This window comes from Rhinolophus sinicus, chromosome 2 (assembly GCF_057876585.1).
Source record: "Rhinolophus sinicus isolate RSI-liver-muscle chromosome 2, RSI-T2T, whole genome shotgun sequence".
Classification (NCBI taxonomy): domain Eukaryota; kingdom Metazoa; phylum Chordata; class Mammalia; order Chiroptera; family Rhinolophidae; genus Rhinolophus; species Rhinolophus sinicus.
In genome coordinates, this window is record NC_142502.1 from 13,701,639 (window position 1) to 13,906,346 (window position 204,708).

The window sequence follows — 204,708 nt, forward strand, 5'->3', positions numbered from 1 at the left end:
AACTTCCCTTCTCATATAAAGCAAGTACTCAATATTGAGAGTTTGGGGCTATAAGTCTAATACGAACACTATTCTACGAGAATTAGAATAGTTGGGTGGCTTCAAATAATTATGGGTATTAAGTTGCCTGTATTTCAGCTTCTTTTATAATAGCAAAAATTTTGAACACTCTCCATAGCAAAAGGAAATATGATCTAGCTATATGATGAAATGTTTGTAACCATTAAAAATCACATTTTTGAAGAATTTTTGACAAATGGGAAATTGATCACCATAAAATACTGAAGGAATAAAGCAGTATCCAAAGATGCATACATTAATGGAAAACTCCCAATTATGTTTAATTAATTCAACAAAAATACTGATTTAATTGATTAGGCTTTCTAGCAGACTCATGTCATCCTTCAGAATTCAATTTAAATAGCATCACCTCAGAGGTTTAAAACTTATTTCAGGGCCGGCCAGGTGGTTCAGGTGGTTGGAGCTCTGTGCTCCTAACTCCAAAGGCTGCCGGTTCGATTCCCACATGGGCCAGTGGGCTCTCAACCACAAGGTTGCCGGTTCAACTCCCTCAAGAGATGGTGGGCTTCGCCCCCTGCAACTAGCAACGGCAACTGGACCTGGAGCTGAGCTGCGCCCTCCACAACTAAGACTGAAAGGACAACAACTTGAAGCTGAACAGCACCCTCCACAACTAAGATTGAAAGGACAACAACTTGACTTGGAAAAGTTCTGGAAGTACACACTGTTCCCCAATAAAGTCCTGTTCCCCTTCCCCAATAAAATCTTTAAAAAAAAGAAATACTTCTTTCAAATGCTGGGATTCATCACCTTCAACCAATCATTCATTGAGCTCCTACTCTGTGCTCAATACGGTATGTGCTGCAAATACAGGAAGACACGGTCGGTGGCTGCCCCATGAAATGCAGGACTAATGGGAGTCAACACTTTAGAAGTGTCTTCAGTAAGAACTGATTTTCCCTTCTATTTTCTAAAAGGTCTGAATGATGAATATTAAACAAACAGAAAGGGGGAAATGTGACCCACCAAAGCATAGCAGGGAGGCTGGAGAACAATGTGACTGGCGGTCTCTGATGGGAGGGGTCAGAGTAGACTAACTGATGCTCCATAACCAACAGTATTTCCCTGCCTATAGTTCAAAAAGAAGAAAAAAGACGGGGGTTTATGGAATACTCAGGTGGCCACTAGGGGATGTCAGAATGCTGATATCTTTCAGCATGACTCCACTTTCCCTAGGGAAATCTGGGTTTGAGATTGAATGCAGTTCAAGTTGACCAGAAATAACTTCTCCTTTTCCAGTAAAATTGTGAGAATGTGACTTAGGTCACACGGTTAACAGGAGACCCGGGATTTATGAGTCCATGACCATTACTGAGTCCCAGGTCATACTGCTATCCAAGAAAAAGCTAGTTCCTGCTATTCCTCCAGCAGGAACTAATTAGTAAACTAGAAAAAATACAAAAGTAAAATAACAACAACAACAAAACCAACCAGACAAAAAAAATTTGGAAGTTGGAAACATACTTCAGAATTTTAAAACATTTTTAAACAGTGTGATCCTGTTTTAGCTTAGAAATGTTAAAAAAAAAAAAAAAAAAAAAGTCTACACATGGAGAAAAACTTACAGAAATACACATATCAAAAATCTTAACAGGAGTATTTGGAAGTGGTAGAGTTATGTTCTTGTTTTCATTTTTACATTTACCTCTGCTTCATTCATTTTCTGTAATTTCCAGATGTCACTTATCGCTTACCCTGTCAGACAGGACGTTAACACTTTATCTAGACAATGAAAGATGAATGTGTAGAAGTGATCAGTCTCCCCGACCCTCACCCCAGTCCAGCCAAAAAGAAGAAAAACTTGGTGGAAGGAGAGAGACCAGAACAAGGCTCAGGGACGTTGGGGAAAGAGAGAGCTGTTAAGAAAATGGGTGAGAAAGGGAATCTTAATTAAGTCTAACTTGAATTGTGTTTTCAATCCACTCTGGAGTTTTCATAAAATGTAAGTAAAGGGTTTGAACTATGTTGATATTGCCTTTTGTGGTGGGTAGTTTTTATAGAAACATGACCTTGAGGATGAACAGCACAGGTTCTGGCTTTTTAAAGGTTCAAAAGCAATACTGCATTTTATCAAACACAAAACACCACCTCAAATTTTTTAAAAAGCTGAATCCCAAAAGATCTTGTCCATCTGCTATTCAATAAAAAAGGAGCATAAGCCCAGACTATAAACCATCCTCCGTCTAATTATTTACCTGCCCTTCATCTACATTTCCACCATAATATAACTAAGCTATTGAATCTATGTCTTGATAAAAATGTATTACATGAAATTTATGAGCTGCTTTATTCAGGAGTTACTTCATACTTCACAAGTTATGGTATCAGCAGTTCAAACAATTGCAGATGTCATATTTGGAAAAGTTCCTGAGATCACTGAGCTCTTTGGTGGAAAACCTGCCCCCAGATAACGCCAGAGCCTCAGCTTTCCCTATCATGCTCCGCTGTACCTATGCCCAACATACATAGGGCAAATTTGCTAGGGTAGAAACAAGCGGGGGGGGCAGGGCAGGGCTGTAGGCAGAGCCCTGTCCATCAGGTAAGATCCCTCACTTCAGTGGCTCTTCAGGGATGTTAAGCAGCAGTTCAAAAACCAATGTTTTGCAACAAAAGAAGAAAGATAAAGAGGACATCATCAAAATCTAAAACTTTGTGCTGCAAATGATACCATCAAGAAAGTGAAAAGATAACCTACAGAATGGAAGAAAACATTTGCAAATTATTTCTGATGCGACTTGCATGCAGAGAATCTAAAAGCCCTTACAGCTCAATAAAAAGATAATCTAATTTTAAATGGGCAAAGGAATTAAAGACATTTCTCCAAAAGATATGCAAATGGCCAATAAGCACATGAAAATATGCTCATTACTCACTAGGGAAATGTAAATCAAAACCACGAGACACCACTTCACACCCAGTAGCATGGCTAGAATCAAAAACAAGGACAGTGACAAAGGCTGACAAGGGTGTGGAGAAATCAGAGCCTCCATACATTGCTGGTGGGAACGTAAAACATTGCAAACACTTTGGAGACGTTTGGCAGTTCCTCAAAACGTTAAACACAACTGCCATATACAATCTAGCACTTTCACTCCTAGGTATATACCCAAGAGAACTGAAACCATACACACAAAACAACTTGGACATGAATGTTCAAAGCATCATTATTCTTAACGGTCAAAAAGCGGAAACAATCCAAATGTCCACCCACTAAGAATGGATAAATACAGTACATCCATATGTAGTATATTGATAAAATGGATAAATAAAAAGAAATGGAGTACTGACACACACTTCCTCTGATGAACCTTAAAAAGAAGCCAGTCACAAAAGATCAAATATTTTATGATTCTATTTATATATGAAATGTCCAAATAGGCAAATCCAGAGACAAAATGTAGATTACCAGTTGCCAAGTCCTGAGAGGGGAATGGAGGATGACTTAATGCGTAGTGATGTAAATGCTCTGAAATTAGATTTTGGTAATGGCTGCATAACCTGTGAATGTACTAAAATAGTGTACACGTTAAACGGATGAATTGCACGTGAGTCATAGTTCCAAAAAGTTGGTTTAAAAAAAATCAGCTGGTGAAACAACAGGCGGGCCCTCCCTCCAGCTAAGCGTTTTTTAAAATGCCACTTTGACTTCCTCTTCCACAGTGCCACCTTTCTTGTTGCTCTCTTTCTTGTAGGAGGGGTGAACTACTTCCTCATACGTCCTCCTTTCATGTTCTTAACAGAACATGGTAAAAAGAGAAAAAATTGCAGTACTTTGGGAAATGGAATATATTATCCTAGAGCTGACACTGTGGCTGTGAAGTCAATACAAATATACAATTATGTTCTAACTTAGGTCAAGTGTCTACAAGTAATGCGAATATGCTCAGTATTTAAGTAACTTAATATTTAAAACGGGAACACATGTAAAGAAGAGTAAATTCAAAATGTGCAGTTTTATATAAACATTTTACAAAACAAATTTTTTAAACACTTAACGAAGATATACGCCGTAACTTCATATAAGTGACCTAATTTAAGAACTGCTTTAGCAACATCTATTATATGCATTATGAGTTTTTTCATTATATACACCTCATTTTAAATCTTCCTTTCTTGACTTTCTCCCATTGGAAAATAAAACCAATGTGACTTTCAGTACAATTCACTTTATTATTTTAGTGCAAGAAAACATTTCCAGGTTTATTTCCAATTTTAGTTTCAAAACAAATTGACCAGTAACTTACTGTTTTTACTATTTGGTGATCACTAATAAATGAGTAAGAATATTTAAAAAAATTAGTCAACTCATTGGTAGTACTCCAAATTCAATGCATAAGAACCTTTTCTAAAGTACTTTAAACTGAAGAACAATCTAAAAATATGTTCATTTAAAACACTTGTGTTAAAATTACAGAGATCATAAATAGGATGTAAAAGATATTATATTTTTCTTCAAATACCATTTCTTTCATTCTGTTCAGTTTTGTGTTTCCTACCATCCATTCCACAAGTCAATCAAAATACAAATGCATGCAAATAAAACAGGCTATTGAAATGAAATAAAATTTAAGAACAAAATTTGGAATTAACTTGAGGTAAGTTTTACTTTCATGTGTTCAAATATCACAGCTGTAACAATGCCTCTCTTTACAAAGCATATTTAAGATGTATACTTTCACAGAGCCTTTATTTCTAGAGCCCAAAATCAAGTTAAATAAAATTCCATGCTTCCTAGAATATGAAATACCATGCAGCACAGGATTTTAAAATGTGAACTTTAAAAGCAGAATTCACTTATATTTTGCTTTTCTGCCCTATTAAAAATAAGCTCATGAAACCACTTGAAATTATGCATTTAACTTGAAATAAATTACTAAGGTTGGTTCCAACATAAATGTAAAGATCTGTAATTAGCTGAATCCATCCACCTCCAAAGTAGTGGGGCAAAATGTTCAAAGGAAAAGGCATCCAGAGCGTATGTAACGGCACTGAGAAGCCAAGCTTCCCAGAGCTGACGCAGATCAGTGAAGTGACTAAATTCACACACCGCTTTTCTGCGGCTGAAAATTGCCTGCCCAATCTTTCTACACAAATTAGAGTTCCTAAAGCAAGTCAAAGCGGACCATCAAACTGAAATACTCCGTATTTCCCAGCGGTCAGCCAGTTGGGCTCAGAAGCTGTGAGCTGTTCGCCTTGCCCGGGCTGCAGACCAACCTGAACCTCAGCTTTTAGTGTTCGGATACTGCAGAGAGGGGCAGGATGGAAACCGGTCAAAGCCTGATGAAAAGGAACAGTAAACTCCCATTTTCTGTCACCTGTTAACTTCCTGTAATTCAAATCGCCCTTGAATAGAATTAAATTTGCCTTTTGTAGTTCAGCATATAAGTCAGGGGCAACCTGAGACATGGCACAGAATTCATGAGGAAGCGTCCAAAATATATGATCATGGTAAACCCATCTGCCCATTTTAATATAGTTCTCCCAGTCAGCCCCACACTTGGACACCCACTTGTGATTAGAATGTTTCACTTGTGTAATTAACCAGTTAAAATCATGTATAGTGGTATCAGAAACAAACCATGGAATAGTTTTTCCATAAAAATGGATCTCAGTAGCCAGTTTAGAAGACAATAAGAAGTCAGCTAGTGTTAAATCGGTAACAAGTTCAAACCCAGAATTATCTAAAACAATATCCACCCTAATAGTAGATGCTTTTTCTTTTGTTTTCTTGCAATTGCTAAGCAACGACCAAAGGTGTTCCATGTCATTCACTAAAATGAAAGGTTTTAGGTCTTCCAGAGAATCTATTATATCGGTCTTCTGAGAACTGCTTTCCCCACCTGATAGAGACAGATCACACTTATTTCCCCACAGTGAAATCTGAAAAAGAAAAAGTACCAAATGTTTACCCATGTTTTGAATAACCAACAAAAACTATAATGTAGGATGTGGGGGGAGGGGTTGCTAAAAGTATTCATAATCATTTCTACAAAACTCTTAAAATGTTCATCAAATTTTGATACTTTGTCTAATAATGCAAAGACTGTTTACATGATGCTGTATAAAAAAGTAAAACAATAAAACTTTTCATTGGTCAGTATGTAATGAACTTTAAACTGGTTTGAATGATTTTAATGACTTATATTTAATCAGAATAAGTTTTTGCATCTTGCAGATATGAGAACGATTTGATGCTGTAAAAAGAAGCTACAATGTTTACTTTATAATCCAGAGTCAAGAGAAAAATTAAAGTTCCTGTTTTCCTCCTAGCAACCCCTGTCCTCCTTAACTGCTCTATTTCTTTTACTATATCCAACCTCTCTGGGATTTAGTTCTCTCAATTGTAAAAATGAAGAAATTGGACAAGGTGATATCTAAATACCCTTCCAATTCTAATAATCTATTGTTCTACTTTAAATTGAAATAATATGCAAGGTTATTTTGCAGGAAATGGTATACAGTCCTAGTTTTTTTTGTTTGTTTTAGCTATAACTAAAATTACGTATTTAAAAGTGCCAGCTCTGGAGTCAGACAGACCTGGGTTCAAATCCCAGCATTTCCAGTTAATGACCTTTGGTAAATCGCATGTGATCTCTAAGACTCAGGTTACACAACTGAAAAACGAGATAATAATAGTACTTACCTCAGAGTTATTGTGAGAATTGACATAATGGGTGTAACTAATGTGCCCAGTAACTGGCATACAGAAGTACTCTATCAATATGAGCCAAAACAAACTCTACTCTTGTGTTTCAAAATAAGAGGAAAATGCGTATTTCAACCAAGAAAATTATTTTAAAAAGAAAGATAAGTGAGTAGATTTTTAAAAAAGAATTAGTCCAAGTCTGATGCAGAAACACAGAATGGTGCAGATGACGGCCCTCGCCAACTAAGGTCAGGGTCTCTGCTGGTTTCCTGTACTTTTCCTTCACACCATCTCCCAGCCTGTGATTAATTCTATACTGAGTTGTGCCCTATTTATCTATATTCCCTCAAGATTGCAAGGTCTATGACAGCAAGGCATTGGTCTGTTTTTCTCACCATCGTACGCCCGGCATCGAGAACAGTGTCTGACAGAGTAGACTCTGAAACATTCGTGTGGACAGTGGCAGAGTCCTAAGGCTTTTAAAAACGGATCAGTATTCTCTGCAAACATAAGCAGCAGCTTCCGGCTCCTCGCAGGAAGCGAACCTGCTGGTCGTCATGAGCACAACCTTGGCCGACTTATTGGGGAACAGAGTGGCAGTTTGGGGTAGCTGGCCAAATTAGACGGCAGAAACTAGGTCAGTAGTTCTCCTTCACATTATACTTATAGGACAAAGAACACATTCAAACGACTATTCCAGGAAAGAGTGGGCTAACTAGGGGTAAAGAGTAACCTGCTGACCTCTTTCTTTCCTTAACTCTAAACTAAGCAGAAAGGAAGTTCAGAGAGAGAAAAGATAACTAGGTTTATTTATTAACAATACCCTGACAACTTTTCTTCCAAACTCAAAATAGGCCTGTCCCTTTTCATCACTCAGCTTACTCTGCTTGCCCTAAAAGTTTCACCAGGATTTTGTCACGTCCCACAACCTGTCCGCACATTCTGGAGCCTCTACTTTCACAGTATATCCAGAATCTGATGACACCTAACCCCTACCAGCGTGGTCCACTCACCCTTCATCTGAGTCATTTTAATAACAGATCTCCGGCTTCTACCTTTGCGCCCCTTCAGTCTGTTCTCAAAAGTAATCCTTGAAATAAGTCATTTAATCACTCCTTTGATCCAAACTCTCTAATAGATTCCCATTTCATTTTGGGAATCAAACCCAAGACTTACCTTTCTTACGAGGCCTTCTGTGGCCCTTCCAGACCCTCTTGCCCCTCTCATTTCCTACAGAATCCCCCCTTACCCCCAATCTCCCACACCCAAGGGCCTCAGCAGAGATGCTCCACCACAGATATGCATGTGACCCACTCCTTCTCCTGCTTCTGGTCTTTCCCCAAGTCTCCCACCCTTGCCTGGCAGCCCCACTTAACACTGCAGCCATTCCCTGTTCCCCTTCCCTGCTTAATTTCATAACACTTTCATAACACTGCTCTTCATAACACTTTCTAACAACTCTTTCTGGAAGTGAGGGCTGGGGATACTCCTGTGTAAAACTATACATTTTCAAATAGTTCCGAATCTAGTACTATAAATCTCAGGACATTTTGAATGAGAGTTGAAAACTAAACTTAATATAATATAGATGAAAACATGTCATAAAACCATATTAAACAGGTCGCTGATTGCCGAGTGTTTCCACCTGATGATGACAGCAGCGCCTGTGTTCCAGGCTCCATGCTCAACACTCACAAGAATGAGTCCAGTTTAATCCTTACATCAAATTATGAAGTGTACAATATCATCCGTATTTAACAGATGACAACAGATGAAGCTCAGAGAAATTAAGCAACTTGCCTCAGATCCAACCACAAATAAGTGACAAAGCTGGCATTCATGCCCAAGTCAGGCTGGGCCGCGACTGTCAAGTATTCTCTCAAGAACAACAGAAGCTATGAAGCTACTAAAATCCTGTGCCTCTACAATCACCTCCAGGTGGAGCAGAAGAGATTTCAAAACCCATTTTCGGAGATTAAATGGATTTTTATCTTTTGAATAACGCTATTACTAAAATGATTTAAAAAAAAAGATTATAACTAAAATGACACTGTATATACATGCTTTGTTGTTGAACGTGTACCACTTTATTTTTCAACTGTTTAAAATAAATAAATACACTCAGGAGATTATCACATTTACCTGAAGAAGTTTAAAAAACTCATTTTTTAGCCGATTTTCATCTAGATCTTCAGTCGTTTTCATCAACTCTTGCAGGTGAGTACATAAGGCAATGACAGCTTGCTGTGACTCAAAGAAGTTTTGTTCTTTTGATTCTCTAAATACATCAAAGTCATCGATTGGTGGACTAAGGTATGAGAAAAATATAAGTGAAATATTTATGTAATTCTGTAGCTTTTTAAAAAATATTTGGGTAATTACAGTCTTTAATGAAAGGTAACAATAGCACTCAGTCTCAAAAACTACTAGTAATAGACTAGCTATAACATAGATTGAATTATACAAAAATAATCAAAGTACACAAATCAAATTACACAAAAATAAATTCCCCGAATTCATTTTAATTAATTGTCAAAGTTCCCTAATCATTTATTGGAAGTACTACATAATTAGTGACTATATCCATAATTATTTACCCAGTAGGGTTTTCAGGGCAAAAGGATTAAGAAAAACAAAATTTCAAGATAATTGCTTTGGTTTAACTTTTTTTGGTGTGCTCAATGTGGCAGGGTTTCAAGTAACAAACATGGATGTAAACAGAGTATTTGAATAGTAATCATAAATACAATCAAACACAGGTATTATGGGAACCCAATGACTACTTGAGATAAATCAGACAATACTAATGCAAATTTTATTATAATGACAAATTTTGATCGTTTATGTGTAGTTTTTTTTTTTGTTTGTGTTTTGGCAACTTTTACTCCCAAGTTGACTCTGACCAACGGTGATGTATGTGTCATGGCAATATCTTCATGCTGTCCAATGAGATCTCAAATAATACTGATACTGGCCTAAAGAAAATATAACTGAGAAGGTATAATTACTAACATAATAGCCTTTACAGAATCAAATATAAAAGACATTCAGGACATCTGATCTTCTAAATTAGCTGCTTTTTCCATGGGTTATCCTGAGGGTAAAAATCGTATGACTGAGTTAATGGGACTGATTAAAAAACAAAAACATACCAGCATTTATACATCCAACTGATTGCTGCCTCCTTCCAGTCAGTCACCTTGGGAGCTACACCCTTATTCCAAGGATGCTGCCATTGCTCAAAGTACTTTTGGAATTCCTCTTTTGGAATTTTCTTCAGTACCTGTGGCACATTATCAAACGTCCTTGTCAGTGATAGCGTATCTTCCTCCTTTGGTGTTAATTTCTTTTTGGAAACAGCCAAAAGTCACTCAGAGTCATTTCAGTAGAATGGGGTGTGTAAATCAAATGGAGAAACATTCTTGGTCAAAAATGAGGAGTGACTAAAAAATAATGAGACTAATACTCTTTTTGAGGCTTTAAACTGGCTTTGAAAGAAGTTCCAAAGAATTAAGAGGTGTTTTTAGCAATGGCAGCATTGCTGACATTAATCAGTCTCTCAAGGTGACTTAAAAGGATAAAAATTATTTAGCAGCACAGGTTCAAGTATAGGGTCAGCAATCTATCACTTGCAGACCCAATCTGGCCTGCCACTTGTTTTATATGACCTGCAAGCTAAGAATGGTGTTTACATTTTTGAATGGTTGGAAACAATCAAAAGAATATTTTGTGACACATGAAATTAAATTTTCAGTATCCATAAATGAAGTTTTATTGGAACACAGCCATGCTCATTCATTTACGGGCCGTCTAGGGCTGCTTTTGCACTACAATGACAGGGCTGAGTACCTTCAACTAAGACCATGTGCCCCCCACACACACAGCCTAAAATATTCACTATCTGGCCCTTTAGAGGAAAAGTTTGCCGACCTTTGTTCTAGTGTTTTATTAACAAATCATTCATTAGTTTAAAGTCACACCTCATATTAATATTAAATAAGCTCATATTAAGAATGAGCTTATTTCTTGTATTTAAGAGAGTAAACGCACATAACTATATATGACTTCTGATTTTAAAATGTTTGCAATTTTACAATCTACTAACGCTGTATATGTGCATATGCTATAAGCCAGTGGTTCATTCTTAGGTGCACACCCAGCAGAAACACATACACATGTATGTTCACCAAACACACGTGTTTGAATGTTTGTAGCAGCACTCTTCAGGATAACCCCAAACTGGAAACTACTCAAATATCTACCGACAACAGGCTAGGTAAACAGTGTGATATACTCATAAAATGCAATATTTGTGCAGCAGTAAAAATTATTTACAATTATAATGCAAACAAGATGGATGAATCTCACCAACATAATGCTGAGTGAAAGAAGTCAGACACAAAACTATAGCCCATATAATTTCATTTAAATGAAGTTTTAAAACAGGCAAAACACTGATCAGGACCGCGGTTATCATTGAGACGCAGTGATGGTAGTGATGGGGAAACTGACCTTAAAATGGTTCCCTGCCACGTGGAACTGACCTAAAATGGCGGCCAGAGCGGAGAGAGAGGTCCCTAGCCTAAGCCCCAGCCCACTTCCACATAACCCCCTCCAAGCCACACCCCGAGCCAATCACCAGGTGACACCTGCCCCTTCCCCGACTGAAGGAAGTCCCAATCCATAAAAACCTGCTCAAAACCTTGCTAGGGGCTCAGTCTTTGGGAAGGATCCCGCTGAGCCCACCAGCGTAATAAAGTTGACTCTCCTAACTCTCTGAGTGCCGCTTGGGTTCTTTCCGGTCTTGGATTCTGCAACATTAGTGACTGGAGGAGGACCCAGGGGGTGCTTCCGGGGTCCTCGTAAGAGTCTGCCTCCTGCCCTTGGCACTAGGGACACAAGTTGTTCCAGTAAAGACTGCTGAACACTTAATATACGTGCACTGTCCCGCTGTACATTGCACTTTAGCAAAATCAACATAAACATGCCTTAGAGCTAATGTGTGCTTTGAGATCCTATAAAAATTTTTTTAAATCCTTCGTTGGTCACTTTGGAACTGTCACAGACACAGAAACAAGGAACACTGACAAACTACAGACATCTGAAACTTACTTCTGTGCTAGTTCTGCTGTAGGACAACAGTTCTTTCTTTCCTTTCTTTAAATTAATGTTTATTGGGGTGACGACAGTTAGTAAAGTTACTAGGTTTCAAGTGTACAACTCTGTAATACATCATCTACATATCAGTTCTTTCTTACACTGACCTAAAATCTGAGTTCTGGTACAATATAATACAAAGCCCCAGACCTTCAAATATCTGTCACAGAGATTACCTTAGTAGAGTTCTGTATCCATGACTAACTAATATTCTCGTTCCTGGAACTTAGAGCGAAATTTTGCCTCTACCCCTTTTAATAAGCTGTTCCCATACCAAAGGATATCACCTTAGGCTGGCCAGAATCCCCAAGGTGTGAAAAGAAAAACTGATGCCCAAACCCCAACACAGACAAATTAAACCATAGCATTTCTTTTAATACAATAATTTTGAAATCTGCATGTAAGAAAACAAACAAGCAAACCTCCCCAACTGGGTTCTAAATGTGTGGCCAGGTTTGTGAATTTCTGCCCTAGATGTTTTTTATTCTCTGTATCAGATCCACCTCTAAAATCAAAGTCAGAAACAGCATTCCTTTTCCCTTTCTAACTTCCGAACTCCACCAAACCTTTTCCGGGTGCTACCCAGACTTTCCACAATTCAGCAGCTTTGGCTAGTAGCACAGATAGGTTCCAAAATTATTAATATGAAACTATCACCCAGAATTTCAGACTAACGTTAGTTCCTGACAGACATCCAAATCTACCACTCGGGAAAAGATAGTTGATGAGGGCTCTAATCTAATTTACGCAGACTAGGCTCAAATACTCGCTCTCCCGTTTACTAGTCATCAACAAATCATTAACCTCTTTGAACCTCAGTTTCCTCAACTGAAAAATGGAAACCAAAATAATACCCATACTTCTCTGAGTTCCAAGTAACTGGAACATGCCTGGTATTCAGTACATGGGAGCTATACTAAAGACTAGTACCAGCTATGGTCTTTTGCTTGGGTGCCTTCTGTGTGCCAGGCAGCGTACTAGATTTTTAATACATAATGTATACTGCTTTTAGAGCAAAAGTCCTAAAACATACTTATTCAGCAAAAACAACAAATTGTGATTTAAAAAAAAATAATTTATAAAGATTAAAAGAGAAAAAGCTAATGAACAGACTCAAATTTATGCACATTTCCCCCAATTTTTTTCCCACTATTAGTGCTGGTTGGATCGATTGCTTTAAATTATCCTATGCTATGTTTAGGAACAGATACCAAAGGATTCTTCTTATTCCGCAAACTTGTATTTTTGTAATCTGAGAGCTAAAAGAATGATCCACATTACATTTCCTTCTGCTCTATAAATCTGTTCTATAGTAGAATTTTTTTTAGGAAAAATTAAATTAGTACAAACTTATAAAAGTTATTCAGAAGATATGTTTAACTTTCAGTCTTTTTTTAATCTACCCATTAAAAGGACTGAAGGTTAAGATAGTGCATAAAACAATGCAGTCATTCACTGTTCTGTTAATTCCTTATACCAAATTAATTGACATATTATCTATTTTAATAAACAAAATCATACGCTACTTTGTCCTATATTGATTTTTTTATATAATTATTTCAAATTAATATTTTTTGCTCAATCAGTACAATTTGTTTTACTCTAGCAGAAAAGTAAGTCTATATAAGAATTTTAAATTAGTTCCTACTTTAGATATTTAATCTTATGTCTGCTCTAGGCAAGTGGATTATAATGGCGAAGAACCTATTAGAGCGATAACATTTGCAGAAATGCCCAACAGTGCTATTAAAATCTGCTGAAGTAAATTCAAGTTTCCACCGGTTTTTATTTTTTAATTTATCATTTTATAATTTCAAACCATAAATTATCTAAGCATTTATTTGGTGGTTATATACTTACCTCTGGATAACTGCTTCATGAATTCTACGATACATGTAGCATTCTACAAACAACCATGGTGAGTAGAACCACCTTGGTTTTCCGTCACTTTCATTTAAAAGACTCTGTTGATATTCTAGGTACTGATTCCATATGTCCGTATCAGCAAACTTCTCAACCAAAGGGATAATTGGCTTATCTGTTTGCGTTTCATTTCGTAATTTAGAAAGAAGAGAAATAGCTTTCTTTTCAGCTTCCATGCCTTTCTGCAGGAATATGAAATATTTACATATATATGTGAATAATCTATATATAATTTTATATGATTTATACATAAATATATATAGATGAATAATTCCTCTAGGATGACATTTTTATGTACCTAAACTTGAGAAGAAAAAAAATACTATATTCCAAAATCACATTGTATGTCTTCACAAACTTATAAACATCGAAGTTTAGAATTCTTATGTTGCAAATCAAAGCACGCACACAGATCTCATATCAACATTATCCTGCCTTATCTATTCTGCCTTTTTTTTTTTACGTTTCATCTTACGAACTAGAGTCCTTTCATCATCTTCAGGTGGAATGACCTTCATCACAGAGGGAAAACTGCTTACTGTTTCTGTTAAAGAGTTAACAAAAAACACATTTCTTACCTCTCCATGTTTCTCAAAAAATTCACTTTTATGTCGATGTAATGTATCAATAGCCTTGGTTAAGATCTGTGGTATTCTGTCTTTAATTGTAAGATATGCAAACGATCTGGAAAAGATAGTCACGTGCATAGTATATTATTACTTAGTAGCATTAATATTAGGAAATTGGTCATCTTTCAGTTTCTGGATCACCTCACCTAAATTAAAATTCCTTTTCATACAACTATTATAAGGAAAGCCAGCGTTGCCTGGCTGCTATATTAAGACGTAAGAAAATATGAGAACTTCTCTGGTATATTGTTGAAGTTAAGCTGTCTTTGTGCCTCTAGTCCCAGATTCTCCCCTGGAGTCTGTTTAATCATTCTTATCTGTCCCATTCTATTCCTTTTATTTTCCTTCATCACAAACTCATTTAACAATGTGATAGGACAGAAAAAGAATTACCCTAAAAATCAAACAGGCTCTCCTCCCAGGTCAGTTACTTACTAAGTGATTTCACCTAGTTAGACAGGTGAATGAGGCAATGGATGTAAAACTGCCTGGAAGACTGACTCTAAGGTGCTGGAGAAACGTAAAGAATGAAAAACATTTATGAATTTGCTTCTTTCTTTTCTCTCTCTTAGCCAATTTTATTCTTTTCAAAAGCTTTTCCTGCTGCCTTGTCTACCTGGCACAATGACTCCTTCCATCCTGTTTTCTCCCCAAACAAAATCAAGGCAAGTTACTACCTCATGCTCCCAACAGCAAAGCAGACTTTCTAGAAGTGTCAGAGAAAGCTGGAGATAAGAAAAACTTGAATATACTCACATAAAAAAAATTAAAGATAGCCTTGATTTTAGACATACAAAACCCAAATTTTACACATCATTTTATCTGTAACTAGTTTTTTCAAATACTTGATTCACTTCTAAAAAGACTTTAGTCAGTGGTGAAATTCTGTGCAGTTTTTAAATAGCAGAACTTAGCTGATCAATGCATTTATATCTTCAGCTCACCAGAGACAAAGTGAAAACGAAGCAAGTTGACACAATTTTGACACTACCTCTCCCCAATCACTTATTCTAACTTTAACTTGGGATCATCACACTTCTAAAAACTCAAAATATCTTATTGCAACTTTTTAAATACTGGACATACCCGAGTATTCCTTTAGGAGGTTTCCTCAAATGATAGCTATAAAACTATAAAGCTAGAAAAAAACTGCAAAAACACTTTCTGATTCTGCGGTGCTTTGAATAACCTAAACAGTGATTAGGTTTTAATGTGTAGTAACTACTTTGATCAGAATTTTACTTTAAAAATCACTATTATATTCTTGGAGGAAGAGAAGCAACATTAAATGAATTGACACTTGAATTTTCCAAGGCAGCAGAAACAAAGTCAGTCCTTTGAAGATTCTACTTAATTGGAAAGTATGTATTATTATTTTTCCAGTTGATAAATTTCCTCAGAGGCCTGTGGGAGTGAGGTTCCACTCATGTCAGCACTAAGGTGAGGCGAGTGCCTTCAGCTCAAACTTTAAGTAAGCAAACACTCCCCATATGCCCATGACCCTGAGGACCTACTTAAACCTTGGGCCACTGGTACCCAGTACTTCTCTCTGGCCTCAACCTACCCCCAGTAAGATCACTTTCTTCTAAGCGTCCTTGTGTTTTGCAGTATTTTGGAGTAAGGTCATATCTCAAATATAAATTTGGCCATTCAATTTATATAAATGAATATATAGAGAAAATTCATATAAATTGAATATATAGAGAGCGTGCCAAAAAATGCATCCATTTTAAGGAAGGAAAAAACGGTATTGAAATTGTAATATTCAATACATACAGACAAAAGATGAATATACATCATGTGTACACATTTTTTTGGCAGCCCCGGTATATTTTGCTTACCGTGGTCTACAACTTTACGTAGAATCTGTGAAATGACGCCTAGAAACAAAACGCTACAGGCATTTTACAATTTATAGTGGGATTATGAATTAATCTGATCAGCATTTGGAAGAAACACTTCTCTATAGATCTGAGATTCTTAACTATTACAAAGAATTTTAAACCCCCAAAAGTGCGTGTACTAAAACATTATAAAGCCGTGCTCTGCAACACCCTGAAAGGCAGCAGAAGGGGTAACAAAGCCTCAAGGCAGTCTGCGGGAGTAAAAAAAAATAAAAATAAAAATACTGAATCACTTTCAAGACAAGTGAACTGCCCAATACAAATTAACATAAACCAATTAAAATGCCTGAGTGAACACTATGGAGAGAGGTGAGGTAAGTGGAGAATTTCTGCTGGGGTTGAAAATCCGTTCCCGTGCAGTCAGGGAAGGGGCCACGAATCACCGCCAAGGAAGATGCTGCGGAGCAGATCCGAGTCTGGAGCCGGGAGAGCGGCCACAGCGAGCGGACTCAGGCCGCGGGGCCGCCTCGCCCCCCGCCTCCACGCGAGCTGGCGGCACCGAGCAAGCGCCCCCGGGGAAGCGGTGCCCTGCGGCGGGACTGAACTCACAACCGCCGGGGAGCGGGCGCCCTCAAGCCCGCCGCGGCTTTCCCGCTCGTCTCCCCGGCGAGGCCCGGCTTTCCGCAAAAGTGGAGAGGAGGAAAACTAGCGGAGGGACTGGGCGAGGAAAGCGACACGCACCCTACATCCCGGCCCGAGAGAAATGCCGGAGGCCCCGCCATCGCTCTCCGCGTTCTCCGCGCCAACGCTTGGATCTCACGCGCCGCAGGAAGAGAGGCGGCGCCGGCGCGGAGGAGGAGCTGTGAAAGGGAGAGAAGTGGGTTTAAAAAAATGCTTTTGAATAAAAAAAACTTTATTTGTTACCCGCAGAAGGGACAAACAATGGCCGGCTCGAAGACACGGAGATCTTCCGGGGAGGAAGGCGGGGACAGCAGGGGGCGGGGGGTGGCAACGAGAGAAGCGGAATAAGGAAGCGAGCGGAAGGCGGAAGGAGGGACCGGGAGGTCCCAGAGCCCAGGGAGCGGAAAAGGTCGCAGCGATGAGGGTCACGTGGTGGGGTAGTCACGTGAACAGGGAGGCTCGCACGCCCCAGGCCTAGAGTTCTGTGCGCCTGCGCAGTGCCGGGCGCTGGGAGGGGCGCAAGTGCAGTGACGGGCCGGCTGCGGGAAGCGGGAGGGTACGGCTGCGACTGTGTCCCCTGCAGCCAGGCGGCGGAAGCCTGCGTTCTTGGCGCGTGCCTCTTCTCTTCCTGCGGAGAGGTTAGTGCATTGCCTTTCCCTAGCAGCTTGTGTGGTCCTGCACAGCGGTCCCCCGCCTTTGCTCCCGGCCGCCGCGAACCTCACACGTCACAGGCTTCACCGGTACCGCTATGGACCCCTGCCTCTAACTGATCTGTGGTCTGTTTAGCTGGGAGTAAAAAAACACTCAATCCACAAACACTTACTGAACCTTTTTTTGAGCCAGTGTATAGCGGTAACTGCAAAGATAAATAAAATAACTTTAAGCTTTAGGAATTGGAAGGTATGCTCCCAAAGATTAACGCTACTTATCCACTGAATCGTTGCCCATTTCATACCATTTTCTTATAGAAGATGTGCCCAAGAACTTGGTAGCTACTTTGCATTTTATTCAAAAAATGTAAGTTGAATACCTACTGTGCTGGGCACTGTGGCCACAGGAGACACAGCATGAACAAAAGACAAATCTCAGCCTTCAGGATTACATTCTACAGGGGAGAGACACATCTATCGGTTCCTTTTCTGTTTGTTTTTTTTTTTTTTGCGTTAGCATTGTCACAGTTTAATATATACAGAGGGTGCCAAAAATATATACACACATTTTAAGAGGAAAAAAACTATTAAAATTATAATATATACCAATAACAAAAGATGAATACAAGTCATGTGTATACATTTTTTTGGCATCCCCAGTATTTTGCTGATTTACCATGTTAATTGTCATACCAATATGATGGAAGGGTCAAATATAGGGCTTGTATCTATTTTATTTTCCTGTATTTTCAGCAAGTAGAGTGTCTACCACATAAGAACTCAATTCATATTTGTTGTATGAATTAATAAATTAAAAATAGAAGTTATGCAAGTGATGTTAAATGCAGTGGGGAAGTATGAAGGGGAGGAGGAGAGTGGGTGCTGGTCGTGTATTTTCATTGAAGTGGCTGGGAAAGACTTCACTGGGTAGGAGACGTTGGAGCAAAGGTCTGAAGGTGAGGGAATGAGGCTTGCAGATACCTGGGAGAAGAGCGTAAGGAACAGTAAGTGCAAAGATCCAGAGGTCAGAGCAACTGGAGCAAAATGAGCAAGGGAAGGAACTGTAGGAGATGTGAGAGTGGTGATAAAGGGCCAGAGAATGCAGGGCCACACATGCCATTTTTAAGATCTTTGGCCTTTATTTCAAGTGAAATAAGGCCATTTCAAATTGTGTACAAAGGAAAGATGTGATCTGACTTAAGTTTTCAAAGGATCACGTTGGTTGCTGTGTTGAGAAGAATCTGTAGGAGGCGGTGCACAGAAGCAGGGAGAGTAAATAGGCACTATTGCAGTACGTTGGGGAAAGATAGCAACTTGGACCAGGGTGGTAGCAGTGTTGGTGGTGAGAACTCATCCGAAGAAAGCTAATGGGATTTGCTGACAGATTGGGTGTGGAGAATGAAGAGTCAAGGTGGACTCCAGGTTTTTGGCTTTAGCAAAGATAAGGATATAATTGCTATTTCATGAATGGGGGAGACCATGGGAAGAGTAGGATTTGTAGAAAGAGTTCAGGAGCTGAGTTTTTGAGCGAATGAGAGTGGTTTTGAGATAAATATTTGACATTCATTAACGTGTAGATGGTATCCAAATCCAGGAGGTTAGGTGAGATCACCAAGAGCTGAGAATAGAGAAGTGGCCCAGATCCTGAGCCTTGGCTCGTTGCATTCTTGAGGGGAGGAGAAACCAACGACAGAGTCTGAAGGTGCAACCAGTATGGTAAATGAGTGGCCAGTGTGGTCTCATAGAAGCCAAAGGAAGAAGGTGTTTCCAGGAGGGTGGGGTGATCAACGGTCAGATGTTGCTGATAAGTCAGGTAAAACGAAGACTGAGAAGTGACCACTGGACTTAGAAATGTGGAGTTCGTCAGTGGCCTTGACATGTGGGTTTTGGTAAAGTGCTAGGGATGAAAGCCTGATCGGAGCGGGTTTGAGAAAAATCAGAGAAGTGGCTTTGGAGACAGTAAGTAAAAGTCCTCTAAATGGAAGGGAGCTCAGAGAAAAGGTGTAATATATATGGTAGGGAAGATGGAGTCAGGACAGCTGTTTTTACGAGATGGGAGAGATTAAAGCATAGTTGTATGCTAATAGGAATTTTCCAGTTGTAAAGCAGGATGTTATGCTGGGTCTCTGGTACCACTCCCCGCATAAGAACGCAGGATATGGTGAGGCCAAAAAGGAACACCCACGGAGCCACAGGTAGGGGAATCATACCACTATATTCTCGCTGGCGGCTGGGTTGGAGACACAGGAAGCAGGAGCCACACGATCCGCAACCTGCCGTCCACTTCTCTCTGCCAACCCACCTCACTTGCTAACTGCAATCTGCACTTGCTAGCTCAGCCACCCATTTTCTGCTAGCGTAGCCACAGAAGTTATATTAGTGGCCAATGGCTCACTGGTTACAGCTGATGGCCACCCAATCACAGTTGATGGCCATTTACTACCCGAGTGAGCACCTTTCCACAAGAAGGTGAGAGCCTGGAAACTGCACTCTGGCTCTGTCCCCACACCAGTAAAGAGGGAAAAACAAATAGCATGGAAGAAGGAGGGGAGAAGAGCTTAATCATCCTTTCCGGAGGCAGGAAGGGATGACATTTAGTGTGCAGATGGAGGACCTGGTTCTGGATGGAGCCAGGGGCAACCCACCTTGTGGCGGCAGAAGGGAAAACAAAGTATATGGGCACAGAAGCAATAAATAAGTGGGCAGGTGGTTTATGGCAGAGAACTTGTGGAAGTTCTCTGACTGCTTTGCGAACCCAAAAGGAAAGAAGGTCATTATTGAGAGTGAAAATGGAAGAGGAGGCATTGAAGGTCTGAGGAGAGAGAGGAAAGTAGAGGATGGTAGGAAACATAGTCAACATTGGTGAGCAGCATGAAAGGCCCACCTGAAGTGAGTGGTCATGATTTTAAAGTAAGACCAGGTGGGATGGTTGGTTGTTTGTCTCCAGCTACGTTCAGCTGCGGGACTATAGGCACAAAGGAGGTGAGTTATGTTTAATTCCGATTGAGGTTATGTCATGTGGATATGTGGAAGAGAGAGGGTGCAAAGGATTTGAGGTGTGTGGGAGAGAGAGGTTACAATGGTTGACCAGAGTATAAACTGGGTGTGGAGGAAGTGAAGTGGGGACCGAGGGAAAGGTGATTGGATTGTTGAACTGGAGGTCCTGTTGGATTTGAAGAATTGCTGGGATTGGGTGATAGAAGAAGTGAACTTGAAAGGTCGTATCTGGAGAGGAGGGTGTTTGAGATGGAGACTGTGAGGTTGCAGTACTGGTAATGACAAGGTCTAAAGCAGCGCTGTCCAGTAGAAGTACAACGCAAGCCGCCTATGGAACAGGTTTTCTAGAAGCTTTCAAAGTGAAAATAAATGGATGAAATTAATTTTCATTTACTTTATCCCAATATGTCTAAAAACATTTCAACAAATAACCAATGTAAAAATCATTGAGATAGTTTACTTTTTCGTATTTAGTATAAAATACAACATACAAGAAAAAGGTTTTCTTATTTTATTGAACCACATTTCAAGTGCTCAATAGCCACACGTGCCTCGTGGCTACATACAGCTCGGAGCACATGAGCCTGGGAGTGAGGGGCTGAGGAAGGATGGAGGGCAAGCTACGTCAGGGAACTTGGGGGCCAGTGGAAGACTCATGCCCTCCACTGATCTGCATGGGTTTAGAAACCATCGAGAATTGCAACAAGGATAACAGGGAGCATGTGAATTCAGTGCTACAACGTTACATAAAGTTGTTAGGGGAATTGAAAATTGAGTGTACTTGTTATCCGTCAATTTGTGTACAATTAAAATTTCACTTTCCTGAGATGTGTTCAAGTTTTTCACAAAGCCTAAGTATCTTTTTTTGTGTTGGACCTCTTAAATGCTACACATCTGTCTTTCTGAGCAAGGATAGAAAACACACTTCTTGTTTGTCCTGTAGTTTTTACTTTCCTTGTCCTGTCCTGTCACTTTTAACTTTCTCTGCCCTGGGACTTCACGCAGCCTCGGTCTGAAGGCCGTCTTTAGAGTTTGGAGGTAAGAATTTCCTAGGAGAGGATGAAAGAATCCAGGTCTGGGTATACAGAGTTCTATGATTTTGTTATAAGATTCTTCAAAACCCAATGGTTCAACTGGCAGGGGATAGTACTGAGTAAAGGTAAACTATAATAACTCATTGGACTAGTAGACCTAAACACGGAATTGCAACTTCTGGAGATATTTTGACAGCTGCAGGTTCTGCCTCGTAGCTACTGCTGTCGCTCATCCTCTTCCTTCTGAAGGGAGGTGATACAGTGCGGTGGTTGCCCGTGTTGTCTTCGGCATTGAAAAAGCCTGGATCTTACTTACATCTCTGCATCTCTAAGCCTCAGTTTCCTGACCTGTAAAATGCCTCCTAGGATTATTGTGAGGTGACGCAGAGCTCTTGGTGGGTAGAAAGTTCTCAGTCAGCAGTATCTCGGTCTCTCTCATCTCCTCATCTATATCGTAACCAAAGACAAGTTTCTTAACCATACATTTGACCATGGGAGTCTTGCATTGGAAAGTTCTGGCCTCCCCTGCCTGTGGATCACTTACGATCTAGCTACTGGCTCCTTTTCAGTTCTGAGCTCTTAGGCAACTTACTCCTGCTCCTCCTAAAGTTGCACCTTGTTTGTCAGATAAATAATACTGTGTACCTGGGGTGTTTGACTTGCTGATCCCTCTGCCCCTGCCCTTTTGAGACCCAGTTCAAATGTCACCTCTGTGAATATGTCCCATCCACCCCCCTGCCCCCAGATGCTCCCTTCCCTGGGCCCAACAACAATTTGTACATACCTCTGATTTAGTACTTAATCACATTTTTCTGTCTGTTTTCCCTGCTAGAACTGTGAATGCAGAGATCATTAACTCATGCCTGTATCCCCAGCTCCTAACATGTTATTTTCTTAAAAGAATTATTGTCATTAATTGCCTATGACAGGCTTCCTTTTAAAGAACAAATATACTATAAATAAAGGAGGCAATTACTTACATACATGATGTGTTTCTTTTGTCTGGAGTGTGTGTGTATCTATGATATCCCACACCCCATCGGCCATGCCGACCCTCAACCTGAAAAGCACCTTCCCCTTTAAGTAGCAGCTTAAATCTTTCTGGGAGCTTTTCCTGACTCCTCATGTAGAATTACGCAAGCTCCTCATGTGTTTCCTTGTACGATCTTGGTAGGGCTTAGTACCTTTTCCGCTGAGTTACAGTGAGCAGTTGAAAATGCCTGTCTGCCCCAGGAGCCCATGGGCGCCTTGATGGCAGGGCACCCTGTCCTTTCATGGGAGTGTCCCTGGCCCTAGCTTATTGTAAAGGATGAATACATTTTGAAGAATTTATAAGTACAGATTTTTTAAATAGATGGTATGCTAAGGAAGTAAATGAAGAGATCCCATCGCTCTATTTTTCTTTTTTAAGGTCCTTGTCGTGTCAATAGCTTTATAATGTTGTGACATTCCAGAAAGAAAGACAAAGGTTGACTAAGGAAAAGTGGTGGAAATACTTGTATTTACTTTTTTTTAACTTTTTTTTTTTACTAGACTTAGGTTAAGATGTATCTGTTTTGTAAACTTGTTACAGAAATATGTGTATTTAATGGGATTTATAGATGATGTAATACAGAATTTTACACCTGAAATCTATGTAATTTTACTAACAATTGTCACGCCAATAAATTAAAAATAAAAAATAAATAAAAATAAATAAATGAATAAAAAACATTATCCTAGAAATATGTGTATTACCTAGGAAAACATATACATATATATAAACACATTTTTAAAAAACCTTGAACTTTGAATTTTTTTTCTTTTAGCTTGGGATGTGGTGATGTCAGCCAGACTTCTCAGAGCCCTGGCCGGATCTCACTGTGTTTTATCAAAAGCATGTCACGGCCAAAAATTCGTTCATCAAACAGTAAAGCCACTTAAGGAGAGTACAACACGTGGCACCCAGACAAGAGACCCAAACTTGGATTTGTTCTTTCCTGGTACATCAGTTGGCGGTTTGAATAAGCCCCAGATTCTGGAAATGAACCAGAACCCATCAAATACAAGCATATTCTATACAATAAACACTGCGTATTGCCAAGATGAAAAAGCATGTCTTCCAACCCGGAAGTCTTTGGGTACTCACCGGAAAGTGACTCACAAACCAAATCTATTAGGTTCTAAGTGGTTTATAAAAATATTAGAGAGGCACTACTCATCCACATCACCAGAAACGTTTGTTTCTAAACAAGACTTTCCACAGATCAAGAGATCACTAAAAGCCTCGAGGACCAGGCAGCCATCCAGGACCAACCTTCCCGTTCTGTCTGTGAATGAGGTAAAAACGTGTGGTGGTGGCGCTTCTGTTTCACAATAATCTCTCTCTTGAGTGCACTGCAGCATAGCCTTACTGCGAGTGGACGAGAACTGGTGACCAGCGAAGCATTTTTTCCAAGATCTTTGAAGCCTATTAGTAAAACTTGTTATAGTAACAGGGAATCAAAATCTTAATTTTGAGAATTAGTGATACAGATAAAGACAAAATATAGGCTATTAAATGTAAAAATGACAGTTTGTGAAAGGGTTTGTTATTGGTCTTCTTTGAAAACGAAGGCTACTATGTAGTCTAGCAATGGTACTGTAAAAACACCTATTAAAAAAAAACTAGAAATTCTTTTACTAAATTAAAAAATAATTTTTCGTTATCTGCAGACAGGTGAGCATGGTGACTGCATGGCATGAGGTAGTGAAATGACAGGGCATGGTGGGATCAAAAGGCAGCGAGGAGGTTTTGCTTTTCTATCCTTTGAAGGTTGAAGGGGGTATTTTTATTCACTATTAAAAGGTTTGTGGGAATATCTCAGCTATCATCACCTTTCCCTTCTGTATGATAAATATTTAGGGTCGGGGTCAAATTATTTGTTACCTTCGTATCTTGCATAATAATACCTAGAACTGTGCCTTATACTTAATAAATGTTTATTAAGTTAGAAGGGATGGAAAAGAAGCAAAGGGATTTATGTCTGTAGTTTAAAAGTAGGAATATAGAATATTTAAAACTTGATCAGGCCTTGATCAATATTTAAAACTTGATAGATCATATTTAAAACTTGATCTATAAGAAAACAGAAAATGTGCCTTTCTGAAAGAAAATCTGGATTCCAAGGAATAGACCCTGAGCATATTTCATTTGGTTGTGTGCTTCCCCACCCCACCCCCCCACTGTGTAGCTGACCTTTGAAAAGGTGTACAGACCTTCACCAGTCATCCTCAGGTTATGAAGTTAGGAGTTGATTGATGATTTTTATTTTGGATTCTAGTTTTGTCTGAATTCTTGTATGGTTTCTCTGAACCCAGATATGAAGGATGAAAGAGTTTCACATGTACTGCTCTCAGTTTCTTCTTCCTAGCACCTGACTTTTGATTATATTGTTTAGCTTTGTGATAGTCCGGGAAATTCAGAATCTAAGTGACAGAAATGAAATTAAGTACAAAAACCTAAATTCACGGCAGATACAAAAAAGAAGATCAACTCCTTTTTTTTTCTTTTGTTATATCTAGCAGGACAGATTATAATCAGGTTTCTTATGAAGATGCGGATAAGGTCAGAGATGTCACTTTTTTGTAGTTGTCGGTTGTAAACTATTAAAGAGGCATTATTTCTCTGGGCTTTCATTAGACATTGAAGCAATTTTCCTAAACTCCACTTTTTATTTCTGTAGGATTTTCTTTTCTGCTTCCAGGAAAGGATTTGAAGTAGATTTTCAAAATTTAACATAGTTTCAAATGAGATGATAAAAGCATTACATTTACAATAGAGCAAACAATTGACATAAACAGAGAAATAAATGTTACCAAGTACCTGGTATGAATTATTCATTTAGCTGAACGTTTAGTTCTGAGAAGCCCAATGATTAAAGAAAGGAGGAAATCCTCCTGAGTTGTGTATTTCTGTGGTCTAATGGGGGGAAAAAAATGTAAAAATGTCTTACGAGAGCTAAGAGTCCTGGGTCCTTATCTAGAAGAGATTATGTAACATAATAGAGGTGACTTCAGTTGGAGTTGTGCAAAAACAGAAACAGTAATGTTGTCTCTCTGAAAGCACGGAAAATGATAGAAAATTTTACATTTCTGAAAGCATTTCTAAAGTGATCTGAGGTAATATAATTTTGGAACTATTTTTTGGTGATTTTACTTTCCATAGGTGAACACAGTCAAGATGTCAGTAGGTACTCTCCATGGGGTGAAGACAGGCTTTTATCTGCCCCAAATGGAGGGCCCCTCCATCTCCACATGGGCTCGTGGGCCTGGTGAATGCTTTGTGGTGCTGTAGCCCTTTCTGCACCCTCTGAACTGGGACAGCAAGGGACTCTACTCCGTACCGGAAGCAGGCGTGCTTTGTCTCGTTCCCCACGTGTGTCCCTGAGCTGCCCTCTCCTGCCACACAGCATGCTCTTGGAATTGACGAGTTGAGGTTAATCACCTCTATATTGGAATCAATTCTGCCTGGTCTCGTTGGCAAAGGTCAAAACCTACTGACATACTCAACCCCCATCCCATTGGCTCAGAATTAATCATGGTAGCAATAGTGCTACTAGTTGGTGTGTCCTGTCTTTGAGGAGAAGGAAGCCAGAGCCTAAGCACCACTGACTGCTCTGGGCAGCATGGGGCCTGGCATAAGAGGGAGAGTGCTGGAATGCCCAGAGGTGGTTTTCAGACAAACACCACAGTGTACTGTAAATTTAACTAGTGGGTTGTTAATCTTTTTTTTTTTTTTTTTTTTTTTTAATGAAATAGAAGGTATCAGAATGCATTATTCATGATAAAGGTAAATATTGTTTTGGGAAGCTTTGTGTCAGTTACTGGTGTGTGTGCACATGTGTATATATGTGCTGTGTATATGAAAGGATTTCTCACCGTGGGTTGTGGTCAAAAAGCTTAAAAGCTAAAGCATCATACTAGTAATGTAAAGTGTATCGTGTTTAATAACTTGCACCTACAATCTGTGCAAAACAGGATAAATATGCATTTTTCCCTTAGTAATTTAGAAGCAACATTGCTGTAATGTACTAAAATTCTTCGATAATAGAATGTGAATGAAGATAAACTCTCTTTTAAGAAAAGTGTTCCATCAGAGTGTGCAATACTCTAAAACAAGAATCATACAGAGATTTCTAGCCCCATCTGCTGGAACATGTTTTCTGTGGCCAGAAAAACACATACTGAAGTGTAATGGTTTTCTTGGGTTGTTTTGTTTTATTTTTAACATTTTAAAATAGAAAGGCCTAAATTTAGGTCTTAAATCCAATTTTAGGTTGGTTTGGCAATTTATTTAAGAACAAGTTGTTGAAACCCATTTTAAAACCTGAAATGTGGTGTGTGTGTGTGTGTGTGTGTGTGTGTGTGTGTGTGTGTGTAAAATGCTTAATAAATAATGATTCAGTTAAAAAATCCAGAAAAAGAAATACATGAAAATGAAAGCCTCTCACAAAGTAACACCTTTAACTAATAGGGAATAAAATGCAGACAAGACACTTCATAGCTCTTTTTCCCTTTACCAAGTGGATTTAAATACAGCCGTGGAATTTAAACGCAAAGGAAATAAAACCAAAAAAAGATGTCTACCAACTCACATTGAAAAACTTTGTGAATCATTTATTAATAGAAAAAGCCATAACTTAAAACAGACTCAGATCCAAAACGTTTAAGGAGGATACAGAAAGCAGTGTGGCAAGCCATATAAGCTATGTGATATTGTCTAGAACTTTGAGCCAAACTAAATAGGACATGGTGAGGGAAGGAAATGTGACATTCTTCAAAGAATCTGCAAAGAAGATCCTTGGAATGGCTAAGGAAAAACAGCTTGCTTTTTAAATTTTATTTATAATCTGACTATTTGGAGCTCAGAATAAATTTTCTCATGGAAATAGTGATTAAATGCTTTGCTTTGCCCCACTTTTGCACAAAATAGTATAAATTTTCAGCACAGATGGGCCTGGTCAGTAACATAAATGGCAGTGAAGCAGGTGTGAGACAGCAGGGAGTGGGAGGGAACGCGTGGGCTGGAGCACCAGTGCCCCTCCCTCAAACCTCGTCAATCAGTGCCAGATCTTCCACGTGAGCAAAAGATGGTGGAAATTTGGATTTTGTGTGAAATCGCAGCTTATTGTTGATAAGTTAATTCAGATCTTAAAAGTACTATGTGTGTCGACTCCTGAGTTGGGTAGTTCTCTGAGCAGCCAGTCCACAATTCTGATTCTAGAGACAGTTGGGCTCTGCCATTTCCAGTACCGTTACGGGAAGATCCCCCACTGAACTAGCTCTTGACCTTCTCCTTATTTCCTAGCTTCTCCTTTGTGCCTCCTGCGCTTCCCACTCTGGCCCAAACTAAGCATGTCAGCTATAGCAGCCACAGACACAATTCTGACATCCAATCTAATATACTGTAGTTTTGCTTAGCAAGCTTCAATAAATTTGTCCAGTCTTCCAGATACCTCTAAACAGGATTCCTTTCTCTCATCCAGCTTAATCTCATATCCTGTCAGCTCTTTTTAACTCCATGGAGCCTTAAAAGAACAGATAGTGTTGGCTGTTCTAGACCTTAAGCAGACTGATTCCTGTGCTCCAGTAACTATCTAGCAACTATCTGTACTTTGGCTGGATGGACCCATGTTTGTGTTCCTACCTCCACGTGACAATGGGAATCAGCTTATCAGATAACTGGAAAAGGAGGGTACTACATCCATCCATCCTCACATTCAACAACCATTTCAGCTTTGTCTGGCTTTTATTTTTTTCCTATTCAATTAAAACCATTTTGCGCATGAGTAGATATTTTAGTGCTTTTAGGTTTTTCAGTTTGTGAGTATCCTTGGGTCCTCTGTTAATTCCTCTACTACTTTTTAAACAACACACTAGAACTGTGTAACAGATTGTAGAAAAGACAAAGCAAGGTTAGGTCATTTCTTGAGAAAGGGCCGAGAGTTAAGTGACCAAAGTAGGAGGAAGGAAGGAACTAATACATTACTTTTCTGAAATCTCATACTAGGAGTAGTGGAACAGAAAGGGAAAGAATTTAAAAGGAGCTGAGATGAGTAAATCCCAGGAATAAATGACTCATAAATCTCTTTTGACCAATGATGGCCAAAGCACCATATGTATCAAAAGATAATAGAATCACTAATGGTGAGTGGCCAGCAGCCACAAGTGGCTGGGAACTGGCGTGTGGCCCACAGTCTGCGTGAGTGGCTGGCAGTTGGTGTGAGCAGCCAGCAGCCAACAAGAGCTGCTGTGAGCTGCTGTGAGTGGCCGACCAATGACCAGTGACCAACTGCCTCAGCCGGGGGGAGCGCAAGGCTCATAATACCAGCATGGGCCGGGGAGCTGTGCCCTACAACTGGACTGAGAAACAATGGCTTAAAAAAACGGGGCAGCGGGGAGGGGGAGAGGGGGCAGGGGAAAAAAAAAGACAACAGAAAAAATGAATCACTAATGTTCTGGTGAGTGCACATTAAAAACAACATTATGAACACACCATGTTTGCCCGAAAAGAAGACCTAACCGGACAATCAGCTCTAAGGCGTCTTTTGGAGCAAAAATTAATATAAGACCTGGTCTTATTTTACTATAATGTAAGACCGGGTCTTATATGATATAATATATAAGACCGGGTCACATAAGACCCGGTCTTATATTAATTTTTGCTCCAAAAGACACACTGATTGTCTGGCTAGGTCTCTTTACGGAGAAACAGTATGAAAATTCAGATGTAGTTACTTGATAAGCTTTTTAATTTCCCTTAAATTTTGACGGTTTAAACATATCTGTATGTGCAATAATAACTAACCACGAAATGTTGAACATTTGTGCCAGTCATGGTTCTGAGCAGTTGACATTAATCAGCTTGTTTAAACTTCCCAAGAATCCTATAAAGTAGGCATTATTGTTATTCTGATTTTTTAAATTAGATTCTGTGCCTGAGCTCTCAGTGCCTATACTGATCGCTTTTGAACTTTACTGACCACATCCTGAAGTGAGAAGTGTATTTTATATTATACATACACAGTGACTGTATACACACGTAGACATATCTAAGTGAAAAAAACACGTCATAAAAATTTAACCTTACTATGAATAATGTACTCTAATATTTTCTGTTCTATTTAGTTTTTTGTGTTGTGTTTCTTTTTTTTTTAAAGCTGGTTTGGGCCAACTAAATTGATATCAGGACTCACTAATGGGATGTGACTGAGTCTGACAAATGGTGCCCTATTACTTTCCATGTGTGTCCTGTAGAGACACAAACCATGAATGTTTGCGTGTATACACAGATGAGACAGTGCAGGAACCAAAGCACTAACCAAACCTGAGTACATTCTCAGATTTACAGAACTTTTTATTTAATATTAACCAGAGTAAAAGTTCTGTAATTCCTTTGTAGATTTATAGTGATCTCTGCCTGTAAAGGCTAGTGACAAGTTATCAAATAACCTCAAATAATAACGTTGCTGTGAAAGAGTCATGGAAACTCAGGGTTGGAGAGACTTTTTAAATAGCATTTCCTCCAGGCAGCCATTTGATGCCTTAATTATCTTTTGCTCAGTCTGTGCTTGAAATACTACCTGTTGGGGAGCAGCTCCCCTTTCAGGATAGTCCATTGTGTCTTTCTGGCTAGCACGAGAATCATTCATAGATTCTGCTGAAATCTGTCTCCCTGTTGCTTCTTTCTCCTCATCCTTGACATGGCCCTTGGATGAGTCTTTTGAGATGTATAAAGAAAACGTTCCCAAGTGCTAGTTTTGCAAGATGGAGTCCTGGAAGGTGACAGCAACCATTGCAGACACTTAGTCTCTTGCTAACCAGTGTCATGCTAATCTCGCTGACACAGGACCTGATGCACTGCACAGCATTTGCAACTGCAGACGAATATCATCTTGGAAATCTGTCTCAAGATCTGGCCTCTCATGGATATGTGGAAGTAACAAGCTTGCCTAGAGGTACATCTTGAACCTGGGGCCAAGTATGTTAAAATGTATTAAGAAAACAGTTTTCCTGTGATACGCTCTTATGTATGCATTTGCTTAAGTTTCATTTTCTATTTAAAGGATTGCATCAAAACAGTGGCGTTGAATCTCTTCATAGAAATGACATACAAAGATAAGAAACTAAAATGTTTCTACAGAGAACTCAGTTCTCAGATTACAGTCAGTAAGACCTATTAAACTTTATGGCATCACTATTCCTTAGGATAATCAAAGGCCATGACATCTCATTTCTGTCAGATTGAAAAGTATTAACAGAAGAACCAGGAAATTGATCGAAATGTTGAGGAGAGCCTTTAAAGAAAAATTTACCAGTATAATCTAATACTTTAAAATTAACAAAATTAAAAGGTAAACAATATTTATTATAAAGAGAATTAAAATAAATCGAGGGTAGTAGAATAGTATCAGGAAGGAGTCTTGAGAAAACAGCCTGCTTTATATTAAAACATAAGTAACTTGGAACATTTTGATGGAAAATCATAAATTTATCTCAAAGCAGCAAAAATAGCAGGTTGAAAACCTCTTTGCTACAGAGAAAATTCTTAAGAGCCATTGACCCCATAAAAAATAGTGGAAATGTCATCATGCTTTTTCAGCCTTGATGATCTGAACAGACTATTTGTGCTATTTGATGGCAAAAACAAACATAATTGAGTTAGAAAAACAGAGCTATGTCCATGGCCCCTAAGATGAAAACTTACCCGGGGGTGTCCTTGGCCATCAGGCAGGATGGCTTGTACACTGCATACTTGGGGGCTTCTTGGACCATTCTCATTGGCCTGAGTCTTTTCCATTTCCTTTATGTTGCTCTTGGCTGCATAGGTGAACTTGGCCCTCAGGATATAGCACTTCAGGAAGTTAGAGTTCACCCAAAAAAGGTGGTGTAGCATTTGGTCTCTGTCTGAACCCCTCATCCCCCAACCTCAGGAATTCTGAAACTGTGACGATCCTAATTTTAGGTTAGGAAATTATATATAACTTTTTATGTATTACTATTAGTATATTTATTAATATATTAACAGATTATTTATAACTTATAGAATATATAGTTATAACAAATATTACTATACTGATATATAAAGAACTTATTGATGAGTATCTGTATATTAATATATATTTGATAATATATTTGATAATATTTAAAAGGTTAAAATATTTAAATGTTACAGATGACTACTGTGGTAGTTCTCATAATTAACTTTGAAATCAGATATATTTTCAAATGGTCAATATCTTTGTTTCTGTATATTTTCTATGACCCACAATTTACACAATATAATTTAAAATTTAGCAGAATTAGTAGTTTTAGAATTATATTATTAGTCGTTTGAGAATTATATTGTTAATATATAAAATTATATTATAAATAAAATTGTATTTTATTATTAATGGTTCTTCAAATTTTATTTTAATTTTGTAGAAAGAAGTTTACACTTTGAGCCATAGTTGTGTTGAAACTAACACTTTAATAATTATTAGCTGAACTAGTGATTACTGAATCAAAGTGGGTGTGAAATAGCACTAATGGGTTTCAAATAGCACTAATAGTATCGCAGGTCATTGAATGTTTTGTGAAAGTAATTTTGTATGATCCTTTCATTTTCATATACTAAATACTTTCAGAAACCTTAAAACAGGGTGTTACAGAGTGCTTAATGGTATATGAAGAAATGATCCTAAGTTCTTGGTTAAAAGTTTATAGGTGATTCTTAAACCTTGTGTCACCTCATGACATAGTAGTTTTTTAGTCATTTGCTTTAAATCACAGATGCAGCAAATATTTTGGTGATGGGTGTCGAAAATTCTGCAAAAGAAGGTGAACCTGGAACAATATTCTTCTTCAGGTGAGACAAGAAAGAAACCCCACTGGGAGATGGGCTAGCGGTCAAGTCATGTGGTCTGTAAAGACATAGGTATACCTCCTCTGTCAACAGTAAATGTGCTCACAATTTGTGATTTCAGTTTATCCTTTGATTCTTATTTTATCTAGGAGGGCTTGTCAGTTTTAGGAGTCTTCTGGTAAATCCTCTTATAAAATAAAGAATTTTTAAAACCAGTGAAGAATCTTCCTCTGGCTTGTCTCTATTTGGAAATCTGGGTTTGCATTTACCAAGTGTATGTCAAGAATCCTCCTTCCCATTCATTTTCAGTGCCCCTTCCCGAGCTCAGTGCCATCCATTAGAAATACAGTGACTTCCCGAGGTCAGTGCCATCCATTAGAAATACAGTGCAAGCCGCAAATGCATGCCTCATATGCAGTGATATGTTTTCTAACAGCCACATTTTTTAAAGTCAAAAAAATATGAATTTAATTTTGAACAACACTAATAATGTATATTGCCTGAAGCTAAACTTTATAGTGTATTTTATTTAACCCAACATATCTAAAATATTATCATTTCCACATGTAATCAGTCAATAATTAATGAGATTTTACTTTTTTTTTCGATTTTACTTTTTTTTTCATACTAAGTCTTGGAAACCTGGTGTGTGTTTTACACTTAGCAAAGCCTCTCTCCGTTTGGACCAGGCATCTTCCAAGTGCTCAGTCGCCCCACGAAGCTTCTGAGTGCCATACTGCACTGCCCAGCTCTAGATGGAGGATGCACAGTTCCCGAGACCTGTCTGCCTAGAAGTGGTTCCCTGAACTAATACTCGGACTGTAGCTTTAAATCCATATCCTGAGACCTGATGCTGGCCTATTGCAACAGTTTGCTACCTGGTCTCCTGCCTGTCTTCTCACCCCACCACCAGTCTGTTTGTCGATTATGGGCAGGATAATTTTTCCGTAGGTAATTCTGATCACTACACTCTCCTGCCTAAAATTCTATGGAAATTGATCAAACTCCTCATCTCAGCACAGCGTTCCTTGTGGGGTTGGCTCTTCCCTGCCTCTAACCTGATTGCCCTCTACTTCCTCCCATCCACAGCCATTCACACTACTGGCTGTTTATTCTGGGACGTAGTCCTGTCCCTCGCACCTTTTCTCTCAGCCCAGGCTGTGTTCTCTGCTGTGTTGCCTCTTCTCGTCTCTCCTTTGGCTAATCTGCTGCTCCTTTGGGAAATGTGTTCCTCCGATGTACATTCAAGTATGTTTTGCATAATTCTGTTACAGCACTGATCACACTCTATTGTAATTGGCGGTCTAGATATCATCAGCCTTTTCTAGACTGGCAGTTCCTTGAAGATAGGAACTAGACCGTACTCATCTTTGTATCCCAGATATGAAGCACAGACCCACACATACGAGTATACTAAGTACATTGCTTAAGAAATGTCTGAAGACTAGTATGGGACCGACATAGTTTTATCTTTCTTTCATTTCCACTTTTCCTTCCTCCAGTGCAACAGCCCAGAGCCATACTCCTTTTTTATTTACTACCTGAAACAGCTCAACACGTCAAACTTCAGAAATCAAAACAAGTGCATTTATAGTTTTTAGGCTTTAAATTCTATCAAAGCCAGAAGTGGATTCAGAGGGCCTCCTGTGGTTTCATTGTAGTTGTGCCGTAAGCACTGTAGGGATGGGTGGCTGTATCCTATCGGTGCCTGTATCCATCTGAGGCTTTAATTTATCTCAGTGTCCTTATTCCACAACTGTTAAAAGCATGCCCCTTTATTCTCCTACAGCAGAATCTCCCTAATGAGAGCTAAGACAGGTCTCAAAAATTTCCTTATTCTGATTCCTGACATCAGAATTGAACCAGGTATAAGACGGTATAGATACATGATACAGTTACATAGTATTAACAGTACTTATTTGTTCTGCAAATTATGAGAGAAGTCATGAATTTTAGAGGTCAGGTTTTATCAAGAGTTCAAAAAATACCTCTTATTTTGGCAAATCCATCTGGGAACCGTAATGTTCAATCAATAATACATCATATTTTTTTTAAATTGCATTCTGGAATTCTAGAAGTTCCCTAAGCGAGTCTTTATGTATAGCCCTAAAGAATGTATTCTACCTTTAACTTAGTTTATTCTTTTATTCTTTTAAACCAGGGAAGGAGCTGCTGTGTTCTGGAATGTGAAAGACAAAACTGTAAGTGTAAATAAAGTATAAAAGTATAAAAATGTGGTTTTCTCAGAATAAATTGTTAATTAGCACTCAATAATCTGAACCACTGGAAGATAAATTAACAGATAATCTACAACTTATTTGCTTTGTATTATGTGATATTTATCCTAGCAGTTTCATCTTCCAAAATAATGTTTATTTTGTCTTATAATTTCCTGCATTTTCTGTTTTCTGGGCATACACTAATTTGTGGCGAATCAGAACAGTCCTGGCTACACTACAGATGGAAGGAAATATATTTCATACATGACAATGTACCAAATGGATAATGGACACACAGTTCACGGGGAGCTGGCTGCTCTGAGTCTTATTTTTAGATCAGTTTTCTAGAACTTTATCACTCACAGGAACTCATTTATTCATATCCCTATCTGAATGTGTTTAATACAACCTTTTTAGAGGCAGTTTGATAGTACTCATCAAAGCTTTATATTTAACTCAGCAATTCTACATCTAGAAAATTCTCCAAAGAAAATAATTGTAGCGATGCCTGATGAATGATGTACAGAAAGGTTCATCAATGTGTTATTTACAAAGCAGAAATGAGAAATAACCAAAATACATAGTAGTAGGAAGTTTGTTTAAATATACCCTTAGAGTAGAATCCACAGCTCTTAAAAATCGTGGAAAAATAGCTATTTATAGGAAATTGCCTATGTATATAATACAGTTAAATTAAAGAGCAGGTTACAAAATATAACCAATATAATAGCAGAGCTGGTTAAAAAAATATACCGTGTACCATCCCAGTTTTACTAAGAGGAAACACACACACACACACACACACATACACACACCGTGGTAGGGATGGGGAGAGGGTTTCCTAAAGAAAAGGAAATATAAATGAGCAACAAATATAAGAAAAAAATGTAATACAAATAGGCTATTTGAAGTGGCAAAGATGTCAAAGGCTAATAATGTCCAGTTTTTAAAGAATGCTCTCATAAATGTTTGGATTCTAAAATTGGAAAAAACTTTGGGAGGGCGGTTTAGCAATATTTATCAAAATTATAATTGTGCATGTCTTTTTTTTAAGATTTTTATTTAACAGTATAGCTAACATACATTATATCAGTTTCAGGTATACACCATAGTTATTCAACATTTATATCGCTAAAGAAGTGCTCACCATGATAAGCCCAGCAACCATCTGACAACGTACCACACAATCACAATATTATTGACTATATTCCCCATGCTGTACACTACATCCCCATGACTTATTTGTTTGAACTTCTTATTCCCCTTCACCTTTTCCCCCCTTTTTTAATTTTTCAATTACAGTTAACATTCAATATTATTTTGTATTAATTTCAGGTGTAGAGCATAGTGATTAGACATTTATATAATTTAAGAAGTGATTCCCCCGACTAGTCTAGTATCCATCTGACACTATACATAGTTCTTACCTTATCATTGACTATATTCTCTGCTTTACATACTTATGACTATTTATCTAGCAATTCCTAAAGAAATATTCCCACAAGGTCATGAAGTAACACACATAAGGATGGTGCATTTTGACCTTGTACTAGTGGGTTATAGAAATCATCTCCCATGGATGGAAATTAGGACAGTTAAATAAACTGTGGTTCCTGCATTAAGGAGAATAGCTTTGAAAATGTTCACATGCACAGTATGATCCCATTTCATATAATAAGCAAAATATATGAAGATACACACATAGAAAAAAGTCTGGAAGGCTGTGCGCCATGTTTAATGGTTACCTTTGAGGAGGAGTTCCGGACAGCACAGAGATTATCATTTTTTGTTTAAATTTCTTTTTCCCCATCTTCTGCTTCCCCTGCCACTCCGGTTCAAGCCATTGTTTTTCAGTCTAGCTCCCTGGCCCATGCTGGTATTATGAGCCTTGTGCTCCCTCCAGCTGAGGCAGTTGGTTGCCAGTCCTTGGTCGGCCTCTCACAGCAGCTCTCGCCGGCTGCCGCCTGCTCACAATGGCTGCTGGCCATTCACGTTGGACACTGGCCACTCCTGGCAGCACACGGTAGCCCACAGCAGCTCATGCTGGCTGCCCGTCACTCACAGCAGCCTATGGCAGCCCACGATGGCTGCTGGCCACTCACACTGGCCACGGGCCGCTCACAGTAGCCCGCAGCAGCACTCAGCAGCTGGCACAGCAGCACACAGCTGCCCAGCTCCAGGGAGAGCTGTTGTTCACAATCTTTGCTATAGAGGGCGCAGCTCACTGGCCCATGTGGGAATCAAACCAGCGACCTTGGAGTTAGGAGCATGGCGCTCCAACCACCTAAGCCACCGGGCCAGCCCCACTTAAATTGTTTGAAGAATGTTACTTATACATTTTTTAAAAGATTTAAAGAATACAAACCGTAATTTTACTAGTGGTTTTCTCTGGGTTGTGGGATAACGATAATTTTTATTTTCTTCTTGTGGGATAACGATAATTTTTATTTTCTTCTTTTGTTTTCTTCTTTGTAAAAACATGTTTTACAAATAAGACAAAATGAGTATATCTTCCTGATGAGTTTAATATCACAAATCAAATTGATCTTTTCTTAAAAACTTAACAAGAAATGTCATCAAATGTAATGAAAATGTGTTAACACGGTAACACACTTCTGTGCTGAAGGAGTCAGGTGTAATAATCAGGTTGCTCTTCCTTTTCTTCTAGATGAAGCAAGTGATGCAAGTTCTAGAAAAACATGAAATTCAGCCCTATGAAATTGCATTGGTACACTGGGAAAATGAAGAGCTTAACTATACAAAAACAGAGTAAGCAACATTTTGTCAAATTTATGAAAGTGGCATTTGGAATAATGAGGTAAGACGGTAGAGGGGATAAATGACTTAGGAATTTGGAGACGAATTTTAAGAAAAAAGTTAGTGGTACAAATACAAAGCCTAAACAATACAATAATTATAAGTGGATAGACATTATTTTTTTACCTTCTCAGGCCACCCATAAATTAAAACATAGACAGTCTAACCCCAAAATGTAAGTTTCCCTAAGCAGCTTAAATCAAGTAAAATACTATGCCTTCATCAGAATGAACCAATCGAATTGATCTAGTAAAGTTTTCACTTAAGTGAACCCATTTTTTTCTCTATTGATTTTGGGTTTAACAAGGAAATACAATGAGGGGATGGTCTAAGAGAACCACCTGTAGAAACAGGGTGCCTGCAAGAAGTGGGGTCCTGACACACTATTTTCAGGTACGATATATGGGTAGGCAACCTACTAGCGGATTCCTTCCTGAGCCAGGGGGAACTGAAGAGAGATATTAGGGCAGAAAAAGAAAGCAGTAGGAAGAAGATTGAAAGGTCTTTTTCCTCACGGAGTTATGTGTCTAGTGGAATAGGACGTCTTCATATTAAGAAAAGAAGTGATGAAAGGAGAGCTTTAAGAACATTTGGAAGAGACACTAGCTGTGGAAAGACTAGATGGAGTGAGAGCTAAGTAACAACAGCCAACAAAATTACTCTCCCTGTGCCAGGTACTGTGCTAACTGCTTTTCACGCATCATTTCATTGAATCCTGACAAAAACCCTGTAATTGCAATTAACTAACTTTCAGAGGAGATAGAGATGTTCTGTGTCGCCCAAGGGCTCCTGGCTAGTGAGTGAGGGCCTGGGCCCACCATGGTGGCTGCAGAAGAAAGTGAGGATGTGACCCTGATACAACAAATGAGGCGCTAATAGAATTTTATTAATTATTAAGCACTTGGCCTTGTGGTATCATTCCCATAAATTCTTCTTTTGTGCTCTCCTTCCAGATCAAACTTACTGACTTGGTACTCTCTTCCACCCACCCACAGAAACACACACGCACACGCACACACACGCACACACACTCACAACCTTTTATCTAAGGAGGAGTAAAGTCCTTAACTCTTTGGACCCGAGTCAGTGATTTGGTTTCGTTCAAAAAGACCTTGGCAGCCACCAACGTAGTTGTTACATGAGTCCTGCCTAAGATTGCAGGTATCTGCTGCCCCACTGTGCGTGAGCTAAGCTCATTTATAAAACGTCTTGTCAATGCTGCTCTTTCTTGTCTCTTCTTTTTTCCCTCTACCTGAGCAGATTCTGCCTCTCCGCCCTCCTACAGGCCTCCTTGTCCACCCTGCTTTGTTCATCTCTTCTTGCCTCACGTCTTTTGGGGAGGTTTACTCTATACTTTTCCTGTTGGCTTGTGATGTGTATATTCCCAAATTCCTTCCTTTTCCCTGTCTCCCCACTTCCTTCCAGAGTTCTCTACACGTATACCTTAGTTTTTCATAGCTTCCCATCTCGCTCCCCACCCCCACCACATCCCTGTAATTTTGGATTACACTGTATATAGTTTTATATTCAACATTTTTTCACTTAGCAACATACTGTGATTTTTTTTCCCCTTTCCATTAAATATTTTTCAAAAACATGCTTTTTCATTTTTGTTGTGTGGAATTGCTATAAATAAACTGTTATTCTATTAAACATTTAGTTTCTTTCCTGTTTTTTAACTATTAAACATTTGACCATAAAAAGTTTTTATATACAGTTTTTTCTTTGCACCTTTTATTTCTTTAGGATAAATTTCTAGACATGGCTCAAAGGACATATAAAACATTTATAAGACTCTGGATACAAATTTCCGAAATGATCTATAAAGATTATAAGGTGGCATTTTTCTATTTTTCGTGTGTGTGTGTGTGTGTGTGTGTGTGTGTGTGTGTGTGTGAGAGTGAGTCAATTACTTTAATATTGTATTTTTTCCTTTAATTTTTAAAATTTTTTTGTATTAGTTTCAGGTTAAGGTGACATTTTTCAAAAAAAAATTAAAGTGCTTTTCAGGATTTACAAAATACTTTCTTTTTTTTTTCCTTTTCACAGGGGGCAGTCAAAACTTCACAGAGGGGAAATCAGGTTAAATTCAGAGCTGGATTTAGATGACGCCATTCTAGAGAAATTTGCTTTTTCAAATGCTCTTTGCCTTTCAGGTAAGTCAATACTACTCAGCAGAGAAAGTATTCCATAGTTTTCACTTCACGAAGGAAGTTTAAATATTTAGTAAAGATTTTGGCATGTTTTCATACCCAGCAAAGTTCTACATTCCTTTTTTCTTTCCCTCCAATAGAAAAAAAATATAATAGAGTATGAAATATAGTATCTGGGCTGAAGCTGCTCATTCTTTATTAATTGCATTGATAAAGCCTACCCTCTCCAAAAATACTTTTTATATCATTACTATTATTACTTTTATTTTCCTCTCCTCTCTGTGTGGTGATTATTCGTAGGTTGTCTTTAATCCAGGCACAGAAAGCCCAGCCCTGTGTAGAAAAATGTTCTCTAGTTTTTCACAGAAATGGGAGAGTCACAGTGTCTCTAGATTTTTTCTGACAGATCCAGGCTCTTGTATAAAACTGTAGATGTTCTCTACGAATTTTATGGCATCAGTCTACACTGGGCTGCTGCTGCTGTCGCCTGTCCACACCACACTCTCGGAGGCTCAGGGGCTTCTGAGCTGTACTCAGCCTTGAGGAGTGTGAAGGCAGGTGGGGAGAGCCGGGTTCCTGCCCCCTCTACGAGGCAGCCTTCAATCCAGGCTGTTCCTTATACTGCCTGGGTTCCCAAGGTGCAATATTAGAAAATCAGGAATTCTACCAAACATAGCTTCGTTCTGCCAACAGGGTTTGGAAATCGACTTCATTTCTTCTTTTTCCACTGTAGTGCTGTCCTTTTATAATAATGAAGTATTCTTAAATTTCAGTTCCAAATTTTTAGCACATCTGCTTCTTAAAGTATTGTTGAAATGGCAGTGCAGGTACTGTGCAATGATGCATTTTGTATAAACATGAATATGATGATAAAGAATGTTCCATTGTGAACTTTTTTCCCCAGTGAAACTGGCTATTTGGGAAGCATCACTGGATAAATTTGTTGAATCTATTCAGTCAATTCCAGAGGTAATTATACCAATTTTATGCTTATTTTCAAGGATTGATTTCTATTTGGGAAAAACACAAATTTCCCACTATAATAATATATTTAGGAGTACAATAAAGACATAATAAACACTGAGAAAGCTATACTGAATTTAAGTGAAAAAAGGAATCCCCTGTTACATATAAAGTGATGAAATAGAAAACTTCATATTGGTTTTTTTTAATTTAAAATTCGAATTACTTTCCTCTGATGGTGCAATATTTTTAATATAACTGAGTTAAAGAAAAAAAGTGAAGTGTTTCTAAGGAAGGAAATTATGAGCACTTTTCTTGATTAAAAAAAAGTGTTTTCCTAAGTTATAAGATAAATAATGGCATGAAATATACCTATAAGTTATATCAAAATTTCAAAATACATTAAAAATCATGTTTACTGTAATTAATTTTTTTTACTGTGTAAGAATAATCTAATTATATTCAGGGAAAGAGGCCCTGAATTTTCAATAAGAGATTGGGAACGTACATCATAGAAAATGCTGGTGAGAGGGAAATGAAAAAAGGGAATATAAAATTTCTACCTAATAAGTTTAATTGATTGATTATCTCAGAGTGAGATAACTGAGAGACATTCATCCAAGATATATCATTTGCATCAGATTAAAATTATGCTGCTTCAGAATTTGCTTTTATGGACCAATTACTTATCAGATATATGTATGTGTGTATGTATGTATGTACGTATGTATGTATGTATGTATGTATGTATGTATTTTATTTCCCTCCAAAATAGGCTTTAAAAGCTGGGAAGAAAGTGAAACTATCTCATGAAGAAGTTATGCAGAAAATGGGTGAACTGTTTGCCCTAAGGTAGAATTTCCTCTGTGATATAAAATATTTGATATATTTAATGATCTTAAGAAAACATTTCTGTATTTCTGTAGTAAAGAGCCAATATCTGCACCTTTATGGGACATGCAGCTGGTTTGGTTTCATTCTTTATAAGCAGAACTCTTACCCATTACAAGCAGTTGGGCTATATTAGGACTATACTGGGAGAAATTCTGCACGTGCAAAAGAAATCATAATTAATCTACATTAAACCTACATCAGGGAGCATAGTCAATGTCCTTTGAAGGTAGAAAGATACATTCTAGAATTTGGATAATGGCAATTTTTAGTAAAAATCTTTCACTGCATCATAATGCTAAATAGACCTAATTGCTACAGAAAAGTTATGTACCATATTTCATTGACAGAGACACCATAAGATGCCACGGGAGAAGGAAAATGCTGCCAGTTAGACTATGATACTTGATCTGAAAATTTACTTTTTGCACTTGCTGAAATAGCTCTTTTAGTCTTATTTGGATATAGATTCTATCACATTCCCTCTTGGGCATACATAAAAAGGAAAGCATAAGGGAAATAAATTGTTGAAGGCAATGACAACTAAGTCCCAACTGCCACCTGTAAGACATCGTAAATTTTAAAGATGCCTCCCATTTTCGGAGATGGTAAAATGGGAAGAACTGTGTCGTCAAATTGATGAAACATAATGGTGCATCATTTTAAATAAGTGTCCCAAAAATTTTCAGTTTACTTTATTGTAATTTTTCTGGGATTTATGGAATGAAATCTTGAATCTTGGCATTATTCTCACTAAAAGTTCAGTGTTTTGGCAGTCAAGTTCAGTGTTTTGTCCCCTCCAGTCTATGGGATGAGTTACTAGAATTCATTCTAAGTAGTTTATCTACGAGTTGTTTTTCCACATTCTCCTTGTACCGTGTTTCCCCAAAAATAAGACTGGGTCTTATATTAATTTTTGCTCCAAAAGACACATTAGGGCATATTTTCAGGGGCTGTCTTATTTTTTCATGTACAACAATCTACATTTATTCCAATACAGTCACGTCATCTTCTTCTGGAACATCGTCATAATGTACTAAATGCGTCCGTCTGGCTGACGATCTTAACTGGGGCTTATTTTCGGGGTAGGTCTTATTTTTGGGGAAACACGGTATCCTTGGCCTGGAGAGCATAAGTGGTCCAGTGTTTCATCCTCTATGCATTTCTCATAGTTCAGAAGCCCTAATTCAAAGTACCAACAAAAATTAAAACCCCCTTTATCAGGAGCACCCCACAGCACATCTAAAGCCTTGAATTCTCTAAGAAATGAGGTAGAGAGATTCTTCTCATCTCTCTCTTGGCAATGCAAGCAGAATTTCATACAGCAAATCATAACGTCAAAACTCAGAAGTTAAGCCTGAATATACTTAGGTTTGTGAATAATCTCTATAGAGTCTTACTATTCTTAATCTTCTTTTTACAATAAAAGTGGTTATGTTATTAAATGTGGTAAATCTATGAATGGAAACATGGCACGTTATGTGAAAAAATAAATCTAAATTATATATGGTATGATCGCAATTGTGTAAGCAAACAAAAATAAATATTCCTATTTATCTTGATATGTGTACATACCACACATATGTGCATGTACACACACACACTCATGTATGCATAGAAAAAGATCTGGAAGGATACAGCAAAGTGTTTGCAGGGCCTAAAGGAGTTGAGTCATGTGTTAAAATAAAAGGGCCCACCACTGTTTTCTTAAAACTCTCTAGTGTATTTTCTTATTTTATAGTGAACAGTTATATGTTACTTCTACAACTTACGTGTTCACTTAAAAGTAAGCTTCGACCTCTTATGTACAACAAAGATATAAAACAAGAGAGAGAGACTTATGTGGGTGTGTGTTTATATGTGTATCTATCTGCTTGTCCAGCATTTGCATAAACACTGGAAGGATACAGAGAAAACTAACATTGGTTACCTATAGGGGGTAGGAGAAAGGGAAAGATGGGATTAAGAATAGGAATAAGATTGGTCAAGTTTTACCTTTTTCTTTTTCTTTTTGAGCCACATGGTTACCTGTCCACAAGAAAATGTTTGTGTATATTGTAAAAAGTTTTAATGAAAAAAGTTTAGAAATAGGAAAAAAAAACCTCTCATTTTGTTTTTAAACTACTTTATAAATGATATTAATATTAAAGATTGAATTAATTGGTTGCAAATTTTTTAGTTCTTATCAATTTTTTAGTTATGTGTTTCTCAAAAGTATTAAAAGTCAGCATTAAAAAACATTGTCATAAAGCACCATGTAAATAAAAAATATAATAGAGACCATGATTTTTAATTCAAGATAGAAATAAAAAGTTATCATTTTCCTTTTTTTAAGACACCATGTAAACTTGAGTTCGGATTTCTTGATTACTCCTGATTTCTACTGGGACAGAGAAAACCTGGAAGAACTTTATGATAAAACTTGTCAGTTCCTGAGCATTACTCGTAGAGTCAAGGTATGTATTTTGCACTTTTACTGAGAGAGAAAGACTCATTGTTGACTAAAATTTGTATAACTATGTGAAGAGAAATTTTAAATTAGGTAAATGTATTTCACTGCCTTTGGAAAAATGTCTTACTTGACTTCTATTCGGATCTCTATATTCCCCCTTTCCCTTCTTGCCCTGTATATATAACTTTCAACTTATTGCATCAAAGGATACTCTGATATTCGCTGTACAGAGACTGGATAAGATTTGTGAGAGTTTGGAGGCCCAATGGCCCATTAGGAATTTCTCATCAAGTTTTAAACTAGAGTTCATGGGGTCTGGAACTGTAATGGTGACAGCGAAAATAGAAATGAATTTAAGAAAGACTCCTCTAAAACAAATCAAGTACTTGGCAATGGGAGGCCAGGGGGAGGGAAAGGTAAGGATGACTGGTGGGTGGCGGGTAGAAAGATGGCAAAACATAGAGAGGTGGGAACAGGTGGGGTGAGGAGCTAAATTTAAGATATGTTGAGAGTAGAGGAGCAAAAAGACATCCAGTTAGCACTGTCATGCCGGCACTGAGCAGTATAGAGGAAAAGTCGAGAAGAGAGTATCAAGGTGGTGATGGAAGTGGGTGGATGAGACCATGATGGCTGTAAACCACATGGAGAAAGAGGGTAGAACACAGAATGGACATTAGTACAATGGTGTGCATAGTTTTGTGGCATTTTGTCACGTGTAGATCAGTGTAACCACACTATCGAGATACAGAACTGTTCTGTCACCACAAAGATCCTCCCATGTGCTGCCCCTTTAGAGTCAAACCAACTTCCCCTCCCCCACCATCCCTAACCCCTGGCAATGGGTCATCTACTCTCTATCCCAATCATTTTGTCATTGGGAGAATTTTATATAAATAATATCTTACAGTATGTGACTTTTAAAATGGGGTTTTTTATTGGGCACAATGCCTTGAGGTCCATGTAGCATGTATCAATCTCTGCCTTCCTGTGGGGTACAAACATTTTTTGGAATTCCATTTTGATTTTACCTATATTGTTTTTGAGTATATCTCTTTACAGAGACATTTAGTGGTTGCTCTAGGTATTACATTTGTACATACATAGCTTAACAGTCTACTGGTTTCGACATTTTACCAGATTAAATCAGGTGTAGAAACCTTACTTCCCTTTATGTCCCTTTACGCTCCGGCATTTACCATAAAATTGTCGTAATGATTGAGAACTTCGTCAGTGTTATAATTTTTGCTTCAACCATCAAACATAATTTAGGAAAGAGAGGAAATTCTATTTACCCATATTTTTCTTTTTTCTTTCTTCATGATGTTCCAAAATTTCTTCTTTTATTGTTTCCTTTCCTTTCTTCTGAACATTCTTTAGCCATTCTTTTAAAGTCTGTGGAAACACATTCTCTCAATTTTCCTGCATCTGAGAATGTCTAGTTTTCCCCTTCATTCCTGAAGGATATTTTCACTAGATACAGGATTCTGAGTTGACAATCTTTTCTTTCAGCACTTAAAAAATGCTATACCACTTTCTTCTGGACTCCATGGTTTCTGATGAGAAATCTATCATCCTATGACATGAATGTCAGGTATTTTCTTATACCCCCACAAGTCTTTGAGGCTCTATTCACATTTTTTATAGTCTGGTTTTTCTGCTGTTCATATTGGGTAATTTCTATTGTTCTATCTTCAAGTTTACCGATTATTTCCTCTTGTTACCTTCATTCTGCTGTTGAGCCCATCACTGAGTTTTTATTTTGTTTATTGTATCTTTCAATTCTAAAATTTCCACATGATTCTTTATGTTTTCTATTTCTTTACTGAGATTTTCTGTGTTTTTTTTTCATTTGTTTAAAGCATGTTCATGATTGCTTTTTAAAGCATTTTTGTGATGGCCGCTTTAAATCCTTGTCAGATAATTTCAACATCTGATTTGTCTTCCATGTTAGTGTCTACTGATTATCTTTTCTCACTCCCTCCAGAGAATTGTAATACCTCCAGTTTACCTCATTGCTTAATGTGTTATGTTTATGATCCGTGATACTGTAAGATGAAATTTCAGTGGACTTCTTCAACCCAATTTTAGATACTTAAATGTCCAATTAGACACAGATTTGACAATCCTGTTGTCTGATCAGACATGAAAAGCATTGGACTTCCATGGTTGTGGACTGGGTACCCAGGCTGAAGATCCAGGTAAAAGGGGGTAATACTGAAACCTTAAACAGAGGAGCTATCTCCTGTTGTATTAGTTAGCTATTGCTGTGAAACAAATTGCTCCAAAATGTAATGGCTGAAAATAACACTTATTAGCTCCATTTTTGTGGGTCAGGAATCCAGGTGCAGGGGCAGCCGGTTAGCTCAGTTGGTTAGAGTGCAGTGCTCTTAACAACAAGGTTGCTGGTTCGATCCCCACATGGGCCACTGTGAGCTGCGCCCTCTACAACTAGATTGAAACAACTGCGCTTGGAACTGATGGGTCCTGGAAAAACACAAATAAATAAAAAAGTTAAAAAGAAAAAAAAAAGGAATCCAGATGCAGCTTAGCCGGGTCCTCTGGTTTTCTCACAAGGCTGCAGTCATCTCTCAAGGATCAGCTGGGAAAGATTCACGTCTTAGTTCACTCGTATGGTTGGTTGGCTAGATTCAGTTCCTCCCACACTCTTGGCCAGACGCCTTCCTCGGTTCCTTGCCACATAGGCTCCTTGATAGAGAGAGAGGGAGCTAGAAAGATGGAGTCACAATCTTGTAACCTAATCACAGCAGTAGTGACATCCCATCACTTTTGCTATATTCTTTTTCTTAGCAACAAGTCACTAGGCCCAGCCCACAGTCCAAGGGAAGGGATTACACAAGAGTGAATACCAGGAGCAGAGCTTTTCGGGTGCCATCTTAGAAATCTGCCTGCCAGACTTCAGGTCTTGAAAACAGTAGAGAAAATTTTAGAAGCCTACTTTGCAATTACTGTGACACACATCACACTCACACTCCTGTCACTTTAATGATCTCCAGCTTCAGTCCACCAAAGGCACTGCCACCACTGCTAGTCTCACTGTGTTCATAATTGTCGGTGAGCCAACTTCCAGTGCCACTTGGCCTGGACAAGGTTGATGTCAAAAGAAATGTTCTGATCTTTGACCTGGGAGGTGGCCTTTTTTATCTGTCTACCCTTGCTGTTCAAGATGGAACTATTGACAACAGGTCAACTGAGGACACCTCTTTTAGTAAAGAATACCTTGACAGCCAAACGGTCAGCTATTTCATGGCTAAGATCACGTGCAAGCAGAAGGATATCTGAGAACAATATGGCTGTGTAAGCCCTTCTGCCTTCTACCTGTAGTATGCTGAGTATACTGTTTATCCAGTGTCAAGGCCAGTTTGAGGTTGAGTCCCTTCTAAGGGGTTATGCTCACCCAGTCTCTGGCACCCTAGACCTGTGGAGAAAGTCCTGTGCAATGCCAGCTAGACTCAGCACCAGTCCCTGTGGGTGGCTTTGTCTGTAGCCCCAAGATTTAAAATCTCCTGTGGGAAGAAGTAAAACTAAATTTATTCACAGACGACATCTTGTATGTAAAATATCCTAAAGAATCTACAAAGAAGCTACTGAAACTAGTAAGTAAATTTATCAAAGTTGCAAGATGCTAAGTCAATGTACAAAAAATTATTTTTCTTTATACTATCAATGAACAATTGGAAAGCAATGTTTTTTGGGGAAGGGGAACATGACTTTATTGGGGAACAGTGTGTACTTCCAGGCCTTTTTTTTTCCCAAGTCAAGTTGTTGTCCTTTCAATCTTAGTTGTGGAGGGTACTGTTCAGCTTCAAGTTGTTGTCCTTTCAGTCTTAGTTGTGGAGAGCGCAGCTCAGCTCCAAGTCCAGTTGCCGTTGCTAGTTGCAGGGGGCGCAGACCCCCATCCCTTGCGGGAGTCGAACCGGCAACCTTGTGGTTGAGAGGACACGATCCAACCAACTGAGCCATCCGGGAGCTCAGTGGCAGCTCAGCTCAAGGTGCCATGTTCAATCTTTAGTTGCAGGGGGCGCTGCCTACCATCTCTTGCGGGAGTCGAGGAATTGAACTGGCAACCTTGTGGTTGAGAGCCCACTGGCCCATGTGGGAATCGAACCAGCAGCCTTCGGAGTTAGGAGCACAGAGCTCCAACCGTCTGAGCCACCAGGCTGGCCCAGAAAGTAAATTTTTAAAATACCACTTACAATAGCATCAAAAACTTAAATAACTTAGGAATATTTTTTTTTTTTTTTTTTTGCTATAAGACTTGTATCCTGTAAACTAGAAAATATTGCTGAAAAACTAAATAAATGAAGACATATACCACATTTGTAGGATACAAGGTTCAGTATTAAGATGTTACTTCTCCCAGAAATTGACCTATAGATTCAACTCAATTCAAATCAGAATCCCAGCAGGCTTTTTTATTTTAGAACTAAGAAGCTGATTTTTTAAATGGCATGCAAGGGACCTAGACTAGCCAAAGCAATTTTGAGAGGAGTACAAAGTCGGAGGACTTTTATTATCAGATTTTTAAGACTTGCAGTAAATCAAACTACAGTAATCAAGATAGTTGAATATTGGCATAAGAATAGGCATAGATTAGTGGAACAGAGTGCAGAGTCTAGAAAGAGACTTGTACACATAAGGCAGTTGATTTTTGACAAGTGTAAATTAATTCAGTAACAAGGGGACAGTCTTTTCAAGAAATGGTGCTAGAACAATTTGATAGCCATATGTAAAAAAAGAATGAATTTTACCCTTCAAACCATTTTAAAATGAAATCAGATACCTAATATAAAAGCTAAAATTATAAAACTTCAGGAAGAAAATATAGGAGCAAAGCCTCATTCCATACCAGTATTCCCTGAAAATCCATTTTAATTTTCCTTTAGGAGCTAAACTTCAAGGTTCATTTAAATTATCTGTATAAATTACACACGTTGCTACCATATCCTTATTGCATTTTGTGTTAGAAACTGGGACGACAAGATAGTTAAAAAGTAGAAGTAGCAATGTATTAGGGGGAAAGGAGACTCAGTGAAATTAGAGCTACACTTGTGGGATTCTCCTTCCTTAAAACGTAGCAGCAAAAGTGATGCTTTTCCCCTAAATATATGATGGCTACACCAGAGACAGAGGGATGGTTCGGCTTGTGGGCCCGTAAGGCAAGGTACGTGGATCGGAACCTACAGTAGGTAAATGCCTGCTGAGCACATGGCCACATAGGTTGGAACTACATTTCACTTTATGTACCGGATTTGGATATTTTGTTTCTGAAAACTTATATGACAATTAAAACTTTTGTTCATCAAAATTCCTTTGGTCACTAACAGATTTCACGGAACTCTCCTCACATTCAGTTGTCTTTGCCTTCCCAATATCAGAGGTGCCCTGTTTACCACTGTCATCTCCTTGGTTTGAGTTCAGTCACTACAACTAAATGTCCTTCGTTTCATTCCCCAGTCTCTCTCTCTGAGACAGCTCTCTGATGGTAAATCTTTCACATGACTTATGAAGCATACCGAAAAGTTCCCAAACTACATTTCTCAGAGATTTTCTTAGCATCCCAAAGGGAGGTAAGACTAGTTGGATTTCATGAGGATCATTTACAAGGAGTTAAAAGAATTTAGCCTTCCTTACTTACCATGCTCAACACAATGCCAGCAGTCTGGGTAATGGGAGCAAACAATAAGAACTGGTCCTGACCTTCAACAAGCTTTACAGTCTTACAAGAAGACATACAAAGAACAAAGAAGAATAAAGAAAGAGTGGTGGTGGGACCAGGAGAAAGTTGTTCCTTGTTTTATTTTGTTTGTTTTCTTCCCCTAGAGGAAAGTCTTGAGAAAGAGTGTGATTAGGTATGAGATGTGCTGAAAAAGCAGTCCAAAAATTTGAGGATGGAGGTCATTTCCTTTGGTAACTAAGAGATCGCTGAAGATTAGAGCAGTTACACAAGTGTAGTAGGGACCGAAGCCAGTGAACAGTGGTCCCTCCACTTTCTCAGGTGGCTGTCCTCCACGACGCGGGCATTGATTCCTCTCTCCTCGTGCTGCCCACTCCATGAGAAATCGTGTCGTTTTTCATCACTTCTACTCCCACCTTTTCCTGATTAATTTCAACTCTATACCTCTAACCTCAAAGTTTGCCTTCCTGGTGCTTCCACGTGCCTACTAAACTTCACAGACCTTCCACATTGTCATAGCTCACAGCGTCTTTTTTAGAATTGTGCGTGTCACTGGCCACGAGAATGTGGGCTGCATGAGATCAGAGACCATGATTGTTTTCTTCCCTGCTACATTCCCGTTTCTTGGCACAGACCTCACATAGCGTATGTGCTCAGTATGTATTTGTAGTATTAGTCAATGATTAAGATTTCAAAATGAAATTCACTCCATCCTCCCAGGAAATGTTGAATCTTCTCTGTTCTTTATTTTGGTTAATGGCAGGACCGACCACCTACGCTCACCCATCTCATCAGGCTGCCGGAAACGGGATACTGCTCCTGGTTTCCTCTTCCCACTCCACCCTCCACATCTAGTCAGTCAGTCTTTTCCTTTTCTCCTATGTGTCCTTCATTCATTGACAAGTATTTATTGTGTGATAGACCCTGGGCTGCTGAAACAGGGAAGGGTAGCATACTTGTCCCTGCCTTCAAGCCCCGACTAACGTGCATCCCCACTGCAGCTCACCCTTCTCTCACCTGGACTAATACCTTCTTCACCATCTCCCAGCCTCTAGACTGAACCCTTTAGCAAGAAGGTAGAGATGTGTTTTATTCACCAATCCATCTCCTCTGCCCAGCACAGTAAATATTAACTATTTGAAGACCAAAGGACTCCCCATTTCCTGAAGAATAAAATTCCGACATTATAACAGGATGTATTAGTTTTCCATTGCTGCTGTTAACAAATGACCACAAACCAGCTTAACACAACATACTTTGTTATTCAGGTCAGAAGTCTGACATGGGAGTCATCCGGCTAAACTCAGGGCGTTTCCAGGGCTGCATTTCTTCCTGGATTTTCTGGGTAGGATGTATTTCCTGGCCTTTTCCAGCTCCTAGACGCCACCCACGTTGCTTGGCTCATAGCACTTTCTTCCATCTAGCAACGCAAATTGAGTCCTCCTGTTACTGAACTCTTCTTCTGCCTGCAATTTCCTTTTAAGGACCCTTGTGATTCCACTGGGCCCACTCAGATGACCTGCGACTCTCTCCTGAAGATCAGCTGATTATTGACCTGCATACCTGTGCAGTCTTAATCCTCTTTTGCCATGTCGTATTCACAGGTCCCAAGGATTAGGATGGGAATTTTGGGGGAGGGGGGCCATTATTCTGCCTACCACTTAGGGTCTCAAGTATGTCTCACCTAGTTTGGTACTTACTTTTTGAACCTCACTTCCAAGCACTTCCATCCAAGTTTTCCACTCTCTAGCTATACTTGCCCCTATGCTGTTTCCTCTGCTTGAAATGTCCTCCCCTTGGCCCCCTGCCCACAGTGCCCCAACTTTTCTTCTTGCCTAGTTAGCAGCTACTTCACATTTACCACCTCTGTGACATGTCCATTTTTCCCTGCTCCCTCATCTGTGTGCATGTAACATGCACGCCTCCATAGCTAAGTGAAAATAGGAGGCATGCATTAGTGGGGCCTCTTCTTGCTTGCACATGACAGAAAAACAATTTTAATGATCTTCCTTATATATCACCATGTACGTGCTCCCATGTGGCGTGTGGGAATAGGAACGTCTGCTGCACAGACCCAACAGGTCTTAGGACTGTTTCTGTCCTCAGCATCTTGTACCAGTTTGGCTCCCTTCTTTCCTTCTCAGTGGCATTCTCTGACATGGGGAGAAAGAGGTGTGGGGAGCTTACATTTCACTCTGCCTGGCAACTTCAGAGGATTGGGACATGGGTCTAAGCTTTGGGCAGCCGTGTGAGGAGGGAACTGGGCATCATGGTTGGCCCAGCCTGGTCTCGTACCAACCCCGGCTACCCTTGGGCTTTTCAGGGCGGGTGGGGAGGCTGTCCACTGGGTGTTGACTGGCAGCGTCCTGTGGTTGGAAATAGTGAGAGTAACTCCCTCAAAGAGGCGGGGCAGGAGGGAAGGTTCTGGGCAGACAGCAGATGACTAGGAGACAGAATGAAGTAAGTGCTAAAATCAGGAAACAGTGCTGTGGGAGCACTAAGGGGAAGGGGCAGGAGGTTGGAAAGGTTTCACAAAGACTGCACCTTCAAGACTGAAGGGCATGCCACCATCTCAAGTGATTGGACTAAACGATCTGGAGTTTTATGTTACGGAGAAGGCAATGGTAACATGTTTAAAGCTTTTCAGCAGGAGACTGACATGAACTCTGATGCCAGGGTATGAAAAAAAGACCGTTTTTGTTAGATAATGAATAGTTGATGGAGGCTTACCAGGCAGTATTAAGACAAGATAAGCAGACGGCAGATTCAAGGCTCTTACAGCCAAGGATTACTTTAGGGAGTGGGGATTAAAGCTCAAAGGTTTCTATCTTGGGTGACTGAGAAGAGAGTGACCTGATTTGAGACGGGAAACCCAAGAGGGAAAGACTTGAGCAGGATGTCAGTTTTAGTTTGAGAGATGCTAAATTTTGAGGTGCTGGCAGGAAACCCGTATTTTATAGGTAGTTAGAAATGCAGGTAGAGGAGGAAGCATTTATGTGGGATTCATCAGAAAATAGTTTAAAGCAGTCTTTCCCAAAAGGTGAGATACATATACGAGATGAACCTAGGTAGCACATGGACCCAGAAGTAGCATTTAAGCATTGAAGCGAGTAACATTTGTTTATTGTGGAGAAAGGCTTGGTTTGATTTTAGTGGCTCTGTTGTAGGCTCATCTCCCACTTTCACAGTTGTCAGGATCAGCTTCTGTAGGCAACACTAGTTCACATCATACTGGTTTTCCATTTGTGGCAGTGAGTTTCTTTTTAAAACAAACATTTCTAAGTAAAATCTTTTTGAATTTAAGTAGTACAGTTGGCACATTTATATCACAGAAATAGTGATGGTGAGATGGAAATGACTGAAGTTTAGGAAGCGCCTACACAAACCAGTGGGTAAGATCATGTAAGGAGTACAGAGCTAGAGGACTGGGACGAGACGAAGACTTCGGGAAATGTCACCTAAAGGCAAGATTAGGCAGGGAACACTCAGAATGCTGGTCAGAACTTAGTTCTTCGGGAGGGGGAAGTTAAAGAAAGCCTGCACTTCTTAGTGTTGTCAAATGCTTGAGTTAACTGAGGTTTAGAATCTAAAAGAAGTTACATTTACTGTTAGGAGACATTGGGAAGTTTCGGGGGAGTTGTGGTGATATATACCTTGTTTTCCCGAAAATAAGCCCTGGCATGATTTTTCAGGATGACATCCCCCGAACATAAGGCCTAATGAGTCTTTTGGAGCAAAAATTAATATAAGACCTGGTCTTATTTCCAGGGAGACACGGTACAACTTCTAAATGCTAAGGAATAAGTTGGAGGATGAGAAAGTAGAAGAAAACATCAGTTCTTTAGTCAAAGCTGAAAGAAAAGGGAAGAGGTTTGGGTATTTGAAGAGAGAAGCTTCAAGATAAGCACGTTTATAGACCAGTATCACGCAGCCAACAGAAATAGGAAGAGGAAGAAAGAGAGGAAGGAAGAAAAGAAAGGCGTTGTTCGAAACATTTATACATGAGCAACTACAGGGTGATGTCTGGAAACATGGGCAAATACACACCATCAGTGTGGTTCCTTGTGTTCTCTCATTAGTGAGGCTGTTTAATGCTCTGCAAAATCATAATGAATATGGTGCACTAATACATTTCAAATCCCAAAGATGCATCTGTGATGTCTTCAATTTCCACTGACCAACCTGCACCCTCAGCATACCCAAGTAATCAAGAGGAATCAAATTTTAAAAATTTGTTCCCAGACTTCCCAATTTCCAAAAGTGACATGCAGAGAGATTAAGGAAGTATAAACTTGCCAGTGGTCACATCCAAATCTTAAATTCAAAGATTCTGTGTTCTATATGAACCCCTCAACCCGTTTGTGAGGGTGCCATCAACCAGCAGAACCTCAGCAGTGCTGAAAGCACTGCCATCTAGTGGTGAGTGTGCAGCAGGCCGTCTTAACGTTTGGGGGTTTTGACAGTGACATTTGAAGTTTTAGCAGAAGGTAATCACTGTTTTTACCATCTTAAGGCCATTGCCATTCTTAACTGCTAAAAAATCCAAGGGCAGCCACCAAAAACTGGAACTCATATGCTTTATTTTTAGATCTTCCATCCAAATCTTACAAATACAAGAGCCTCGGTATGCAAAGTATTTCTAGCAGTTAGATCTGTGCACCACAGCATGTCTAAATGAATTCACAAGACAGAACACTGGCGGTTTGCCTTTGGGGAGAGGACTGGGGAGCAAGAATTGAAGGGATGATTTTTCACTGCATACATATTTCAAACCTTTAGAATTTTGAAGCATGCGATCCTGTTACTTCTTAGCTTAAGTATAAATACAGGATACTTTCTAGTACTTTCCCTATGCAGGTCATGAATGAAAAACTTCAGCACTGCATGGAGCTGACAGATCTGATGCGGAATCACCTGACGGAGAAGAGGGCGCTGCGCCTGGAATGGATGATCGTCATTCTGATCACCATAGAGGTGAGACGCTTAAGGAAAACAATGAAGGTAACTTGCCGGAGAACATGATAGGGGGGAAAGCATGACTTTGTGCCAGTTACTAGGCCTATTTGGAAGCGAGGTTAAGTTTCAAGTGACTATGGTAGTATTTTGAAAATGTGTTGTGCTTTTTCAAAAAGTTCCACATTTTTAAAGACGGCACTTAAAGAAAGTTCTGGCTGTAGATTTACAATGTACAGCCCAACAGCAAGCACCTGTGCCAGACCTGCAGCTTGCCATGTGGGAAAGACAAGTACTTACTCTTACTTCAGGAGAATCAATTATTCACAACCGTGCAAGAGTCATTCTAGTTTGTACCAATGATTTGCCTTGAAATTAATAATTCTCATTTTTTGTCACCCTAAGGTAATGTTTGAACTGGGACGAGTGTTTTTCTAATCAAGTGATGACCAAAGGAAAAGTGTCATTTCAAGAGCTATTCAAGTTCTGCAATCAAAAATAAATGCTCACTATTGGGGGAAATATTTTATTAAATAGGTATTTAATTTTTTAAATCAAGAAATGGTTATAACGATCATTTCAGCCCCTAAATGTATTGCTGCTTGAATAAAAATTATGAATGATCTGGTTCTTGGGTCTGTTAACAGACAATTTGAAAGGAAAATGTTTATTTTAAAGAGCTCTGGAGAAGCTTAGCATCTAGGAAATGTAGGCAAACATACTTAATAAAGCCAAAGGCTTAGATTTGGACACTCCACCTAACCTATCCCCAGGGAATGCCAATCATGGGCCTGGCTGAGAACCATACAGGATCTCAGGGGTGTTGAAATAAATATAAAAATGACACAGGTGTTAGATGGCAGAAATTGGTTTTATCAACCTACTTTAGATGGCATTCATAATTTGAGTTTTACAGCTCACTGGTACTTTGCTTTTTATTAATTTAATACTTTCCATCCCTTCACTACCAAGTTAGTCAAAATGTTCTTCTCATAGAAACATTTTACTTTCACACATACTTTAGGGAAATTAAAAAATACCAAGTAAAAGAATTTAACATTTATGTTTACCATCTTGAATTGATAATTAACATTCTTTTTAAAAAGCAGTCTTATCTTCATTTGCCTTATTTTTATGCGTTAACCCCTCCAGTTCACTACCCTCTCCACCATGAATTTAAATGGCTTTTTTTTCCTATACATTCCATATATATATCCATGAACAGAGTATTACTCTGTTCAGAATTGGGACACTGTCATTTTACAACTTGTTTACTGCTACAAAGCATTCCACAAAAAGAATACACTATACCCTTACTGGTATCTTTTATACATTTGCTGTGATAGAGTGAAAGGGAACATCCTGTGGTGTCTTTTTCAGCACACCACTCGAGTCTTAAGCAGCAGTCTGTCTGAGGGACCTATGGCCCAAGGGCACCCGACTTCCCAAGGAGCGTGTGGGCACGGAGAGTTCAATAACTGCTTTCTAGCCTCCAAGTCTAAAGCACTCCAAGCACTTTCCTAAAACTGCTGTCTGTGCACACCTGCAATCAGTGTGTCAGGCCTGTTCTCCATCCCCATCTTCCCTTCTCATTCTGTATAGAAGGCATCTCTCACCCATCCTGTTGAATATGAGTTTGGTCCGCTGTATTTAAAAACCTTTAAATATATTTAACCTATATTTTAAAATCTTTAGGAAACCAAACAAGAGGACAGTTTAAAACAGTGGTCAACAAAACCTCCTTTGAGACCATGTTATCCCCCACCTAATAACGGGAAATTTCCATTAAAATTTTACTCCAAGTATCAATGTGTATAATTTGCTATATGGATCAACTCTATTAATTATAACATTTTTAAGACTTGAACATTTGGTGCTGTAGGGTCATGGCAAATTAAAATTTAACATTTCAACTTAAATATGCGAAGAACAAGAGGATAATACCTTCAAGCACAAAAATTTACTGATGAGGATAACGTTTTATGGTGGAAATGTTAACACAAAGTTTTTCAAGGAGAAACAGTAACTTAAATTTGAATCATTTACTTATGTTTAACCAGATCACGGTGGACATCAACTCACTGGTATTATTTCATTCCACTAGATACAGTAAAGACACATAATAACTTTATTTTTAAATACCAATGTTTATATCAGAAATTACATCTTTTTCAACTATTTAAATTTATGATAAAAGCTTCAATGTAAGTTATAGAATTAGTTTTTTAAATTATTTTAGGTGTAACACAAACGTTTTTCAAGATCACAAGTTCTATAAGAACAAAATGACTAAGAAGTTACACCAGAAAACTGAAGAGAGCCTAAAAAGTTAAGTACACTCACGAATGACTCTGGAAGCACTACTCAAAGTGTATCAAATATCTACACTCACGAGCACAGTGGTTAAAACCAACATGGATTTGAATTCTTACTCCACTACTGCTTAACTAGCTGCATCACCTTGGGAGAATCCCTGAACCAATCTGAGTCTCCATTTCATCATCTGTAAAATGGATTTAACAGTAACACTACCTCAGGGTGGCTGTGAGGATTAATGGAATTAACATGTGAAGCTATGAGAGTTAAAGTCTAATCTAAAAAGCCTCCCATGTTCTGAATTCTGGTTACCTTGGAGATTCTGACTCTTGAGCACCCTCATGGCAAGTAAGATTACCCCGTTTCCCCGAAAATAAGACCTAGCTGGACCAGATTAATGTAAGACCAGGTCTTACATTAATTTTTGCTCCAAAAGACGCATTAGAGCTGATGGTCTGGCTAGGTCTTATTTTCAGGGAAACACAGTAGGTACAATACTTGTCTGATGTCTCATTAATGAAATATGATTAACTGGAATCCTTGGATTTTCTTTATGTGGCCTTTTCACATCCTGGGTTTCTTGGAGCAGCCAGACTTTCAAGTGTTAATAAGGGGAAAGGCACGGGCAAAGCAGTCAGCTGGTTATCCTACCTGCAGGGCACATTTTAGAAATTAATGTTTAAACAGCCACCTTTTTCAAATCAGGCCTCTGCTGCAACTGTACAGATAAACTAAGAACAGGAGCCTCCCCTGCCAATGATCAGCCACCTTCACAGAGAAAAACAAGTCGATAGACACAGACACACAGTTATTATCAATCAGAGGAAGTACTTTTTCCCTATAAATATCATTTACTTCACTTTCAAACAAACAAAAAACCCTGAGTCAAACACAATTCTATAAGCAAAATTTCAGATTCACATCTTTGTTTTTCCAGAAATATTTCAATAAAAAACTTTAATATTTCAAAATTAAAATGTCTTTAAAAATCAGTGGTGACTACTGATATATGCTACAATTTGGATAAATCTTTCACTCAACCAGTGTCAAAAGGCTATATATTGTATGAATCCATTTATAGAACAAGCTAGAAAAGAAAAAAACTAGCTCTAGAGAACAAAGCAGTGGGCTGCCAGGGGGAAAGCGCTGGAGGAGAGTACGAACATACAAGGACAGCATGAGGGAATTTTTTTGTAGTGATAGAACTGTCCTGTGTCCTGATTGTCGTAGTTGTTACTCAAATATATACCTATATTAAAGTTCACAACTGTACACTAATTCTAAAAATTTCTTTAAATCAGTTATTTCAAAAATGTTAACAATCTTATCATTTACTAAGGTATTGTGCTAAACCCACTGACATACACTTTCTTATTTTACACTCACATAATCCTATAAAACATATCCCAGTTTGAGTAAAACAAAAAACTGAGGCTCAGAGGTTAAATGACACCCAAAGCCAAACAGCTTAAAGGACAGCATGATTCCAACCCCGATCTGACTCCAAAGCCTATATTCTTAACCACAGTTAATAACATGCTGTACTCTCTCCCCTCTATTCATAAATACCAACCACTGTCTCCCCAATGCTGTCAGGAAGCCAAGTTTCCTCATTCGGTTCCTAACTCAACAGACTATAGATAATGTGAAAATGTGCAGATAGGGGGGGGGGGGGGGGGTGCGGCCGGTTAGCTCAGCTGGTTACAGCACGATGCTCTTAACAAGGTTGCCAGTTTAGCCCCACATGGGCCACTGTGAGCTGCACCCTCCACAACTAGATTGAAACAACTACTTGACTTGGAGCTGATGGGTCCTGGAAAAACACACTTAAATAAAAAGTTTAAAAAAAAAAAGAAAATGTGCAGATGAGCAAAACATGATCCTTGAGCAACAGAACTTTCTGTGACAATAGGAATGTTCTGTAACATCTATGTTGTCCAATAAGGTACCCTCTTGCCACATGTGGCTACTGAAAGCACATGTGGCTAGTGTGACAACTGATAGGGTCATATGTGGCTGGATAGCACAATTCTAGAGAAATAATAATGTAAATGCCACTTAAGAAGCAACTTACCAAAATACGATGGCAACACACCAATAAAACAATTTAAGTTAGATGTATATTGAAGGAGTAAAGCTGAGAAATGCACAATTCCCCCCAAACATCACAAATCTAATATGTCTTTCACACATCTATTCACCCTTCAAGATTCAGTTTAATATCAACTTCCATTTACATTACCACAGCACTTTGCACATGTGGAGTGTAGAACAAACTGTATATTATTAAATATATGATGGTGTTCTTCTCCCTCACGGGACTGTAAGCATCTAACAGAGTTATAAACATACGAGTGAGTATACACCACCACTACCTATATACACAGGCTTTCTACAAGAAACATTTTTTCATTCAGTTCTAATGGGAAAATTACCATCCTAGGTCATCCTTAAACTACAAATTCAATTCTGCAAGCCTTTGAGTACCAGCAGTATACATAAAAGGCTATCCCAGCTTACAGTGGGAATGGGGGGGGGGGTACAAGATATAGATAAATAGCAAGTAAGAAAAGTAACCACATAAGTACGTACAATCAGTGTGTCGGGGCAGAATAGCAACTGTCAGGAGTCCTGCTGGTAAAGAGAAACCAGAAAGCAGTTTAAGAAAAAAGCAGCCATTAACTACCTCTGTAATAGCAAAAGTGTAAGATAATTTAAATTCATCCTGGCTGCATTCACACTACCAACGTCAGGGTCTCATCTTTAAGCCAAAACTAGTCTTTGAACAAATCCTTCTAGATCCAAAGTGCCCATGAAAATTCCACAGCAGAAAAGAAGTACTATAGTGTTCTTTACACTCAAACTCTGATTAAGTTATAATGTCTTCCTTTAGGTCTTGGAAATGTGCTAATTGGTACAGTTCCACAGTACGATCTTGTGGTCAGTACAGAAGACAGCATCTGGAGCTAACAATAAGTAGTTTGAATTCATTTGCTGAGTACAGTTGACTCTTGAACAACACGGGTTTGAGCTGCTCAGGTCCGGGTTTGTTTCTCCCAATACATTTGGCCCTTCATATCCACCGGCTTCATGTGAACCGAAGCCAATCTTATTCAGAGTCAACCAAGCATGGACTGAAAACAGTATTTTCACATTCCCAGCACCGGATTCCGAACCATGAATTGAAAATAGTGTTTTCTATCGAGGGTGGTTGAATCTGCAGATGTGAATAGCTGGCTATAGTCAAAAGTTATACTTGGATTTTTGACTTCATGGGGGTTAACGGCCCTAACCTCCACATTCAAGGATCAAGTGCACATTTTGTTTCCTCAAAAAAAATCAATTGGGGGGATGCTGGTGTGAGAAGTCTGCAAAATTATAAAGACATCAAGCATTATCTGCCGGACAAACACGTTTGAAGTATAATCATGTACGAGGTGTGATCAAGACACAGTAAATATTTAAATAAAAAAATGTTACAGTAAAAGATACAATGCCATTAATCCCTCTCAAAATGTTACCCCTCACTTCGCACACTTATCCCATCCTTTTTGTCCTTTTCTGAAGCAGTTCTGGAAGTCCTCTTTCGTGAGTGTCCTCCATCATAACACCGCTCCGTGTCACACATCACTTCTGGTATGGCAACTTCTGTCAAAAACATTACGGTGTCCTCATCCATCTTATTCACCGGATCTGGCACCGTGCGATGTCTGGCTCTTTCCCAAAGTCAAAATGACCATGAAAGGTAAACATTTTGAATCGATCTAGGACATGGAGGCAGCCACAACAGCACAACTAAAGACTCAAAAGAGGACTTCCACAGCTGCTTCAGAAAGTGGCAAGAACGATGGGATAAGTGTGTTCAAAGCGAGGGGGAGTATTCTGAGGGGGATTAATGGCAATGTGTCGTACCGTAATAAAATTTTTTTAATTTAAACAGTCACCATATATTTCGATCACACTTCATAGAAGCTTGCAAGCTGGAAGACTAAGGAAGAACAGTTATACACTACAACTTCTTTAGAAAAGAATTTTTTTAAATCAGCCAATTTTCCCATTTTTATCAGCAGAGATTATTCATGACAAAAGTCAGAGAAAATCTGTTTATTTTTCCTAAAATAAATGGCCTCGGGCCAGTTAATTACTTATTTGAGCCTGTTTTCTCAAATTGAAGATTGAGAAGGGCGTGAGACTACATGCCCTCAGAGAAAAAAAAAATGAATTAACTTCAATAATTACTTAGGGATTGACTTCAGCAAGGCTTCTGGTTCAATCCTAATTCATCCAGAAACAGGAGAAATAACAGACTTGTGGGGGTTATTAAAATACATCCTAAATACTCCCTTCAAGACATGGAGCTTAATACTTACCCCCTGGCTGTAAGCTGGACTTAGTGACATGCTTTTAACAGCATGTGGCAGTGATGGTGTGGCTTCCTCCTTGCTCTTGCTTGGTTCACTAGCTCTGGGGGAAGCCAACCACCACCGTGTTGTGAGGACACTCAAGCATCCAATGGAAATGAGCTGAGACCTGCCAATTGCGAGCACCACCTGCTGGAGCGTGAGCTACCCTAGAAGCAGATCCTCTAACCCACTCAGCACCTTGACTGAAAGACCCTGACTCAGAACCACCTGGCTATACTCCCAGATTCCTGACCCAGAGAAACTATATGATAAACAAATGTTTTTCAAACTGTGAACGCTGACCTATTTGTGATTGAGGAAATCAATTTAAGGTACCACAATCAGCTTTTAAAAAAATAAACTAGTTACAAAAGATAGAGTATAACTGATTACAAGTACTATTTCCTGAAAATTTTGTTTTAATTTCATATATATGTGCACTCCAAGTAGCATTAACAATGTATCTCTTAGAATCACAAGTGAAAAAGTTTGAAACCCACAAGCCTACACTTAGGTTTAAGACAAAAAGTTCCCTAATGTATAGGGAATCTTTGAGGGAATATGGGTTCAGTAATAACCAACTGTAAAATAAGCATTTTCTATAAACTTTATACCAAAACCAACGAAATATAAGACACTCTCAAAATATATCTTTTCTGATTTAAATGTTAAGCTTGATATAAAACACAAAAGGCATGGTAGACCTGTAAATCTAGCATGTAAAAGCATGTCATTTTCCTAATCTAAGAGGTTACTCATAAAATTATGTAGTGAAAAAGCTGCTTTGGGATCTACCCACATTTATTCCCTCTATTACTTTAATAATTAATGTTAAAGGAAATTCCATCTTCAATCTGTGCATACAAACTCAAATTTCTGCCAAATATAAGAGTTAAGCACAGTATTAAATTGCTTCCTGCTCAGCGTCCAAGTTTCACTGAACTATCCTCTTTAGAACACAAGCACATATTTTTCTCATGCCTCAGTATAATATACCAAAATTTTCAGCAGCACAAGAGTTTGCAGAATATTTATGTATAACAACTTCTGATGAATCCACTCAGATTATTTGTTTGCACTGTGATTTTCTTTGAAAATGTGTGAAACTATTTTTGAACTCCTAATTTGCCAAATCTATTTCCAAAATGCAAAATAAATCAGCACATAAACACTAAACAGATGATTTAACTTACATCTTATTACTAACTTCTGGGTATTTGTGGCTCTCCCACAACCAGACTGACAGCTTCCCTTGGTACCCTGACATACACTACTAGCCCTTCTTGCAAGGACTAAGTTTTCTCCCCAACCTTTGCATATGCATCCATCTAAATGTTTCTATTTCAACAAGTTGTAGAAAGCAGATAAAGTCGGTATAGCTTTCCTTATAATGCTATTACTTGATGACGGTGATTAAAAATCGAAATAACTAGCATACTTGACAAAATCCAAGTATGCATGCATGCCTATGCCTTGAGAACTAGCAGTAAAGCAGCCCAGCTCTAAATTCAAGAGCAGCAGCTCTTGAAGAATATAGGATGGTCCTGACAACAGTTTCTCTAGGAATGAGATTCCGAGTTTCAGGAATAACCCCTGGGTTTATTTCTATACAACTACATATATAGTACTGAGAAATTATTCGCTGATCTTAAGAATAAGCAGTTACTTTGACTCAAGACGAACTACTCTAGACACAAAGGCAAGTTTCTACCCAAAGGCTTCAATCTAAAACATTAGCTTTGCCCATTTTTTTCTTTTAGTTTCTCTTAAATCAGTTCACTCTCCATGCGAGCACACCATCAGATCATTAACTTGAAAGTTTATCAGAGTCAAGATCTAATAAAAGAACTAAGACCCAAAGATCTCTAACTAGGACTCTCTACCAATCAAAATCACTTTAGTTTCCTAAGAAGATGAAACAGATCTCAACAGTAGAGCCAATATAAGAAACCTAGCATGACTATCTGAAGGCAAACTTTGATGTTTTAGTGATAGTGCACTAGAAATACTTTTATCAGGATCAGAATTTGGTTTTGCAGGCAGACATTTAACCACTCAACAAGTCATTTATCTAGCTGATCAAAGAACAAGAAAAGTTCAAGGCAGGTATGAACTAAATCTATTATTCACGTTTGGACCACTATAGTTACACTGCTGCTTATTCTGTCTTCAAAGAAGGAATTAATCATCAGTAGCCCGGTATAACTGGATTACTAAACCAAACTCAAGAATTTTAGAAGGGGCACTTCTGTATGTTAAATTAACTGTCATAAGATAGCGAGCTTGCCTTAAACGTTATGTGCCAGAGCACTGTGCTATGTAAACCAAAAGGCATTGGACATCAAATCAAGGAAATTATAACCAGGACAGCAAGCTTCAAAACCAGACTGCCTTGGAAACTGCTGCTTCCATTTCCTTACGAATCAAGCCATATTCTTTTCTTTTAAGTCTTCAAAATACTACAAATATAAATCATTAAATCCAGTCATCAAAGGACTAAACTGTACTTCCAAAACTATGACATTTTAACAAAATGACAACAGAAAAGTAAACTTTAAAATGTTATGAATGACCGTCAGAGAATCTAAGTCCCTTGCCTGCCCTGCTACTGTTAAAAGATTTCAGGGCCTCTAAATTTAACAGAATGGCCAACTCTGGAACCCACTCTATCAGTACCTGAGAGACCAAACTTAACAGGAGAGTAAACTGTTCTTAAGTAACAAACGTGCTTTCCAGACGCTTGATATTTTTGGACCAAAGCTTCAAAACCTAAAACCCAATTACTGAAATAAGCATCCAATTCAATCTTAACACAAACGTCTTACATCACACTCAGTAAGGAAGCACCTCTACCACTATACACAGCACAAGCATTTCTACTTCAGTATGACTTTCCAGTTACCATTGGAGGTAAAAGGTATTCGTGGTTTTTACAACTATATCCCTGGTTCTCAAGTCCACTCCATCTGAAGTCTTTAGGTTAAAACTTAATGCTACTACGGGAAGTCCAGGGACAAAGATACAGGCCAAGAGATGTCAAGCGTAAGTTTGCAGAAGGATCCGAATTCTCCATCCCTTCCCCGAGTATCCCCAGGGCTGTCCTACCTAAACACTTTATGTAAACATGGGGCTTCTGACTCAAGCCTCCAGCCCCAATAAGTGGAGAGAAGTTTCCTCGCCTCGGCTGCACATGGTTTGCAGAAGTTTGGCTGGAGCAGAGCGCGGAGCCTGGGTGGGAGCGGCAGTGTAGTCAGTGCTGCAGGCGGCGGCGGCGGCGGCAGAGCAGCAGGAGGCGGAGGCGGGCGGGGGAAGGGGAGGCGGCGGGGAGGGGGGGCGGAGGGGGCTCTTGCCGCCACTGCTCTCTCGCCGCCTCTCCCCCCCGGCGGGAGCCGCTCTCAGCCTCTTTGCACTAGTCGCTCCGCTCTCTCGGTCATGTGACCTTAACGTAACCGGACAGGAAAAGCCCCGCCGCCGCCGCCGCCGCCGCGCCGGAGACACCGACCGCGGCGGCAGCAGCAGCAGCAGCAGCAGCGAGAGGCAGAGGCGGCGGCGGCGGGGAGAGCACGGCCAAGGCTGCCCAGCGGTGCCTCCTCCACACCCCCCGCCGCTGCAGCACCGGCGACAGGTAAGCGCGCATCGCCTCCGCCTCCTGGGGCTCGTGCCCACGTGCCGCCCCCGGCCCGGGCTCCGGGAAGACGGAGGGGGGGGCGGGGGACACCGGAGCTCGCAAACGGTTCCGGCAGCGACGGTGGCAACAAAGAAGACGAATGACCCCCGTCCCGCTGGCTCCGGGTGAAGGCAGGCGGAGGCCCCGGAACACACGGGGACCTGGTTCTGGGAAGCGAGGGTATGGGCGCCCCGCGGGGGCGGCGGCGGCTGCGCCTGGCGCCGGGGTTCTGGCCGCCTGACAAAACCATCCCCCGGAGCCAGGCGGCGGCGAGTCGGCGGCAGCTCCATCCGGGGCTTTGCGGGAGGGGGAGGGGACGGAAACCGAGAGGGCGGGCGGCGGATCGGAGGAGGGAGGGAGGAAAGGGAGGGGGGCGATTCACGTTCCGTTCCCTGTCGCCGGTCCCTCCCTTCCCGCCGCCACCGCGAAGTGCGTCCTGAGCGGCGGCGGCCGGCGAGCGTCCCGCGCTGGAGCCCCGAGAGGTGGGCCCGTCAGGTGCGTACTCCTTCCGACGCCTCGCCGCCGCCTTCTGCTGCTGCCGCCGCTGCTTCTTCGGCGGCAAGGCCGCAAGCTGCGGAAGTGGGTTTGGGGGAGGGGAGCAGAGAGGGAGGGGGAGGGGAGGGATCCGGTCCGACCGGAGCAGGCCCGGCCTCTCTGGCGCTTCTCCCAGCTGCAGCGGCTCCTACAGCTGCTGCCGCTACTGCTGCGGCTCCGCCTCCCCGCTCGCGGGCGGGGGCGCGCACGCGCGCTTCCGGCTTCTTTGGGTCTCGCGCTGTCTCCGGCTCTCGCGCGCGCTCTTCCCTTCTAGTCTGGCCACCCCCCGCCCCCGGCGCCGGGACTGTTGCGCCGGCCGGGGCGTTGCGCACGGCGTAGGCGTCGGCTTTGTGTTAAACTCCGCGGGACTTGGGGCAAGCGCGCGCGCGCACGCGGGAGGGCGCAGCCTGAGTGCGTCGCCCCTCCTCTCCCCGTCCTCGGCCCCTGGGGTTGGGGGCGGGGTCGGGGTGCGCGGCGACCGTCCCTCCGGGCCCCCTCCGGTCTGGCCGGCTCCACCTCTTGGTTCGGGGCGGGGCAGGCGGGCGAGGCTGGGAGGGCTGCGTGGCCGTTGGCCCACGCCCGCGGCCCAGTGACATGTAGGCCTCTCCGGGCGCCGCCCGGGTCGCCCGCCGCTGCGGTCCAGGCGGCGGGTGTGGGCGCGCTGAGCGGGCTTCCGCTCCATGGGCGATGTGCGCCTCCGATAAGACCGAAGCTACTACCCCAGAGCTGCGCTGTGGTTTCTGGCTGCTTTGCCTGGGGGCGTGGGACCGGCGTCCGAGCTGAGCTCCCTGCGGGCACAGCCTTCACACCCTGTAGGGCTCCGAGAAGGGGAGGTGGAGGGGCGCGGAGGCTGCTTCGTTTTCTCGGTGTAACGAAACCCCCAAACCATTCATGTTTAAACAGGGCTGCAGTGAGAACTGATAGTACAGGAGATGCTTAGGAAGGGAGGTTTTTGTCTTTTGTAGCTGGTAGTAAATTAAAGGGGGCAATAAAGAAGAAAGCAAGGGTAGCAGAGAAGGCAAGAAAGTGGTTGGGCAGAGTGCAAAGACTGTTAACTGTTGCTACACCCTTTACTGCAAGAATTTCCAACTGCTGAACTCCTAATTATGCCTTAGGGAAATAACCCAGGCTCTCTGTTCACCCCACCCGTCTGCTGTGTTCATTTGCTCTCCATCATAGAATGGGCTCATTCTGTATGAGTCTCAATCCTATTCATTTTCATAGGTTGTTGTCTTAGTAAAATAAAACATTAAAAAGGTGGACTTACAGGCTCACACAGTACTCCAGGTTGCTCTGGGTTTTCTTAACCAGGCTGCCTTGTCCTTTTTAGGATGGACTAGATCTGTGTTGACCCTGAGGCAGTACAGGAGCAGCGCGTGTATATCACTAGCATTTTAGCCCGAGAGGCCTGACATGTCAATAGGAAATCAGAATTAAGACATTTTTAAATCCTCGTATTTCTGGTTTATTACAAACCAAAATTAATTGTTAAATTTTATTTTGCATTATAAATAATATTGGTGTATATCCAGGGTGTTTTCAAATTGTTAAAGGTGATTTTTTAAGAAGAAAGTTTATGACTAATACTACATGCCTTTAAACTGGGCGTTTCTCACTTAAACGTGTGGTTTATATGTTTAACTTATAGCCAAAGAACTGAACTGTTACTGAAACCATCAAAGATCTCAAAGTACAAGAAGTAATATACTACTGGTAGTAAGTACCACCAGTACTCAACAGTAGAGGAGTCCGTTAAAGGGTGACAGATAAACCACCTCTAAAGCTGTTGTACAGTCCAACTGCTTACTTGCCAGCTTCTCTTCAAAGATGGAGTCAATAGATGGTGCTCCACAAACTTCCACGGAACTGCTCCAGCAGCAGATAATAAACACTGGGCATGTTTTAGGTCATAGAATAAAAGCTGCCAAGGTGACAGTTTCTTTTTTATTTTAAAGATTAATATGAACTTCGCACTGTCCTCCAAATTCTGCACTTTTGTACTATAAAAATTCTATAAAATAATATAAAATCTTATTCACCCCAACCCTCTGTAAATATGCACCTTGTGAACACTGCATATCCCTGAGTAAGGGATATGCTTTCCCCAGCTTGAGATTTACTGAATGACTGGGAGCACAGGAGACGTCTAAGGCTGGTATGTGGCATTGGCTTGAGATCAGCTTCTTCAAAGCTGGAGACTGTCCAGCTCTTAATCTGTCTCTTGGTGGTTCATCCCTAGACCCATTCACCTTTCCCTGAAGTAACTTTGAAGCTTTGGGCAAGTAGTGTGGCATGAAGCTGTCACAGTAAAGGAAGAACTGCTGGTTGGCCGAAGACGCCCATAAATTTCAAAATGCACTTGGCAAAAGGGCATTGAGGATCACCTTACTGCCTTATGGTCTTCAGTTGCAAAGTATGACCCTAAAAACCTAACAGAGAATTGAGAATTTTTATTGCCTGAAGAAAAAAATAATGTAAACATTCTGAGCATTAGACTGAGAACATTTTTTAAACCTTTTTTATGCTCAAGTAGGTTATAATTTTTATTAGCAAATTAAACTTAAATTATTAAAATATTACTTTGAATCACTAATAAATAAGATCCAGTGTTTTACAATGCTGATAGTAAGAGATGGAGTCAGTAGTCAGAACACTTACCGGGAGTTGTCAGTCCAAGACATTTAGGACATTTTTTTTTTTTTTAATAATGGTACAAAGGCCAAGTGAGAGGCAAGTATCTATGCTCAAACACATAATCCCCAGTTCACATGCTTGAGGTATGCATCATGTGACCTCACTGCAAGAAAGCTCAGTTTGCAAAGATGGAAATTTGTAAAGCACTTTCATGTATCTGGTTAAGTACTTATGAAACAACTGTTTTTACTTTACAAGAGCTTTCATCATACAGTTATTTTAAATAGTGTGCACCCCTCAGTTCTGCACCAAGCTAGGGTGAGCAACAAAATGGTCTCAGGAATGATTTCAAAGTGTGCGTGTGTTCTCCTACGCCACGCGTAGTCGCTTAGATTCTCCAAGTCCAAAGTGATCCTGAACGGCGGTTCTAAGTGTGGTCTACAGTCCCATGTGAATCTCCAGAACTCTTTCAGGGTTCCACAAAGTCAAAACTATTTTCATAATAATACGAAGATGTTATTGGTCTGTTTCACTATTGACAAAATGTGTCCACCTTGGGAAGATGCCCGTAACTCAATGAGCTGATATTTTCCAAATGACCAATAGATGGTGTTAAGAATCATGCATGGCTAACCAACCCATTCCAAGTGCAAAGCAGAGCAATGATTTTACTGTAACAGAGTAGGACAACATAACTCGTTGATGCACTTTTAGATCACACAGCCAATCTTTAAGAAACTACCACTCGTCAAATTTTGGCATAATCTCAAAAAATATCCACAATTACCTGAAAAGGCTATTAAAATACTTCTTTTTCGAACTACATGGTTAGGTCAGGCTGGATTTTTTTCAATACTCAACCAAAACTGATACTACAACAGAGTCAATGGAGAATCAGAGTAAATGCAGAATCCAGTTGTCTTCTATGAAAGAGATTTGTAAAAATATAAAGAGATGCCACTCCATTATTTTTTTGTTGTTTTGGGAAATATAACTCTGTTTCTCATAAAAATGTGTTATTTATATTAGCACGCAGTGTGCTTATTATGGATATTTTTAATTGAATTAATACATTTTTTTTTAATTTCTCAGTTTTAATTTCTAATGTAACTATCAATAGTTACATTCCATATAAATGAAAGTTTATTCATGTCCCCAGTAATTTTTAAAGAGTATGAAGGGGTCTTGATACCACAAAGCTTGTGAACCCCTACCCTAAAATATTGAAATAAATTACTCAATTAAAACCTTGAATTAAAACACATTTGGTGCTCCTCCCTGGCATATGCTGAGCTATAGCTATAGGTGACTATATTTCCTTCGGATTGATTTTATTCATCATCATACAGCATGTTAAAAAGGAAGGCAATCTCTACTTTGCTGGGTTATTAGAAGCAAGCAAATTAGGTTTTAAATTTCGCTGTGTGGTCATATGTAGGTTTCCTTAAAGTCGATAATAGCGTAATGCCTTTAGGATTATCACTTTAATATCAATTCTTTATTAGCCATAAATCACTGACCTGCCTTCTCCTTGACACCTAAACTGTCCCTGAACTGCCTCCTTCTGACCTCGACTTATGCTCAGAAATTAACTAATTTTAATGTTAACTTAAGCAAAATATAATTGAAAAGACTAATCTTTTACAAAGGCAAAGCTTTCCCAAGTCAAAATAATTGCTATCGGTTAGTTTATATCCCTCCTTTATCTAAATACTATAGAAGAGAGTTAACTAAAGAAATGTTAAGAAAAATATACCAATCTGTCATCACAACTAAATAAGATACATTTCCTAGCTTTGAAATACAGTTTTAAAATATATTAAAATTCAGATGACCAGCCTCATTCAAGTTTACTTTGTAGGCCCTCAAGTATTAATTATTAATAATACTAATTGAAAAAGCAGTTTTTTCATCCTGGTAAGTGGTCTAAACTACTTGAAAGAATCAATCTTACTTGTGAGTCGTGCTTTTTCTGTTACTGATGCGTCCTGTGCATTACAATATTCATTTATGCTTCACTTAAATAAAATCAAGAACTTCAGAGGACCTTTTAGTGCCCTTGAAATGGGTCGTCTAAGTGGTATTTAGTATCTTAAAAGAGCTATTATCTTTGAAAAATGAATCATGAATTCCCCAAAGCTGTTTTGGTCTCCTGTTCTTATACTGAAAGTAAAGGAGGAACTTGGGTTGTCAAGCTATACTGTGATTCTGTTTGTCCCATTCAGCTGTACCTTCGAAAGCTGAGTAACTTACTTAAGGATGGGCCCACATGTGCTACATGATGGAAGCTGAAAGCACTTGACATCTGGGTAGTATCCCATTATCAGAGTGGGAAACAGTGGTGAAGATAAAAGCCAAAGCAATGAATAATATAAACAATCATTTATATTTGGCTTTGGAAAGTGATTTTTATTTACTTCAACATGATATGTCTTACAGTCTCTGAATTTATTTTTTTTAAAAAACCACTTTGTACTCATATACATATAAAGAAGGTGTTCTATGAAAACCCACTTGTAAAAATTGCCTCCTTTCTCTGTCTCTACTTTTCTTCAGCGCGTCTCTGCACATTATTCTGATTTAGTAAAGAAATGTGGGTTTTTTTGTTTGTTTGTTTTTAGTTCCATTTACAGTTTTAAATGGCTGGGGGCTTTATATAAGCCTTCAATTTCATGTCTGATTGTTGGCCCTCTGTGATTAATAAGAACTTTGAGGAATGAGCTATATTGCAAGGCAGTGTAATGGAAAGAGCATGCAATTTACACCCAAAAGTCCAGGGTTCAGTTGACTCCAGTTTACAGTTTTAACCTCTCTGAACTATCATGTAGTAATTTAAGGATGTGACTTCTGGAGTCAGACACACCTGGCTTCTCCAGAGACTCTCAGACATAAATCACAGTCAAGACTTGGGAGCTCCAGACCATTATAACCACCGTGTACTTGTCGCTCCTTGAGCGTCTCTAAAATATCTCAGTTCCAACATGTCTGAACCTAACCTCATGCATGATCTTCCCCACAAAGCTGGCGTTTTTGCCGGTGTTCCCTCTCCTGGTGGAAAGCCCCGTGATCATTCCAGTTACACAAGTTAGAAATTGAGGGGTCGTCTTGGATACCTTGATTTTCCCCGTCCTCCATCTAACCAGCCAATCCTGTTGATTTCTTTATCTTCTATTTCCAAATCCTGCCCCTCCACCTCCAACTTCATCACCACCACCCAGTCTGTCTTCTCTCCTCTACCACTTCTAACAGATCTCCCCTGACCCCTCTTTACCACCACCCCTACCCCAATGTGGTTAGTTCTCCAATTGCAGACATGTCATCATCTCACCCTGCAGAAAATCCCCTTCAGTGGCTTCCCATCGCTTTTAGGATGCCGGCCAAAATCCTTCCACAAGACCTGAGTCTCCAGCCTCGTCTTGCCGCATTCTTCTTTGGTTCTTTGTCCCTTAGCCGCACTGACCTTCTTTCCATTCCTCAGTTGCCTCTTGCTCCCTCCTATCTTAGGACCTTTGCAAAGGCTGATCCCTCTGCCTGGAATACTCTGTCTTTGCCCAGTTAACTCTTCTCCTTCTTCAAATATTTTCATAACTGGCATTTCCTCACAATCCGCAGATCAGCCCCCAGGTTTATGACCTCCTTCTATTTTTCTTTGATGGCTCTTATCAGAGTTGGCTGTTATAAATTTGTGTACTTACTTGATTGCACGCTGGAACTCTGTGTATTGTGTATATCATTGCATCCACTGCGCCGAGCACCTTATAAAGGTCTCACCAAATATTTGACCACTTCCCAGATCTGCTTCTTAAGAGTTAGCCCTACATGTGGGGAAGTTACTTCACTTCTCTAAATTTCTTCTGGAAAGAGGATGACTGATCCTTGGCACATACTGAGTGGTGATTTTTTCATTAGTGTTGTGCTTATTAGTTATTGTAATTAATTAATTAATAGTAATATAGTAAGAAATGATGTACCGTGGTATTATTGACGATTAAGTGTTAATGGGTGAAGGGTTATAAAATACAAAGCACTATTCAGAACTTAATTATTAGCATGAAGAACCATGAAGTGACATTTTAAGATTGAAATATTCTTCCAAAATATAGTGCAGAGCGAATTGAGAATTTTTTAGATTAATCTAGGATCAATAGAAATTGAACTTTTACCCCCAAATCACCCAGCTAGTCGCAGGCCACGCCGTGACTGGAAGTCAGCACTGTCCTCTCCAAACGTATTAATTTAACAAATATTGAACACCAGACAATATGTTGTGCATATGGATAAAGTAATAAATGATATAGAAGACTCAGTGCTGGCTTTCCAGAAGCGTCAGGCAGACATATGTAAACTGGCTTGTTCTCAGATGCTGCGGTGTGTCAAGAAAAATCTTAATCTGAGGATCAGGGAAATTTTGCAGAGGACAAGTAGCGTTGGGGTGGGGCAGGTGGCAGGGGTGGGTCCCTCTGAAAGTTGCATGTTCAAGGTCCAGCTTAGTGGGTCTAAGGCCCTGTTCAAACAGTCCCCCTCTCCTGACCATGTGTGTAGAAATCAGGTTGCTGAGCTGCCCAGAACTGAGAGCGAAGCCTCTGAGCAATGAGTGTGGCAGACTGTTAGGAGCCCAGGAATGGCCTGGGCATTCAGGACCTTCTGAGCAAAGAAAACTACCCTTCTTCAGCTTATCTCGGCTCATCCAGAATTTCCAAAGCGAGTGAAATGACATCATTGTGTCTCTCTTATCACCAACATCCTTGAATGAAACTGGATTTTTGATAATGCTTGGACTTCAGAACAGATGGGACACTTAATGATCACTTTGTAAAGCTCACCAAATGGACAGTCTTGTATCAGGAAAACAATCAGGCACAACTTAATGTCATAAAGTAGAAGTTTATGTTGTAATGTCTTTGCATTGGAAAAAAATTATTTTTCCATATCTTGAATATAGTGTCAACAGCCCTTCCTTTAGAAAGATATTCTGACAGTATGTCCTTTCTATTTATATTTAAAAGTCCCCCATCCCTACCAAGTATATGACTATTTTATGTCTTTTCTTGAAAAATAAAGAGGGAGCCAAACTCTTGGACCCCCAGTTTTGAGGTTGGTTGGTTGGTTTTCAGTAGGTCTGTGAATCCGAGAGTCTGGAAGCCATTAGATTAGATTAGCATGTAGTACTGAGTCAGCAAGGGAGGGTAAACTATGCTGAGGAATTTGGGTTTCATCCCAAACACAGTAGGGAGTCACAGGAGGGTTTTAAGCAGGGTGGTACCATGATTTCCCTTTGGAAAAATCATTGACGATGGATTAGAGGGACTAGAGCTGGAAATAAGCTGGGAGGCAGAGCTAAGGTGTGGGGGAGGGATAAGGAGATCAGGTCGGTGGGATGTGGGTGACTGACTGATGTGAGTTCGGGGACAGGTGGAGGCCTGAAAGGGGAACTGAGATTCCTGGCTCGGTCAAGGGGTGGATGGTGGAGCCATGCACTGAACTGGGGATACAGAAGGAACAGGGTCATGTCTGTGGCTTTTACAGGCCCTTTAAGGAAATGGTGGTGAGTGGAAGGGAAGGATTTGGCTTGTTCTGCCTAGATTGAATTTAGAGTTCCTGGGGGCAGCTTGGTGGAAGTAGATCAGGTCACCAAAGAGCCTGCAGAATGAGAAGTGGGCGGTGGACCAAAGGCAGAGGAGCACGAGCAAAAAAAGAATCAGTGATGGAGATTAAAATAGAATGGCCAGAGGTGAGACCAAAACCAGAGCGCAGTGGCTTGGAAGCCACGCACAGAATGTTTATTATGGTACAGGAGGAAGTGTATTGAATGCCGCAGAGCAGTGGAGTAAGCTACTAGTCCATAGGGTTGGGGAACAGAGGTCCTCGGTGACCTTGGTGAGCCATTTCAGTGCTGGGGGAGGGGGTGTGTGATGTGGTTGGGTGAGCAGTTGATGGAGGTGGGAAGAGCAGACATCCATTTCCACAAAGGGGGGAGGGCGATAGCCTCAAGCAGGGCCAGCCCTTGAAGATGCTGCATTCTTCTGCAAGTGAAGCCTCCTGGCGATGAGTATGAAGGGGACTGCAAAGCTGAAAGAAGATTTAGAAAAGGGCAGTACTGTCAGCTGGACTGGGCAGGGTGGGAGCTGCCTGAGAGGCGCTTCTGAGAGAATCCTGGCCGGTCCCCTCCCTGTTCCCGCCTCTCTCCGCCCTCTCACCCTTTATCTCAGGCTCACAAATTTAAGGAATTTATTCACAAATATAAGAATCTAGGGGGTTGTTTTATTTTTCTTCCTAAGAAAGACTTTTTAGTTTCTAAAATAAGATTGTTAAAAATTGATCTGTGGGGGGGATTTTTCCCCATGTGAATTTTGAATATATGACTGTTGTCTTCATTTTTTCCTCCTTTCATTTGTTTTTTTTTTTTTCACTTAGAGACTCCTGCACATGTGTTCTTCCCTCCATATTTGAAAGGCATGTTCAGTTTATTTCCTATTCTAGGTGTTCCAAATTTAAGACACTGAAATAATTAGTAGACCCCCTTAAAAAAAACATTTTGATTTTTATCATGGCTTCATTCTTATGATCTGAACAAAATACTTATGTTAGTCTGTTAATAGGATGAAAGGGAGCCATACATTTTGCTATAGTGAAGGAGATGATACATATCTGTTAATACAAAACCTCAAATACCTTCCTACAAAATATTGATAAATAATTTGATGACTTTAAAACAGAAAATTATATATGGCAAAAGTCTCTATAAAACAAAATCAAAAGAAAATGTGAAAAATATTAACAACAGCTGTGACAAAGGGTTTTACAGATCGATAAGAAAAAAAGGCAAACAACCTGATTTTTAAAAATGGGCAAAGCTCATGAAGAGATACAAGAGGAATTATAAATGATCACTAAACATAAAATGTACTTCATCTCCTCATTAAATCCATAGAAGGTCAAAAGGTAGACAAAGATTCTTTAAAAAAGTGATAATACTCAGTGTTGGCCAGTGTGGGGAAACAGTGGGGGTGGATGGACAGTTCTCACATTTTCAGTGTCCATAATATTTGAATCACTTAAGAGCAGCAATAAAAATAATATTTTTTATTAATTTTAAACAAACACTTGCAGTTGTATGCTCTGACACATCAAATGGACCCCGCTTCTTGCACATATGGGTTTGATCATCTTGGGCAAGCCACCTAACCTCTAGGCCTGTTCCCTCGTTTATAAAATGTGGGTAGCAGTAGCTCAAACAAGTTAATGTGAAATTCAATGAATAACATGGAAATGAATGGTTAACAGTAAACACTCCGTAAGTAATAGCCACTCTGCCATTGTCATCAAGAGATAAATAGTAATGTATTGCTGTACTTAAAAATACTGTCAATGGAAGTGATACCTGAAGCTGCCTAAACATGTAGGTAATCATGATCAGAATCAGAGTACATGATAAAGCAGCTCATCACAGTTTGCTCTCAGAGGATAATATACTTTTTTTGGAGAGAAAGGTGGGTTAGTGAAATGGAAAAGGAACTATTCAGGCACTTTTCAGAGAACAGCCTTGAAGACAAGCTTCAAACGTTGTCTCCTGGTAGAGGTCAGGTTAGAGCGACGTTTCTTTGCAATCCCGGTTCCTTTGCAACCTGGCAACATCTCTGGCTTTCATTATGAACCCTATGCCTTTTCTCTGTCTCCCTTTCCTAGTCTGAGTGCTTTCACCTTCTCTGACATACAGAAAACACTGAGAAACTATGTTTCTGACCCGTACCATCACTGTTCACACTTAAATGAGACTACAATCTAGGTCTTTATACTCAAATTACTGCAAATGGGGATATAGCTCTTGGTAGAAAACACGAAACTTGACAACGTGGATTCTAGTTTGGTGACCTGATAATACTCTTAAAGTATTATACTATTTGATTCATTTATTTTAGGGCACACTTGTGCATTTCTGACTCAGATCATCCCTAGAGCAGGAAGGAGAGTGGGGAGTTCAGCACCAGCTGTGTAAGAATTGCTGTGGGTCTATCTTTGTTTTACAGTTTATTGGTAATGCACTCTTCACAGTGGCTTCCCTAATTCCGAACCTTAGCATCATTGTTATCTTCTTTTTTTTTTAAATCTGGATAATGAGTTGATGTGTGGTGGGATTTTTTTTAATTAAACTTTTTATTTTGATAATAACTGTACATTCACATGTAGTTGCAGGAAAGAACAGAGAGACCCCATTTACCCTTTACCCAGTTTCCTCTCATGGAAACATCTTGCAAAATTGGTGCTGTATCACAAGCAGGATATTGATACTGATAGAACTGAGCTCCAGAACATTTCTGTCACCAGGAGGTTCCCTCTTGTTGCCCGTTTATAGTGGAACCCATTTCCTTCCTGCTCCTCTCACCCCTCTGCTACTGATCTGTTCACCTTTCCTCCAGTTTTCAAGAGTGGTACATAAATGGAATCGAGCATTTGGGATTGTTTTTTTCACCCAGCATGATTCACCCTCATTGTTGCATGTGTCCATAGTTCATTCCTTATGGCTGAGTAGCTTCTGTTGTGTGGGCATACTATACTATATTCATTGATGGATATCTGGGTTGTTTCTCAGTTTTGACTACTTAGAAATAAAACTGCTGTGGATATCCATGTACAGGTTTTGTGTGAACGCACATTTTCATTTATCTGGGATAAATGTCCATGAGTGTAATTGCTGGGTAGTATGGTAGTTGCATATTTCATTTTTTTAAGGAACTGCTAACTACTTTCCAGAGTGGCTACACCAGGTCACATTCCCACCGGCAATATATGAGCAATTCTGTGTCTTAGCATCCTTGTCAGCATTTGGTGTTGTCATTATTTTTTATTTTGGCCATCCTGATGGGTATGTAGTGAAATCGCATTGTGATTTTAATTTGCTTTCCAAATTACTAATGATGTTGAACGTCTTTTCATGTGTTTATTTTCCATCTGTACATCCTCTCTGGTGCTATGTCTCCTCAAGTCTATTGTCTATTTTCTAATTCAATTGTTTTTTCACTGTTGAGTGTTGAGAATTCTTTATATATTCTCGCTACTAGTTCTTTATCAAAGGACTAGTTTGTGAAGGTTTTCACATTTTTCCTTCTAATCTTTAGCTTTGTCTTTTCATCCTCTTAACAGGATCTTTTTCAGGAGAGAAAATTTTTAATTGTAATAAAAGTCTAATTTATCAATTTATCTTTTTATGGATTGTTCTTTTGATGTCAAGTATAAAAACTCTAACACTAGATCGCTAAGATTTTCTCCCACTTTTTTTTTTTTTCCAAAAGCTATACTTCGGTGTCTTATATTTGAGTCTGGATCAATTTTGATCCATTTTGAGTTATTTTTAGATAAGGTATGAGACTTAAGTCAAGGTTCTTTCTTTTTTCTTTGCCTATGGAAGTCCATTTGATCCAGCACCATTTATTGAAAAGATTATCCTTCCTCCACTGAATTGCTTTTGTATGTTTTTCAGTTGTGCTTATTTATGTGGGGCTACTTCTGCGTTCTCTGTTCTGTTCCAATGAGCTGTGTGTTTATCCCTGTGCCTATACAACAGTCTTGAATACTGTAGCTTATGATACATCTTGAAATTGAATACACTGATTCCTCCCACTTTCTCTTTTTAAAAATTGTTTTAGCAAAACAAAAATTATTTTAACTATGCTAGTTACTTTGCCTTTATATATACATTTTTGAATATTCTTGTCTATATCTACAAAAAAATATCTTAGATTTTGTTAAGAATTGTATCAAACTTATATATCAATTTGGAAAAAAATTGGTATTTTTACTATGTTGAGTCTTCCTAACTGTAAATACAGTATCTCTTTCCATTTATTTAGATCTTCTTTGATTTCTTTTCATGAGCATTTTGTAGTTTTCAACAAACAAATCCTATACGTGTTTTGTTAGATTTACATGTATGTATTTCATTTTTTTTGAGTGATTATAAATGATATGTTTCTAATTTCAGGGTCTACAAGTTCAAAGTTAGCATATAGAATTACAATTGATTTTTATATGTTCACCTTATAGCCTGTGGCATTGCCAGACTCATTTATTAGTTTTGTGTGCATTCTTTGGGGTTTTCTAAGTAACAATCATGTCATTTTTTTTCCTGTCTGTATGCCTTTTAGTTCCTTCTTTTGCTTTATTGCACCAGCCAGAACTTCCAGTACTACATGTTGAATAGTGAGAGCGGACAGATATCCATGCCTTGGTCCCAAGCGTAAGGAGAAAGAATCATTCTAACCTTTAAGAGTCCTATTAAGTATAATGTTAAGCTATGTGTAGTGCACTTTATAAATGCTGTTTGACTGTAGGAAAGGAGCAGTGTAGTGAGTTGATGAACCAGCGCCTCTAGAAGCAGTTCCCCTAGTGTAGATGAATTCTGCTAAGTGGTTTGCTAGGGTGAAGTGTGAGGAATGAAGATCTCAGGACATTCAGATTTCAATACTGACTTTCCAGTTTCTAGCTACATGTCCTGGGCGATGTTACTTACACCTCTTGAAACCCATTTCCTCCCCCCACAAAAAAGGAGGAAGAGCACCCATCCTGCTGCCTCGCTCCAGGAGGGAGTGGAAGCGTGCAGGGGCATGTATCCGTGCCAGGGGCAGCCCTCACCACACAGCAGGGGCTGGAAAACTTTGTATGATCTTCACCGTGGTCTGCTGCAGCCCACCCAACACCTTAATTTATTTCTCTCTCTGGAGATTTGATTATTAAAATTTGCCTTTGGAATCCTAAACAAAGACTAAATGGTCCGGGAGTATTGGCTCTCTAGAGGGCAGATGATGTGAGTTCATTTCCTGGCTCCTCCACTTACCATCTGTGTAAACTTGGGCAAATCCTGCAATCTTGAACTCCCCGGCAGTGCCATCCTCTGTGAAATGGGAGCGTTGACAGAACCACTCAGGACCGTCGTGGAGCCTAACTGAGTGGATTTGTCGCAGTGTCTGGCATGTTACCTGTGATCATTGCTATTGGTGACTTTAAGGACACATACTTAATGTAAATCATCTTTCTTAAAAAACAATTGTTTGCTTTGCAGATTTTTAAAAAAATGGATTTGGCCAACCATGGACTTATTCTCCTGCAACAGTTAAACGCTCAGCGAGAGTTTGGTTTCCTGTGTGACTGCACGGTTGCCATCGGCGATGTGTACTTCAAGGCACACAAATCAGTTCTTGCTTCATTCTCCAATTACTTTAAGATGTTGTTTGTCCATCAGACCAGGTAACTAACGTGGTTGTAATAATCTAATGACTGCAGACTCTGAACTTCCGTGGCCGTCTTTCCGGTTGAACCTGCTCTTTGAACCTCAGCAGGACCATGGGTCTCGCTCCCTGTCCCTGGGCTCCCGGGCTCCCAGTCTCCCAGTTGCCTCATGACCTCACTTGCCCCCTCACCCTTCTTGGTTCCTCATCCTTCCAGTGGCACTTGAGAATCATGGACCTGGAGCCCCAAGCTGCCCCGCCCCCTCCAGGCACCCTTGTTCGTGTCACCTGCTCAGTCAGGAGGGCGGGGCAGGTCCATTAGGAAGCCAGGTGCTACCTGATCTCATCTATCCCTTCCTCTCACTAATCCAGCCCCAGTCCCCTGAGTCTCCCTGGACTTCTAGTGTTTATCCTTGTCTCCTTCTCTAACGAGAAGCTTGACGGCGTGAGGTCCCCAGTTTTCTTCTTTCCTCTCTTAAATGTCTCACTCTCAATACCTTTACTCGTTTTTTCTCCTTCCCCATCCTATCTTGGAGAAAAGTGCCCCTCGGTGTCTAAGGACAAGTCTCTTCCTCCCACCCCTTAGTTTTTATTCTGTACTTGTCATGTTATACTTTCAAGCCCCTGCCTCCCAAGTCTGTGAAGGGTCAGCGCTTCCTTACTCAGCTGTCTACCTGAGTGACGGTGCTGCTTCTCCTTTATTTGACTCCGAAATTTCCATGGCTTTGCTTGTACTTGCCTCACCCCACACCCTTCCTACCCGTGGGCGCTGTGGTTTCTGCCCCATCACTCTACTGAAATCATGTCTCTAAGGTCACCTCTTCATCAGAACCGCTGCTTTTCTCAGTCTCTGCTGTCTTTGTCCTCTGCAGTATTGACCACTGTTTTCTTCCTTCTTAAGGGTCGTCGTCTGCATCTGATAGCTCTGAATACCCCTTGCTTTTTGCCCTCTGTGAGTTTGGGTGAGTGTTGGTCTGGGCTCTCCATGCCTTTCCGAGTGCAGTCTCTGAGGGATGCTCATGGTTTTCTTGGATCTTGCTTCTGCTGAGAAGACCAGTTTACAGCTCTGACCTTGATCTTTCTCTATTTCCCAAGGCCCCAGGCTGCCTGCCAGACATTTAGAATTGTATTTCCTCCTTTTACCTCATTTAGCATATCTCAAACTGAATTAAGTCTTGCCTGAAGTCCCTCCTGATTTCCCCATTTTGTTTATCTTCAAGAAACTCGTACTTAAAATCATGTCTCAGGGCAGCCAGTTAGCTCAATTGGTTAGAGCAAGATGCTCGTAACACTAGGGTTGCCGGTTCGATCCCCGCGTGGGCCAGTGTGAGCTGCGCCCTCCACAACTAGATTGAAACAACTACTTGGAGCTGATGGGTCCTGGAAAAACACACTTAAAGTAAATAAAAGTTTTAAAAAAAAATCATGTCTTATCAGTCCCCAAGTCAGGTTTCCTTCAAAATACCTTTCATATTAGTCCTTCCCTTCCCCTTCGCACTTCCATTTCCTCATTTCCACATTACTGTCAGATGAATATTCCTAAGTATTGCTTTGATCGAAGTGTGCACTTGATCAAAACCTACTAGATGGTGTTACTCCTCTGATTGGGGACCTGGAGGGTACCCACTGCGTATCAAAATAGGGCATAGATCCCTTCCTCTGTCTTTGAAGCCCTGCAGTCTTGGAGCCTGACCTCCTTCCAGCCCCATCTCCGACTGCACCCTCTTGGAACTCCCCACCCCTCACCTGAATCACACTTTGTTGGTGTTCTGCCCACTCCCGAAGCCCCGGTTCATGCATCACCTCTTCCATGGCCCCTCCCCTAATCAAGTGAACGAAAATGACCAAAAGCGATCACTTCCTCTCTTACATTCCATAGCGGACACAGGACAGAGACATCTAGTGGTGGCTACAGACACATTTTTCCCTTTGTTTTGTTAGTTGTGTACTTACCTCCGCTCCTCATTTGTAAGATTCTTGAGGGTGGAGACTGGGTTGTACAAATCCTTGTGAACTCCTCTGTGTCTAGCTCCAGGTATTTGTCCATAATAGCCACTTGGTAAATGTGTGGAGGGGCAGAACAGGAGAGTAACAGGATAATGGCAAGCAGAGGCTGCTTTATCTTGTGATACTAAGATGCTCCCTTTTGCTTCATTGTCAGAGACTTTCCTTCATTTACTTCGTTGTCTGAGACTTCATACCCCTGGGTACTTAGGAATCCCAGCACAATGAATTAAACTGTCTTGAATAAGCGAAGGTTTTAATTTTGAGGAGTAAAAACTACAATGTAATGAGTTTTAAAGTAGATCCAAGAAACTTAAGTGTCAGGCAGTAAGTAAATGCCTTTCCGACAAGGGAATGTGATATCTGTAGAGACAGGAGTCCCAAATTTAAGCCATTTGGGCGGCCGCCCGGTGGCCTTACTCACCTCAGTAAGACAAGGCAAATAGTGGGCAAAGACCAGAGACGGCCTTTAAACCAGTACTTTTTTTTTGCAATGTACTCTCAACTGCCCCCTGGCTACTTAAGAGGTAGACTGAGAATAGTTTTTTCACACTTTGCTTAGAGAGTGTTTTATGTCTGTAGCCACCACTAGATGTCTCTGTCCTGTGTCCACTACTCTTCAGTGGTAGGTTTTCAATCATGCAGGACTACAGATTTGCAGCTCTCAAAAAAGAAAACTACTGAGACGGGCCTTGCTAAGTAGAGCCTCTGACAAAGTCTAATATTATTTGAAAATCCTTATTTTCAGAGTTCTTGAAGCCCATCTTTTACTTTAAGATTCTAGTAAAGGAGAAATTGAAATTGTAAATTACTGCAGGAGTTTATATAAAGAGCTTGTAGCTATGTTAAAACTATATTTTTCCGACATAAAAGTATTATGTCAAACAGACATCTGCAAATCAAACCGCTTGGGTATAATTATGTTGTAGAGAGCTGTGTTCTTCCCAGGGGACTTGGAAATGACTGTCGTGGCCCACAGTGAGCTGCGTGGTTAAGAAAGGAGATCTAGCTGCCTGGGGCTGATCATGGATGGAGATGGCTGGAGCATGACATAAGAGACTTCTTAAAACAACTCTAAGGATCTGTGTGTGTATATGTGCTTCTGCTTTAAGAAACAAATTAAAATGAAAAATTAAGATAAATTGGTGTCTGGAAACTTCCCTGGGCCCTGGGCTATACTGCCAGTGCCCAGGGCCTCCGCCTTCCCCTCCCTGGTGGTGTCTCACCAACTCTGCGGGGGGCATGGGGCAGGGGCCTTGGAGTCCTCCCTCCAGGCCTGGCTGAAGTGTGGACTGGGGCCTCCCCAGCCTCATAGCTTCTTTACCATCGGAGACTGCACATAGTTCTTTAAGATTTGAGAGGTGTACTGTCCAGTCAGCCCCCGTTCACAGGCAGTAGACAGAGGACAACCTGTGCAATAATTAGTGAGGGGAAATGATAAACCTTAGAACACAGTTGTTACAGAAAGGGGCTCTGCTTTGTAGTTACCTCTCCTTGATGCTGAAAAACAAGTCCCAGTTCTGGTTTCTGCCCTTCCCTTTTCTTTTCTGGGGTGTGGCAGGGCTCACTAACTAGTATCCTCTGCTGCCTGGAGGAACATTCCGTCCCCACAGAACAAAAGGTGCCCTATCATCTCCTGGGGGTGATTTGCATCCCTAAAGGCCCACACTTTCCCCGTTCACTAGGCCTCTGCCTGGCCCTGGAAAGATCCCCTCTGGCTTTGTCTTAACTTTGGGTTGATTGTTTACATTATTCAAGTGTTCTTCACCACACGTAATCCCCAAAACTTTATTCTGAGTGTTGAATTCCCTAGAGCATCTAAATATATTCTAGTATACCCATAATGTTGTTGGCACTCACCTGGTGCCTAATGGGAAGACCACCGATTCCTATTTAAAGGATTATAAATAATTTAAAGGACTATAAAAAGAGTCCAAATAAAGGTATGAATGATCTGCATGTCTTTTTTTTAAGAGTCACGTAACTCTTTCCTTTTATGCTGTCAAGGGAAGCTAGTTTTTATGCCTGATCTTTATTCTTTGGCTTCCATACTTTGTAGTCACACATTTTTTACATGGTCATTGTATGCAGTCATCTCGAAATACACACACATTATTCAAATCTGTTCTGTCACAAATTGCTATTAAAGTCACGTTTTCCATTTTTAATAGAATAAAACATTACATTTAGGAGAGCTGAGTATACTGTTACTATCTTAGCATAATTGAAAAATAATTTGTCGATAAGATAAAACAGCTGAAGGAGCCAAAAAGAATTATAATAGTAAGAAGTGGTGTAATAAAAAATGATTATAAAATCTAAAGGCATTCAAGGAAGGTGTCTTTGAAGATGAAAACGCATTGTCTACAGGATATATTCACTCAGTGGATGATAGCACATATGCTTCATAGTATGTAGAGACAAATCTCATTGGTTTCTAATGATGCAGTAGAACTGCAATTACCTATGGTCTAAGAAGAGCTCTTGGGGACCTCTTCACTATGGCTGCTTGAATCAGGATGCCTTTTCTTGGATGATGCAAACACTAAAGTCTAAAAATAGTTGGAAAATCAACAATTCCACAACTGCTTTAGGTGCCTCCGATAAGTCACTTAACTTTTTGGGACCTCAGTTTCCATGTCTGTCAAATGGGAATAAATCAAATCTGCCTCGCCTACTACACAGGGTTGTTTTAATGCTCTAAAGAATCTTGGTGTCATGGCTTTGGAATTAGACCCAGATTTAAATCCCAGTCCCACCACTCACTGACTCTGATGTTGAGCAAGGTACAAATCACTCTTATCCTCAGTCCCTTATCTGTAAAATGAGACTAAATGGCAATTAAATGAAGTAATGCCTAGAAAGCCCAGCTGCCGTTCTGCTGCTGATGGTGTCCGTCCACTGGGTTGTAGCAGAGCCAAACACAAAACACCAAGAATTGCAGTGGAAAATATTGGCTATTTTATTGACGAATGGTGCCATCCATTAAAATAGGAACCTAATGCTCAAAAGCCTGAACTCCATGATGGTGCGTAGATTACAGAGTCTATAGGAAAAATCACAAGACACTGTGGGTTAGGGATTGGAGGTCGTGCTGGGAGCTGATTGGTCAGAGGTGATGAAAGAGTAATGAAACATTACTTCAGATCTTGAGGGCAGCTCAGGTCTTTTCCAGAGTCCCTCTGTCTGTTCTCATGGGAAAGTAGCCAGGGGGTCGTTCCACCTTAGGGCTCAGGAACTGAAACATCACTTAGGTCAAGATGTAATCTTTAGCCTTCCAGAGGGCCAAACAGCATAACCATTAGTCAGATCCGTTCTACTCTCTTCTGCCTCCAGGGTTGCTGGTTATCCAGGGGAAAGGCTAGGTCTCTGAGAGGTATATGTAGAGAGAAGGATGTGATTTCTAGAGCTAGGATTTAAAAGTAAGTTTAATCAAAGTCATAAAGACCCTTGTTTCCAATGATGGTGATGATGACATTTGATAAGGAACTGAGTTGTCCCAGAACCATTTTTTAATGCAATCTGGCAATACTGGGAAGGTGATCTGAACCGCTAGAGCTAGAATGTTGCTTGTGTTTCCTGTTTCCATCTCTTCATGCTGGACATAGGTCACAGAGCTACAGAGCACTGACAGAATCAGGCTTTCTTTTTCTTTACTTTTGTTGTCTTGCTCTTAGGCACTTGTTAATACCAATTTAGCTTTCCATGTCTTTTTTTTTTTAACGACTTCATTCTTTTTATTCTGCTCATTAATGATCTACCCATGTCATTTTACAGATGAAGAAACTTTCTAATTAGATAAATAGAAACTTTCTGACTTACAGTAAGAGATCTCCTGCTGAGCTCCAGATGGCACTGGATCAATACAGAATCCTAGACCTTTAGCCAAACGATCTACCGAGTCAGTGATTTTTAACCACCCAGGCTGATAGAAAGCAATGGGTCCTCTCCATAAAACACAAATTTGATATGATATAATTTTATTAGGAGAAAAACTGTTTCAAGAGTCTATGAGTTAAGATACCACATTTGTTTAGCACAAACTTTTACTTTCTCCGTACTTTAAAATATACTTACTGTATTTCTCTCTGTTCTTAGTATAATTAAAGTTGAATTATATAGGTTCCAGTTATCTTCCTGATGTTTCCATTCCATTTCATAAAACACTAACAGTAAGAGATGGGAAATGCTCTTGTTTCATTTGCCTTTAAATTAAAAGTGCTTGTTTTTTTTTTTAATTCAGGCTTAATGTTATCATTTGAGACACGGATTCACATTGGCTTATAGACTTTTTATTTGTTTTTTTCAGTGAATGTGTCCGTTTGAAACCAACTGACATACAGCCAGATATTTTCAGCTATCTCTTACATTTGATGTACACCGGAAAGATGGCGCCTCAGCTGATTGACCCCGTTCGATTAGAACAGGGGATCAAGTTTCTACACGCTTACCCTCTGATCCAGGAAGCCAGCCTGGCCAGCCAAGGAGCCTTTTCTCATCCTGACCAAGTTTTCCCACTGGCTTCGTCCTTGTATGGCATTCAGATTGCAGATCATCAATTGAGACAAGCCTCCAAGATTGCTTCAGCGCCTGAAAAACTTGGACGAGAACCACGGCCCCAGACCTCCAGGATGAGCCAGGAGCAGGTGCCCGAAGCCGCACAGCTCTCTCAGCTGACTTCAAATGTGACCCAGGTGAATCGGACCCACGTGACTCCCTCGGACCCACTGCAGACCTCCCTGTCTCCAGAACTCGTGTCCACTCCTGTTCCTCCCCCTCCTCCCGGGGAGGAGACCAATCTGGAAGCCTCTTCCTCTGATGAGCAGCCTGCGTCCCTCACCATCGCCCACGTCAAGCCGAGCATCATGAAGAGGAATGGCAGCTTCCCAAAGTACTACGCCTGCCACCTGTGCGGGCGGCGCTTTACCCTCCGGAGCAGCCTGCGGGAGCACCTGCAGATTCACACCGGCGTACCGTTCACAGCCAGCCAACCCGGAGAAGGCCGCGTTCCCCTGTCTCTTTGTAGCAACGCGGCTGACCTAGGAAAAGACGCCATGGAAGTGCCTGAGGCTGGGATGATAAGTGACAGTGAGCTGCAGCACATCTCAGACTCTCCAATCATCGACGGACAGCAGCACTCGGAGACGCCGCCGCCCTCAGACATCGCGGACATTGACAACTTGGAGCAAGCGGACCAGGAGAGGGAGGTAAAGAGGCGGAAGTATGAGTGCACAATATGTGGACGCAAATTTATCCAGAAAAGCCACTGGAGGGAGCACATGTACATCCACACCGGGAAGCCTTTCAAATGCAGCACTTGTGACAAGAGTTTTTGCAGGGCCAACCAGGCTGCCCGGCACGTGTGCCTCAACCAGAGCATAGACACGTACACCATGGTGGACAAACAGACCCTGGAACTCTGCACATTCGAGGAAGGGAGTCAGATGGACAACATGTTGGTACAAACCAACAAACCCTACAAATGCAACTTGTGTGACAAAACGTTCTCCACTCCCAATGAGGTTGTTAAACACTCATGCCAAAACCAGAACTCAGACGTCTTTGCCCTAGACGAGGGGCGGTCCATTCTCCTCGGCAGTGGGGACTCTGAAGTAACAGAATCTGACCACCCTGTGTTAGCTTCCATCAAAAAGGAACAGGAAACAGTGTTGTTAGACTGAATGTTACTAACCTTTTTAAAACTGTTATTTTTACAAAGACTATCTTCCTTCCCTTCCCCCAATTCAGAACTATAGTTCTCCATGGCATGATACAAACAGGTCCCGGTCCCTTTCTCCCCTCTCCCATCCTGCTGTCCCCAGCCCCTCCTCCATAAAGGCTGTGTGCATTATAAACCTGGAACATATTTACTTTAATTCAGGGGATATTGGAAAGATAATGGTCAGTAGTACTTATAAACTCGAATAGATTTTGAGTTTTTGATTATTTAAAAGCATACTTGGAACTAATGAAGGGTATATAACAAAACAACTACAATGCAATTTGGTAAGCTAAAATTATGACTTTCCCTGGGTAATGTCTTCCTTCTGAGAAAAACGATGTCAGAAAATACAGCATGCTTCTTAGAGACATACAGCTGGGCTCTGTACTATGCAAAATCTAGGTGTGGGGGAATTTTCAACCCAAGAGAACGTTCTTAGTATTTATCCTCCAGGTGTTTTATTTCAGAATGCATCCTTTGAGATTATGTCCAGTCAAGAAAAATCATTAGTTAAGAAATCTACTTGAACAGAACACAAAAGAGAAAAAGTAATAATGTGATGGCAATCTTAATTTTTGGATAAAACGTGGCAAGCTATGAGTTTGTGTGTTTGTAAGAGAAAATGTGTGGATACTTGCTACAAACAGGTGAAGTAATGCACATGCCTTATCTAATTGCTAGCCTCTTTCAAAGTTGAACGACAACAAAATACTGTATTTTTGTTTCTGACAAATGTATTGGTTTTAAAAATCAGATTTGAAAGTACTATTTTATGGACAGTCTTTCTGAATGGAAATTATATGCCATTGTAACAGTTGCCAGTGGTAAATTTGTTTTAACACCAACTTACTGCTTTTAAATCAGTGTGTTTACTGTAGGAAAAAATGATACAGGAATATGCATCTTATGGGGGAAGTTGGGAGCAGGACATGTAGTAACTTTAATGACTTTAAAAATTTGTAATAGTTTACTGGCAACATTCATTGAAGCATCAAAAATGGCAAAGAAAAATCAGGACAAAAAAAACCTAATTGCTGTTTGTGAAAAAACTTGACTTTGATATTTAGTCTTCAGTTTTTTTCCTAACACCTGAAATTACCTCTTTTGGCCTGAAAGAAGTAAAATTTATCCATTAGTCTTCCTTAGGCCAATAACAGAATGGTCTCACAGGACAAAACAAGCCAGAAATAAGGACTGAAGGGGAGAGGGCGGAACAGTTAATAGCTGTGCTGTACGTATATGTTAAAACTGACTATCCTGCCATCCTATTTCATGTATAGTTGAGTTCTCAGATTTGTAAGTTTTTATACATACTTTCATTGAATAAAGTTTAATTAAATGAATATATGATTTTTATCTGTGTATTTGTCTACCCAAAAAGACGCAGGGAGGGGAAGTCGAGAGCATTGCAGGAGGAGTTGTTTTCTTGCTGTATCTCCTTCTGTCTGCAAAACTTTGGGCAGTTCCCGTGATTTGAATGGCATTTTCCGTATTTGTAAATGAAGACATTGATGACTGCATTGGGTCATAATACTATGAGATTCAAATGAGTAAACTATATATAAAAATGCTGTGAACAGCCAAAGTTTGACCAGGAATGGGTCTGGAGATCATCTTACTCAACTTTCTTTGACAAGGAAGAAAGAGAGGCCAAGAAGTGTTTGCCTAAAGATGACACAAATTCATGCTATATAAACCTAGATTATTAAATGTTGAGTGGTTTCCACTGATTTCTCTTTTTTAAAAAATTATCTCCCAACTTAAATGAGAGTCTGTGCCAAGTTAACTTCTTTGAGTATCTGTGAAAGGGAAAATCAGGGCATGCCTCCACAGCCCTCCCTCCACACCACCCCAGGGCAGGCTTGTAGGGACATGGGATACAGCCAAAAGGCAGGGTCTTGACCAGAAAGTCGTGGGGATCTGCTGGGTGAGGAGAGACGCCTGAGGGCAAGATGCCAGCCAGCCCCAGTTCAGCTCCAACAACTTGGTGAGGGGACAGGTGGGCATTGTGTTCAGTTACTCATTACCTGTGGGGTGCAGAGGCTCTTAGCACCAACTGTGGCCACCTCCACGACTGTGACAGACCTGCAGAAAACAGAGCTGGGGTACAGATAAGGAAGCCTACCCACCCTACCCTGGAATGCTCCGTGACTATTTAATTGCAAGAGGTTATGCATTTCACAATTTATTCTGAGTTTTTCATGGTACCAATTTAAATAAGCTTTAGAAATTTCAGTTGATAGTATGAGCAATCTGAACACCTAAGCTTCCGAATTCATTTGAGCTGTCATTCTCCTTGGACTAGCCCTTATTAACGCCCCTGGTTCTATTACTTTTGCTTTCATAGAGGAAACAATAAAAAGTGACTCACTCATTCAACAAATGTTGCTAAAAAAATATAGATTTTGTAAAGTACTGTGGGATTTTTACTATAGGAAATATGGCTTTAATGGAAAGAAAGCATTGCCGTTCAAAGGTAAAAATTATTTTTCAACAACCCTGATAGATTAGATAGATAGATAACACAGCTTTGGATAATGATACAAGAATGGAGAGTAGAGTGGACTCCAAACCCCCTGGCAACTCATACTTGTTCCTATGTTACAAACTATTGTTTTTTGTAATTTTATCTTGTAAGAAAAGGAAGAACCCAGATAGCTCAGTCAGGAGAGCATCAGACTTTTAATCTGAGTGTCCAGAGTTCATGTCCCTGTTCAGGCGTCTGCAGTTTCAAATATATGGTGATGAAAGAACTGACTCTGGGTGGTGAACACCCATAGTGATATATAGATGATGTATTACAGAATTGTACAACTGAAATCTATGTAACTTTACTAACAATTGTCACCCCAATTAACTGTAATTTAAAAAAAGAAAGCGGGCCGGCCCTGTGGCTCCAGCGGTTGGAGCTCCATACGCCTAACTCCGAAGGCTGCCGGTTCGATTCCCACATGGCCCAGTGGGCTCTCAACGACAAGGTTGCCAATTTGAGTCCTCGAGTCCCACAAGGGGTGGTGGGCTGCGACCCCTGCAACTAACAACGGCAACTGGACCTGGAGCTGAGCTGCGCCCTCCACAACTAAGACTGAAAGGACAACTTGACTTGGAAAAAAAGTCCTGGAAGTACACACTGTTCCCCAATAAAGTCCTGTTCCCCTTCCCCAATAAAATCTTTATAAAGAAAGAAAGAAAGAAGGAAAGAAAGGGAAGAGGCCAAGGCATCCAAAATGAACCCTTTAGCTCAAATGTCAGGCCTTAGACATGCACTTCATGTGAAACACAAATTGCTAGGTATCTTTACAAACATGCAAGCACCTAGAAGGATGGGTAGGGAGGAAGGTGTGTTGTGTGGTACCTCCTGCAATTTCGCTGGGAATTCGATGGGGGATGGGGAGCTCTTCACTAATTCACTAGGAAGGAATTCTAAGACAATTTTTTTTATGGGGCGTGTAGTTGATTGTAATGGATAGTAACTTGTTCTTCAGGTTGACTGCATTTTCATGACAATTTTCAGAACCGTCAAAATATTTAAATTGCATTTTGCTTTGTTTTAGTCCCCCATTTTTGTGTAGAACAAATTATTGCTATTCGTCATTTGCTGGTAAGCAAGATACAGGCTTAGAAACTTTTAAGCAAATAAAAGGGTAATTATATTAAGATACAGAGCAATGAATCTACCTTTCCTAGAACTAGTTCCTTAAACACACTGGAAGAATATAAACTCAACTGTTAACAGCTCTCTATAAAATAAAAACTATACTGAGAATCTTGAGTGTGAAAAAAATAGACCAGGATGAGATGATACTCTGTGGTTTCATTCAAAAATATTTTTGAGTATTAGAAAAGGTTATTAAATTCTTGAATCAAGCTTGTGCTCTGCTCTGGGAAATGTATGTGCCCTGCCCAAATTTCCAGGTCATGGTGAAGATCGCTTCCTGTAAAGAATTCATTGTCAGCTGAAGGACTGGGGGGGGGGGGGGGGGGGGCAGGAATGAGATCCTATCAGCATGTGTCTCATTTTTACAGCTGAAGAAACTGATGCCAAGAGAAGTAACTTTTCTGAGGCTTACCCAACCAATTAGAGACAGCCAGGATTCAACCCCCGACATGGCTCAAATGATATTTTCCCAAATGTGCAAACATTTCTGTGGGCTAGAAGCAATTGGGTGGACGGTGGGGTGGGGTAGGGGAGGTCAGGAAGGGGGAATCTTTTTCAACTGTGTCGTGCAGGGGACCCTGCTCACCGGGCCATTTGTCGTGCGGGGTGTCATGCGGGGTCTCTGCTCCCGCCCCCTGCACAAGAACACAGGTGTCGTGCGGGGCGGCCTGCAGGGTCTCAGCTCCCACTCCCCACATAAGAACACAGGACACGGTGAGGCCAAAAGGGAACACCCACGGAGCCATAGATAGGGGAGTCATACTACTATATTCTCGCTGGTGGCTGGGTTGGAGAAACAGGAAGCAGGAGCCACACTGTTTGCAACCCTCACTGCACTGCTTGCAGGCTCAGCCACCATCTTCTTGCTAGCCCCCATTTTTTGCTAGCGTAGCCACAACAGTTATATTAGTGGCCAAAGGCTCACTGATTACAGCTGACAGCCAACTAGCCACAGCTGATGGCCATCTACCAACAGAGCCAGCACCTTTCTATGTGAGGCCAAGAGCCTGGAAACTGCTTTCTGGGGCTCTGTCCCCACAAACTGTTAACCTGTTTGTTCTGTTATTAAGGCAATTAACTTAAATCCGTCTTACAGGTTTAAATTACTACAGTGGTCCTAAACTTCAGTATGTCAGAATCTCCTACAAAGCTTGATAAAACGTTATGAAACCTGAGGGCAACCATGTCTGGAACTCGTGCCGCCTGCGCCGCTCAGCCAATAGACCTAAACAGGAGTTGGGCCATAGAATAAGTGTTTATTATCAGAACAGCGGTGGTCTGAGTAGGCAGCGGATTAACACCTCCAAAAACTGCCTTCCTTTCTCAGAGGGGTGTGGGGACAGAGCCAGGAGTGCTGTTTCCAGGCTCGCGACCTCACGTGGAAAGGTGCTGGCTCAGGTAGTAAATGGCCATCAACTGTGATTGGATGGCCATCAGCTGTGGCTAGTTGGCCGTTAGCGGTAACCAGTGAGCCATTGGCCACTAATATAACTGCCATGGCTACACTAGCAGAAAATGGGGGCTAGCAAGAAGATGGTGGCTGAGCTGCCAGACGGCGGAGTATAGACTGCGGATCATGTGGCTCCTGCCTCCTGTGTCTCCAACCCACCCACCAGTGAGAATATAGTGGTATGACTCCCCTATCTATGGCTCCGTGGGTGTTCCTTTTTGGCCTCACCATGTCCTGCGTTCTTGTGTGGGGAGTGGAACCAGAGACCCCGCAGGCCACCCCGCAGGACAACGGGCTTGGGTATTTAAGGGAAATCTGGGCATTCCTCCAGAGGCTACTTGAAGGTTCCAGGGGTCTGCATGAAGCCTTTCCTCTGGCAACGAGGTTCTCCAGTGTCATCAGCAACCCAGGAGATTGTGATCAATAAGCCTAAGGATATTAATCACAAATTGCAGGGTAATTTTCTAAAACAGGGAATTGGGTGGGACAGGGGACTTTCTGAGCTCAAGCCGCAGGGGGGATGAGCTATCGTTAAGCTATAGGTAGGTAAGGAAAGGTGAGGCCAGACACTCAGGAGGCCTCTACTATGTGGCTCCCAACTGGCTCTGCTTCAATTACAGTCCCCACCCTCAGTGGGGGGTGGGCCCACGAATTTGTACCTTGAACAGGTTCCCAGATGACGATGATGATGATGATGATGATGATGATGATACCGGTAGCCACATTGTGGGAACCACAGCATTACTACATAATTTCTGCTACGGTATTACTATCCTTTCTTGGTTCTATTTTCTCCTCGGAATTAAAATAACCAGGGGAGCTAATAAAGGGCCGGAAAGGGATCTGTGCCATTTCTGACATGCTTCTTTCTTTGAAGAAAGTGCCTTTTAGTGGGACATAAGCATTGAGCCCTTAGAAGAAGGGCTACTTGAGAAACCCTGGGATTTATTCTAAACCTTCCTGTTCTCATTCTAAATGCCCTCTGTGGGAACGGAGGCCCAGAGAGCAGTTCCCAGGCTGTCGGCCTCACGTGGAAAGGTGCTGGCTTGGTTATTAGATGGCCATCAGCTGTTACCGGTTAGCCATTGGCCACTGATATAACTGCCATGGCTACGCTAGTGGGTTGAGTTTTTTGGTTGGTAGAGAAGCGGGCAGCAGCTTGCAGCTGGCAAGTGCAGTTAGCAAGTGTGGATGGCGGATTGCAGATTGTGTGGATCCTACTTCCTGTGTCTCGCCCGGCAGCCAGTGAGACTGGGGTGCAGGAAGTCCTTCTGTTGGGGTATTGGTAGATGTTTGCTTTTGTGTCTCAACCAGCTGCCAGCGAGAATATAGTGGTATGACTCCCCTATCTATGGCTCCGTGGGTGTTCCTTTTTGGCCTCACCATGTCCTGCATTCTTATGGCGGGAGTAGGAGCTGGGACCCTGCATTACACCCTCGTTAACCTGTAAGCACAGAAAAGTCGCCAAATACCCTACGTCGTTGTTGAGGCCTCCTAGACGGTCCTCCTTAGTATAAGAGAGGAAGTGTCCAGATGAGGAGACAAAATGGTGCGAGGTCACTGGCCAAGATCATACAACTACTTAGTGTTATTACAGAGCCCAGGTCTCCCATCCAGGGCCCTTTCTGCTACCATCACACTGCCTCGGAAATCCTTCCTAGTCGTTTAAATTTATTTTTATAGTATTTTTGTTAGTAAAAAAAGATGGACTAAAGAATTGTTTTATCTTTTCAGTTAGAAACGCTCCTAAGCAGACAAAGGTCAGAAGTCAGTCAGCCAGAGAGAACCAGGAGCTTGAATGATACCAGGCCTGGTGTGGCTCGGGAGTGACTGGGAAGAGACCGCAGGTTGGCCCCCTCCCAACCAGAGCCCCCACCCCACGTTGCACTCACCCTTTCAAAGAGTCCCTGGGAGATGGGCTAACAGGCCACAAATGCTCAAAAGGCGAGAGAGAGGAGAGGAAAGAAATACAAATGACACAAAGTGTACGTTTCCTCTCTAAAAAAGAGCATGTCTGAGTGAGACGTGTATTTATGAAATTTTAAGATAAATGTCATTATTCTGAATCTATCAAAATATTCAAGGACACAACAGTCATCAGCAGTCACAGCGTTGCTTCTGGTGGACAATTTTAAAATTTCTTCTCTTCTAGTACTAATATTGGTGCACTATGGTGCCTTTGGCTTTCTGGTTCACAAAGCACTTGCACAACAGGAAAAATCTTGTGAAGTACTAAGTTATGCATTCTGAAACACGGAAACTGCTATGACAGGGTAAGTGAATTCTAAAGCCTCATCTTTCCTAGCCATAGTTTGTGCATGAAGTTTTAAGAAATGTTGCCAGGATCTTGGATAGGTTACTTTTCCCTGTGTCTCCAAGGACATAGTGAGCACAGAAGAGCCATGATGTCTCTGAACTCTTTTCTGTTTACAAGACCCATCTATCCAACTCCCCATCCTCCATTTACCCTTGGAGATCTCATAGGCCTCTCTAATTGAACATTTCCAAAACTTGTATTATCTCCTCACCCAGACCCACGTCAGTACTTGGCCCCATATTCAGGTTGGCAATCCAGAAACTTCCTTCTTCACCCTACACTGTTCCCATGACAGAAAATCAGATATTGTGTCCTGTTGATTCTACCTCCTAATATCTCTTGATCTCACCCACATCTCTCCAGCCAAACTGCCACTACTTTAGTATAGGCTATTATCAGTTCCTGCCTAGACTATTATAACATGTTAGTCTCCTCACAATCTCCAGCCTTTCATTGTCTGGAAGCCAGAAGCAATTCTCTAGATGCACTGGCATTTAAGGTAGAAAATCCTTTCTTAAGAAGGGCTGTCCTGGGCTTTGCAGGATCACAAACGTCTGTGGTCCCAACTCATTAAATTCTAGTAACACCCGAGCCACTAGGACAACCAAAAACTCTACAGGAGAGTAGAATGGTGCGGTGCCACAACCCTCAGCATTGCCTTGGGAATCATTAGTGTAGGGTAGATGGCACCACTTTTCCTGCTAAAATTTTAATGACATCTTAGAATTAATCCCATTCCTTAAAATGGCCCGCTGGCCAACTCTGCAGTATCATTTCTGTAAAGTCTTTAAAAAGAACCTTAATTGTGTTCAGGTTTCCAGTTCTACAGGCAACACCATCTGCTTTTCCAGGAATTAAGTGAGCTCTTAAGGCTAACAGGGATAAGCAAGATCAAGCACAGTGTGGTTTTACATTAGCGTAATTTATAGTATTGCTTCTGTGCTCATTAATTTTACCAAGTTATCTGGTTTAGAACAAATAGAAGAAAAAGCACAATGTGCCGTTAGAGCTAGGCTTTAGTACTCAATATCCTGTTGTGGGAAAATAACACATAGGGTCCTCATTTCATCACTTAGTAATGTTAATCTCTGGTCTCCAAATACGAGTGTGATAGTGAAGCTTCTTTTAAGAGATTAGATGTAACACTTCTCTGGTGTTAAAAAATGTTAATATCAATAAGCTGGTAATATTTCAGTATCAAAAAATGGGGTTGATTTTTAAGCTGTGACAGCATTAAAAAAAAAAAAATTATCTTCACCACCACGCCATCCCCAAGTCCTGGTTACCTGAACCAAAACCTGTTAGCACCTAAAAAGCTGGTGATCTAAATCTCAACCTTTTCATACATAAAAGTAGGCCCCAGGACATTTCCCTAATTCCAGTGATCTAGGCTAGAGACGGTGAGGAATTGGTGGTGAAGAGAAACTTACATTTACACAAAAACGGTGCCAGGTTGTCCGGTAGATGACAACCTGTCCAGAATCAGTGTAAATCAATCGTCATGTAGACTTGGTTATCTGACATTTGTTGTATTCAGGTTCCAGCCTCTTACTACCTAGAATCCTTGGACTGTGTCCATTTCCTTTCTTGACGAGTTGGATAAGGGGTTTCTACCCTTAGTTCTGGTTGTTGGTTAGGATTTCAGAGTGTCTGTGACTATTCAAAAAACTGTACATAAAACTGTGTTCATTTTTGTGAGTTGGAGGTCAGCCAGAGGTTTAATAAGTTTCTAATTAAAGCGGTCCCTGACCGAAAAATGTTAAGAATCATTGATTTTTATGCATTCACACATCTCCTAGTATATTCCAAACTCCCATGATGCTTTGTGGACAGTGTGGCAAAGGATGCCTACTAGTTAAAAGTAGAAGCAGATGAATATCGCCAACAGTAAAGCGAAAAGTAATCAAACCTGAATTAAATTACAGGGAGAAGGGTGGCCGGTTGGCTCAGTTGGTTAGAGCGCAGTACTCATTAACAACCCGGTCACTAGTTCGATTCTCACATGGGCCAGAGAGCTGCGCCCTCCACAACTAGAGTGAAAATGACAGCTTGACTTGGAGCTGATGGGTCCTGGAAAAACACCTTGTTCCCCAATATTCCCCAATTAAAAATGTGTTTAAAAATTACAGGGAGAAAAATCCATGGCATTTAATTAGGTTGCATTTTATTTCGATAAATGAAAAATTTGCCCCCAAACAGAACCAGGAATCAAATATTGTCTCAGATTAAAGGAAACTGCTAGGTTTGAAGCTTACACTGAAAGCTAAAAATTTCAGCCCTTGACTATCTGTAGCTCCAAATATCAAAGGAAAATTCTGTAACAAAGTAAATGTGTACAGAGAGAGTCAATTCCTGTACCATTAGCAAAATAACCTGAAGGGGAACATTTTATTGTCCTCAATTACAAGAAGTGGCGAGAGTTTATAAGTCTTGCATTGCTTTCTATTGTACATGGTTCCATAGTAATGCCAAAAATAGCAAAATTTAGGCACTTGCTCCAATTTCTGCAGTTTACATTTGATTATTATGAACTTCATAAATTAACAGCTGCTTTAGAATTAGAATACAGAATTGTCCTTTCACGTTACTGTTAATAGCATCCCTCTTAATAAAACAGCGTTGCTTAATTGACGTAGGTACAGAGCTTGTACAGAAGTAATCCAGGGCACATCCAGGTATAGGAGGAAAAGCACAGTCATGAAGCAGACCAATTGTGATGACCTGGCTACATATCAATCAATACAAATGGGATGAGGTGGCAGGATGGAATTGAAACCAAAACACTGTTTACCAGACTACACAAATCTTTAATCTGTTCAAAATAGCACAAAGTTTCTTCCTGCCACAGGCAGGAAGTTAAGTCAATATTTGGCTCTGTCATGAACTCCCTACAAATGCTGTCATCTCCAATACTTTTTAGTTGATCTTCAAAAACTGACACCAGCACTTCGTGTTTTGTTGTCTCAAGTTGGCAAAAGAAAGCTGTTTATAGATCATAGGGTTTTTGGTTTTGTTTTGTTTTAATTTTAATAATTAAACACAGGTGGTTATATATGAGAGTAACTCCTAAAAAGAATACTAAATGTTTTCCAACTACAAGGCCATACACTGTTATGAGGTATCTTTCTACTTTAGCCAATTTATTGTAGTCAGGTTGGTTGGTATATGAGAAAGGACTTTCCAGTTTTAATAGCAATTTATCTTTCTGCTAAAACTATTCTAGTCTTTCTAGAATGTTATGCTTTAAAAATCATTAATTGGCAGTCAAAGAAGTTCTCAAACTAGAGTACTGAGTTTGAGTAAAATTTACGAACTATATATGCCAGACCAATTCTACACGTGAAAAAGTGGAATTTTATGGTAGATAGGTGACTGTTCTTTGTGTGGTGATGGTTTGACAGAATCCTTTATCTATTAATAAGAATCTTAAATCATTTTAGTATTAAAAAGAAAATTCCAAGATCACTTGTTAGGCAAGGCATATTTACTATTAAGCCTTAAAATTTCTTTCTAGAAACGTTAGTCATTAACAAATATTAACACAGAAAATCAACCTTTTATGGAAAACACCTCCGGATGGTGGCATTATACCAGTATCGTCAATCTGTAAAGCTCCTGGTTTATTTTGGCAGATAACTATCTGCTATGATTTCCTCTGAAAATCAACTCAAACAGGGGTAAAGTGGTGACATCATGTAGCAACTACATTACAAAGTTCTAGCTTTTTCTGCTTTTAGAAGGCAGCAAACATATGTTCCGGGCTTTCTAGTATCTAATAAAACCAGCAAATCTAAGTGAAGCAAATGTTTTATTTCAATTAGTTGTCAAATCACAATTTATCCAAATGAACATAATATAATGCAACATTATTCTTAAAAGAGTGGGCAAAATATGGCACAGACACAATCCAGCATCTATCAAAATACCATGTGTAGAGAACCTGACTTGTTTCATGCTGTGTTTGAATACGGGCCAGCATGTAAGAGTAGAATCAAAATCTTAAAAGAGTCAGTTCTTTTCCTGATAGTATGAAAAACATTTCACTACTATGCCTCAGGATTAAGCACACTCATCTGTCCAAACAACCGTAACAATTTGGAGAAAAAAAACTTAAAAAATTAATCCGCTACTGAAAAAAAAACTTCCTTCCAACTTCCACTGGGCCAGAAAGAAAAAATTTCACAGTAACAACGGAACATTCTGTATGTTTCCAAAAAAATGCTTTCTTCATTTTAGCACACTGTGCATAATAGGAAAGTGACCAATTTCAGAGTTGTATTAAACACAGACCTAGTCCTTACTGAATTTTAACATAAGAATTGTAGCTTCTGATCAGGAATGCTATTTCTAGGAAGCTCTGTTTTCACAGGTTATAATGGAGGCTTAAAGCTTCCCAAGGCTTCATTCACCATAGCTGCATGCCCTGTCATATATTGTGTGATACAAAAGAAATGTACTATACTGCACATTTCCTTAAACATTAAGAAAAAATATACAATAGATACAGGAGGAGGATTACTTAAAACATACATATAAATACATAAAGAACGATACTCCAGTTTGAGAAGCAGAAGTAGGTATGGCCAACTCCAGTTCCAGGTTAAGAATTTAGGACTTTAAATGAGAAACATTATATGGTAGCAAGGGAAAACAAACAACAGGGTGGTCTTGAAAAGAGGAAATGTTAAGTGGTTATAGCTCCTGATGAAGCCTCAGGATTGTCGGGGGTTCTCTAGAAATGAGATCGGATGATGTGCCTGTTCCTCGGTTCCCAAAGTTCTGAAATATTGGTCTTGAGTCTCATCAGCAGCTCTGATTTTCCTCTACTTCTTGTCTTCATGTTCTGGTCTTGCAAATACAAGAGTGTAACTGTAGAAGAAAGAATGAATGAAAAGTAACTGCAATCTTTTCTTCTCTCTTTTAGCTAACAACAGAATAGTGGTGAAGGTAAGCTGCCGTCAGTGGAGACCCTAATACCAGTTTAATTCCGTAAGAATAATAAAGAGGGGGAGGGTCCATAACATATTACACTCGGAGACCTCAAAACGAATGCCTGCAGTTCCCTGACACCAACAGTCTGGCTCGTCACATGCCTGAATTTAAAAAAAAAAAAAAAATGTTGGTGACTCCTATCGGAAAAAAATCCATTTTTTCCCCTACAGAGCAATAAACGGAATTTCAAGCAGTAAAATATACACTTTCTTTGGGCTTCTAGTTATTAAAAAAAAAATTCAATAGACTAGTTGGTATGGGGCTGAGTGAGCACAACGTATTTCTTAGGTGTTCAGCCCAACACACACACACACGCACACTTGTGTACACACATGCCCCTTTATTATTTTTTTTTGAAAGCAGCCACATTGAGGGTAAAAAGAAATTATTTTTTTCATGACACCTATAATACTGGCATTTCAATGAGAAAAAAAAAAGGAAATTAACCTACATCCAGTTGAAAGTTATTTCCCCAATTGGGGGTTCTGCATAAAACCACAATTATTTGATGACATATGCCAGAAAGCAAGATCTCAAGTTCTCCCGGAAAAAAATTTAGAAGAAAAGGACTACTTACATGATGTTTTAGGATTCTGTCATTTCTGATGTTGCTGCCTCTCTATCTCGTTTCTGTGTCTCCTGTGTTTGTGTTTTGATCTCTTTTCCTGACTCGCTATGCCCTTCTGCATCCTGAAATTCTACTGCGTTGAGTTTGGGTCCATTTGCATCTGGGGACTCTTTGGTTAACGGCTCAGCATTCTCCAGGGCTGAGGTTTGGGTCTCAGGGTCATTGACAGTGTCACCTCTTTCATCTTCTTGGGATCCAGACAGTGACTTCTCTATTCTTTCTCCTAACCCAGCACGGTCATCACCTTCCAGCACAGACTTTGTTCCAGTTGCTTCTCTCTCTTCCTGGATTGGGAGAACTACTTCTTTAAGCTGCTGGTCATTTACACTGGCACTTTTGACCTCAGTGGGCATGGTCTCTTCTGCAGCTCCATTCACATCTTTGGAAATATCTGAATGTTCCATGGTGGTTAGTGCGGACGCCTCGACGGCAGCAGTTTGTGTTTCATCCCCTACAGAGGCCTGAAGTTCCCCTTCTTCTTTTTCAACCTTCTGTCCAGCATTCTGGTTGTCAGCTTTTATCAGTTGAGCCGGTGTCTGGCAATCAGTGGCTGTTTCTTCTGGACTTTCTAACTGGTCAACGACTGTCTGAATCACATTTTGGACAATTTTATGGCTCTCAGTCTTAAGTTTCAAAATCTCCTTTTCAGCCTTGAAATCTTCCTCTCTTGTTTCACTCACTTGGACTTCCTGATGACTAACCTGCTCATGGTCTTCACCTGCCTCCCCTTTCTGGAATGTGGTTTTATCTCCTTCCAGGTCAGCACTGATGCCTTTCCCAGGGGTAGCAGATACTCCAACTGGTGTTGCTTCTGCCTGAGACTCAGTTCCTGTGGGCACTGCCACGTCCCCCCGCTGAGCAGTCAAGTCTTCATCTTTTGCAGAGGATTTTTCTTCCGGTTCTAAATGTGCACGTGCAGACTCCAAAGGTGCAGCTGTTCCTAAAATCTTGACAGTTTCTCCTAAGACCTTCTCCTCTACTGCTGCAGCTATGAGAGGTAATGATGCCTCAGAGCTTTGAACTGGCATTTCTGTGCGTATCACTTCCTCTTGAACTAGCTGAGAGCTTTCATACAAACTGGTAACTCCCTTTTCCCCATCTAGGACGGTCGCATGAACGGTCTGAACCAGTTGCTTACTGAGTTCTTCTTCAGCTGGTGTTGGCTCAAGTTTCTCTTCATTCACTGGGGTTGGCTTTGCTTCCATTTCCTCTCTTTCTACTTGAACTATCATCTCTCTCTCCACTGGGGTTGGAAGAGACTGCGTATGACTCTGGAGTTCAATATCATTCTTTTGAAAGTCAGCTTCTACAGTAACTGGAGTAACTTCATCTTTAGGGGCATCTTCAATGCTCTCTTTCTGACTGACCGTTATTTCTGTGTCTGTAGACACCTCAAGTCCTTCTAGAAATGGTCCATCTTTGATTTCCTCATCAGTAAACTGGCCAGCCTCTTGAATCACCTCAGCCTTTGAAAGAATGGGTCCAGTGTCCATGGATATCTCTTTATCTGTATGTTCTAGAACATCGTCCATTTTTGAATGTTCTATATTCTCTTCCTGGGACTGAAAACCAGAAGGTGCTGCTGGAGGCATCTCTTTCAGTGCAGGAACTGCCTCTGCTTCTGTGACCTGTGGTTGTGTAACAGATGCAATCTCATTCTCTTCATGGATTTCCATGATCTTGTCTTGCTGTGTTATGTGTAGCGCTTCAAAATCTGCAACTGGGGTACTTCCATTGGTCTCACTGTCTGTAAGAGTTTCAGCTGAGTCAGGGGCAACAGGCTGTTCCAGTACAATCTCTGATTTTACCCCAGCCAAGGTTTCAGCTTGACAAGTGGTTATAAGCTCACTGGACTCTACACCCTCTGTGACTTGAGGAACTTTTTCAAAGCAATCTGGGGCGGCCTGCACAATTACCCTCCCTTGTGTCAAATTCTCCATTTCAGTTTCTTCTGCACATACTTTCACCACTACATCCATCTCTTTCTTCAGATCCAGCAGTTGAGAATCCTCTTCGGCTTCTTCCACCTTCTCTAGTATTTTTGATTCTACTTTTGGCATTGGCTGAACTGTGTCTTCTGGCCATCTGGTATCAGGCAGCTGTGATTCTTCTCTAACTTTTTCTGCCACCGCCTGTAGGAACTCTTGAGTTCGCCTCTCTTGGTCTTCCATGTCTGGCACGCTGCCTTCCACCTCCTGAACTGGCGTTGCTTCCTCTGTGGTGTCTGGAGAGTCAGTCAGCTGGGAAACAGCTGAAACCATGTCGGTGGTCTCTTCAGCACCAGAAGCTTCCGTGGCTTCTTCAGCACAAAATGCCTCTGTAGTTTCTGCAGCTGTCACAGCTTCAGAGGTTAATTCCACCTCACTAATGATCGTGTCATCACCAGCATCTTGGCTCTCAGGCAGAGTTTTAGTAACAACGGGGGTTTCCTCTGCAATGACTTCTCTTTCAAATACCTCTCCAGTTGGTGGTTTGGCTTCATCTTCCGCTGGTCCGGGAGGTTCTGTCACTGAAGCAGATATCCAAGACGGTGACCTTTCTTCAATATCGGGAAGGGCCCTTGCCCCATCAATGACAGTCACTGTCACCGTATGAACCAGACTCTTACTGAGCTCCTCAGACACAGAAACCACCTGAGACTTCTCATTTTTTTTGGCTTCCTGTGCTTCCATTTTCTCCTTTTCCACTGCATCATACTCAGACAGGGGTACTACGGCTGGGACATCAGAATCATCTTCGTTGATTTCTGTCGGCCCTGTATCTTCAATAGCAGCTTGTTCTTGTTTTCCATCTGACCTTTTCTTTCTTCGTCCAGGAATAAATTTCTTAATTGAAACCCAAGACTCTTCTTTCCCGGGTTCAATATCTGAAGCTGAATGTTCTATACCAGTTCCAGAGTCTTCATTTTTCTCTTCCAGTTTTGACTTTGATTTTTTTCTTGCAGTGACTAATCTTTTAAATGACTCCCAGGTGGAGACTCCCTCCCCTTCAGAGGGACTTCCCGTTTGCTCAGGTGAGGAGCTTCCTTGCGCCTGATCGTGCTCTTGGGAACTAGCAGGGATAGTGTCTGGTCTTGCTTCTTTGTCTTTTCCTGCTTCATCTGGTTTTTGGCTTTCTCCACCCATTGGCTTTGGTCCCCCTTCCTCATCGGAAGATGATGCTTTTCTTGCTCTTTTCTTGGATGATCCCACACAAATTAAAGCTTCCCAAGAGACTGAAGTGTCAACCTTGCGCTTTGGTTCTTCTGGCTTTTGCTCTTCTCCATGTCCTTTTACTTCCTCTTGGGTTTCAGAGGCTGCGCTCTCTGTGGATGACAAGGTGGCACTCTTCACCTTATCTAATTCATCTTCTTTATCACTTTCAGAAAGCCTTCTAACACGTTTCTTGGGCGTCACCATCTTTTTGAAAGATGCCCAGGGAGTAACCCCTTCTCTCTTTTTCTCTCCATCAGAAGTAGTTCCCTCTTCAACTTCCTCCTCCTGGTGGGCATCCACTATGCCTTTCTCTAGACACGTGATCTCCTCAGGTTCTTCGGGGGATGAAGCAGAGCTCTCGCCCTTTTGTTCATCTGTACTATCTGGAGACTCTGCTGCAACTGGGTGATGTTCCCCTGACTCCTCATCTCCTCCTCCTCTTTTCACTTTCTGTTTCTTTCCAGAAAGCTTTTTTAAGCCAGTGCTAGTAAAAAGTTTTTTTAAAGGGCTTCCTTGTACCTTAACTTTCTCTTGTGATGACAGCATTTCTACCTCACTTACGATGCCTTCAGGGTGTGTAGACAATGCTTTGTCATCAGGACTTGGTTCAGATGGCTGGGTATGGTCCCCTCCAGGGGCACACACTGCTTTGGTCTTCACCAGCTCTTCGGCAGGTTCACCTTCCCGAAGTTCAGCATTGGTTTCAACCAGTTTTTCAGATAGCAAGGACTCTTCCATTTCTCCTACCTCAGTTTTCGGCTCCCCAGTTTTCTTCTCTATAGTGCTAACATGGACTTCTGCAACAATTTCTACTTTTTCGTCAAATACTTCTGTTGCCAAAGGGGCAAATTTCTCTTCAGGAGATCCCTGCACTTGACCTTCAGAGGGCAGCTCCACTTTTTCATATTCAGCTGATAATCTGGCATTGTTAACACTCTCTGTGGTCTCCTGTGGGTGTGGCTGTTCAGAAGCAGCCAGTTTCTCAGAGGTATCTTCTGTCTTTTTGTTTTCGTCTGTGTCTACTCTTTCTGGCTCTTGGTCCTTTTTCTTCTCTGAAGCTTCCAGCTCATCCTCCTTAGGCCTCCTGAAACTGGTCTTTTTTCGCCAGCCAGCCCAACCTTGAGTGAAGAATTTTTTGAAGGGCGATGCTGTTTCACTGGCCATTGGACTAGTTGGAGAGTCAGGAGATTTGGTAGGTTCTTTTTCTTGTTTTTCTTCTCCATCTTTGCCTTCTTCTGGTGCTTGACCAGACTCAGCTTGAAGAGAAATTTCTGTGCTACTCTGCTCATGTTTCAGAGTCTCTTCGGGTTTCTCTGTAGATTTTTTCAGCTCACTTTCTTTGGGTATTGCTTCTCCAGTCTCCTGGCTGGGCTCTTGGTGGTCACCGGCCCCATCTGATTCTCCTGCTCCTTCACCGTCATCTTTTCTGACGGTGAGTAGTTGGACAGTGTCAGACTTCTCACTCTTATCCTTTTTCACAGTGAATTTAAAGCCAACAAACTTAAACACCTTCTTAAATCCAACATCATTAGTCTGGGACTCAGCAGGTTGTGTTAGCTCTTCTAAATTGCTTTCTGAAGGAGGAATCTGCTCAATTATTTCAGGCATTTCCTCTTGCCCATCCTTTGTGATATCTTGAACAACCGATGAGTTGGCAGCCATCTCTTTATCTGAGTCTCTTTCACTCACATCTTCAGATTCTCTCTGTCCAACTATTCACAGACAAAAAGAGAGGGGTGGGGGAGAAAAGGGGATAAAATGATGACCATTCAAGAAAACTAAATATTTAAAAACACAACCAATCAATACTTTCTTTAATGTCAGGCAATTCCAGGATGGGGTAAGAGTCTTATCAGTATTTGTGAATCTCAATACATTAGGCAGTGTCTACTTCTTTCAAATGATCTTTAAAAATTCAGGTTCCAAGGTACTACACTCTGCTCTTTCTGTTCCCTATAAAGGGAAAGTTAACAATCTCAACTATCAAAAAATTAGTTTTATATATAAGTAACCACAGGATCGTGAAGGGTAGGTGGATCAACCAGATGTACATTCTGTAGCAAGGCAAAATGGAACCACGTATCACACCCATGATCTAGAATCCATCAAGTTTTAGACGTAACTTCCAATTTACAGGAAATGTAGGGTTAGAGAAATAAGCTAAGTAACAACACAAATAAGTATCTAGACAATCTAAAGGAGGGGCATTTTATGTGATAATTAATCTAGTCTTTTCAACAAGTCCCCAAAAGAGATCAGAACTCCTTGGGGAAGTTCCGGGCTGGGTCAGGGAAAGCAAGAGGAACAATGAAGCATGACAAAAAGGAGGTGCTCAAAAGCCGAGGGGGACATATCAAAAGGACACAGGAGCTAGCTTGAAGTCGGACTCCCTCTGGTCCACTATTTTTTAAACATAAAAAATAGTGACAGTGATGAGTTAGAATGCATTGAATAATAATTATTATTTTTAAAAATCCACAAATCAAAAGTGATGCTAAGAAGTAAACAGGAAGTGGGGAGTACTTCTTTATAAAAAAAATTCCAATAGATAAATTTAGACATAACTTCTACTTTGATCCTTATAGTCCTTCTACCGCATCAAGAATACTACTGCAGGAGGACAGGTGGCTCAGCTGGTTAGAGCGTCACCTCTGGGCAACGGGGCTGCCGGTTCGATTCCCACATGGGCCAGCGAGCTGCGCCCTCAGCGACTAGAATGAAGTCAATGAGCTGCTGCTCAGCTCCCCAGTGGCCAGGCAGCACAGTTTGTTGAAGCATGGGCTCTCAACCACAAGGTTGCCGGTTTGACTCCTCAACTCCCGCAACAGATGGTGGGCTGCGCCCCCTGCTACTAACAACAGCTACTGAACCGGCAACTGAGCTGCACCCTCCACAACTAAGATTGAAAGGACAACAACTTGATTTGGAAAAGTCCCGGAAGTACACACTGTTACCCAATAAAGTCCTGTTCCCCTTCCCCAATAGAAAAACAAAAAATACTACTGCATCAAGATTCACATATTACTTATTAAGGACAAGCGTTAACAAAAAATATGGTTCGTTCTTTTACAGGCAATTACCTAGGATCTTCCTGGACCATGGTAAGCAGTCTGAGCCTTTAAAATGTGGAACATTATTATCTCTAAATATGCATTTGTGTCATTCATCAAGTATAATTTACTTAAATGAAATAACATTAAGTGAATTTTCTTCTGTAGTTAGGCCATATTTCAGTTCATTTCATCTGTAGGGTCAATTGAACTGGATTTTTTCAGTTGCTTATAAAAGTAAAATGCTGGTAGTTTCCATTTGTTCTTATAAACCTGCTTATATATAAATCTAAAGATTTCTTTAAATTAAGTGCATTTCTATGGCATGAATTACTACTTACAAATGCCCCCAGTTATAAAAGTATGCTCACGAGAAAACTTTCCACAAACACTTCTAATGCAACACAAGAGGTGTGACTTTTTTCTAAAAAGCTGAATGATATCATTGGAAATACACTAGAGAAAAAAAATCAAACTCCCAAAATAAACTATTTTAGTACAATTTTACTAGTAATGAACACAAACACAAATTTCCTGCCAACAAGCATGAGGTAAAAACATACTCATAACTAACATTTCTAGAATTCTTTAGAAAATGTAGACATTTTGCTGAAAGTGGGAGAAAACAGGTGTTAGATACACGATTCTCCATCCCCTTGACCCCTGCATTGTCCCTCTATATTTCATTCTAAAATACTTTTTATTAAATTCTGGGATGATTAGAATGTTTACAGTCAAAACTAGGGAAACAAAGATAAACAGCTGCAAAGCACAGGGACAAAACAGCTATTGATAGTACAGTACAACTTAGCAATATTCAGATATTCTCTTCATATAGAGTGATAAATGGGCTGAACACATAAAAAAAAGTATATAGGATCACAGAAAAATTTTGAATCATGTCTACTGGTCTGTAGTCTCTTTTGACCTAAGTAATCCTAGGAGCTACTATTGTCAGAACTATCTTCCATAAATCCCGCCCCCCCCCCCCCATTGGCCCAGATGATGCCTCTGTGCTTTGCACAAAGGCTGGGCAAACGGAACTCACCCCTGATTTCACTTTGCACTTGCCTTCTGCACTCCGCCCAACCTGTACAGACCTTATAGAGACGCCATGCTTCCTAACATACTACTTTGATCACATCAGGAAGCTGTCCAACATCCCTAATGGCTGCAGGACCAAGACGGTATTTACACTATGGAGCCTGGCAGCCAAGGCCGCTGAAATTAGCTTCTAACATAAACGCCAACTATGATCACATACTTGCACATTACAGGTTTGTATCCCAAACCACGTGCGTTCACGTGGCTACTCACTCAGCTTCAAACCCACATTGAAACCTAGATGCCATTTTTCGGTCTCGTTTTCTATTAGTCGGCTACACCCCCCCCACACACACACACACAGTATAGCCCCAGTAGCAACGCCTGGTCCACTGTTTCGCATCGCGCATTTTGCTCGCCTCCAGGCTCCGTAGTGGAAACAACTTTCTGGCCTTTGCTAAATCCTAGTGGTTTTTTGAGGCCTGTAGCGTTTTCTATCTCTGCTCCCGTCCACTTCCCCTGTAAAGGCCTTCCCTAGTGACTCCAGCTGGCACAATCTCTATTCCAATCCCCTTTCATGCCAGAGTCTTCCAGGCTGTGTCCTTTTCAGGCAAGAAGAAACGTGTGGCCTGGGGAATCCCTTGCCCTGCAGTTCTGTTTTAATTCTCCAGGTTAAGTTAAGGCTCGGTGACTGGAGTGTTTGGGGCCTCGGCAAACCCTGTCCAGGCCCGGGCCGAGGTCCAGGGGTGGCAGGGGCTCTGCGGCCCCGGGAGTCGGGTGCACCCGGTTTCCGCCTCATCCCTTCCTAACACCGCCCCACGTGCTTGGTCAATGCACGCCGAAGGCAGAAGCATGTAAACCCACACACCCATTTTTGGCCGCCACTAACAGAGGCTTTGTGGCCCTCAGAGCTGTCCCGCCCATGTCGCGGGGGTGGGGTAGTGGAGGGGGGGGCGGGCTCACGCTACTCACAGCATAAGTTACTCCACCAGGGCATGGTGTGCGCCGCTGCCTATCAGGAGCCACCCTACAGAGGCCAGAGAGGCCCAATCTTCTCTTACCGGCTGCCCCATCGCTGGATGGAGGTTGGTGGCTGCCCAAGGGCTGAGCCGCTAACGGCAACCCCAGGGATCCACCCTGCACGTCACAGAGGGCGCAGCCTCCTCGCGGGGTGCCCCCAGCAAGCCTGCAAGGAAAAGGCCCTGTGCATCACCCCAGTGGGGTCCCTCTGAATTGCCTCTGTCATACGCACTGCATTAAGTGGAGCACGTGGCCAAACCCTCTACTATCAGAGCCATAAGTACACATTCAGTAGTAGACTCTCAAACCCACACAGCATGGCAGGAATCTGTCACTGCTTTGGCTAGGTTGTAAGAGCTTTAATTTCTGAGCATTATAACCTCATCCATGTTCCCATTACAGTTATTTATAGTCACAGAGCCTTGGAGTTTGATGGTAGACCTTACTTGGTCTCTCAAACTAGTTTACAGGGGGAATAAACTGACTTCAAAATGGTTGTATGTGGGAATTCAAAATGGTACAGCCACTTTGGAAGACAAAACTAAACATTCTCTGACCACAAAATCCAGCAATGATGCTCCTTGGTATTTACCCAAATGAGTTGAAAATTTATGTCCACAGTAAAACCTGCACACAGATGTTTACAGCAGCTTTGGTAATAATTGCAAAAACTTGGAAGCAACCAAGATGTCTTTCCGCAGGTGAACGGATACACAAATTGGTACATCCAGACACTGGAATATTACTAAGTACTTTTAAAAAAAGCTATCAAGCCCTGAAAAGACATGGAGAAACCTTAAAATGCACATTACTAAGTGAAAGAAGCCAATCTGAAAGCCTACATACTGTATGATCCCAATTATACGACATTCTGGAAAAGACAAAATTGTGGAGGGGTAAAAAGATCAGTGTTGCCGTGGGGAGGAGGGAGGGAAGGCTGAACAGGCAGAGCACAGTGGATTTTGGGGGGCAGCAAAACTACTTTGTGTGATACTACGAAACCCACAGAAGGTATGACACCAACAGTACCCCTCATGTAAACTATGGACTTTGGGTGGTAATGATGTCTCTCTGTAGGATCCCGGACTGTAACAATTGTACCGCTCCAGTGGGGATACTGACAGTAGGAGAGGTTATGCATGGGGCAGGGAACACACAGGAACTCACTGTACTTTCCACTCATTTTTGCTGTGAACTGAGAACTGCTCTAAAAAATAAAGTCTATTTTTTTTAAATGGTCATATGACTTGACCGGGGTCATATACCAGGTGTGTAGCATCTCTGGGGGGGTGAAAGGCTGGCAGAAGAACACTTACTCAATGCATTAAATAGGAGCAAAACACAAAGCTTATCTGTTTAAAAGAAAAATTGATTCCATACATTTTCAAAGTGTTAAAATTCTTCTTTTCCATTAACCACTGTAACTTTTTTGTAATTTGTAAATGCCACTCATGACAAGAAAAAGTACTTAGATGTGTCAACACCCACACTTAGATGGGAAAATTGCTGTAAGTCTGATGTGGACAGCAATTCAAATTCCATTTCAGTGTAAAAAGCAGTTTTCTCATGGTTACAGTCATGCTTTTGAAAAAAGAAAAAACATATATCCTACCCACCCACTCACAGATTCAAAAGATCAACTGATTATCATTTTGCAATCATCAAGGTAAAGACTGGATAAAGCAAGAATCAATGGGTGCTAAATGGGGGTTGATGAGTAGGAGTAGAATATTTATGTGGTTTATAGTTGAAATGATGGGGAAAACCTAATTAATTATACAGTGGGGAAATCAGGCAAGAATTCAACATAAACCTATGAGGGACAGATGGCCACTTTGGGCCATATTCTGCGAAGGACAGACCTGTGGCTGAGAATGCAGAACCTGAACTGAATCAGGAGAAAACAAACAAATGTGGTGGGAATGGGGAGGAGAACTACATGCTTTGAACATGTCAATGTTTTAAAAGACAAAGGCTATAGAAATGTTCCAGATTAAAAGATGTATATAATATGTAATGGATCCAAGGATAGATCTTATAGCACAAGGGGGAAGTGCTAAAAAGGACATTAATAGATTAACTGATAAAACTGGAATAAGGTTGGTAGATTATTTAAAAGTATTGCAATGATGCAATTATTAAAAGTTATATGACATTGATAACTACTATGGTTATGAAAGGGAATATCTCTATTCTTAGGAAATATACACTGAAGTATTTAGGAGTAAAGGACCATGATGTATATAACTTACCTCAAATGGTTCAGAAAATTTTATATCTCATGTCTACCTTAACAGGAACTTGTATATTGGTTTTTGTTTTGTTTTCTAACACAGAGAGAGTAAATAATGAGGCAAATGAGGTAAATATTAACAATAAGTGAATCCGGGTACAGGATATATGGATGTTCCCTGTACTGTTTTTGTTTTTGCCACTTGTTGTAAGTTTGAAGTTACTGTTTTAAAAAAGTAACTCAGAAGAGTAAACAAGTGCAGATAATAAAATTACAGAAAACAAAAATGGAGAGGGTGATGCTTCACCCTACCTGATTTCAGAGGACTCTGGATCTTTGCCTTACATTATACAATGTAATATAAATGTTATCAATGTATTAAATACTAGAATACTCTTCCCACACCCTCCATAAAGGAGAGAGAATTCTCATAGAGGGAAGAAGATTTAAAGAGGCGAAATTACAGACAGGTTGGTGTGATTAGCACCGGGCACCTGGGGAAATTTCCTGAAGTTTCTGTTCTTAGTGTCCTCACCTGTAACACAGACCACCTGCAGTACTTCCTGCAAAGGCTAGTTATAAGGAAGGACTATCAATCATCTCTAATAATAATAAAACAAAAGCTCTAAATGGGTTCTTTTCTTTTTTTTTGCTTGTTTCCTTCAGAACTACTTATTTTTAATCACTTTTTACCAATTCCAAAAGTAATCTATATAAATAGCAGATTTTAAAATACAGAAAATCAGAATAACATCCATAAAAACAATGTCCAGAGATAAACACTACTAACATTTGAGTGTTTTTTTCTGGGTAAATTATTCAATAGTCTTCAAAATTTGACATTAACGCACAATTTATTTTTACATCCCTCTACTGTTAGACAATCTACATTGGTTCACTATCACCCTACGTCACTATCACACATTCACGTGTATAACATCATTGTCCGAATTCCTGAACAAGTTTTCAAACAGAAGAGGGCAGCATTGAACAGCTCTCAGCCTTCCCCCAACTGGAAGTCTGGCAACTTCCTAGATCTTCAGGATCAGAGACACAGTGGAAATCCACAAACCCATAAAGTTCAGGTGCCTTTCAAATTCTGTGAAGTCAAATGCTATGTTGCACCTATATTTACTTCTTCACCTCCAACATAAACACTTCAAAGGAAAAGAAGGCAGACATCTTGAATTAGCTCCCTCTCGTCATGTAAAGATCTACATCTGTACCCCACTTTGGACCAAGTGCGAGTGAAATGTGACTGCAGTCCTTCTTTCTGTGTTGAACTTCCTTCTTCACTTTCCCATCTCAACTGCATATAGTACGCCAAAATCAGCCCACATTTTCCAGGGTCTGGCTAACAGAAACCTTTTTTAAAAAAAATTTATTTTATTTTTCAATTACAGTTGACATACAATATTAGTTTCAGGGGTACAACACAGTGACTACACATTTATAAAACTTACAAAATGGTAACCTGACACAGTACTCACCCAGCACTATGCATAGTTAGTATATTATTATTGACCATATCCCCTGCGCTATACTTTACATCCCCGGGACTGTTTTGTAACTACCATCTTGTACTTCTTAATCCCTTCACCTTTTTCACCTACCCCCAACCCCCTCCCAGCTAACAGCCATCAAAATGTGGTCTGTATCTATGAGTTTGTTTCTAACAGAAACATTTTTTAAAGTATTTTTATGTGCTATCTGCATGCTGGTTCTGAATTAGTTAAAGATCCTAGCTTCGTAAGCAAAAAGGGAGCTGTTAAGTGCATAAAAGAACAGTCTAAAAGATGTGGGGTGGCAGGGAGAGGACCAATTCAGCAGGTTTGGCTGTTGGGAAAGAAGGTAATAGGTGAATGACAGGAAACTAGTAACAGTAATATCCTCCGGGAAAGATAGGCTAGTGTTCACGGAGTCCATTCACAGCCACACTTATATTCATTAACAAATTTACTTTTAAATGACCTCAAAACCTCCTCTGCTGTAATTACTGACACATCAGCTCCCTAGGGAATTATTATCTGCCTTAGATTTGTCCGACTGGATAGGAAGACGAAAATCAAAAAGCTTGAGTATCTAAGCATGCATCACTTATTTGGCGATGCACTTTCTTGGCACCCAAAAGTCCTGTAGAAACAACTGATTTTAGAGTGGGCCTTTCTGACACAACCTCTAATTATCACTCATGTGGGACTTTGAATTGTCCAGCCATTTTGAAGAACCTAGCTATTACGTCAGCAAGTCTCTCAAATGCCCATGATGTCCAAACATGGCTCATTTATTCACTGACGCTGTGGTTCTGTTGGAAACTCCACATTCTCACCAGGCATCCAAGATGGCAAAAAGGTTTGGAAAGGGAGCAGGTCAGTGTGTCAATTGGTAAATCCTCTAGGAGGCAGAGATGGCACATACTTCCATCTTCACACTGTCCTGTTAGTCACTGGTCCTCTCCCCACCCCACAGCCACATAAAAGGGTGGGGAAAGTCCTTGCAATTGTCCACACACTCATGGGTACCACGCCCAATAGTCTTGCCTTGTACATGATTTGTGTAGACAGGTTTTTCCATTAGTACAAGCAACATCATGCAAGTCTTGCTTCTCAAATGGACATTACTAGAGAAACCATATATTTCGATTCTCTTTTTCTGGGAGAAGATTCTAATCATATGCTTATTTGTGTGAGAGTGTCGGTTGAAAACATTGCTGGGAAACAGGAAATATGATTTTTAAAATGACGCACCTATAAGGGGCTTTCACTCAGTTTTTAAGTTTAGTATAACCAACGCTCTCCAATCCCCGAGCATATCAGGACTGCTTGCTGTGACATCTGGAACTGGTTAACTTTCCCCTACGATTTTGCAGCGTTGTCCTGGAATGTTTCCAGGAATTCTCTGCATTCTAAATCCATCCCTTAGATCCTACACAGCCAACTCCCCTTGTTCTAAGGCTCATTAACCACAAAACCTCCTTGGGGAGATGTTTAACTGGGATTAAAACTCAAGATAAGCAAAACCCCACAGAGGGGCACACAGGTCATCATTGGCCCTGGCCTGATAGTGACGTTCCCTGGTCTCTTAACAATCTCCTACAAGGTAAGAAAGGGGTCCTTTGCAAGGTACTCTACAGTTGTGCTTCTTAGTAGCTGTGGAGCACAAGAGAAACTTTGTTTTCATAATAAAAAGGGGTTTTAACAACCACTTTTTGCAGGCTTATTGTGAGGAATAATGATAATCACCACACAGAGGCAGTTATTACTCTGGCAGTCCTGAGGATATTCTTCTCATGTCTCACAAGTCTCTTGACAACTAATCTGCCTCATGGTAGATAGAAGCAGCCATGTGAAGGGTATTTTTATTTTATCTTGTAAAATGATTTGTATAGAGGAGTTCATTATAAATAACCCAGAACTTGCATGAATGCTGGAGGACTCTTTCTTCCCCAGTTTATTTTAAATTTAAAGAATGTTGCCCTAATTCTTCATGATGCTCTACAGTTAGTCTCAGTGTGTATGGGGTGAGGGGAGAGTGCGTGGCGGGGGGAGCGTGGGGGGGGAGACACCTCTTTCATTGTCAGTGTGTCAAATTACTTATTTTCTAGTTTTTAAGCTAAGTTATTGCTAATGTGATGTGAGGGAAAGACTTCAAGAAAGGCGATAGTATATAATTTGAATTATCAATCATTTCATAATTCAAGTTCTGCTGCATTCAGTCCAGTGGTTTGTGTATAGAGGGCCAGGGAGGGAAGAATAATAGTTCCATAAGTGACAGCTTTTCCCAACATTCAGAAATGAAAGCTTGTTCCTAAGTAATTCTACAAAAATGTTATCAATCCGGTTCCCTTCCTATTAATTGTGAAATTTAAATGCTCCTTGCATAACATAGTACTACAGAGGACTAGAATAACTCTTTTACATTATTTAGATGAGTAATCTGATATTTAATTCATCCTTAATGCCGATTTAAAGTCTTCATTGCTTTTCAAGATCCTGACCAACTACTTAAAGACAACTGACTGTAAATCACCCTTATCAGGGTAACTTGCAGAAGAATAAAAATCACAGCTGAAACTCCCTTTTATTTTTATTTCTTCCACCACGAAATGTTATTAAAATATTAAATATTAAAATTCCACTATGAAATGCTCTTAAAATTTGTGGAGTTAAGATTTTTCTGTGCATTTTCTTATTACCAGGAAAAAGTACTAAATTTTGCCATGTCCTCCACACCCACATTGTAATAAAAGTAAAACTCAGAAAGCAACAGATCCAATTATTTGAGGTTGCCTTAATAATTATTCCTTCCAGTTGCTTCTGATCATGTATCATTCCACTGGGATTATCTGAATCAATTTTTTCAAGTCCCCCAAGTTTGTTAACTCCTAATTGGTGCTAAAAAGGACCACCTTCCTTTCCCGTAAGAAACTCAGGAAATGATAAAGCAATAAAATAGTTGATATAATAAAAATCAAGCTGTATACAAAAAGCACTCAGAAAAAAGTTATGATTGGAGAAACCCCACCCCCAGTTTTAACACCCACAAACCACATTCCCAGGTGCCTCTCTCAGGGTTGGGCATTTGTATATTTCATTCATAGAAAAAGTAACGATCTGGAAAAAAAAAACCTGGAGAATTTTGTGATTTAAACTTTTAAATTTTGTACAGTCTATTAAATAATAGTTTCTAGGTACCATGTAACTTTTCATGCAAGGTAAGTAATAGAACGGCTAGTCGTAAAGAGTTTACATGTGGGAGGAATTTCAAGGAAATCTCAAAGTAAACAAGCTAATCTATAGGAAATGGGAGATACTTTTAGTTTGGCTAAACTTCCACATTCATTTAAATTCTCAAAGAGGACAAAGCTTTGCAGAAGCAATTATATTGAGAAAAATTTTATGTCCTAGAAATTCTATAGTGCACTTTTAAGAAAACATGCCGATCTGATGAGCAATGATCTCAAACATGTAGAGAAAAGCTGGGCTTTTAAATTTAAATTAGCAAATGGAGTTTTGTCTTGATGGCAGGAAACAGGAGGAAGGAAAACAGGTTCCTTGAGGGAAACAGGTTCCTTAAGGGGTGGTGAAATGATCAAACACAAAGTTAGAGGAGCTGTAAGTATATTCTACAAGTTTCATGTATGCAACTTATTTGCTGAAGGTAGATATTAAATATTATAGTGTATACTCAGCCAGACTTCTAGAAAGCAAGCTTAAGAAACATACATTTTTAACTATTCATTGCCTAAATGCTGTTATCTGCTAGCCACAAATTTTACAGTAACTATGGCTTTACTAAAACCACCACTTTAACTAGAGCCAACATTTCGGTCCCCTAAAGTCGCCAAGTGTACCTCTGCTGAAAGTTCCTAATAAGTAGGTCAACATGCCAAAGATTGCAATTCCGCAAAAACAGGAATTTAATATTTTATGACAAGAGTAGGCTGTCACAACCTATTTTGAAATTCACCCCAGTCTAACATGAAACTATTTTTCCGCGAGGGGAAAGGAGACAATCCCTAACAAAATACATTCAATACATGTCCCTAGGCACAGCAGAAAGATTCCCACATAGGCAAAATGGAAACATTAGGTTTGTTGGTTTTACTGAGCCAAAGAGAGAATGCTGTTCTGTTCAAAAAGTCTACACACAGAGAGAAATACATACTAATCAGTATGTCCCGCCACTGACCTCCAGGTCTCCACCCAAATGCAGGTTTGAGGGAAGAAAGCATTTACTCCACCTGCCACCGCTAAGGGAGAACACAACGGACCTGGCTTCTGCCTCACCTGTGATTGTAAGGATCCCCAGCATAGTTACCAGCACACCTCCAGATGAGACGAGCAGCTGGTTCTTGCCCTCCTCTGGCGGTTGGCTGAAGCGGCCCGGGGCCACGCCAACCCGGTGCAGTCTTGCTGTGATCAGAAAGGACTAAGCGCCAAGCCACCCTCGGAGGATTAGGTAGAACCAAAGGTGCCTTGGGAGCTGAGCACAAAGCGCGGGCTGAGGAGGCATTTCCCGGCTAATTATAGGAGGACCCTCCCCCGGCCAGCGGGTTGGGGTCTGGCCCCGCCCTCGCAGCGCTCCAGGACTCGGGAGTCATGAGTTTCATTTTAAAGGAGAAGAGCTCTCCCCGTAGTTGGTCTGCTAGTGGTCAGTAAGGCTTTGCAGAGAGACCCAGGGAGGGTTTAAAATTTGCTGGGAAGAATGAGACCCAGAGGCAGCAGCATTTTATCTAAACCATTACTTCACTTCTGGCACCGATTTACTTCGGTATCTCAGCTTTTAATGTAATTTTAAGGAAATAACTGCACAGATATTAAATTCTGCCATTTTTAATACTGTGTTCTATATCCTTGTTTGTTTTAAAGCTGATAAAGTGCAAAACACTGCTCCCTTTTTAGCACCTGTAGTACTTTATATTTTCACCATCTGTTTCACAGACACACACACACACACACACACACACACACACACGTTGCACTGATCTGAGGCTTCTCAACTCTCAACTGTCCTGTTTCCTAAACTCTTTGAGAAGGGCTGTTACAAACTATACCATGTGCCAACAATAAAGCCACTATCATGCCTCTGATATCCACGCACACCACATGGAAATCAGTCATATTTAAAAGTTTAGAAGTCAGAAAATTTTAGGCAGCCCTAAATTCTGAAATTCTCTTTCATTGAAACTTCAGGTTTGTTCTATATGAAGACAAGATAAGTGATAAACGAGTCGGTGTGTTCTGAAGATTTTGACACACTCTTGTGCATGTCCATTTTCCGTTGGGTGGGTCCATTTAGGCCCCTTGGGTTTGTTTCCTTCTTTTCATCCTTCTATTTATCACTTCATGGCTTGCCCGTCTGACCCCATTAGCACAGGCTCTTTCTTTAAGCAAACAGAAGAAAGGTTTTACTATTGCTCTTTTCTTCAGACAGTGAAGATCTTGTTCATTACTTCTTGGGGGCAGGGAGAAGGGTTGGGGGCCAGGGGTGGACCAGAGTGGGCACAATGAAAAGGGAGAGGGGGGCGAAAATTAAGAAAAAGCTGAGCACAGGAAGACTGGAATGTATTTGCCCCCTCTGGCCACCAGGGGGAGCTACGCGCCATATTCAGGCACAGACTGAGCAGAGTAAAGGCGGCGTCGCTGCTGGCAATCTGACCTTATTACAAAAATCAGCTTCAGTCTCTCCATAGATCAGGTTTCCCTCTTCTATTCAGGCAAACGCCCAGCCTGGCCGTAAGTCCACCCGGGAACAGGGAGTGATGTCGCTTTCCCTGATGCCTGGGAGATGATTCCCAGAGTGAGCCACTTAGCAGCTTCCTAACCTTTTATCTTCCCTAGAGGAAGGACTCTTTAACTTTCGTTCACAAATTGCTTCTATTATAACGAGTCTGGTGTGTGAGAAATGCTGCTGGTGCTAATGGACCCTCTGCAGTCCACATAGCAAAGGGGTCAGGGCAGCTCCCCATTCCTCTTTTTCCCCCACCTATGCCCCCAGCCCCAGCCCTGGAGAGTCCTGGTTGTGCAGATGGACGATAAATTGGACTCTGGACGCTGCGTTTGTGGTCTACATTAAAAGAACAGTCTATAGCCTTTCCAAGCACGGGGATCAGCCAGGTGGAGCCCACACTCCTGCCTACAGTTGTCCCAGGAGTCCCAGGATCTGAGGTCTCAGTTCTAAGTGTCCCAACACCAGCTGCTGGCGACAGCACATGGCTTTCACTTGGTGCCACCTCTGAAATACACATGTTCAACTGATGGGTGTGTCTGTTGATTCTGACCTTGCTTAGCTGCACTACCACGGCCTTTCTGTGAGTCCAAATTCTAGTGACAGGATGATCAACAGCTGTTTTCCGGAGCTGGCTGGGAAGAAACTTGACTAGTTACAAAATTAAGGTCCAGAAACAACATTTAAAAAAAGTTTAAGTGTATTGCTGTTCAGTTTTGTCACTTAAACTTTTTATCCATTTTTATAACATCAGTAAAGACATTAACACTGCTGATTTGATATTCTTAAAGAGGTCATTAAAACCATGAGGCAGAGCAATAGATCATGTGGAAAGTTGTTGACTCAGTAGATAGTTCTCCTTTGATCTCCCCTCTAAGAGTAATCAACGACCGACCGGGTGTGTAGCTTAGCTGATAGGGGAAGCCTCTGTGTGTCTGCATTTACAAAGAAAAGTCATCAATCAGGATAAAAGCAGGAATAAAGATCAGACCTAAGGTAAGTGTACAATGCAGGCAATTTTCATTTGCTTGTTTGTGTTAAATCAGAATTCTTAGAGGATGACATCATCTCCCAAAGCAAACGTTTTGGGGAAATGTTTACCAATAGCATCAATAGGTAGATGACAGAAAAGGTGTATTCCAAAACTTCATGGTTCATTCAACAAATATTCACCAAGTTCTTGCTCCATGCTAAGTACCCAGGGACATAGTGGGATATTGTCCTTGGCCTCAGGGAGCTCGGTCTTGGGTGGTAAGACACACTCATGGGTAGAAGTATGCACGTTCCAGCTTAGCCCACCTCTGATAATGTCTGAGCTGGCGTCTGAATGGATGGGAATAGCAGGGCGACAGCCCTGCCTGGGGCACAGAGGAAAGCGGTCCACACAGCAGGAGCAGCATGAACAAAGGCATGAAGAACATGAACCTTAGGGAACCAGGAGTGAGTTCCTTACAGCTAGCTACAAGCTCAGAGTCTACTTGGGGCCTCTGTCTACATTTGAGGCCACATGATGAAGGGTTTTGGATGACATCTTAAACACTCTGTAACAAACACAGTAACCCAATTTTTAAAAAGGAAAATGGTCTGAGAAGACATTTTGCCAAAGTAGATACACAAATGGTCAATGAGCCCATGAAAAGATGTTCATTGTTACCCAATAGGAAAATGAAAATCAAAACCACAATGAGCTACTACGTCACACCCACTAGGATGACTGTAACAAAAAAGATGGACAATAACAAGGAATAGACAAGTTGGAGCCCTCATATGTTGGCAGTGGGAATGTAAAATGGTGCAGCTGCTTTGGAAAACAGTCTGGCGGTTCCTCAAAATGTTCAATACAGACTTATCATATAACCCAGCAATTCTACTCCTAGATATACATACACTCAAGAGAAAATAAATACATGTCCATACAAAAACTTGTATAGAAATATTAACAGCAGCATTATTCATAGTCAAAAAGTAGATGCAGCCCAAATGTCCATCAACTATGCATGGATAAATAAATTTGGTATATCCATACAATGGAATATTATTTGGTAATAAAAAGAACAAAGTACGTATACATGGTACACATGCTATAACACAGATTAATATTTTTAAATTTTTATTAAGTGAAAGACACAAGTCACAAGGTAGCACACGATTGACATATTGTTTAGTTCTATTTAAATGACATGTCCAAAATAGGCGAATCTATAGAGACGTAGAATAGATTAATGGTTACTAAGAACTGGGGAGCTGAGGGGAGAGAGAGAGAAGTGAATAACAGGTATGGGGGTTCTTTAGGAGAGGATGAAGGCATTCTAAAATTGATTGTGCTGATGGTGTGCCGTGACTATATCAAACTATATGAATATATTAAAAACCACTTAATTGTATATTTTAAATGGGTCATTGAATGGTATGTGAATTATAGCTCATTAAAGTTGTCTTTTTTAAAAAATATATATTTTTTTATTACCTCTGAAGGCTACAGGGAACCACTGGAGGTTTTGGAGCAGGGTTAGTGGCATAATTTGAACTGTGATATAGAAAAGATAACTGGGCAGTAGTGATAAGGAGGAAGATGGTCTAGAAATAACATAGATGGAAACCGTGGTGACCACGGCGAGAAGGAGTCCAAAGTTACATCAGGGCACGAACGGAAAGATGCCTGCAGGACAAAGGGAAGGAAGGCAGCAGAAGCCAGCAAATGTACGAGATCACCTGACTGGAATGACACATGTGAAATAAGAAAGGTCTGGAACCCTGACCCAAGAATGGACAGAGATAAGAAGCAATCAAGGAGAAAGTAACATCAGAAGCCAAATAGGGAGAGTATGAAAAGATGGAAGTAGTGGTCAACAGTCTGGTGACACAGGAGGCCAGGATTAGTAGACAAATAACTGCAATAAAGACAAGTGCTTTACTCTCTTTCCTGAAAGGGACTGGAGAGGGACCAATACACCAGATTTAGCACTGATACTAGGTTCTGCAGCTTCCTCCAAGGAGGCTTGAGTATTTCACCCAAATGTGAGAATCAAGAAACTAGAGAAACGGACTTGCACCAAGTCCAGCCCTCCCCATCACCTCTCCTTTTGTTTTCTTTTCAACCTGGCATTACACTTGGAGGAAAATAAACCAAAACCCAGTGAGGTCTCTTCTCTTCTGGCTGGAAAAGGGCAGGCGAAATCTAACTAAGGAAGCATCTATACCACTGGTAATCATTTAAAATGCTTCAAGATAATCTACGGTTTAGTTAAAAACTGCTCCAAACTGGACAACTGTGAACGAGGAGATGAATATATACACAGAATCTAAATGACACTGCTAAGTTACATATGGGACGGGCAGGTTCTCCTGGGCACAGTGTATTTTCAGGTCTGTCTCTATGCTATGAGTGCAGACAAATACCAGCTAATTGAATTTTATTGTCCCATCGTATTGGACATGTTTACATAGATGTGGTTGTTTCAACTCAAAAATCCTTAAGATAAATAATCTGAATACTAGTTCCCCCGTGGGACTGATGTAATACAATAGAAGAGCTAAAGGGGGATATAAAAATCACTTAAGACAAAAAAAAAAAGCAAGGGGAAAACATTTAAAAACTCAATCAAAATAACAAAAGTGACATAAAATAAGTATTATTGCTCCCTTAATATTTTTATGTTCTTTGATTGGCAATTCTATTTCTATGAAATATATACCAAACGAGAGGTATAGATTTATATATGAAAATGTTTCTTCTTGGAACATTTAACATTTAATAACCTAAGTGTCCCAGTAGTAGGCAAATGGTGTATCTAACTCTTCAGTGGAGTATTTGGCAAAAACGTGTTTGAAGCAGCAATGACCAGGAAAATGCCTATATTGATATATAATATAAACCCACACCTCTTTGTTCAGGGTAAAAGCAAGATATAAACTATATATTCAATATAATACTGATTTTGCTTTTTAAAATATACATATATATTTAAAAATACATTATATGTATATACTATATATATATATGTGTACATAGGTGAGCCTGAGGAAAAAAAGGAGCCCAGAAAGAATAATAACAAAAACCAGCCATAGTGGAATCCTGGGCACTTTCTTTCTACATTTCACATTTCTACACTTTCACATTTCTACACTTTCTTCTAAACAACCTTCTGTTACTTTCATGCTTAGAATGCAGGTGCAATGGACACCTGGCCCTGTGTTGTCCGGGTGTCCCAGCACCATCTGACCTTGAACCTTACAGCAACGCCTCTGATTCTCTATCAAAAATCCAAGGCGGTATTGCTTTGTCTTGTGCACTTGAAACTAATAAAATTATACATATAAAAAACCAACACCTTCAATGAATAAAAGTAAAATTTTTTCTCTGTAAAAAAATTTATAAAATTCAAATTTATAATAATAAAAACACTCATAAAATTAAAAAAAAAAAAAGGCGATTTACATCATGACCTTAAACTCTCCAATCATGGACATATAAATTAGCAAGCTTAAAGCAGATTTAAAGTGTGATCTTTTTAAAAATGATGAAATGAGAAAAACTTGCTTCGCTACCAGATTTGCTCAGCTATATGAACAGGAATCAATTCTTTCCTGAGTGCCTTGCGTTGCAGTGCTCTATTCATTTTAAGACCCTGAACACCCATCTTTGGTGCAGTCAAGAGAGGGTTCCAAAATCTGAAAAACTGGCTTCTAGTTCTGGTTTGCCTGATAGCTGTGTGGCTAGGGGCAAAATATTTAAGTCTCTGGGCTTCAGCTGATGGGAGAATAAACACACCCATGCTAACATTATTTTGAGGTGAAATAAAGGTTAACCCTAGCACTACAGAGTATATTTTAAAAGCAGAATAAAGTTAGCTATTATGCTTATTTTAAATCATGCATTCTCAGTGTGGGTATGTTGCCCCCAGTGGGTGAAAATTGGTTCATGGCAAGGAAGCTAAAAAAAAAAAAAAAAACTAACTCCTTATGTATAAAGCATATATATATATATATATATCTGTGCTATTAAAAGGAGTATATCTGTGCTATTAAGAGGAGTATATCTGTGCTATTAAAATTTTGGGGAGGGAAGCATTAGGAAAAATAATGTCTAAAAAGACTCCTTAGGGGAGTGATCATGAAAAGAAGGTTGGAAAATACTATCTTAAATATAGGTAAGCCTCATTTAAAGAAGCCTTTGAAAAATACTCCTGTAATAAGCAAGCATGCCCCTGTATCACTAATTTTTCAGAAATGCAGTCCAATAAGAGAAGCATCATCTTGTGCTAGAGGTAGTCAACCTGAGAGTCTGCTTGCTTTTCCAGGAGAGAGAGAGAGAGAGAGAGAGCGAGAGAGAGAGAGAGAGAGAGAGAGAGAGAGAGAGAGAGAGAGAGAGAGAGAGAGAGAATATCTTTCATTTGCTTGAAGCCTTAACCAAAAGGAGTGAGAGGGAGGGACAAGCTGCAGGGACAGATGGGGAAGAAATAATGGTGACTACATACCCAACACCCACTGACATTCCACAGCTCTCCACCTGAATTATAAAGTGAGCCCCTAAGCTAACCACATGTGACTTCAAATTTTCTAGTCACATTGAAAAGAATAAAAAACACTTGTGGTTAATTTAAATATATTTTATTTCACCCAATATATCCATCATGTTATGACAGCATGTACCCAATGTGAAAAATTATTAATTTTGCATTCTTTTTTTATATGAAGTTTTCAAATCCAGTATGTATTTTTACAAGTAGAGCACGTCTCCAATAGGATTAGCCACATTTCAAGCCACAGGTGGCCAGAGCACAGCTCTAAACCTACAGACATAACTGAACGTCTCCCCTGCCTGCTAACTTCTTTCCCAATGACAATTTAATCTCCTTGCTTCCTGGATAGAATTGACCAAGATACCCAGAAGTGCCCTCACTTCTTCAGTGTCCAATCCAGAGTTGGTTCCTTCTTTTCCCAGAAGCATAAACCCTAATCCTACAATAAGCTGCCCACCCACCACCCTGTTACTGAGATGCCATTGTGGAAATCCTCCCTTGATGCAGTCACTAAGTAAAGGTTACATGGTTTGACTACAGATGAGTTCCTAGTGATCTCTAAGTGGTAAGGAATTAAATTCCCATTCATAGATTTAATTGGTACAGCCGTTTCATTGTCTCTTACGTTAATATATTCAAATCTATTCTTTTCCCCAGCTTTTTTTTTTTTTAATTTTTATTGGGGAATATTGGGGAACAGTGTGTTTTTCCACGACCCATCAGTTCCACATCAAGTTGTTGTCCTCAATCTAGCTGTGGAGGGCACAGCTCAGCTCCAGGTCAAGTAGCTGTTTTCAATCCACTTGTAGAGGGTGCCACTCACTGGGCCCACGTGGGAATTGAACCAGCGACCTTGGTGTTATGAGCACTGTGCTCTAACCACCGAGCCAACGGGCCGACCTCCCCAACTTTTAAAGAGGCTATGCAAAGAAAAAAACTTTTGAAGAAATCCTCAGACAGCTAAAAGATATTGCAGCCAAGAAAAGATAGGATACTTCAAAAATGAATGGTTAGATAAAAAAAAAATGAAATGAAAAATACAGAAATGAAAAATATAGTAACAAAATGCAATCTACTCTTGAGGACATTTCCCCCCAAAATATAGAGCCAAATACAAAGAGATAAAAAATAGAGGGGGGAACAAGCTTTAATTAGGACAATTCCAGAAAGTCTAAAATATGAATAATGGTAATTCAGAAAAGTGAACAAAGAAAAACGAGGGGAATAGATGAGTGATTTCCCTGAAGTGAAGTGCATACGTTTGTGGATTGAAAGGTCATAAGAACCCCGCACGTCACAAACGGGTTCCCATGGAGATTCATCATTTATAGGCTCCCAGAAGACTGAGGACACAAGGACTCTGAGCGGTCAGAGGGAATAAGCATCAGAACAGTATGAGATTCCAGTCACACCAGTGAGCAAGATGACACTGATAGAATCCTAACAGGTTGGAACAGTGACTGGACACGCCTGGGGGAAGGGTTAGGGTCACGATTTGACAAGCATGAGGAAAACCCTGCATTTCTGTAAGAAATTCACTCCCTGCGTTTAGACACTAAGGCCACAGAGTGAGATTAACCTCGGGGGCTCTGCAGAAGGCTGGTTAGGAGCCCCTCACCCCGATTCTGCTGAGACCATCCTGCTAGAGACTATGAAATCTTCCACTTTATTGATGACCAACAATTATTTGGAAAGTGGGAATTCTCTAATTCTTATTTCTAGCTACTGTATCATGCTTATGATTACGGTGAGTGAAGTACCAAAAGGGTGAGTGCTATTTCCGACATCACAAATCCATATCAGCATATATTGATATTTCCTTCATTCTACGTGGTTTTGGCTCTTTGAGCAACATCCTCGACAAGGGGAACTCCTCTATATATTCTCTCTCCATCAACGTACTTACCTCCTCAGTACATAACACTTGGTGTAACGCAAACTAAGTTGTTCTCACAGTTTAGAGAGTTTGAGAAATAAACTATCCTGAAAAAGCAGGAATGTCGAAATTGAAACCCAGTTATGCTTGGCAAGCTTCCATCAAGCACATTCATATTTGAAATATATATATATATATATATGCCCTGGCATTTTCCTTTTAATGCGAAACAGCTTATTTTCTCTGGAGATGTTTTGCCTAGAGAAGAAAAGATGAAAGGAAAGACATGATAAATGTTTTCAAATACTTAGAGGGCTGCCGTGTGGAAAAGGGAGGTGAGTTGGTTCTAGGCAGTTTCAGAAGGCAGCTCTGGGAACAGAGGGAGGTAGTGGGAGGAAGGTGTATTTTTCCTGCAGTGGAGTAACTGGCTTCCTTTTATGGAGACACTCCCCCAACCTTCCAGTGTTTAAGTAGAGGAACCTCCTGTGTGGGGACACGAGCCTGATTAGACAACCTCAAAGTTCCCTTCCACTAAGACTTCTTGATCCCAAGGTGACTTTCCAGCTGATCAATCGTGAAGGCAGGTGCTATGGGTTGAACTGTGTCCCCTCCACATGCATGTTGATGCCCTAACCCCAGCACACCAGAACTAACTGTATTTGGAGAGAGAGCTTTGAAAGAGGGGATTAAGTTAAAATAAGGCCAGTAGGGGAGGCCAGAATCCAATTTGACTGGTGACCTACCTTATAAAAGGTGACACAGAGACTCCAGGGATGCTTATGCAAAGAGGAAAGACCATGTGGGGACACAGGGAGGAGACAACCCAAGGAGACAAGTCTATAGAAACTAAATCTGAGGACACCTTGATCTTGGACTTCCCAGCACCTAGATTGTGAGAAAATAAATTTCTGTTGTTTATGCCAGCCATTCTGGGATATTTTATCATGGCAGCTCTAGCAAACTGATCCAGCAAGATAACCACCTATGTGCTTGGTGTCAGTCTAAATACTGCATGTTCATGGTAAAATGCATTAAAGCAATGACTTCATGCAATAAATTAAATCTAGCACATATCGCTTTTTACCGAAATAACTAACACACGCATTGTTACTCCCGGAGGTCAGAGATGACTACTTGACATTGGCACTTTACAGACTGTAAACCACAAAAGCAGTTTGAGAAAATTCGAAGTACGGTACTTAGGAATAAGACTCTATTGATAGGCTAAAAGGTTGTAGAACTTAAGCCCAGAGTGTATATCTTCTGGAAGTTATCCAGGCATGTTTTCATATAACATAGGGACGTTATACTCTAGAACATACCTATGGAGAACCAGCTAGGGGTTGCTATCATTAGGTGACACTGGAGCTGTTTTAGGGATGAGTCAGTCTTTGAGAACATGACTAAAGGAGTTTCATTAAATAAATAACACGGTTAAAATAATTTAATGTTTCCATTATTGGCTGAGTTACAATTAGGGAACCATTCATCATGGACCACATCATTCCCCTCAAGGGAGAGGGTCTGTCTGAATCTTGGCATGTTGTTTGAACAAGCCCATAGGCTGTCTCATCTGTGCTCTTCAAGTGGACCAGAACCTCAACCGACTTCATGAGTGGACTGGAGTAGCCTCTAAATTATAGACATTCATAGGTAAGTCTTTGCAGTAATTTAAGATTGACTAACAGTCTTTAAAATAAGCAGAATGGAATTTACCAACATCGTTCACCCATCCTGGGCCATAACCAATCCCTATTACATAATTCCCATCTTCTCCCATATGGGGGCGGGTGAGCTATGTTACCTGTAGACACGTTTATGAAGCTCCTCAACTTTCTTTCATACCTAAATGATTACATATGGAGACATTCTTGAATAAATTTTCTCCTCTTGAACTTTTTGTTCATTAAATTAAAACTTCAAATCTAGAAGGTGGCTTTTAAGATCAGACTAAAAAGAAAATGCATAAGTGTTTTTCTAAAAAGGCATAATGAAATTACCAAGTAGATTTACACCTGCCCAAGGTCACTTGGGTGTTTTCAACGGCTAATCCATCATTTGGTTTTTAATGCCTGTATTACTAGCAATACTAATGGTACCCAGTCATAGAATTTCACAGATGGATGAGGATGCTCGTGTTACAGAAGAAAATGGACGTTCAGTGAGATAAAGGAATATATTCAAATCAAGGTCATGCAGAAAAATAGTGATTAAAGCAGCTGTACCCGTGTCTTAGTGCCCTGGAGTGAAGTGATCTATAAAGGGGAGGGAGGGAAAAGTCTCACAACTTCTTCCCTCGCCTCTCCCCCCATTTTTTAAGTTAAAAGGAAAAATAAAGGTTCGTTGCACTGTCAGATTTGGATATAGTTCAGAGGAAAAAATCCTCTCTCTATAGCTTGGCTGTTAATTACTTAAAAAAAAAATCTGTGTTACTTTAAAGATGAAAGCAGTAGGGTATTATACCTGAAATTTGTCAATGACAAGTAATATCAGAGAGGCATGCTAAAAGTATTGCTGTGGAGTGAGGGAACGGGATTAAAACCAATTCTCAGAAACTGTACCCTATCATGCTTTTGCCTAAGTTCAAGGCCTATTTTGTGAGTGTTCTCTCTAGCTTTCAAAACATTCCAAAACAGGATACAGCCTGAGAAAATGTCATGCAATAAAACTGTATTCAAAATACCAAAGTGGGGGGGAAACAAAACTCCCTCTTTGTCTATTGAGTACTCATATTTGATAACATTCGAGGACCAGAAGTCCTTATTTAATCACCAGCAGGTCACGGTCTGATTTCATGTTTCCAGGCAACACCTGGACAACCAAGAGTGAACACCTGTGAGAGCCCAGCATAGTGTATTGAAAAGTATCGAGCTTTGTTACTGCTGATGCAACAAAGGAAAGGGAGCCTTGGGTGAATCTACAAAGCTGCATGTTTCACTATGCAGAAATGAATTGATATAAAGTGAAAAGCTAACAGATCTTCTTCCCTCATATGAGTAAAAATATAATATTGTTAACTCTAATGTAAAACTGTGCCTTCATTTATTCAAATATTTGTTGAGCACTTACTATGTGTCAGACACTATTCTAGGCTGGGGGTGGAAGACTGAACCATAACTGCCCCCCAACCCCACTCTCCCCCAGTCTCAAGAAACCTCTGCCCTCATGGTTTAGCAGAGGTGGGGTAAGGGACAGACTTACGGAATGCCAGCTGTTGACAACTGATGGGGAGAAAAATAATAGATGAATGGAACGTAGTGAGGTGGGCAACAGGCATGTCTTCATGAAAATACTAACGAGGTGCCCATGATGTCACAAAATGAAATAGAAAAGGGATTGGATCATAGCATTTTTTTCCAGTAGAGGAAAACAACCTCTCGCAAAAAAATCAGTGTTTTGGGGGGGCCGTCTTTGAACAAAGACCTGGAATAGTGCTTAAGGCACTCACTATCCACTTCTTACAGGATCAAAAAGCAAAGAGAAAGTACCTGTGACCCCCGGATGGATTTTCTGTAGGGGAACGAGGTGTGCAGGGAGGACTGATCGCTTGGCAGTAACCTGGTGGCCTTTCCATGTCCCAAAGGCCCTGCCCCCCAGGAGCCAGCAGGTTCAAACAGCAAATTTAATCAAGGCAAAGACAGTGAGATTAAGCACCATTTGAAAAATGAAATTCTCCATAGTATTGCAAGTTAAGCTTCTAGGAAACTGAAAAATGGATCCTCCGTTTCTTGCTGTATCTGGGGGAAAATATCCAGCTATAGAAAAGTGGAATCCTGTGAAATGGAAGATATACACCCTCGAGGAAACTTGTGCTTTAAGCAACAATATTTTGGGTATTTTTTTGTTTTTATTTTTCTTGGGAGTGAGGAGGTATTTTCCAGGATGGCCTTGGGATCAGAGCAGGTATGACGGTAATGGTCCAAGGGCACATTACCTGGGCAACCTTGTTGCCATTCTCTCATTAGCATAACAAAGCAGTTGGCCCAGGTGGCACAGCTAGGGGCAGGCATCCAACAGCTGGTATAAATGCCCTCACTCTGGGTATGCAGATAGTACAAAGTATATGTGAAGAAAAATTTCAGAACCAAGGGGAGGATCGCCATTGTTTATTTACTCATACAAACACATGTGACCTGTGAAAGATGGAGAGAAAACATGGCGTTTGCATGCTTTACAATGTTGGCTGTGTACTCTGCAGAAAGGCAAAATCAAGAAAAAAAAAAAAGCATAGAAATAGCTGCCTTGTAAATGATAAATTCAAATGTATTAAAATCTGAGACAATCACTTGATTACTTGTATATACCAATGAGTTTTCTAGGTACTTTATTTAGCAACCAAATATGCTGCTACCAGAATAAAGAAGGGTCTTTAAACTCTTTTATTTCATAATCTCAAATTTTCCCATGTTTGGGAAAAATAATCTAACAGATACTAAGATTGAGTTAAAAAAAAAAATCTAAAAGTTCTAATTCGCAAACATTTTAAATCTAAAATCGAACCCAGATCAATATATAACATTTTTAAAATCTTTTTTCTTCAGGAATTTAACTCTTGGTCACAGACGAGAATAAATGACAATTTGGATTAAGAGGGGTCTTTTTCTCTTTCTTTTTTTTTAAAAATCTTTTCAGCAGAAGCAGATTTTCCACAAAACTAATGGCACTTGTGCAGCCCCTGTGAATACAGGGAGTGGCAAGGTATGACAGAACTTTCTAGTTGGGAAGACACTACATTTCTATATATGCTGTTTTAATAAATGATAAATCACCTGAAAAGAATTTAAAAGAAAGGGACTAAATCTCCAAGGCTGCTAAGGTAATTTGTCGTGAATTCTTTTTTTCCTTTTTTTTTTCATTTCAATTAATATTTATTTTCATGCCTAACTGTGTACTCTGTAAATGATGGCCCCCAAAATTAAATAACCTTCAAGCCCCCATATATGTACATATATGTGTGTGTGTATATATGTATATATATGTATATATATGTACATATGTGTGTGTATCTATATATATAATCTGACCCTGCTGCACAGTTTAGAAAGCATGTAGTAGGCAGTTACCTTTTTCTATTATTTAAAGAAAGTTTACAAGGAAACACAGTTCCATTTTCATTAGAGGAAGAGGATTGGTTCTGAATTACCAGTATTTCTGGTTTCAGAAAGACAGCAGGCAAGACAAGGTGGAGAAATATTTTCACTTCTGGCTTTGTCTAAATATTGTCTGTCACCTCAAATTAAAAATGCTCCAGCAAGAATTCCCCTTATTTGTAGTTTTCTCCCATCACTTTATCCACCTACGGCAGGACAAATCCCACTGTTGACCAGTCCTCCCAGGGACCAAGATGGGTTAGATTGTTCTTCCTGAAGTGGATGGCAGTAGAAACCAAGGTCCCCCAAATCCTACAATTAAGTGTTACATACCCAAAGATGCCTTTATTTGCATTACAGTAACTTTCCATGCAGAATAGATTGCTGGAAATAACCATAAACTCTAACCATAAGCTATTACTGATGTCAAGAGAAAAGCACAAAAAAATAGTTTAATAATCAGAGACCCTAATAAGCGAAAGGAATAACAGTTTTGCCTAAAACAGTAAAAGTTCATCCCAAGGAAAGGCCTCCAGTGGTGGCCTCTGCAGCCCTGGGCCACATGGGGGTCCTTTCCTAGACAAGGCCTTTGCAGGATCTTTTGAAGAACAAGGTATATGAATTACCACTCTTCCTGCAAGAGGCATTTGTATTTGCTCAGACCCCCAAAGCCATGGTCAGAGCCTGGGCAGCTCCAGAAAACAATGGAATAATCACAGGGTGGGGATAGAATCAGTGTTGACCCATATGGCTGAAATGTGAAAGAAATCACATCTGGACTAAAGGGAGACAGCCAGCAGACCTCCAGTAAACATGCCACAGATAGAAAGGATTATATGGAAATGTGGGCATCTGGTGCTGCCCCTTCTCTTATCAATTCTACACAACAGCCTCAGATAAGAAGCCTGACTCCCGCCCTCCCTTGGCATATTTCTGCGATCCCACATTGCCTACTAAATACTTTCTAAACTCCACTCTGCTTTCAGAGCCCTATTACCCAGCCGACTTCCTTTCTGGGTTTTCATTCTACCCTTTGCTCAGAGTTCATGAGCCTGTGGACACGCCCAGCACAGTAATGGCAGTGGTTAACAACTCACTCTGGGCAATATGCTGAGCTGGGTTTGAATCTTGAGAACAGTATCACCTACCTCATAGGGTTGCTGTCACTTTTTTAAGGACACATGCACAAAAGGCATAGTTCCAGGACTCGTAATAAAAGTGAAATGTTGGCTGTTATTATTCTCCTGACTTTGACAGCGTCCCTTGTCTCCACAAATCTAAACCTCAGCCCCCAGATCTTACCCCATCTTTCTGACCTCAAATAATTACTTTATCTGAACTCTGAGAAGCTCTCATTTCTTGCAAAATTCATTAGAAAACCACCATGTTGCCCTGTCTTGACCTTATTTTTATCTTATGTACAGTGGCTTGGCCATGGAAGACTCTAAAACTGCTGTGGCTTGATTTGAATCAAAAGTTACCATGGGAAGGACAAAGTGTGGGACTTTGGCATTTGAGTTGGGGCCATTCCAATTATTTTGGTGGAAATTATTTGAAATTCTCACACTAGGTCATGCAAACCCTCCTTCTGTGAGACTATGTATTTCTAATTTTATATTGTGCCTGTGCTGCTATGTAAAGATCAGTATCGAAAGGGGTTCAAAGCAAGTCTCCCCAAATCTGCCACTGTGGCAGGAGGATTCTTTTGAGCTAAAGGCAGTCAAAACCCAGCAGATTCAGGAAAAGCTCTTTACCTCCTCCCTCCACTGCCTAATTTTGCATCAAAAAGGGGGCTATACCCGCAAGAGAGTTATTACCAGAGATTCCTATTTACCTAAGAGATTACCTGTGTAACAGGGCAAACTTTGTTTTCCAACATCTCCTCTGCCTTCCTGTGAATGGCCTTCCTCCCCTTTGTATCTCCAGACCCCCTTCCACTTTCCTTAGCTCAGGATGTTATATAAGCTTCAATTACCTGGCTGCCTTTTGTGTCTCATATCTTTATGGGGCCCCGTATGTCCATAATTAAATGTTTCTCTCTTGTTAATGTGTCATGTCATTTTGTTTGACCAGCCAAAGAACCTAGAAGGGAAGAGGGGAGCAATTTGCCACCCCTACAGTTTGAAAGCACTGCCATGGGGGCACTGAACAAGAGGGGGATCCACAGGACGGAAGAATCTCATCTCACTAAGGCAACGGCCAGTCTCTTTTCACAGGACTTTCCCATTCACTTGTCTTATTCACATTACACATAAGCGTCAGTGTACTTTATGCCAAATCACCAGTTTATATATCTTCGATAGTGGTTGTTAAATCACTCCTTCATTTATGCATAAATAGAATGATGAGACTAGAACTCACGAACAGAGGAAGGTGTTTCTTCCACATGTAGCCTTTCACATGAGACCTACTGGTGAAGGTGCTTGATCTGACCCTAAAGTGTGATTCTCGCCACCCCATGTGGGCTAAAATCAAACCCGTGATGGTGCAGTGAAAGACTCCTTTTCCGATAACCACCCCACTAGGATCTCTGGGCTCAGGAACTATAAAACATGCAGCATATCATAGTTTGGGCAAAGAGTGGTATGCACCTTGAAACGCACACTACCAGAGAAACGTGTGCATGTATAGCAGACTATTCTCTAGAGTGAGAGATACTGACTCTTACAGCAACCAATGACTCCAGTGTTTCCCACAAGGATTCACATTTGACATCAGACAAGTAGCTGGGACAAGGCAATAGTAGAAAAACACACAAACAAAAAAGATCAGGATGTCGAAGAGAAAAGAAACATGACTCACTTCCTATACCCAAGAATTGGTATAACTTCCTAAATACAGGTCCTACCCAAATGCTCAAATACCGCTTTTTGTCACCAATGAACTGCTTTTGTTGTCAACATCATCGACCCCCGAGTGGTAAGTCAGTATGTATTCTGCCCAGACCAGGGTTTAGCATTCCTCCTCGGATTCATCACAGGTGTTGATTGCCCTCCGGCAAACAACCTGGTTCTGCCCAGAGTCTGGAAAGGCGGCGTACCTTCTATGACAACGACTTCTTCCTCCTGGCCATTCAAAGCTTCCTCCTGGAGGCCAAGCTCTCCTTGCTCAGCTAAGCCGTTGACAGTGGACAGCTGACCGTTCTTCTGTAGGAGCTACAGGGAAGACAGAACTTAATTTCAGTCTTCGCAACCAAGTTAGAAATACTGTAATTTCAAGACTAAATCATTCAGAGGAGAAACACAGAAAAATGGAGGGTCAATGACAATGAAGATGTAAGTTTTATTCATCTGAATGACCCAGCTACCTTACAAAAGGAACTATTATCAAGCAGGTAAGGCTTTATATCTGGGTCGTCATGCACACCATTCATTCATTCATCTGAACACCAATGATTTACACACCCACGTTCCAGGCCTATTTGAGATATAACAACAAAGAATAAGTCAACTGTGGTCCCCACCACATTGAGCTTACAAACTACTATGGAGGGCAGACTTTAAAAATATTTACAATAATGTTTCCTTGTGATTAGACACAGGTTATGTATATTTGACTAGAATATACGTAAGTGACAATGTGTCCTCAAGGTAGAGGGCAGACAGTTAAATAATGACTAACTTGCAGCTATGGAAACTCACAAAGAAGGAATACATAGAGCAAATGACAAAAAACAGGGGGCCCTAACTGAGGCTAGGTGACAGGGGGCTTATCTAAGAAAGTAAAGGTAAAACTGAGGTCTAAGTTCCCCAGATGAGAGGAGTGTGAGAAAAGGGTAAAGGGGGTGCAGAGAAGGGGGGCAAGTTAGAAGACCCCTTGTTTCAAAGGCCAGTGTATCCAGAGCCAAGTGAATCAAGAAAAGATACGAGTATGTAACACATGATTTTATGAGTCATTGTTTTTGCCTTAAAATTATTACTAAAATGGTCATCTGTAATCTTTTCCATAGGGTATCCTGTGCAATTGATGTCATCAGTTGCAAAAACAGTGGATAATAGACAGCGCCCTTACGTCACTTTTTAAATCCTAAGAATATAGGTAACAAAATTTAATAACCATTAGGAACCTAAAGATTTTAACAGTGCTTTATAGTTCTTATACATTTCTCATGTCTAAAAACCAACTTAGCAGGTGCCATTGTTTGCATTTTACAGATGAGGACATTGAGACTCAAAGTATTGCAGAGGGTCTGGGTGGCTAGACTCAGGTCCCACAGCTCAGCAATGGAGGCGGCTGTGGCCTGATGGCCGGGGGTCCACAGGACTACTTCCAGGGTTTTCTACAACACTATAAATTGAAGGACCTGTTACTACGCACAACAAGAAACCGCCTTCAGGAGTATTCCACAGTACCCAGACCTGCTACTCCGAAGAAATCTTAAAGCTCAACACTCCATTTGGCATCATTCCATGCTGCTGACAGACAAACGGAGCACGCTGGCCACATCGCTGACTTTGGTCAGCACCTTGAAGGGACAGTGGGTTCAAGACAGTCAATCCCGAAGGCCTGGACTGTGCTAAATTGGTTTCACCTGGCTGTTCCCTGCTCTCAGCAAAGCTGCCCTCCAACTGCATGAGCTGCCTCTTTAAATACCACTGTACTTTAATACATACACTACAGATGGGAGAGTTGGCTTCAAAAGGCCTATGCTGAGTCCATTTATTAGACAGCATACTCAGATTACATTTCCACTTAAAGTCTTCGCTTACCAAAACATGAAAGATGGGACTTTAAAATGAAACCTAAAGACAAAAGCGCGGGGGGGGGGGGGGAAGGTCTCCACTATGCTCATCGGCAAAAATGTCAGCGTTTAGCAAGAATATTTTAACCAAATACCACAAGTTATGCACACTTAGACTTAGATTTGATTAATAACGTGAAGAACCAAGAGAGGAAAGGAGGAAACACCTAACAGTGAGGGCTACATGGTAATCCAAAAAAATCTTAAACTTAAAAAATGTTGACATATACACCATGATATGGCAAACTAAACGGGGAACGTGAGAAAGCCATTCTAATATCTCAATTTCAATGCAACAAATGTGGAACAACTGTTCCTTTGGTTTAAGAACCAGAACTCTGCGGTTTTAGAGTTCTACAGAGTTTCTATAATTTTTGAAAGAGTCCTCATAATTCCTTATGAATTGTCAAATCCAAGATACCTTTAGCCACAGCCAAGTTGAGTACCTTTAAACATGAAGGACCCATAGGACATAGGCACAAGCTTCCGTTTACTTTTAGAAATGTTACACGTCTATAGTGAAGTACATTAGATGATATAAAATGCGCTTTAGAAAATGACATCACCTGCTAGCCTTCCTGGTATCTAACACGAATGAGTAAATTTTGGATTAGTCATTCCTAGTGTCTACAGGGCAACCATCTGTACTCCAGAAAGGCACTTGATGAACTAACTTCGGTAACAATTTATGACAGTGACAGCACTGAAACTGAGTTTTGAGCCTACTTTAGTATATGCATAGCTTGGGTCCAGCAAGTGTACCCAAGCTGTGACCCCATGGGTGACATCTTGAGTGAGCATTTAGAGCTCATGACACAACACTCCACACATAAATGGGACTTCATTTCTAGCCACATTCAGACATTTCCACATTCTGTTTCACTTAGAGATGTTCTGTACAAAATCTCATGTGCTTTTGAGGATGGATAGTTCACTGTTTTCCATGCCAAAAAAAAAAAAAAGATTTTGTTTTCCTTTTCTCCCATCCCCAACCATTATACATACTATTGCTAAGGGTTCAGGTGCCTCTGAGAGTTATTAATATGTTAAAGTCACCTCAAATTGAGAAGCCTAATCCAAGATGCCTTAACATAAGTTTAAGTCCTCTCTGTCTTTTCTGTGTGTGTATATATGTACATGGACATGTGCATTCTTTCCTTAAAAAAAAAAAAAAGAATACATGCTTTTTTATAACCTGATTGCTTCATACATTGTAGATGCATTTCTTTATCAATAATCAATAAACATATATCTGGCTTGTCCTTAGTCATTCTCTCAAAAGTTATGTCTTTTGAGATAAGAACTGGATAAAAGACATGCTTCTTGCACTTAAACATAGTAAGCACCAGAAACCCCATTTTCCCAGTGGATTTGTGCTTTCAAAAGGGTAAACACCTCCTTTGAGAAAATCAAGACCCAAAATGTTTTCAAGCTTATATACTTTGAGTAGGTCAGCCAGAGTTTATTCCCATAAAGTATTACCACATTACAACTAAACAAGCTTTGAAGAAAAGATCTCAAATGCTCCCAGCCACAGTGTTTTCTTCTCATTCCTGTTAAGAACCACTGAGAACATCCAAAATGGTAGCCAAAGCATTGCAGAAAAATAACCAGATGTTTCGGTTCCCTTTCCTTCTTCACAGGAGTAAGGCCCTCTAATGAACCAACAAAACAGATGAGCTCTTCACAGCTGTCAGGATGTTGGGAGAAAAGGAGGTGAGCCTACTAAAGTAACTACTGTCACCACAAAAGTAATGCTCCTGGTTATACATTCTCACTGGATGACAAACACAGGTGGGGATGGGCCAGTGTCCTACAGTCCATGCGGCAGATGAGGCTTGGAGCAGCGCCATTCATCCCAACTACAGCCGCAGAACCCAAGAAGCAGAACTGGTAAGTGGCTGTAACCAGGAAGGAACCAGAGCCTTGTGAATGGAACAAGGACACACACACACACACACACACACACAGATTAGAATAAAAAAAGGTTATCCATTGACCAGACTTGGAAAAAAAACCTCTTCAAGTTACTTGTAAAACTCATTACTTTTACAACTGGGTAGTGGGCGAGCTCTTCCTTCACGAATTATTGTTTTAGTTTGTTTACTTTTAGTATGAGCAGGAAACATGAAGAAAATTTTGCTTTTAGAGTGAAGCATTTTAAGTCTAATTTTTTCTTCAATGTTTTGAAAGTGAAAGTTTTAAAATGTCAAACAGAAGAAAATAGACATTAGAGTATAAATCAGTGAACAGTTATTTTTGGGGAATAATTTTAAGCGTGCATGCCCATTGGCTCCACCATCCATTTAATAGATATGGCTTTACATGTGTATGCGAGTCTAAGCACAAGAATATGAAACACACAATAACTTATAAGAATAACAACACTTAAGTGTCTGTCAGTGGAGGGGAAAAGTGAAATTAATTACGAGACACCCATATAATAGACAGCATCATAAGCAATGAGGTAAATCTCAACACACTGATGTGGGTAGATGTCTCCAATTTAAGTGGAAAAAAAGCAAGTGGCTGAGAATGTTTGATTCCTTTGTGTATAAAATAAAACAAAATAACTCACTAACGGGGAGGGAGGGAAGTGGAAGCAGAGAGCTCACTCCAGTGTTTGTACTCATATAAGCATTAATAAAAGTCTGGAATCATATATCCCAAATCTTTAACAGTGGCTACCTCTGTGGAATCTTCGTTGTTTGGTTTTATCCTTTGGAGAGGGGTAGGGGAAGATACATTGTGTTCTTTTTATTCACTTTATCATTTCATTATAAAGGTGAAAAATACAATCATTCTTAGGCTATAAGCATGCCATTAACCTGGCTTTCCAAAGTTCATAAACCTTTTCAGATCTTCTGAGCCAACGGGCCAAACTGCCCTCATAGAGCTTCAACTCTTTTGTTCATATTATTTCCCAATGTGATTAGCATATCAATGTCCTCAGCCAAGCCATACGTTAACATCCTATAATCAAAAACATTGACCAAGACAGAGGAGAGAGTATCATCCCTCAGAGTCTCCTGATATACTGATACATGTGTTATGTACCCATTTCACAATCATGTGTTTTATATACACTTGCTAATTTAATCCTCTTCCTTAAGGAAGCTACTATCACCACTCCAGCCAAGGAAGCAGAGCACAGACAAGTTCTGCACCCAAAGTGACAGCCATGAAGTGGTGACGCTGGAACGCAAACCAAGTGATCCGAGCTGCACAGGCACGGCCTCGGTGTTCCGCTCAGGACTGAGCTGCTTACTTACCAGCAGTCTCCAAGTAGGACACAAATGGCCAACCCATTTTACAAAAACGGCACAAGCTGTGAGAATGTAAGTCTAAGTCATCATGACAATACCAACCATCCTAGGGTATGTTTTATGCTAAAAGTTTTCCGTCATTTCCAGAGCACTGATAGATTTGTGGGTTTCAAAAGGCGTAGAAAAAGTAACTGAAAAAGTTGCTTTAGAAAGTAACCATTTTTATTTCAAACTCATCTAAGCAGAAAGCTTTGTAAAATCAAAGCCTAAACAAGGCATAAAACTTTAGGACAGAGAGCAAGGCACTGAAGAGGAGATGCATTAACTAATTAAATGAAATTGATCCAATTCCTACAGTGAAGGTCACTGCAAACAAAACAAAACAGAACAAAAAACCCCAGAAAACTCAGAGGAAAGAAAGCAAAAGATAAACAAAAAAATTAACTTAAAATAAAAAACAATTGTAAGTACCCAAAATTTGAGTGGTGGTTACAACATATCTTGTAGGCATTTTAAAAAATGTGCTCGCTTCGGCAGCACATATACTAAAAAAATGGTACCTACAAAGCCTATGTAATGATGTGGAGATGTATTTTATATTGTACTATTAAATTTAAAAAGCAAACTCAACAGTTATATATACAAGAATATACTTTAAAATAGCAACAACATTACCAAATTGTTAATATACCAAATTATCATTGGGGCGGGAACTATATGAATATTTGATATCCTTTATTTTTCTACTTTTCTGTGTTGTTCTTTATATAATTAACATGATTACTTTTACAATTGGGTGTTGGGGGAGCTTTTCCTTCACAAATTTAGCTTGTTTATTTTCAGTATGGACAGGAAACAAGAAAATTTTGCTTTTAGAGTGAAGCATTTTAATTCTAATTTCTACCAGCTCCATGAATTTTCTGGGAAAACAGAATTGCTTTAAGATAGAAAAAGTGAATCAGTGAATCATATTTCAGGAGCTTTTTCATGCAAACCAATGCATATTCATACAACCCTGGATGACAGGCTCAGAAGCTGGCACAGAAGCAGAGTGGAGGGCTGGATACTCTGGGGCAAGATTAAATATTTCAAATCTGGTATGTTATAATTGCCCATCACTGTTGCAGGCTAAAACTCCAGGCCAGCAAACAGGAAGTGGCTGGGAAGGCAGGGTCTTACTTCATCTGTGGCCCTTGGATACCTTATTTAGCTTTTCATACTCTCCCTTTCTCTGTAAACTGGGGAAGAACTCATTTGTATCTACCTGAAAGAATATTTGAAATATCACCCGACACACATTAAGTTTTCAATATCAACTATTAACATCAGTTTTAGCTATTTTTGTTGTACTATTTGCTCTCAATTTGACCTAATGGCCATGACTTGGCTTATGTTTGTTTCCCCTCTAGAATGAAAGCTGCAAGAGTTCTAGCCTGTTTTATTCACCCTCTGCACACAACAAACAGCAGTTTGGAAGACTTCTAATTCTTTTCATGTGCTAACGGTTGGATAGGAGAAAAGGGGCATGTAGTTTATACAGAGGTCTAAATGAAGGAAAGCCACCTGAGTTTTTTCTTTTTTTTTTTTAACCCATAGCAGGTATGGGGAACCAGCAGACAGAAGCTAGCATGTACAATATCTGGGTTTGAGTCCCAATTATAAATTGGAACCAATACCATCTCTGTTTATGGATTGTTTGACATTCAGATGAATGTTCCCTCCCTAACTTGCAAAGCACTCAGCAGCCATTTCGTGAGTCTCCGTCCACTTGACTTGGATCATGGCATGTGTTCCATTCCAGCATTTTTCCAGTCCTTTCTTTCACACTAAGCTGGCCTCTCATAAATTGGCCTCATGTTTGTGTTGAGGGGAGTTTTGAAGGAGGCAGCATTAGATTTGACACAAGGGACTCCAACAAAATTAGACATAGCTCTGTACATGGGACACACCTCACTACATTGATCACACACACTCAAGCAGTGTTGCAGCTCAAGACGCAGGCCATGGCTACATTCTAATAGCTGTAGCCTTGGAACAGACTTGTCACAAGAAAAGGAAACAACGGCTGGAAGGCTGGAGTCTTTTCCGCCTGGGCTTCCTGGTTGGTTTGACCCGTCAGGTAGCAAGAGTAAGTTATACTACTGCAGAAATGGGACTGTAAGTGACACCCTCCAACACACACATACACACACATACACACACACACACACACACACACACACACACACACAGCTGCATAGTACCTGTTAGTGAGTGCATCTATCAACATCACTTAAAACGTTGGCCATCTTTATGGCTGAAGACTTATTTTATGTAAGTCAGTCGCCATAGCTCTGATCAGTATGTTCACATTAGAACCAAACTGTCCAAACAGCAAATACCCAGACAATGGCAAAAATATTTCATCCCCCCCCTTTTTTTAATTTAAACACAAAGCACACAGAGGATTTTCCAATGTATTTTTAAATTTTTAGAAAAAGGCGGAAAATAATTTGGAGGCTGAATTTGGAGACTGATTACTTCGTCAGCAATCCATATTTATAAGAATTTTAAATTGTCAACAGCCCTAATTTTTGTGAGCAAATTGGACTGAATTCTTTCATTTCTCTCCTACATAACCATGCTTTCCAACAAGTTAGCCTTAAGATGCTGTGCTTCAGTATGAAACCACGCTACCAAAGGACAGTCCACCTCTGAAACGCAAAAATAAAATCTATGGAAATGTCAGTGTTAAAATAATTTTTAAAGGTTTTCTTTCAGATTCTGAAACAACATTGTTATTTCTGTAAAGTATGATTGCAATAATGTGTTTATGTTTTTATAAAGTCCTTCGTTGTTAGAGATATACAGTCAACAGAATTTTAAATTGTTTTCTTTTAAATACTAAAATGTTTCATCCCTTGATAGTGACCAAATTTCTAATTAGCCCAAGATATATGCCGTGTTTCCCCAAAAATAAGACCGGGTCTTATATTAATTTTTGCTCCAAAAGACGCATTAGGGCTTATGTTCAGGGGATGTCATCATGAAAAATCATGCTAGGGCTTATTTTCCGGTTAGGTCTTATTTTTGGGGAAACATGGTAGTAAACAGTGCTATAGCAAACCTGATATAGGAAGGAAGATGTTTTTTTATTCCGTGAACTTAAAAAGGATTTAAGGCAATCCACAAACAAAAAATATGGAGAGACCTTTTAACTTGCAAGGCTTTTCAAAGAGAGAGAATATGAACTGCTTATCAAGTTTCAAGGTATTGTCAACACACTGAGCCAAAAAGCTCTTTCAAACCACATGAAATTGAGAAGAGTATGTACCCCAGGTCAGGAGTGATTCTAGTGACCTCTAAATCTAAGAAGTCCTTATCTCTGAGAAGCTGACCTTTAGAGATCTCTTTCTGAACCCAGTTTTCCTCTTGAAAGAGGTGACGGACCCTCCTGTAAATGTGGCAGCAGTCCCACCTCTTAAAATACTCATGCCCTGAAGTCTCTGATCTTTAAATAAAACGTCTATTTGTTTTTAATTTCATGCTACTTCTTTCTACTCAGACATTCAGCAAAATTAAACCAGCAAACAAAAATGTCCCCTTACTTATTGGTGACATTACTTTGAACATGACTATTAATTTGCAGGACCCAGAAAAGGGGGCGAGCATCCCATCATCATTGTCCAGAGTCAATGTGGGTGGCTCCCTTTCCCCGGTCCAGCTGTCGGGCCCCTACATGTACCACCATTTTATCTTGCAGATACTCAGTACTGAGATCTGACTTCAGAGTCTGCAGTACTCTTCAACTAGACAACATCCTCCAACCAACTGCCAGAAGTAAAAAATACTCACCAAAAAGCAACATTTAACCAAATTCATACTTGACTGGATTAGAACACTTTTGTCATGCTCCATTAATGTAATTAAGTCCTAGTGGAAAAAATTCTTCTGTTCAGAATGCAAAGATTACTCTTATTTTGAAATTGTGATGCTCACTATTTAAAGAAAGCTTCTGTAATAGTATCTGCACAGCACATGCCACGTGGTGAGGGTATATATTATATACCACAAAGTCTCTGGCTACTGTCTACAAATCCGTGATTTCCTGCTGCTTCACAACATTCAGTAAAATTCCTGAAAATGACTTAAGGTAGTTTCAGGAGGAATAACTCAAACTCACTCCTGCAGACATGAGAAAGAATGGAAGATAAGAGAGATCCACTAAAACCACTGGTTGGCATTTAGCATGCAAAATTAACTTTCAATTTAATTGAGTGCTAATATTCAAATTGTTAACTGTCTTAGAAAATAATACCTCATATTGTTTACTTAAATCCCAAAGAACTTGGCCACTACAGGTGAACTCATTTTATTAAAAATGTTGTCTACAAATATGAAAAGTCAGCTTTTTCAAACTTGTATCCAAGAATATTGGTGATAAACCAGGTATACCGATACCATTATACGAGGCATTATCTCAGAAGTGTTCTGTGCTCAAATCAGCCTGGGAAATTCTGATGTAGAAAAGGTTAAATAAGCAGATTTACTTAGACTTCGGAGACTTTTTAATGTGCATTCTGAACCTCTAAGCAGGAGATCACTGCAGCATATTCTAAAACAATTTACCCACAGAACCATAGCTATTAACACCCCCATAACTAAAGACACCAGGATAAATGCAATATGTTTTAACATACACATTTCAATCAAATACCCTCCTACTTTAAAAAGTTATAGTTGTTTTTAAAAGTATTAAAACTCCTGGGTTCTCTGGGAAAGTATGCAAAAGAAAACAAAGAACTCTAAATCTGGTGAGGTGGGAGAGCAACCGTGCTGATTTCAGGCAACGGGAATTTATAAGATCTCTGCTTGAAATGAGGGAAATAAAAAGCACCACCTGCAAACTACAACAATTCACTGTGTGAAGATGGTCTACCAAAAGTCCATTATGTGAATTGTCTACCTGGTCATGTTTGGAGCCCCCACAACATTTAGGTCTGTATCGTACTTAGACAGAGATGCTTCATAAATACAACCGAAGAAACCTTTGAATCCGAGGCCAAGCCTCTGACACCACCAGCATCCTCCTCCATGTGGAAGCTGTGTATAGGAATTGCAGAACATGAGGTATCCTTGCTTCCCACCCCAAAATGTGCCTCCTCTCCTGGGGGCTGGTGGTGGTGGATCCTAACATTCCTTGTAAAGAACCACTACTCACCCTCATAGAATCAAAAAAGAACTCCAAGGGCTGAATTTGAAGAACTGTATTCTTTTTTTCCTAACTTGCCTTCAACCAAAAAAAAAAAAAAAAAAAAAAATGCATTCCTAGTTATATGTTGGATCAATGATATAAGCCATCTAACATAGATCTTATTCCAATGAATCACGGTTGAACTGTGGTGTCCACTTGAGGGGAAAAGACTATGCAACTCCACAATTCAAAAGGTTCTTGTGGTAAGGACTGGGAACAAGTCCCACTTTCATGATATTTACCCTCTTCTTAAACTTCAAAGCAATGCTACAGTTCCATATTTCACAAAAAAGTAAGCACCTAACATCTATTGGTTAGTTATTTGACACTGAACCCCATGGGATAGGACCTACATCTTGTCTACAGATCTTGTCTAAAGACCTGTAAAGTTAGACACCTCAGGATACAGACCTTTAACGTATGCATTTTAGTGTTATGACGTATATAATGAATGTCTAAAACAAGTTATTTTCCCCCTTCTGAGTTGTGGCACATACATGTACAGGGCAAATCAACAGCTATCTTGACTTCATAGGCCTCCACAGACCCAAGATGCAAAATAAACAAAATATCCCAGGGAAGGAAACAATAAAAATTAGCAGCCTAAAAGCACAAGTTTGGTGTTCAGAGACATTTCTCACAATTTTCAGGCCTAGTTCCTTTTGAGTCCCTGTACCAGCGAGTTCATACTAGTTCCATTCATGGTAGATGTCAAAGGTCAAAATCCCAATTCCCACTTAATACCTACACACCACTCATTACTCTCTAGTTAAGTGGCTGCTTCTCTCAAAGGGTCTGCGTTTGGTAGAAAATTTTACAATAATTAGAAGTAATTACATCACATCCCTGCTTAGGAATCTGATAATATAAAATGTCTCAAAATCACTGCATGCCATAGGAAAGCTAAATACTTTCTTAGCCTGGCAGATAAATAATTGGAACAAACGGAGGAAATCAGCGTTATCAAGTAAAATTTAGATTTTAAGGTTCAAAAAATTTTAGATGCTAATATTACTTCTCCTAATCAAAGATATGTCCCCAAGACACGACATGAGAAACTTCACCACAGAGGGAGTCAATAATGAGAAACATACAGTGCTCAAACTTGGCAAAATAAACTCCCATATCCAAATCAAGATGCACTTCTGGTATTAACAGAGCGTTCAATAATAGAGGCCCATCGTCTGTTTACAGAAGGCAGAGATAGGAAAGGGGCAGGCAGAAGAGGGTCTCTTATAAGAAGCTCTTCTCCCATCTTGAGAAGACAGTTCATTTGCTTGTTGGTTTGTTTCTTTCTTTTACGCAGCCCAAGGCAGCATGTATCACCACCTCTTCTGGGTTCTACACCATGTTGATGACTGTAATATAGGGAGATGGGAATGGAAGTTTATCCCAAACTTCATCCAACACAGGCAACATGTTATTTAGTTAGGATAATTGAGATCACTGTCAAAGTTAAATCACATACATTATCAGCATGAAAATTTAGTGGCTGTACTATCTTGGAAGCACACTGCTTAAAATGATTACTGATTTTTTTTAAAAAATCCAGTTAGAACTTACTGATCGCCCTGTTACTCCTTCCATTCTAAGACTATGCTCCATTCGAGTGAAAAAGAAAATGAACAAGCAACATTGTTTGTCTTATTTTCACTAGAATTAACATAATTTGCAAAGATGGCCCATCTAAGATAATGTGATTTAACCAAGAATCAACAATTGCTATCCTATAATGTTCTACTCCAAATATTTTTAGCACCATTACTGAAAACTTAAGATACAGAAGAGAAAAGGCGCAAATTGCTAATCCACAAGGAGGAGCCGTGCTGTGTGTGCTGAAGAGCAGCTATTGCTTCCTAGGCTGAATTCTAAACTGCTTCTCAATTGATTAAGTGTCGCCTCACATCTGAGCCTTTCTGAAGCCTGCTAAGCAGGGGTTCCATTGGGAAGGAAGGAAGCTGTTCAGATAGAAGGCCCTTGGCAAGGACGGAAGGGGAGGGAGCCAGCAAGAGCTATATTAAGCCATCCCAAGGGACTTCCAGAAATGCCTCCTTCTATGTGGGGGGGGGGGGGGGGAACCTAAAGAAAGTTTCCTATATCAACCTGGCAGAAATTACTTAATAAAGTTATTAAACATTTAGCTCTGATAATGGACTTGAAGATGCCATTTTGGAGAATCCATTTCGGGTTTGTGAGTGGTTAATAGCAGAATTAAAGTGATAAATGGAAATGGGTTTCTCTGACGTATATGCTTAGGGCTGTACTCCCCAGAATTCAAATGGCCTGCTGCACGCCAAAGAAGTGACATGAGTGCAGTCCTGTGGCATCCTGGGCACAGCCAGCGCTTACCAGTACATCTGGTCCGAGTGAAACAGGTAATCTGTATAGGCCCACTGATTCATGAAAGGCAGGTCACGGCAGGACCCTTCTCTTCACTGGCAAAAATACTGCAGTGCTTCTGTGGAGCCAGCACAGCATTGTGCAATAAATGGAAAGAAAGCGTGCTTGACAATTGGACAGATGGGGAGGGAACCCCTCTGCTCAGTGGTGAGGCATCTGAGCCCATTTCTCAATGCTCTGAGCCATTTCTTCACCTATAAAAACAGGATAATGCTTTGCAGAGTTGACATTGTGGCCACACCCCAACCCAACTAAATCAGGATCTCTGGGAAGGGGCCGCAGGTATCAGTAGTTTTCTAAAGCTCCCCAGGTGATTCCAGGGCAGCCATTGTCCCTCATACTAACCAAACGAACCTGAGAATTGGTGAGTGGAGACACTAGACACTAGTACAACTAGAAACCATCTCTCCAAAGGAAAACAAATTAGAATGCTGGTGAGTTTATAGGGGGTGAGTTTCCATGCACGGGGAGGCAGTTTCTATGCAGGTATGATTATAGGGAGGACCTCAAGGGGTAACTTCTAAGGAAGGGGAGGGCAGTTACTTGCTGAGGGTAGGGGCGATGCGAAAACAAGAAACTGGTGAAGGTTGGAAGTCACCACTGAGGGGCAGAGGAGAGGAAGGTGACATTAGATAAAAAGGCAGTGAACTGAACTGTCAGAGGCGTCTCCCACTCAGCCCTTGCAGGCGCTCAGCACTTTGGCGTCCCACACACTGCCCAGTGTGCCTGTCACTCAAATGGCCCCTATGAGGTTACCTGTACTCGGTGGAGAAGGAACTCCATCATACTAGTTCCTAGAAATGTTAATAGATGCTAAAATAACTTTCTCATAAGAAAAAAAATAACGACTATTCTAACAGGTTCATGATGGTCAATCCATTTCTTCGGTCTCAGCAGTAAGTTTCCAAACCAATTTGTTCTGATGCCTCTTCCCAAGCCATGCCTTTTAGACAATGAAAGTATATTAAAGCAAAACAAAAACAAACTGACGCAAACCCTAAACATGCTAGTCATCATATTACCTAAGGAGCAAAGAATCACAATTCAGGTTTCTCAACAGAAATCTTTGCAAGTGAAGCATCTCAGCCTTGGCTTTGAATGAGGTTAAGTCAAGACAATTAGTAAAACCTTATGAGGGAAGTGACATCTGGGCAGCCCCAGCGTCCTCCCCTTACAAAATTTGCCCGGCTACAGTATCTATCTATATTTAACAGCCCTTGTGCTTCGTTTCTCTAGGAAAATCTAGCCAGGCCTAGACTGCATTTAAGGAAGTCACTCTCAGCGAGAGAGAACACCTAGAGAGAAAAATGGCAGCTGGTTTCTCTTCCTTGGTATTTTCCTGCTTTTAAAAAATTAATACATTTACAAGTCCTTTAATAAGTTAACACTACACATACATCAACTTTCTTATCAGGATGTAACCCTACTTGAGGGCAAGAGGAGGGTTTTTCTAAAGAAGCAGACATTGTACAAAGCCTGTTCATTGGCAAACCTCTGTGAAAACCATATCAACTATAAGGTGTTTGGGGCTCTTTGTGTTTGGTTGGTTGGTTGGTGTTTGCTCCCAAAGCTATTCCTTCTCACTTCTGCTTCTGACACATACATGGTGGTCAGAATATTCACTAATATATAGGCGAACACTTTAAAAAGCATCGCCTAACTGACAAATATATTCACAGTCTAGCCCAGCATCATGGTGAATTTGTGGAGGAATGCAAAGCTGTAAAACCATCTCTCTCAACATTCGGGGTGGAGAATATTAGCCTGAATCTCTTAATCTGCACTCAAAGAAAGAAAAAAAAAAAGTGCTATAATGTCTAGTAAAAACAAAACAAAAAAAGGATCCTCCAGAAAAATATAAGCCTAAGAGAGGAAAGCACTTTCAGCAGGTACTTAATTATCACTGGAATATAAGTGATCTTATACAAGTGCAGTTTCCATTAAAAAAGGAATCCATTAACCTAATTTATAAATCATAAGTTATCCCTGTCAAAATAGCTTTTAGAGCTGCCATTAGTAATGCCATTAATACCTTAATTTTCAGCTACATCAGTAATACAGTAGAACACAGAGTGGGCCTTCTTCCCCATATAACACACTCAAAGGTACCTGCCCTGATTTAGAAGGCATTAATTTGGGAGAAACTCTGTCCTCCCAATGCAGAAGTTATTACTTCTGAAAGGGGATGGCCTGGAGGTGGGAGGAATGAGGGACAATCAAATGTATCCCAATCCCCCCAAAATAATGAATGAAACATTTTAGGAGATCTCTGCGATCTTGAGTTATAACTGCCAACTTTAGCACTTACTTTGTTTCAGTGCTTATTGTTTGGAAAGTCAGTTTGAATCGTGTGCCTTTAGCCCAACAATATATTTACCACCATTGCAGTGGGCTTCGCCACCCGACAACAGCGGAATCTGAATCAAGCCACCAGCGATGGTTCTGCTTCTTGTTTGGCGTTTTCCTTCTATAAAATGCAAGCCCTGAGCTCTCCTGAGCTCTGAGCTCTAACCTTTGAATCAGATCGTGTTCGGGACTCGCAGTCAAGAGGAACGGGTTACTCTGCTTTGACACCTGGACAGACAAAGAGTAGAAGTGGCTTGTTATGTCCCCAAGCGCTTCAGTAAATAACAATGGGCGTCTACATGGCAGAGGCGGCTCATTCCTTAAACCACTCAGCATAAGACTTGGAAGCAAATAAAACAATTTCCAGAAGTATAGACTTTAACTGCTAGGGAAATCATCTCCAATACTCCCAATTTGAGTTACTAGAAAGGGAAAGCCTCTTTGTTTTTGTTTTTTAAGAATGCAAGCCAACACCTGGTCTAACTCAGAGGGGTAGCTCCCTTGGAAGCAATGTGGCCGGCTATTGATCTTGCACTCTGAGAGCAAGCCAGGGGGAAACCACTCGGATATTTGAACACACAGTTTGGGCCGACAGGTGCCAGCCTTCCCTGCTGACTTTATTTGAAATAGGAATAAAATCCTTTCAACTTAATGCTATTCCTACCAGTTTGCATCCCCAGGAAAAAGGGCTCTGCCTTCACAAGTGTTCTATCAGTGACCCAAAATTGTTGTTGCCTTCATCTTTTTTTAGATGATCATATTATAGGTGTGAATGATCACAAAGGCTTTGCTCTTTGGGGAACAAATGCGAACTTACAGGAAATGATTTGCTTTAAATTCGGAGACTGAAAAACCTATCTTCATCACATAGAGCCTGCAAACAATTTCTCCTGCCCCTTACAGCCCAGTCAAATGGTAAACTGAAATATATGGAATATTTTTTCTGTTTTCTTCACATAATTTACCCTCCCTTTTTGCATGAAATTTCCCCCCCAAACAAGAGTAGATTATAACTAAATAAATAACTGCAAAAAAGAACTTTGTTTTAATAGTGATCTGTCTGAAATTTGCACATTAGGCTTCTAAAAAAGTCCTCTTTTCATTTTTTCCATAAACTCTCCATTGAGAATTGTAAGCTCTCTGGTAATCAGTAGTTTAAAAAGGACACACACAGAAAACGAAATGCAGTTCTCTGTGATGTGTAAGACCACCTCCTGGCAATGAAAAACTAGTTCAGAGGCAAACTCAGTAACGTGAATCACTGCCAAGACAGAAAGATATTATTTCGTACCCATTCACATAATAATGGGGAAGCAGTTTTGAGATTGAAAAGTTTTTATATCAATTAGGACAGCAAATGTCTTAAAAACTGTTTTCCAGTTATTGCCTCTGGGGATTAGGAGGCAGCATTTTGCTTTAATATGTAAGATTTTATTGTTGAAATTAGTCTTACTTGATCCCAATCATCCCCACTCTGCTGCTTCATAAATTACGGTCTTTCCATATTCTTAAAGTCACAGAACCTTGCAACCTAGACCACTACACACTCATACTGCATCTTGCATTTCACTCTATTGACCCTCTAAGTGCACTCTCCAAAGTCTCTATCTCTGTATTAGTCAGCTCAAGCTGCTATAACAAAATACCACAATCTGGGGGGTTTAAACAACAGAAATTTATTTCTCAGTTCTGGAAGCTGGGAAGTCCAAGATCAACGTGCCAGCCAATTTGATTTCTCGTGAGGGCCTGCTTCTTAGATTGTAGATGGCCACCTGTGGGGACAGAGTCCCCGAGAACAGTTTCCAGGCTCTTGGCCTTGCATGGGGAGGTGATGGCTCGGGTAGTAAGTGACCATCGGCTGTGATTGGTTGGCCATCAGCTGTGTTGTGACCGGTTAGCCAATTGGCTACTGATGTAACTGTGGGGCTGCCTTGATTGGTTGGTTGGTTGGCAGGCAGAGAAATGAATGGCGGACTGTGGATCATGTGGCTACTACTGCATGTGTCTCGCCCAGCCGCCAGAGAGAATACAGTGGTGTGACTCCCCTACCTATGGCTCCGTGGGTGTTCCTTTATGGCCTAGCCATGTCCTGCGTTCTTATGTGGGGAGCAGGAGCTGAGACCCCGCAGGCCGCCCCGCACGACACCACCTTCTCACTGTGTGCTCACATGGCGAAGGGGGAGGCAGAGAAAAACAGAACAAGTGAGAGCTCTCTCTGGTGTCTCTTCTTATAAGGACACAAATCCTTTCAATCAGGTCCCCACTCCATGACCTCATTTAACCTAATTACCTACTTATAGGCCCTATCTCCAAATACAGTCACACTGAGGGTTAGGGCTTCAACATGTGGATTTGGGGGTGGGGTGCGAACATGATTTGTCCATAGCAGGGAGTAAAAACAGGAAGTGGTCACATGAGAGGCTCCTAGAATACTGGTATTATTCTAGAAACTGACCGGGGAGCTCTTTACACACAGATTCATTTTGTAAGAATCCATCAAAAGCTATACACTTAACATTTATATGCTTTACTGGATGTAAGTTGACCATAAACAAGCACACAAACCTGAAAATCCCCCAAACCATCAATCCGGCTGAAAACAGATAATGGAATGAAGGAGGCCAAGAATGGAGGCAGGAAGGCTGCTACTGCATCCAGTGGAGCTGGAACCAGGGAGGAGGCCCTGGGTAGGAGGGATCAACCTGAAAATATTTTGGAGCTGAGCCAATGCAAAAAACACAGCTTTGAAGCTTGGTTATGTCAGTGACAGTTTCTGAACTTAGAAAGAACTCATCCCTGTTCACTGCTTTTAACCCTGGGCTTTCTGTCTTTATACTGCTCTCTCTCTCTCTCTCTCTCTCTCTCTCTCTCTCTCTCTCTCTCTCTCTCTCCAGAATGCCTTGTCCTGACAAGAGCCCCAGATGTAAGTGCATGGTTCCTCGGTCTCCTGATCCATTCCCTGCCATCTACCTCCAGTGCATGCTATTGGTTTCTGATTACTCTTAAGGTTCAGGATAGTTAAACTTGAATTCAGTAATTATTTACTTAATGCATATTATCTGTACGGTGCTGTGTATGTAAGAGATGCTGTCCCCACCCTCACGGAGTTTAGAGTTTTTATCTTGGCTTGGCCCTTGCTAGCTTTCCACAGCATAGCCTGGATTCATGTTGGGTGAAAATTCAGAGATGACTGGTGAAGAACATTGAAGATTTCTCCCTGTTTAGCCCAGGATTAATGCTAAATCAAGTAAACAGAGAAGAGGCATCGGGGGGAAAGCAACTGCTTCAAAGAATCACCACGAGTGATAACACCAGCCAAAGGGCCCCTCATTTTACACAACCCCAATCTGGCCCTCTTCTGGGCCTTCCCTGCCCTACAGGAACCAACAGGACAAACCTACCTGAAATTAACATCCCACCTGCCCTGGGACACAAGACCATGGAGTTCCCAGGGCACCCGAGGCATTGCTATGGTGGAGGATGGGGGAGGGACAGAGCTCCAACAGTGGGCTGGGTGATCACACGCACGTGCTGAAGGCCCCTCAAGGTGTAGGGGCAACCAGGCCTGGGAAGACGACAGACTAAGAGGCTGGAGTCCCTTGAATCACCACATTCTGGCTCAGAGGGTCTAGAGCAGGGGTGTCCAAACTGCGGCCCATGGGCCAACTGTGGCCCGCAATTCACTTTTAATTGGCCCGCAGCAAGTTCCAAAAATATATTTAGTTTACTTAAATAAACCAGGTAAGGCGATACGTACTTCACCTCAAGTGAGTGGCCCGGCTGTTTATGTATTTTACTGCATATGGCCCTTGGTGAAAAACGTTGAAAAAAGTTTGGCCACCCCGGTCTAGGGTCTCAGAATTCTAAACTCAGTCCTGGTCTTTGAGGTCATTATGAAGGTTTAATTGTCTAGATAAGAAGAACCAACATTTCATTTAACAGTTTATTGGCTTCATATATGGGCCTTTACTTGTATTCTTGCCCTGGGCCCTATGAATGTTCGTGGTGAGAGTACATGAGCCAGATCTGGGTAACGACCAGTCCAAGGCCTAAAGGGGAAAATGTAGCATGCTCCGTTAGAGGAAGCCCAGAAGGGAGCCAGACCTCCAGTGTTCCAACCCAGGCTCCACTTACTGGACTTTTGTGACCTTAGGCAAGCTGCTTCACCAGTCAGGCTTTGCCTCAATGTCCTCATCTGTCAAATGGGCTTAAAAGTACCTACACATCATTAGGTTGTTGAGAGAAGCTAATATTTATAAAGTGCCTGAAACAACCCCTGGAACCCAGTGAGCACTACATAAGAGTTTATTGAAGAAATAAACGTGTGGAGAAAAGAAAGAAGCCACGGGATATTAGGTCCCCCACCTCACGTTTTCACATAGAATGTTTTACCCACCAAAACCCAAGACTCAGCATTGTGTGGTATCATCAGGATACAAGGGGTTAAGTCAGAACTGGGGCTTTGCCTGGAAACCCAATCCTTATGTGTAAGAAACTTCTAAGGGAAGACACTTTCAGCAACTCAACTCACTAAAAAAAAGAAAAGGAAAAAACTGTTAGATGAGAGAATGCCTGCAGATGTGAAAACATAAACCATGACTTTTGAATCATATAAGACCCCAGTAGATAAAGTGGGCAATAAATACTGTTCATAAAGTGAAATTAAATCAGTGAATCAACACATGGACATATATTAAGTAAAAGAATGCAAAAACCAAGGCAAACTTAAGATACCATCCTTCACCAGTCAAAGTAAACTCAATGTATATCAGTGATGAGGCAGTAAAATCTGAATACTTATTTATTCCCGTGCATCAAAATTAGCATAACTTGTAAAAGCTACCCTTTAACAAGCTTCTATCCAATTTGTAGAAGGAAGTTCACAAGTTAAGCTACTTATCTTAGGTAAGTGACAGACTGGGGATTCAAATACACATCTTAACTACACAACAATTGCCTTTTCTACTTTGTCATGAAGCCTGGAAATTTACCCCAAGGAAATAATAAGAGAAGGGCACAGAAACAAAGCCACGTGGAGCAGAATGGAAATAAGCCATCAGTGTGTTCACTGGCAAATAAAAAGAATGCTTAGTTAACTGTAATATATTTTTTAAATGACATGGAAATATAAAGGGGTGGCTATTCTGTAAGTGGAAACAAAATGGGAGTGTTTCACCTTACTTGCAACTCAATAAAATTTATATACTTACGAATTCATAAATTATGAATTTAATATATTGAATTAAATAAACATACCATGTTTCCCCCAAAATAAGACTGAACCCGAAAATAAGCCCTAGCATGATTTTTCAGGATGACATCCCCTGAACATAAGCCCTACTGTGTCTTTTGGAGCAAAAATTGATATAAGACCCGGTCTTATATTGGGGGAAACACGGTAAATTAAAAATCCATGCCAAAATGGGGGAATTGTATTACTATATAAATATGCAATATTATCATATTTTTTAAAAGAAAGAGACATATGGTAAAAATTACAAAACTTTAGAGCTTGAAGTATTGCTCCTTAAAATCACCTCCCACAGTCCTTCCATTATGCTGCTGAGAACCAAGCCCTGAAAGAACATTACTTGCCCAAGGCCACAGAGCTTGTTAGGAATAGAAACCACCGGCCACCAGGCTCCTGTCTCCTCTATTTTTTTTTTTAAGATGACGTTTTAGTAAGATAATACCTGGGAACACAATCTTTTAATACAGTAGAACAATAATGACTGTTTCCCCAAGAGTGAGAATAAGCTCTGGGTGAGAACACTCTACGCCACTGGAGTAATATAGGTACTACTGATACTCAAGGTTTGCTGTTCTTAATTTCAAACCTGCTATACATGTCTGTTTAAAGTTTTATTCAAGGGATTTTAGAAAAGGAGAATGTTTTGATGAAGAACACTTCGAAACTCACTGGTCTAAGCAAAGTCATGGACTAGATACTGTCTTTTCACAACTGCAACACCAGAAAAACCATTGCAGAGAGAAAGGGCTCTCTAACACAACTCTGTTCAAAGAACGGACTTTTCCAAGACCCTGAGTCCAACCAGATTTATGATTCTTTGATGACAATAAACTACACTTGATTTCTCCTTCATTGTGCATTTATCCCCATTCGTGTGGTGTAGACCCAAAGATTATCTTCTACCTAGAAATTAACATGAAATTAACTCGTGAACTTTTCAAATACTATCTTGAAATATTTTCATCATTGTAGATTTTAACAAAAATATGAAAGAGAAGATGGGCAAATTCTATCTCCCCCTCCACAATAGTAATAGAAATGTTTCTCCCTGATAAGAAAAAAATAAACACACGCACACCCCTATTAGCTATTCTCTAAGGATCTGAAAGGGAAGGCTTAACATGCCTCGTACGCTCCAGTGATTAATGCTTTATTTAGTATTATGAAAAACACCAGTGCCAGGTGAACCAACACAGTTCAAGAACAAATTCTTACAAAACTCACACATTAATTCTAAAGTCTGTTCCTACTCTTCCTATGTATATTGTTATTAGCAATTTTAAATGCCTTTTATGTTAGTTTCAAAAAGAACAAAGCTAAATAGGAAGTTGGATTTATAGCCCTGTTTAAATATAGTCACCAAAAGAAAATGGTTAAGTAGGAGGCAATAGTCTACTTGTGGGTTTAAGCCTTGTTTTGTTAAGGAAACTAGTTACTTTTAAGACCTACAAATTAACTCATTCAATAAATATCTATTGAGTATCTATTGTGTGTCAAGCATCAAATTTTGAGTTAAAGCAATTTAACAGGTATTGTTTCAAATTATTTCACTTCTACAAAGTTCTCCTGTGGTAAACATCTAGATGTTTAGAAACAATATACCTTTGAGTCCTCTTTCCATATATTTTACATCTTAAAAACTCCTTTTAAAGGAGTAGATCCAAAAAGTGAGTTTTATCTGTCTGGGTGTGATTATTGTTAAAACTCCCGAAAGATAAAATCCAGGCTTCCTTTTAAATTAGGAACATGCATATCGCTTAGGAAAGCATTCCAGTCCATGTAACATCTATAACTGACAAACATTTCTTGCAGCCCCATCGATTACTGTAATACCATGCTCAGACATGTGCTCAGCATGTCCATCTGCTCCGATGGAAAGCTGCAGCCCCCGCGTGTGGAACCCACCTTTAAACAACTGCAGAGGTAATTACCAGTAGGAAAGGATGGATTCATTGTCTTCGTACCTTCAAGATTTTATAACTTGCTATATTTGTTTTTAGATTGCTTTGTTTTCTTGTTAACTAAAATGACCACGAGTGTGCTCGCTTCGGCAGCACATATACTAAATGACCACGAGCAAGATTTGCTTTAAATTGCTGAAATTGAGTATGTGCCTATGGAAACACACACACGAAGAATTCCACCTCCAAAACTGCCAAGAAAAATTCACTCCTTCCATATCATCCTATAAAGGATAATCTTTTAAAGGACAGGTCCCTGGTACCAGTCTTATTAAACAGATAAATCAATAAAAGGGAGACTGACATCAATGGGCTATTTAGCTTTCATAAAGGCATACGATTATGATAAAGCACAATCATGACCTCCTGGGGGGGAGGGGAGGTCAAATAAATGAAAAATAAACAAGTTCCTCCAAATCTTGGATCTCCTGGTGCATTGTGCTCCAGGAGCCACTCCCAGCCCTGCTGGCTTCCCTTTGTGTGAGGCTCGGAGACACTCTGTCCAAAGGGAGACAGATGCGCTGCAGTGACACGTTGAGCTGGAAGCGAACCGCCGCCCTTCAACTGCCCAGAACGCTGACAAAGCTAACTCAGTTTCGTTAGCCATCCTTTCTCCATTCCACTAAAGCCCTAAGCAAAAACAGAAACATGCAATCAAACGTGTTGGTACCTATGAAAATGTCTTCATCACTTTTTAACATGAAGCAAGCACTTGGAGGAAGAAATCTCCATTTTCAACTCCTTTCTGGCTCTACTAACAAGCATTTGCAACAAAGACTCTAACCACCAGAACACCAGGCTCTTCACATGAACTTTCAGAGTTTTAGCTTTGCTACATTTAAATTTTGTTCAAGATTTTTAAAAACTGTCCAGGAACACGGAAGGATAAAAAAAATACAAGATTTATTGTGCTAACTCATAATTGTATTTCAAGGTCTCTTGAGGCTCAACATAATCTTTAAGCTCAATCACCATTATGTTTATACACAAATTTTCAGTCTGACCAATTTGTTAACCAACAATTGTTAGACCAAGACAAGTGGTCAGTGGTGTCATAAATTAATGATTATGTTCAATCTAACTTTTATTATTTGCTAGCTATTTTCTTCCTGCAAAGATGAATGCTAAACAATAAAACAAAACCATGTTTTTTTCATCTAGATGTTTAGATAATTAGAACAGTTTCCAAATCAATGTGGTGTTCTGTTGGTTTAATCTGCATATAGTCATTCAACAAAAAATGAGAATAAAAACAGCCTTTCTGCAATCCCACACTGGAGTGAAAAATAGAAACGCACAGTAGAGATGAAATGCAGGTGGTCCTTGTGAAACAGATGGCAGGAAAGTAATTCTATTATCTCTTACTCCTTCCAGTGATAGTGTCGTAGCACGAGATTTATTTTTAACATTCAAATTACTAAGCCAATATAAAATGTGTAAAGCATTCTGATCAAAACAAACTTAATGATTCATTCAAATGTCTCTACAAAAACATATGAAGTTGAAAAACGTGGTGCCTCCTATAACAGAGTTTCTCAGGGAAGGTCTCAGTCAAGATGTTTTGTTTTTCACCTCCTTACAGGGTAAATACGTTTTTCAAAAATCTGTTTTTCAAAAATGCACATTCATTCTTACAGGGTTAAATAGGGCTCAAAAATAGCAGTCATGTAATATAATAATATCGTGTATCGTGGCTTCACCACACTTGGGTCAAACAGGTTTGTGAGAACTGGCTTAGAATTCTTACCCTCCATTTTCATATCAATGTTTCAATGAACCTGAGTTTGCTGGGTTTTTTGTTTGTTTTAATGCTTTTGAAATTAGAAACCATCTATAAAATTGTGAAGTGGCATCAAGTCACACACATTTTTTTCTAAGAATATACAAAAGAGTTAATGGTTGGGTAAAGTTGGAACTTCTACTTTTTTTTTTGCTCTGTTATTTTTCAATCTTTCTACAATTTCTAATTTCCATATTTATAATGCTTAAAGACACCTACCTGGTCTGGGACAGAACTTTTGTTTTGTTTTGTTTTATTATATAACTCACAACTTCTTTCAGGGGAAAAAAAGAACATTTATGACAAAATATTTCTGACACATTTTCATGACATTAAGATCAATTATTCTAGCAAACTACGTTCCTACCACCCTACCCCTCCTGCATCCTCCACCATCACCACTCACACCTAGGTGATCATCAGGAACTGAGGGTAACCATCTTGGTCCCATTCTTTTAACAAGTCTAACATTAATTATCTATTCATTACCTAGCCTTTCACTTGTTCTATTAAATGTCCCTATCTTTGGATTGGCCTGCTCAAGGTTTTTTTCCATGTGGTAAGTTTAAATAAAAATTGGAAATATGCTCATAACCATATTGTTGGGAGTTTTGTTTTGTTTTTCACTTTAAGGGGAAAACAAAGGGGGAGAAGAGGGTAGAAAGGAAAAAAGCTCTTCTATACAGAAGAATGCCAGATGTAGAAATGCAGAAAGAATGATGGATGAGAACCATTTCGCAAACCCCAATGTGATGCAGGCGAGGACCATCAGTGAATGCTAAAACATTATTTGGCAACAGAATAATGGGCATCCAACTATCACATCACCCCACGGACAAAAGCATACCTTTCTAATGAAGAGATCTAGCCCTTAATGAAATCACCAATGTGGCAACCAGGCTCCTGGTGTGAGGTAACAGTTAAGTATTCAATATCAGGTAGGTGTATTCTGACTTAGAATGTGCAGTTTGAATCTAATCACAGAAAAACCAATCTGACAAATCCACTATGTAAGAATCTGGCCTGGGCTCTTCATAAAAGTAAATCCCACGAAAAACAAGAAGGCAGGAGCCGTATTCTAGTTTAAGAGACTTTAAAAAGGAACATAACTGAACACAATTTGGAAACCTTGATTAGATCCTGGATCCAATTTTTTTTTTAATGCAAGTATAAAATGCATTTAAGGAATAACAGGGGAACTCTGACTATGGACTGTATATTAGATGGTACCATTAAGTTAATATTAAATTTCTCAAGTATGATAATGCTACTGCAGTTAAGCAGAAGAATGCAGGAATTTAGTCTTAGGACACAATGCTAAACTCTTCAGGAGTGAAGAATTTTGATATCCAAAAGTTATAACAACAACAACAAAAAAGGTTACAAATAAGAGAAGGAAAGCAAATCTGGCAAAATGTTGATGACTTGGTCAATCTTACAGAAGAAACAGCTTCTGTGTATTTAGTGAGAAACATTTAATCAACAGAAACTCTCAGCACAATCACCTTTCCCCACCATGGAAACATTAGTTGAGCAGCTCCCCCGTGTAGAAACAGTATTTCTTATCTATTAAGTTAGGACTATAAGAACCATTTATCAGAAGGCAGAAAAGCACATGCTTTAATAGCCAAGGGTGCACAATGCATAATGTTCACTCAGACTCATCGTGGTGTTTGCCGTACGCACATTCATTTCAGAAGGCATCTTTAATTTTTAGCTTGACTTGTGTATATAAGAACACCAGAAATTTACTTCACTACAAACAAATGGGATCAACATCATTAGCCCTCAGGGAAATGCAAATCAAAACCACAATGGGGGACCACTTCATACCCACTATCATCATCAAAAAGGCAAATAACAAGTGTTAGGGAGGATGTGGAGAAACTGGGACCCTGTTACACTGCTGGTGAGAAAGTAAAATGGTGCAGCTGCTTTGGAAACCAGTGTGCTAGTTCCTCAAAAGGTTAGATATAGAGTTAACATATTAACCAGCAATTCTACCCAAGAGAAATGAAAACATATGTCCTTGCAAAAACTTGTGCACTAATGTTCATAGCAGGATTATTCGTAATAGCCGAAAAGTGGAAACAACCCAAATGTCCATCAACTGATGCACGGATAAATAAAATGTGTGAAATACAATACAATATTTGGCAATAAAAAGAAATGAAGTAATGATATTACGCTACAACATGGATGAACCTTACAAACATTTGTGTCTGAGAAAAGGCAGACACAAAAGGCTATATACTATATGATTTCATTTATATGACATGTCCAGAACTGACAAATCTTTAGAGATAGAAAGTGTATTAGTGGTTACCAGGAACAGAGGGAGGGGGGAAATGGGGAGTGATTGCTAATGGGTATAAGGTTGCTTTTAGGGGTCAAACTGTTTTAAAATTGATTGTCATGATGGTTACACAACTCTGAATGTACTAAAAACCACTGAATTGTACACTTCAAATGGTGAGGTATACACGGTGTGAATTATATCTTAGGAAAGCTGTCATTTTAAAAACCTGGAACAATTAATATTCTTCGAGCAACTGACACTGGGAAATAGCTCAGAGGGAAAGTTACCCATAGATATCTTCCTGGAATCAAGATATCTAACTCCAGTGTGCTCATCTCCTGTTAATTACAAACAAGATCTACAATGCTTCTTGAGCAACAGTAAAATGTCATGACAAATCAGACTTAAGTTGCGTTTGATTCCTGAAGAAAAAAAAAAAATGCATTCTTTAATTACAAAAGCCTCTCCAGATAGCTTGGCAAGTTCTTATGATAGAAATAAGCTCCTTTTTCACAAAATTTGGAGGGGAAGACTGAACAAATAAGATGATAAGTCTAAAGTGCGCTTGAAAAGCCAAGTCAGGGCATAAATAAATAAAATGTTGATCAAATATCCTGCAAATTAAAAACACAAGTCTGTTCCAAAATCCAAAGATTGCACAAAATTGGAAGTTTCTAAATACCAATACCACAGGTATTTGGTCAGCTGTCATACTTACCCTTGTAAGCAAAAAGATCAATATGGTTGACAGATTCACATTAAACTTAGATATATGTGTATATAGTTGTTAGTTTTTGTTTTAAATACACATACTTGAGATTATGTCCCATTGTTTCAATAATGGTGATTTGAGTGTCCCATGGGAAGGTTCCTTGCTCTAACTTCACTGGAAAGGAAAAGATAAAGTGTGGGGAGGCAGCGGCATCTGTAAGGCAGGAAGGTGACACCCAGTGAATGTGTGTTCCAGAGCAGCTGATGAACAAGGGTTAAAGGACCATGGCTTAGCCTTCCCCATCAGCAATGCCTAAGAGAAAGTTTCAGAGGGCTTGAAGAACAGATGTCTCCCTACTGGCAATGGAAAAGTTGGTAGCCTGGAAACCTTGCCTTTGAACTACCTCAGCTGCCACTAAAAGAAACCACATCCTATACCTTCCATGGAACCTTTCAGACTAAGTTCCTGCCAGTACCCCAGTTATTTTTGCCTGCAAAAAGCCTCATTAATTAACAGTCATGCCTTGCCAACCTATGAGAATAGCTTTGGTGCTTTTTTGTTTGTTTGTTTTTTTATGGCTGCCTTCTAGAAATGTAATAGGCCCTGATAACAGAAATTGAAAATGGTACAATGGCTATCAACACAAAATCTTGTCCTTTGTGCTATCAATCTATAACTTACTTTGCAAAACTTGTCCCAGGAAATGGGGCTGGCACTCTAAAGATGATCCTTTTCAAAAGGCCCCTAACTCCAAACCCCACATGCTCTCTGTCGACCAGGGTTTGGCATTTTGTGGACGCCACTGCGACAACTGTCTCTCAAGGACTTGAAAATGTTTATGAGTCTCTTTTAAGAAAATCTACACTTCTGACTTTAATGTAGCAATATCTCGTGATAGAAGGTGACTCTGAACACCGAGTACAATACGCTAAATGGACGCTGACCCGCACAAACCCCAGTATGGTATTTTTATCAATACAGCATAAGAGTACATTTGAAATGCTCTGTATTAGCCACCCTTTCTCATTTTACATGACAGTGAATAGGAAATCAGTTAAAACTCCCAGCTTGTAACTTCCTATGTTGACCTATCTGTTGATTTCTCAGTCATCTTAAAAAGGGGAGATATTAAAGTTTTTAAAAGTTGAAATGATCTAAAACACTATCATTCTAACACCTTTTTATTTTCGTGTATTCCTTTCAACTTTCAGCCACATCTCTAAGCTTTTTATGTAACTGCTGTTGTGGAGTGCGGTTCCACATATTTCCCCCATTTTAGAACCACAAACATTTCCCCAAGTTGCTACCAACTCTTCCCATGTGTCCTCTCATGACAGCGGTCAGGTCCATGTACCATCTATATTTCACTTAACCAATCTTTCAACATCTTAAGCGAGACAGCGTTAAACATTTGCAATACACATTTTATGAAATACAGTTTTCTTTCCCTTGTATTATTTGCTGCATTTCCAGAATTAGGAGTATTGGAACAAAGACTGTGAACATTTAGGCTCAATGCATTGCCAGATTGCTTCATAACTTGTTTTTGTTTTTTTTTTTTAAATGGATGCATTTCATTCTATCCTATGAGACGTACTCCTCACTCCCTGTCCCTCCACAGACCCAGGGCCTTCCTCTATCGTGTACTGCATGCTTCGAGTATGTCTGCTCTGGTGCCCTCTTTATCCCAAAACACTGTCACCATACCAAACTTTGAGAAAGATATAATCCAGCATTCACTTTCTATTCTTTTTTATCACTTGTCAATTTGAGACGTCTGCCCTCATTTCTTATGCAAGCTGATAAAATATTAACTCTGGTAAGGCCAAGAAGAGTTTTATAGCAGGCAACTCTTACTAGGATGATTAATTATGTTTATTCAACTGTAGGTTTGACCAGACCATATTTCAGGTGAGTTGCCAAACTACTCAATTTTGTAAGATCTCTGGCGAAATCCAGAATCACCATCAATCCAGGAACCAGAACAACAAAAAAGACCAAGAAAGGAAGAAAGAACAACAAAAACAACAAAGAAGAAAATTCAATAAATTTGATTGTTGGACTTATTCTTAGTGAACCCAAGCTGACTCCTAAGGATCACCAATTATATTTTTTTCTCAGACATCTATTGACTAATCCGTTGTAAACCAGAAAGGATGATGATGGTGATGATGATGATGGTGATAAAGTGGTTCCTTCTGATGAAGGAGACTGGTGGGGAATGGATAAGTAATGAGAAAGAATGCCTTTTATATACCTATGGATGTTAGATGCTTAACAAGTATTATTCTTCTTGAATTTTAGACTAAGTGGCCTTTTCTCCCAGAAGGTTAATATATCAAAGTTCATTTTCTTCTGCTATATTTTAAGTCTACTGGATTGAAGTTAGTTTAGTTAATGGATTTAATGGGTCCCTATGACCCATTAGATTTAATGAAATCCCTATGGTGACTATTTAGAGTTCAAATAGCAATAGGAGTTCCCTTCCTAGACTTTGATTTTTGAAAAAAATTTAGAACGGGCCAGCTGGGTTCCTATGAAGGAAGAGCTTTAAGCAGCCATAAGAATCTAAGTCAGTTCAGTTAACAAATAGCACCTGCCTCCAGTTATTCAATAACATTTTTCAGTTAAGAATGTTTTGATTACTAAAAATCATTGAAGTCTACTTTCAATGGGTGAACTGTATATCAATAAAACTTGCCAAAAAGACTGCTTAATTTACATGTATAAATTTAACTTTGCTGCTAAAACATAAGCCTTTAGACAAATTCTATTTTCTTACAGATTTAAGTTCAGTCTACATCATCCAAATGAGATTTGGAAGCTAAATTCACTTTTTTAACTAGAAATATCACATACATGTTTATGTTACATAAAAATGTGTCTTTAGCCATGAGCTGCTGTGGGCCAACTGGCAACCAACTGCCTCAGCCGGGGGGCGGTGGGGGGGCGCAAGTCTCATAATACCAGCATGGGCCAGGGAGCTAGCTGTGTCCTACACTAGACTGAGAAACAACAGCTTGAACAGGGTGTGGGGGGGGCAGAAGGTGGAAAAAGGGGGTGGGGAATGTGTCTGTAACATGTATTTCTGTATCATATTATCTTCATGTAGCATTTACTGGCAAAAGAACCACCTAAGATTTTATATTAAATAGACGTCTTCCCCTTTTAGGATGTCAGCAAGCAAAACTAGTAAACTGCTTTAAACATACATTTTAGAGCTAACAGGCCTTTGTAGTCACCAAGTGTCAGCAGTTCATTCAAGCCTCTTTCCAAGACCACACCCTACACCGGCTTTCATCTTGGCTCTTAAGACTGCCGGGCCATCCTCCAAGCTGATGTTCTCCATTCGTTCCCTTCCTCTCCTTCTTTCAATCCCTTCTGCATACCACTAGCTTTTCTCCTGCCTGCCCCAAGATGGAGACAGGGAAGAGAACAGAAGGGATAGATTTGAGGTGGGTAAACTCAGCTTGAAAGGACAGAAGACAATGAAATGCAGGTGTCCAGAAGGAGAGATGGATAGCTTCAGGATTCAACAGCATGTTGATATAAGGAAAGCCAAGACAGTGGACAAGATATCACAGGAGAGCTTGTGGAGTAAAAATGAAGACATAGCAACAGGAAGAATTTAGTACTTGTTAAATGAAGTCTCAAAGCTCAGTTTTGCATGGATATAGATAGAAGAAATCTGAGTTAAGAAAGCCCAAAGCTACTAGTTTAAGAAGTAAATGGTAACTCTCCTGCCATTGAGTTACCCAGACTTTCAGAGAATCATCATGTGAGTCAAAGGGAATAAGTTTAAGAGAAGAAAGGACTCTGGAAAAATCACAGGTAAGGAAGAAATCTAAAGGCTGACATCTTCAGCTAATAAACTATCTTTTATATACAGGCAAAGAAAATGGGCTTAAACTCTGAAGTATAAGGAAACTAAGTCCCAGAAAACTCTTTAAAACCTTAGACTTGAAGTTATGGAATGTCTGTCTCAAGCTTTAAGAAAAAGAACCATGGGAGGGGCTGAGCACGTCCTGTGAAACAGTTCCCACCTGTGAAACAGTCCTGATAAAGAATGGCTTTGGTAAGAACCCTCCCTGTACTAAGCCTGCTAATAAAAATTATAAACTTCTTTAGGGATTCTCTTCTTTTTGGAGGAATGAAGAGAAGGAAAACGACGATTTTCTAAACTTCAGTATATATACCAGATACCTGCTTGGTGAAAATGAAAATGCCAACAGAGCAAATGTTTGGCCATATTTCTGCTTCAGACAGAATTCCCCAAATAAAAACCAATTAAATAATGGAATAAATTTATAGCCCAAACTACAGTTATGCTTTTATACAAATATGATTAAGATGCCATAGTGTGCGTCTAAGAATACCCAAGGAACTGGGAAATCGACTTCAGTTATGTAGACATTTCTCTGAGGCCATGCTACTGCACCACACGGGAAAATATTTAAAATGAAGAGCTTCACTTTATTACCACATTCACTGGTCAAGTGGAAGGAAACTATATAGAAGATCAAAAGAAAACATGTAACACACCATTGGTTTTTGTGTTGTCTGCCAACCCTCAAGATGCACCTTGTGGAATGAAGGATAAAGAGACGCATAGGTGCGTGAATGGAGGCCACAGAGGAAGTCTGGAGCGATATATGTACCTGTAAGATCACAGCGTCCCAGGATACTTCTGCTTTCTAATTGTCTACATCTATTGAGCAACCATATGCCGAGAAAAATGGCCAGAAGCAGCAGGAAGAGTACTTTGAAGACGAATGTTACGGTGTATTGCATAGGATAATTAAAATTTGGGAATGAGGAAAAGATCTGAGGGAGCAGAACTAGAATCAGTATAATTTCATGATGACCTGGATACAGATAAATGAAGAGCAAGAGGAGGACAGCGACGCCACCTGCAAAATGGTAATTAAGGCTACCAGAGGGAGTTCTCTTTTATGGAGGAGGTGGACAGAGAGGAGGGGTAAACTCGTCCATACATAAATGTGTATGTGGGACTGAAACTTGTGGGTATGATTGGTTGTAAAAGCCCGGCAGAGGACAAGATCCCCTAAGGGGAATGCCTTGATCTGGGCTGGCAAATCAGCTGGGAGATGATCCGAAGGGAGGAAATGTGTTTAAAATGGAATGGGGTTCAACAGGTACAGCAGAGGAGACGATGAACTCGGAGGCACTGAGGAGAGCAGACCAAATGGGAAGGGAGATGGACATTGTATGGCCTGGCATTGGGTTACACCCAAATAGAGGAGAAAAATTAGCGGCATCGATTCATATCTATGACCTGCCCCCAAATGCAAAGAGCCCGTATAGCCTGGCGTCAACTATCTTCAGGCCATGATAGGGTGGGAAGAGTGTGAGAGCGGGATCTGTAATAACTGCTTGGCCAATCAAGATGAATTGTTTGGCATGTATTTAACAGCAGATAGAGCAATACCTCCTAAAATACCTAGAAAGGCAAAGTGCATTGGGATCTCAGGATCTGTGTAATATCCCAGATGTTAACAACACGAGAGCTGTCTCCTTGGCATTGCAGCAGAGGCCTATTCACACTGCAGTGCCCTCATACCCACAGCCCCACAACCGGGAGCTCAGCAAACCAGGGAAGACCTCTAGTATTGAACGCAAGAGCGGTGCATCAAAAGCTGCACTTCCTAGTTCAATTTTCTCTTTGTTGGCTCATTTTTAAAATGGGGCTGGCACCACTTACCTCATAGACGCGATGAGCTATTTAAAGATAGGGGAAAGCATGAACAAGTTCCCACAAAAAGCCTGGTGCCTAACAGGCTCTCAAGTCCAACAAGCTTCATTGAATTGAGAGTCATTGAGAAAAGGAACTCTATTTTTTTATTTCTATATGCCCCTGACCCTTAAGGTTTATGCATTTATTAGTTCCTTCTCTACAAGTTTCAACCTTATAATCAACAGAGACACACAGTAAAACAGCTGTGTCAGGAGTCTGGAGACATGGGCACAGCACACAAAACTGACAGAACCATCACATGGTTCACTCCTATCAAGTTAATGCTTTGTGTGAGAATAAGCACAAGAAGGTACACTGAAGAAAAGGGTCAATAAGTGGGTATATTCAACTATACATATACATATATATGCTAATTTTTAAAATAAACAGTTTTAGTAAACATTTATTATGAAAGAGGAGTCAGCACTTTATTGCCTAGATTGAGTTTGCTTTTACTTTTTTACAGCCTAAAGCAATCTTAAAAGAATAGCCCAATATCAACTTTCAGGTTATACAGAGGAGCAACTTTCCTAAAAATTCAGCTTAGTTACAATCCCAGAATACAGTTACTATTTGCTTTGATTTGTTTTGATCAGGCTCAAGGAAAAAAATACATCAGTATCTTTCTCAACTTCTTATCCGAAGCCGAAATAAGCCAGCTGGTCAGCTCATAGCAAAGGAATCATAAGCTTTGGGGATTTTTCCTTCTTCATGACCATAAAAAGCAACAAACGGGTGACATTTCCCTTTACTCTTATTTGTCAAGGGAAGAATTTGCAACTCCGTTCAAGAAGGCTCTGTTTTGACCTTCCCCTGATCTTCGTTCAAGTTCACATACAGTTACAATACCTCCAGTATTCACTGCAGGAGCTGGAAAGGGTTTGAGGAACACAATAATTTACTGCATTTAACTCCACAGTAGTCTAATTGTCTTTGACCCCAGAAAAGATGGTTAAGGGAAAGTTTGAAGGCATAATGTGGCTTGCGCTAGGATGTTTAGCCCTAAGAGCACTAATTAAGTGCCATAGAAATTGAGTCTATAAACAGTTATTAGACCTACTGCAGACTGAAAATAAAAACTAAATCTGATGCCATTATCTGGATTATCTGAACAATGAAATTAATCCAAAATGTACTCTATCCCCCCCAAATTTTCATGATCCTTATTGTTGCCTCAATTTTCAACTTCTTTCTCTCACCTCTCCCCCAAATGAATCATCAAGTCTATATGTAACTTAATAAGGATATAAAAATACTAAATATTTCACCTCAGGATAATGTAAGGCACTTCCCAAATAATATACATTTAAAAGCTGGACCATATTCCTTATTTTTCCATTTTAACCAAAGAATAAGACTCTTTCTACATGTGGTTAATTTAAAAAATCGGTGTATAAAAAATACAATAATTTGTGTATGAATGAAATGAAAATCCAACCTCTTTGCTCCCTGCAGAAGAAAACAAATTTCCTTAACATCTCAGATTTATTCTCTTGATTGGCTTCGCACTGCCAATCACAATAAATGCAGAAGTCGTGCCCTAATATTAAAAACTCTCGGCAGCTCAATCACTATTCCAATTGTGCCCTCCTTGTGCTGGCCTGGCACTTCCTAATTATATTTGGGTAAAATGCATACTATGTGTCCTTCTGGAGAGGCAGAACTAATAGTATTAACATTTTCAAGGTTCTGAAAAGTTCTGTAGGTAAAAAAAAAGAATCTTTAACTCAACTTTTCCTAGGCTATTTTTCACTCAGTATCTCTCCCAATATGAGGCTCTCACAGCTCAGTTTTTTTTTTTAATTATTTTGTTATTTTCTTATCTTATCTCAAGCATCTCATTCTTCAAAAATTCAGCATAAATTCCATTTCCTCTGTCTTAGCTCCGGCTACTAGGACAAACTACCATATACTGGGTGACTTAGATTAACATTTATTTCTCACAGTTATGGAGGCTGGAAGTCCAAGATTAGGGTCCAGGCAGATTTGGTTCCTGGTGAAAGCTATGTCCCAGTTTGCAAAAGGCCGTCTCCTTGATTACAAGAAAAGTTATTTGGTGTCTTTTCTCATAAGAGCACTAATCTCATAATGAGGGCCCACCCTAATGACCTAATCATTTCCCAAAGGCCCCATCTCCTAATACCACCACATGGGGGATTAGAGTTTCAATATATGAATGGGGGGGGACATAAATATTTATTAGGTTGTTGCAATTACTTTTGCACCTATCTAATAGTTTATGGCATCCTCCATCCCATTTTTCCTGGTATGCCACAATGTGTTTTCTCTCTTACCTTTGGGACCTGTCATGTTTGTGCTTTTTGTCCAGCACTTAGCTACAACTCACAGCAAAATATGGTTTCCACGAGATTGTTAAATCCTCAGTTGACTCTGGGCGCTAAAGTCACCATAGTTTTAGGGTCCCCTGCAGTGCTTAACACTGGCAGCAAAAAAAGACCCCCCAGTTCATTTACAAGGAACTCTTAATACTCTTGTTCTTCTTAAATATACTTACGCATCCGCTGCCTACTCTTTAAATAATTTTTATTCCAAGATCATGCAATTAAGAGAAAACGCTTATCAGTCACACTTATGATTTTTCTAGTCACTAATCTATAGCCTTAACTTTTTATTTTTGGTGTTAGGAGTACAGGTACATGACGTGAATCTGTTACTTTTAGGCCAGCCCTCCTAGAGTCTGAGAAGCTCATTCAGTCACCTAATTTGCCTAAGACTAAATCACTTTGGGTAAGGAATAAGCAGAGGTCAGGATCACAGCGCCTGCTTGAGAAACTTTCTCCGACAAACGTAGTGCTTTAAACCATGACCTACTTCCCTGAATACTCAAGCATTCTTTGCATTCTTCCCTGTCGTGGAGGATTGTTTATCAGGCACAGTTCCAGAAGTCACTTGAAATCTCTTGTCACTGTTGCAATTCTAGATAATACTGTAGGTCCTCTTTGGTCACCACAGAATCTCCATTATAGGACAAAAACCTTTTGAGCATTCAAGAGACCTTAATGTACCTTTAATGAGTATCAAAAGAATAACCAATCTTCATTTTAATCAAACTAAAAGAAATGATCTATATTGTAAATAAAACAAAGACGGATCTAAAACTGACATCATATTGAGTTTACATTTAAACTCCTGAAGGCTTTACAAAAAAAAAAAATCAGATATTACAACCAATCATCTGGGTTTTGGCCCCCATTACTTACTGTCAACTTTTTTGTTTGTTTGTTTAAATTTTATACACCAGCTTTCTTTTTCATCAGGTTAGAGAAAATATCTTAATAATCATGGCTGATTCTAGTAAACTTTAGTGGTAACATTTTCCACTGCTTTTCAATAACTGAATTAATATAAAACAGAGGAGAACAAGAACAAAAATTTCCATTTAAATATTTATATTAACACTATAGGAGTCAGGAACTCATGTCCAAATATTGGTTAAATGTGTCGTTTCTGAGATAATTTAAAAATTTTCATCATAGAGAGACTGGCTAATTCTGAGCAATTTCCTGTAGATTATAATCCTATTTCCCACCCACCCCCCATTTATACTGCTGTGTATAGCAATTGTAAATTTAAAGTAGATAGACCAAATTTAGGTTGAACTTTGCAAGGCATTCAGTATATCACTGGTGTGGAGTAAGTCTGTTTTACTTATACATCCAATTGAAGGATAATTTCAAACAAAAGTTTCTTAAGAGGCATTCTACGAGAGTGTATTAACTTAGTGAAAAATTATCACCCAGAATGGCAATGTAAAAAAAGGTTAAGAACCATCAAATCAGTCAACAATCTTTAATGCATCACAGCAATATGTATTTTATAGAGTAAGGAAAATTATCAAGGACGCTATGAAGCATGTCTTCAATAAGGATAGTGAAGACCAGGGGGTGACGATAGAAAACGGATAGTTGCAGGAGACAAAACCCAGAGCCTGTAATGGCTCAGTTCACTAAGAAATCATATGCTCTGACATGAAGAAAAATAGCAAATCATAAATCGTCCTCTGAACAACAAACCAAAGGGCAGACACTGGAGATGGAAAGAATTACAAAGAAGAAATGTCTTCTTTAAAAGTAAACATTCCCAAGCTACCTAGTTTCTTTGCCTACAAATGGAAGGAATGCAAGTCAGCCATCAGGCTCTTTCATTTTTAGGTAGACCCAGACGAGCTGGGGTAAAACAGTCACTATTGCCTGGTGAAGCAGTGATGCAACAGCTGTTCAGTCCAGTGGCATCTGTTTTATCGTCAATTCACGTTCACTTTTAGTTCCCCCTTCTCCATAGCTGCCACCATCAGCTCCTTTGATGTTATCATCTCTTATTCTGTGATACTTGACTTTCCACTGTGATCCCAGGCCCACCCCACCCCCCACCCGGCTACAAGCCTGGATTGCTCCAGTGATCTCTGCTCTGACACAGGCTGTTAAAGACCTTATATTAATTTTTGCTCCAAAAGACGCATTAGAGCTGATGGTTCGGCTAGGTCTTATTTTCAGGGAAACACGGTATTTCAATCTTTGTTATTGAATATTTCCTCTAGAGGGACCCTATAACCTCACCTAGATTATGATGTTTGAAAGGATAATGCTATGTGTTCTTATCTCTTTATCTCTCAAGGCATCTAGACCAGCGCCTTTCATATGGTAAGTGGTTAGGAAACCTTTCATTGACTATTTTTAATGCATAGTGTTATTACATAACAAGAGAACAAATTCAGTTTAGAACAGGGGTGTCCAAACTGCGGTCCGCGGGCCAACCACGGCACGCAATCCATTTTTAATTGGCCCGCAGCAAATTCCAAAAATATACTTAGTTTACTTAAATAAACCAGGTAAGGCCATACGTACTTCACCTCTAGTGAGTGGCCCAGCTGTTTGTGTATTTTACCGCATATGGCCCTTGGTGAAAAACGTTGAAAAAAGTTTAGACCCCTGGTTTAGAAGACAACTCCTGCTTCCCACGTTTTTATATTTATGTATGTATAAACTTACCATAGCCATGAGAGACCAGGTTAACACCTCAGATGTTGAATTTAAAAGTATTTTAAACCATCAACTTGCTACTATAATTGACCAGATTTTTAGCCACTCCCTTAGTGCTTTTAACTTAATGTCCAAATAAACACAGCAGGAAAAATTTTAAAGTAAAAAGAAATCAATAAACATTTTATGCATATATGGAAACTCATTTCAACTGGAGGAACTACTTAATCAATAATATTGGAACAATAGGTAACCCGTATGGAAAATGAAATTAGAGGTCTCTCTCTAGACACAAAACCATCAATTTTTAGTGGATTACAGAGCCAAATAGGGAGGGAGAGGGAGAACTTTAATTTTTTCAGGGCTGAGTTCGGGAGCTGTCTTTTCTTTGTCTCTGCAGTTCCTAGCCCAGTTCCTTGGAGCTAGTAAAGAAATATTTATGGAATCAAGATTGAATAGTGAATAAGTACTGGGGAAATCCAGAACCCCATTCTGATCCTCAGGGACTTGGTTAGGTTTTAAGATTTCTTCACAGATGTTTGGACCAGCCAAATGCCATAAACTAAGCCCTCCAAAGTTAAAGCTGATCAATCAGTGAGGGAAGAGGTTTAAGAGGCCATCAGGTGGGAACGAAATGAACACTGACAAGTAGCCTCCTTCTTGCTCAAAGGATAACAGAGTTTGATTCAACATCTATTAGCCCTGAGTAGCACATTCTCTTTAGAACAGCCTCTACTAGCAGCACACTTATTTTCAATACAGTAGAATAAAGAAATTATGCAGGAGAAATATTTTCTTTTATTCTTCTCTTCAAGAGGTGAGAAGGGCAACACCTAATTCTTTCAATTTTACCTGAAACCCTCCCTCTCACCCACATAAGATCCAGCCTCAGTCAGTCTGTGCCATTGTCACGGAGGCCTGGAGGACCTCTCCCTGGCCCTCCATCACTTCCTACACCCTACACCCTTCCTTAAGGCAATAGTGGTCACACCAGGCAAATCAGAATACCGGAAGAGCATTAAGGCTACAGAACCTACGAATACTGGGCTTTCTGATTCAGTGAACCCAGGATGGGGCCAGAGGTGTCTTTCAAAAGCTCATGAGGTGAACCAGGTTTGGGAACCAGGAAAAATGTAATCTCTCAACACTCCTGCAATTTGCAACGTCTGCGTATAACAAACAGATCAGCCAATGAGTTGTAGTAATCGCCCCTTCTTAAATTGTGGCTTATCTCAACATAAAGTTGACATTTATTAAAACTGGTTAAGGTTAGACAGAATGAAACTACAGGGTTTCTCCCCATCATGGAGAAATTTTTGAATTTGAATGAATACTTGTACTAAGAGAAGCCTAACAGTGTCTGGAAAAGATCCTGCAGTTTCCAGAGCTTTGAACACCTACGTTTTTCTGGGAGAACACATTTATTCCAGTTAACAGAACCAGGCTGTCATTTGTTAAGAGAATGAGAAGGGAACTCAGGGGAAGTGGATTTCTGCTGCCCCCAATCCCTGACTCCAACATTTCATGGATCAGAAGTATGAAGAAATTTCTGGCAACTAGATGATTTTATATTGTTCCCAGGGGAGACATTTTTAAATGGACAGCCAAAGAAGTAGGTCATTGTCCAAGCAAATAGAATTAAAGACAGTTTACTAATTTGGGAAGGAAAGGGAGTAGTGAAAAAAAGCAGTCCCTCAGGCATCCTTTCTACTCATAGACTTGCTTTTTCCCTATTTGGAGTAATTTCTGAGGGGAAAAAGAAGTAGTTAAGAAATTAATTAACAGTAAAAGCAACCACAGCCTTTAATGCTCCGAAAGCCAGTCCAGTTCATGATCGAGTGGCCAATACACATGACAAGGCGCTCAACTTCATAATTAAAAATATGTTAAGAAAATTCAGGTGCTGAGATGACAATTGGTAAATATTAGAATATCTGCTACCCACTGGGGCAAAAGCACTGGAAAGCCAGTGTTGACTTACACGGAATAAGGATGCAAAGTGTAGAATCTCTTTGGAAAGATATTTAGCTAGGGCTATCAAAATTTAAAATGGATATAAATCCTTTGATCCAGCAACCGCACTTCAGAAATCTACTTTAAAGATACATCTGCACACACACACACACACACACACACAGATATCTGAGCTAGGATATTACCTGTGTCAATTCAATATAGCAAAAGACTAGGAAAATATAAACACGGAATTGGTGAAATCATTATGGTACTTCAACCCATAAAGGAGAAATGTATGCAGCCATTGGTAAGAATGGGGGTGGATCTTTACTTCCTGATTGAAAAGATACCCAAAACTTAAAGTAGAATATACCCGGGGTACCAAAAAAATGTATACACATTTAAGAGATGTTATCTATGCTCAAGCAGTAGTTCGCCGTAATCGGAAATGTCTGGACGCTGATGGGAACCACTTTGAGCACCTCTTGTAATTGCAGAAGTCAAACGTGACTTGCATTCATCTTTTGTTTTCAGTATATATTGAGTATTACAATTAATACAGTTTTTTTCCTTTCTTAAAATGTGTATACATTTTTTTGGCACCCTCTGTATATATGATCTTATTTCTTAAAAATGGGGCAATTCTTATTTATATCCTTCCTTACACATGCATAAAGGTTTTGAAAGAATATACAAGAAATCACCAACATTAATTTCAAACTATCCTCAACAGTGAGTACTTGTGGGGTGGAAAAGAATAAGTGACTTTCACTTTTACCATACTCTACAAGTTCAGGTTCTCAACCATTAACATTTTTAGAAAAATAAACATTAAATGAATCCTGTTATGCAATGACTTTAAATAAAAATCATTTTAATAAGAGTAAACAAGTGCTTTTGATCATCTTGTAAAGCTTTTGATTCAAAAATGATGTCAGATCTACAGTCAGCTTTAAATAAGTAAACTCAATTATTCATAAGAAATACGAAGGCAAGTATGATTCAAATTATTACAAATTATTAATAACTTTACCCCAATCCTTTTATTAGATGTACTAATGAGCAGGAAACCAAAGGATGATCAAAGGTACAAAATCCCACCCATACATTCGCTAATACAGTGCTAACCGGCAAGAAAATGGCCCAAAGTAATTAAGTATAGGTTTTTCAAGAATTTATTAAAAATAAGCTTACACATCGTGCTTCTCCCTTCCAAACCCAGCTTTTTTAGTTATACTTTTCCATTGTATTATTTAAAAATTAAACTTATGCTAAATTGTAATTTTTTTAGGTTATAAGAGAACTAAGGATTAGGTTTAAGGACATTTAGTTGTTGTTGTTTTTTCTCATGAGCTTAAAGTACTAACTATATTTTTCTCAGAACACTGAGTGCTATAAATTCTAATTTCTCATTTCATGAATGATGACAGCATACAGAATTAGAGGCCAAGAATAAGCACCATTTAACTTGATTTTCCTTTTGTTGGTGTTCTATAACACTGAATATGTATTAAAACTGATGAAGGAAAAGAAAAAAAATGTATAGTATCTTGTGAAACAAAACATTTGCATTTATGAATTGTCTTCTAAGATACCAATCTAGAATAATCCTATAACATCAGTTTAAAGCTATCCAGGCACAGAGCTTAGTTGACCCAAAGTGAATTCAAAAGGATGCACATTTGAGACCTGTACCTCATAGAAGGATGCATTTCAAGTGGAAATCTCCACTGATATCATGTATCTACCAGCCTAAAAGGCCATCATAGATTCCAGGGAAGACCCTGCCATCCCCACAGGCTATGGCTCTCCTAAATGACCACCCTTATACCCACATCTCCAAATTTTGGACTGTGTTCCAATCAGAAAGTAGCACCTCTTATAATCTGGGGAAAATCCATAGGAATACAGGTAGCCACACACATAAAAACACCACTCCATTAACAAACATATAATTCTCACCTAATCATCTTAAATTCTGGCTCTTTTGGTATAAAATTGTATGTTGACATAATCACTTCAAGGCCATCTTCAGTCTCGACTTCCATTCTATAAACAGATGGCAGGTGAGAGAAAATACTCTACTTTAGGCCCAGTGGAGGGATTATGAAACGCATCTGGTCAACTCAATTGTCTGTTTTAATGCATGAAGGGCCAAGACACCCTTCAGTCTACTAATCAGCTAATGGATACTTCTATTTGAGTACATTTTTGTGTTTTGGTGATTCAGCTCTTGTAACCAAATGGAACCACAGCTTGAAAGACTGACAGGAACCTTCATCTCCCCACCTGCCAGGGACATTGGCCACACGCTGTTGCAACTACTGTTCCATTTCCAGCTCTGAGGTCATTGAGCAGAGAATGCAGAAAAGCTAATTCGAGGATTATGATTGTCCAGACTTAGGCTGGAGCTTGGCTCCAGAAATCAAGATTTGCCAGAGACATGAAGTAAATTTGTCATTGGTCACCTCACGCTATATTGCCTGATCGAAATATTCTTTGCAAGACAAATATTCTTTGCAAGACAAATATTTAAAACAGACGATTGAGGATTAACACAAGGCTTTTTTTTTTTAACCACCTATGTGTAGGTAGTCTAATATTCCTGCCCCTGCAAGTAGCCAAGATGGCCCAAATCTCAAACTAAATCTATAAAATAATTGATCAAGCCATTTTCTCCGAGAATTTACATACTAAGATTATAAAAGATTGACTGGAAGACTCTTTCTATTTTACTGAAAAACACCACAGATACAACCACGACTTCTGCCTCACTGCATCTAAATGTTAGACTCGAGTAATCAAGTTTGACCAGGTAGGAGTAACAATAACTCAATTAGTGTAATACCTTTGACTTGTGAGCACTTAGCGAGTAACTGGTAACTGAAATTAGCAGAAAAAAGGAAAGTAAACTGGATTGCTAAATAGGTGTGCATATGATACAAACATCATTTAGATGGGAAAAAAGTCTACTAACAGCTTTTAGTTCATGATCAGCATTTACTGGGAGTTAGGGAATGATGTATTAGTCTAAACCTCCCTATATGCCCATAGACCCAACCAAGAAAGTTCAAGATGTAATTCATAACTTATCCAATGCATCGACGTGCTCTCATTTGAGCCACTTGCATATTTGTGGCTAATATATTTGGTCTATTTGAAATTAAAGGCAATTTGAAATTGTAAAACTAACATGCCACTCTTTCTAGAGAAACTGAAATCAAAGTCCCCAAATCTGGGTTTTTTGGCCAAAATATTCTCTCATTCTAATAATAAGCAAACAGACTGACTTAACTTAGTCACTGTCTGTGATACATGAGATGGATCATGAGAAGGTCAAAGGTTAAATTGTAGAAAAATTAGATGGGCCAAAGTATTCCCCAACTTGACAGTCTCCAATCAAAACCTGGGAGTCAGTGGCGTCCCTTCCTGAGAACCTACTCCGTGCCATGCAGCATGCCACACTTCGGGGAACACCTACTATAAGCAAAACAGATATGGTCCCTACCCTTGTAGAACATTCGGAGTAGCCAAGAAAACACTTATTAGTCAAGTCACTAAACCCACAAATGTGGAGACTGCTGGGAAGGAGGGTCTATGGTGCCTTGGGAGCCTAGAATGGCAGATGGGATTACTCAGAAGTCAGGAAGTGGCATTGACCAGGGCAATGAGGGGAGGAAAGAGTCCTATGCTGAGTCAGGGCAAGGAGGGGAGGAAACAGTCCTATGCTGAGTCATTCTTAATTTGGGGAGTCCCTTTGAAAAGACTCAGGTCTTCAAAACCTAAGTAATACATTTTGCAAATTGAAATGAAAAGCTACACATTTTCCAAGGATACATATAAGTGTATTGATTGCCTCCAAATTGATAACTGGGCTGAATGCCAAAAAGTTCAGTGATAATTCTGGATGTCATTTAAGTAATTGTTTTCAAGGAGGTGGTTTGGTTGTTTCAAGATGGCGGTAACTAGGAAAGAGGAAGAAGGATAAATTTATGGAAGGATATACGAAGAAGAGAATAAGAGAATGGAATGAATAGTTTTAAATGAACAAATGTGTTTACTGGGAAGGGAATAAGTACCATATGGCAGGGTGAACTATTAATAAGAAGACCTGAGGAGTAGTGAAAGCCAAGAAAAAATATGAACCTGAATGCAAGCTTTTATCAATTACACCTTAAAATTACTTTCATTGCTGGACTCTAAGTACTGGTTATGCAGCCATTTTGACCGTAGTTGGTATCAAAAAGTGATTTACAGTAAAAGGTGATTAAAAGGTGACTCAGACCTCAAAAGGATAATACATTCCTTAGGCCCAAGCCTTAGGCACCGCTTAGAAAATCGAGTGTACCAGGCAGTAAGCGCTTGTTAGTATCCACAGCTCTGGGGACCATAGATTTTACAAGTAGTTGTAAATTAAGGACTGGAGGTAATCTAGTTATGAAGGACAGTCTCAGCCTAAACTAGACTAGGACAACTAAAGAGGTCAAGGCAATGAGGTCATAGTTCTGTGAAATTTACCTAGATTTCAGACTGTTTTTTTTTCCTCATAAAAACATTAAACAGGTTTACCTATAAGTACATTAAACATCTATACCTCCTGAGATAACTCTTGAAGGTCCCCATTTAATCTGTATCCTCAAATTCGACACATGGTCGTTGTGTATTTTTTTTTTTTAAGCATTAAATATGGTTACCCACATCTTCCTATAAGGATATCACAACACAGGTTGGGTGAAACCTTGCTAATGAACATACATGGTGGAAAACAGACCTAAAATACAAAGATGGGAACAAGTAACAAACTTGACGGCTGTAGTGGCCAAGAATAAATATTTGAGCCTTGAAGATTTAAGACTATAAAATCGACAGATTTGCTAGGAGGCTCAGCACTGCCTCCACTGACAAGCGTACAGGGAATGCTCGCTTATGCCAGACCGCTTCCTTTGAGAACTTCTAACTACTCCTCCAGCATTTGTTTATCCAAAGGAGTCCACAGGCAATGCACAGAGCGAAAAAGACGCTGCCTTGTTTGCGAAACCTGTCATTCCTTTTGGAAATGCAGCGTCTGCCCAGGTTTTCTTTGGCTCAGAGCGAGCTACCTCCAGGCTTTCTCTGCATTAAGAAGGCGGTGTCTGCTCCAGCCGCAGCCGCAGGACTGGGTACCAAACCCCGGTCTCTCCATGAACAGCTAGTAAGGACCGTACGCGGCGGGGAACCCATGGGTGGTCCGTTCGCCAGGCTACAACACGGGTCATGGCCCAGCAGCTGGCTGTCCTCATCGTGGAGAAAGGGGGGCCGGGGGCTCAAGACCTGGGCCTGGGAGTCAATTCTCCACGGACTCCCCCACGTAGCCCATGCGTCTCGGGCTGGGTCGCTCCCACCGGAAGAGTGTGGAGAAAGGCTCGGTTAGCAGTGTGCCTTGGGCTGGATTTTATGACTGCGGATGGCGCAGTCGCCTCCCCTGGAGACCCACGACAAAGATGCGAGTCTCCCCGCCGCGTTCACTGCTGCTCTGGTCCCGCCCTGGGGCAAAAAACCCTGAAAAGAGGGGCTCCTGCTCCCGAGTTTGCAGATGGGCTGGACGGGCGGGGAAGTTCTCGCAGGCGGAAATCAGAGGGATCCTCCCTCCCCCGCCTCCCCGGGGCAGGTGGCCCGGCGCGCCCGTACCTTGGTGGCGGGGTCCGGGGCAGCGATGGACGGGTCCCCTGGCGCTCCAGGCGCCGCCTCCGCCGCGGGGCCGCCGCCACTGGGCTGGGGTTCGGCCGGCGTCGAGCTCCCAGCCTCCGGCTGCTCCGGGCTCCGCTGCTCCGTGGAGCTCCCGGCTCCCATGGCTTCTCCGAGGTTCTCCCGCGCCCAGCCGCCGGGTTACGCCTTCTCCAAATCGCAGGGACGCGGAACAGAGCCAAAGAAGCCGTGCGCCCGGAGGTCCCAAGAGCTCCTTCCTCTGCCGCTCCTCCTCCCAACGCGCCCAGTCTGCGAATGAAGGAGACGCGCTCGCGGCAAACTCCTTAAAAGAAAAGGGAAAAAAAAAAAAAAGGCCACCTCTTTGCTTCCTCCTCCTCCCCCTTGTTTTTCCCTCGCTTCATCACATGAGCACAGCCCAGACACGCCTTGCAGCAGCATCTCCCCCCAGGCTGCAAGGACCCAAAGCGCAGCGAGAGTCGCAAGCCAAGGTCCAGGCGAGCAGCCCCCCGGGTGCCTCCTGTTCAAAAAATGGGGACCAGAGCTGGGGGATGACCCAGAGCTGCAGAAAGTGAGAGGAGAGGGAGAAAGAGGGAGGACAGAAAGCCTGGATTCGCCTGGGAGATTGGATTCGCTGGGATTTATTAATGATAGATACCCCCAAGGCAAGAGCTTCTGCCGCAGCTGACTTGCAACTCGCCCAGAAGCGAACCCAAATCCTCATTTGCTTTCCTTCAGGTTGTGTGTGACTAAACGTTTGTACCTGCCTCCTCCCCATCGGCAGGAGAAAGGCAAGCCCCCCAGGCTCCTTAGGAGTCGGACCATATTAGGACACCTCACGTGGCAGGAGCAGGAAACCAGGAGGGTCATGCAGTCAGGCCACGGATGAGGTAGGCCACGCTCTCCTATCATCCAGAACAAGTGATGTCAGGCGATATTATCAACAGCACCGACCGCCTTCTTTCCCTGGGGAATTTGAGGAAATGAGATTGTTACTGGAAATGTGCAGGTCTTCCTTTGAGGGCCTGATGCAGGCGGTCCAGGCCACCTCTCCCAGTGCCATGCTGGGGCATGATGGCGTAGATCTGTTCGTTTGCATGAATCTTTGTCCATAAATACTCTAAATAATGTCAGCCTAAGCGGCTTGCATTCTTTCCCGTAATACTCTTGAATATAATATTTGTTATATAAATATAGCAGGCAAGTTAAATGTTTGAACTAAATTAAAATGTTAGTTGGGTTATTTGACACATAAGCATAAGGTGGTGGGGCTGTAAGAAATATTATCCCAGCAACTAAATGCCTTGGTTTTCACAAATAGTTGGAATCATCATTTTTTTTAAAAATGAAACTTTCGGAATTTGACACTTGACACCAGATAAATATCCCATAACAGATTTAATACAATTTAGTAGAGAATTGATGGACACAGTAGTTCAGCACTGGGATATTTTGTGCCTAATTGTGCGTTAGTTATCCAGAATAGAATTTTTCTGAATTTGTCATTTTTATTTGAAAGAGTATATAAGTACCACTTTCTCTGGAATTTGTCCCTTAAGCAGTTGTATATCTATAAACACGCTTGGTTTTCAGAATTTTTAAGCATTTCACCCATTTCAACTCAAATTTTAACGATTTAGGAAAACTAGAGTACCTTTTCTGTAGCAGGCACTAATCAAAGCACTTCGTATATATAATCACATTTAATCCTTACAACCACACTATGACAGAGATACTATTATCGTCAATTTGACCAATGGAGTGGGAGAAAGTAGGCCCAGAGAAATTGAATCAGGTGCTCAAGGTTTAACAGCTGACAGATGGAAGGAATCATCCATACCACACTTCACTCTTCTGTAGGAAGCTTCAGGAATGTTAGTGAAGTTGCCTTTAGACCTCAGGTAGGATATTAAGAGCTAGAAATGCTGTTAAAGCCTATTAGAGAATGATGAACGTCAGCACCTATGAAAATGTATCAGTAAGTAGTACAAATGCTATCAAAATTTCCCATTCTGTGAGATTACATTTATTCGGTTCTTGGGAAATTTTTAACAAAGCTTTACACATGTCCCAGCCTTTGTATATTCAGAAAAGATTGCAAGGTCAAAGATTTCAAGCCGACAGCATGACCCACATGCTGAGGAAGCCATCACCAGTGTCTGCTTAGATTAGCAACTGCTTGCTTTATGTTTAGTTTTCAGGCTATGAAAATGCTCATGTTCATATTTTTAAAAAGCAACATCTTATTTTAAGGAATGTGCATATTGTAGTACTCCCTGTTCTGCTTCAAACAGCTCCACGATAAGGAGGTACTAAGAATAACTGGCTGCTTTGTAGATTCACACAAGCACACACATAACTAACTACCTTTGGTTCCTAGACTACCAAACAATCCTTTCCTTCTTACTTGGAGATTGGGAGTTACTCTTTTGAGTTATTTTTGTTGAGAAGAGAAGTTATGTTATTTATTATCCCCAGCAATGAGATGTTCCAACCTTTTAGATATGCCAGTTAATGCTTCAAAACTTTACAAAGCTTTTTCTTTCTTTCGTTTGTTCATTCGTTCTTTCTTTCTTTCTGTCTGTCTGTCTTTCTTTCTTTTTCTTCCTTCCTTCTTCCTTCCTTTTCCTTCCTTCCTTCCTTCCTTCCTTCTTTCCTTCCTTTCTTCTCTCTCTCTCTCTCTCTCTCTCTCTCTCTCTCTCTCTCTCTCTCTCTCTCTCTCCTTCCTTCTTCCCATTCCTCCCTCCCTCCCTTCCTTCCTTCCTCCCTCAGTTTCAAGACATATTTACTGAGTGCCTATTATGTGCCAAGCACAGTTCATGTGCTTCCCACTCAAGGCTCTAAATCGAGTCACCAAGGTTTTCTTTACAAGGTTTCGGAGACACCTTCAGAATTGCTAGCATTAGTGTCAGTGATGGGAAGAAAGACAGCTGTTCTCTATTTTCCACTTCTTCGCCTAAGACTGTCAGTTACCCCAATTGCTCACCAGCAGCTCTTTCTGCTCCAAACAGCAGGACGCAGGTGTCCCTGCACATCCTCTCCCATGGGGCAGTCAGTGGTAGAGTTGTTTCCTTGAACGAGTCAATGTGCTCATAAAAAACAGTTTGTAATTTCTCCAAAACAAATACACGTTGCCCGTACAGCAGGCTGAACTCGTATATCTCATGCTAACTTCTCTAGAAAGACGGGTCATACGAGATTTACCAATAAAATTTAGAGTCGTAGCTGGACATCCTGTGCATTCACCAAAACATTTTAATATATGTTCTAAATGAATTCATAAATTTGAAACATTTTACAACTGAAAGAGCAATAATAATTACAATTATTAAAACAGAATTTAAAACCAACACTTTACCCCATAGATTCATGCTCTAGCTACAAAGCCTTCAGGCAGTTTCACTTAGAACTGTCAACTCTTCACTCTTGAAACTGCCACTTAACACTTCTTTGTTTTTCCTAAATAAAAAGCCTACTTTTTTTTAATCAATTACTCACATCAAGATATCTAAGTCATCTAAGAACCCAACTCCTACTCTCTTCTTATGCATTTGCTAATTATAAACTAGAAAACTAGAAGAATTAATAATTTTATTAATGAGTAACTAATAATCCAACACTCATATAGAAACTATAGAAAAAGTTCAATACACAGATGAAGTTCAAAGGTCAACCACCAGTAGATATACATGATATATATATATAGGCAAGTACTTTTCTTTTAACTTTTAAGGAATGTATTGCTTAAGTATAAAGCCAGCCATTAACTGCTGACTCAAATGTATGATAAAATAAGAAAGAGGGCCAGGGGGAGTTAATCCTTTCATTTGTATATGTATTTTTTTCAGTTATATTTTTCCAGCCACTTGAGAAGACTTGACAGAAGCAATTCTTTGCAGGGAACTAATTTGACATAGCTGCCACCACTTTGTTCAAGATGTGTCTAAATATAAACAAACAAACGAAATGTAGTCACCAATAAGCCAGTATTATTTTGGCTCTTCATTTTTCTAGAGTTGGGTTGTTCTCTATCCACTTATGACTGGAACCAAGATAGAGTAAATGATTTGCTTGATGAGGAGAGAGAATTTCTCAGTGCACACTTTTGGAGAGTACCTGAAGGTATCTGGAAGGTTTCTACATTCCAGGACAGATCAAGTTACTGTAATCCACACCATTTCAAATCCTTTCACGGAGTCTACAAAGAGTCCTGTAAGTATACAACAAACAATCCAACAGTCATAGAAACTATTCATATTTTATGTAGTTTATAAAAAATGTTTTACTATATTAATTCAACGAACTTTTACTGAGTTAAGTGCCCACTAATACACTTGGTACTTTTCAAAGCTGGAAACTTTGGTTTCATAAGTCAACATGCTTACTCAAAAAAAGACATTATACAGACATACATTGTAAAATATTGAGAGATTTTAATGTTCCTCTATTAATTTGAAGCCCTTTATGAATTTTTAATCTCAAATTCGCTATATGTTGTCTATGACATCAAAATATACTTCAGTTATTTTTTACATGTGATGAAGAACCCAATGCGAAGACCAATGCTTGACCTGAAGAAGATTCACTAAAATCGTATCCAAGAGAGGTTGATAATAGTGCCCCATTTTACAGAGCTCTCAGTCAAGCTCTGGTGAGATTCTGTATTCGCAAGGAATCATCTCAATTTTATCAGCTGCTTTGTTTTTAAATGACTTCTTATCCTTCCCACAAATACAGTATCTCTAGGAGGAGGAGCTGTGATAAATCACAATAAGAGGTAGAAAATCAGTAGTGACACTAGATCCACTTTGCCTTCCTTCCCCGCTCCCAACATGTTACTTCATTACTTCTTTGGGAATATAATTAATCACATGAAAAAGATTCCAAAATCTGCAGCTGCTTCTGCTACTAAGTCAATGAAAACTTTGAAAAGTGAAATAATCGTTGGGATATGTTGTTTTGAGTGTTATTGTGCTCTGGAGAATTCTATGGAAGAAATTATGAGTAAAATATTTGAATTTTACTTTCTATGGAAGAATTGGAAACACGGATTATGTCAGAGTATGAAATTATGGGGTGTTTTTCTGAGTAAAAGTGATGGGTTAGTGAAAATAACATCCAGTAAGTGATTGCAATATCCAGTATTTCAAGCAAAACTTTACAGAACAAATTCCATTACTGTAGGTTGCCAACAGTCCCTTAGAATATATTTGTTGACAGCGTTATTGAAGTATAATTGGCATAGAAGGAACTGCACCCATTTAAAGTGTACAATTTGATGAATTTTGACAAATGTATACATCCTTGAAATCGTCACCACAATCAAGAGATTGGATTTAATGATTTACCCAAAAATCTCTCCAGTGTGCTTTTGCAATCCCTCTATCCAGTCTTTCCCGGCCCCACCCTGCCTGCCCAGGAAATCACTGATCTGCTTTCTGTCACTGTAGATTAGTTTGCTTTCTAGAATTTTGTAGAAATTCATAAAAATGGAATCATCTGTATACTTTTCTTTGGCTTCTTTTATTCAGCTTATTTATATTTAGATGCATCAATGTTGCCAAATTTAACATAGGTAGTTTTGATTTTTTTAAAATCGACTTTCCTAAATATTGAATAGTGAATGTACGTATTTTTCCCCTGTAATTTAGGCATATATGCGTGGTATATGCATTCATACATCCTTCCACTGAAATCCAGAGAATAAAAAGTCAGCTACATTTGAGTCTGAATTAGAAAGAAAGGCAGTTGCATTCTATATTTAATAAGTATGCATTCACCTTACATATTTTTCCTGGCTCGTATCCTTATTCTAGTCAGAGTACTTGAAGGACTTAGAAAAAAATGATAATTTTATTATCTTTACATGATAATTACTGGTTTGGCCGGGAATGGTGCATTTTTGGCCATAACTCCAAATCTGAAAATGACAGAGGAGGTATCAGCTGTATCTTGTCCATTTAGGGGGAAAATATCCTGGAAAGTATAAACATGTGCCTTAAACGTTATTTTATTGTAATGTAAAATGACTTTTTAAAAAGTACCTTTTAACTGCTTATATCCATGACACAGATTAAGGTGTGTAAAATTATAAAAATTATGACAATTGCAAACCAATATTCCACAGTTTCCGTTATTGATACTAATTTTTACATTAATTTATCAGCTGTCTAAAATAACTTATAAAACTGTATTACGATATCATCTCAACTTTGAAAGGATAAAAACTGAAACAACATATTTATGTGTGTGTGTGTGTGTGTGTGTGTGTGTGTGTGTGTGTGTGTGTATTCGCCTAAGAAAAAGACTAGATGTTAAAGTAATTCTTTCTGGATGATAGAATTTAAAATGATTTTTTCCCCTTCATTATGCTTGCTTGTTTTTCCCCCCAAGTTTTCTCCATTAGACACATGTAATTCTTGCCAAAAGAATAAAACCATTTAGAAATTTTTTAATTCTCCAAGGAAGATATCCAGGTTTTAACCTGAAAGATATAAGTTTATATAGTATGTTATGACAACCCAGTATACTGTATTTCACAGTATTGAGTGACAAATTACAGTAACATTGATAGGTTTCATAAGAAAGTAAGCCACACAGGAGACCTCAGCAGTTCTCAAACTTGGCTGTATACTAGAAAAACATGGGAGTTTTAACAAAATTGAAGGCCTGTGTCCCAACTCCAGATAGTATGACTTAATTGGTCTAGGGTGCAGCCTGGGTACTGGGGTTGTAAAACGTTCCCTAGTTAATGCTAAGTGTGCAGCCAAGGTTGAGAACCACAGCTCTGGAGACTTGCGATTGAACTGACTTTCCTGTTGCTTCCTGGTTTCTGATGGGAATTAACAGTCAACTAAGCAAGGATATGGGAGAAAAGCAATTTCCTTTTAGCACAGTTTTTAAATGATATTAGGGGAGGGGAATTCTATGTTCTGGAATCATCATCATTACATATACTCAATCTGGTCCTTCCAAGGAAATCAATCCACCTGGAAGGGGTCCAACATAAAGCCTCATGGCATAATGAATTTTGTTTTACAGTAGGAATATCTTATAGTAAGACAGCATTTTTTAAAATCATGCCAATGAAGATGGTATTTTGGTATACAATTACAGATAAATATAAAATCATCTATATGCAATTATATATTACTTATCATACTCACGAGAAGAAAACTATTAGGTTGTGGAAATACTGAGTATTTGCTCCTACGTGTAGAATGTAATCACTATAGAAAATATTTCCTCAGCCAAAACCCTCATGCCTACAGTCATGAAAATAATCAGTATGAACTGATAAACATCTTAACTAGGAATAAATGGAAGAAAAACAGATAAGTTGATCTAACATTTCTTTTGCATTCCTTTAAACTGACTTGCTAAAGTCTTTCAAAATAATTCCATAATAATGTCAATAAACCCATGTAAGTAGACATAACTGAGTTTTCACAAAGCTGCAAAAGCAATTCAATGGAGGGAAGATAGCCTTTTTAACAAACAGTGCTGGAGCAATCCACAGGCAAAAAAATTAACCTTGACCTAAATCTCACATCTTATAAGAACGTTAACTTAAAATGGATTACGCACTTAAAGGTAAAACATAGAACTATACAATTTTTAGATAAAAAACATAGGAGAAAATCTTAAGGACCTAGGCCTAGGCGTGGAATTCCATAAGAGGCATGATCCATAAGAGGAAAAACTGATAAATTGTGCTTCATCAAAATTAAAAATGTTTGCTCTGCATAAGACCCAGTTAAGAGAATGAAAATGATAAGCTGTAGCTTGAGAGAAAATATTTGCAAATCACATATCCAATAAAAGACAAGTATCTAGATATATGAGGAATTCTCAAAACTCAACAGTAAAAACAAACAATCCAATGAGATAATGGGCAAAAAGACTTGAAGAGACATTTCACCAAAGAGGATATACAGATGGCAAATAAATACATAAAAATGTGTGTGATTTGGGAGAAGCAAATTAAAACCACAATGAGGTATTACTACATAACTACCAACAGAGCTAAAATAAAAAATACTGACAATACCAAATACCGGTGAGGTTGCAGAAAAACTGGATCACTCACATATTGCTGGTGAGAATGTGAAATGGTACAGCCACTCTGGAAAACAGTCTGGCAGCTTCTTAAAAAACTAAACATGCAACTACCAAATTACACTCTTGGACCTTTACAGACTTCTGTTAACACAAAAACCTGTGCACAAGTGCTTATAGCAGCTTTATTTGTAATAGCCCCAAAAGGGAAGCAACCCAGATGTCCCTCAACATGATGAATGGTTATAAACAAACTATGGCACACGTATGTCTATACCATGAAATACTACGCAATAAAAAAAGAAACAAACTACTGATCCATGCAACAACCGGGATGAATCTCCAGAGAATTGTGCTGAAAGAAAACCACCAATCCCAAAAGGTTATATACTGTATGATTCCATTTATACAGCATTCTTGAAATGACGAAACTCTAAAAAGTAGTCATTAGTCGTAGAGAAGATATTAGTGGTAGCTAAGGGTTAAGGAAGGGTGGGGGAGGAGGGCTGGGTATGGCCATAAAACCAGCAACAAGAGGGATCCTTGTGGGCCAGGAACATTCTGTACCTTGATTGTATCAATGTCAGTATCCTGACTGATATGTATCTATAGTTCTGCAAGATGTTACCATGAGGAGAACTGGGTGCAGGGTAGGAGGGCTTTCTTTGTATTATTTCTTAAAACTGCATGTGAGTCTACAATTAACTGAAAAAGAAAGGTTTAATTTCTTTTAATAAAGAACAATAAATATTTATTCTCAGATGGGCTAAATATCCAAGACACCAGTTTTATTCATTTTAGTCTCAACTTTCCAGAATCCTTGAAATACCCTTTAAAATGAAAATTAAGCCAAATTAGATGTCAACACAGTGTTAATAGGTTGGTATTTTGTAGTGCTTCTAAGCTTGTTAACTATCAGACTCGATAAAAACACAGAAACAATAGGTTTCCTGACTGCTGTGTAAATACACTCTTAACTCTTGGCTTCATCTGCTTGAAATAGTGGACCCATCTGTAATTATCCTGGCCAATATCATTTCCAAATTCTCCTGTTTGTGAAGGGTCTCAAAGGAACCAGATCAAAACAAAGCAAGCTAGGGGACAGTCACAGTGAGATCAGCAAAAATGAACATTGTACACTCAAAAACAGCTTCTGCAAAGTTCCCTCCCTTTTCTGCTTCTCTGATCACCAATGTTTAGCATGTCTTTCATTAGCAAAATACATCTTGGAATCTAGCAATACCGTATCAAATAGATAAAGAAAGATTAAAAATATCGAATAAAGAAAGAACAAAAGGGGTGCTTTGCTTTGGTGATTTAAAAATGCTAATTTCCTAGGGTAACTTTAACTTGAACAAAATTGAGCGTGGATTGTAGTTTCTGGATTTGAAAAAATCCATATTCTTCTTTGGCCTATATTTAATAACTACTATTATATATTTGCTTGTTTATAAACATTTGCAACATTCAAGGCAATGCAGCAAGGCATTCCCTAAGATTAACAAATTAATCAATTTCTATAATCATATTTTTTAAAAGCTCTGATAATGATAAAGCTCTCAGCCAGCACACTGGCCACCAGTATTAGAAGCTGATTTTTGAGCAGAGTAAGATTTGGGCCCTGGCCGGAGAGCTACACTTACCCCCAAAATATCCACATTTCATTGTATTCAAGTAAAATGGTTTCTGGACACTTTGGAGAGATGTAGAGAAAAATTCCATTTTAGCCACTCTTCAATATAATGGTGTGTCTAACTTTGGCGGCCAAGAGAACAGGTAAGAGGATTTTTAGAGATCTGAGCAGACCAAGGTTTCTTTGATATCCTTGCGATGGGCTTGCTCTGAACAAACCAGCAATTGAGTTGAAGAATGATTGTATTTATTATTGAATAATTTCCTCCTAATTGACACCATTTTTTCTCAGCACAAGCTGCAAAAGCTATTTCTCTTAAATGTATTATCGTCCCCAAACACAAAACCGTGTAGATAATTAAATGGAAGTCTCTTCTGTCCCACTTCAGCCACGGTTAAGATTCAGAAAAGTGGAGCTGGTAAAAAGGGTTGGCCTTGGCCTTCATTTGAGTTTTTCTTTCATTAAGCTGCAAAGTTCCAGTTTGCTTTCTGTTACTGCAGCTTTATTTATTTTGTTCAGGTTCATACCTTTATTGTGGAAACTGCTGTTCTGATTTGAAGTCCCTTATCTGTCCCCATCCTGCCCCACCCACACACTTCCGGCTCCCCACTCTTGTATTCTCCTGCATTCCTCTACCAACCCTGGGAATCCCAAGATAAGGAAGGAGTTTACTGTGGGGGAAACTCACATAAGGCTTCCTTATTCTTCCTGGTGCCTCTACATAATGAGTCAAGTGCCCTGAAATCCATAGACTCTTGGAGAAGGCAGCACAATGATGGTTGTCTTGAGGGTGGTGGTCAGAGGGGTGTTAGAGAGGAGGTGGGTCCAGCCTGGGGCAGGGTTAGGGACAAAGAAATTACTCTCTCAATAAGCCCAACACACTTCAGACTGGAACATTTATTTTTCATTTTTCTGTTTTCTTTTGGACTATGAAATAGGAAAATTTTAAATGTGATTTATTTCACCAGCCACTGTGGGGTCAAAACAATGATGTGTTGACCACTTGTCGGTGAGAATTTTGTCTGTGGAGCAATAGCTGACAATTAAGAGGTGAGCTCGATTAAAATTACAGGCTTAGCCACTTGGGGACCTTATTTGCTAGAGGAAGTCTTGGTGAAAACGATTGGAATTACAACCCATTTAATCTGTCCTTAAAACCAAAAAGATGAAGAGAACTACTTATTTTGAAAATAATTATTAAAACACCTTTATTTCAGATTCTCCCTTCCAGTTGCACTCTAGGCCTATCACAATTTCCCTCTAACACAAGAATGCTGAGACTAGGAATTTTCCATGTGCGACCAATTTGAGTGGCCACAAAGGTCCATCTCAGAAGGCAGAGCCAAACAGGCAGGTTCTCAGAAGACTCTCTAAGTGCAAGAAGAAAACAGGGAAACTCTTATTTATATGTATACAGTTTCATCCTATTTATAAATTACTAATCTGAGTATATTATAGAAAACCTAATATAAGTATAGTATCATAAATATTAGGTCGGTGCAAAAGTAATTGTGGTTTAAAAGGTTAAAAATAATTGTAAAAACCGCAATTACTTTTGCACCAACCTAATAAATATAGCTATGTATATTGGATCCAAATCCTCAATTTAAAAAAACTGATGGCGTATACATGTAAGAAGCCTGGAGACCGCTTTGCTAAAGAGAAGAAAATCAGTCTTTCTCAGTCAAGTCCATAGAAAATGACTTGTGATTTAAAACCGGAAATTCACAATTAGTATTAGTGGCTGGCTGTTAATTCATTCACATATCACACACTCCTCAAGGAAAGGATCACACTTTATGTATTTTTCTCCCATGATCTAGCATAGTCTTTCAAAGCGTAAGAGAATTCTTAATGATGGGTAAACTGGATTGTGAGAGGGAGTGGAGAGGAATGGACAGGAATTGTTCTTAAGTTAATTTACCTGGATTTAAGTCTTGGTCAGCCACTTGGTAGCTGTGTGGCTTCAGACAAATTACTTGACCTGTCTGTGCTTTGGTTTGCTCAACTGTACGGTGAGAATATTAATACCTGCCTCATAAGGTAGTGAGGAGTAATTATGAGGATACATTTAAAGGGCTGAGAACAGTGCCCGGTACTTAGGAAATATTTCCAAAGCAGGATTTCTTCTTCTCCAAGGCAGTGGTCTCCAGTCTTTTTGATGATCTACCCCATCACCACACACACACACAAAAAAGCATTTAGCTTCAATATATGTATATTATATTATATTATTTATTTATATATTCTTATTTATCTATTCTTTCTATTAATCTATACCTTTGAGCATCAATACTACAAAGTAAAATGCTATGTATTATTACACCAGGATTGGACTACTTGCCTGATAGATGACGTTATAAAAAGACCTTGGCTTCCATCTTGGATACCCACTCTCTCACTCTCTTGTTCTCTCTCTCTCTCTCTCTCTCTCTCTCTCTCTCTCTCTCTCTCTCTCTCTGTCTCTCACATCTCTGACTCAGAGGAAAACATGCTGCCATCTTGTGAGCAACCCAATGGAGACGCCCATGTGGTGAGGGCCTGAAACCTCCTGCCAATAGCCAGCTAAGGACCAAGGCCTACCAACAACATGAGGGCGAGCTGGCAAGCGGATTCTTCAACTCCAGAGGAGCCTGGAAAGGACTACAACACTGGCCGGAAGCTTGAATGCAACCTCAGGCGAGACCCTGAGCCAGACCACTCAGCTAAGCCATTTCCGGGGTCCTGAGCCTCAGAAACTGGGTACAACAACAAAAAAGAAAGTTTGTTGTTTTAATGTATTTAAAAATGCTCTGTTTTTGTTTAAAGGACAAATATAATATGTTGGAATTTGCAAGCCCAAGGATTTTCAGATATTTACAAAAGAAGAAGGTGGTAGAGCCTTATGATTTTTAGCAGATGCATGTTCCCAGCGGTCACTAAGCCTATCTGAGTTGAGTTCTCCGTGTTTCTTGTGTCACAGTTTGGTGACAGCCACCCTCTGCAAAGCCACTGCATTTAATTTCCAAACAAGATCTGGATGGAGCTCTCAGACGCAGATGTATGACGAGGAAATGAGCTCATTGAATGGCAGGCAGAGCCACAGAACAATTTCCAACAAGGACGTTCCTGCAGAGAGGACCTGTGCAGTGACCACAGAGGCAGGATCAGCTGTGACAACGCCCTGTGCAAATAAAAACTCAGGAAATGCTCAATGCAACGCCATTGAAACAGGACTGTAGGTAAAATGGCCTTGTTCTCATCCTCGGGGGCTATTTGAGAGGCTCCAGAATTTTATAAGACGACGCTAAAACAATATCTATTTTCAGACCTAATAGTGGAGTGCAAATATATGTAAATTTAAACACTGAATTTTAATGTGGAGTAATCTTAGGATCTGGCAGAGTTTTGGGGAGGCGCAGAAGACATTTGGAACAGTAACCGGGAGAGGAAACAGCTCACTGCATAAGGAGTGATGTCACGAGGAAGGCCAGACAGCCGTCAACACTTTGTTCCATACAAATGAGCTGCAAAGCACTATAAATGCAGTAAGTAAAATTAATATTTGTAAAGGACACAACCAGTTGCCTTAAAGATGGTACGAGTAGGTCTCTCAGATCTCTGTGGAAATTTGCAACATGTTGAGAATTTGAGGAGCCAAAAATTTAAACCTCAGAGGTCCCATCTCCTCATTGAAGAGAGTGATTTTACAGCATCTCCAGCTTTTCTATGTGAGGTTTCAATCGTATTCAGCTCTCAGTTAGCACAGACAATGACTCTAGGATATGACCTTTCCCGGCACTGTGATCTTGAAGAATACGTGGGCCCCGTTTTTAAATTCTCGTAGCAAAATTAAATAGTAGATCTTTTATGTTAAACTGTTATTTTAATTTGTAAACGTTGGATCTTGTATTTTTGTGTCACGTTTCACTACTGTGTCCTCCACAGTAGAGAGCTGTGATGAAGAGGCTACGGTACCCATTGTCCTCTGTACTGCCCGTGGATTGCCCTGGTCACCCACCCACCACAGGCATAGGATGCTTGGGCCTCTGTGCGTGTGTCCAGGCAGCGTCTCCTCAGGTGGAGACCGTTAATACACTGGAAAATAGTCACTTTGGTTTTCCAAATTTTTTGGCCTAAAACAGAGCATCTTCTGCCCTTCCTCGCCATCAAGATCTCCTTAATCCTGCAACTCATCCACTCAGGCAAACTTTTCCCCCTTACTCCAGCATCCTAACAGATGGAGATGACGGGGGCTACTATTTGAACACTGACCTGATGCCATGGATGGTACCTCTTCCCTTCCCCGCAGCGTATCTTACTTCTCTTCCTCTGTTGACTTTTTCTTTCATACAAATGTATAACTCTATTTTAGATTAAAAAAATAAATAACCACTAAACTTTACTCAATGCCCTTGGAAGCTGCCTTTCTGTTACAGTCAAGTTTCTTGGAAGAATAGTCTACACAGCACGTTGGTCTTCTTCACCTTACGCTCTGTCATTCCTCGGCTCTCTGCCATCTGGCATCTGTCCCCACCACTCCGGCAGGCTGCTGTCTGCTTGTCCTGGTCTCCGCCGTGCCTGAGCCTCTATCTTTGTTCCCATCCTGCGATATGACGTTATGGACCACTGCCCTTGAGAAACCTCTTCTTCTGCAGCTACCTGGCTTTAACTGCCCTTTGGTCTCTGGCGGACCTTCTTCTCTCCTCCAATGTGGCTGCTCCTCGATACCCTGTCCTGGGCCATCTCCTGTTCTTCTCTCACCTCATCTCATACGCTGTCTCCTTCCTGAGTCAGCCCATCCAAAACTTTCGTAGCTACTTACTTGCCAAGCATATCGGGATGCACCCCTTAGCCCAGTCTCTTTCTGCAACCCAGAACAGACTATCCAACTGCCCTTTTTATGCATCAACTACTTCAAAATGAGCTCACCTCCTTTTCCTAATAACTTCCTCCCTCTCTTGTATTTCATAGCGTGCTAGTTCATGAAACCAGAAAGCTTAGAGTCATGCAAAATTCCACCATGTCCCTCATTGCCTCAGCCAGTAGCCAAATTTGACTAATTCTGTCTCCTGAAAGTTTGGGGTACTTGTTCCCCTCCATTTTCACTACTGCAGCCCTTGTTATTTAGGCCTTAGTACTCCTGCCTTGTTATACTGTCCTATTTTACATCTCCAGCACAGACACAGTTTGACATGTGTATGTTTGTGCAAGTCAACTTTCATCTACATGTTAGGAGTGGTTCGTTGACATTTAAAAGACCCTGATCATAATACTATTCAGCCTTAAAAAGGAATGAAATTCTGATATATGCTAAAACATGAATGAACCTTGAAAACATTATGCTAATGTTTATGAGGTTAGAAATAAGCCAGGGACAAAAGAACACACATTGTATGATTCCACTTACATGACTTTTCTAGAGAAGTCAAATTCATAGAGACAGAGAGTGGAATGGTGGTTGCCAGGGCCTGGGGGTTGAGGAGAATGGAGAGTTGTTGTTTAATGGCACAGTTTCAGTTTGGGATGATGAAAAAGTTCTGAAAATGGATAGTGTTGATGGTTGCACAACATTGTGAAATATTTAATGCCACTGAATAGTTACAATGGTCAATTGTATTTGTATACTTTACCACAATTTTAAAAAGTGGGGGGAAAAAGACCCTAATCGGAAGTCAACCCCAGGAAGGCACTTCAAATACGTCACTTAACCTGCACTAGAGAATTTATTGATTAGAATAAGGGAGGTTAAAGAGCATTGTAAATTAGTAAATGGGGTGAGAGGGACAAGTTACTGCTAAAAAGAGTTACACAGGCACTTCCTCTTGTATGAGCGGGGTAAAAATCAGGTGAAACCCTTAGCCTTACACCTTGAGAATGGCCCCTTGGGTCCGGAAAGCCTAGAAATCTGTTGGTGCGCCTCCCTTCTCTCTCTTTATATTCCGTTAGGACTGCTGCCATCCTGTCCTCAGAACAATGTCACATTTGCCACGAGAAGGGACTCTGTCTTTTGAGGTGTCTCAGCTTCTACTGGGCAGAGAACTCAGACTTCATGTTTTCCTGCCTGCTTGCTCCTATGCTTTCGTGCCTGTTGTAGAAGCTGCTTTCATGCAACATACAACCTGAAGGGACTTGTCAGAGGAGACCTATAGCTCTGGCTGCTTGTAATCCTTGGAGGTTGCTGAATTTCTGCAGTCTTCCTAAAATACAAATCAGATCATGTCCATTTCTCACTCAAAGTTCCTCTGTGGACCCATTCCCTTCCCCCCACCTGCCCCCCTTACTTGCAGAGGGAAATCCCAGCTCCTAGCCTGGAACATAGGCCTTTTCAGATCTGCCCCTGCCTTGGTTCCCTTCTCTTCCCCACCCTCACTCTCTACCCCATCAAGCCAAACTCTGACCTGCTCTCTCTTTCCAGCTTCCTGCTCTGCACATGCCTTTTACTCTGCCCCCAGAGCTCTTCCTCCCGCCGCACTCTGGCTTTTGCTGAAGGGAACACAGCCTCTTCAGAGATGCCAAGTCCTGCCCTCGAATGACAGCATCTGGGCCTGGAATTCAACCTTTTTTTCACCACACTGTCAGCAGCCATGAGATCACCCAATATGCATCCAGAGAAAGGTGGAGTAGACACAACAGAGGGAAACAGACAACTGCTGCAGCCTGAGCCTCTTAGGGGTTTAGGTAAAACTGGAAACGTGAGTAAGCTACACTTTTGGTTTTTAATGTAATTACAGCAGAGAGATCCAGACTCGAATCTTGAAGGAGGGGTCAATACTAATATTGTTACAGGACTTGCGTTTCTAGCTGATTTCCAGTGAGAGGACCAAGGCACTTTTTCCTACAAAGCTGCACATGAGAACAAGAGGTGCCTTATCTGATGAACATCCCCCAACTGTGCTGAGTCCAGGCATCCTCAGCTGGTCTCCCGGAAACACTACCTGTAGCCGGCAAGCTGATGTGCTAGTGTCGCCGAGGCGCCAAGGAAAAGCTCCAGCTGGAACCTAATCAGATTGCAAGGCCAGCGGGGCTCTTTGGGAAAGGAGGGTGGAGTGGGCGTCAGGCAGAGGTAAAGCTTATTGAGAACGAAGGCAGGATGCAGGGAATGAGCAAAAAATAAACCTGAACTCAGTCTCAATTGCTGTTAAGTGTCACCCACCGGAAAGCAACTTAAAACAGAAGGCAACCACCTCATCTGCCAACGCTTGCAGGCTCTTAGGACCAAATCCCGCTGTGCAGCTATTCTTAGTCATGGCTTTTCCCAGCCCAATCTGGAGTCGAGGTTAAAAGACGTCTGCCTATAATAAAGGGCTATCCCTTTCCCCTTTATTTCTTGATTTTTACCTTTTGCTCTGCAGTCTCTGTTAGTGCATGTTCTGGACATAATAAAAGATGGCTAATTCGTGCAAGCAAAAGCTTGTGTTGAACTGGCAAAGCATTGCAATTAAGAAGACTAGCAGGATAAAAAAAAAAGGTGAGCAGAGGGTAGAGGTCAAAACTAGCTTTCTTTGTTTAAAAAAGTCCTAACTCCTTTTCTTACCGATTATCGCAGTTAGTTATGAGGTTTTTTTTTTGGTTTTTTTTAAGCCTCTTGAATTCAAACCTTTAGTAAAGCTTTATTTCTTTCAAATATATACAATAACTGGGACTCACATTTGCCAACATGTACAAGGCCTCAGTTTGTGGTTTCAATGACTACAAGTGCTCCCTTTAAGTCAACGTAATTTCTAAATCAAAACGTTCTGAAACCAACAGGAATGTTTATCCTTAGCTGAATTAACTACGGCACCAACAACTTTGTGCTCTCATTTGTGGAAGGGATTCGGCCTTCATCAGTGACACTGGCTGGATTGTGTTATGAAGACAGCAGTGGGAATTTGTGAGATCTTCTGGGATGTCTCACTAAGACAGGCTGGAGAGAAAAGAGGAATTGCAAATGTGAGAGCGGGGCACCTGAGTCTTGGGGGTTGGCAAGTGTGTACAATGAGTTGAGACTTTGTGGAGGGAGAGATATAGAGGTGTCACATTATGGCCAAGAACACAGCCTTTGCTGCCGCACAGACCCAGCCCTACCACTATGTGACCTACGTGACCTACTCACATAGGAGGAATTGCTAAGTGTCTCCAAATCTTCCTGTTCTGTTTTCTTGTGTGTGAAGTGGGGATATAAAACACCATTTACACAAGACTGTTAAAAAGATTTCATGTGATAAAAGGTACAAGGCAGTAAGCCTAGTAAATAAACATTGGCTGTTGCTATTGTTCCAATACTAGCTCCAGCACTTACTAACTCTGGAAGTTTGGACAAGGTTTCTGGAACCTGATTCCTCATTTGTGAAATAGGGCTGTTCACATCTACTTCATAGAATTACTGTGAGAATGAAAGAACAGAATGGTGTATGTGCAGGGTGCCTGACACAGCACGTGGTCAATCAGTCTTAATGCTCCCTTCCTCCTCCTAGCCCCACTTCCTCCACTGCCGTGGGCTTAAAATTAGAGGGACATCTGCCTACTAATTGTTTATATTTATCTTACATAGGTAGCCATTGTATTTGTTGCCTCATGGAAGGATTGACCATAATTTACAACACTATTTTCTCATTCCCTTATAATGTGTTTTAGAGATATTTATGAGGTTAGAACATCATTTACTTATTCATTCCTCAAAGTGTAACGGTCTAATCCCAGGCCTGTATTAAACAATTGGAAATATAGAGAAAAGCAGCAGCTACTGCCCTCTGGGAGTCAGCAATCTGTGGGGAAACTGCAACAGAAGCAGAGGATTATGGTACAGAGAGGTGGAAATAGGCGGGAACCCAGCTGTTTCTGAGAAAGGGTTTTTCACATAGATCGGTAGGTCAGAGAAGATGGGCCTGAGCAGGTTACTGGCTGAATCTAGAAAGGTAATAGGATGAAGGGTGAGGCGTTCACTAGCCATATGGACATTAGGGATGTGGATGAAAAAGGGTGCTACAATAAATCATAAATTCCTAACTGGGCAGGTCATGGTGGATAATCCCGCCTCAGGCCTATAACTTCTTTAGTGAAAGCCTTTTAAGCCAGCCCTGTCCATTGTTCTTGTGCATTGTCAACACACCTTTGAAATAAGTGTTATGCCGTCAAGAGAGCACATCATCTTAACTATTAAGCCTTGCTTTCTCCCACCTCCACTTACTCTTCCTTACTTTCTCTCCTTAATTTCCAATGCACAAAGGAAACGGCAAAACTGTTATTCTCTGCAACATTTGAAATCCTGCTTCCTGGCAAGTGCCATCAGTTTTGACTCAAACACTTAGAAAAATTTTCTGCAACTCTGGACATTTCTTACGTCGACAGGGTGAGTAAGAATATGAAAGGCATCCATCCACAGAGGGGCGAGCATTTGCAAAGGCACCAGGAAATGAAAGGGAGCTCCGTGAGTGGGGGCTTTGCACGGCTCAGCAGGACTGGGCACGCACTGTGTGTTCTGAGGACGTGTGGGGCGGAGGGCTGAGCACGGTATTCTAGGGGTACGCCCACGGGCAAACTAGGGTCCGATCACAACAGATCTTACAAGGCACTTGGACACTTTCACATAGCTTTTAGGGAGTCATTGAGGGGTGTGGGGTTTTTTTTTCTTTTTTGCATCTGTAAGATTTATTAATTTATATATTCCATTAATTAAATTTAGAAACAAATAGGATTTTCATTATGTTTGTTTCAATTTTATTTTTTAAAATTATCATATCCAAAGTTGACCTTATGGGGGTGTATAGTGCTATGAATTTCAACACATGTACAGTTTTGTGGCACTATCACCACAAGCAGGATACAGACCAGTTCAATCACACCTCCCCCAAATCCCTTCTGCTACCCCTTTGTAGCTATACCCTTCCTCTACCCCAACCATCGCAACTACTGATCTATTCTCCATCACTATAGTTTTGTCTTTTTGAGAACGTCATATACATGGAATTGCATAATATGTAAACTTCTGAGACTGGCTTCCTTTATCAACGCAATGCCTTTGAATTTCCCCCAAGTTGTTGTATATATCAGTCCGCTCTCCTGTTGATTACTGGGTGGTGTTCCACTGTATGGACATACCACAGTTTATGCACCCCCCATAGAAAGACATTTCACTGAAGGTTTTTTTTTTCTCAGCTGTCAGAAGAAGAGATGGGAAGAGAGCTGGACCGAGGAGTGGGAGACCAGTCTGATGTCTGTTTCATGAAACTCAGATTGTAGCCATGAGACCAGAATAAAAGGGGACAGGTAGAGAGATTTCCATGAGGAAGAATGGACAGGACATGAATGACTAATTGGACCCAAGCGGGAGGGAGAAAGAAAAGTCTAGGCTGAAGCTTGAGTTTCTGGTTTTGAAAATAAGTGGGATTACCAAATAGAGAATTCAGGAAGAGCTTGGGGCCAATCACATTAGAGGCCCAGATTTGACCTCGTTAGGAAAGCTCTTCATGGAAGGATGAAAATATGTAAAGCCCCTGGCCTAGAGCAGAAGCTCAATAAAGGACAGATCATTGGGGACCTAGTGTGTCCCAGCCACCAGGCTGGTACTGTATGCACAAAAATGAAAAAAACACAGTCACTGGCCCTAAAGAGGCAGATCTGTACACAGCTTGTTTGGCTACAACTATGGAGGTGTGCACTGTGTGTTTCTAAAGTAGACGGAAAGGACACTTAGCTGAACCTGAGCTATCAGAGATGGTTTCCTGGAGGAGGAAGTGGTTTAAGACTTGATGCAAAATCTTTCCTTTGAGGAAAAATGCTATCCTTCAGATGGAACCACTTATAATGCAAACATTAACTGGAGGAAACAACAGTTTAACTCCCTGGCATCAGTAGCATGCTAGTCTGCATTAGATAACCACTTTATCTAAAGCTAGGAATACTGGAAAAGTTTGAGTGGAGGATGAGATGAAAACCCACCATCTGGGAGCAGGGCTTGCTGAGTTATCTAATTTGGGAAATCTGACTAAGCAACTAGAATTGCCCAAAGCCTTTTAAAAATTCAGATAACTGAGGCTTACCACAGACCAAAATCTGGACTCTCTGGGCATGAGATATTAAAAAACAAAAACAAAACCCAGCAACAAAGCCTGGGGACACTGAGTTACCTACCTTGATTTTTGCCACACACATTGTCTAAATCCTCATCTTCACAATTCTGGCCTTTGGTCATGAGGGAAACAGAGCATGTAAATGATTCAGTCCAGCTCATTCTTATTCTTGAAAAACCAACTCTGACTAGGGGTTACTTGTCTTATTTATAGCCAAATAATCTCACTGCACCCAATACAAAAATATAAACAAACTTAAATGTATGCGTTTTATAAACTAGCAATGATAGCTCTACTTTTTTGAGCTCTCACTATGTCCCAATTTTGCACTTACCTAAACATTTCTCATCTTTCTAACAACTTGGGGAGGTAATTATGAAATAGGACCATTGTTACTTGTTCAAGGCTGTGCATCTCCCAGTGGCTGAGCCGTCAGATTCCAAATTTCATTCTTTCCATTATATGAAATAAATGACCTTGAAAGATCTGTAATGAGGACAAGAGTGGCCAGCCAGAAAAATACCAAGGGAACCAGTAAGAAAATATGACAATTAAGTGCGTAACAAATCGACTAGGGGAGATAATGAAAAATAAACAAATGAAGGAAGAGAGAATGAATAGATTTTAGGGGAAGCATCTATTAGCAAAAGAGACAGAAAAGTCTGAGGGGATCATTTGTGAAAAACAATGAAATAGGCCCAGTATTTCCTGACCCGTGTCTTATGTGTGTGCAAGGCTGGTGTTTATAGTTATTCCTGAACACTCTACCTACCCTACTTCCCGAGTTTCTTGACCTCAGGAAAACAGGTCTTAAGAGACTGCTTCTGTCATTTCCAGCTATCCCTGTTGTCCATCAAATGCAGCTTTTGTTTCTCTTGCAGCCTCTCTGCCTCCAAAAGCAGCGTCAACCCTGTCTCGAATTGTCTTAGAGGCTGAGGACTGACAGTTGAATCCAAGTCCAGAGACACAGATCTTGACCTTAATAGCACATTGACCTACAAAATACATCAATTAATACAGATAGGAAGAGATGGAAGAATGAGAAGCACAAAAGGGGACAAAGGATTATTAAAGGAGGAGTAAAGGGACTGAGAGCCGAGCAGGCTGACCAAAGAAATCTGGATTAATGAGAGCATGGCCAAGAGATGGCTTTAAAACAGGTTGCACAGGGTCACAGTATAGCAAGATCACAGACACCCCCCATCACTAGGAGTTACTCCCAAAACAAGGAAGTTAAATATAGTCTGGAATTTAGGTTAGATATAAAGAAGAATTTTCAGGGAGTAAGGTGTGTTTAATAAAGGAAAAAATGAGAGAGAAAGCTATACAAGTCACCAGCTTCTATAATATTGAGACATAATTATTACTCTCAGGCTCCAAACATATGCATGGCATACACTTGTAATTCTAGCAATTATTATTAAGAACTACACGTATGGCACTATACTGGATACTTTCAATACATTCATTGCTTAATTTCATCTTTATAGGAACTCCCAAGGTGAATATTATTACCCACATTTTACAGACAAATAAGCCGAGGCTCAATGATATTAAGGGACTTTCTGGGGACACATGTAGTGAGTGGCATGGCTGGATTTAGACCGAGTTATCTTTGACCCTGAAATTGATGGTGGCTTTTGCCGCCATATCTGCTGGAACCTTGGTCTTGAATTGATTCAGACTAGGGGATGACCAAATCAATTCAGCTGGACACCAACTCTGCCTTATCTTAGGGACAAAGTAGAGAAGGAGAAGAGAGGGACTGAGAGTGACCTCACATTGGGCAAGTCTCCTGGTATGGCTATCAGCACAAAGCCAAGGAAACCTTCCTCTACTTCCTTCAGGGTAAATCCTTGTAGATTTGAGTAAGTGATGTCAGCATTGCATTGTATGCTTTACATTCACTGTTCTGGGCATGATTTCTGCATCTGCATCCATACTCTGAGAGAGAGAAGGGTGAGGCTCAGGGAAAGAGGCCAGGGGCCTTGCCCCAGCCCATCCTACAACATTGAGCAGAGGAAACAAAGCTCCCACCCAGGTTCCAAATATGAGAAAAAAGGATGTCAGCCAAAGTGTCAGACAAAGGATCTCTGAAAATTCTTTCCTCCATAAAAGTCATGAGAAAACTGGCCTGTGTACTAGTGTGCCATTTCAATTCTCCAGGATAATTCTAAAGGTCGTCCTTTAAAAAATTTTACCTGATACTAATAAAAAAAAAAATTCTAAAGGCAGGTTGAAATGAAAGGACACTAGACAGTAACACAAATCCATATGGAGAAATAAAGGACATGGGTAAAGGTGACTACATAGGTAAATATAAATACACCATAACTTTATTTTTGGTTGTAACACTCTTTTTCTCCTATCTGGTTTAAAGGAGAACTACATACAACAATAATTATAATTCTGTGTTGATGAGCACACAACATATAAAAATAGAACTTGTGTGCCAATAACAGCACAAGGGAGAGGAGAGGAACAGATCCTTAGAAGCAAGTTTTTTGTACACTGTTGAAATTAAGTTGGTGTTAATGTAAACAAGGTTGCTATAAATTATGAGGTTGGACAATTAAGTTCATGAACTCATCCTAGAAAACGTGCTCCATACCTCGTTGCTGAATATCACTATGGTCACCTTCGAAGTACTCCCCTTGGGAAGCTATGCACTGACACCAGCGCCTAGTCCACCCTTCAAAGCAATTTCGGAACTCTTTTTCTGGAATGGACATCAGAGTTGTCGTCATATTACCCTTGATGTCCTGAATGTCATCAAAATGTCTGCCTTTCAATATTTCCTTTATCTTCAGTTAAAGAAAGAAGTCATTGGGGGCCAGATCAGGTGAGTAGGGAGGGTGTTCCAATACAGTTATTTGTTTACTGGCTCAAAACTCCCTCACAGACAGTGCCGCGTGAGCTGGTGCATTGTCGCGATGCAAGAGCCATGAATTGTGGGCGAAAAGTTCAGGTCGTCTAACTTTTTCATGCAGCCTTTTCAGCACTTCCAAATAGTAAACTTGGTTAACTGTTTGTCCAGTTGGTACATATTCATAATGAATAATCCCTTTGATATAAAAAAAGGTTAGCAACATGGTTACAAGTTCACGAACTTAATTGTCAGACCTCGCAGGATGTTAATTTTAATCTGCAGGGTAAACCACTAAGAAAATAACTGGGAAAAAAAGTCAGGAAAGAAACAACTAAGGAATTTAAATAGGATACTAGAAACTATCTACTTGTCAGCATATGAACATCCAAACCTGGATAAAATTTTTAAAGAATTTATTAGAGTTATTTGAGCAAAATCTCAACAGACTGAAGGACTATAAGGAGGATCATAAAGGTGGGAGAAAGCAAAGTGGGGATCGAATTAGAGCATAGTTAACAGAATTATGTGCTCTCTTAAAGGTGATCTGAAAATGAGGCATTTCCAAGGTGTATTAACCTAGATGCATAGAAATAATTAACAGGGCTTGCTCAAGACAAAGATAAATCTTTTTCCCAAAGGAGTTATAGGCCTGGGGTGTGACTACCCACCATGACCTACCCAGTTAGGAATTTATGATCAGGCCACCCTGTGAGGTTATTTTGGTTACTATTATTGCAGAACCCCGTTTTCTTCCACATATTTAACACACAAAATTGCAGTATGGAGGAAAAGAGGAACAAAAAGACATAAGACATAAAAAACAAATGGCAAATTACAGACATAAATTCTAGTTTATCAATAGTTACATTAAATATAAATGGGTGAAACATGAAATTAAAAGGTAGATATTGGAAGAATGGATTTTAAAAAAACAAAACATGATCCAACTATTTGCTATCTACTTCAGATTCAGACACAAATAGGTTGAAATTAAAAGCCTGATAAAAGACGGGGTGGCTGGTTAGCTCAGTTGCTTAGAGCGTGGTGCTAATAACACCAAGGTTGCTGGTTCCATCCCCGTATGGGCCACTGTGAGCTGCACCCTCTTTAAAAAAAAAAAAAAAAAAAAAAAGTGTGATAAAAGACAAACCATGTGACTAATAAACAAAAGAGAGCTGAATGTTAATATGCTAATATCAAATGTTAATATGCTAATATCAGTGGCTATGCTAATATCAAAAACAGAGTTTAAGACTAAAACAAATGTTAGTAGTGACAAAAGAGACATCCCTCAAGAATATATAACAATTATAAATTTTTAGGGACTGAATTTTGTCCCTGCCCCCCCTCAAAAAAAATTTATATTTTGAAACTCTAACTCCCAGTATCTCAGAATGCAATTATTTATTTGGAGATAGGGCCTTTAAGGAGGTAATTAAGAAAAAAAAATCTTCATATACCTATCTCACCTGAGCCTACCAGAGGAGGAAAAAAAGAAGGGAATTATCTCCATTTACAAATAGAGAAGCAGCAGCTCATAGAGAAATGTTCTAAGTAGGCAGTGTCTGTTCTGAGCTAAAATTCAGGTCTGTGTGTTGTCTAACACCCAGGTTATTGCACTCTGAAAAAGAGAGTCCTGGGGGAGATCCAAGATGGCAAAGTAGATCAACACTTTTGCTTGCCTTATCCCATGAACACATAAAAACTACAACTAAATTATAGATAAATCAATCTGGAGAACCATCTGAAGTCTCGCTGAACAGAAGTTTTATAACTAAGGATATAAAGAAGAGAGTGGTAGGAGGAGTGGAGACACGAAACAGACTGGTCTCACATACATGTATGGCGTTGACAATCAGGAGAGGTATCTTGGCCACAGAGGTTCCCCACAAAGGAGTGAGAGGCTCCAGCCCCCCACACCATGCTCCCCAGCACAGAGTACTGGTGCCAGGAAGAAGAACCCCACAACTTCTGGCTGTGAAAAACAGTGAGGATTCTGACCATCTGGATGGGAGAGAAGGCTGTGAAGAAACCCATACACCATCTTAAAGGTCCCTCACAGGCACTCACCCTGGGCCCTGGCGGAGGGACGGTGACTCTGGATGCGTTAGAGACATACGGGGAGAGACTGAGTTGTATAACTTCAGAGCAAAGACTGGAGGGAAAGTCCCCATTTTCCTTGTGTGGTGCCCTGCTCCCATGCAGCTGGCTGGCAAACTCCGTATTTCCTGTGTTGAGCCTGCCCATACAGGCCATATCTGAATCTGATTGGCCT

At 40.2% G+C, this 204,708-nt stretch overlaps 6 protein-coding genes and 2 long non-coding RNA genes across 14 annotated transcripts; 5 read left to right on the forward strand and 3 right to left on the reverse strand.

Annotated features, from left to right (window-relative positions):
- Positions 1-4,231: 4,231 nt before the first annotated feature.
- On the reverse strand, positions 4,232-17,199 carry DCPH1 (damage control phosphatase 1). Of its 2 annotated transcripts, none has more exons than XM_019735437.3 (5): positions 17,022-17,199; positions 14,386-14,491; positions 13,745-13,989; positions 8,870-9,035; positions 4,232-5,961 (listed from the first exon to the last, which is right to left on the reverse strand). In XM_019735437.3, the coding sequence occupies exons 1-5, from the start codon at positions 17,060-17,062 to the stop codon at positions 5,194-5,196; spliced, it is 1,326 nt and encodes a 441-aa protein (XP_019590996.3). In that variant the 5' UTR covers positions 17,063-17,199; the 3' UTR covers positions 4,232-5,193. The 2 variants fall into 2 exon arrangements, with proteins under 2 accessions (XP_019590996.3, XP_019590997.3); XM_019735438.3 differs by lacking the exon at positions 17,022-17,199 and adding an exon at positions 16,278-17,009.
- A 242-nt stretch (positions 17,200-17,441) lies between these two features.
- On the forward strand, positions 17,442-55,280 carry RMND1 (required for meiotic nuclear division 1 homolog). 2 transcript variants are annotated; one of them, XM_019735436.3, is made up of 12 exons: positions 17,442-17,599; positions 23,451-23,962; positions 30,512-30,620; positions 32,437-32,512; positions 34,671-34,710; positions 37,397-37,497; positions 39,595-39,701; positions 40,603-40,667; positions 41,437-41,513; positions 43,888-44,008; positions 54,557-54,673; positions 55,058-55,280. In XM_019735436.3, the coding sequence occupies exons 2-12, from the start codon at positions 23,465-23,467 to the stop codon at positions 55,088-55,090; spliced, it is 1,344 nt and encodes a 447-aa protein (XP_019590995.2). In that variant the 5' UTR covers positions 17,442-17,599; positions 23,451-23,464; the 3' UTR covers positions 55,091-55,280. The 2 variants fall into 2 exon arrangements, with proteins under 2 accessions (XP_019590995.2, XP_074189810.1); XM_074333709.2 differs by lacking the exon at positions 23,451-23,962 and having other exon boundaries at positions 17,444-17,599.
- On the reverse strand, positions 45,542-66,254 carry LOC148758746 (uncharacterized). Its single transcript, XM_088794810.1, is given in 11 exon segments — positions 45,542-47,528; positions 59,561-59,602; positions 64,477-64,541; positions 64,543-64,854; positions 64,857-64,940; positions 64,942-65,022; positions 65,025-65,078; positions 65,081-65,140; positions 65,142-65,389; positions 65,392-65,609; positions 65,740-66,254. Coding segments are annotated over 10 exon segments (1,677 nt in total). The 3' UTR covers positions 45,542-47,528; positions 59,561-59,562.
- ZBTB2 (zinc finger and BTB domain containing 2) lies at positions 64,863-88,497 on the forward strand. 2 transcript variants are annotated; one of them, XM_019735433.3, is made up of 3 exons: positions 64,863-64,996; positions 79,263-79,447; positions 85,742-88,497. In XM_019735433.3, the coding sequence occupies exons 2-3, from the start codon at positions 79,275-79,277 to the stop codon at positions 87,111-87,113; spliced, it is 1,545 nt and encodes a 514-aa protein (XP_019590992.1). In that variant the 5' UTR covers positions 64,863-64,996; positions 79,263-79,274; the 3' UTR covers positions 87,114-88,497. The 2 variants fall into 2 exon arrangements, with proteins under 2 accessions (XP_019590992.1, XP_074189809.1); XM_074333708.2 differs by lacking the exon at positions 64,863-64,996 and adding an exon at positions 65,382-65,533.
- An 8,224-nt stretch (positions 88,498-96,721) lies between these two features.
- Positions 96,722-179,590, reverse strand: AKAP12 (A-kinase anchoring protein 12). 4 transcript variants are annotated; one of them, XM_019735441.3, is made up of 5 exons: positions 179,499-179,590; positions 178,826-179,165; positions 133,499-133,613; positions 100,149-105,105; positions 96,722-99,448 (listed from the first exon to the last, which is right to left on the reverse strand). In XM_019735441.3, exons 2-4 carry the CDS (start codon positions 178,985-178,987, stop codon positions 100,157-100,159), a joined length of 5,226 nt encoding a protein of 1,741 aa, XP_019591000.3. In that variant the 5' UTR covers positions 178,988-179,165; positions 179,499-179,590; the 3' UTR covers positions 96,722-99,448; positions 100,149-100,156. The 4 variants fall into 4 exon arrangements, with proteins under 4 accessions (XP_019591000.3, XP_019591002.3, XP_088651520.1 ...); XM_074333707.2 differs by lacking the exons at positions 96,722-99,448; positions 179,499-179,590 and adding an exon at positions 99,457-99,672 and having other exon boundaries at positions 178,826-179,265; XM_019735443.3 differs by lacking the exons at positions 133,499-133,613; positions 178,826-179,165; positions 179,499-179,590 and adding an exon at positions 116,530-116,770.
- LOC148758747 (uncharacterized) lies at positions 113,720-132,208 on the forward strand. The gene is made up of 3 exons (XR_016020163.1): positions 113,720-113,839; positions 126,925-127,021; positions 130,001-132,208. It is a non-coding gene; the product is annotated as an uncharacterized LOC148758747 (long non-coding RNA).
- LOC148758748 (uncharacterized) lies at positions 135,260-141,773 on the forward strand. Its single transcript, XM_088794066.1, has 3 exons — positions 135,260-137,092; positions 138,313-138,537; positions 139,875-141,773. Exons 1-3 carry the CDS (start codon positions 137,022-137,024, stop codon positions 139,948-139,950), a joined length of 372 nt encoding a protein of 123 aa, XP_088650192.1. The 5' UTR covers positions 135,260-137,021; the 3' UTR covers positions 139,951-141,773.
- Positions 179,591-179,595: 5 nt separating the features above from the next.
- Positions 179,596-196,770, forward strand: LOC141571724 (uncharacterized). Its single transcript, XR_012496800.2, has 4 exons — positions 179,596-179,730; positions 182,703-183,052; positions 191,015-192,058; positions 194,929-196,770. It is a non-coding gene; the product is annotated as an uncharacterized LOC141571724 (long non-coding RNA).
- Positions 196,771-204,708: the final 7,938 nt, after the last annotated feature.

Excerpts from the sequence above, each read along its gene's own strand:
- DCPH1 (XM_019735437.3), bottom strand. The coding sequence starts at position 17,062 with ATGGCGGGGCCTCCGGCATTTCTCTCGGGCCGGGATGTAGG. Across the intron at positions 14,492-17,021 it reads CTCTCGGGCCGGGATGTAGG|ATCGTTTGCATATCTTACAA; the intron begins GTGCGTGTCGCT and ends TATCTTTTCCAG. Across the intron at positions 9,036-13,744 it reads CATGAAGCAGTTATCCAGAG|TCCACCAATCGATGACTTTG; the intron begins GTAAGTATATAA and ends CTCATACCTTAG.
- RMND1 (XM_019735436.3), top strand. The coding sequence starts at position 23,465 with ATGTCAGCCAGACTTCTCAGAGCCCTGGCCGGATCTCACTGTGTTTTA. Across the intron at positions 32,513-34,670 it reads GGAACAATATTCTTCTTCAG|GGAAGGAGCTGCTGTGTTCT; the intron begins GTGAGACAAGAA and ends CTTTTAAACCAG. Across the intron at positions 40,668-41,436 it reads CTATTCAGTCAATTCCAGAG|GCTTTAAAAGCTGGGAAGAA; the intron begins GTAATTATACCA and ends CCTCCAAAATAG.
- ZBTB2 (XM_019735433.3), top strand. The coding sequence starts at position 79,275 with ATGGATTTGGCCAACCATGGACTTATTCTCCTGCAACAGTTAAACGCT. Across the intron at positions 79,448-85,741 it reads TTGTTTGTCCATCAGACCAG|TGAATGTGTCCGTTTGAAAC; the intron begins GTAACTAACGTG and ends TGTTTTTTTCAG.
- LOC148758748 (XM_088794066.1), top strand. The coding sequence starts at position 137,022 with ATGCGGCAGATGAGGCTTGGAGCAGCGCCATTCATCCCAACTACAGCC. Across the intron at positions 137,093-138,312 it reads GAACCCAAGAAGCAGAACTG|GAAGCTACTATCACCACTCC; the intron begins GTAAGTGGCTGT and ends CTCTTCCTTAAG. Across the intron at positions 138,538-139,874 it reads ACGGCACAAGCTGTGAGAAT|AATGAAAGCTGCAAGAGTTC; the intron begins GTAAGTCTAAGT and ends TTTCCCCTCTAG.
- AKAP12 (XM_019735441.3), bottom strand. The coding sequence starts at position 178,987 with ATGGGAGCCGGGAGCTCCACGGAGCAGCGGAGCCCGGAGCAGCCGGAG. Across the intron at positions 133,614-178,825 it reads CCCCGGACCCCGCCACCAAG|CTCCTACAGAAGAACGGTCA; the intron begins GTACGGGCGCGC and ends TCTTCCCTGTAG. Across the intron at positions 105,106-133,498 it reads AGAAGTCGTTGTCATAGAAG|TTGGACAGAGAGAATCTGAA; the intron begins GTACGCCGCCTT and ends GTCTGTGAATAG.